A 288358-nucleotide genomic window follows, 5' to 3' on the forward strand; every position below is an offset into this window, starting at 1 on the left:
AGCTCTTCGAGAGTGGTAGGTGTGGACAATTCCAGGGCCGTTTGAACCTTCATCGGATACATTTTTGCCCGATGCGATATGAAAGCCCACGAACTCCACCTCCTTTGCGTGGACCTGAAATTCCTCTAGTCTAGCAGTGTTCTCACAATTGGTGTAGTACCTCCCATGCTGATTTGAGATGGTCTTGTCTACTGTGGGAGTAGATGAGAACATCGTCCATCATCCTTTTTCCTTTCTACCGGAGCCCGTGTTGGGGTTACTCCTGCCTGTGTCCAAACAACGCTGCAGACGGTGCCATATTGACTGCGCATCCCTCGCACATGAGGTAGGATGATCATGCTCGCCTTGGAAGCAAAACGACATGGAGCAACACAGGTTCAATCCCCGGGTCCGAGCTTAGAAACCTCTGGGTGGAGGTAAGCGCGGTAAGAATATCATATCATAAATGAAAAGGTGTTCTGCTGTTTTTTTCGGAAAAACAAAGAAAAGAAACTGGAGATTTTATTTTTCCGTTATCTACTTCATTTCTGCTGCCTACCGTGAGCAATGTGAGGTAATAGCCGCACAAGAGGCTTTTTTCTGTGGCCTCATGGTGTTTTAATGATGGCCACCACCTTACCATACTACTGAAGGCTCACTGTGGCCTGCAGCATCTGCCTCTGTGTGCCTGCCGATTGGCTACCTGCTAATTCTTCACGGCCTATGGTGGACTGACAGGCTTGAGCCGGCCCACCCCTATAAAAAGGCCCTCTATCTAAGGCCCTGTCTGTTCCCCTGTCCGTTGCCTGGCCGGGTCTGAGGGTCCTCCTGCACCCCCCCCCCCTCTTAGTGCACATGGAGGCTGAGGAGTTCTCCACTCGCACGGGACATTGAAACTATGCAACAGTGATCTTTCTTTTCTCTTTCTCAAAGGTCAGTTCCACCCTGTCCAACTCCACTGACCATCCTCCCCACACCTGCGACTGTCCCACCTCTCTCCACCAGTTGCATTGTGTCCATCTTAGCATATCATGAACAAACTTAGTTGCTCCCAGCTGCTGATTCAATTGTTATCTTTCGCTACAAGTTGAATTTAGCTATGCCCTGTGGCTGTACTGTGTTTCACCTTTCTCTTGAAATTTGCATCTTGCTGTGCCCTGTGGCTGCACCGTGTTTCACCTTTCCGTTGAAATTTGCATCTCGCTGTGTCCTGTGGCTCTACAGTGCTTTTTATTTTGGCTGGCCCAGTGACTGCATTGTGCTATTCTGTCCTACTGTTCCTGTCTTGCTGCGCCTCAACTGCATTCCCCCCTCTGCTATTCTCTCACTCCCTCCCCTCTCCTTTTCATCTTCCTCCAGATCACCTATGACACTCTCTGTTTCTCCTATCTTCTCTAACCGTTTCTCCATTGATTATACTACCCTTCTCACTAAGTCTGGTAGGAAGAAGTCCAAAAAGATTATCTTGGTCTCTAACCCTGGTCTCCCTATTGCCGACACTTACACCAACGCAGCCTCTCGACAGACCCTCACCGACATCCTCTTTGTTGTTCCTTCGCCAGGCCTTAGGACTCCTCATATTGTCTCTGACTCTCTCCTTTCTCTTCTTCACCCATTAATGTTGGCACTCGGTGGGAGGCCCTCCTGGACCCCTTCCACTCCTCTAAGGTAATCATTAATATCTACCTAATGACACCGTCCTGGTACGAGGCCCTCAGGCCAACCTTCTCCTCTTTGATAGACTCTTACCGCACCTCATCAACCTCCTTCCTTCTCCTGCTGTGCCTTCTCTCTCCGCTCTGGCTTCCCTGCATCCCACCTCCGCCCTATCCTCCTTCCTCCTCTGCCCCTCCTCAGGGTCCTTCTACACCTCCGCAGGGCTTATCTCTGATTTGTACCCCTCCCCAGAAGTCTTTCAAGGCTGGCAGCCTTCTCCATATTGCCACTCTCAACTCTCACTCTGCTGTCAAACACTCCTCTGATATCTGCCACTTCCTGGAAGTACTCAACCTCGATGTCCTCGGTCTCACCGAGACATGGTTCACAGTCAGCTCTGTCACAAGCTTTGACACTCTCCTCCCTGATGGCTACAAGATCCTCTCCATGCCCAGATCCAACCGTTCCGGTGGGGGTGTAGCCTTGATCTTCCCAGAGTTGATTACTGCCTCTGTGATTCCTATGCAGGTCTACACCTCCTTCAAATACCTTGTCTGTAGGCTTTCTCTCTCTCCCGGCCACACTCTCACCATTGCTACCATCTATCGCCCACCTAGTCCTACTACCTCTTTCCTCTCTGAGGGGGATGACCTCTCCTCCTCCCTCTTATCCTTGACCACTCAATTCCTCCTCCTGGGAGATCTCAATACCCACCTGGATGCTTCCTGTCCCACCTCTTTACCCTTTTGCGACCTCTGCGACTCTCTGTCTCTCTTTCTATTCTTCCCTCTGGCCTGACTCACTCTGCATGGCACACTCTGGTTGTTCTCATCTCATCTGACCTCCCCCTCTCTAACCCTCTCATCACTCCTCTCTCCTGGAGCGATCACTTTCTCCTATCCTGCCATCTCTCCCTCTCTACCTCGTATGCGAAGCCTGCTCCAGCATTGCCTCCTACCTTCTCGGTCATCCGGCCCATGAATTGATTAATTGATTGATTGATTGTTCATTTGTATAGCACCTATACACAATGTGTTTCAAAGTGCTTCAAGGAGGGAGGGAACATGGGAGAAATAACAGTTACATTCTTACAAGTCCTTGAAACAGAACAGAATGTGAAAAATAACTATCAAATCATAACAGATAGTACAAGTGCATGGAACAATAAGGGAGAGGCAAGGGGGAAAAAAGGAGACAAAACTAGCAGTAACATTACTATGCCTGACGACAATTGTTGCAGTGCAAGAGTAACAAGAGGAGGGGGGAGGAGGGGAGGTGAGGGGGAGAGGAATAGGAGGGGTAAGCAGATGAACAAACAAGTGACTATCCATTTAGGTCAACGCCTGTTCAAGATAGTGCAGGGGAGGGAGTGGGAGGATAAGACAAGAAGGGAAAAAGGAGGGACGGACAAACTATTATCAGTTGTCACAGGGACAGATGATAAGAGTAAGTGCTGAGAAAATGTTTAAGGTGGAGGGGGGCGGGGCAAGAAGGCTGCAAAGACAGCCGACTACGAATTACTATGCATACGGCAATTGTGGTAGTGCCAGAAATTGACAGAGGAGGGAAAGGAGGGGAGGATAGGGTGAGGGAGGAGAAAAAGGAGGGGGGCAAAGGATGTAAGGCAAGAAGTGTAGAGAGTGGGAGGGATTATCAAGGGGGGCAAGGGGACACCACAGGGGGCAGGGAGTGTGGGGTGGGACTAGACAATGGTGGGGGCAGATGGCCAAACTGGTGGGGGGCAAGGGGCACATGGGCACACTGGCAGGGGGGTGGGGGGACATGGCCAAACTGGCAGGGGGTTAGGGGCACAAGGACACACTGGCAGGGATCAGGGGGCACATGGACACACTGACAGGGCAACGGGGGCACATGGACACACTGGCGAGGGGCTAGGGGGCACATGGACACACGGGCGGGGGTTGGGGGCTCATGGACACACTGGTGGGGGTAGGGGGCACATGGACACATTGGCGAGGGGCAAGGGGGCACATGGACACACTGGCGGGAGTTGGTGGCACATGGACACACTGGTGGGGGTATGGGGCACATGGACACACTGGCGAGGGGCAAGGGGGCACATGGACACACTGGTGAGGGGCAAGGGGTGCACATGGACACACTGGCGGGGGTCAGAGTCACATGAACACAGTGGCAGAGTTCAGGGGCACATGGACACACTGGCGATGGCAAGGTGGCACATGGTCACACTGGCGGGGGAACGGGGGCATATGGACATACTGGCGAGGGGCAAGGGGTGGAGAGAGGGTGTACTCATGGGTACCGGAGAGGGGAGGTTAGTGGTGTACCGTGGTGGACAGGAGTAGACAGGGCCTTAGGAGTGGGCCTTGTGAGGAGGGCCAGTCAAGCCTTCCGGCCTCCTCATTGGCCCAGTTGTAATAGGCCATGACCAATCCCAGGCACCCAGCATCGGAAAGAGAAAGCACACCGGTGCTAATGGAACAGAACAGCCATCTTAGAATGGCTGTGCCGCGTGGGGTCAGTGAGGCCAGCACATGGAAAAGCACAGCAGCAGACACACGATTTGTGTGTCAATTGAGGCTTTCGCTGCCACCTTCTCTCTCCCTCCTCCACCTATGGCTAACTCTCACCCTGACACTGCCCTCTCCAAGCTCGACTCTGCTATCTCTGATACTCTCAATGTTCTTGCCCCTGTCACAAGGATGCGCTTGAAGTCCAAAGACAAGAGCAATTCCTGGTATGACTCTGACCTAGTCACCCTTAACCGCAAGTGTAGGGTGGCTGAGAGGAATTGGCAGGCTTTCTGTGCATCCTCTCACAAACTGGCATGTCGCCTCTTCCAAAGGTAATACCATCTGTCTGTCCACACTAAGAAGAGATCCCACATCCAAGCCTGCATCTTTGCGGCATCTTAAAACTCAGCCGCACTCTTCAAAATCTGCAAGGAACTGGCCAATCCTGCTGCAGTCTGTACTTCTGTCCTCTCCCAAGCCCTCTGCACGGCCCTGGCCTCTCATTTAATATCTAAAACGCAGGAAATCCTGTCCACCCTCTCATCCTCTCCTCCTCTTCCCTCTTGTCTCTCCGCTACCTCTGGCCCCCCTGCAGCTGCCTCTCCTCCCTCTTTCTCTTCCTTTCCTCTGTTCCACCCTGATGAGATTTTCAGGCAGGTCTGATCTATGAAAGTCTCATCAAAGCAGGTTCTTCCCTGTTCGTCCAAAATCATCAGGACCATATTGACACCATTGCTCCTGCCCTGGCCGACTTCTGCAACCACTCCTCTGCCTCTGCAGCATTTCCCTCCCCTCTGAAGCACTGTCTTGTGAACCCTCTTCTCAAGAAACCCAAAGCTGACCCCTCATGCCCGGCTATCTATCACCCAATCTCTATCATTCCCTTCTTGGGAAAACCCCTGGAAAAACTGTCCATCTCCCAGCTCAATCTTCACACTGGTTCTGTTGGTTGTCTCCATGACCATAAGTCTGGCTTCAGAGCAGCCAGAAGCATGGAAACACCTCTCCTGAACATCCGTGAAGACCTGCTCTCCAACCTTGATTCTAATATCCCCTCTGTCCTCATGGGTATCACTGAACAGTCCCTGGCCTGGGCGACCTCCTTCCTCTCCAACCGACCCTCCCAGGTCCAACCTGGGTCTCTCCTTTCCTCTATTTCACTCTCCACTTGTGGTGTTCCCCAGGAGTCTAACCTCTCTCCCTGGATTCTCAACCAATACCCAGCGCATTGCTGCCCTCTTCTCCAGCTTTCAGTGCTATGCAGATTTTTCAGGCTCTCCTCTGCCACCTCTCTCATCTCTTACTGTCTATCTGCAATCCAGAAGTGGTGTGCCGCAAACGTCCTCTGCCTTAATGCCAGTAAAACAGAGATCCTCCTCATCGGCACTCCTGCACCTTCCTTTCCTGTCACTCTCTGGCATGCCTCTCTTGGCCCTCTCCCTGCTCCCACCTGTGAGCCTAAGAACCTCAGGGTCATCTTCAACTCCATGCTTTCGTTTTCTCCACACATCTCTGACGTTTCTATGAAGTCAAACTACCAACTACACCTCCACAGAGGTATTCTTCCTTTCCTCTCCTTCCTCCAGAAGCTCCAGAAGCTCACTGTCTCCAGCGCTTTGGTTCGCTCTAGGCTGTATTATTGCAATATCCTCTTTCTAAATCTGCCTGATACTTCTCTCTGCCCTTTACAAATCATCCAGAACAGGACTGCAAGACTTGTCCTTGGCCTCAAGCTCAGGGATCATATCTCTCCAGCCCTGAAATCTCCTCATTGGCTCCCAGTGGCTGCAAGGATTAATTTCAAGACCCTTTGCATTGTCCACACGGCTTTCTGGGGCCTGGGTCCGCAATACCTTCAACTTCGAAAATACCTACCTACTCGAGCTCTTCGCTCCTCCACCTCTAACTCCCTTAGAGTCAGTCGTTTCTCCAAGCAGCAAGCTGGGGTAGATCTCTTTCTTCGACAGGGGCCTCCCTTTGGAACAGACCCCCTGCCTCTCTGAATCTTGAGGAAAATCATATTCGGTTCCGGAAGCACCTCAAGACCTTCATCTTTGCTTCTGCCTTCTCTCGCCCTCTCCCAAGCTGATCTCTGTCTGTTTTGGCACCAGGCACCTGGCTACCCTCTGACTTCGGGCCCAGATCCCTGCCCACCCAGCTGCATACTCGCACTGCTTCCTGGCTATCCCTTGCACTTGGGTCTGTACCTGCAACCCTACAGTCCTCTTCCTGCACTTATTAGACAACTGTTGTCTGTGCCTTATTCTTGCACTTGCCACCTGCTGGCCGTACTACCTGTTGTTGTCTGATCACGTGTTCAGCACTTGCCACTCCTCCCTTGCCCCTTGCACTTACCCCCTTCCCTCTCCCTTGAACTTGCACGTTCTCCATGTCAGTGAGCCTACTAAAATTGTTGTTTTTGTCCTCCCTTGTTCCCCTCCCTTGCCTCGTCTCACCCTGAAACACTTGTTTATGGGTGTGATATATAAACAAAATATCATATCATATCAATGACTGCATAAAACCCGCACAAATCATGGAATACAACAGTGATAAAGTGTGGAAAGCCGGCAGGTAGGTTGCAAAGGCTGAAAGGCATGATGATATACTCAAAAAGGCCATAGTTGGCCTAGAGCATGGTCTTCCACTCATCCCCTTTTGGATCCATACTGATTGTAAACACCATGTAAATCCAGCCTGATAAATCATAGAAATCTCGGCCGTGCTTGATGAGATCAATAATGAGTGGCAGCGGATAGCGATTCTTCATAATGATCTGGTTTAGCTCCCAATAGACAATGCACAGCAGGATGACACCAGATTTGTTTTTTTTAATGAAAACAATGGAAACCCCATCAGGTGAAGTAGTAAGAGAAACCTTGCCCATATCGCATCTTACGATCGGGCAAGAGGTGGTCGGACAATAATAGGGGTGATCTGGAGGTAGTTTATCAGCTGCCATAAGCAAGAAAACATCTGCAAATGCTTCATATTCAGGTGGGATATCACTCACGGAGCTAAAACCTGGAACACGCTTCCTCTATCTCTGCGACAGGAAACTACCATCAGAGCATTCAGAAGATCACTCAAGATCTTTCTCTCTGAGGAGCCCATGACCCTGCTCCCGTAACCCTGCACGTTGGCCTGTAACTCTTTTGTCCTTCTGTGTATATATGCGCCCTGATGCCCTCGGGTTTCGGCGCATTATAAATCAACAAATTAAATAACTGTGGTGGTATAAGCTGTGGCTATCCTATGAAACATGTAGACTAACTCAAAGGTCCAACCAATTTCCTGAAAGTGCTGAGCCAAAAAAAGTCACTTGTGTTCATAGGCTAGTTGAGGCAGCGGTTGTGCTGAGACATCAAAGCAGCTCCCAGAAATGAGTAGGTTGTCTGCATTGTTGCGTTCAAAGCGAATGTACTACCGATGATCCCTAAATGCGCATGTGCAAAGCAATGGTCACACACTTGATGCCCTTGAGGTCAGTGGAGATCCATGTGCTGAAAGGATCGGCATGGGCTGAAGCTTCAAAAACATTGAGATTGCGTGTTGGCCGACAAACTGTAGATCCATGTAGTTACTGGTGGCTGCAGATCCAATGAAAGTGGCACGGTTCACCAGTGTTGTAGTTGCTACAAACTCAATGGAAATGTAGGCGTGTGTGGATGCTGCACTTAATGACAATGCACCGGGAAGACACAAGAGATGGTTAGGTACAGTCAAAGAAGAGTTCCCTGTTATTTGCATTGAACGCAATATGAGCCAGTCCCGTACAAAGTGACCTATGTTTCCACTAACAGCAGGTGATTATATTACAAGATCAACTAACTTCTTGATTTCTTGGCCATGGGTAGGAAAGGAAGCAAAAGCTATCAGGCAAAAAGGACTGGGCCATTAATATGTTTGTAACACAAAACACAGTCTTCGCCATTTCACTGGTGTTCAATGAAAACAGTTGGTCTGCATCCGGTGCTGACCATTGTCAAGCAGGCCATCGGTGCACATCCAATGCCTTGGATCTAGTGCAGTCAATTCATCGTGAAGCACGATCAGCAGTCAATGGCTGCACATTCAGAGTAAAGAGAATCAGCACTTCAGAGGCAACTTGCTACTGTGTAGGAGGACCATACACAACTAGGGAGAGAACGGAAGAGAGCCACTAGCTGATCAATCACTCGCTGCAACTAGGGAGAGAACGGAAGAGAGCCACTAGCTGATCAATCACTCGCTGCCACACACGAACTCAAGCCATTTGAACAGGCACCCCTGCCTCCACCCTGGCAGACAAGATGTTAAAGTGCCTGATGGTCGATAGAGTCAAACGCATCTGGAAGATCAACGCTCTTCCGCCACCTCCCGCTGGCCATCCAGTAGGTAAAGAAGATCACATTCGGGTTTATAATTTATCTTGAAGGATCTGGGTGCCTTTTTTGTGGGCAGGATGTTTTTTGCTTTTCCAGGAAGTGGGCTAAGATTATTGCCTCCCAACCCTTGTGAGAATGGGTCCTACCTGGGGGAAGCAAATACTATAGGTAAGGGTGGCACCTTTTGTATGTGTAGATTGGGAGTGCTTCAGCTTAACCCATTGTGGGATGTAAACTAGGGCCGGCTGCTCATTCACTCCAACAGGCTGACAGTTAATCAGACATCCTGTTCTTGATTCCCGTCCTTAGCTTTGTGCTCCTGCCATGAAGAGTCACTGTGCTTTCATTAAAGTATTTTATTCAGTATTTTTCTGTCGTTGCCATTTACCTGTTGTGGCTACCATTAAAAAACCTCTGCTCATTGAAGAAGTAAATGCGTGAGAAACCTGATATTAAAACAATCTGAAATATTGAATATTATTTATCTTAATAAAAAAATCCTTTTTAGTTTTGCAGTTAACAATGAATCCATCTATTTACTTCTTTACCATAATATCTCTTTGCCTGCCAGCACAAATTACTGCGTTGTTTTCTGCATATACGTGTTTGATATTGATATTGCATGTTTTTAAAACATGCCCGTAGCTGCTCCCATAGTTTTAGCCAGTAAAACATTCATTCATGGGCAGTTTTTTTCTAGATTAGATTTTTGCTAAAAAAATGTTGGCCGAAAAAACTCATTGAAAAATATTAGAGGTGTGCAGGGGGGTGTAAGGACATGTAAGGGTAGGGGGCAATAGGGGATAAATAATGGGGAAAAGGGTTTGGGGGAAACCCCAATACCCCAAAAAACTATTTTGATGATTGGTTTCAGCAAAAAATGTTCAGCAAAAACCGAATCGAAAAATACTGGGTATGAATGAGCATGGAACCGTTTTAGCCTTCTGCTTATGTAAAGAGCAAAGCGCGCTACTACACGGGTTGGTGGTCAAGGGTGTGAGGAACTGACAAAATGCCCATCCTCATGAAAGAGGGAGCCAACTCCCCACAAAAAAACACGCTGAACTGATTTGTTTAGAATTGCTCATTTTCTGCATATTTCCCGGAGTTAGCGCCACTGCCATTATTGTACCATAATTCGGTGTGAATTTGACTGTGTGGCAATGTGAGGACTGTGCACGGGTATTCCGCACCATCTTACACCAGCCACAATCTCACCTAGTGCCCGCTTTCGGGGGCATAACACATTTCACAGATGTGAGGGGCCAGCAAAAGCAGATAAAGAAAAATCCACGTGGAGCTAATTAATCATTACGGGATGTCTTCATCGGGAAGGTCAGAGTGGCCTTTGGGGCTGAGTTTTGTTTTAGTTGGCACAGGTACATGCTGTTGAAATAATTATTGTGCTATCAGGGTAGTAACAAGAAGCAGGGTCCCTTGTAACTGACGTCACCAGCGTTGATAACACTCTGTGCCAGTCAGAGACAAAGTTGTGCCTGGAGAACTTGTCCCATGTTTCATGAAGCAAGTGTAAGTGTTGGCAGAAAGCCCTGTACTGGAGAAAAGTGCAAGGGTTAAAATGGCTGCCACATGGGACCAACCCCTTTTGAGTTAAATGTATTCTCAGGGCCACAATCACCGGTAAATCGCCAGTGCTCCTCTCTGAATGCACCAGCTGATATCAAAGAAAAGCCACTGCCATTTTGATATATATGCTTGACATGTATTGTTATTTGAAATGTGCTTAAAGTTTTAAAGTTTCAATGAACTAAACTAATTGCACAATAAAAAAAAAATAATAAACTGCCATTCCTAGCACTGGTTTCCTAGTTTGTTTGCTATGCCAGAACATATATGGTTAACAGTGGCGTCTGCCTCGTTGGAAGAGTCGCCAGTGACACTAGTGTCAGACATTTACTCCAAGCTAGATTTGTAGAACCCATAGCCAGGCAGAGCAGATTCAATAGCATATTTGTATTAATGTATTTAGATTAAAGGATTTAATGGCCTTAACCTATCCCCTTAGGCCACTCTATGTAAGAATTGTGAGCGAATAGTATGCACAAATAAATCTTAGATATGCAGCTGTTGCATGCAGTGGGTGCATACGTTAGCACTTCACGCAATTTTTTAAGGTTTGCGAGGCAGAACAGACAAGGAAAGAGCCAACTCGAGTTGAACTAAAATGTACCCTTCCATTTTCAAGTCTGCTCATGAAAAAGTTAATGCTGCCAATGAATATGCTTTGCAGGCGGCTTTTAATAATGGATCCCTATTGTGAGAAACTAGTCCCAGGGGATCTGTCATCCAGGTGGCCAGGACACGGCCACCGCTATTGGATCCAGTTCCTGGGAGTGGACCAGTGCTGGTGGATCACCTCGATGAGGGGTCCTTGGGGAGTGGAAGCGAGACACCTGCGGGTGACACATGGAATCCCCTCTCTATAACACCTTTTCCCCATCCTACCCCGTAGGATATGCAGAAGTTCTACCCCCCTTTTCCAACACAAACACTTTCCTACACCATGACAGAAAATGGACTGACACCCAAGCTGTTTACCTGACATGTCCCAACACAAGGGCCAGGCAGAGTCAGGTAATTGACAATAACTACGCACACCTGATGGCCCTTTGTCTTCCCCAGAGGGATAAAAGGCAGAGCACGAAAGCACACTTTGAGCAAGGCCAACCGCACGATGAGGCAGCTGTTCCAGCACAGCAATTCAAGAGGAGGAGAAAGGCGGCAAGAACTGAAAGGACGTCCAGGAGGGAAGTGGCCTTGTTCTTATTGACCCAGACCTGCATAGCCTCCGAGAAAGGAATTAGAAGGCCAGGAGAAACAGCCGGCAGGTGGCGTATCAGGTGTCAACTGTGCACGGAACCCTCCTACACTGATAACCAAGGCAGGGAGGAATGCTTGCTATGGTGGCATCGCCCTTGACTCCAGAGACAAGAAAAACCAAGCGGTTCATTACAGCCAGTGAGCCGTAGGGAGAACCGATAGTCAACAGAACTGTGATTGAGAGAAGGTTGCAAGTGGCAACGTATTGTGAATCAAGGAACAAAAGACTTTGGGCCTCAGTACACGGTAGGCGGTAAGGGTTTACCGGTACCGGTATTTTACCGGTACCAGTAAATCCTTACCGCCTTACTAGGAGGTCCCTTTGCGGGTTGGGGAATTTAACGCCTGCTTTTTGCAGGCGTTAAAAACCAACCCGCAAAGGGACCCAGGGAGCTAATTACGGTACCGCAATTTGCGGTGCCGTAATTAGCACCTTCCCCTTTCCCATTATGCCCTATGGGGCAAAAATGGGAATGGGGAAGGGCAATGGTGGAAGGGGGAATTACCGCCCCGCCAACCTTGGAATGGGGCAGTAATTCCCCTTTCCACCAAGGCGGTGCCGGTATTTTACCGGCATGAACCATGGCGCTAATTGTGCCATGGTTGTGTAATGTTCTCCACCTACCGTGTAATGAGGCCCTTAGTGTGTTACAGAATTGTTTTGAAAGCCCAGGGGGGGACCAGGTGCAGAGTGGTCCGGCGCCACGTGGGCTCTCATTCGAAAGACTCTAACCAGTCCCCCTTACTGTTGAAACTACCAATATCAGAAAAAGCCCTAGGGGGGCTGATGCATGTGGTGGTCAAAGTGGTCATACAAGGGTGGAGTAAAACCCCTTCTACACTCGAAAGTCTTTGACCCGTAACCCAGAGGAAAGCAAAGGGGAACAAATCCTGCGTTGTGTAAATCAAGACGAACTGTACCAGTGGTAAATGTGAACCCAAAGGAGGGATGCCTGCTGAATGGGGTGAGGTGCAACAATCCTGTTAACATTGTGATGACAAGAGTGAACCAGGCTAAGGGAGGTCCGTAATAAAACACTGTTTAAAAACACATTGAGACATGTGAATACAAGTGAAAAAGTCTGAGAAAAGGCCTTAGTGAACCCGAAAGATGGAGGCTAACATTGCAGAAGGATCCGAGCCCGGAAGAGGGGGATCCCAGGGTGAAGAGTCATTACCCAACAGGCATATAAAAAGGAACTTTGTTTATTTCGGATACATTAGGCCCTCAGAGGCAAGAGACTTTTGTAGAAAGAGACTTAACCACCGAAGGTCCCGATATAACTGAAAGGAGCTGTAGCCTTGTGCCGGAGAAGCCCGGGAATGTTCTGTGCTCAGGAATCCCACCTTGTCCCGTGCTAAAAACGTGGGGAAGGGAGACCCCCCCCATGACATCCAGACATATTATTTTTGAACACTTCTTTCTTTTCTTGTGAACATTATTCCATACTCTTTTGTAACTTAGCGTAAGGATTGGAAATAGGTTTTTTAGTATGGGCCCTTTTAATTTAACAAAACGCCACTAGGACTGCCTTATTACCATTTGATGGGTGTAGCTTGCACCCATCTTAGATTTAGGTTTAGATTAGTTTTTTATCATCCATTTATACAGTTTAATAAACACCCTTGAAATGTGATCACTTGTGTCTGTCTTTACTGTTGCCACCATGGGTTCCTTACATATGGTGTCTGGAATGGGATATTTCTCCATTGAAACTAATTGCGGAACCCTGCAAATTAAAAAATGTAGTCAGAATGCTTCTAACCCTTCTGTTGCCATCAAGGAATCGATAGGTTTTGATATCTGTAGCAGTAGGGAAGCTATTATCCACCGGGGAAAAGAGGAATGGTTTCTACACACTTAGTTTTGATACCCCCTCTGGGGTGCTATATAAGATTGGCCCCAAAACCTAGCCTAGCGTGGAAGTTCGGGGAGATGTAAAGGTTCTCTTACAGAATCGTCGTGGAGATCAAATTGGCCAATGAATTTTGGAAAGGACTCTATTTCCTCAGTTTAAAGAAACTGAACCAGATAAAACAGAAAGAGATAACTTAGTCTTTGGGGAAGCTGATGATTCTCTTAACATCGAAGAAAGAAAGGGAGTTGAGCCTACCATCTCACCTGACCTATCCTTCGCCCAGTGAAATGATCCAGCTCCCGCTGAGGCTTTTCTACAAGCTATTCCTAAATAAGCAGGCTTAGAAAAAGGAAGCCCCTTTTTCTTCCTAAAACAAGGATTACTTTATAGAAGAGAGACACCTATGGAAGGCTTAGTAAAAACATAGTTGGTAATACCCAAAAGCCACCGAAAGTTTGTGCTGGAGATCGTGCATTCCCATTTTACCGGAGGCAGTTGGAGAAATCTAAAACTCAGGCACATATTAGTGGGAAGTTTTACTGGCCAGGTATCCACGCCTATATATTGACCTATATCCAAATGTGCAAAATACGTCAAAAGACCAGCACGCACATCTGATTACCTGCCCCTCTGAACCTTTTGCCGCAGAAATGGATTGTCCCCCTTGGCACTCGGGTCCGAGCCCGGCAGAGGGAGATAACAAAAGAAAGACCTGAGTCCGATCTAGGAAGGTCAGAAAGACCAGGGGAAGAGGATGGTCCCCCTTGGCACTCAGCAAACGGAAGCAAGGAAAGAAAGCCAGAGTGGGAGGGAAGCTGATATTCGATAGGGGTCTGTGCCCAGAAGAGGGAGATCCAAGGGTGAAGAATTGTCACCCCAAATGAAATCCCAAAGAACTTCTAGTTTGATTATTTGAACTATCAGATCCTCTGAAGCAGGAGAGACAACCTCAGAAGATCCTGATATTGATAGGAACTGTTTGAGGGGTCTGCATCCGGAAGAGGGGGACTGAGGGGTGAGAGCATTGCCCAACATGCAAACAGAAAGAAACCTTTGTTGTTATTTTGAACGCATCAGGCTCTCGAGGCAAGAGACTTTTTATAGAGCCAGAGACTTGGCCATCAGAGATCCTGATAGCTGGAAAAGGAACTGTTGTCTCGTGCTGGGAAAGCTCGAGCGTGTGGTGTGCTCCAGAGTCCCCACCTTGTCCTGTGCTCAAAACGTGGGGAAAGGGGACCACGACTACTGCATGCTGATATATTGTTTGTGAACACTTCTTTATTTCTTATGAGCCCTATCACACATTCTTTTGTATTTAGCGTAAGGATTGGCAATTATTTTTTTTTAGTATAGGCCTTTTTATTTGACAAGACGCCAATAGGACTGCCTTGTTTTCATTTGATGGTCGCAGCTTGCTCCAATTTTAGATTTAGGCTTGGATTAGGTGTTTTTACGCCCTATGCATACAGCTTAATAAACATCCTTTAACTTTGATCACTTGTGTCTGTCTATTCTTGATACCATGCAATCCTTACAAATCCCTTGGTTTTAACAGCTTCTAAAAACAGCAGGATTGCAATAGTTTTCCGTCAGCATGAAAACGACATGCTTGCGTAAAGCCATTTGGTTTTGGCAGGCAGGCCAGGAATAGCCAGTGAAACCAGTAATCCTGATCTGCAAACCCACTCTACCTGGTTAAACCTTGTAAATTCCGCAGAGCGCAAACATGGTGTTAAATCATGTGTATTACTTTTACACCTGCTTGTAGCACCACATGTTACGCTCCAGGAACTTGCATAGAATTAGACCTTAATTAAATCCTGGTTGGAGATTTATAAAAAGAGAGTAAAATATGTACATAAAGTGGCATATCTAAAATCGCGAACTGAAGTTGTAAATGGTCATCATTGGTATATGCACATTAGTCCAAAGTCAAGGTACGGGAATTATACTGAATATAGAATAGGGATTACACATAGAAGGTTGATTAAAGGCATTACATATTTGGGGAATGAGAAAAACAAGTAAAAGTAAGTTCCAATAAAACTCAAACATTTTGCAACAAGGACAAAGTTAATCAGGGAACAGATGTCAGGACTGGAGGCGTGGATTTCCGCATGTTATTCAAAGCACTCTTCTCTTTGAATTCTCCTTGATCTATCTGCCACTTTCGGCACTGTCAACCACTCTTTGCTTCTTTCCTCTCTCCCTTCTCCTGGGTTTTCTGGCTCTGTCCTTCTCTGGTTCAAATCTCACCTGTCTTATCGCACTTACTCTGTCTCCTGGGCTGATAAATCCTCTTCTAGTTTTCCCCTTCACCATGGTGTGCCCTAGGAATCAGTCTTGGGTCCCTTCCCTTTTTCCTTTACACTTCTCTTCTTGCCTCAATCATATCTTCATTTGGGTTGCCCCACCACCTCTCCTGCCATTCACCGCACTGTAATTTGATGTCTCCTGACCATCAAATCTTGGATGTCCGATCACTATCTTGTTCTTAATTCTTCAATCGACGGTCATGTGCTTGCTCAAACAAATACTCATCCAAGATGGCTGCTCTGGAAATGGAAGTGGAGTTGAGGAGCCCTAGTTTCCTTTTCATGGCGGCCCTGGGGCTGTTGAGGAGCAGCATGGTGGACCAAGAAACAAACAGGTAGTGGGCAAGGGGAGCTGACAGGATATACCAAGGGGCTTGTGGGGCGATGGGGTGTGGGTATGAAGATAGCAAGTGGTTTGCAAGTGGCTGCCAGCTGGCTCAAAACATGGGCCGTGATCTGAGCAATCTGATTGGCTGCCTTGCCTGCCGCAGGAGCTAGTTGGTATTGAGATATGGGAGAGAAATCCTGGTATCAACAGATGAGACATCTTTGGTGGGGATATTGTACAATCAGGACTAAAGCTAGCCATGTGACTAAGTGGGCTGTACTTGGTGTAATAGCTATTAAATGTGCGCAGCCATTCAGGGTGGAGAATATGATCTCCCCGGTAAGGAGCCTTTGAAAAAGTTGGGTGCAAAGCCTTTTTGGAAACTTGTATGTGAGGGTGCAGAACAGAACTTGAGGGGGTATAGGTCCATGTTCTCGGATCATCAATAGGAAATGGTCTTGTTTGGGGTCCCCTCATTCTTGCAGCCTGGAACTTCAAGGCATAGGTCCTCTCTCAGAAGTGTCAAAGTATCTCCCATGATATTGAGGTTATCCGCCAAGTAACTTGCAGTTTCATGCCAGGGGGCTTGATACTTCAAACAGTCTACCATATGCTCATACTTTGATCAGGAGCCAATGTAATGAAATTAGGACTCGGTGATGGGATCAAATGTTCAGGTCCCAGAGATCAGTTCATGTTGTTGTACCACTGTCGTACAGCAAAGAAGCTTTTTGGGACTCCAATAAGAAGGGTTTTCCCATAATGTAATGTGGTAAACACTAGCATCTGTAAAGTTGATGGTCCGTCTATGGGGTAAGGTTTCTTGTGTCTCTGAGTAGACAGAGTTCGAATTTGGCCACTTTTACCAGTATCTTTTATTAAATGTATACTAGAATAGGAAAAGGAGCGACAAAGAAAAAAATACTTTATAATAATTTAATTAAGATCTGCAGTTTAAATGTTATCACTAATTACAACATGTACAAATGTAAAATGCGTATTCATCATACAACTAGTGCACTAACGTTCCATAGTGACACACATCTGATGTCCAAAGGGTAAAGCACAAAAGGTGGAAGGAAATAAACGAGAAGGAAAGATAAATGGAAAATAGCGGGAGTTCAAGCGTGTACCTGGACTTTGAAGAACATGTGGGTGCATTAACCAAGTAAAACAAAACATACCATTAACCTCTTAACCACTGAAGTAATGGTTTCAAAGTGCTGAGTGCAATTAATGCTAATTGTGGTAAAATCTTGCTGGCAACATTCCTTGCACTGGGAACGTTGTGCCAAGAATTGTGTCAAGAACGTGGCACATACATTTTCAGCACTTGATGGGTTATTCATTGCACACTTTTGTTTTCAAATCCCTTCAAATATACTAGTATTATTCAAAATTACAGTAAAGGCAACTAAGCCAGGTTTGCTGATTCAAACAGATCTTCTATCTATACTTTAACTAATCGGTTATTAACTTCTTTCGATTTTCTTGGTATTTCTCTCTTATCAAAAGTCACATCGTGCATTAACCAAAGACTTAGGTGTTAGATACTTGACTCATACAGAAATGCGGTTCACAGTTAGATTGAAACTAAATTTTGTTTTATTGGTATACCAAGAACCACATTTAATCTTTTGATAGATGTCTTCCCAGAATGTTCTTGTTTTGTCACAAGGGCACATATACTTGGGAGGTCATTACAACCTTGGAGGTAGCCATGCCGCTATTTGCGTCATGGTTACCCACATTACGGGTACCGGGTCCAGGTTCCTGGAATGGGGAAATACCGGGCCATTCCAACCTTGGAGGGCCCGGTATTTCGCCATTCCAGGAACCCACCCCCATTCCCATTCGAGCCCCCACAGGGCTCAATGGGAATGGGGAGCATGCTAACAACGGTCCCGTTGTTAGCATGCTGGATCGCTCGCGGGACCCTACTAGGGACACCTGGTAAAACCAGGCATCCTTAGCGGGTTCCGCGAGCGGAACTCGCAATGAGGCGGTAGGGGGTTGACGCGGCCGCCAGCTCTACCAGCCCCGTTAACCCCTACCGCGAATCTCGTAATGACCCCCTTGGTCCTTTATCACTTTTTGAGTATCTATTGGCATCTGCTCGGCCCGATGTGAGTTCACTGTGTTCATAGTATGCAAACTATGACCAACGTCAATAACAATATCATTCTTATGTTGGAGGACACTAAAAATGCAAAATAAGTTTTAGGCTATTTATTATTCCAACGTTTTAGTCTGTATTTAGCCATATTCATATGTATTTATTGTTAATTTTATCTGTATTTATCCACATGAAATTTTTGCTATGAACAAAATCATTTGTAACTAGGATTGGATGCCATACAGTTGGGTTCTTGCAGAACAAGGACTACATATCTGCAGTCATATCTGCAGTTATTTAAACAACCTAAGAAATAATTGGTACCATTGTTTCCGGACCAGCAAACTACAAGTCTGCCTGCCGGAGCCGCTGTGCCCGACAGGTCTTACCCTGCTGGGCGCAGCGGCCACAGTAGGCAGACTTGTCACGGGAGCGCTGGCATCGTTGTTAACGGTGCCGGGGCGCCCGTGTCCCCATTCCAATAGAGTCCTTTAGGATTCTATGGGAATGGGAATTAACAAAATTGTCGGTGCCTGACTTCCCAGCCGCCGGACTTGGAACAGCCCGGTGACCCCGGGAAGTCAGGTGCCAGTAATTAATTCCGAGTCCGGCAGCAACCCGCCGGTAGCACCGGCAGGGTTACCGCCAGACTCGGAATGAGGCCCAATGTAATGCCTTTTTCTTAACCTCTCTTTGCACATACATTAACCTGCAATGCATGATTGACAAATGAAAGAGCCAACCAAGAGATGTGCATTTTCATTTCTTTTCCATTTTTATAAACAAACACTGAAAGGAAACAGAGTGAGTACCATCTGTATTATGTGTAAAAATCAGTAAAAATGGAAAACAGGAAGCTTTAAATGTAAACTATTGTGGGCAGATCTTACAACCGCTAACTATCAACGGACATTCTGTTTGGTGGTATGGATGAACTTGGATTCCAACCATCCAAGATAATTTCAAGATTCCATGACCTTTCAAGCGCACTTCATCTAGAGGTCATGCCAATATTCCAGTGCTATGTCTGACACAGGCTTTTTATTGGCAGAAAAGTACCATTATTACAGATTTTATTTTGCTACATAATACCTTACATAAACTAATTTCTTTCATATTTTGTATTCCTCTTTTCTTCTTTTTTCATTTGATTTTGTATTACAAAACCTAAGAGCACTTTAAAAACATGACTATTTTGTCAGTAGAACGTCAAACTGATGCCTTACTGCTGAACTGATCATGTCAACGCATCATACAAGCTGGTAGAGAGTAGGAACGTGCAATGTTCCTGGCGTGGACATGTTGGAACAGAATGCTACAGAAACCATGGATCCCCAAACAGTATTGCATTAGGAATCATACCATGAGTCGAAACTGGTAGTTCACAATCTTCGATGCAAGAAAAGAACGGAACGACAATATCAAATCTTTAAAGACAAGCCATTGAGCATGATATGCATCAGCTCTTGGTGAACCAATTATGAAACTGCACAGTAAAATAAAAAATTGACTTGCAAACTCTTACACTAATTTTTGATGGGAAGGTCATTTTCTGGAAGGGAATAAATAAAGTAACGTGTTCAGATGTGAATACGATATAGGATGGAAGAAGCAGATGTGGAAAGATATCTTAAGGTTTCTTCACAATGATCCTCTGGAAATTGTCCAAATTGATGCGCCTTTGACTACCAGATGAATATTCAGAGGCAGGCACTCCATTAAACCAAACCTGATTTGGGTGTATAAACAGCATATTTTAAGGACTCCTCCTGTATTTGCTCAGAGAGAGAACCTGGAAAGGGTGTTGACCAGGACCTAATCAATACTGAAAAGAAGTCTTGCGCGCAGCATGAAAGGATGTCCCAGAGACCTTCATATAATATGGTTGAAAGAGAGGATACTCTTTAAATTATAGTAGTCTCCCTCAAGAAAATGTAGTTTGGCCTTTTATCACATTTTTAATATGTAAATCAAAGTGCACTTTATCACCAGTAAAGCTAACTTCTGATTTAGTCTTTGATACTATGGTTGTGGCACCACTTAGTGGCAAGTGCGGACATTTCTAATCAAATGAATGGTTGGGGGGGGGTGATATGGAGAGAAGCAGGAAGATTGGTTTTCAGAAATTGCCTACAGGTGTATAGTGTCAACAATTTTCTACATTATTTCTAAACAATCTGCATTACTTGCTCATCTGTTATCTTAACGGATTGCCGAGTGAAAAAAGAGGATATAAGTAGATAGTTATAAATGCTGAAGAGCATGGGCGAGAGAATGGAACCTTGCAGTATCCAACGTGAGAAGGGGCCATGGAGAGAGTTGGAGTCCTTATTTTGACCATTTGAGGCCAGTCCACATGGAAGGAAGAGACTTTTCATCTATCTATAGGAATGACTTAATGCTATTGAAGTGTCTTTAGTAATCGAATAGACCAGAGACGTATAGGAGGAGGAGTTGGTGGGCCTCATCTCTGTCCATGATGCAGAGGGAATCATTGAACACTTGGGGGGTAGGGGCTTCAGTGCTGCATCCTGATTGTACTGGCTAAGTAGGTTATTTGTAGTAATGAGCTTTTTTGGTTGTGATGCTATGCAGATTTGATAGTGTTTGAAATTAGAAGAAAACTGGTGATGGGGTGTTAGCTGCTAACACAGGGGTGACGGTCACATTTTCAGCAGAGATTGCCTGTCATGTGTGCAGACTGCTAGAAACCCTCCTTGTTCTAATAAGACGAAGCTGAAAGAGGCCCAGACTCTGAGGCACTGCTTGGACTAGAGAAGCGGGTATATGATACGCTTTGTAGCGGAATGTTTTGAGCGTGGCGATAGCACGTTGGAAGATATCAAGCGGTGCGCATGTCCCATCAGATTTTCTAATGTAGAGATGGGAGGTGCTTTGTATTTGTTGGCCAGGACAGACATATGTCTTGCCTGAATTTGTTTATTCTTCAGAGAAATTTGCACAATGAAGACATTCCTCTTTGAGGTAAAACAATCAGGATGGTTAAGGTTGGATTAGAGGCCTGTCTTACTACTTTACGATTTTTCACTGTTTTGATTGTAGTATTTGATTTTGAGGCTTTGCCTTGATGAGTTTGTTTTATATCCGTTCCTCACACCGCCAACAGTGTAAAGTAGATGAACAATTCAGTTTTCTTACCAACATCCTCCGGTACCTCAGAGGGATTTTCTTTCAGAATTCCAGTGATACAAGAACCATTTACCTACATTTTTTATTTTTATTGTTTTGGGGACAAAGGTAACAGTTCTTGGATGGTGATGGTGATGCTGGGATAATATATGGTGGTATTTGTAATACTGTCTCTGTTTTCCTCAGGTATTTTCTTTAGCTTTTCTGATTTTCCTTTCTTTGATTGGTCTGAGATCCTTGTTTTCTTCACATATGACAGTGAAAGAGGCTTGGAGGTGGATAACGCCCCCTACTGGCATGGGGTTAGAGATAATGAGGTTTGTTATTGATGCCTAGTCATAGGTCATTTTGGAGTAGGATTGTGAGAGGCCAAAATCCACTCGAAATTCAGTGAAGTTGAAAACAAAGGGGTCTGACTTGTCAGCCTGCAGGGGTTGAGGTCCCCTCAGAAAATGCTACTAATGGATCCTATTGTTTGTGTGGGGGTTCCCTCAACTCACCGTTCTACTAAAATATGACTACTCTTTTGCGGAGTGTAAAACGATTTTGAGTCTGCAGGGTTTTCTATTAATTGTATGCCTCTGAGTGAGTCTAAAAATGTTGAACGGGTAGTTTTTATTTCAGGTACAGGGTGCTGGAAACTTGAATGTAGTTGTATATCTATTGGTTTTAAGGAGCAGGAGCTTTAAGGATCATGGTTAGTACTCCTACCCAAACCCATGTTTCTGATCAAGGTGGGGCAGGACAACAAAGATGTGCAGACTAAGGAACCCATGCTGTCGTGTGAGACAGAGATGAACCAGGATGAGTATGTCCATATCACATTGAAATATGGTATAGCCAAGTCAATTTGGTGAGCCCATACAGATCTGCAATTGTGATAAAAGCATCACTGAACTTATGTTTTTGGTTCTGGTTGTAGATGTTGCAAAGGACAGTTGCTGAAAAGGTTGTGTGATTGAGCAGGTCCAGTCACTTGTGTTGTGTAGCTGGTCTGAATAGCTATATAGGTGGCATTTGGTGGATGCAGATAAGAGAGGGTCATTGGTTGATTTTTTATCTAGCTGTTGGGATAATGGGTATACTCTGTTCTGTTCATTGGCACTTGGCAATTGGGAGGGTTTTGTGGGACCATGTTTTTTTTCTGATTGTTCTGCATTTGCTGTGCTTCTGCTCGACCTTTCCTTAAAAAAAAAAGCTCGACAATAAATATGCTTCCTTGACTTTCTAAAGTGTTACATAGCTCTTGATTGGAGTCATGAATGTTGTGAAGCACTTGGTGAAGCCATGTTAATTTATCTCTAGGTGTGTCATATCCTCCTAAAGCTTTTGTTGTATTTGGTGTCATCCTATCTCATGGTGTTTTCCATTTGCATTCAGCGAGTGTTGCCATTGTTCCCTGACTGTCTAGTTGAGAATTTCTCAGTGACATTAGATGGATGTTGATCCAGAGCATAATATGGAGCTCAAAGTAAGACTTTCAGGGCCTGATTCACAGTGCATTTTTCAATTGGATTGTGCCATTTTAAAAGGCCTATGTGAATCAGGACCTCCGTGTTTTAACACTCACATTTCTGGTTTGAATTAAGAGATCAAAAGTATGAGGGAGGGGCAACCAAGATTTTTACATAGATATGTGTGACTAGAAATAACCTTCATAGATTATTGACTCTAACATTCATTGTTGTACCATTGTTGTACCAGATCAACCATAATTAGCTGGATAGACATTATTGGTATCGAATTTATGAAGTCCTTTATTTGATCAGATCACCTAAGAATGTAGCTTCAGATTTTGTATTCTTTGCCAGGTCACAAGAACAAAGCATATCTGTATTAGTTAACTAATAACTTCTGAGGTGGGAACATTGACAAGAGGTAATGGCTCAGAGTTAATGGGAACCCTGCGCCATTGCCTCACAATAATGCATTCAGTGATGGGGGTATAGCTGTAGCATCCCATTATGACTTCCAAAGTTTGAATAGATGTTTTCTTAGAGTTAGGTAATTAAAATATACTGCAAAAGAAAATGGCCACAGTGGAAAGCGGAGAATGGGACTTCTACTAGACCTTTCTTAATTTCCTTAGCAGCCATTGGAGGAGAAATGGAGCAGGGCCCAAGATACTCACATTTTTGGTATTCTGATGTAGGAATTATTGTAAAGGAAAATGCCAATCTGAATTAAAAGTTTGTATCTCACTTTGAATTGTAATTTATGCTGCTGTCAAATGTTGCCTAGTGCAGTTAATATTACACTCGACTTTGTGACTGTATGTGCAGGATTCATCTTCAAAGGGATAGTTATCAGGAATTGTATTTGCTCAATGGATGCAGCATGTATTTTTAAGCATATTTCGATCCATCTAAAAATGTTTTCCAATGGATCTTACTGTCAATTTTCAGACATTTAACATGTGAAACTCACAGGTCAGAACCACCATCTTGTGATAATCGTATCCGTTGATCCGTCGCCCTAATTTCAAGTGTCCTCATGGCAATAAATCAGATCACCCACCCCCTCAAGTTGACATATACATGTCATTCCGATATGCTACAACTCTTCTTATAACATTGGTGCACAGCATAGTCAAACATACCCTGTCATCAGCAACATCATCACGTTACCAAGCGCAAAACCCAGAAGATCAACGCACAAACACATTCACACAGTAAAAGTTTACTCTCTTTTTGAAAAAAGAAGAAAACAACTTACACTTTTCATACGAGCACTGGAAAATGGCAATCTGGGGCTGCACAATCATCCCAGAATATGGATATGACTGTTCCGTTTGTGATTTCTATACTCCAGTTCTGGTTGAAGAATCCATTCACATGAAAATGGTTGCCATGACACACACACATTCTTATGACGTCTCTGTAAATTTGGGAAGCAAAAATTATATTTTAGTGCCCCTTGGCAAAATAAGTAAAACAATTAAGTACATTTCTATAAAAAAAAATGCCTTTTCTCTATACATTATGTTACAATTAAAAACATGTGTTGTCTTTGTGTCAACTTGAATATCAATGTGGCAAATCATTTCTCATCAAGCACACATTTGCATAAATATTATAGTAATACCATCAATTTTGCTCACATGATTTGTAGACTTTCCATTTTAGCAATGTAAATAAAATGAAGCCCGTCATCGTCCAACAGCTCTTACGAATAGAAACTTGCTTTTTGTCCGTTAGTTTCTTTGAATTGCATCTTATCTTTTCTTTGATGTTACTTGGTACATTTTATCCTTGCAAATGTGTACTGCTATGTATTCGGGGAAAAATTACAAAGTAGCTCTCTATTGTGTGCTCAAATTTCCAAGGTCAAGCTAGGTTTTCTTTTCTGCTTTAATGCAGAATTGAGAAATATGATATTCCTATTATAATAGTAAGCTCTACAGGAAAAATACAAAAATATTGTTACTCTTCAAAATCATATCATATTTTGTTTCAACGTTACTATAAATATACACATTTTTATTCAAACCAAGTATCATTATTATTATTTTATCAAACAAGATAACATGCACACGTGGGAGTGTTCATCTGGTCAGCCACTTTTACAATGAACATATATTATTGCTTGTTTTCACAGTCAATTTAATTTGGGTAAAATTAATAAAGACTAACATGTTTTAACCCAATTGAAACAGTGTCCTATATCAACAGCTATAATTAGGCAATAAGCCCAGAGACTGCGGGCCATTTCCGCATAAGGTAATGCCCCCGGGTCCCATAGTTACAGGCTCGAGCGTAGCAAGGGCATTAATGAAGGCCCTGGTGGCATTACTGTATGCGGTAATTGCCCGCAATCGAGGGGCTTATTGCCATCGTTTCGGAACAGAAATTTGTTTTTAAAAAAAATGGCTGCATGGGAAGGGAATACAAAGTCCGTTTTCCCTTTCCATGGAGGCCGTTATAAAAAAAATAGGAATAAAAGCAAACAAACAAAATGGCCGCCATGCGAAGGGACTACCTGTAGTCCCTTCTCCCTTTCCATGGCGGTCAATAAAAAGATATGAAAAAAAGTAAACAAACAAAATGGCCACCATGGGAAGGGAGAAGGGACTACATGTAGTCCCTTCTTCATTTCCACAACAGCCTGCTGCAAATCGGGAGCAGACAGGCTGGGGACTGAAGTGTTCCCAGCACGTTCGCTCTCAAAATTGACAAAAACGAAGGTAAGTGGGGGTGGGAGGGTAGGGCAGGAAAAGTAATTCTGTGGATGAGGCTTGTGGGGTGGGAGAAGACTTACCCGATTCCCCGGTGGCCACCCCCCTCCTCGCTGGCTACTAATTCAATGTAATGTTTACTGTGCTTTGAATAAAATGGTAATAGTTCACAATATACCACCCCACCCAGGCATCAGGTGTGGGCCCTGGTTGCCATGCTGGAATCCTCTCTATGGAGAAAGCCAGCATCCAACCAGTTTCATGCTCATACCTCGGCACCAATAGGTGCACAGTACTGTGTTTCTGCTCTGGCTGTTTTGGGGAGGAGGCAGGGTCCCATGTTATGTTCTGTTTTTTTTATTGCAGGTGTATGGCGCCTACTGCCATTGGTATGGTCTCAAAGCGCTGTGCGGATGAATGCCCTTCAGTGTGCCATAGTCAAAGATGTGAGATGTGAAGGAAGGATTTATAAAATGCGTGTGTGCATTTGTTGCCTGCACGAAGGTAGGTAGGGAGTGGCTAGGTCCCTAATAGCAGTCCATAGATATCAGATGAGAGGATGGTTGTCATGACAGATTATCAGGGAAGTAGGAGAGTCAGGACACTGATTATGCGAACAGCTGGACCACATTTATTCCTGGGACTCATCTGTATTCTTTTGGCGGTGTTGAGGTGTGGTTGTGTGGGTGAAGTCAAGCAGTTTTTATTGCAGATGCATGAGGTGGGTGGGCCAAGCCCCGGCTGGGATACAGCTATGTTCCGTTGTGATGGAGTGCTTGACGTTTCAGCAAAGCAGGACTGATACCAAGTTAGGTGAGGTCTTGCAGAACTTATCATAAGGCCTGACTGAGATGCCTTCTGTAGGGTTCATTGTCCCCCCTTGTCAGCTCCTCAGGTGCCCCGCATTCCTGTCCGGGGTGCTAATAGTTTTCCCAGGAGATGCTATATGTCTGTGAGGATGCTGAGGAAAGAACCAGGTTTGGAGAGCCTTACTAATGGCGAGGTGATACTCAAGGCGTGGGTCACTCTGGAGCGAGAAAATCCAAGCGTGCCCAACCACAAAGATGGCGAAAGTCACAGCGCAAAACCCGCACCTGTCGTGCTCACAACAGCGGAGATGCAGGTGTGGCAAAGCACCACTTAGACAAATTGTAAACTGCGAAATCACACCTGGAGCACTCCAGGAGAACTCCAGGAGGAGGATATATAGCATCAAAGCGTAAAACGAGAAGCCCAAGTCGGAGGCCAAGCACAAGTGTGGAAAAGCCATACAGGAACAAATGCAATTGTGAGACCCATTCCATGTAACCTAAGGGAAGAAGATGCAGGTATGGCAGTGCAAAGCAAACAACAACATCACGCTGTGAGACCCACACCCTGCAACCTGAGGGACGTAAATGCAATTATGGCAGTGCAGAACAACAACAAATATTCAAATGTGAGACACACACCCAGTGGGGCAATCTAGAGGAGCAATCTAGCTGTGGAGGCCAGCAATGAGAGTGTGGCAAGCACAAACAGTGGCTTTTGGGGTTTGCATTTTGGTGATAGTTTTGATGGATGCCATCTATATGGCTTGTGCTCCAGGTGGTGGGAAGGCAGGATGTGAACTAGGGCCTTTGTGCTCTGGCTCTTGGCAGTGTTGGGTCATTTGAGTTCATACTTTTGAGGCTTTGCCCTACATATTGTGACTCTACCAACCATATAATGGCCTTATTATGGTATTTGAGGCTTGACTTTGCATATTGTAGCAGCTATTCATTACATACGCCTAAAGACGCAATACTTCAGACATACAGACAGACATACAGACATCGGGTGTGTGTGGCAAGTTTAGGTGGAGACTGGTCCATCTAGTAACATAGTTTGCAAAAAATGTGGATAGATCACCAGCCATGTGGATAGACATATAGACAGATGCAGAGAAAGATGGATTGATAAGAATGTGGAGAGCCATATGCATTTAGATAGATGTACAGATGGATAAAGGGATATAGAGTGATGAATACAAGGAGATGAATACATGTAGATGATAGATAGTGATCAAGGAATAGATTAATACGTATGAAATGAGATACATACAGTTACATTTGCAAGGAGCGATGGATAGAGAGCCATAATGACATGAATATGAATGAAGGTATATAGATAGACAGAGATGGATACGGAGATTGATATACATAAAGAGATGCATACAGTAACATGTATAGAGAGATAATCACATAGATGGGCATGCATATAGATAGATGTATACATAGACAATTAGGTAGAAATGAGAGATGCATAGAGCGTGCTGCATATAGACATATATAGACATGCAACAAAATAAAGAGCTATATAAATACACTGAGAGGCAAAAAGATAGAGGAATATAAATATGCACGTCGAAATAGAGATGAATGTAGCTGGAGAGAGAGTGATAGAGGTTGAAGTATGGATACATGGAGATGCAGAGCCACAGGTGGATATAGGTAGATGGAGAGATTCATATACATTTGTAAAGGTTACTAGAGAGGTACACAGAGCCAATGATGGAGCTCGATGGAACTGTTCATATAGACACATGAAAACATAGGTTGAAAAGGACAGACCTAGAGAAATGCATACAGTGCATAGAGATGGAGAAAAAGCGGTGAGTGGATCTATAGCGACAGGTCATTATATATATACAAGATGAAGCATTTGTTGTTATATAGGTATTGAAGAAGAGTGGAGGAAGAGTCAGTCTATACTGTTTCAATGGGTCAATGCCTTTGTAATGCTACTGAGAAGATGCAGAGATAGACTGGTCTCCATTATAGCAAAGTTTCTCTGTTAACTGGTCAGCCAAGAGACACAAGGTCATACACATTGCCTAACAATGATGGCAAAGAGGTTATGCCCCAGAAATATGGTTATTGCACCCATTGTCAAACCACGGTGGTAATATTGGCAGCACACTCTCATATTTACCATTGGTCTCTTTCAAACCTCATTTTCTAACCACAGTACCCCAACGCATCATTGATGTCACAGTCCATACTTCTTTTGGTTGGTTCTGTTTTTCATTATTTGTGATAGCTTTGTCAATACTTTTTTAAAGTTCTGGCTCATTGGTGATTTCAAATCACAAATAATTTCATGTAATGTTCAATATGACCCCAATCCATGTTACTTTATGATACCCACACACCTACACATACACGCACGCACGCGCACACACACACACACACACCCCTTAATTGAAAATATCAATAAGTATTGTAGGTCGCTCTTGATTTGTCTTCATTAAATAGGTGCTTTGTCTACTCTACTCACAGTTACATCTGCTTCCATGAACTGCAATCAGCAGCATACTTTACAATCAAGTGCATGTTTGTTTGCATGATAAAATCCAAGTAGCCTCAGCCTCTTTGCTCTGCCTTGTCCAAGGGCAGACCCAGGCCCACAATTACTAGCAACTACCCACGTAATGCTTCTTGTCCTTGTCCTGTCTGCCATATAGTATGTAATGTGAGCGTGGTGTAGAGTTTCTTATTCAGTGTAATTGTTATGGAGGTTAGATATGCTAGCTTTTCTGTCTTATGCCATGGCACCATATTCCACAGTATTGTACTAGCCCCACAGGGCAAACATTTAAGTTTGTCCATTGTGTATGTCGTATTAAATTTACATATTTCTGTATATATATTTCAGTGTGGGAAACATATCTTCTTCAGTTATTTACACATGGATTATGACAACTAAAGAACAATTTAAAGTCACATCATTTACCAGTGTGGCTGTTATATTTCAAACTTGGCAGTGATGTCCTTGTCATGTATGGTCCTTTTCTCGCTGTCCACTTCAGAACATAAACAATTCCAATTAAAAAAAAATAACGCCCACATGAATGTTGCATTTTAATATTAAATATAATTTGTAATGATTTAGCCTAAATAGTACAGCTACAATTTTTTTTAATTTTCATTTATTTATATAAGCTTAAAAAATAAGATTTAGTACAAAGAATATAAAAAAAACATACACATACACATTTAATAAGAAAAATAGACTCACATTTATTTAATGGAAATTTAAAAAACAAAGCAAAAAATATTTACAAAACATTTATTGTTAAACCTTTTAAAAAGCTAACTGTTATATGATTACAGTTTTTGGAGAAAAGCAATGTGTATAGAAAGAATATTTAAAGACCGCACCACTTCATTTGAACCTTGAACCTTGAAGTCAATTTGCCAACAATTTCAATTTTGATGAATCGTATTAGCAATTTTCTGTGGCATCGACTGACCCCTGGAAACATAACCTGTTGTCAGTCTATGCATTTGCATGGCCAGCACAGTCAAAGTCATATTTTTCACAAAGTCAGATTCCATCTGCTCTAATATTGGCTTAACCACCATTTCTTTTTTCTTTTTTATATAGGCTGTGGAGTAATGAAGCATCCCAAAAACACCCCCTGTTCTTACTTGTTCCCTACCAATGTTCTCATTGTGAGCAAGTACAGCCAGACTTGTTCTAGCCTTCATACCATCTATGCTCAAATGCAACCTTTGAGGCCTGTACTTTAGGCACATCATTTGTATAACCTCCAAATCATCAGTGTGGCTAAATTCTGTTAGGCCCTTTTTTTTTATTGGTTATTTGTAATGTGCACTATACAGCAGAATTGTGTTTCAAGGCGCTTCAAGACAAGGGGTTTATAGGGATGAGGAGATGGGATAAAGCAAAAACAAAATGTTCTTAAAAGGTCTTGAAACATTCAGAACGTGCAGGTGCTATAGCATGAGAGCAGGAGAGGGGGAGTAGGGGGAGTGCAGGAAGGCGGTAGAAGGGATGAAGCAAACAATAATATTCTGACTAGGTTGTGAGACAATTTGGAATGTGCAAGTGCTGAACTTGAAATAAGGGGCAGAGGGTGAGGAAGGCAAGTGCAGACGGGGAGGAGTGTGGGAGGTACATAAAAACAAAAACAAGTTAAAAGTGCAGGACAAGTAGGTCAAATTGCATTAAGGGGACCAGAAATGCAATTGTGACCAGCAGGTATGAGTGACTAGAGCCAGCCAGGAAAATCAATCCTCACCTCATATAATGAGGGGTCACATCAGGCATGCAGACATGCCAATAAGACTAAGCAGTAAGAGTGACTTTGGCCTGAAAAAACCTCACCTCATGGTGGAATTAGAGGCTACATCAGGCATGAAGACACGCCAATAAGTCTAAGCAGGTAAGGAAACGGTGTGACTGTAGCCTGGAAAAGCCTCACCTCATGGAATGAGGGGCTACATCAGGCATGCAGACACACCAATAAAACTAAGCAGGTAATGGTGTCTGCAGCCTGGAAAGGCCTCACCTCATGGAATGAGTGGCTACATCAGGCATGAAGACACACCAATAACTCTAAGCAGGTAAGAGTGATTGTAGCCTCAAAAGGCCTCACCTCATGGAATGAGGGGCTTCATCAAGCATGTACTCACACAAATAAGACTAAGCAGGTAAGAGCGAGTGCAGCCTAGAAAAGCTCACTTAATGGAATGAGGGGCTACATCAGGCATGCAGACACACCAATAGACTAAGCAAGTAAGGGTGATTGCAGCCTGTAAAGGCCTCACCTCATGGAATGAGGGACTACATCATTCATGAAGACACGCCAATAAGCTTAAGTAGGTAAGAGTGATTTTAGCCTTTAAAGGCCTCACCTCATGGAATGAGGGGCTACATCAGGCATGCAGACACGGAAATAAGACTAAGCAGGTAAGAGTGACTGCAGCCTGGAAAAACCTCACCTCATGGCATGAGGGGCTACATCAGACATGCAGACACACAAATAAGACTAAGCAGGTAAGAGTGAGTGAAGCCTAGAAAAGCTCACTTAATGGAATGAGGGGCTACATCAGGCATGCAGACACATCAATAGACTGAGCAAGTAAGGGTGATTGCAGCCTGGAAAGGCCTCACCTCATGGAATGAGGGGCTACATCAGTGATGAAGACACGCCAATAAGTTTAAGTAGGTAAGAGTGATTTTAGCTTTTAAAGGCCTCACCTCATAGAATGAGGGGCTACATCAGGCATGCAGACACGGAAATAAGACTAAGCAGGTAAGAGTGACTTCAGTCTGGAAAAGCCTCACCTTATGGAATGTAGAGATGTTTGATGTATTTCAGCCTGTGATATGATTTCATAGCTGTGACAGGCTCGTGTTTGAATTATCTGTCCCCCATTTTGCCCTCCTTCTCAGGGAGGCAAGAAATATTTTTGACTTTGAAACTCCAAAATATGTATTCTGTCTAATTGCTTTCAGAGGAAATGTTAGGCTTAGCCACATTTCAATGTTGAAATTTCCTCATCACAGACTTAGCAAGTGGAGAGGTATGCAGTACACTGACAGCATTCTTGATACACCACCGAACCCTATCATATCTTTGGTAAGCATTTTGTTGCACAAAATCTTTTGTAAGGCTACATGAGGAGGGCAGCCGCAGGTAAATTGTGACTGGGAGAGGATAATGTGCAGATAGATTGGAGGGGAAAAATATGAAGTGAAATAAAGGGAACGCCAGGCGAGGGAAGACTTTCACACCTGGAGGGAAGATGGTGGCCTCACTATCCTCTTGGGGCTCATAAGACTGGCAATACCATGGGGTACAGACTGCCTTCCAAGCTCCCTGATTGGCTGGGAGTTGCCATTACATTACCTCACAGGTGCTAATAATTAATAATGGGTAGCATCGAAAATTAATCATATCTTAGATGTCTCATTATCATTTGTGCCGCTATAGGGAGACCTTTCAATTTGACTCTCTGTCATAAAGGTAGTTGCATATTGCTGTTGTAAACTGGAAAGCCTAAATATGTAAATGAGGCGACCTCCTCCAAATGCTTGCCAAGTAGGTCCCACTTAAGTATACTCTATTTCTTTTTCCTAATAAAATGCATGATTTTTGATTTTGCTGACATACTAAAAGGCATTTCTCCCATGCATACATTTCTATTGTCTTTAGACTTAATTGGAGGCTGATTGACATGGTATCAAACAAGATGACTTTGTCAGCAAAAGCTGACCAAGATAGGCAAAAGCGCCCCGGTCTGGGTGGAAAGGGCTGAATGGTTCCTGCATGTTATGCCCTAAACCCCTATGCTTGCATCTCTCCATACTGGGAGCCCATTCTGCATCTACTCTCACTTGAATTGACGTCTCAGAATGACACATAATAAAAGGTGTAAGCAGATCTTCTGGAATGCCCCAACTCTAAGCATTGCCAAAATCTCTTCCGATCAACACGGCAGAATCCTACACTGAAATCCAGGCATGCCAAATGGACCAGAAGTGATCAATGCCTGACTTGCAGAAGTTTGTAGTTGAACCATTCATACTTGTTCCCATATTTTTACAGAGCCCATTTTGAAATTTGTAGTCGGCTGGTGGTAGTATCCCAATCAGTTAATTCTTTAGGGCTAAGTAAGGCAAAGCGCTTACTACTCACATCCACTAAAACTACAGGGTGAAAGGTACTGGGATTATCCCTACTGCCCTTTGTGTACTGGTAATCTAAAGGGTTTGTACCAGGTGGTTAGGAATTCTACAATGATGACCTGCTTCAACCGGGAAGAATAAGCAAATCGATATCATCTATGGAGAACGAGTCCTCCCACACTCCAATTTGTTTCCGATCTATACTACTTCTGTTGGCATCAGAGGAGGAAAATAGAATAGCAATCAAGTGGTGCTTTTTTTCCCTTGGAGCCTTAAGGGTTAGCTGGCTTTCCCATAGTAACTGGGTTGCCTTATACCCCCGAAACTAATTTGTATACTCCTGCCTTATTTGTAGCTTTTCTTTTTTGGTGTTGGTTACAATTGTTATATTTAGTATTTAACGGAGCTTCCATCCCCTTCCTAATCTAGCACTTCATAGATTGAATAACATGATCAGCAGGATGTTTATGCCGGGTTTCGAAAACAGGTTTATGGACAGACACCTATGGGGCACTAACAAATTCCAGGCTCTGATCATGGTAGAGAAATAGCATGGTTGTAACAAAGACACAGCATGTGTGGGACAATAGGCTTCACACCACTTTGCTATGCAATCATTCAATTCCTTGATATTATATATCAGCGACACAACTCAGCTGCAGGCGTTGTGGAGCTACTTCTATGTGATGCACAATGCTTTTGAAATTCAAGGTAAGGAAGACATGATCCCTTGCCTTGTTTGGATCTTTCTTTAGCTGAATACAACAGCTTCCCCCATTCTCCCATTTAGCATCACCAAGTCCCATCTACTCGTAAATTCTTCCCTGCTAAAACCCATTGAGTCCAATTCTTTCTTATCAAGTGCGGCAGGCGGAATGTCTACTGTGGAGTCAAATCCAGAGGTTTCACCAAATGTAAAAAGGTCAGGACATTTAACAATTCAAATCACCTGCTGCAATTCTACCCTCTGATGAACCCTTAACCAACAAGTCTATGAGCAGGGCATCAACGTCATTGATCACTATTCTCTCATCATGTTTCGCTGGATTTAAATAGATCTTGACTAGGAATAAATCGGTTCGCTTGTCTTTACCTGGCCAGGTTAGAGAAGGGGCAATTACTGCATCAGAAGCACTTTCCCAGATGTTTGCTTGAACCCACAAGAGGTTGCTAATGGCGATTAATAATCCGTTCGCTGTAGCCTTCTTTAAGTACATAGTTTAACCAACCGCATAAGGCAGTTCCAAGAGCCATTATACTTGTATTAGGATGATGTCATAGTTGTAAAAAAAATGCAATGTGGACTTATTCCCCAAGAAACCTATATGGCCTCTGTAATTCCAGAACAGGAGTGAAATATCAACACAGTTAAAAGACAGACAGTTGCAGTACATGTGATTGGAGTGCTGTGTGGAAGCATGTCCAATCAGATGCAATGCTGTGGTCAGGTGTAAAATTATTGCTCTCTGTCATCACCCCCACGCTGACCCACTCTACCTTCCAAACAACTTATCTTAAGTCCTAAGCCCACACTGTAGCACATTGGGCCTCTTTCCGACTGCCTGTCTGGAAAAAGTGCTGGTATTGCAATATACCGGAACTTTTCCAGACCGGCAGAGTACAAGTTTGCCGGTGGGGGTTTACCGATCTACCTCCATCGAAGAGCTGGAGGTAAATCAGGCCCCCATTGGCAAGTAACAGCTGGTATTACCTGCACTGGTATTACCAATGCCGGTAATACAAGCAATCCCCTCCATGGAGTCCTATGGGAGTCCATGGAATGGGGAAGGACCGCTGTTGTTGGCACCTGGAATATCCCGGTAATACTGGGAAATCAGGTGCCAGTAATGGTAGGTCAGTTTGCCGATATTCTGACAGATTTACCACCATGATACCAGAAAACCTGTGATGACCCGCTCTGTCTTCCCTTTCAAAGGTTAATGGCAGATCGACAAGGCTGGCAATTAAGTTCTTTCCTGTATTGGCACTTCAGAAAAATAGAGAATATTTGAAATCCAAAAAGCAACTAAGATTTCAATGTGTCTATAGACATATTGCGAACCACCTTAGAATGTTATTGTAAAATCACTCTATCAACACATTGAGGGTCACAAAATTCCACTCACTCAATATCAGAGGAAATCATTAATCTTCAAGAGGGTTATGCATGCAGGATATTAGAAACCCTAGTAGGATTGAGTGGGTAGACTGCCAAATCCTAAAAAAACAGTCTCAAGAACTAGATACAGACCTGGGTCTTTACAATCACTCAAGTTATCAAAGCGTCTGCTTAGAGAATTCCCCATAAGAGAGACCTGACAGGGATGGGAGTGTTCAGTGGCATTTGGCTCAGGTTCTTAAGGGAGGGAGAAATGGACACCTGCACCTAGCCGGTCAGACAGCACAGCGAGTAGTAGATCGCTCACTTTGACAACCGTGAAGAGCCTGCGGACGGACCAACTCAGCCTTTGATCCTTATGAGGTCGATAAATGAACACCACACACCGTGGGTAATAATAAGCAGTGCTCAGATGCCTGAGGGTTCGTAGTGCTATATAAATATAAATTATTTTCATTACTATCCTCCATGGGCTCTCCCCCCTTAGATGTCAGCAGAGAAGGACACCCTATTGGGCTCGGTTGCCAATGGATCAGTCCTCTGTCCCGGTAGGCTGTTTCCTATAGCGGCTCCTCCGGGTGGCAGATATGACCTCTGCTGTATTTAAACCGAAGCAAATGTCATTATTTGCCTTCGCAACTTGGTTATTCTGTTGTTCTTCAATCCACAGTTAGACTGTTTCATTGTTGGCTTCTAGCACTGCAAATCTTCACCAGGTGTGACCAAAATCGACTTTGTGGAAATCCCTAAGATTCTCGAGAATGTCCTGGAACCTTTTCAATTGTGCTGGACTGCTAGCCTGCGGTTTTTAGTTTTGTTCTATTTTTTAGGTAGATCACGTTTTGTTTTCTTGGTGGGTTTACATTCAGGCCAAGCTTGACCGAGATGGGAGTTTCCAAGATTTCAACCCACAATTACAATGGACGTCTGCTACAATATGTGTAAGGATGCCATTAACTTCAGATATGGTACACTACGGGCAGAAGAAGCGGGCCCCTCAAAGGCTCTATCAATTACCACGGCATTCAGTGGACCACAACACAAGGGGACACTCGATGGGACATATTATGGCAAAACTGGCTTCCTGCAATTTGACTTCATTCCTATCATTTCGGCCTGGATAAGCATGTGTTACAGTATGCCAGAGTGGTTCCCACTTCCAGGCGGATGTTGTCATAGAGTCTAATGAGGGACTGGAATACCAGATTAAGGGCACTCATGGACATATATCCAAGAGTCGGCATGCGTAAGAGAGCGGAATATCCATCCCTACGTGACTACAGCAATCGTTGAGTTTTGAGTACATTGCTAAGGTCCTGCCCTAAGACTTCGTCATTGGTTACATGCTTTGAGGCACTCTTGGTCTGACGAAGTCAGAATTTAAACTCTTTGTATTATCGGGAGGTTGGCAGTCGTCCTTTTCCAAAATAAGGCAGATTCAGACAAGGGCAGACCCTAAGTCCCAAGAGTCAAGTATAAAAGAAGAGTCTAGGGGGGAAGTTACTTTATGTAAACCAGTAATTAAGGACTCACACAAGGTGAAAAACTTAATTTGGAAAGTAATCGCTTATTTTGCAGGCATTTCCAGCAGGTGTCCCTCCAGCCCCTTTAATGTTTACTAAATGGAGGAGAGGGCCCGACACTCTTCCCCAACTTGCACCATTAGGTTGCGATCATTGACTATAGAAACGTGTGCGTTTGCAGTCCTGCGGATGAAAGGTCTTTCTGTGTAGGTTGTAATGTAGAGTTACATTACTGGTCATGTTGTCTGAAATAGGGACCCTTTCAGTGTAACAGCCCTTTAAGGCCTCTACATGGGGTATAAAGAAAACTTAAGGCTTTAGTGGAAAGGAGCACGAGACACTCACCCAAGTGGGAGGATTAGGCATCTACAGCGTAGCAGACTAATTTCATACAAGATGGAGGGCGGAGGCTACCAACTTCACCTCCTGCACCGAATTGCAGGTAACCGGACTTGCCGTGCCCGTCACGCTGCAAGAAGGGTTTCAAAGGTCCCCTCACAATGAAAACGGCTTCCTGGTTTCACTTAAAGAGGCAGCACCACTCCACCACACAGACCAAATGTAGCTTCTTCCTCACTCACTGAAGGGTTTTAAAGGTCCGCCTCAAGAAGAAAATGGCTTCCTGGTTGCACTTAAAGAGACAGCAGCACTCCACCACACAGACCAAATGAAGATTTTTCCTCGCTCACAGAAGGCTTTTAAAGGTCCGCCTCGGGAAGAAGAGCTATTTCCCGGTTTTACTTATGGAGGCATCACCATTCCAGGGAGGTATTTGGGGTAGAGTAATAAACACAGGGAAACAGGGGGCTTGCAGTGGGTAATCCTCCCCTCCCAAACAATAGCATAGATCCGATTCTATCTCGCTCACTCAAGGGTTTCAAGGGTTCACCTGGAGAAAAAAAACTGCTTCCTGGTTTCTCTTAAGGAGGCAGCGCCATTCCACCACACAGACCAAATGAAGATTCTTCCTCACTCACAGAAGGGTTTTAAAGGTCCGCCTCAAGAAGAAAACTGCCTCCTGGTTTCTCTTAAGGAGGCAGTGCCATTCCACCACACAGACCAAATGAAGATTCTTCCTCGCTCACAGAAGGGTTTTAAAGGTCCGCCTCAAGAAGAAAACTGCTTCCTGGTTTCTCTTAAGGAGGCAGTGCCATTCCACCACACAGACCAAATGAAGATTCTTCCTCGCTCACAGAAGGGTTTTAAAGGTCCGCCTCAAGAAGAAAACTGCTTCCTGGTTTCTCTTAAGGAGGCAGCGCCATTCCACCACACAGACCAAATGAAGATTCTTCCTCGCTCACAGAAGGGTTTTAAAGGTCCGCCTCAAGAAGAAAACTGCTTCCTGGTTTCTCTTAAGGAGGCAGCGCCATTCCACCACACAGACCAAATGAAGATTCTTCCTCGCTCACAGAAGGGTTTTAAAGGTCCGCCTCAAGAAGAAAACTGCTTCCTGGTTTCTCTTAAGGAGGCAGCGCCATTCCACCACACAGACCAAGTGTAGATTCCTTCTCCTCCACTGCACTATTTGCACTTCATTGCTCTAAACAAGAAGAGTTTTGTTTTATGTATAAATGTTAGAAGAAAAGGGTTGTCACTGGGAAGTTGATCACCTTAAAATTGTGCAGAAAAGCGTTTTTATTCCTAAAAACCCAGTCAGGTGCCTGTCAGTGTTTACGTAAAGCAAATACTTGATCCCAGAGCGGCTTGCTCACCCTTGTGCCAAGACTGTGACCTGCTCCCATCGATTGACCTGCGTGGAAGTACAGTGTGACCTGGTGAGGTATAAAAAAAAGAAATGCAACTTTACAGAGCCATTTGCGTCGTGATCCAGTTGCTGCGATGAATTTCTTGATCCTGTCGCTGGCGTGTGTTCATTTGAGCACATGCCTAGTAAGGTAGGTGCATCTCCTGGGCCTCTTCAAGTATGTGTAGATCTGTCTTTAGGGTAGTTATGTGGTCACATATGCTGCACTCATTTGACATCTTGCAAGTGCCAACCATGTGCACTCAATGGAGTTTTACCAGCATAACATTAAGTGTTGGGGAGAAAGCTTTTGAGGACCAATGAGATCATATAAAGTCATTGAAAAAGACGTCATGATCCCACTGTGTGTGAGGGTCTCCCAGACATGAACATATGAAAGAGTAGTTTAAGGGCAAGTGCAGAGCGATGATTGGTAAACATCTAGGTATTTGAAATTCCTTCCTAAAAAAAAGGTATGATTAGCACTCATTACAGATGTGGATTTTTTTAACCACTTAAGTGCGAGGGGTGTCTATTTTCGCCCTTTTTGCATAGGAATGCATAACAGCTCACCACTTAGGATGTGTGTGGGCATGTGTGTTTGTGTGCTTAGTACTGGTTGTCTTTTTTCTCTTCTATTCTTTCCCCTATCTACCTAAAGAAGCCTCGCCGGTAAGGGCTCTACCACCAGTACCACTTGTGCCTGGGAAGAAAAACACAGAAACCTCAGCTGGGGCTACCATTGATAGACAGGGAGGTTGTCCAGACCTCCTTTTCCAGAGTGTGAGCATCAGAAAGGAAAGTCTGCAATTTAGACTTTTTACAGGTGTTTGGCGTCTGCAATCTAAGCTTGTTGATTGACTGGGGTGCTAAAAACAGCTAGAAGATCAGACGAGGCGCATGGAATGCAGGCTTGCAATGGTGGTGGTTTCAGGTAATAATGTCGCCATGAAAAAAGTCACCAGTTGGTGACTTTTCTTTTAATGCATTAATGAGGCACCCTCCAGGCTATCAAACATTTTCCCCAAATATTCTATGATTGGAGGTGGTACTATATAATTATACCCCTCCTAGAATGTTTGGGCAAAGAACGTTGGTGCCGGGAAAAAGTCGCCAAACCTGACGACTTTTTCGCGGCGACATTATTACACGGAAGCATGGTGGTTACAGCCGGCGTTCCGCTCTATGGGATTGTCCCATGTGCCTCAAATAAGCTGTAATGGAGAATTTAAGCACATTTAAGTTCTGTATGCCGGTTCTGTATGCTGCAAAATCGTATCTGGACCGTCCCTTATGCTTTTGGGTAGGATTGGTGGGGACTTTATTTCTTTCATTTGATTTGTGTACCCTGATCGTTTTTAAACTGCAAGTGACACATTCCCCTGGATTCACATGATGTTTAGCGTGCTGTACATGTCAGGTAAATGGCCCTAACCGACATCCTGTTTGGTCTGTTTTTAGAATCCCTTTATTTCGTTTTAAATCAATCATGACTCAACTTCGTGAAAAAGAGGGGCAAGAGGAGTTTTGGAAACACCACGAGCCAGATATTTTTGCTCGGAAGTACTCACTGTGCTTTCCCGCGGATGCATTTTTACCGTCTGGTCCAACCTACCAACGTTTGTACGATTACATGAATGTAAGTCTTTTTTAAGGAGTCATGCATGAAAAGAAAATGAATTCCAATGTTTGATTCTGCTACAATCTGACGTTCCCAGATGTTTTGGACTCTAATCATGACCACTGGCTATGCTGGCTGGGGTTTCATGGGTGTTGTAGTCCAAAACATCTGGAGAGTCAAAGGTTGAAAGCCTTGTTTCCACATTTATATATCCACTTTCAGTCTGGTGACATTTCTCATTAAATGCAAATGCCAAACGTGTATAGTAACCTCATTCAAATATGTGACAAACAATGACAATTCATCCTTGAAATGTAATTGGACTTGTCCCGTGTCTAAGTGTATGATTTCAAACAAGTTTACAGAATCTTTTGCAGTTATTGGAAAATGTTATGAACTTGGAAATCACTTTGTTTGGTCTGGACTATGGGGTCTGGAAACCTTCGGCTCTCGTGATGTTGTGGTCGGTTCTACATGTTTTGAAAGACTTCCTTTGAGGTATGCAGTTTGGTAATTAACTTTTGGTCGACCTGAATTGAGCAAGCTGTAGACCACGGGCTACTGCTTTGGTCTACAACGCCCTTCTGCCCTACAGATCATAGCCAATCTTCTGAGATCTGCCAAAGGTTACAGACCCCTCAACTGAACAGTTCTATCTGACAAAGGGTCGCCAAGCAGAGATGTCAAAGCTTACGCCAGCGTTTTACAATGTCATATGTGGTTATTATTTACACACCTGTACTTTCAACAACAGTGTTCTGCATCAGGCAGTCCATGCCCAGCCGATAAAGCCCAATTTGTCACTAGGGGCGTAGTTACAGGCCTCCACAGCCTCTTTTGTGAGGTGTTCTGCCTCCCACAGGCCAGAACATCTCTGTTTACAAAGAAACAAAAACAATTTGCGTGTGTGCATGTGTAGCCTTGAATGAGTGTGTGTGTGAGCATGTGAGTGGGTCTGTATCTGCATCCCGGCACATCTATCTTTAAATCAGGGGAGTTAGTCAGTTTGGAGTGCCTGCATGTATGTGTGACTGACTACGGGTGCCTGTAAATATGATAGACAGATGTCTTTGGCTCACAGGGGTAGTGTAACACTATGGAATTCATTTGCAGTGGATTACTGACAATGTGATTTACAGTGGCAATGTTGCTCATATAGTGGACGCAGTATCATGAAAGTAATTTACAGTGTGATTGCTGTTATATATTTGGGCACAACATCCCAAAAGTGATTTGAAGTGCCAAAACCACATGTAATGTGGGTGCAACAACATCTGTGTGATTTGAATTTACAGCATCAATGTTGCATATACTGTGTGAGTAGCACCATGAAAGTGATGAAAGTGTCAATGCTGGAATATGTTGAGGGCACAGAATCATGAAAGTCATGGACAGTGGGAATGTTGGCATATATTGTGGGTGCAACATCATAAAAGTGATGTACTGTTGCAAAGCCACATCTACTGTGAGAGCAACACTATCATGGTCAATAATTCATTTATTTAGTGGCACAACATTATCAATGAGATTTACAGTGGCAACATCACGCACATTGTGGGTGTAGCATTATGTAAGTGATTACAGTATAATTGTTGGCATATGTTGAGGGAATAGCATGATGAACATCATTGTCACTTAGAATGCTGCCATATATTGTGGGCACAGAGCCATGAAAGTGATTTACAGCGACACAGCTGCATCAGCTGTGGATGCATCACCATCTGTGTGATTTAGATTTACAAGGGCAATGTTGAATATATTGTGGGCGTAGCCTCATGAACATGATTAAAATATCAATTCTGGCATATGTTGTGGGTGCAGCTTCCTGAACGTCATTTACAGTGAAACACCTCCATATCTTGTGGGCAGCACATTATGAAAGTGATTTACTTTGGCAATGCTGCATCTATTGTGGGCGCATCATCATCCAAGTGATTCACAACAGCAATGCTGCCATATATTGTGGGTGTAGCATCATGAACATTATTTACAGTGGCAATATTGCAATATATTGTGGGTTCAGCTTCATGAAAGTGATTTACAGTAAGAATGTTGTCATATATTGTGGGCGTGTCCTTATTAAAGTGATTCACAATGGCAATGATGGCATATATTGTTGGCTCAGTTCATGAAAATAATTTATAGTAGCAATGCTGGCATATATTGTGGGCCCAGTGTCATGAAAGTGATTTTCAAGGGCAGTGCTGGCATATATTGTGGACACAGGGACGTATGGAAAAGGCTCCTGTGTAGTGTTGATGATCCGACATCTATTGGATTGTTTAATGTGTTGCCCTAGAAAATTGAAGGTAGATTGCATTGATTTGAATGAATCCCATTTTCTAAAATATTGTGCTAGAAAGTGCACCACTTCAACAAATTATTTGAAAAATGTTCTTGGGGGACACTTATATTATTTTGGGCTCCTTTACTGTGCTCAGTCGCTGATGCTAATTCAGGGAGATGTCGATGTTGCTCAGTGTCTCCGTTCTTTAAGATCCCTAGGCCTGTATGTTTGTCCTATTTGCTTAGAAATGCATTATAGTCTAGCAGATAAAGGGTTAAATGGCAGCTAAATGGCAGCCACATTTTAACGTTTTATCTGTGAACATCTGAAGTAAAGTACACATTTTGTTTTGATAATGACACACATATTGAAAGAATGATGAACATGTAAGAATGGGGGACTTTAGCAAAACAGAAAGGTGATGGCTGCAAGGTTTTTATTTCATCATAACCACAGGCACAACTCTGGGCAACCCTCCAGACCATCGTTTTACAACCTGCCAAGCCATTACAAAAGGGGCAAAAGATTATGCAAATCAGGCTTTGTCCTACCCCAAAAGGGACAGTCCAGCCCGAACTGCTAGGTCACATCCCTTCTGCACGAGACCACAAGCTTCCCCAGACATGTTTCAGCCTTGTTGGGCATCATCAGTGAGGAGTAGCTTAGATCTGTAGGCCCGTAAGTCTCAGGACCCATTTTTGGGCATACCCGACCCACTCGGAGTGATTTTTGCAAAACAGAAAGGTGATGGCTGGAAAGTTTTGAATTAATCATAACCACGGGCACAGCTCTTAGCAACCCTCCAGACCATCGTTATTCAGCCTGCCAAGCCATTACAGAAGGGGCAAAAGATTATGCAAATCAGGCTTTGTCCTACCCCAAAAGGGGCAGTCCAGCCCGAACTGCTATGTCACATCCCTTCTGCACAAGACCACAAGCATCCCCAGACATGTTTCAGCCTTGTTGGGCATCATCAGTGAGGAGTAGCTTGGGTCTCTAGGCCCGGCAGACTCGGGACCCACGTCTGGGCATACCCGTCCCACTCGGGGTGACTTAAGCAAAACAGAAAGGTGATGGCTGGAAGGTTTTGAATTAATCATAACCATGGGCAGAGCTCTGGACAACCCTCCAGACCATAGCTTTTCAGCCTAGCAAGCCATTACAGAAGGGGAAAGGCCATATGCAGATCAGGCTTGGCCCTACCACGAAAGAGGCAGTCCAGCCCGAACTGCTAGGTCACATCCCTTCTGCACAAGACCACAAGCATCCCCAGACATGTTTCAGCCTTGCTGGGCTTCATCAGTGAAGAGTAGCTTGGGTCTCAAGGCCCGGCAGACTCGGGACCCACGTCTGGGCATACCCGTCCAACTCGGGGTGACTTTAGCAAAACAGAAAATTGATGGCTGGAAGATTTTAAATGAATCATAACCACAGGCACAGCTCTGGGCAACCCTCCAGACCATCATTTCTCAGCCTGCCAAGCCATTACAGAAGGGGAAAAACCATATGCAAATCAGGCTTGGTCCTACCATGAAAGGGGCATTCCAGCCCGAACTGCTTGGTCACATCCCTTCTGCACGAGACCACAAGCATCACCAGACATGTTTCAGCCTTATTTGGCGTCATCAGAACATACCGGGAATGACTGTGCTAACTTCAATTCTGAAGAACACAAGCAAGTGGCAATAGAACATGTCATAATACAATGAGTGTGGGAGGCCACCAAAAGTATATTGTCAAATTGTCAAATATATATATATATATATATATATGTATATATCAGTGAAACAACTTTGTGAAAGGGACGTTATGGTTAAGTTGCACTGACAAAAACCTATGGAATTCAGTGAAAAAACATTGTTATAGGGACGTTATGGTTACAAGTAAAACCAAAAAAACAGAATTTTGCCAGTTATGGTAAGCTAAGCAATCATAACTTGCACCAACATCGTGCACTGCTAAGACTAACACCCAGGACATCAAAGATGACATCACAAATGTCATTGATGCCATCACTGATGACATCACATATGAAATTAATTTTGATGACAACTCCCTACAAGGGATTGTGCTTATAATATTTGGTAACAAGATGTCAAGGGTGATCGGGAGACTTATCATTGACTACTTAATGTATTAAAGAATGTACTTATCTAAACAAAACATTATATTGGAGTGTTGTGTTTAATACAGGAACCTAATCATGCATTCACATAGGCAATGGCTGCAGCATGCACCACAGAAGTACTATGTTTTTAATCTGATAGTTTTGGATAGTAAAATTATGAATGGTACCTTATCATAGTTTTAAGTAATGTTAAATATGGAATTAATAACTAACAATTCAAGACTTACTATACACTTGTGTTAGTACAAACAATACATAAGAAGACCCACAATGCATACACAATAGAGGACCATCAGGGGGAAACTAAAGTAAGGAAGAAATAAACAACATCACCAGAAAAAGTCAATCACAATAAAGTTAATTTTCATGTATATAAATGAATTGTGTGTTTGTGGCCCTCTTATTGCCCCGTGTATGTGCACCATGAGCTGAGAGCAAGCCCTAAGGAAAGTACTTTAAGAACATACAACAAAGTTCATGTTTAGATATACAGCACCTTTTGGATTTTCATATTCTGACTGTCACTGACCAAAAACACCTGGCCTAAATAGGTCAGTGAGCAAAAACAAGTGCCCTAGCTATGTGATACTGGTTAGTGCACTGGTTCCCAGTCAAACATTGCATCACCTTCAAAACAATATGCATAACACACAGGGCAATCAGCTGAATTCCTGCAAAAGAAACTAACAATCTACAATCCAACGAGACTCCTCAGATCAAGCAACAAAATCCGTCTGGAAGAAAAACCATACCTTGAGAAAAAACTGGGGGGCTCCTCCTTCTCCCACTTAGCCACAAAAACCTGGAACAACATCCCGAAAGGAATAAGAAACACTAAAGACCACCTACAATTCAGAAAATTAATTAAAACCTGGCTCTTCAACATCACAGATGCAAACTGAAAAACCAAAACCACCAAATGGGAAACACAATGAAAGGGACAACAAACCTAGGACGACAATTACAACATCTAGAACCAAATAAAGAAACTCTTACTACAACAAGAGAGATGACACTATGTCTAAAAGGACACAAGCGACAACCATAATGACAGAATCCAGCATCCCTAGCCAACTCCCAGCGAACAATTTAGTACAACAATCACAACATCTAGAACCGAATAAAGAAACTCTCACTACAACAAGAGAGGCGACACCCATAAGGACAGAATCCAGCATCCCTAGCCAACTCCCAGCAAACAACCATCACACGCTCGATAAATGCTACTATAGATCATACCTGTATAAAGTTGAATGAACATTAGCACTTGCCACACTAATTAAACTGTGGATATTGGCTGGGGCATGGACCAAAGAGAATTGTGAATGAAGGCAGACGCCGCCCCTGGACATAAGTGCAAGCGTTAGCATTGCGACATACCAAAAGGGGTAGAAGCGGTAACATGAATGAGCAACCGAATAAGATGCTGAATGCCGAGCAGGCCTCAACACATGGAGAGAGTAAACACAGGCTTACCAATGCCGCCCTCCTACTACATTAGGAATGCTTTCTGGGCTAGATTGCAAGGGACGCTCAAATGCCTGCCCGCCCTGAATACAATCAGGGGCTACATAGGCAGCGGTTGCCTAACTTGGGCAAAGTTATGCATATGAAGGGATGCCATATTGGAAAGGGACCGCAAGTGTCGTACAGCCCCCGAGCTGGACATAGACACGGAGACGCCCACACACCCCACCTGATTAGAAATACAGAAATTTAGCACCTCACTTCAAGACAGGAAAGCCAACCAACCAACCAACTAACAACTTCACCCTCTCCATACACCCCTCAAATTCTAACCAAACACAACCACAATCTTACAACACAAGAATCTGCACAAACCTCACTACACTGCAACAACAAAACAAAGCACACATAGACCCGCACAACAGCATACAACGTCTTCCGACACTATAACACCCCAAGCCCAGCCAACGGAATTCCGGGCTGAGGCCGCCAACAGCACATCATTGCTCTCTTGTACTTCTCCAGCTCATCCCCACTAACTCCCCCCCCATCCCTCCTTGCTTTCAGAACCGCCAGAGCAACAGGGGACCTCTCAGGTGGTGATAGTGCACGGTACAAATATCCTTTAACATTAACATTAGCATTAACATGTCATCAATGACATTTGTGATGTCATCTTTGATGTTCTGGGTGTTAGTCTTACCAGTGCACGGTGGTCACGCAAGTTATGGTTGCTTAGCTTATCATAGCTGCCAAATTTCTGGGGTCTGTTGGTTTTACTTGCAACCATACCGTCCCTTTACCAAAGTTTTTCACTGAATTTCATAGGTTTTTGTTAGTGCAACTTAACCATAATGTCCCTTTAACAAAGTTTTTTCACTGAAGTTCATAGGATTTCACCAGTGCACCCTATTTTGCTACAACTTCCTAATATCATACTTACTTTAAATATAGCAGCATTTCCCACTGATGTAGAAAGTTTGACCTTAAAACTGTGCCATATCCCACCTTCTACCAATATTTTGAACACTTCTACAAACTTTTTGCAACTTTTTCCACTGGTTTTTGTGTTCTCTGATATTCACGAATGGCTGATGTCATCGCAGACCTTTGAACAATATCACGTGACCACGTACTTGCGCATGTCATGATGACACGTTCGCAAATGCGTCCGAACTTCGCAAACAGGTCTGTGCTTCGCGAACAGTTAAAATCTGCATTTTTAGCAGATTTAGGACATTTCAAGCTGGAAATGTACCCTTGCAGAGCTCCTAGACCTATTCTTTACTGGTTATCCATTTGCAATCTAGGACAGAGCACATGATTGGAAGAATACTAGCAGAACTGCTATTTATTTTCAAAAATGACATGAGGTATGGCCATCCCTTCTCCCCAGGAGCCACCACCACCAATATCACCACCAGCTGCAGGGCGTAGACAACAGAAGAAGTGCAATCATGCAGAAAACAATCAAGAGGACCAGGAAGATGAGGTAAAGGAAATAGCTACCTATAGCACCCAGAGAGAATCATGGGTGTGCCCGTTCTTCACCACCATTGGGGGTGTACCAAAGGCTAAGGCTACCAAGGTGAAATGCACTGAGTGCAACGTTGTACTTCTACGGGACCACCTCCATGCACTGCCGCACTAAATCCAACTACCGGAATTCTCTCAGAAAGGCTCTTCCTTCCTCTGGAAGTAGTAAGCTATCTTCCTCTACCTCATCCCCCTCAACCAACACTACCACCACACAGGCTACTCCTGTGGGGCAGAAAATCCCACCAGCTACCTTACAAGCCATAAAAGAAACTATTGATCTATATCTTTCCAAGTCAACAGTACTGTGTATATACTGCAACACACCACTCTTTAGGGGGGGGGAACAGTTTCAAAGTGCTTTCGAGGCTGTAATCAAGGAGCACGAGAAACAATGCCCCCTACCTTAAAATGAACACACGCCCAACATCTTCCACTGTTCACCTGCCCCTCAATACCTGTGGTTGGTATCCCTGCCCTTATTCCCCTCCTCACCTTACTTCCTAACCTCTCCTACAAAAAAAGTACAAAATCAAATAACACAAAAAACGTTCCTTTAGGAACCAGAGTTTAAAAATAGAAGTAAAATTAATAGTAAAATAAATAAGCTTATAGAGTCTATCTACATTACATTTTTCAGTAAAGTAGTTAGATTCAATAAGATTCTCCAACATTCCCATCAGCATTTTATACTATGCTAATGGTGCAATGGACAATTGTATACAAGAGAAAAAGAAAAAAGCACAGAAACAATGTTCTGTCCCAAATACTTTTCTCTAGCATACAATAAAGACCATAATCCATGGCCCTTCATGACTATCCATGGTCACTGCAGTCCCCTCTCTAAGCCATGCATAATTAAAAAAACTGGATTGCATGTGCACACCATCGCACAAGACAGCCCTTCTACACTTTTTACTATTATGTGTGTAGCACTCCCTCATTGCCTGCTCTCAAGTCACACATATATCCAATAATCAGTTAAAAAACTCAAGATAACCCCAAGATTTCTGGCCTCACAGGATGGGGAGAGTAGAGGGCCCAAAGACGGCGGGCAAAGAGTAGGAGAAAAACAGGCACATGTGTCACAGTAAGAAAGATCTCCGTCTTACAGGCATTCAGACACAGATTGTTAGCCGCACACAATGCCTCGATGGCGGTCAGACAATTACAGATAAAAAACAAGGACAACAAGTTAGTTCAGGGAAGTTCATGGAAACCAGTGTCATAAACATAACACTGGAAAAGAGAAAAAAAGAAAGACAGCAGGTGAGTCAAAGGGACGAAATAGGTATGGAATATGGAAAAGCCACAATCATAAGATAAAACCCCTGGGTACTCTGCAGTTACACAGTGGAGTACAAACAGCGCAGTTGCAGCTGGTAAGGGTGGTTAGTAAGGAAAACAAATCAGCCTGTCCAGTATCTGGTCCATGATGCTAATGGTATCACGTAACCGTTTAATAAGGATACAATTGTTGAATGTGTGAACGGAGGAGAAGGCATCAAGGAGCACTGTCCTCAATTGTACTACAATCACAAATACCATATACACTTTAATTATATTATTCCACCATATTACAAATACTGTATACTCCCACTACATTACCTATTATTACTATATACATATTACTATAGTGAGTGCATTAACACAACACTGGAAATGAGAAAAGAAAAAGGACATCAGGTGAGCCAGATGGATGACATCGATATGGAAGAGCCACAATCATAGGATAAAACCCTGGGGTACTCTGCAGGTACACAGTGAGGTGGTGGAGTACAAGCAGCCCAGTTGCAGCTGTTAAGGGCGGTTAATGAGGAAATCAAATCAGCCAGTCCAATGCCCAGTCCATGATGCTAATAGTATCATGTAACCATTTAATGAAGATACAATTTTTGTCCGTGTGAAAGGTGGACGAGACATCCAGGAGCATTGTGGTTCATTATTGCCTTGATAATGCAGGATTGGGTGCGAAACATGTGTCAGCGTTGGACAACAAAAAAGTAAGTGATCTTTCTGTGTCTGTTGGAGGCACTTTTAAGCATTTTCATAACCTGTTAAAGTGCGGCTGGTGTTTTCTATTGTGCTTGATTCTGCCAAAACCCAATATGGCGTTCCCCTGACATAGGTACTGAGAGTACTTCTGGTTAATATGTCTATAGGGGTGACATTTTCAGTAGGGCTGTCCTGGAGTGCATGCAATATGCTTATAACAGCCTGACCTGTGTTCCATTATTAGTCATCCCTGAAGGAGGATTTGGGTCTGTGACAATATGGCTGATCACGGATTATAAATGGGCGGAGAACTCCATGTGCGATTCGGGTGGCTGAGTGTGAAGCATAGTATTAAGGATGTGTACATGTTCCTTTGGTTGGTTTTCTTCGTTGGTATCCTGTGATCATGCTGCTGTCAGCGTGGGCTTTTGTCATCTGACAGAATCCATGGGTTTGCAACTTGACTCCGAAAATCCAGAGTATTCAGAGACCCCTTTCTGCCTGACTGGAAAGCTCCACTGCAGCTCCATCACTGTGAGATGCTTCTTGTCCGATCCATGGAATCCCAACATGCGCAATCGGCACTTGTTTACTGGTGTTCATCTGTGTCCGGGTTAGATTGTCATGTTGGTCTTTAAAGCAGTCCAGGGCCTTGGGCTGTGCTACAGGCACCCTCTTCTGAAACCTTGAAAGTTTCTTGAGCAGGCGTCTGCAGTCTTTGGAACTCCAGATGCTTTGGACTACAATTCCCATCAGCTGTAGACAGCCCAGTCCATAGTGAGACAACATGGGAATCGCAGTCCAAAATATTGAGAGAGCTGGCGGTCAGAGCCCTCTGTTCTAGAGCATGTTAGCCTTTCCAGAACCAAGCTGTCACCTGTCACAGCCAATAATAGGTGGAGAAACACTGGGTATGCTGTCTCCTTTAATTGGTAGAATTAGACTAGTGGGGGTCTACAACCTGCGGCTCCCTTATCTTTTGGACTTCGACTCGTATAATCCCTCAACATTGACTATGTTGGCTAGGCCTGATCGGAGTTTTAGTGCATGCAAAACAATTTAAAAAAAAAAGGTTGCAGAACCTGGGACTAGTGAGCAAGGCGTATCATCCAAATAATAATACATTTAGCAAAAGCAGGGGCAGCAAGCAACAGCATGCATTGCAGTGAAGTTCTGACATTGCTCGCTTCATGTTAACACTAAAGTCGCTAGCTTCGTTAATTAGTAAAATGTTAAGCTCTTCCACGACGTGTACCCAGCCCGTTCCATACCAGGCAACCTTCTCTTCCGGCCTGTGGGGTCTAGCCATTAGAGCAGCATATCTCTAGACCATGCCTCAGTGGCTGGGTTATATCATCTAGGATGGAGAGAGCATAACTCGCCAGTCTTCTCAGTTCATTGGCTGCCAGTGGAAAAACGTATCAGCTTTCAAGCACTGTGCCTTGTGCACAAGGTGTACTATGGTCTCACACCTACTTTTTTTGGGGACAGGTTTTGCAAATATTCACCATCAAGATCGCTGCGCTCAGCTTCAGCATAGCTGCTAGTAGTGCCGAGATTTAGACTGGTTGGATGGGGTGGTAGGGTTTTTTCAGTGTTGGCTAAATGGCTTTGGAATTCTCTTCCAACTAGTCCACATTTGGCAATTCATCACATGGATTTCAGACAAAAACTCAAGACATTCCCATTCCCTCGGTAGGGCTTGTTCGTCCTTGCTTTTTGGTAAATTGGCCTACTTCTTGTTCAGAGTCAGGGTGTCTTTTGAAGATGATGGTTTGTGCTTTATTAGTATACTAGCTGTACCACACAGTGTTGCACGGGTCTGTAACTGACAAGCACGTTGGGGTCTGCTATAGCCTTGTGTATGTTTTATTGTGTCATAACTTCCTATTATTGGAACTGCAAAAAATCACAATCTCTCAAAATAGCCTATACTGATAGAACAGGGCGGGACCCCACCCTATGAGGGGCGAATGGGTGGTGCTGGTCAGATTTCACTATCGCCAGTACAACCCAGACTGGTATGCCAACTGTTATGGGGCTGGGGCCCAACATACGAACAAACTTTCCCAAAAAAAAAAAAAATATATATATATATATATTTTTTTTTTTTTCAGAATGATTTTGAATATTTCAAATGGAAGTTAATCAACTTTATGAATTGGTTGCTGATGGTTTTTAAATGAATATATTAGAGCATATTATATACAAATTGCATGTTATGGATATTGTCAGCACTATGCATTGATGGTTTTTAAATGAACATATTAGAGTATGTTATATATAAATTGTAGATTATGGAAATTGTCAGCACTATGCACTTTATTATGGCAGATAAGAAAAATAGCATTTTCCCTTGTACTTACATTGTTGAGAAGCTCAGCAAATACACTAATCCAACCAATCTAACATCAATTTTAATAACATACTACATATATGTATACCAGTGAAGATGAAGGGTCAACAACTGCATGACATACTGTAAAACAACTATTTTGCCTTAAACTGATTAGCACTATGCACTTTAAATCATATGTCATGGATATTGTCCGCGCTATGCACTTTTTTGAGGCAGATACAGTCAATATCATTTTCCGTTGTAGTAACATTGTCTAGAAGCCATTTAAATGCATAAGTCCAACCAATCCAACATCAATTTTAATAACACACTGCACATATGCATACTAGTGAGGATGAAGGGCCAATAACGGCATGATATACTGCAAAATAACATCTTTGCCTTGATTTGATTAGTACCATGCATTTTAAGCACTATGCACTTTACGGCCATAACAACATTTCCAGGGAATAACAATGAAGGGAAATGGAAAAAACATGGCGGAACAGCCATTATAACATCAGCACCAAGCACCTTATGAAAATACTGGACATTCCAATAACATCAAAGTAATCCCCACATGTGATTAGCCAGAAATGATTTGATATTAATAGTCACATTTCAAATTTTCAAATTTTCCAAAAATGGTACGCAAAATTGTGGATACATAGCAAATATTATGCTTTTTTACTCAAGCATCAGCTGCTTTGGGATTATCAATGAAACAAGATGATCAGACTAATGGGATTATAAATGCCCGCAGTATACAAATAAGGTAACTATGTATGTTGCAAGAAAACATTTCCAATATGGCACCCATGAAAAACTGAGTTTATGCAAAGACATTCTCCACATGAAAGTGAAGAGGGACTAAGACATCAGAAAAATGTTAAAAAGAGAAACCTGTCTTTTATGTTTACAATCTGACGAAGCCCGGAAGGTTGAAACACGTAATTGTTTGTTCTCTCCTGAAACTGCTTGTCCACCGTGTTTTTTGCAAAATAAAGGACGTTTGATGGAGATCCTTCTTTGCATCTGGTGCATTTTTTCTTGGGAGGAGAGTGCCGCCTAAAAAGCTTTGACCAGCTTTTACCTTTGTTCTTTTCTTTGATATATATATATATATATATATATATATATATATATATATATATATATATATATATATATATATATATATATATATATCACCTACAAACGTTGATACAGGATGATAGCAAATATGGAGGACCCGAGCACTTTAACTTTGTTACTATTACCGAGGCACAGATACTGGAAGTCTTAGGTCAAATTAAACCTACGTCCTGCGCCGAAAACGTGTTACCGCCCAACATCATAAGGAACATTTTGCCCCTATCTTGTTGAGAATTATTGTTAATGCCTCATTTAAGGAAGGTTTAGTGCCAACGGAGATAAAAAAAGGTCACTATCACACTGTTGGTAAAGAAAGTCGGGCTGGATCCTAAGGACCCAGGCAATCTCCATCCAATTACCAACTCAAATTTTCATACTTAAAATTATGGTCAGAATTGCCACCTTGCAGCTGCAAGAACATGTAGAAAAACACACTTCCTTAAATCAACAACAATCTGGTTTCAGGGCTTCTCATAGTACTGAAACAGCAATGTTGGATCTCCAAAATCACATGTTGGGTCTGATCCATAAAGGAAAAGTAGGGATATTAATGCTGCTGGATCTCAGTGCGGCTTTTGACCTGGTTGATCATAAGCTACTAGCTAAAGCACTGAGAGACAATGTGGGCTGTTCAGAGGTCACGCTGGAATTGTTGGCATCTTTCCTTACTGACCGCCAAGCCAAAGTGCACTGTGGAAATAACTTCTCCGATCCAATGTCTATCTTATTTGGAGTGCCTCAGGGTGCTAGTCTGTCGCCAATGCTCTTCAACATATACATGCGAAGTCTGTGTAATATTTTGGTGATAACCGGAGTGTTCTTTAACAATTATGCGGACGATACGCAGCTCATCTTAGAATTAGTAGGTTCAGGATAGCGAGAAAATTGCAAAGGAATACGACAAAATAAATAAATGGATGCAGCTAAACTGGATGTGTCTTAATGATACTAAAACCAAACTTATGTTGTTTGGGTCCAGTCACAATTTAGCTAAGCTGGGGAAGGAGTACGAGACTTTTCAGATAAATGAAGCCATAATTCAAGTCTTCAACCAGTTCAAAACCCTGGGTATGATGGTAAACTCCTCGGTCAATTCAGAAGCACAGGGAAACTACCTGTATAAAAATACCGCTTGTTACCTCTGCCTTAAGAAGGCTATTTGTCCTTTTATCAACGAAAGCAACATGGCCACAATTGCAAGGGCCATTGTGTTATCCAGGTTGGACTATGGGAATGCTCCACTCACCGGTGCATCTACAAAGGACTTGGCTAGATGTCAAGTTATTGAAAATGATGCAGTGAGGTTAGTTAAGACTCTTAGGAGAGGGGACCATACTACCTCGGCCAGAAAATCACTACACTGGCTTAGGGTCGAAGAGAGGGTAAAATGTAAGGCTACGACACTTGTTCATAAGTGCCTTTTTGGGAAAGCCCCTAGCTATTTGAAGAACTGTTTGGCATTATACATGCCGCAAAGACAGCCACGCTCTGAAGGACCGAGCCTACTAATAGTACCCAAATATAAGCTTAAGACAGGCATGGGTAGATCTTTCACTGTCTTAGCAGTACAGCAATGGAATAGACTCCCGCTGGCACTCAGCCAAGAAGGAAACCACCTTAATTTTGGAAAACACCTAAGGAAACACCTATTTAGGGAATAAGGTCTTTCTCCTTTGATATACACTGAGCCTTGCACACAGCCACAGGAGGCCAGTAACTTTGTATTTGTCTGTTAGAGCGTCCTCATGCCTGCGGGCTGCCGGCGCTATACAAATTGACATACATACATACATAAAACATTGTTTAAGGGATGTTATGGTTAAGTTGCACTACTAAAAAACCTATGAAATTCAATGGACAAACATTGTTACAGGGAGGTTATGGTTACAGGTAAAACCGAAAAACCTGACAAATGCCAATTATGGTAAGGTAAGCAACCATAACTCACACCACCACCGTGCACTGCTAAGACTAACACTCAGGACATCGAAGATGACATCACAGTTGTTCCCATTTACTTCACTTTTGCCTCCCCCTTCCCATTCACTTACGCACTCTCAGTGCTACCTGGCCTAGTGGCCTCTGTTCCCGCTTCCTTTCCTCGTTGCGCCTTCACAGACGTGTGTGTAGGCGCAATAGTAATGCAACAAAATACCATATCACATCATATCATATGATACACACAGTGCATTCATAACAACAGGATGCCGGCCACGTATCTTCTACACGTCACAGAATGATGTTTCCACTGTAATGCATGCACTACAAATGTCAGAAAAGTCATCCAACAAAACCAGCACTGAAAGTATGTTAGCAACATTAAGCACGTCCGTGCAGTGCATGCATACAAACAGGATGCCATGCCCCTTATCTTGCACACTTTCACTATAGCCTCCTACTCTTTCCATTACAAATACACCTTCTGCCACATTGTTTCTATATGCAACACAACCAGCAACCACATTACGCAATGGCTTAGCCACGACAATGGCAATGCCGCAGCTGGCACCCTGAAAAGACCTGGATGTGATACGTGCAATCCTCAAAGTACCGCGGTATCTGCGGATGCACATTCCTAGGAACAGTGGGGCCTAGGTAAGGGTGGGTAGGGGAGTGTGTCTTTAGTATTGTCTCTGAAAACACTTATTTTATTTAATTTTTTTTTTTTAAATGTTTTTGGTATATACGTGCATGCATACATTTTTCTTTTTTTTGTGTATTTCACTTACTGCCTATTTGCTTATCCTCCTCACATTTTTAGCAACTGAAGGGGAATGCTTCTCTTACATTTCTACAGGATTCTCTGCAACACCTCGTGCAGAATGGCAAACAAAACTGAATTGCCAATGGAGGTAAAAAAATACCATTTCCTTTGAACCACTGGAAATTTTGCTGGTTCTTAATGCTTTCATAGTCGGTGCAGAACATTCCAGCACTGCACATAAAGTCACACATGCTTCTGTTTATCCAACACCTCCCAGCCTCTGGCTGTGGACAAGTTATACCAGCATGGTCTCATGGTCCTCTTGGTGTTAGGGATGAGAAAATCACCTTTGCGGTGAGAAACATCAGCATAACTGCTCTCATCAACTTCTTTAAGTCAGCGAGCAAACGTGAGCATGACATGTACCCCCAATTGTAGTGCTCCAAAATGCACGACCACCACATCAACAGTACCGACAGATGCCACAAATTTTCAAAGGAGATCCATGCAACCGAAACCCCATCCATACATTGTGCCCTAAAATGCTGCCACTTCTTCCAACTAAAAGTTTGTTGCAAAGCCTCTTTCCATGACATACATGTACAGATCGTGGACAAAAGCATCACCAACAATTAGCATTCTGCGTCTCGCATTCTCTCCCAATGTCACTGCAGAAGTTACCGCCCTTTCCTGTGAACCACACCCTCCACACCTCATTGGACAATCCCCACATTTCCATTTGCAAAGGTTCCATGCTCACAAGGGCGGGATGTGGCACGTGCGCTTTCCCAGCTACAATGAGGGCCACGACCCAGTAAAGGTCACACAATACTTTTTCCCTTTGCAGTGGCATTTCTCCAACACTCCCTCATTGGCTCCAGTCACATTTCCAAACACCCATGCACCAAGCACATACTACACCTCTGCATTACACACGCTCATTGCACATTCTGTTTCCTTCCAAAGCCCCTTCTCCAAACACTTCTGATAAAGGGTGCAGTATTTCAGCATCAACATAGATCCTGAGAGCCACGCAGCACACCTTTGCCCATGCACACAACAGTACAGCCCTTGCCAACACCCAGCACACCGCTATACATCCATGCATGCGACCATATGCCCACCTAACATTATGCACAAACACATCATACATGGCAGCACTTTTGCCCAACTCCCCCACACCATAAACCACCACCCACTAATGACAACAGGACACAATCAGCACAATCCACAAACATAACAGAGCCTCCACCACCCCTACACACTGCTAATCTCAAATATTGTGTCACTGCAAACAAAACTACAACATTTCCACATCATTGGCCCGACTTCCCCAAATCTGCCACAGCATAGTAACAAAGCACATATAAGCTCCACTTCAACCAGACCCTCTCCCATACTGATCATATGCAAACACTGCACCCAGTGACCACACTGCATGCCTTTCCAGTGCACCATCTCTAACCACACATCGACAACTTCGCCATGTTCCAACAGTGACATCACCAGCGAAACCAAACATACACACATGCCAGCTCACTTCTCCTGCTACATGGAATCTGAAATGTGCTCCACAACCATTCTTTACATGTCATGACCCTCTAACTAATGCAGAGTCAAAATTGCATTACTCCCATGGGTATGCTCAACTCCTAGCCTCTTGAGTGCATGGTGTACGGCCTACGGCCTTCAACCATGCACCCTATTGGCTAGTCCTTCAACCCACTCACTGCAATTTAATACCACCATGCATGTCACCATTTCACCAACTACGACAATCCACATACACACCCCTGCCACCAACACTCCTACCCAACCTGTGCACCCCCATAGACGTTTGCAGCAAACAATTGGAACAGTTAACATATTGCTGGAAAAAAAACACTGTCCAGCCCTTGCCCACACCCACCACATCACTAGTCATGCCATGTTGGCAGCGAATGTCATGCACACACATAACATACGTAGTGGCACTTCCACCCAACTCCCCCACACCATAAAGCACCCATTCATGGAAACACGTCACCATTAACACAATCCACAAACATACCAAACCCTCCACCACCCCTACCCACTGCCATTCACAAACTATTGTGTCACTGCCAACTGTGACCTCACCTGCAAAACCAAACATACACGCATGTCAGCTCACTTCGGCTGGTCTATGGCGTCTGAAATGTGCTCCACAGCCATCCTACACGCACAATGCAAGCACCACCCTTTACCAAATGCACAGTAAGAAATGCATTGCTGCAGTGGGTATGCTAAAGCCCTACGCTATTCACCCAACCCAACCTATGCCATGTACAATTCATGTACAATTCAGTCTCCTTCTGAAATTCACCTACCACCACTCACCATGGAAAGAGGTTGTGGCAAACAGGTCACACTAGAAGCTATCGGCCTGTTACGACAGCTGCCTCCAATCACTACACAAAGCAGTCGCCTGTCTACGTACCCGCGAATTGGTGCAATACGCACTAATACTGCAGCTACTCCTCCATCTTCTTCCACCTATTTACATATGTCACATTAACCACTTCTCACCCCCCACCCTTTCCCTCCCTTCCTGCCACCAACACATGGTGTACAGTATATTTTGCTGACCCTGCCGCTGGTGCACTGTCCGCCGATACACCATGGCGGTGTTTCTCAAAAATTTTTGACGCAGAGCACACTTCCCTCCAGCGAACCACCGGACAAGTCCAAAGTTCTCCGACAGCAAGCCGCACCGCAAGCAAATGACACTTCTGTCCGCGGAGCGAACAGGGAAATGGGTCAGCGGAACGGACCCAGATATCACTAATTTTTAGAGACGTACATTTTAGTTCTTTGCAACAAAACTACTGCTCGGATTTCCACCTAACACACAAAAGCACGCTTTCTGACCCAAACCGCCGCTCCTGCCACAAATTTTGTGAAATTCCGTCCAGCCATTCGGCCTGTAGCCATGCGCAAAGTTTTCCCCCATTCAGTCGATGGAGAAAAAAAATGTTGGGGACTCCCCCTTTAACTTCGGCCCCCCCTGCACCAAACCTCACCCAACTTAATGAAACAGCCGCCCATAAATGTTTTCTGCAAAGTTTGGTGAAGATTCGTCCAGGGGGAGCGAAATTATAAGGAGCCGAAAAAGTGCTCTTCCTTTGAGTTTAGCAACTTAACCATAACTACACGGCCGCTACCACGGCCCGTGTAATATAGAAGATGCCACATTGATTTGTGAATAAAGAAGCAATTTGAGTTTGTAAATCCACTGGAAAAGTCTCCCCAGTTCACATTGTGGCAGATCAGTACATTCCAGATCCAGGTTCGCACAAACACTTTCCCCACCTCTGCACAGCAATGCTCTGAGGAGGTGCGGTAACGGTTTTAGTTTTGCTTAAATGCACATGGTTGTCTGTCACGGAGTAAACGAACATCCCAGGAACCTTATTTGCTCTAAAGAATCTTTTGGCAAACAGTGTTGCAAACCGATAAGAGGCCATAGGCCTGTGTTCCCCTAAAAATAGAAGCTGCCGCAGCTGCCAAGCACTGCTGATAGGGTAAGGGAGGTGATGAAATATTCAGGCGTCGGTTCAGGGGCAGCGGCGACATTCTGCATGCGGCTAAAATAGTCAGCTATGACGTCACAGGCAAAATCCAGTGCACAAAGGAGCAGGTTACCTAAAGATTGTACCTGTGCCCATGCAGTTATGCACAGTGTTAACAGTAGAACACACGTTTCCCTAGTGTAAATACATATCTATTCTTTTAATGCATTTTCGCACCAGAGCTGGAATATGTAAAGGTCTTAGCACTAGGGAAAACGTTGCCCTGGTGCAAACATTACTTGAACGAACAAGCTTTGCATCAGTGCATCAGTGCAAGTGGAATTCGCACTATTGCCACATTGCCATTACCCTAGTTTTAAAAAAAACATGTTTTCAATGCATTTTATTTGCTCTAGGGAAAATGACGAGGACTAGGGAAAACATTTCCCTGGTGTGACAATGAACTGAAAGAATATCAGGCGAATTCCAAGTATGGGGGTGCAGGAATAAAATTGGTGTTTTCGGAACTACCGCCCATTTTCCAGCCCGAGTATGGCCCTGGAGTGGGGGATTTACCTCCAGCATCATGCTGGAGCTAAATCCTCTCACTTTCCGCCAAAAAACAGCAAAATCGGTGGAATTACTTTGGCGGTAATTTCTCCAAAAAGGCCCATAGAGTCCAACATACTCTCAAAAAATGAGGATTAACTCTACCACTGCCACTTGTAATCTGGTAGTAATTCCGCCAGACCAAGTGGCGGTAACAGTAATTAAATTGGGCGGTATTCCGGCAGATTTACTGCCCAAATCATAATGAGGCGTTTTGCACCAGGGCAATTGTATTCCTCGTACATGGACATGCCACCATTTCCTCAGTAGCAAGGGCAGCAGCGCAACATGTAGTCATGGATTTCATCAGAACATACATGAGTGAGAGAGTTTAGCGTGCCAGTTACAGCATTGTCATGTTTGACTTCACTTGGCCATTGGGCCATTTTGGCATGTAGAAGCCATGTCTTCTTCAGGCATAAGCCTGTTTAATTTGAGACTTTTCTTATGGCTGTTCTGCAATACGCCAGTTAAAATGTGAGCGCGCAAGAAAGTCAGTGTTGCTTCTGAGTGGGAAGCTTGCCCTGTTTTTGCAAAAATCGAAACAGAAGGAGTTGATGGCTGAAAGGTTTTGATGCAATCAAAACCTCTGGCATTGCTCTGGGCAATCCTCCAGAGAATCATTTATCAGCCGGCCAACCCATGACAGAAGGGGGAAAGACCATGTGCAAATCAGGCTTGTGTGCACCCCAAAAGAGGCAGTCCAGGACCAACTGCTGGGCCACATCCCTCCTCCACGAGACCACAAGGAACGCAACCTTCTTTTTACAGACTCCACTTAGTCCTTCCCCTTTGCATCCTTGTTTGACCATGCCCATCATAAGTCTTCAATATCTTGAACTTTTCTTCATGGGAAAAACAGAACTTTGCCAAATGTCTCATAGTACAACAAGTCCAGCGAAAAGAAATAACAGAAAGCAGGCTCTGTAACAAATCGTCGCTTGAAATATAAAGCAAAGGAACAAACCTGATAAAAGGAATACCGAAATATAAACTATTCTGGTTACATCTTCATTGTCTGTTTATATTCTTGAGTTTTTCAAATGTGGTCCTCTTTCTATGTGATTTATGCCCATTCCAGTCCATGTTTACGTACCTCATACTGAAAATAGCCCTGCGCCTACTGCCGTGCCCTGCTTAAAATTGGCTTACGAGCAAAATCCACATTTTGTAGCACACAAAAGTTATGAACTTTCCATAAACAGTCTTTGGCACAATCCAGGACAAGCCATACACCAGTATTCTGATATGTTGACTAGCACCTGTTAATCTTGCCATGAATCACCACCTCCCCTGTGACGTCTTTCAATGGCAACAGCTGTTTCAAATCTTCCCTAGGTTCCTTCTAGATGCTCTTTGCAGTTGCACAGTCCAACGTGAACCACCTTGTTGTTTCTCCCTCTAAACAGTAACTACTCTGACACATTGGACGGCGGGATGAGGGTCTTCGGCACCTAGTGCATGGCACTGGTACAGCTTCATGGACCGCCTGCGAGCTCAAATCCTGTTCAGCATTCAACAAACGTTGGTGTGAAAAGACTCTCTAGACCCTATGGGCCTCATCACGAGTTGGCCGTTAATGCCGGCGATAATAGCGCTGGCATTATCTGCCCTACCGCCAAACCCACCGGCGCTATCAGCGCCGGATCACGGGTTTGGCGGAACAGGAAATCTCCATTCCCCATTGAGCCCATTTGGAAATGCCCCATTCCCCATTGGGCTCAATGGGGAAATTTCGCGCTCTTACCGCCGGCGGATTTCCCACCAGCGGGAAGAGTGTGAAATTTTGGCAGATTTCCCCCCAGCTAATAGCTGGGGGGAAATCAGCCGAAGCCGTGATTTGGCAGACCCTTGAATGCGGCGGTAATAGCGCTACTGCCGCATTTAAGGGTTACCACCAAACTCGTGATGAGGCCCATATTTAATTCAGAATTAAATTCCTCACTGGTTCAACATTAGCTCAATAAGAACAAATGATAAAACCACTTTAAAATGTTGTCTTGTATTCATGTCCTACTTCCAAAGATCATAATTCAGTAATATTTCGGGAACTTCTGAAAATCTATATGCTACATTAAAACACACTGGCAAATTTGTAACTTCCTTAGTACATCAGCCAGGTAATATTTAATAAAGCACAATGACTTATTAAAAAAAAAAAACTTTCCTGCTGCTTTGTTAAAAAAAACATTTCTTTTAAAATCCAGCTTTAGATCTGTGTCTCCCTTGATTCCATTTCCATTTCATCTTTCAGAAAATATTATGTTTGGCCCCAAGGATACACAACATCATTTACATTTTTTATTACTAACTATCTATCAGTCTAATGTTTTTTAATTAAAAAAACATTTTAAAATCTCCAGCCTTCATATTCCTGTTTAAATAATGATTTCACTCTGTCATCTTGCAACAACAGTGTATTAAGTTTCCATAGTACTTTCCCGTGAGCTACAGTTTAAGCCACAACAGCGTTAGGGAAGACTAAACAATGACCTGTAAAAAATAAAGGTGTTTAATCACATTTTAAATCTGGCAAAATAAAAACAAAAACAATTCCTTACTTTCGAAACCCATCTACCGAACACGATGTATAACCAGGAAACTTGTCCCCAACCTTCTTAAACAGTCTTTTTACTTCAAATTTCAAGCATTGCTCTCAACACAACAGTCTTTTTTGAAATGCACACATTAAAATCCCCAGCTAAAATCAAACCTCTGCCGGTGAGAATCGATTGCTGTAACTCTAAAGACAACCAATACCTATCATACTTACCAGGGGATGCATAGATATATTGATTAGAGATCATTATTTTCCAAAGAAAATAATTCATTTGTACAACTCTTTCATCATCTAAAGAAATACATTTTATTACAATAGTGCTCCTATTATGCACTAGTATGGCAACTCCACTGCTCTTATTTACAGTCAACTCAGACCGAAGAGAAACTCCACCTGCTGTTTATAGTTCAAATATGGGTAATTCACAAAGTATACGATCCCCTATTCCTGTAAACAAAATACATCAACTGAAATAATTTTCAGATGTCATAATACTAAATTAGATCTCACTGTACTCTTTACACACCTTACCTTTAATGACACATTTGCAGGGCCATCAAAATGAAGTCCACTATTAAAGACTAGCTGCACATCATGTTGATCAGGGGTAACTCTCAGCTCATCTCTACTGTAGCTGTGAAACCAGCTACATGAGTTTTGGGTAAATAGGGGACAGTTTCACCTTCTAAAACTGCACAATGGTATGGCCTTAAAGGCAGGGATGTCATTTCTCCAAAATGCAAGGTGTAGCGGAAGTGACATCACACGACCCTTGACCTCTGATGACATCACAGACAGTGTTGTCATTTGCCCCACCCCCAAGTGATGTCGCTTGTGGGTGGGGCCAAATGACATCACTTTCTGTGATGGTGCATGACCTTTGACCCCTTGATAAAACAGGAAGTGGCACCACATAGCATTGTTCCTCATTACACTAAGAAAAACATGGTAACAATATCACTGTGATATGATATACATTTCATACAAGAATGGATCACCATATGTAGCATTAATATCAATGTGTTTAGGCCCATATTACCAAATTACTGGGAATGTAAGCAGACGTCCAACACAACAACCTGGACTATTGTACATCACTCAGGCTACACTGTAAATAGGCATAGCATCACGAAGAGGCCTGCCAAGCGTCTGGCCACAGACTGGAAACAGCACCAGAAGTCCAACGAGAAGACAATCAGAGGCTGTTCCACTTCATGCTTTTACACTTGGACAATACGCGCAGGGATTTTCTTGTCAATAGTTCACTTTGAACCACTGCACAGCAACCCACTCCCGCCAGTCACCCAGAGCCAGAATATCCCCTAACCATTTTCACCACAGGCACCCCACCATATACTGCAAGTCACTAAGGGCGCTGATTTCAACAGCTTTAAATGTCTGGCACCCACCCCCACCCTCCAGCACCTTACACCTCCAATGCCTTCCTCCAACGCCTTCATGTTTACACAGTGCCACACTCCAGCAACCTAAGTCTCCAGCATTCTCCAACATCATCTACCTTAAGCAAACTAGCAGCTTATATCTCCAGTATCCTCCCTAAACACCCCAACAGTGTGAGTCTCAATTACCCTTAATGCATTTCAACTCTTATAACACATTACATCTCAAACATTCTCCCCCAACATCTGTAAGTCACTAGACCAACATATTAAGTCTCTAGTACCAGCCTCCATATCATTGAGCCTCAGGCACACTTCTCAAACGCTTATTTGGTAAGTAACCCAGTTTTTTGTTAGATGGGAGATAGAGGGAAATGATGTGTTGCAGGTCACAGTATTTTCAGGATGTTTTATTTTAAAATGTAAACACCAGCAGCAGCTGCCTGACAACAACGCTAGAAAAGGCTCATTTTATTATTTTCTTTGGTCCTTTATATGTTGTTTAATGTCAGCCTCCTCCAGCTTTTAAGCACTGGAACAGGAACTGCCTCTGCAACCTCTCTCTCATTCCCAAAGCAAGTGTGTTGCCCCTGAGCTATCCTTCCAAATATAAATATGTATTTTCTTGAGGAAGCAACAGATGGTTTACTTCAAAGGCGGAGGGCAACTTCATTTAAATTCATTCTCTCACCATGCGTCTATCTACAGTGTGCCTGTGATGCAGGTCTGGCAGATCTGGTCGGGTCACACAGTGCCCAGGTAGGATTGGTTGCAGAAGCCACTGTGACACACCCATCTCATCACAGCCCAGCGGCTCACTGGATGTGCAAAGCAGACAACGAGTAACACGGATCTGATTTATGTTCATGCTGTGCTTTCACTGAGTAGTGCAGGCTGCTCATACCCATTCCCAGCTCGCTGCTATACCTAGCGCCCATACCCATCCTCTTGCTACAGTACTGGGTATGAGCTGCATAGACACCCCCACCTCTCAACCCAACCATTCAGGTATTCTTCACTAATGGACTGCCAACCTGTTAGCAGGCCCAGACTGGCCTATAGAGCAATAGGGCAATGCCCAAACCAAAAATGCTAAATGTTAGTGCAGGCCTGTTTTTTTGGTCAAAGTGGGCTACTTTTTCTTTGACCCATGTGGCCAGTTTGATAAGTTACTTCACCATGCGGCAAGTAGATTTGACCAGTGTCACTGAATTCATATTCTTTGAAATGCACAATTTGCATCACTTTGGGCCTCATTACGGGTGAGGCAGAATGGGTTAACGGACTCCGCTAAAGGAGGCGGACCCGTTAAACCCGTTCCACCTCATTACAAGCTTCCCTCGCGGGACCCGGTAAGTACTGCCTGGTCAAACCAGGCTTCCTTACTGAGGGCCTCATTACGAATCAGGCGTTAAGGGGTTAACGGAGCCGTAAAGGGCGCCGACCCTTAACGCCTGATTACAAGGTCCCTTAGCGCCATGGTGATATTAACGCCTGCTTTTTGCAGGCGTTAAAATCAATGGCGCTAAGGGACCATGGTGCTAATTACGCCACCGTAATTTACGGTGGCGTAATTAGCGCCTTCCCCACTCCCATTATGCCCTATGGGGCAAAAATGGGAATGGGGAAGGGTAAAATGGGAAATGGGGATTTACCGCCCCACTCACCTTGGAATGGGGCGGTAAATCCGCCATCCACCATGGTGTAAACGTAGTTTACACCATGGTGGTAAGGGTACGACCCAGACGGTAACTTACCGCCTGGGTCGTAATGAGGCCTTGAGTCCCGCGAGGGGAAGAGGGAGCAAACAACGGGCCGCTCGTAATCGGCCCGTTGTTTGCACCCTCTCCCATTCCCATTGAGCCCTATGGGGGCTCAGATGGGAATGGGGAAGGTCCGGGCCCGGCATCCTGGAGGGAGGAATTATCGGGCCCTCCAAACTCAGAATGGCCCGGTATTTCCCCATTCTGGGAACCCGGCCAATAGCGGCATGGTTACCACCGAAGTCGTAATGAGGCCCATTGTGTCAAAAACCTCCACCTTGGGTACTTCTCAACAGTCTGTCACAAAAGGAATGAATTGCCATTTGCAACTGTGAGCCACTTTTTCATTGGTGCTCAAGACAATGTTATGCACCAGTCCGACCCTGCCAGTTAGTGATGGCGGCTTCATGGTTTTTCCTGCATCCCTGCTATTTCTGCAGCTAACGAGATCTAGATTCCAGGTGAAAAAAGCTGTGGCACATTAAGCTGATTTTACAACCACCTTTTTCGGGTGCAACACAGATTTCTGTTCTTGGCACTGCCTCTTTGTCCAGAGGCCCAGTGTTCACAAGGACAGGTCTAGGGGTAGCAGATGGGAACCCACGGGTAGCAGCTGCTAGCCATGGCAACCCCCAAATGACATCCCCGCTTAAAGGGCTCAAGATTAAACTATAAACAGCTTCAGTCACATTGTACTCTCACTCTACTGTACTCCGTTCTTTCAGCTCTCAGTAACTTTGTTCAGATTCTTACATCTTCCAAATACTTTCTGTTTTGTTTTCTTTTTACACGTAGATTGGGGAGTTTCAAAATCACAACTATACTTCTTTTCTCTTATCAGACATGCCTCCTAACTCCATGTTATCCACAGTTTCAGCATTCTCAACCTCCTCATGAACAGAATCTGTTGCTCGCGCACAGTGGGTATTATTTGATTGCGGCATTTAACCCAAAGTAAGTGAAGGGCACGCCTAACAATCATAAATTAGTTAGCAATTTAAATGTGCCTTCATGACTGGGATCCACCATACTAATGGAGGGTCTCTTTGTTCACAGTAACCAAAATTTGGAGGACTTACAAGGATTCGGGCATTATAAAATGAAAGGCTAGGGGCAAAGGGACGCTTTTGAATGGCCTTCACAAATATTGCATCAATACGAGGTAATTACATACCTTGTAAATGAATGTAGTTAATAATCTAGTCTGACGATTTACTATTATTACAAGCATGGCTTTTTCTGTTTTTAAAAGAATATCTAACGAAAAAACCCAGTTCGAGGAGATGAAGTAATTCCTCTGGCGCATGACAGAATTATAAATTCCACAAAAACCTATTGACAACGGTAACAAGTTTGCCATATACCACATCACAGATTGGTATAAAAACATACTAGCACTGGTGGGCACTTGAGCATGCACAATATTGGGAATCACTACACATGGACTTGTTTAATCACGTATGGAGGAGAAATTTGACAACACATCTACTTAAATACACTGCTTTGGGGATGACCAACAATGGTCCTAGCCTGCCCAGAAACAGAGTTTGCTGTTATGCATAGATTTGTTAATTTACCATTTAATCATATAATGCATTGATTCTAATGCTCTTTCCTTTTCCTTTTTTCTCTCCCTTCCTACTTTTGTCTGGATTTATCATCTTGAATTTTGTAATGTACTGTTGGCAAAAATTGGAAATGTTTTCTTATATGATTTGCAATGGCACAGGCCCACAAGAGCTTTATTTTGTAATTATCTTTAGCATTCAGTATTACACAGGCCAAGCCTTGAAAAGGACCCGAGTGGGTCGAAACACGTGTTCGCTTTCTCAATGGGCTTTGAAAATATACCATGTGTCTAATTAAATAAGTCACCCTATTTAGGACTTTATATTTTCTGTGTTGGTATTTTTCTACTATCAGAAGTAATTTGTTCAAAATTGTGGTTCTGTTTCATACCCTCAGGGAGTGATAGCGCACACTCCTTACAAAACACAGTGTGACTCAACTTTTCGCATTGGACTACACCATGTCTTCCCACTCCACACCTGCCATGGTTTGGGTCTATTTGACCTAAAACATGTGACCTAATCACACTGACATGGCCACAGGCCCCAGAACACAAAAACCACACCATCTAGTGATGGGGGCAATAGGTCACTTGACTCACTTATGTCCTTTTCAGACCCATAAACACAGGGGCCCTGGCTGGACTCAGTCCTGGCGCCTTTAGCGCCAGGGTCATATAGAGATGTGAGCAGGAACACTTAATTTCAGTGCAGGAGTGCTTTTGCTTTATTTCAGTGCAGGAGTGCTTTTATTTTACAAGAACTTTCCAGGATCTGAAAGCCTTTATTCCAGAGAACATCCTCATGTGCTGATTCATCGAGTGTGGCAGGGTGTGGCAGGCAGGCCGATCCTGGTGGGCGTGGCTTCAGAAACTCAGCTATATAAGCTTCTTCATCCTTAAGGCCGGTGCTTCACGTTACTGTGCACTCGTGTGCAACATGATGCTCACTGTTGCTTGGACCAGTTGACCTACCTTTGAAACCAGGCGTTCTCCTGCATACTCACCTCCAGGAAACCAGTGCTTCATCGCTTCATCTGCAGACTCATCTCCTGACATCCAGTGATCTTGATCCTGATGCTGCAGCACCGCATTCTGCATCCACGCAGGACCCTGTGAAGAAGAAGAAAGACAAGGTTAGAACATCCGTCATAGGGCTGCACCACATTTGAACCCTGCGCGCCCCCTAGTTAACAATTTACCAGCTACTGTCCCACTGCAGCTTCGTTCCTCATTCCCTCCAGCTGCCGCCTCAAGCTCTGCAGCTTCTGCCAGACCGGCAACATCACCTGCAAGGGAAGAAAGCAAAAGAGCAAACATCAATAGTGAAACGGACAGCAATACAAGGCAACAAACTTTACAATACAACAAAAACAGATGAGGAAAGACAAAGGCAAACAGGAACACTTACCTGAAGTATAGTGGCTTCAGTCACAGCAGGACAGGACTACCCCGTGCAAGGGACCAGTGAAGGAACTCGGTCCAGATCATACAAATGCCCCTGCCAGAAGCAGCAGGACGAACTAATCAACAGTTGAGCTCTCCAGGGACAGCGCATCCCACGGGTACCACGGTTTAGGAGAAGGGGTCTGGAAGGGGATCAGGCACACAAGCTGGCATACTCACGCCCCCTATTCACCATGGAGGAGCAGTCCCGAGCAGCATCACCTATTACCACCAGTCACTACCTAAGCGCAGAGAGCAAAGTCAGACCAGAGCAACCTCACCCCCGGGAGGGCTGCAACCGTGACCCAACACCTCCGCAGAGACCAGGTGAGCGTAACACACATTTGATCGAATTTATTTGACCTTTTTTTGGTCTAAAATGCAGGGGGAGACCCCCCAAAACTAACCCACTTCTCTTCACCCTAATCTATACCCTTACCCATCCCATATATATATTTAATTAAATTTGACTGAAAAAAAGGTCAAAACAATTTGATCAAATGTTTTAGGTCAAATGTTTTTAGGTCAATTATGCTAATACCACTGCCATACATTTGGCTGTCCATTATAAAACACAAGTTCATGGGTAGCTCCCAACATAAAGAAAGAGGGAATATGTTTCAACCCACCCTGGGCATTCACACCCATCACATACGTTCCCTGAGTGCAATTCCAGAAGCCATTGAGATCGCTCACTTTAATGACATTTGCATCACTCACCACAGGTCCTTCTCAACCAAACGACTACATTGTGCTCTCAAGTCGTCTTTTTATAAAGTTTCAAAATCACAACTTTCGTCTCAATCAAGGGTTCAGCATTGAAAAAAGATCATCCTAAATCCTGTTTCTTCTGCTGGTACACAACCCAAACATTGCTAAATGCAGTCAAACCAACAACACTGTGATCCCAGGAACTCCACTCGCAAAGCAATAAAGCAATAAATATCACGCCATGTTTCAAAGCACAATCCAACACTGTTCTACGCTATCCCAATCTAGATATCACCAATTTCTCATCACCAATAGTGTACCTCATTCACAAAGAAAAATGCACACAATAGTATCGCTACTCACCAAAGTGTGATGAAGCCATCTCAGGCCCCAAAAAGAATCCTTTAAAAAGATGGAAAGGACGAGGGAAAACAACACCATAAAAATCTTACCAGAAGAGTGATTAGCCATGCAACAGGAAAGGAACATCCCGTGGCGCCTGGCAGTTTTTATTATATTGGAGGGGCGTTAAGGTTTCCCACAAAAATGCATCAGTGACAAAGAGTAGTGTGGGTGCCCAAACCAACCAAGGGTCAAATTGAGCATGTTTTCAGCATATTTTCTGTGAGAAATTGGGTCAAAAGTCACACAGTTGCAAGATGGCGGCGATGGAAGGAGGACGTGTCTGAGCGTCGCTCCGTCCCCCATCAGGGCCGCACCGCCAAAGAGCCCATCAAAATAGCGGAAAACTCTCACAACATCGCCTAGAGCCGGAGTTATACGGGCGGTGGACAGCCGGGACTGCCGTGAAGCTCCCGCGCATGCCTGAGACGACTGCCGAGGAGAGAATCGCCCTCGCAGTCGGGAGAGCCCGAGGGACCCAGAGAACGGACCCGCGGCTCCCCGGAGCTGTGCAGTGTGGGACGACCCGTGCCTCCCGCCCCCGCTCCTGCGCGACTTCGGGAGGACATCGAGAAGCAGCGAGGACAGGAACCGCGAGGGGAAGAGAAGTAGAAGCAGCTCGCCCCTCAACAACAGCCGCCGGAGGACAACGGACCTTGGCGAGGACCGCGGGACGACGCTGGAGCCGGCGGCGGTGAGGAGGGAAGACCAGAGGGGATCGCCGGGGGGGCGTGAGGGATCGCCCACCCGTGCACATATAAACAGGTACGCGACCCTGGGGGAGAAGACTCAGTGGCATCAGCACCCTCTGGAGGGGGGGCAACAATTAACCCCCCCTGCAGACAATAGGGGGAGATCCCATTGACGACAGTACAGAGGCGGCAGCCCAGGGGTAGCGGGGGGCCTGTACCTGGAATCCGGGAAAGTCGCATACCTTCCCCGGACCCAGAACGCTTCTTAGTGGAAGAGAGCAGGACACTGAACGAAGCGCCTACAATTCGAAAATAAACATCAGCACATATGTCAAAATCCAGGGGGAGGACAGCACAATCTACCCTCCAAAACCCCCAGAAGAAACAGGATCTGAGCCTCCCACAACTGTGGGGGTCGGAACAGCCTACCCCCTCTAGCTCCACAAGGAAAAAAACTCAAGAAGGACATCTCTTGAAAGCAACCACAGGAACATCAGACCCCGAAATGGCATCTAAAGAGGACATGAAAATGTGGTTTGGGGAATTTCAAACACAGTTCATGGCCAAAATGGAGACGCAATTTGAATCCATGAAAAATGAAATGAAGAAGGCGCTACAAGAACTAAGATCGGAGATTAAGAGTTTGGGGGAGAGGACGGACACCCTGGAGAAAATCACCCAAAATCTCGATGAAGAGACGCAACAATATGCAGAGGTCCAGGAACAACTGCTGAGACGGACTCAGAATCTTGAAATACAGTGCGAGGACCTTGAAAACCGTTCACAAAGGTCGAACATAAGAATTAAAAATATGGCAGAGTCAATAGAGGACAGAGACCTGAAAAACGCCGTCCAACAGGTCTTTAAGGAGATCCTAGGTGCAAAGGAAGAAGAAGAAGTATCCATAGACAGAGTACACCGGGTGGGCCCAAAAAGAGAGGGGGACACGGGCGCAAGGCCTAGAGATGTTTTGGTAGCCCTCTCCTCTTATCCCCAAAAAGAACAGATCCTGAGGAAAGCCAGGTCAATGGACCACATTAGAATGAACGGGGAGGAGGTCCAGCTGTATCAGGACCTGGCACATATCACATTACAGAAGCGCAGAGACATGGGCCCTGTTGTAAGATACCTAACGTCAAGGCAAATAAGATATAAATGGACATTCCCCTTTGGGCTCCTTTTCACGTGGGACGACAAACAAAGGAGGATAACTACCTGCGAAGAGGGGAGACAAATATTGGGCATACACGAACAAGAGGAAGAACCTCAAAGAAGGACGAGAGATAACCAGACCTGGAATAGAGCTGATTCCTACTGGAAAAATACCGGAAGAAAAGGGAAAGGTCCCCCCGCCAACAGATAGGTAACCACAACGAAGGCATCAGAGAACGAGTAATCCAACTCGACAACGCTAAAGAAACAGGACGAGAGTCTTCCAGAATCATGAACAAGGTGCGGAGAGGGGGGAGGAGGGCGCTTGGAACGTCACTTGGAATCCAAAGGGTTTTAGAACACCCTGCAAGTTATCCCTGAGAACAGTCGGGCATGGCGCGCACGGCGCAACGCCAGAGCGACCTTAGGTATCAGAGCCCGTCTTAGGGCAGTTGTGGGGGTGGGGGACAGGGCAAGTTGGGGGTTGCCTCATAGGGGTGGGGGGGAACACCGGGACTCAGCGCTTCACTCTAGGAAGGCTCCGAGACATACACTTAGGGACCAACATCCAAGAATGGGATGGGGACTAAAATCCTAACATATAACATTCGAGGCCTTAACTCTCCAGTCAAACGGAAAAAAGTGAAGCACTTCCTGAAGCAAGATAGATATGACATTATCATGCTCCAAGAAACACATATTAAAACACAAGACAAGACAAAGGTCCGTTTGAAAGGGTATAACCAGATACTACAGGCAAACACACAAGACAAAAAGGCTGGGGTCTTAATAGCCTTCAAAGACTCCTTAAAGGTACAGATCCTCCAAACAGAGGCAAACAAGCAGGGGAGATATCTGTTAGTGAACACGAAAATTGAAGGGAGCTCCCTAACGCTCGCCGCTCTATACGCACCTAATACAGGGCAGGAGGGATTCCTTAAAGACACACTGGGAAAATTAGAACGATTCGCCACAAGGGAAATAGTGCTGGGATGAGACCTATATATAGCGTGGGACCCCAATCTTGATAGATCGGCCCCCAGACAGCAGGGGCAATGCTCCCCCTCGAAAGCCCTGAAACAGAAAATGTCCAATCTAGCACTTGCAGATACCTGGAGGCACATTAACACTGATCAACAAGGCTTCACCTATTATTCACATGTACACCAATCAATGTCGAGGATAGACTATCTATGGGCCACCCCAGGCATTCTGGGAAAAACACGGAGGGTAGAAATTGGCGCCATTTCAGTTTCCGACCATGCCCCCCTTTCGATGGAAATAATGCTTACCCCACGAAGCCCCGGCTTGTGGAAATGGCGGCTCCCAGAAGAGATACTCTGAGACCCGGTAATAGGAAACACCATTCGAGAACAAATCAACAAATACCTTAATAATAACAACCTCCCAGACATACCGATAGAAACACAATGGGAAGCCCTGAAGGCGGTTACTAGGGGTCATATAATCGCACAAAAAGCCCAAAGGGAGAGGCTTAACCTCCAATGGGAAAGGGAGTTGGAGGCTAAAATTAGCAAAATCCATGCAGAAATTATAAAGAACCCAACCATGAAGCTGCAAAGATCACTGAGACACGTACAAAGCCAATTAGATTCCATTCGTACAAGAAAAGCAGAAAGACATTTAATAAGATTGAAACATTGGTATTACATAAAGGCCAACAGAGCGGACAACTCCTGGCCAGACAGCTGAGGGGGAAAAATCAGGATAGGACAGTAAAGGCACTGCAGGACGAGAAAGGGATTAGGAAAACACAAACGACGGAAATTGGGGCCATATTTGAGCACTTTTATCGGCAACAATGCTCGTCCGATCACCCAGACGACTCCCCCCAAAAGACATATATAGATGAGGTGACGCTCCCGTCACTAACGGAAGTAGAGAGGCAGACGTTAGATAAAGATATAACCCAAGAAGAGGTCATCAAAGCAATTAAAGACCTACCCAGAAATAAGGCCCCGGGCCCGGACGGCTACACCGCTCAATTTTATAAAACTTATAGCGATATATTGGCCCCGGTCCTAACGGAACTCTTTAACTCATTCAAAGAAAAGGGCGATATCACTCCATCGATGAATGAGGCAAAAATGCTGGTGATACACAAACAGGGAAAAGACCCAGAACTTCCAACATCATATCGCCCAATAGCATTAATAAACCTGGATGCGAAGTTGTATACTAAAATTCTAGCCACGAGACTCACGCAAATACTCCCGAGCCTGGTCCATCAGGACCAGGCGGGTTTTGTCCCCGGTAGACAAACGCACGACAATATTAGGAGGGTCCTACACATTGTGGAAAAAATAGGTATAACTCAAACCCCAGCAATAGTATTGGCCTTGGACGCGGAAAAGGCTTTCGACCGAGTCGAGTGGACGCTCCTTTTTCATACGTTGAGGAAAATGGGGATGGGGGAGCCCTTCATTAAGATGATCAAAGCTAACTACAAATCACCCACCATCAGGGTTGCAGTGAATGGAGCTCTCTCCGAGAAAATTCAGATTGAGAGGGGGACGAAACAAGGATGCCCTTTGTCCCCCCTGCTATACGCACTTTTTCTGGATCCCCTACTATCGCGGATTAGAAGTAATAAGGAAATAAAGGGCATAGACATGGGAGGAACCGGACATAAAATAGCTGCTTACGCAGACGATATGCTAGTGATGCTGGGGGACCCAGAAAACTCCCTCCCAATTCTTATGCAGGAAATAGAAACATTCGGCACATTGTCAGGCCTTAACATCAACAGACAGAAATCAGAAACACTGATACTGGCAGGAGACTCCAAGCAGATTCAATCAATTGCAGAGGATCTCCAATTAAAGGTTGCACAGCAGAGGGTCAAATACCCTGACACGCAAAATACAACATCTATACGCCCAAAACTACCCCTCGATATTAAGACAAATAAAAAGGGACCTCAAGAAGTGGAACCCATTAGCAATAACATGGTGGGGGCGGATGACAGTGATCAAGATGACCATCCTTCCCAAACATACGTATCTGTTTCAAGCCCTACCAATAAGGCCCACCCCGAAATTCTTCAAGTCCCTAACGAAAGCGGTCACGGAATACATATGGCAGGGGAAAACACCGAGAGCATCTAACACAGTTCTCACAGCGGCTAGAAAAGATGGGGGTTGTGCACTACCGCACTTTAAAAAATATTATGAGGCGGCCCAACTCTGGATATTGAAAGAATGGATACCGGAAAACTCCCAGAGGTTTTGGGCAGTCCAAGATAAGGCAGTAGCAACCACACCCACGAGACACCTGCTAAGGGTGGGGAGGAAACATAGGCACCCCAATACACGTATGAGTGTAATTATGCAGACGGCACTAGAAATTTGGGACAGAGCCACTAAGATGGGCGCACTAACAAAAAACCCAGCACCCTTCATGCCCCTATTCAAAAACCCCGAAATCCCCCCCGGACTCGAGAAGAATGCATACCTAAAATGGGGGGAAGCAGGTTGCAAAATGGTGGGGGATATGTTGCAGGGAGGACAGGTAAGAACATTTGAAGACTGTACCACTCTATTGAAGCTCAACGCCACAGATAAATACAGATACGACCAACTATATCACTGGCTAGACCCACCCAAAATAAGAGAAGCTGCCGCGAGAGAATTAACCCCATTTGAAAAATACATTATGACAAACGATGGTTCTAGGAAGCTGGTCTCAAACATATACAGATTTATAAATTCTCTTGGGGAGGAAGTACAATGGCCATACATTAAGAGGTGGGAAAAGACTTTGGGGAAAACGATACCAAGGGAATCGTGGGAATACACATGGGAGCTGATACCCAAATTAACGAAAGCAGTACACTCAAAAGAAATGTGGATGAAAATTCTCCTCCAATGGCTCTACACGCCAGAAAGACTACACACCATGTTCAGGGGAGTTTCCAATGCATGTTGGAGGGACTGTGGGGCAGAAGGCAACTGGCGGCATATATGGTGGGACTGCCCTAACCTACAACAATATTGGAGTGACGTTAAGGCGCACATGAAGTTAATGTTCCCAGACATGGGGGATCCAGGGGAGGAGGTGTGGCTATGTGGGATTTGGGACCCGAAAGTTAGAACCCTCACCAAAACCCAGAAAAGAAACTTTATGGGCCTACAAATCAGAGTTTGGTTGGAAATAGCCCAAAAATGGAAGCAGAAACACCCACCAATGGCGCTAGACTGTATGGTCCCATATAACGATGGAACATATAACTTACAATCTTCAAGGGAACCATCAGAAATTCAGGGAAGATTGGGCAGTGACCTTGGAATACTTGCAAAGTGACTATATGGAGCAGTGGTGCCCACACAAAATAAAGATACTGGACATGTTTAGTTAAATTGAACTAGAGACTCTCGGAGTGCAGAGCGGCGATAAGAACATTCCCGGTGGGGGAGGAGGGAAGGGGGGAGGTTTAGTGGGACACAGTTTGAATGTTTCTTGTTGTAAAATCAATAAAAATATCTTTAAAAAAAAAAGTCACACAGTTTAAATTAGGTTTTATAGGTGAACCCTTGAAGGAAGAAAATCCAGCAGATACAAGTCACCAACAATGCACTTAAGCATTTTCCAAATCATTTTCATAAGGACTTTGCCCACAATATATGCCAGTGTAAAAAAAAAGTTAATGATGGCTGTGCCTATACACGTCCATGCAGGCTGTATCAGTACATGCCAGTATTGCCATATAAGAACATAATCCAGTTTGTTGTGCCAGTAAAAGATGCTATCCTGCAGTTAGAAAATATATCCAGACTAGCTGCACCAGCGTAGACCAGTCTAGCCATGTAACAATATATGTCAAGTTTGCTTTAGCCTTAATGCCCAGTAAAAAATCCCATGCCTCTCTAAGAAAACATAACCAGACTGGATTCAGCAATGTAGGTCAGTCTAGCCATATTCAAACAGTTTTCATTTTTGCTTCAACATTGATGCCCAGTAAAAATTGCCATACCACAGTAAGAAAAATTAACCAGACTGGCTGCAGAAAAGTAGGCAGTCTAGCCACATAACAACACTGATCATGTTTGCTTTAACCTTGATGACTAGTACATTTTTTTTAAAAAACATTCTGCAGTAAGAAAATGTAATCAGACTGCCTGCAGCAACATAGGCCAGTCTTGCCACATAATTACACTTTTCATGTTTGCTTTAACCTTGATGCCCAGCAGTAAAAGGCCATGCCAGAGTCATCAAATGTACACAGATGAGCTGCAGTCATGCAGGCCTGTCTAGACACCTAGCAAACACCTTATCATGTTTACGTTAACACTGATGCCTAGCAAAAAATACCATGCAATAGTCAGAAAATGTAAGTAGAATGGTTGCAGCAATGCAGGCCAGTGTAGCCACGTAACATCACTTTGTCATGTTTGCTTTAACCTTGATGCCCAGTAAGAAATGCCATGCTATAGTCAGGAAACACAGCTAGACAGGCTTCAGCAAAGCAGGCCCATTTATTCAAGTAACAACACATTATTATGTTTGCTTTAACCTTGATGCCCAGTAGAAAATGACATGCAAAATAAACAGAAAATGCAACGAGACTGTCTGCTGCAATGCAGCCCACTCTAGTTATGTAACAACACTCTATCATTGTTTCTTTAACCTTGATGCCCAGTAAGAAAATTCCATTTCAGAGTCACAAAATCCTATCAAGTCTGGCTGCAGTAACAAGGCAAAAATGCATTTTGTTTACACATAACATCACATAAAAAACATTTAGTGAAAGTCACTATTTTCAACCAGTTAGAGAACATTGTGATATAGGTCTGGGCAAGTCATTAAACCCTGGCATCATATTCCAGGAGAAAAAGCCATGAAGCCTTGAGAAATTATCAACAAAACTGAGTAAGCAAGAACTTACCAAGTCGGGGTTGACATACAGCAGTTCCCCACGGGCGTGCACAGACCCGACGTGAACCGGCGCATACTGGCTGAAATGCGCCGCACGAATGTTCCTGACCATTTATTTAGTAACTGGGAGTGCAGCTGGGAAATGTAGTCCCGAGCAGCAAACCCAATTAGGTAGCAAAGTGCTCAGAAATCTCACAGAGTGTGCGAGCAGCAGATGCAGTTCAAATAAGAAGAAATGTCTAATCGTAAGTAAATGGCTAATCTAAGTAAGTGTCAATTCAATGTAAAGCAGTCAAACAATAAAAATAAAAGTCCCTCAGTCAGACCAATAAGTCATATCAAGTGGCACAGTGCTCGAAATCCACTAAAGCACACAATAGTGCAACGTTCACCACACAGTCCAACTAACCTTAGTCCTTATGCACACTATAAAGTAACAAAAAATCCCCAGTGTAAAATCTAGGGTGATACAAAGTCTCCCTGTACTGCACTGTAAAATGCTGTGTGCATTGCTAACGTCAAAACTAAAAGACAAAAGGGAAACATAGTTTCCCAGTACTGATAGCCTGAAGGACTAATCAGTTTCCCCATGACAAATGAGCAAAATGCCTGGGAAGTGAACATGAAGGCTTCAGTTCTCCATAAAAAGTCAGGACAGGTTCAAAGTCAAAAGCAAAAGGTTTGGGGTCCACAGAATATGGAGGGAAAGAGAAATCTTTCCTAACACAGGCCTTATATAGCCAAGTAACAGCACTTATCCTGTTTGCTTTAACCTTGATGCCCTGTAAAAGTAAATGACCCCTCCAGCACACCCCAAATCAAAGGCCCACTCTCCAGCACACACACAACCAACCACATACATTAATTCAGCATTCATACGCATTCGCTTCCACACCCATTAACCTGTACACCCATTCATGTTCACAGCATTCATAACAAGTTCACCTGTACAACCATAGTATACACCCTCCCAATCACATGTGCACCCATAGTATACTCCCTCCCAATCACATGTGCACCCATAGTATACACTCTCCAAATCACATGTGCACCCATAGTATGCACCCTCCCAATCACATGTACACCCATAGTATACACCCTCCCAATCACATGTGCACCCATACAACATACACTCTTTCATTCACACATGCACCCAAATAACATACGCGGACTCCTACACGCAGCCACACAAAGCAGAAATGGCTGTTACAATTAGAATGCAACTATATTGAAATAGTAAAAAGACTCCTGGGTCCCATTTTAACACTATGGTGGTGGTCCTTCGTTCTCACTGACATCGCAGGAACCGGTCCCTTAGTGAAATAGCCAAGGAACAACTTGTTTTTTGTCTCCAGAATATTAAGCCATTGTTGGTTCAGTTCATTTATGTCCACAGACCTTTTTGACACCTACTTGTGTAAGGTTTTTCAGGTAAGCATTTCTCCTGCTTCCCAGATATTTTATCATTTTAGTTTTTGATTCTTTCTTTGAAAATAGGGATCAGCATTCTGTGGCTCGCCAGATGTTTGGGAATATTAGCCTCATTACAAGTGTGCCGGTCTGGAAAAAATGCCAGAAAAAAGCCAGTAATTTCAGCTCCAGCATTTTTTCCAAACCAGCACACTTCAAGTTTGCTGGTGGGGGCCACTGATCTTCCGGCAGTCCTGACCTGCCGGTAGATCATGCACCTACCAGCAAAGAAATGCCTGAATCATTAACAGTGCCGGTGATTCAGGAAATCCCATCCGATGCTCCTCTGGGACCCCATGGGAATGGGAATTTACCAGCTCTCCGCCGCTCGTAATATCCCGGTCATACCGGGATATCGGCTGGCGGAGACAAAAAGGGCAGTTTGCCGTTATCCCGCCGGACCGTCAAACTCTAAATGAGTCCTATGCCTATCATCATCACTCTTTATTGACTGAACTGGATAGAGCTGATATGGAGATTTAGTCTAAAACATCTGGAGAGCCACAGTTTGCAGAACCTCATTCTAAAACATTGAAATTCTCAGACAATTGTTTTTTTAACTAATATAGATCCCTAAAGATCGCTGAACAAAGGCGTACACCATGCAACATAGACGTTCACCATGCATCGGCTATTACATAACGAATATTCGATATTAATGATTTTGGACCATTAATAAAAAGAAATCTACAAAAATATGAATTCGACTTGACTTTGCGCCAACGAACAAATGTGAATTGGTCACAACAAGTGCTTATTGAATCTATTCACTTCCCATGGGGGCATGCTGGCATTTCTTAGCTGAGGGGCACATTTATTGAGTGCGGATGTGCCCCACACTCCATTTGGTTTAGATATCTCCCGGCCCCTACATTATAGAAACTACAGGAACTAGCACCTCTGGCGGGTAGCCAACATTACCATTACTTTCAAACTTAATCCCAATTCGGTTAAAAAATAAGATGATCACTACCAGAAAAATATTTTGCTCACAACCTTTTTACAATGCAAATTAACCATAAAATCTGAGACATGGGGGGTCATTACGACCTTGGCGCTAAGGGGTTAATGCCGCCAGTAATGGTGCTGGAGCCGTCAACCCCTTACACGCCCCTTTACGAGTCTGCTCGCGGGACCCGCAAAGGGCGCCTGGTAAAACCAGGCGCCCTTAGCGGGTCCCGCTAGCAGACCAGGTAGCTAACAACGTGCCCGTTATTAACGGGCCCGTTGTTAGCTCCCTCCCCATTCCCATTGAGCCCTATGGGGGCTTGAATGAGAATGGGGATGTACCGGGTCCGGGTTCCTTGAATGAGGAATTACCGGGTCCTCCAAGGTTGGAATGACCCGGTAATTCCTCATTCAAGGAACCCGGACCCGGTACCCAGTAAGGGGGTAACCATGCCGAAAATTGCGGCATGGCTACCTCCAAGGTCGTAATTACCCCCATGGCATCCTAACCCCTTTGTTAGAATAGGCTCACATGTTAACTGAAATGTAATTATGTGTTCCGCCTCTTTATGCGTTTGGTCATAATTCTGATGGAATTACCTCCAAATGTATTTATCGTTACTGCCACGTGATACTGTAGATTTACCACAAGATCACGATTGGGGTTACTACTGTGTTATTCCCCATTTCTGGAGCCTGCAGGACTCCATGGGGAGCTCATCATATTTACTGACAATTCCTGGAGGTAAAGTGGAGGATTTACCTCCATCTAGATTCTGGAGGTAAATCCTCCACGTTACCCCCAAACTCAGAATCCAGCGGTGCGGTAAAATGGTCATAATTCCGTTACCAGCCAAACAAGTGCATGAACCGAATTAACTTTTAACAACAAAGAAATACAAGCGGAGTAATTTAAAGATGCCTGTTCCATACTTCTATGAAAGTCTTGTGGACAATATTGAACAAAAGGGAACAGGTCTTCTCTCTCTTCATGCAACTCTACCCATCATCCCCCTCCCGGTCCATGGACCAAATAAGGACCCAGTCGAAGGTTTTTAGAAAAAATCAATGTACAAACAATATTAATTTATTAAATGCAAAATATAATTGTTAAAATGAAGTCAGAACATTATACAAAAGTGTAAAACATAGTGCACTTCTACTAAAACATCAAACAAAACCACATTATATATTCTAAATCAGTTCCAAATGATAAACTGATAAAAACAACAACACCTACTGGCCTAAGTGTCACCTATACACTCTACAACAAGGCTCCTGCATATACAAATCTACTCGGTACAACACACAATTAGCGTGTCCCTGGTGTATAGTAACTTTTTGGTAAGTAGCTCCTCCAAACAACCTCTAATCTTAGTTAGTAGGAGGTGTGTAATAAATCACTTGCTTGTTGATTGTCTACCCCTTCTTTTTATAAAAAGCAGCTACTGGGGTGACCATCGCAACTCAATTGGCAAATATGAAATACACCCTACAATTTCAGGTGCTTATATGCCCAACATGTTTCGTTCAACATACAAATGACAACACATTTTTAGAACTTCTTCAGGGGATCCAAAACAACTCCCACTATACACAGTCATAAGACAACATCCAAGACATGTGGAAAAAACTTTTGCAGAAGCTGAAGTGTATCTTGAAGTAAAGGTTGCTTCCAACAATGAGGACCTTTAGCATATGCAACCTGCTACATCAGAGATGGGGACAAGAAGAAAAGTCGGAGAAAATGGAAAGAGGGGAGACAAAAGAGAGGGAGAAAAGAGATCAAGGTTAACAATGTACCTCAAATCTGCTCACAAGGCTATACTTTACCACATGCGAGACTCACCAATTTCAGTTCTGCGAATGCAAATACTGCTCAATTTCGGTGATAAGGGGAACATCTTCAAAATAGATGTTTAAACACAATCTCTGAACCAAGAGAAGGAAAACAACAGAACTAATGTAAGCACAATACTACTTTTCGAGATCTATCTAAATATATTGGGGGTAGTGCCAAAAAGAACTCTATTTCTACAGCCCCATAGTTGCTACTCAATGTGGTAAGTAGAAACTGAACCAGTGCCTGTTGGATACACCACGTGATTATACACAACCTTATCCCAAATCATAGAGGACATACAAATTTCTCCATGTACTCCAGAAAACCACGTGTGATCAACCGAAATGGGGGAACCCTAGGGTCATGCTCTCACACGCTTGTGATTTAATTTAATTAAAAGGTAATACGCATGTTCTGAACCTCCTACCCTCAAGGAACAGAGGTATGCAAATAGCAACCTTTAGCCGGACCACAACATCAGCCCGCGCCTCGGATCAAAAATTGTCACGCGCCTTGATGTCCCAAGTACTGAACGTAGTTCTCTGTAGCAAAAAAAATAAATATTATTATTTTTGGGGACATCAACACAAACGATAATTCTGACTGCCTCGTAACTGCATGGCTTACTATTTCAAATAAACGAAGGGCGAGATAGGGTAGAAACGAAATATGCATACCACTTACCAGCTTTTAGCTGTTCGCCGGAGGACAAAAAACACTGGCCGCTTGCACTCACTCTAGCTGCCGACACCGTCTGTTCTCACGGGGCAACCCAGAAGTCTTAAAGAGAACAAGAGGTGTGGCAGCAAGAACCGAATTAACACCGGAATAATACTAAGCTAGTGGGCTTGTTATGGGGGGTAGTGGGGTAGTGCCTGACCCACAGCTGCACTGCGCTCACTTATCACAATATGCTTAGTTCCGATTATACATGGGATATAGTGCTTTCTACCATACGTTATAAGGATATTGCAAGTCACAGAGGAATTCTGTGCCCAAGCAGAGGATTGAGGTCAAAGGCTTAGTTCCTTTATAAGGTCACAGAACCTTTTTATGGATGGTAGGGGGTACTTCATTCCTTATAATACATGGCCACACACTGCCATTCCCATGAATACCTTGCTTCATGCATAAGATAATGCCAGAGATCTTCCATCGCCTGATACATATACTCAATATACGTGGTCCCGGGAGGATAGCTCACCGGCAACGTGTTCGCCTTGGAAGCAAGACAACACGAAGCAACACAGGTTTGATCCCGGGTCCACGCTTAGAAACCTCTAGGTATTTAAGCGCATTATAAATACGCAACTAAGACAAAAAAACGATTACAAAAAACAAGCAATTCCTGTAACAGCACCTCGATGCCTGCGGGCTGTCTGAGCGCTTTAAAATGCAAATAAATGAATACAGAATCTGTTTGGTTTAAAGTGAGCAAAAATGCAACCCCTAGTGCTTTGCAGGAAAATAGTTCACGCAGTTTAATGAAAGGTTTTCATTTTGTGCCTTTAAATACGTAATAACCTGCAGACATCATCCGCAGTGCACAAATGACTCATTCCACCATAACAGTTCCTTTTCCATGAATGGCTGTAAAGTGACGCAAAAACTATTCTGCAAGCAAAGAATGTGAAAAGGTGTTTACGGCTTTAATCAAGTGCAGCCGTGACAGCTGAAGCTCTACCCTGTGCTGGCCCAAGGATCAGGTATTGCGACCTCACAACTGAAGCGTTATAACTGATTACAGAGCAGTTACAGAGCAGTTGTGAGGTCACAACTAGCCTGTCACGAGGAAATCCCTTGCAGGCTGTTATGCAGATATTGCAGGCTGCCATGTATCCCCTATGCTCTCACTTCACCGCCATTATTCTTGGATTTCAAGCAACCACGAGCAAGTGATGCCCTTCTGCTGTATTCAGGCCACTTAGTGTTTCTGTGTGTAATCCTGAGACATGCTTCAAGTTGTCTTACTTACAATTCTCACTTTTGAGGCCACTGACCTGGACACACACATTATAATATTTGTTAATTTACTTCGTGGCTACACGGTGTTCTAATATTCTAATTTTGCAATTACTATGTACACTAAATTATATGTACACATTAAAACATACATCATGTGTTTAGAAGCGGATTCAGCCAACCCGAAGCACTGTTGTACTGCTCTCCAAAAAGCACTGCTGTTACCAAATTATCAGCAAGTCCACTTTATTCCGTCTCACGGAGGAACGCCGCCAATGGACCACACATTTCACCCTAAAGCAAAAATGTTTATTGCCCTGGAAGTACTTATATGGTCACCTATATAATGTCATCACAACCGTTTCCCAGTGACATTATACATACACACATAGGGCAACCATATATATAGGGATATTATTACCTGATACCGAAAGACAATGTTAAAGAGGAAGCGACTGTGCATCAACAGCCACCCCTCGACGTCCCTTGAGCCTCACCCACCATCATGCAGCGCGTCTAAGAGGTTGAGGAAACTAAAGGTGACAGCATTCAGGACCTTGTGAAAACAGTTGCATGGAGCACAAACTGAGGCTCCTGAGGATGCTGGAACAGTAGACCACGTGCTGAGGACCAGAGTGGAGATGAAGGTTTTAGTGGTGGAGAATATGAGATGCAGCAGATCTTTCAGGTGTTCCGGACTGTAAGCCTAGAAGCCGTTGCAGCGAAGGCAATGAACTGTTGGAGTGTGAGATCACTGTCAAATTTAAGGCCCTGCTTCTGAGCCTTTGGGAAGGTGAGAGGAGAGGGTAGGGTAGATGAGGCATTAGAACACGGGGGTACATCACCTCTGTTCCAAACATTACAAGCGGACGTAGAAGAGGATTCTTGTGGCCTCAGCAATGAGGTTGTTGAAGAAGCTAATGGAAGAGATGAGGTTGGCCAACTATGAGGCGCAAAGAGTATTAAAGATGACAGGTTCATACACAATTACATTTTATATAAAGCATGGGTAAAGGTACTGTTTGCATGCCTTTTAGGGATCAAGGAGTTCTACAGTGGAGTGGAGGTGCATTTCCTAAATAGCAAATCCGCCACGCCCTATCTGATCCACCATAGAAATCTACAAGCAGCTCCACTAGCATCTGAGTTTGACGCTGGCAGAAAAGCAATGGATCCCCATGGAATCTGCCAGCTGGCGGGAATCATGGGAATACAAGTCCCTGCCTATCGGCATCAAGTAGATGGCAAAAGGTGTATACAATTGTTTTCTTTTTTTGTTTTTAAATTTATTGTGATATAACCAATTTAGGTTTTTTACACAAACTTTCTTAGATAAAATTAATTAATCATTCAATTCCACCATTTCAATACCATTTTTCCTTTAAATAAGAAAGAAGAAGAAGAAAAGAAGAAAGAAAAGAGAAAGAAGACATGTTCACATAATAAAAATTAATCAAGATAAAAATAAAGGAAGGAATACTCCCTTCCTTTAACCGCAGAGTAAATTACCAATATTCTTGTAGAATGAATCCTGTGTATTGCAACACTCTTATAACATTTAGTGTCAATTTGATATCGTGGCCGGCAATCATGCACTTGATGATAGTCGATCAATTGTCCTGCGTTACCCAGGTATTCAACCCTAATATCCCACGTTCCTCTGCAGAATCTCGATAGATGCTCAAGCGTTTGGTTACTCAGGTCTATACACTCAGGGCACAGAATCTGAGCCCCTTCTGTGAGTCCCCATTTGGCCAAGACCGAACCCGTTTGAATCAGGTTCAAACGTACTCTCATGGAATTCTGCTTTCCTTTGATATCTGGGAACTTCATTAAGTACCTTGGAACAAAGCCCTGCTTTTTACCATACTTAAAGAAAGATGTAGGGATAGAGGAGGCCCTCACCGTATCTGATGTTGTGATCCAATCTCTCATTGTGATTGCTTTCTTAACCTTCAGAGGATTTGTGATCGGTGTGTGATTATCTTGTTCACAGTAGACCAATAAGTCTTCTGCCACCTTCTTGAATTCCCCCAAGATTAGGGAAGAGTCTAAATTCAGATGGTCCAAAAGATCTTCATACAATGTGTTTGTCATTGGCGCCAAGATGGATCTATACAAAGAAAACAATTTCCACTACACTGGGGTCTTAAGGGATTTTAGGCCTAACACATGCCTAAGTGAGGCCAACTGGAGGCTTTTGGGCAAACCCAATACATGTTTCCAGATGGTGATTTCTACTGTTTGCCAATCCATGGACCATAGAAGAGGTTTGGCCTCGATTCCATAGAATAGTACTGGAATTGTTTTTGCCCTATAGAACTTTATTATTGGCAAGATGGAAAATACACTACCAAGTTCAAAGAATGCACTGGGGCCAGGGACTACGTGGATGTCTGTCCATTGTTTGCACTTGGTAGTGCAGTCATTACTGAACAGAGGGGACTATGCCAGAGAATTGTACACAGATGTGTCCCCATATTGCAATTTACACAGACTTCCAAATTATAGCCTTCTTGTATTGAGCTTAGACTTGGTATTCCCACTATTTCTAGACTACATTTTACTTATCTGACTGTTGGATTTTCCAAAGTTTGTAGATTTCACATTTGGTTACCTTTAGGCTGAGTGTATGTACTTACCTTTGTATATGTAAAAACATAACTCTTCAGCTAAATGTCCTCTTTTTATTTACTTTTGAGGGTGTCTTTTTAGGTCTATGAGAGTTTGAACATGTCTGTGTGTGAATATATATGTCTGTTGTTATGCTCGCTATGAAGGTATTCCCATGCTTCTCCACTTTCAACTTATTGTATGTGTTTATTGTGCTTAAGTACATTCCATCCGTATTGCATGTGTGTATGTGCGAGTGTGTGATCTGTGCCTACTGCCTACATGCATTCCAAACATAATCTGTGTGCATATTCATGTTGCGTATGTGCATAAATATGACCTGCATGTTGTATGTGCATAGAGAATTTACTTGTTGGGTGTAGATGTCCATTTTGTGAATGTGCTTCTGTGCATTGGGTATTGTGTTCTGACTATGATGCATATCCATATTATTTGTGTTTTGTATATGCATGTTGTGTTTATGTTTGGTGCTCATATGCAAATTTCGTGCATGTATAACATTACCAGTGTAATGTTTGTGTGTGTTGTCTCCAAGCATGAACATTAAATGCATCCTAAGCATAAGGACTGGGGTCATCATGTGTGTTCGTAGCATATTGTATTGACATACACATAGTCAGAGGGATATGTTTGTGTGATAGGGGTAATGGTGGTGTGCTGTGGTTGTGTCTGTTGGAAATGTGCAGTGTCTGTGTGTGTCTGCTTTTGTGTAGACGAGTGTTTGGTGAGTTGGTGTCTGAATGTGTTTGTGCGGCATGTGTTTGTGTGTGTGTCTTATAGTAGCAGGGTGTACATGTTCATTCAGTGTATGGTTGCTTTACTGTGGTCTGCCATATTCGGCAACGATTTGTGGGTACATATGTTTATTCCACCAGGGGGCAGTCCTAAAAATGTAAGCAGGGGGACTCAACAACAAACGCAATGGGCTGCAACATCACCAGAAATTAGCATATCAAGGTGAAATATGCACATTTCAATAAATTGGCTTTGCATAACCACCCAGATTGCACAGGACAAATGGCATTTGCCTTTCATAAAACCTACACACAAAACCAAGAGAGGATATTTTCTTCTACCAGTGTTTTCGAAAACGTTAAAAGGTGTGCATGTTTAAACTCCAAGAACCAAGACAAATGTGTTCCCCGGGATTTACAGTACCAAAATGAGACACTTCAGCTTTAGTTGTTTGTTATTTTCCATCAGGTCATATAGTGCAGTGGTGAAGTGTCCGCCTGCAAACCTGAGACTGCGGTTCGGTCCCAGAGGTCGGCTTAAATTCATAAGTTCAAAGAGGACATTCAATGTTTCTCATTTTATCTGGGGGGGGAGGGGCTGAGTCCACCCTCTGAAAAAAATGGGTGGACTCCGTCCACCCGCATGTACCGCTCGAGAAGTGAAAAAGCAAAGCAAAAACACATATTTTGCAGCATTTCTTTTTACATGAAAATGTCAATTAAGCATCACCAAATTTGGTAGGAGTGCTTTGGATCAAGCATGTAGCCATGCACGCTGGGGAAAGGCCAGGCATTCTTTGATGTATTTATTTTATCTTGGGCCGTCGTTTAGTCTGTATGCAAACTGGGTTTCAACTGCATAGAGATGAACGGTAGATGTTAACGTTTTGATAGGAGAGACCAGGCCCTTGTGTAAGCATTAAGCATCCAGAGGAACTGGGCTAATCGCAGAAGCACCTACAAGAGAAAGCGTGAGGGTCTTAGAAGATCTTCAATTGCTATGTTTGGACATGAGGAAAGAGGCACCCCAGTTAAAGCTGGGTCCTTCAGGCGCATTACGTGTTTGAGACATGCTAGCAGTGTTTCGTGCTCTACAGCGCCGTATGTGGCAACAGGTCCTCCAGATGAAGACTGAAAGCTGAGTATTATCCCAGAGGACAATAGGGCGTGACCCAGTACTCCTGGCTGGTCTGACACCGGATTTCCGTTCATCAAATGTTGGTGTGCAGCAGTGGTCGAAGTGTACGAAAAGAAGTAGTGGAACAATGTTCCCTGCTGGCCTGCCCTTGGTCCGCACAAACCCCATTGCCACAACCCCTCCCACACACAATACACCCCCGCCCCAAACACTTGCACCTGCTGTTTAAGGGAACGTTCAGTGCAGTGCACTGAAAGTGAAGGTTTCATTCCGGAGCAGTTTCTTTTTAAAATAAAAGTATAGGAGCTGTACAAGGTAATTAAAAAAAGTATAGGAGCACCGCTCCCGACCGCTCCCGCTCACTTCGACCACTGGTGTGCAGTCACTCAACGTTTGGGGTGTGGGTTGATGAAATACTGCCATCTTTCTGGGTTCCTTACTTTTAATGATAGAGAAAGGGTGGTCACTTGAAACAACCTATGTATCTTCCTTAATTGTTCTAGTAGAGAAGGGATGGTGGCTTTTCATAATTGAGAAGCAATTTTGACCATCTATAAGGACGACTACACTGATTTTGCATGGTGCTTCGATTCCTTAACCGTGTTCATAGTTTCTGTCTCCGTAATGGGGCTGAAAGGGGTGAAACTGGTGGCTTGTGGTGGGTCCTGGGGTTGGGATGATAGTGACTGGCGATTGCATTGGGTTGGGCTTCGAAGATGTGCTTTATATTTTTTTATTTCGATCTCAGAGAAGGGCGCCAGTTCATCTGGCAAGTTGTGGGATGATAGCATGATTCATCTGATCTGGCTTCAACAATTCTGTGCATATTCCAAACAATTTGTGCGCTTTGTTTGGAGCTTCAGCAATATTCAGAACTTTACTTGTCTGCGCCATGCAGACATGTGTTAGCCTTAGCATACACACCATGTGACAGGTCATCTAGGGGCTGGATTAAATGTGACAGATTTGAACTCCAGCCTTCTTCCCTGACTTTTCACCAGAGCGAGATTCCTGTTAACGCTTTTTCTCCAGGTTGTCCTTAGGTTTGTTTTATGCCACTGGTGCTAGAATATCTGTCATCCATTTCAGCACATTGTTGAGTGCATTCAGAGTGCTGTGTGGTGAATGGTTTGGTCTGGAGTTATTTGGGTACAGCAAAAGGAATCTATGTGATCACTGCGCCGTCCGTAACTGCGTTGACGAAAATGGCAACGCCAATTACTGCGTGGCACAGTGATCAAATAGATCACTTTACCCACGTCCCCGGCCCGCATTCCGTTACCCGACCGTCCCACCCCACTTACCTTTACGCCGGCACACTTATGTGGGTCAGAGCTGACGCTGCATGGTGCTTCTTTTTTCTCTTTTTTTTACTTTCTTGTCCCCTGCATCCCCCGATACCCGTTACTGCGCCCAAGGAGAGCGGGGGACACCCCTGCAACCCCTGCTCTGCTTGGGTGCAGTAATGGGAGTCAGTATTTTGTGCCCTCCCAAAGTCGCAGTAACTGGGGTGGTGCACTACTGAGGGAGACATTTTTGTATATCTTTCAGTGAAATTGCTCGTGAAATATTTCGAGTTAATCTTCTTAGTTTGTATGAATGTCTTATTGGGTAATTTGTTGCTCTCTTTCTGCTCAAGTTGATGGGCGAGGAGTAACAGCTTTTTGTGGATCAATATTAGCTTGTACCAAAACTGATGGGCATTAAGAGGGCTTAAGGGGAACATTGTATTTTATTGTATTTGTCATTTATATAGCATCGTTTTCCATTATTATAGTCTCAATGCACTGTTAGTGGGAACACCCTCGGAGGGCCGAAGTCCAGAGTTTTGGAGGTCATGGAGTAAGATTAGGATGCGTGTGTGCATTTGGCCAAATACGGCTTAGCAGGGCTGGCCAGGCTCTGGTAGAGAGAAACCCATGAGGTCAGGCACGTGGATGGGCCCTGAGAGGAGTCAGGAGACAGCATAGGTGCTAGAGACTCACTATGTGTACAGCGTGTCCAATTTTTGTCATAGGTCTTTGCTGCATTCTGATGTCAGAGGTATTGAGGCGTAGTCTGGTGTAAGTAGGCAGAGATTTATGTGAACTGCACAACCACATTTTGTCAAAGTCCTTGTAGTATTCTCATGTGTGTGGGTAGCCATGCATGGGGCCAGTGTCCACCAGAGTGGTGTGTTATGTGTATCTAGCAGAGTTCAGTGGTGATTTGTTGTTTGTGCGCCAGCACATGCAAGTAGCTTCTTCTGTCGATTCTCGCCGCTGCGATAAAATGGTTATCAACAGCGTCAGTCTAAGTTCCAACTATTTGCAACAAGAGTAGCACGGGATGTACTTCCAGGTTCTTCTAGGTGGATAACATGGCGAGTCTACCTAGGTCTCGAGCGCTTACTGAAACTTTTCAATTGTTACCTTTACCATGGGCGGCCCATTCTATAATTCATAAATGGGCAATACCTGCCTACACCCCCTCCTTCCTTCCAGAGCGATTCCGGGGCTGGTTCTTGATTGCCCTCCTGGAGTGTTGCATGGGGGACCCAACCTGGCCTACTGGTGCAAGACATGTGCATGGCACATGTCCTCCCATGACAATTCCCTGCACTACATCCCGATCTTTCCAATTGCGATGGTGGGGATTCTATCACAGCCACTATGGGTGCAATTTGCATGTTTGCCCATACATACCAGGTGCAGTGGCTCATCAATCCTGTGACATTTCATATATGAAGGACTCGGATTCAGCTAGTGGTGCTTGTGGGAAACCGGGGTCATGATTGGTGTATGATAATGTGTGTGGTCCGGACCGCCGTGAAAGCGGCCGGCGCAGCCACGTGTTGAGAGGTCGGGGTCGCCACAAATACAGCCGGTGCCACCTGGTTCTGAGTGTTTCTAAGTTCAGATTGGAATTGGATGATTTTAGGGAGGGGTTTCAGGGTAATGTGGAAAATAGCCAGGTTTTTGAGGAGTTTTTGGAAAGAAACATAGTTTGCGGTGCAGCGAATCTGCAGCGGAAGAGTGTTCCAGATGGTGGGAGCTAGAATAGAGAAAGCCGAGCCGCCAACTCTGGTGGAGTGGTAAGAGGGAATAGCGAGGAGGAGGGCTGAGCCTGATCTGAGGGTTGTGTGGGTTGGTAGTGGATGATTTTCTTCCTAAGGAACTTGTGTGCTGTATTATGGAGTGCTTGGTGTGTGATGCACATGGCTTTGAAGGTTGCTCTTAGGCTAACAGGGAGCCAGTGCAATTTTCGGAGTGCGGGGGTGATCCATTCTCTGGGCGAGATGACGAAGAGCATTTTGGCTGCTGCGTTTTGCATTTCCTGACATTTCCTGAGCTGGCGTGCCGGGATGGCGAGATAGAGGGAGTTGGTGTAGTCTAGACAGGAGATGATGATGGCCAGCATTGCAGACACTCTTTGGCAATAGAAGAATTAGGGAAAGATTTGTTTTAGGATGCGTAAGTGGAAGTGGCAGGTTCTGGATACGGAGTTTGAGGTGGCAGGTGGGTCTCCCAGGGCAATTGGCCACAGTAAACATTAGGGGATCAGAGCAGTTTTCCCGCATATTAGGATTTCTGATTTTCCCTAGTTGAGGATTAGGTGGTTGGTCATCATCCATACGTGGATATCCAACAGGCAAGAGGTGAGGTTGGGAAGTGGGGAGTCTGGAATCTTGGGAATTTTGGAAATTATATTGGTATCCTCTGTGTAGTTGTAGCAGGTAAGGTTGTGTGACAGGATGAGAGCTGGCAGCAGGTGTAGTTAGAGGTTGAAGAGGAGGGGTGAAAAGGAGGCCAGTTGTGGCACCCTTTTTGTGACGGGGCAAGTGGTGGAGGAGAAAGTGAGGCAAATGATTTGCTAGTGTTTGAAAATAAAAGAGGTGATCCAATTAAGGGCAGAGTCTTTGATGCCTAGGGTGAGGCGCCTGTTCCTGATTATTGTGTCGTTGATGGTATCAAAATGACAACTGAGGTATGTCCATCTTTGTGAGTGGGCATAAGAAACTCACTGTTTGTAGCCTAAGTTGTCCATGGTGCTCAGGATCGTCTTTGCTGGGCTGCCTGCTGAACAGGGTAGTGTAGCTACCAGTCCAGGTCCCCCACAGCGACCACTTTAGCTTTTTGATTTGTATATTGATCATCAGATCCATTCATTTCTCTGGTGAGGTGGAGCTATGACTATGGCGCATGTATGTTGTCAATGGCTTGATGCACATGCCCTGGCTTTTAGACGGGAGATATTGAAAAGAGGGATGGGTGTAACATGAGGCAGTGGGTCACTTAAGTTATTCCGGGTAAATATGTGCTACTCATCCCTCAGATTTTGTAGTCTACTCTTCCCCTTTATTTTGAAGCCTTGTTAGGGGAGTGAGGTCATGTAGTATAACTGTAGTTGCCCCAGATCTAACCCCTGTTACTCCTAGGCTCCAATCAGCTCCCGTCAGGAATCAAGTCTGATGATACAATCATTGTACACATTGTGTGAGTCTTGTAGGCTTTTCTGTGAATATACATTTCAGGGTTTCAAACTCAACTTGCTTTTCTATTTCCCATTTCAGGCTCAGTATTACGGAGAAGTCAGTATTGGGACCCCACCCCAAAACTTCACTGTGGTGTTTGACACAGGATCTTCCAACTTCTGGGTACCATCGGCCTACTGCATCAGTGAAGCCTGCCGTAAGATGAACATGGGTTTATTATCACCAGCATGGCTGAATCTCAATTACAACAATGGGCCTCATTACGACCCTGGCGGTAGGAGGTTAACAGGGCTGGTAGAGTTGCCGGCCCCATTAACCCCCTACCGCCACAATACGAGGTTTGCTCACGGGACCCGGTAAGGACGCCTGGTAAAACCAGGCGTCCTTAGCGAGTCCCGCGAGCAGACCAGGACGCAAACAGGCCCGTTGTTTGCATCCTCCCCATTCCCGTTGAGCCCTATGGAGGCTCGAATGGAATGGGGATGTAACGGGCACGGGTTCCCTGAATGGGGAAATACCGGGCCCTCCAAGGTCGGAAAGGCCCAGTATTTCCCCAATCAGGGAACCCGGACCCGGTACCCGGAATGGGGGTAGCCATGCCGCAAATAGCGGCATGGCTACCTCCAATGTCGTAATGAGGCCCAATGACAATTGCAGCTCAGAGATATTGGTAGCACAGTTAGTTATGTGACGTTTGCAAGAATAATCAAGGTGAAAATATAGCTCAACCTCCTTTTTCTTCAGGAGCTTTGCAATGGCGTCTCACACAACCCTGGGTATCAGTGTTGACTAATGCCGAGTGAATACTTGGAAAATAAGTCCTTGGTGGTGTCTGCACTATATTGTTCAAAAAGCCACATGGGATGTCTTTTTCTGTTGGAAATATCTATACAATGGGGGGTATTCGAGAACATGTTTGAGCTTCTGCACTTAATTTATTCTAGAAAATGTAGTGTTGGGGTGGTATTTTAGTGTGTATTTGGGTTGGGACATTTTTGGGCGCTTAGGTTTATGTTGGAAAAGCCTGGTATGTTGTTGCAGTATATGAAAAAGTCGGACTGCACCTACGACATACACAGATGTTTCCTATATATATATTTACTTCTCTAGGAATGTCTTTGCATCGTGAACTGGGCATGTGTATAGCATTCCTTATTCTGCTTGGGCAGCTTTTCAACATCTATAACATCTATGGGCAGCCTGATGTCAATCCCATTCTAGCCTCACACCTACGTTCTGACGCTGTCAATATTAGTATATATGTTCCAACGTAACAAACATTTTAATGTTAGAGTGTGTGCTGGCCAAAAAGAAATGGGCACCAAGGATTGGTTGTAGATCAAAGAAATATGATGATTGTGAATGTTAACAAACCTGAAAGACTGGAGCCGAGAGATGTCCTTCAGAACAACATGTTGGCCTGGTTACGGTCTAAAGCTGAAGAAAGTTATATTAGTACCCAGCAGGGATGTGGGGGGTCCCAGCCTCTCAGCCAATAGGGAGGCTCGGAACACAGGCGTTACCAGAAGGCAATCATTCTGCTCTGAGCCTCCTCTTGGCTGGAGGCCACCACTTTCCCCCGCCAGGAAACCAGGTAAGTGGTCCACCTCTCCCCTCCCTCCTACCACACCCACAGAATTCCCTCCCCACCCCCACCCCCACCCCAATTTACCTTATTTTCAGACCATTTCAGGAGCAGAAGTGCTGGGAACACTAAGTGTAGTCCCTTCTCTCTTTTCCATGGTGGCCATTTTTTTTTGTTTACTTTTATTTAATGGCCAACATGGAACACTACATGTAGTCCCTTCTCCCATTTCCATGGCGGCCATTTTTTTTGTTTACTTGTTTCTGTTTTATTCAATGGCCAACATGGAAAGGGAAAACGGACTTCCTTCCCCGGCTGCCATTTTGTTACATTTTCTTTTCTGTACCGAAACGCTGGAGCATTTCTGAACAGAAAAAAAAATACTTTTACTACCCTGCTCTTACGGCCTGGGGTAGTAATAGTAATAAGCCCCACACACGGGAGCATTACCACTTCAGGTAATGCCCCGGAGCCTTCGTTAAGGTCCTCGCTTCGCTTGGGTCTATAACTATGGGCCCCGGGGCATTTTCCTGAAGTGTTATACCCCGCCTGCTCGGGGTTTATTGCTAAATTAGGACCCAGGAATTCAGACATTTTGCAGAGAGTCCTTGATGAATGGCGTGGACTGTATTGTTATTGGCTGTGGCCGCAGTAATGTTCAATTGTTTTAAGCTGCTATAGCAAACTGGAAAAACTGACACCTCAAACGAGTTTAAGAATTGTAATTGACTGACATGTTTAGTATTTTCTTATGCTGTATTGCTTGGCTGTTCATATTAATGTGCGTATGTTATATTATTCGTTATATCTGTAATAATAATAATGTGCGACCTATGCAAATGCCAAAAGGCATGTGAACCATTGTCCACTGTGTGGTGTGCCCGGACATGGCTGAAGGACATAACTTGTTCATCCATGCCAGAGCATGACCATAGTCTGTACGCGGTATAAGAACCTTTAACATAACATGTCTGCAGGATATGACCCCCAGGATGTGGCATGCACAGTGCATGCCCAGTGGTAATGTTCTGGGCTCACCGTACACAAGGTATGGCGCAAGCCATGCACCGAGTGGCCAGTTTCGTGTGCGCACAAACCTTGCTTTGTTCCCTTGTTTTGCCACATGGGTTTGGACCCCAGGAGGGCATACAAACCTCTGCAGGTGGCAAATGCAAGGGGGCAGGCATTGACATTGGCATCTGCCATCTTGAGCAAAGGGGGAGGGATTGGGACTGAGCCTCAGGAACTAAACTTTGCATATACAATGTCCGTAGAGTGATACGAAACTTTGCTTGATATTGTCAGATAGCATTACATAAAGTTAACCAGAAAAAAAGAGTCATCTCTGAACACCAATGGCCCTGTGAGGGAAGAAAGCATATCTAGCCGATATTACCTCTCACCAAATATTCTCTCAGAAGCTCACACTGGGGAAACAAGAAATAACCATTTTCCAAAGAAATATTTTGAGGGAGGGTGTGTCACCTATAATCTGTATATTGTGGTTTAGAGAGGATGTGCCACTCTGTGGATTGACTTTGAGGTAAAATGTTCCTTTGTCATGCTCACAGCCTGTTTTTCGTCGAATTCGCAGCCTCCGATACCATCCACCGCTCATTCTCTCCGAGAACCATTGTTGCCTAAACCATCCATGGCACCTTAAGACTCCCTATTTAGTCAACCATGTCAAGTCGCAGCACCAGAGATTTCACAGTGTCAAAATGGGCGTACTCTTCAACTGGATCATCCAACCACCAGCCAAGTATTTTGCCTATTATTGGTTCGATGGACATTTGTTTTAATTAAGAGGCAATTCATATATTTGGTTTTTGTAGATCACCAACCACACTTTGATATGGTGTCCCAATCGGAATTACATCTGTTAATGGAGAAATTAGTAACTCCGGCAGAACTAGTGCGTGCCATTCGGTTGCTATACACAGACAATTTTGCAAGGGTCAGAGGATGGACATGACAGTGGTCTCACCGGGGGATCATTCAGGGATGCGAGTGGGCACTGCTGATGTTCTCCCCTATATGTAAATGATATAACAGACATCTCAAATGTATAGGCGGATGCCCGAAGCTTCGAGGCCAGAGTTTGTCCACCCTATTTTTCACTGATGATGCTATCCTACTTTCAAAGTCGCCAATGGGCCTTCAACAGCAACTAACACAGTTTAGCGATCTAGCGAAAGATAAGGGGCTTGTGTTAGCAAAACAAAAGGTTTACCTCAGAGGCAGAAGAGGGTGCCTCATCCTAGGTTTTACAAAGACAATACATTGGTGGAAACATTAGATGATTTCGATTACCTCGGAATCAGAATCAGTAATACAATAAACTGGAACTCTCAACATTTTAAGCCGTAGAGGGGTGGCAAATTAGGTTAGAGCTGGGCATTGATGGTATAGCCCACACAATTTGGCTGAGACCCCTTCTTTATTGGATCTAAATCTGAAATTCTGAGAGCCTAAAAGATTATGTAGAAACACTCCAAAACCTTTTATCCTCACCTGGTGTGATCAATGTGCACCGATGTAAATATGTTCAAAATATGTTTTACACAATTGATCTCCTAGAGCTGTGGACCAATCCGTGTTGTTTCGGCCCACGGGTGAAACGTATTTTAAAAGAAGCTTATAGAGGATGGGCCAGATGTGAACACTTGAGTATTCATGAGGGCAGTCGCTCAATCAGCGAATATTTGGAAGTGAAAAGCTCCCTCATCTTTGGCATTTCTGTAAAACACACTAAGAACCGTTAATTCACTTTCTCTTGCTGTGCCATCATATAAAATATTAAGAAGTTTCTGGTTGAAACCTCTGTTTAAATTGCAAAGTATTATGAACATTCACACCAAGATTTGGCAAATCAGCAAATGGCTGGGATGCAGTGATGAACGTGACCCAGGGTTTGGCTAGGGCATGGAACAAGCGATTGCGATATTCATTGGCAAATCCTTAGCGCATGGAAAATTGATATGTTCCCACAGCCCTGGTTAGACAAATCGTACTAGATTCATGCAAATTATTTGGTCTTGATACAAGCAGTATAGAGTCCCTGAATGAATTATAGCTGTGGTCTTTGGAAGGCAAGATAATAGTAAAGCATTAGAAAACCATTTTAATTCTTCTCTGACCTAAGATCAATTATTGTCGGCGATTAGTGGTTTTAATACTGATTTTAAGGCAACACTTGTATTACTAATGATGGTATTTATTACATAGATGATTTATTTTAACAGAGCATTTGCACTTTGTAGAGAGAAGGTTGTTAGCCTATGTGTTACTCAATGCACCTAAAAAAAAAAAAAAGGTAGGACGTCCTTTCAACACCGGTCATTTCAAAGCTTGGCATTTAAACATGCACATTATAATGAAAATGTTCATCGAATTCTTTAGCGGCGGTGGGAGGGCAGGTAAGGGTTTGGGGGTTAGCGAATAGGTAAAAATAGGCGGGTGGGCAGAGGTTTGGGGGGGTAACCCCCAAAAAACAAAACAACAATAAAAATCAATGAACATTTTCGTTATAATGTACACGTTTAAATGCCAGGCATTGAAATTACCAGCAATGAAATGACATAGAACCAAAAAAGACTACTATGGAAATCCGTTGCTAAGGCAAAATTATCTTCTATCTGTCTATAGGTTTATTATAAATTGTTATATCTCAGTTGGTTATATATGCTAGAAGGTTTAGACAATATTTGAATGTTCCTTATATTATTGTTTTTGATAATCGCTCATATCATTGTGTTGATGTACTTTTTGGAATGCGGCCGGAATAAAGTATTGCAGTATTAATAACCTAGCATGACAGAATGGTTAATATCCCCCAGCTTCCCTTGTAGAGAACTGCTGAATTCTGTGATCTGCTGAGACACAACTCTACCCTCTGTTTCTTTGCCTTGGAGCTGTGGCAGGTGCAAGAACCTGGAGCGAAGGAACTCTAGTACGAGCACTTCAGAAAGAATCTGCCAGGGCTGCTCATCACTCACACGAGTCAAGAAGGCAACTAACCACTGCTTAAAAGAGAATAAATGCCTCCTTTATTTAGGTTATGTGGATAAATCAAAGGGATATTTGTGCTAGTGACTGAGAATATCATAATTCTATTTCTAAAAATATTCAAAATAAACCCTATGTGCCTAGACATAATAGCTGCCCATGTCCACTATATTACAACCATACAAGTTTTTTCTTTAAATTAATTCCCAGAAGTATTCCTCTGAATGTATTTATAAAGGAAAAATATACTTTTCTAAATTGTAATCCTGTTATTCACACAAAAGTCAAAAGTCAAAAACATCATACATATTACATATGGTTCATGAGCTCCCAAAACAATGGTTTGCTAAAACTCAGTTCTCAGAGTGCTACGGCTTATTAGAGCTCAAATGGAAGTCTACTAAAGCATAGAAGAGTTCTGAAAAATATGGAATATGTATAATGTTTTTTTTGTTTTTGGCTGTTTTTTTCTGTACAGACAGTGAATTAAGATTTACAGATGACATTATTATATGAATTATAAACCATATGATACATTTTTTAATTGTAATGTTTTGATTGACTTTTTGGGTACAAACTTTGAAGTGACATTTGCCTAACAATTTTTCAGTCATGATTCATGTGCAATATGTATGAGTTCTTTTGACTTTTGACATTTGTGAATAGCATAGAATTACAATTTAGAATTACTAGTTTTCTTCATAAATGTATTCAGAGTAATACCTTTGGAAATTAATTTAAAGAAACAAAAGTATATCCTTAAGATTGACAACGGACTAAAATAAAGTAGCTCACAAAATAAATAACCAAATGTAGCATGTGATTGTATTATTCTAAAATTGAATAATCCTATCACTACCCTACACCCAAGGGATGAATTACTGGCAGCACAGGTGGGACATTGATAACCATGTAAAGTGGAGGATTGAGGTATGGCAGCAGGAAAACTCAAAATGAAGGAACTCTCAGCATACTTACCCGGGCCTGTAGGAAGGAATAGAAGACATCTTTGAGGCACGCGTGGACTATCCAGGCATGACCAAGCAATGTGCAAAGCTGAGAATGTGTAGTGGGAAAAGACTGAATTAAATCTATAAGGATCTATAAGGATACAGAAATGTACCAAAGCACAAGGACTAGGAAGGTCGCCAAGGACCTGGGGTCAAGAGCAAGACATCCTATCTAACTTGTTACTACATACTCCATGATGGTCATGACTGATGCTAACACTGCTTCCTTGATTCGGAAGTGCTTACCAACTGACCCACATCATAGCATTTCACAACATCTTGGAAAGGAGTTTGCATTCTCTTTTTGAATGGCTATAACTACAACTCTGTCATCTATGAACTTCTTATTGCTCCCCTTCCTCCTCTCCATTTCTCCCACAAATTCCAAGGCACCTTTTTTGCTCTTCTCCTCCCCCTTTTCTTCCTAACCCATGTTCTTTGTCTGCCCCTGAGAGAACCCCAAATTCGAAAACCCTACTGACCCTTTTTGGGTTTCGAATGGGTATTTCTAATGAAATTGATGTATCAGGAGTAGTGCATGGACAAATCCTGCCTGTTCCCATTAGTGTCTTCTAGTCCATAACCCTTCTGGTTCCTAAAATACTGAAATTGTCCCTTTGACACATGAGAGTCCAAAATGATTTGAACCTCATAGTTCAGTGTATCCTCAGCTATATTAGGTACTAGACGACCCTCCCCTGAATATTTATCTGTACTGGTTTTAACAAAGAAACATGGAAAACTGGATGTATGTGCCAATGAGTAGGTAATGTCAGCCTCAACGCTACTGGATTAATTCTTACCACTACTTTAAATGGCCAAACAAAACATGGTGAAAATTGGGGCGTAGGGGGGACACTAGTCATTTCAAAAACCTCAAAGGGTTCCAAAGTCCCTTTCCAACCTACAGGCAGGGAACATATTGACACCTCTGATCCACACACCTCTTATAGTCCTCCATAGCCTTTTTGGCATGCCTAATGAGTTTCTTTAGCATTTTCTGTAGCACTCAAATGCATGTCTGAACATGTGGGTCCAATGGTATTTTGATGACTCTAGGAAACAGTCTTGCTTGAAATCCAAATGTAGCAAAGAAGTGAAAACCTGATGGATTGATGGATTAGATTGTAATATACAAATGCCACCAAGGAAAACCATATGACACAGTCAGTCTGAAATTACATTACAAAAGAACTCAGAATAATCTCAATTGCCTTAGTTACTCATTCTGTGGACCCATCCAACTGCAGATGGTAGCCAGATGATTTACTTCTTTAGATGTTCATTGTTTTACACACGCCAGACCAGAATTATTCAAGGCATTATGATCCTTTGTCAGAAATAATAATTATGTCTAGTAGCTCAGGTATCCTTAAAATTTCTTTTACAACAAAACAAAATGTATCTTTTGTGAGGATGGGCCTCATTATAAGTTTGTCGGTAACCTTGCCAGAAAAACCGGCAGGCTGCTGCCAAACTTCTGAAGAAATCCGCCCGCCGGACCCGGTAATTGCCCTTTCGCGGGTGCCGAAACTGGGTGATCCCCATTCCCATTTGAGGCCCAGAGTGCTCAATGGGAATGGGGATGCCTGTATCACTGGCACGGTTCATTACCGTGCCGGTGGTACAAGCTTGCTGGGCTCGCGGGTGCCTTTCATTCCGCCAGATCAGACCTGGCAGAATGAAAGGCACCCGCGAGCACAACTCTTAGTCTGCCGGTCCGGGAACTATGGTACCAGTAAGCCTAAGATTGGTATCAATGGAAATAAATAATTACAATTGATATTCATTGCAGTAAAGAGATGAATAGCTTGATAAAAATAATATTAACGATTGTAAGGAAGTATTCAATCTTACCGTTGTCAAAGTCCTACATAAGAAGGAACTGATACATGTGGATCACGAACAACAATGGCGCTGCGAGCGGTCAAAACACAGAAGATTATTATTGGTTCTTTTCAGTATTAATTGGGACACCCTATCACGAAATAGACATTCTCACAAAAGATACATTTTCAGGTCTGAGCTTATTAATGAAGCAATTTTCAAGATACAATTAACAAAACATAATGCTCATAATTGTCGATTTAGATGAGTGGGACATATACACATAACCTACTCATACGACATTTACATTGATGTATCTTTAAGGGTCTAAAAACTCTTACTTGCATTTTCCCTTTTCTCCTCTTTTTCAGTTCAGAATCACAACAGCTGCACCTATGTTCTAATTGCCTAAGAAAGGTTGTGAAATATATCAGTTCAAGAATACTGTACAACACTATCAGTGCAAGAATACTGTACAACAGTCACCATTATCCTTAATTACATAGATCTCAGTGGTTAATTGTTACTGCACTATAACAATAGTCAATAACCAACATCACAAATTCTTTAAGTCCCCGCACAAAAATCCCACACTTATGACAGAGGATCGGAATATGTGCAGGCTTTGTGTTCCTTTTGTATATTGTACATACATGAAGTTGCAAAAATAGGTGATTTATGATTTATGATCCTCCACCCAGGTGATCCTCCCTCGCATCTCCACGCCAGGGTCAGGATCCAAAAGTGATGGCCTTTCCCTGGCCACCTGAGAAGAGGATCCAAACGTAGTAGATGGGAAAAAGCTCTCAGGTTCCTCACATACCCTTCCCCAAAAGTCTGTCTTGTTCTGTTGGGACACACAGGACTTTAAAGGTTTATTTAATTCAAACTTTATTTGGGCTATCTGATGGACCCATTGGTCAAATTGAGGTACACTGCTTCATATAACTAACTGGGCCAGAAGGTTGGGAATTACAGCTACCACAATATGTAGTTTTCTACCCAAGATGGTAATGGGAATCTTTGTTTGCGCATGGTTCTCAGTGTCGCCATGAGCACAGTTTATTTTTCCTTTCCCAATTTCCTTCCAACTTTGGGGAAGTAATCCTGATCTATCTTGTCGCACATCTCTCACTCCTCGCGTCTAACTGGGCCCAAAGGGTTTTTTCCCCTAAAAGAGCCGGAATTCTGTACATAGTTTTGGACCATGTATATAAAGAAATGGTGGAATCCTTCTTTGTGTTTTGCTTTCCCTCTTTGCTATTTTCACCCAGATTCTTAGGTTTATCAATTTGGTCATAAAAGACCTGTTTATAAGTTAGCCCAATATGTTCACTCCCTATATCATGCTTGTGATTTCTGTTTGAGGGTAGGGCTACTGGAACAAGCAATTTTAGAGGCCAATGTGTTGTCGAATTACCGCATCCCCTGCAAGAGAAACATATTTTCCGGCTTAAGGGAAGAATGCGTTTAGAGACGATGGGGTGTTTCCACCTCTGGCTTCTATCACTGGGTTAGTTGTATCTATTCCTTGTAAGGCTTTTAACCCCTGATAATTAGGTGGTATCTGTAGGACCAAATGACATGGTTCATTAGGGTGGCAAAATTCTCTGCATGAATAACAGGGATAGTCTTGGTCAGATGGTAGAAGGGAAAGGTCTGTTATTCTATATCTCTCTCCCTCTAATGAGGGTGGAGGAGAAAAGAAAAGTCCACTTCCTGTCCTCACAAGGTTTGAGTCTCTCTCGCTATCTTTAGAATCATCGGGTGCCTCTAGTTCTTGTGAGTATTTGCGGGACGTCCTTGGGAAGGATGATTCTTGCTCCCTATGTTCAAAAAGTAGTGCGCCAGAGAGAATCCCAATTCTCGCCCTGAAGAATCTGGCTCATTCGAGGGAACTAGTGAATAACCAAGTGGTCAACTTTTCCCCTTCAGGCTTTTCTAAGAACCGAGGTTCAGACAAGGCTCTTTCTGAAATATCTGGGTTTTTCTCCTGTTCCTTTACTTTAAAAGGTTGGTGAGAGACTGTCTTGTTATCAGAGAGCAGTAAGGGCTTTGCTACAATACCACTCTTAGTTTGAGACATATTTTCCTCTTCTATCCCAGAGATATTGGGATGATTGTTGTTTGTAGGTGAGAGTCATTTAAAGAACATGTTGGGCTAGAAAGTCTGGTATTCCCCTGCACGGATTCCCCTTTGATTTGTTTACCCTCCAACTTTCCTGTTGAAAGAAAATGTTCTCAGGAGTTACGGTCGTTAGGTGAGCTCTCAGGACTTTCTCCTTTGGTTTCACCATGCATTTCATTGGAAGGTGATTCCCACAAGATTTCATACATTAGGTTCCCTATTATCTCACCCCTGCTGATCTTTATGGGAGTTGAAGAGAAATTGAGGAAAATACATTTTCCTTCATCTCTGCAAAAGAGAAGGGATAGGATGTGTAACTCTCCTCTTACAACAATGAGTCATTCCTTTGGGCAAGGCTAGGTCAGGAAGAGTGCCCATTTCTTTTTCTCTGACTTTTCTGGGTTTGTGCTCTTGAGGAGGGTTAGGTGGATTATCAGCCTCCCCAAAGCCTTGAGTACCCTGATCTGTTATTTCCTTCCTGACCTCTTCCTTTATCCTGGGGAACGCTGCTATCTCGAGCACTACTTGTACAATGTTATCCCCCTGGTGGACTTGGAGGGATCATTCCCTTGGTTCTGTAATAACACTTTGATGTCCCCTCTGAAGTCTGGATCTATGACTCCCGCCAGCACATCATCTCCAAACCACCAAGCGAATCATGTTTTGGGAGCCAATCTGATGTAGGTATCAGGGAGTGGAATTAAAATCAAGACAGTAGGTATTAGTCTTCTCTAACCTTGGGGAATGATCTCTTCCCTACTGCTACAGAGATCAACCCCAATAGAGCCCTTAGTTGCTTCTGAGGGGTCTGATGCTCTGGGACTTAGCTGTTCAAATTTGAGGGTTCCCCAACTTGTACCGGTTGAGCTGCGTTCCACTCCTGACACCATTTCTGAAGGCAAATGAAGCAAGACACAGACGCAGAGTCAAAGTTCAAACATAAATGATTTATTAGCTCAAATGTCAGGATGGTTGAATGCCTAGCTTGCCCTAAACTAAGGTGGGATTTCCCTACCTAAAGAAACTAAGGAAAGTCTGAGTCAAAGAGTTTAACTTAAACGTATGTCTGTGTCCAAACTCTATACTTGCCCTCACAACTAAAGCTAAACAATGTGTAGGGATGTTGGCAAAAATAAGAAATAGTGTTCCAAATAATGTTCTGAGATTCTTCCAGCTCCTTGCTTACGTTTCAGCTCCCCTTCCCCAAGTTCAAGACAGTTTCACAAAGATCGGGGTTCCCTTCCCCAAGTTCAAGACAGTTTCACAAAGTCTTGGGGTTTGAAGTAAAGGGATTGATGAAATCAAAAGATTTGATTTGAATATAGCTGCAACCCCTCCAACTTGGTGGACCGAGCTATGATCCAGATTACGGATATTATAGCTCTTAGGAAGGGCCTGAACCATCGACCGGCAAGAGGAATTTCTGAACCATGTCTTGGTAATGCTCAGAATGTGAAAATCATGGGCAGATAGGAGATAAAAGTAGGAGGTTGCAAGAGCAACCAATGATCGTGTGTTAATTAAACCACACTTGTACATATCATTGTTGAAGGTGGTTGCCTGATGAGGTGGTTTTAACCAGGTAGGAAACACTGTCTCGGAAGGCGGTCTACACAGTACCTCTTCAAGGACAACTTGGGGGTTGTACAAAACTTTGAAGTTAAACTAATGCCCCATCCTGTGCATGGACAAACACAGATGGGCTAAACTTTGGCACGCACAAGGCGAGCCCACTGCGCTCGTCCACTGTGCTGCTAACGGATATGATGTGACAATTATAGTGTGCCTGTACACAAGTGTTTCCAGGTGCGAAAACATGGTATCCATGTTATGGCACATGGTATCACCGTGACCCAATCCTGAAGGAGCTGCCAATAGTCAGAGAAGAAAGACCTGTGTGTGGGTCAGAAATAAACAGACTGATTTTCGGGGACGAGTCCGTGAAGTCACGGGAGGCCCAACAAGATAGGTATACAAATGAAACCAAGATGCTTGCTATGTTCCTGTTTGTTGGCCAAGAAGATCAGGATACCATCAATGTATACAATAACGAAAATGCTGAAGATGTTAAGGAACACATCATTTATCAAATGCTGAAATGTTGTAAGCAACCTCTGGTTACCTGCAGCACAGAAGGGAAGGGGCGAGCCATGCTAAGCGCAGGATTGAGGCGGGTGGCGACTTGTAATCAGGGATCTCATAGGATACATACTAAGGCCTGTGAGGAGGGAATGGAAGACACCAGGGACACATGCATGTGGGCTATCACGACATGACTGAGCAACGAGCAAAGGAGGGGAGATGATGGGAGGAAAAGACTGGAATGAAGTCTAGTAGGAAAGGAGGAAGATATCAAAACACAGGGGGCCTCATTCCGACTCAGGCGTTAAGGGGTTCACGGCGCCGTAAACGGCGCCAACCCTTAACGCCTGATTACAAGGTTCCCTTTGCGGGATGGCTGCTTAACGGCTGCTTTTTGCAGCCGTTAAAAGCCATGGCGCAAAGGGACCTTGGCGATAATTACGGCACCGTAATTTACGGTGCCGTAATTATCGCCTTTCCCCATTCCCATTATGCCCTATGGGGCAAAAATGGGAATGGGGAAGGGGCCATTGGTGAATGGGGAATTACCGCCCCACTCACCTTGGAATGGGGCGGTAATTCCGCCATCCACCATGGCGGAATTGCAACCTTAGCGATATGGAGCATGGTGCTAATAGCACCATGGTCCTCCGCCAAGGTTGTAATGAGGGCGGACTTGAAAGGGCTCCAAAGGACTGAGAACCAGTTTGAGCCAACATATCTAACTTGTTGCCAAGCCCTCAATGATGGTCACGCCTGGTACTAATGCTGCTGCCATCGTTAACCCATGAGTTCTTGCTAATGCCTTCCTGTTCCACATTGTTGAATATAGTCACCATCTTCGAATGGAGTTTTCATTCTCTTTCTGGGTGACTCTAAACACAACTCTTTAATTTATGGCATCTTCTTGCTCCCCTTCCTCCTATCCATTTCCCCCACAATTTCCCAGGTCGCTGTATGGATCTTTGCCACCCTCTTTGCCTCTTCAACCCTGTTTTTGTCCATTCCTGACAAGCTGGCTCCAATTTGTATTTGAAATATCGTACATTGAACACCCAGTCTACGTTGGGCTCAGTGGAGATCATTTTATATGAGTCCGTAATTTGGCGGTGAGGAGCAGTTCAACGTAAATGGGTCCCTGCCCCAAATGTTCGCTATTTGCATGGTTGCACGGTGGAGTGCAAAAGCAGAGGGCAAAATGTGGCGTACAAGAGTGAACACTGCCTTTTACCCTCCCCTTATGCACTCTGCCGTAAAATAGAGTGAACACTGTCTGCCATGCAAACATGGCAAGTGGGGTTTACAATGGATCCCTGTGGATTCCGGTCTCCATAGGGATCCCCAGCATATGCACTGCATGAAAATGCACGCTGGACGGAATGCTGGAGTATTTGCATTGCAGAAAGGAAGGGAGCAGTGGAAAGGCAAGTTGCATTCTGCCCCTCCTCTCCACCGTGCAAATAATGAAAATGGAGCTCACCACAACCGATAGATGTAAAATCCTTAGGCAAGGCATTTACGCCTTTCGTTCGCGGTACACCCTGCTCAAAATGAGCCCCAGTGTTTATTAAAATATGTTTAAAGGTTGTTTTTCTTGATCGTGTCCTAACAGGTTGAAGACAAGGTGCAGTGTAAACATTGTTGATATATCTAGATGTTATTAATGATCCATTGGAAGGAACCATGGACTAAATGCTACTTAACCGGGTGGTGGTAAGCGCTGTGTTGCACTTTGATTGTCTGTTCACATGCTAAGCCAGAACCAAGCAAAAGGTGGCCCTCATGAAAATGGACATTTCAAAAGATTATACCATTCTTTGTAAGAACAAAATGGTAGCTTTCAGACATTGTAGAAGTGCCTCTTTTATTGTGTGACTATATAAACAATTCCATTTGTTTTCACAGGGCCCCATGAAAGATACAAATCCTTCCTGTCAAACTCATATCAGCACGGAGGGCAGCCATTTTCCATACACTATGGAACGGGACAGCTTCTAGGCATAGCTGGGAAAGATACACTTCAGGTACAGTGGCTGTTTTACCTCACTCCTTTTTCATTGCTATCATGTTCCACGAGAAGATACCGCCATTTTGCCTTCTGAATAAGTCCTGAAAGCTGAACTTCCGTGAGCTACGCGTTTGCTCCGGTCCGGGCTTGAATGCCCTTTTTATGCCAGCTGCACAAACGCTAGCTGCAATATTCCTGTTTACAACCCCCTTTCCGGGGGACAAGAAGCAGGGACAAAGATGGCGGCACAAGGGAGCGGTCTGCGGAGTACAGGGGTCTAACACCCTGTAAAAAGGCAAAATATGAGAACGCCCTGGCCGGCGTGTTTGCTCTGGCAAAAAAACAACATTTACAAATAGATCCATTTGCTTTAGGGATTTGTGTGTAAGTCTGGTTTGCACCTGGGCTGACTCAGCCTTTCAACCTTCTGAGGTCGATTGAGTGTCATCAATTTGGGAAGCACCTAATATTAGTGTGGTTAGAAATGAGAGGAGGCCACTGTCAAGCACTATATACAACATGGTATTATTAGAACAAGGGCCATACGCCTATTAGGGCCTTTAAACTAAAATATTCCGCATAAAGGGTAAGTATAGGAGATAATGGGCCTCATTACGACCCAGGCGCTAATGGGTGAACGGCGTCGTAAAAAGCTGCGGCGCCGTTAACCTATTAGCGCCTAATTACGAGGTCCCTTTGCAGGACACGACCTTAATGGCTGGTGTAGACCAGCCGTTAAAGTAGGGACCTGCAAAGGGACCTTGGTGCTAATTACGGTGCCGCAATTTGCGGCACCGTACTTAGCGCCTTCCCCATTCCCATTGAGCCCTATGGGGAAAAAATGGGAATGGGGAAGGGCCATGGAGGAAGGGGGAATTACCGCCCCGCCAAGCTTGTAATGGGGTGGTAATTCCCCCTTTCTCCATGGCGGAGTCGGTAACTTACCGGCATGGACCATGGTGCTATTAGCGCCCTGGTCTTCCGCCAGGGTCTAAATGAGGCCTAATGCCAGTATCAAAGCTTTGTGCCATGAAAAATATTCCCAGACCCATTTTCAAAGCATCTGGCATCACAGACTAAAGTAATTTACAGGGAACGCGTGCTGCTCAGAAGTAAATACAGCGGAGGTGAACATATACTCTGGGAGATAGAAGACAAACAGGTAGAGATTTACAAGTGTATATTTAAAACATTTATAACAACAAACAGGCAATAACAACAATGCTCTACAATGAATTTTTTGTGTTTCTTGTTTTTTTGCTCTATTTGAATCTCACTTTCGATTACAACTTTAATCTGGTATGTGTAATTTATATTTTATTCTTTGCGGATTTCACTTAATGGTGAATAATTGGGAATTAATTATAATGGTGGGATTGTCACTGATTTATCAATAGTAGTGTTAACAGCTCTGATGATGGACGGAGGCCCGAAATGCATTGGCTATAATTGTGTGACACTGACTGGTCGGGAATAAATAAGGATACTTGAAAAAACCATACAAGGAATTGCGGATTGATGATTTATAATATAATTACATAAAAGAGAACTAATTACTTCTAATATGGATTGAAACCCGATAAGGGTATTGAGAGTGAGCTCATCCAGGGATGGAAGTTGTCCGTCCCTTCTTTGTGGATATTGCTATAACCTGGTGCCTAGGCTAAAGGGTGAGCTCCCATAAAAAATTGTGAAATAACGAGTGAAACTGTTGAATTATCCTAAAAATAAAGCGGTGCCCACCTACCCCCTAATCCTAGAAATGAGAGGAGACCACTTTCAAGCACTATATACAACATGGTATTATTAAAACAAGGGCCATAAGCCTATTAGGGCCTTTAAACTAACATTTTTTCGCATAAAGGGTAAGTATAGGAGATAATGGCCTCATTACACGGTAGGCGGTAACCATGGTGCTATTAGCACCATGGTTGCCGCCGGTATTTTACCGTGTCCGCCTTGGTGGATGGCAGAATTACGGCCCTACTCCAAGGTGAGCGGGGGCGGTAATTCCCCATTCACCAAGACACTTCCCCATTCCCATTTTTGCCCCCATAGGGCATAATGGGAATGGGGAAGGAGCTAATTACTGTACCGCAAATTGCGGTACCGTAATTAGCACCGAGGTCCCTTTGCGACACCCTACTTTAATGGCTGGTAAAACCAGCCGTTAAGGTCGGGTCCCGCAAAGGGAACTCGTAGTAAGGCGTTAAGGGTTTACTGTTACCGGTGCCCTTACCGGTACCAGTAAACCCTTACCGCCTACCGTGTAATGAGGCCCACTGCCAGTATCAACGCTTTGTGCCGTGAAAAATATTCCCAGACCCATTTTCAAAGCATCTGGCATCACAGACTAAAGTAAAAATGTCACCATTGCTTTTGAGTCCCACTGCAGAGTTACATGCCACAGTATGCGACCGCAAAGCAACTTACTATAGGTGCCAGTTTTCAGCTGTGCCCCCATCATGGTTCTACGTTGTTCTGCCAAAGTAACTGACCTCGTTGTAATTTACTTCAGCAACATTACTTCTATTTTTTTGTTGATTTTTTTATATTTGGGGTCCCATGTACCCCCTTCCCTGCCACAGCTCGAGAAGAGGCAGGGAGTGACTGCCTATCCCCCCCCCTAAAAGCCCCACCACCCATTTCAAATCTGGTGGCAACTCTGCTGCCAACTCTGGAACTGCGCATTTGGTGTGTGATTGGAGGAGGCGGGCCCAGTCGGGGGCGCCACTATACACCGGATAGTCAGGCATTGACATAGATTGGGGCGCATGTGATTTGCAAAATGAAGCAACTCCCGAGCAGTAAATCTTGCTGTGTAAAAATAACCAGGGACACAATCATGGTAATTCATGTCTAGTGTAGATGGCCCCAAACCAAGCAGAGTTATCACACCCAAATATGTCCCTATGCCACATTCACAAGGATCCATCAGCGCGACACATCAGGCTGAAAAGCTCAATGAGCACAGGCGCAAACAGTTTGCTTGTGCATTATACTTGCTAAAATGACGTGAATTATATATGCATAAACATCATCCGGCAGGCAATCAGGAGAAAGGCGTTGAATGCACAGTTCCACCTATGACTTTTGAGAACACAAAGACAGTTGTCAAAGTGAGCTGGAACGGTCGGGAGCGGTGTTCCACTACTTTTGTTTTTTTACTGTTAACAGCTCTGATACTTTTTGCAAACATTTTCACCATTCCGGAACTGTTCTTAATGAAGTTAAAGCACACTTCTCCACTTTACCACCGGATACCAGTTACAGCTAAAGGGAAATCTGTTTCAACTCGACTGGCTGTCAACCAGCATGACTGCAACCCTTGAAAAATTTGTTGCACGTTGCTCCCTTCCTTCCTACTCTGTCCGCCGCGGAGTCACAGTTCCACAACATTTGTGGTACACTGCTATCACTGCACAGAGATGTAGACACTTGATATGGATGTGCTTTCCTCCTCCTTTTGCTCATTGGTCAAAAGTTTTAGGAATCGGTGTACATTTGCAGTTTAGATTTCAGTGGTGGCGGGAGGTGTGCGCACATAATAGCTTGGAAAAGGTAGTGAGAGGTCTTAGTTGCTAAATATCTCCTACATCCCTCCTTCGAAGATGGGTGTAGGCTGCAGGTTTGAATCCGATCAAGGCTGCCTTGGTCATCGGGCCTTTATGTTGTACTTTCTTATCTTTTCCCTAATCTTAACATAATACTATATAGGGGGAACCTTTGAGTATCACAAATCACCCTGAGCTCCATAATACAATACAATCAATCGGATGATGAACAGACAGTCTCATCACCATGGTGCTCGAGTCGGACTGCTCAAGGGTGGAATCGGGGAGGAGAATTGGCTAGATAACCGAAGGAAAGATGACACACGTCATTTCAATTAGTGATAAGTGTGATTCATTCATCCCATCACTAGTAGATTAAATACAACCATTTCCTTATCCTTCCAATAATGGCATCTCCAAATTCTGCAGCAGCGATATCCCACTTATTGAAGCTCCAGACTTGCCCACACCACATTATTATAGCTGGAGCCTCATCTGGAAGCAAGAATGTATTTATTTATAGCATTTGGTGGTACGGCCAAACCCTCAGGTATCACGGCATAAGACTGTCATCAATGTAAACCTAGCAATTCATATCAAGGAATACAACAGTTTATTTTCATGGTGTTGAAAGATGTATCGGGCACCGGGAGGATAGCTCAGGGGCAACTTGCTTGCCAAGTTAGCAAGACGATGTGGAGCCGCGCTTAGAAACCTCTGCGTATTAAGTGCGTTATAAATAACCAATTACCTTACATTACAGTCATAAAGATTGCAATGCAAGAAGGGGTGAATATTTTAAGGACATATGGGAGTTTATAAGAACCTGCATTACTTTACCAAATGGTGTCCAGGACCTTGACCTTGAGCCTAAATCAATGCTAGCAGGTGGCCACCAAAAGGGCTACACGGTCCAGTGTCAGGCAGGCCTTCACATCTAGTGGGGGGGGGGGATGTTGAAGCCGGTGTTATAATTGTGGTAGACCTACGTTGGTCATTAAGAAAAGTGGCAGTGTTCTTGTTCAACACCTTCTTTTTAGTAGTGATGTCTGCCACCATAATATACCATAGCAACAATGAAAGCATCCCTCCATAACATAAGAAGGATGTCTTGACTGATCTTCAAGCAATGTTGATGGTGAATATGAATTGTTCTTTGTTCTTATTTCCTCTACCGTAGGATTTCGTTGTAGGGAGGGAAGCATTTTGTTTGAACTCATTTGTATGTTTGGAAGGTGTTTTTGAAAGTGAAAACTACCTCCACGCCTCCAAGTGAAGGGCGGCAGCTGAGGCAAGTTCACCCCCAAAATCCACAGATTCATGAAGAATCTGCTACAAAGCCGGCTCGCTGGACTTGCCCTAAAGACAGAACAAAATGCAAACTTCAAAATGCTCTTATCATCTTGTCCAATATGGGAAACATTTCCTCACTAAGGTTCAATGTGTGCCTCAATAAACTGCCCAAACTGCACAGGACACTCCTGCAGTTCCTGTTGTGATCATCTGTTCCTAGCCAGACGCTGCGAGAAAGAGTTCTGATGCATTTTCTTTAAAATGTCCTAAAGACCACAACCCTTCCACTTTTACCACGACACTAGACGTGGAATGAAGCAGGCGGTGTGGCGACAGTCTTACTGGCAAGCACTAATCACACAGGAAAGTAGCTCGGAGGGAGGCAGGGCAAGTTCAGCCACAGCATGAGCAAGGAGAATGCAACCTCAGATCAAGATATCAGAATCTTAATAATGATGCCCAAGGATTCCCTGGGTTCTTAGCAATGGGGTAGTAAATAAGGTCTCTTGTCGTGACACCTGCATCTCAGTGAGTGACCGGATAACAGAAGGAGGAACACTCCCCATGGCTCTATGAAGGAGATACCCAAAGAATGGACTCTGGTGGGTGCCCAGTAGGGGTATTGACATCTTTCTGTCTTCTCTTTCTTTTCTAAACAGATCAGCAACCTCTCCATCAAGGACCAGGACTTTGGCGAGTCTGTCTTGGAGCCCGGCATGACCTTTGCCCTTGCTCAGTTTGATGGCGTGCTGGGCCTGGGGTACCCATCTCTCGCCGTAGCAGCTGCAGTTCCAGTGTTTGATAAGATTCTAGAGCAGAAATTGGTGCCAGAGCCTGTGTTCTCTTTCCATTTGAACAGGTTGGTCTATTGGTCGATGGCAAACGGGGCAGGTACCATCAATGCACGGTGGTCATTTGTGAGCGTGAGACGCTATACTTGCAGATACCAGAATTCAGAGGCGCAGGATGATCAATAGCAAGGCTCCCACATTTCATTTCGTAATGATTACATTCCAAGGACTCTAGCAATTGAATGCTGCCATTTTATAAATGTATGAGTTATGAGTCATGCAGAAGGGGGGTAAATAAATCAGGCATCCCAGAGGGATTGATTAATGGGGTGCCCAAATAAAGGTGTTCCTCTCATATTGAAGCACCGTGCATGGACTATTGGGTTGATCTTTGATCTGTGCTTCAAAGACGAATTCAAATTAAGGCATTTTAGGTCCATCAGTAAAGCCGCCCCCTTAAGGGTATGCATTTATACTTGATATGGTTTAAAAAAATAATTGCAGATTATGTTAAAATATTCTTGAGAAGGGAAGACATCGATTTCTAAATAAGATTGTACCGTGGCAGAATGGAGATGCAAATTGATTTCTAATCAAATAGAAATGTATCTTAATATTGAAATATTGAAAACATGAGTATTGTATATAAGATGGGCCTCATTACGAGTTTGGTGGTATTCTGGCAGTGAATCTGTTAAAATGCCACCAAATGGAATGAGCATTACCACTACTTGGTCGTGCGGATTTACAGCAGCAGTACAAGTGTTGGTATGGTAAATACCCATTTTTGAAGTCTGTAGGACTCCATGGGGATTTCAGTGGAATAACCGCTGACGGTATTTCTGCCAATTCTGGCGCTAAAGTGGAGGATTTACTTCCAGCTTTTTGCTGTATAAGTATATCCTCCATCTTGCCAGAAAAATTATAGTACGACAGTGCCTTAATGCAGCAGTAACGTGGCAGTAATGGAATTACCACTGCATTATTGATTCTTTTACCACACTGCCACACTCGTAATGAGGCCCATTTGTTTCTGCAGCTGCGGAGATTACAAGTTAAAATCCTGCCAGTGCTAGATCACCCTTTCGTCCTGAGTTTGATATGCCAAATTGGCCTTGTATGTACGTTTTCATTTGTCACAGATTTTCTTTGGAGAGCACTGAGTTGATGAAAGAGAGTATATTAGGATGCTAATACCCTGAAATGGTGACTTTGGAGGGGGTATGGTGGCCTCCCATTATGCAGAGCTTGCTTTTGGACTCTGCTGAAAAGTCTCAATGCCCTGCAACCTTTTGCTCCCTGGATGTTTTGAACCACAGCTCCCACCAGTCCATAGCCCGTGGTGAAGGATCATGGGAGTAGTAGTCCAAAATATGTGTAGAGCTGCAAGCTGCAGATTCCTGCTCCAGATAGTGCAACACAAGACTTTGTGGATTGCTGTGATGCATGTGCTTCTCTCAGCCGGAGCAACTGGAGTGGGAACAAAGTGCTCTGAACTTAGTTTGGCACACATTAGACTCAAGGGGTCCTAGTGCATTGTGCATGGCAATAGCTGAATGGACACCTACAACCAATCATCCTACACATAAATGCCCATCAGACACATGTACACACACACACACACTAAGTTAGGCATATCATAGATCACAGGAAAAAACAACATCAACGCATGGAATCATTCCAAAATAAAAGAGTAGAGATTGTGAGTAGACCTATGGAATCCCGCAATCTCCTCTTTTTGGACGGTTCTTGGCTGGATGCTCTCAATCCAGGGAATTTTAAACCACATTTGAACCTTCCTTTTATGGGAAAGCTTCTTGTACAAACTGACACTGACCAAATTCTGCCCCAGTGTCTTTCCTAATCTGGCTTTCTAGGGCATGGGTCTGACACCTTTGGCTCTCCAGATGTAGATGTTTTGGCCTACAAATTCCAACAGCCCTATCAAGAGGCATAGCCAGGATTGTCTAACGAGTGGGGCCTGGCACGAAGGAAATATATGCAAATGTCGCCAAAATAACTGCGACCAGGCAGTTGCTGAGACTTTCAGCCTACACATTATTCCGACTCCCATTAGTGCGCCCAAGGGGAGCAGAGGTTGTGGGGGTGTCCCTCACTCTCCTTGATCGCACTAACGGGAGTCGGGGGTTTTGGGGGTGTCCGCCACTTACTATTATAGTAAGTAGAGGATAAGAAAGAACAAAAAGAAAAAGAAAAACAAAAGGACCCAGCAGCGTCAACACCACCCCACATAAGTGGGAGGAACTGACGCCGGAGGGGCACAAGGTAGTCGGCTTTGCACACAGAACTGCGCCAAAGTAAAGGTTATTGGGGGGTGCGGGTTGGAGGATTACGGGCCGGGGCATGCGGACAATAGTGATCTATCTGATCAATGCACTGCACCGTAATTGGAGTCAACATTTTCGGGGGCGGAATTACGGGCGCCGCATTGATCACATAGATTCGCCACTAATGTAGTTGGGCCCACCACAGTGACATCAACATCTGCAAATGCCCGCACAGCGCTGCTGAGTGGGCATTTACAGATTTTGGGTGGGCCTTGCCCGCTCAGGCCCTACGCTGTCTTCACCTCAACATCATAAATGTTGAGAGATTGTGGGAGTCACAGTCCTAAAGATCTGCAGAGCCACAGGTTGCAGGCCCCTGTTCAAAGGCAAGGTGTACTGAATCAGTCCATGTTGTTCTCTTAGTCTACCTGCAATTGGGGGAAGGGGGTAATGTGGATGTGTTTGAGTGCTGATTATTTAGGTCTGTCTGCAGCCTTCAGCGCTAGGGATCATAAAATCTTACTTCATTAGTGGCAGTGGGTCAGTAGTCTGGTTGTGCTTTGTTCTGTATTGCCACTTTAGAGGCCCATCCCCTTCATAGGAGACAAACAGAGAGACCAAAAGTGTCATTGGAAAGTAACAAAGCCATGCTGTTGCTATCTAATTATTAGCATTTCTTTTATTTTATTTTTTCATTGATTTAGGTGAATTAAATCAACTTTTCAATACAAATCTAGTTATTTGATCATACAATAAAATGTAATATATACAAATGATAAAATTGACATGATTTCTAACAAGAGAGAAGCAGAATACAAAATAATTGAACAGTCCTCAAAATTCATCAAAAGCAAGACAAAACAAACCAAAAAATAAAATTTCATCAATTATCAGATTCTATCTTTTTTGGTCCTCAACATGAATCTAAACAGAAACAGAAACCTTGCCAATAATTAGGTTCCTTTATTAATATTGGAATTTTGCTGTGGTCTCCTTTTTTTCAGAGTAGAAGAGAGTAACATTGGAGGAGAATTGATTCTGGGCGGAATCGACCATTCGCTCTACAAAGGATCAATTCACTGGATTCCAGTCACCAGGAAAAGCTACTGGCAAATAAAGATTGACAAGTATATGCATCATTTACATACGCTGTCTTTTGGTTGTGACAATTTTGACTATTCAGTTGATGTGTAAAATGTAAAGGAAAAAACAAAATTGAGCAAAACTCACGAAGAAGCCACCAAAAAATAACCTGCGGGTTACTGGGGTTAGTGTAGATGGGGCAGCTGGAAAGCTGGAGTATGGGGGAGCCTTAGGTGAACCCCCCCCTCATTAAAAACAAGTAGAAAAGACTGATTTTAAATTGAAAGAAAATCTTTATTGCATCTTCTTGAAAAAGGCACAAAACATAAGCAAACAGAGAGGATTACATAGAGGCATAGCACATAATTCCCAAGTTCTGCTTTTAATCAGTGTCAAACGTGTCTGTCTGTGGCTTCTTAGACATCCAGTCCAATGGGAAACTATCAGAAAACGCAAGCATACCTTGCCTGTCGATTTGGTAACAGCTCGTATAATATGAATTGCCTGGATGATCAAGAAAAATAAGTAATAGGAAATAGACTTATTTTCCACACTCCACCACACCCTTCCCAATTGAGCTCACAGGCCAGCTGATTCACAGATCTCCCACTGGAAAACCCCATCCTCAATCCCTTTCTAGGCATGGAATCGAGCAAGACCTGCTAAACCCTCTCCCGGTCCATAATGGTATTGCATTCACTTCCAAGACCTGCACAAGTTGGCACCTTGTGAACGGCCCTAACTTTACACGTTTCCTGATGAAAAGCTTAATTAGTTCATCCGCTCTTCCCCTCCTTTTGAATGCTTATGGGTTGAGATCTGTGGAGTGTGTCTCACCATGTTTGAATTTTAGGGAACCCTTTTACTTACACATGTTGAAGATTTTATCATTCCACTTAGGATCCACAAATCTGAACATCAGTGTGGTCCCCTTATTTCTTTTGATTAGCCTTATTTGTTGGCCCTTCATTTGATAACGACGGGCTGTATAGATGGGTTCTCTGCCAAGTCCATGTCCAGTAGTTCCATGATCCTCTGAGCACCAAAGCTGCAGAGTTATCAACAGCCTCAAAACCCTGGCCTGACTTTGCCAGATCTGCTTTTCAAGATACTCTCTCCACAATGTCAAAGCCTCATTCCTCTTTGTAATGGCATCCATCATCTTATAATTATATTGTCCACCCATTGCACTATTTGCAACAACCCCTTTTTCCATAAGAGTACCTGAGAGCAACGTTCCAACTTATTGCTGTTTTTGTTGTTGTTGCAAAAATGCTCCTCTCAGCAAGCAATTCCAGCAATGAAATGTTCACATCATGATTGTGCCCTAAACGGCTCTTCACCACAAATATTTAGTGCCCCCCATCAAAGTAATTGGAGAAAAAAAACAATGCCTCCTGCCATTTCTGAATCACAGTCATTCATTCCAGTTGTCATTCACAAATAAACAGGAATAGTTTGTGAAGGTAAAAGGGCAAACACATGTTAATTAATAAGATATGTAAAATAATTGTCAGCTAATATGTATTATAGGGGAAAAGATAAACAGTGTGTGTAAATGCTACCTGAAGAAAAAGAAAAATTGAAAAGGTCAAACAATGTAACAATGCTGCCATACATGTGTCATACATCGCGCATATTTGCTTTAACATAATTAGGCCATGTTATGTTCTTCCTCCACAGAGAGGCTCCTCTACAGTATCTTCTTCATTTCAATCTGGTTTTGAACTGCTTCCTTCATTCCTCTAACGTCCTGATGAAGGCTGGGTTTCATTTCCATACCATGACCCACACGGCCGAAACTCAAGCATCTTGAGTCGACGTTTCCTCTATATTCACACTGATTTCTCTACCCTTGTGGCTTAAACTATTACTTTCTTTCTTCCATCAGAATTGGTTTCTTTGTGTTACAACCACACCAAACCTGGTGTAATAATACTCTAGAATTGCAATATATGTTTGGAAAATGTGTTTCCTTGTTGCATCTGCCTATGTTAAAACAAATATGCGCTATGTATGACATATACATAGAAGCACTTTTACACTGTTTACCTTTTGAATTGTTATTTTTGCTCAGGTAGCATTTACAAACATTGTCTTTCTTTTATCCCATCATATATTGTACCCATCAATTGTTGCACTATTATAGTTTCTACTTGGTCCCCAAAATATATTTGTCAATATTTTAATCTTCATACTGTGAATAGTGTGTTGAATTAAGCTTACCCGTAGAGGGGACTCCTTTGCTGTATGTTTACTCTAATCTCGATCCCTCCTTTTTCCAAAACATAAGAGAGTTATTGCCTTCCACTGCACAAAATTAATAAGATATGTCCTGCAGCATGTTCACACTCACTTTTTCGATACACTGCAAATACTTAAGAAATGGGGAAATGTTTTTTTTCCAAAATAAAATAGATCCAGCGTCACTTCTTTACAATATAAAATAGGGTTGGTTCACCTAAGGCTTCCAGCTACTCCTACTTTCCGTACAAATGGAGTCAAAGAATTAATTAATATATACATTTCTGTTAAATACTTGACAAATGCTGTAAAAGCAAGTGACTGGAATCACCATTCTTAGGTGGGTGGACACTTTTCGGAAAGGTCTTTTCCTGAGAAGGAGACAGCCGCAGACCTAACAATAGCAAATGTTCTCTAAGCGAGGGATACAACGTTGACAAGAAATGAGAAGGGTTGCTACTTATTTTGTATAAATGTTTGGGCACACATAACGTTGAAGTACTGCTCTGTGGCTTCACATTTTCTCTTACATCAATTCAGCTGCCATCTTGGACTAGTGGACTGATGCTAACCAGGGATGCCAATCATCTGCTAAACCTGGAGAAACCCTAACACTATCTATTCTAATGTCACCCTCCCCCTTTAATCAATTACAGGTACTCTTGGTTTTATTAGTGCTGGTTCCCTTATATTGATATTTTCCTCATTGCCCTAACAATTCTCCTCCTTTGAACACTGTCAATACAGGGTACCTGTCTGTCTCAGGTAAATCCAAGGGAGGGAGGGTATTGTCGAAAGCAGGCAAGTGAACCCCACTTTTGAGTGTGTTGGGGGTCAGTGACAGCAACCCCTGCTTTACATGTGAGATCTGTTACTCTCTCCTTCTGGGGACCGTCACCCCAGCACTGTCACTATCAAACCAGAGTCGATGGAGCAGCTCAGCATGTACGCTCAAGCAAATCTCTCTTGTCCCTCCATGCTCAGAGACATTCATTGGGAGTCTTTCATTCTTGGTTGATTGGGATTTATGTAGTTTTGCCTCCTTCTATGATTGATAGGGTGCGTTACCAGTCCTCTTTGCAGTTTGTGATTCAAAGAAGGTTTTCAGAGCAGAAACTCAGAAGGTTTCCAGGGTCCTGGTCATGCCTACAATGAGGCACATCAAGCGGGACGGTGCCGCCATTGCCTCCCTCTTTCTACTAAGGAAACCCACCACACAAGAATGTCAATCTAAATCAGCGGGTTGATTTGAAGACTAGAGCCGCACATTCAGGTCACATGGTACTCTATCAGGCTGCATGCTTCAAGTGATAGGGCCAGACAGCCCCCAAAGATGCAGTTTATAAGTGGCAGAAAGGCTGTTTTAGTGCCCAATGCCCCAACTGCTTCACCCCGGACTCAAGAAGATCCAGACATTTCAGGCCCAATCATCCAGGATGGACCTGTTGAATGTTAGGTGTTAGAGAGTTGGTTAGTGGATAAGGTGCATGTGAGCAAAGATGAAAGCAATAAAGGTCATGTGACTGGAAGGTACCTCGATTGTACCCTTTTAAATATACCAGATACTCTTTCACCTTTCATCTTTAGAAGAAAATGCAATCTCTGGCCAAAGAGAAAAGGAAGAAAGGAGAACTTCACAGAGGTGGAGCATATCATCACTTCTACACAGCTCTCAACCACACTCCTCCACTTGCTAATCAAGGAGCAAGGCCCAAGCTAAGAGCATCCCAATGCACTTCTGAATTCTCAGTACGTGACCATGTCGACAATTTGATTGGAGCGGGTTCACCTAGCATGTTTGTGGCATCTAAGTCTGCCACACGGAAACTCATTGATCCATAGTCATTTAATTCCTCCCCCTTGCATGATTACCCTGTGTTATTTGCATTGGTAGAAGCACAAAAAGAAGACATGGATCATTTAAAATCTGCACTTCACCAGGCACTGTTCAAAGCTGGTCTCCTGTATACAGTGGCTTCAGGAGAAAAAATAATTCAAAAGCTGTTACAGCAAAAGCAATTTGGCCAAAAGTATTGATGTTCCAAGCTATGATCTTTTAAGGTAGGCCGAACTGAAAGAAGGGATACCCCTAACTCACCTCACTCTAATGCATATCAAAACAAGGGGAAATTATATTTCACATTTCTTACACAAGTCAATTGCACAATCATTTAGAAAAACGAACTTCTTCCTACTAACAACCCCATTTCCTAGGAAATGGTGCTGCAGCTCCTGACTAAAAGAGATAGAAAACCTAAATATATAATAAGAGCCGGTGTTCAACATTCCACATGCATTACAGTTAGAAAGAGAAAACACAAAAAAAGTGTGCAAAGAAGAAACATAAATCATTATGCACTATTTAAAATGAATACACATTCAGAGGGATATTCACCCTATTTATTCAACTCTCATTTGAGTGGGCATTGGCTACAATAGTTCCATTAGAATAAGCTTACTTAACATGGAAAAATCCAAATAATTAAGGGATGTCACTATTAACAGGTTTCTACAAACACTAATGAAATGCATTCTTCAGGGCCAAATGTTCATCTACTGACTGAGAGAGTAGTCCATTCATATTGCTTTGTAGTCCTTGTTTCACATGTTGCTTTTGTCAAGGCTCTAAAGTTCTTGCACATACATTTAATGAGGTCTGTTTTGCTGGTCTTCCTTCTTATAGCCCTTTTCTTTTAGATGTTTCTCTGTGAGCTGGCAGGGTTACTCAATGTTTACATCTTGTGCTTAAGGCTCTCCATCCCAAAGCCCAAGGTGTCCAGTTTGTAAAAGAAAAGGATTTTTGGTTGTCTCTTGATCTATCCCTGTTAGATAGGCGTTGGACCGCCGTTTCCTAGGGAAAGGGGTTTGTTTTTTTCTGAATAATTGTGCAACTGTCTATTTTGAAATTGATGCTCCAGCACCACTTTTTATAAATGCTCTTACTAGTGTATCCATCATGGTCCCTTATAAAAAATGTGTAGCAGCACCCGGTGTACTACAACGTTCATACTCTACTACTGACAAATCGGATGTTTTAATGTGTAGGCCTCACCCCATGTTCTAGTTGAATCTAAGGTTTGCTCTAGCAAAATCCTAAGACCCAACTGTTGGCTAAATTATCAGATGCCAAGTTATTGAATAGCATCCAAAAGAAGAGTACAATCATTATCTATGGTGTGCCTCAACGCTCGGGAGCTGCACCCTGGGCGGCCCACCATAATAAGACACTGGCCTGGCTACGGGGAAAGTTGGGCTCAACAACCAACGTATGCCTCGATCTGAGGTCAGTGAGAAGGCCATGTGTCCCAGAATCAGATTCCATCTCAGACTGTGCATTCTGATAGTTTATGGGGACAGTAATTTACTTAACTGTCTTCTTTCAAACAGAAATTGACAGTCAGAAATGTTCAGGATAAAAAATGTTTTCATCTATTTTAGCAGCCTTTAAATATTTCAGGCTCAATGTTGTGCGTGCTATTCTTGCGTTACATTTTTTCACCGTTAATGTTATTAACATTCTCTTTCTTTTTATTACTATGCATGTGAGCATCCTGTTTTTTTTTTTTAATCAAAGATTTTATTGATTTTCAAATGTAAGCAACATTACATTCATCTCTCTACGCTCCAGGTATGGGACATGGGAGGGAAAAAAAAGGGGGGGGGGAGAGGAGAGGAGGAGGGATGGCAGGGGAGGAGCGCGGCAGACAAGAAAACAATAACATTAACAATTCAGCTTCAGGGACCATGGTACAACATTACGTCAGAGTTGACATTGGATGTCCTTGTGATATAGGGTGCACTTAGTAGGTTCAATATTTCCCCTTTAGTGGGCTTCCCACAGTCTTATCGACTACAGCACTTGCCCATGACTCTCAGTCATCTTCCTCCCACCTTTTCCATATTTTCTCTGCTTTTTTCGGGCACCCTCTTGCTTTGTACACACGGTGCTCCATTACGGCACATATGTCCACATCCGTAACCCATTGCTCGTAACTGGGTGTGCGTTCCGAGCCCCACAATTGTGCAATGTTCCGCCTGAGGATCGCCATCGCAGTGGACCATAGCAGCTTCTCATAGCGGGAGAGGTCAGATTCACCGGAGATCCCTAAAAGCAATTGCTTCGGGCACTTCTGTATCGGTTTACCCAAGACTCTGGATAGTTTGTCACAGCATTTCTGCCAGAGCTGCTGGATATTACCACACTCCCATAGTATATGAAAAAAGGTACCTTCCTCTCTCTTGCAGCGCAGGCATCTTGCATCCGAGGCCCTGCCCCAGCGGAAGAGGGCCACTCTCGGGTAGTAGGTGCGGTGCAGGATCTTCAGCTGGACCAATCGGAGCTTTGAGGAGATAGTTGTTTCTCGCGGGTACATCAGGGCCTCCACCCAATCCTCTGGCAGAAGCTGGCCTACATTGCGTTCCCACTTTGCTTTTAGACTGGAAAGTTCTGATGTCGCGAGTGAGGTTATTACATTGTACATTGTGGAGGTAACCTTCCGCTCCACCCGTTCTAGGACTATGTTGTGTTCTAGAGGGGAGCTTTCCGGCAGGTCTTGTATGGTCTGTCGATGGGCCGTCCAAGCATGGCTCAGTTGCATATGGTGGAACCTTTCTGTGTCCGGCAGGGAGAATTTCTCTTGCAATGTCTCGAACGTTGCTAGGTTGTCCTCGTGCACGACATCTCCGACATTGGAGACACCGCGTTGGGTCCACTCGGGCCATCTTGGCAGCTTTCGTACTTCAGGGAGGTTGCAGTTGTTCCACAACGGTTGGGCCATAGTTATTTTCCCTCCCCAACCCAAGTATTGAAGCGCTTCCTTCCAAACTCTCATTATGTGGGACGCCATGTCTGGTTTCGGAGGTCGGTCCAGGTCCCTGTAGAGGAGCTCTATTGGTTTCATTGTGGTGTTACAATGGATGCCCCTGATGTGTGGTAGGCCCCTGTCGCCATGAAGCATATCATTCACCACTTCCATTTGGCCGGCCCAATAGTATGATTGCAGTCTGGGCAGCCCAATCCCCCCTTCCCAGATGGACCTCTGAAGAGTGGCAAGCGCGATCCTCGGGTGTCCTCCCTTCCATCGCCATTTTCGGAGGATGCATTCAATTTTGTGGAAGTCCTGCTGGTGAATGTACAAAGGTGCGTTTTGCAGGATGGATAGGAACTTGGGAAGGGCAATCATTTTGAACAGCGCCGCCCTTCCCAGCAGCGTCAGCGGCAAGGAGATCCAGTGGCGAGTGTCATCCGCAAATCTTGTTATCAAGGGAGAGAGGTTCAATGTTGTGTACTCCGTGAGTTGCGTCGTGACACGTACACCCAAGTATTTGAACTGCTCCTTCTCGATCTGGTAGGGGCCCGGCGCTAGATCCTCCACCGGGGTGCCCCTTATAGGGAAAAGAATGGATTTGGACCAGTTCACACGTAATCCGCAAAATACCTCATATTGCCTCAGTAATTGAACAACCTTGGGACACGATGCATTCGGGTCCTTCAAGTAGATGAGTAGGTCATCTGCGTAAAGAGATATTCTGTCTTCCCAGGTCTCGGACCATCGGAAGCCCTCCCAGGTTTGAGTGTTTCGCAGCAGGATGGCCAGGGGTTCGATGGCAATGGCGAAGATCATAGCCGATAGTGGGCAGCCCTTCCTTGTACCTCTTCCGAGCCTGAAGGGTTCCGATCGCCAGCCGTTGACCCTGGTCCTAGCAACCGGTGCTTCATACAGCAGTCGCACCCAACTCATGAAGGTTTCACCGAAGCCCATGCGGCGCATTATGGTCCAGACGGCTTCCCATCTCACTGTGTCGAAGGCCTTTTCAAAGTCAATTGCTAACAGGGCTAGTGGCCCCTGTATGCTGTTGGCCCTTTCCAGCACTGAAAATAGCCTGCAGAGGTTCATGCGAGTTGATCTTTGTGGCATGAAGCCGCATTGGTCCGGGTGTATCAGGGTGGGAATTACCTTTTGTAATCGGTCTGCTAATAGTTTTGCAAGTATTTTGGTCTCAGAGTTAATGAGTGAAATGGGCCTGTACGAACTGCATCTCTCTGGGGGCTTGTCTGGCTTGGGTATCACTACTATTGTTGCTTCTCGCAGATCTGGAGGGAGGATGCCCTTTTCTCGTGCATGGAGGTACATTTGCCGCAGTCGGGGCGCTACCACATTAGTGCCTACCTTACGCCATATCTCCACCGGGAAGCCATTTGGGCCAGGGGTCTTGCCGGATTATAGACCGGAGATGGCACCCAAGATCTCATCCTCTGTGATCCCCCGCTCCAGCTGCTGCCGTTGCGCCTCATTTAAGGCAGGAGTTTCGATGTGGTCCATGACCGTAGCGTCCATCGGAGTTGTGGGTTCACTATATAACTCAGCATAGTATTCCGCGAAGCCTTGGGTTATTTCCTGATCTGTTGCTCCTGTATTCAATCCTTTTGCTTCGAGTCTCTGGACATGGCTGCGTCCCCGCTCCTTCCTTTCCAGCCACGCCAGCATCTTGCCTGCCTTATCGCCTGTGTCGTAGATCCTTGCTCTCATCGCAGTGTGTGCCTATCTAGCATTATCCATCACGATGCTTTGCAATCTTTTTTGTGCTAGTAGCAGTGCCCGGTTAGTGGCTGGCGTATTTCCATTTATGTGGTCCTCTTCTGCCTGTTTGACTTGAGTCTCTGCTTCAAGAGTCTTGCTCAAATGCTGCCTCTTTTGGGCCGCTGTCCACGATATTAACTCGCCTCTTAGGACCGTTTTATAGGCTTCCCACAGCGTTTCAGGGTTTGTTCCTGCCTGTGTGTTCAGCTGGAAATAGTTGTTAGTAGTTTCCTGCAGTTTATCAACCAGCTCAGGGTCTCCCAGATGATAGCTGTTCAGGCGCCAGCACGGCGGTGGGGTCTTCCTGGATGTCGTGAGTAACATTTCAATCGGAGAGTGATCAGAGATGCCTCTAGGCAGTATGTTTATTTCCCGTGCTCTGTATAGGTCAGTTGCGGGGGTGAAGAAGTAATCCAATCTGGAGAGTGAAGCATGTGCCCCCGAATGGAAGGAGTACGCTCTAGTGTCTGGGTGGAGTTCTCTCCACACGTCGCAAAGGCCGAGTGCGTTGGCGAACGTGGCCAGCCTGGTGGGGATGTTGGGATTCCTGTTACGTATGTGTGATCTATCCAGGGTAACATTCATGACTTCATTAAAATCGCCACCTAGTATCATGCAGTTGGAGGTATCATTAGCGATTAGTGGGGTAATGTCGGTGAGTAGTGGCTCTAGGAGGGTTGGTGGTGCATAGATTGCTATTAGTGCCACGGATTGTCCCCACAACTCACCCATCACATATATGTACCTGCCGCCTGTATCATGGGTCACCGTGTAAAGATGGAGGGGGAGATTTTTGTGCGCCAGGATCATGACGCCTCTTGAGTCCATCGTGAAGCCCGAGTGGAATGCTAGCTTGTAATTCGTACGTCTGAATAGGGTACATTCTGTGCCTGTAAGGTGTGTCTCAGATAGGAACACTATATCTGCCCCCCGCCTATTCAGGAATTGGCGCACCAAGCGACGCTTGATGGCATTGACCAGGCCATTTACATTCCAAGACATGAGCTTTAGTGTTCTGAGGGCGTCCGCCTTACTATTGTCATCTGCCATGTGAGCATGTATTGGTATTGGCCCTCATTGCCTCCGGTGGCGATGTATGCCTGTTGGAGCCATGCCCATGGGGTCCTAACATCCATTCCAGCCACATGTCCCTATGAGTTCGATTGGTCCCTGTTGAAGCTGTCCTTAACAAACCCTTAACCCCCCACCCCATACTCCGCCCAACTAGAAGCATCGGTCGCCCAAACAATGAAACTATGGTGTCAACCGGACACTTAACATGCACTAAACTGAATGTCAGGTGAAAGTGATCGTCCCCTGGATGGGTGGGGCCTAAAGGGAGGGCGTTACTTCTCTAAAGGTGGTCCCCACGGGGAGTTACCAGTGTGCAACACCTGGGGTTTATTGCACTCTCCTTCTATTGTAGGGCTCGGGGCTCCCCGCGGCCGCTACAGGTGGGTGTATGCTGCCTATTGTTACATATATGTGTGTACTGTAGGTAGGATCTATTGCCTGCTTTGGGTATCGTAGTGTGGCCAGGGAGTATTGGCAGGCATTGTACGGGGGAGGGGGAGGTTCATCCCCCCAGGTCTTCCGGCAGGTCCTGCGCTGGTCGTCGTCGGGGTTCTCGCTGTTGGTCTGGCGGAGGTCTGCGGTTTCTCCCACTGTTTTCGCAGGGGGTCGACCAGTCTCCATCTATGTTCTGCTCGGCCCAGCGCCACGCTTCTCCGGGGTCACTGAAATGGACTGTTGTCCCTTTGTGGTAAATCTTGAGTTGTGCGGGGAAGAGCAATCCGTACTTAACTCCCATCGTATGCAGTTGTCTTTTCAGGGGATCGAAGAGTTGTCTTGCTCTTTGGACTTCCCGTGTATAATCTGGGAAGAAGGCGATTTTGGAGCCATTGAACGTGACAATTCCTTTGGCACGTGCATGTTGCAGTAGGGCGTCACGGTCTCTGTAGTTTAAGAATCTCGCTATTACAGTTCGTGGGGGGGCCCAAGGTGGTGGTCTGTTCGTGGGTACTCTGTGCGCCCTCTCTATGGAGAAGAACTTGGAGAAAGCGTCAGGCTCGTACAGGTCAGAGAGCCATTGTTCTAGAAATAGTTCCATGCAGGAGCCCTCTGCCTTCTCGGGTATACCGAGGATGCGCACATTGTTGCGTCTGGATCTACCCTCTCCCTCTTCCATTCTGTCCTCCAACACCTTCAGCTTGGCTGTCACATTATGGAGCTGTTGTTGCATGCTGTTCACCCTGTCCTCCATGGTGGATATGCGCTGCTCCGCCTCTCCCGTGCGTGCCGTTAGTTTTTGCAGGTCATGCCGGAGGAGGGAAACATCCATACTTATACCGTCCTTTTTCTGCTCCATGGACGTGCGAGAGTCCGCTATGGCGGCCATGATGTCTTTCAGCGAGATACCCTGGTCCGTTTCCATCTCCTCCGGAGATAGCAGGTGGTGTTCAGTGGGCTGGGGAGGGGGAATGGTGTATTGGTCCATTCTGCTCTGTGTAGGAAGCTTCCTCGGTTTATCCTTCCCCATAGTGCCACGTTGAGTATTTAGTGTTTCGTTGTGTTGGCCCCCCTGTAATGGATGTCGCACTACGAATTCACACGCGCGGGAGTTGCAGGTAAGACTTTGACATAACAGGCACCAGGTTCAGTCTGTCCCTCAAAGGCAGGCCAGTGTGTCCGGATGTTGGGGGGGGTCCTGCTGATAAGTGCGGTGTCCTGTCCCACTGAGGCTGCCACTAATTCTGCTGATGTTGGGCGCTATCTCATTCAAAATGTCATTTGCGCTGTGTGGGCTGTTGTGTTTGGCTTGGCGTCACCCCTCCACGAGTGCTTTGGGCCCAGGTCTCCAGGCGGCCTTCTTCCGTGCCCTTCAGGCACCCGCTGCCGGGCCGCGGTTCGCTCCTGTACCATGGTGTCTCTTCCGCAGCAGGGATACAGGCTCCTGCTCCAGCCCGCGGGTCCGCGTGTGTGTCGCTGAGTAAGCGGCACCGGCGGGGCCGGACAGGGGAGAGCCGCGTTGTCCGGAGTAGCTCCTCCTCGGCCCCCGCTTTTCTCTGGACCGCCTCGCCAGCCGCCGTTGTTGTCAGGGGTAGCTCCTCCTCGGCCCCGGCCTCTCTCTGGGCCGCCTCGCCAGCCGCCGTTGTTGTCAGGGGTAGCTCCTCCTCGGCCCCGGCCTCTCTCTGGGCCGCCTCGCCAGCCGCCGTTGTTGTCAGGGGTTGGGGCCCGCGCGGGGGGGGGCTCAGCCTACCTCGCTTTGGTCAGCCCTCCTGTCTTCCCAGCCGGCACCGTTCCGGACCTCTGTTCCCTCCGGGGTTCCCAGGAGGTAGGTGCAGGCGTAGGGAGATCCGGACTCCGCTCCCCGGTGGACTCCTTCGCAACGCCTCCGTCCGTGCCAGTACGCGAGATGCACCCTCGCCGATCGGGACTCCGGGAGCCCAGCCGGGTTCGCACTCTCCCCCGGCCACGAATAGCAGGTCTGCCGCGGGCTGGATTCCTGGATTTCTCCTCAGCACAGCCTCATTTCATACGCTCAGCGCGTACAGTCAAGCCCGCCCGCGGCCATTTTAGATACAGGCCGGGCTCCGCACGCCAGTAAGTTTCACTCGGACGTCTGCAGCAGATCGCACTGTGGTTTCCCCCTATCTTCGGTCCGGGAGTGCCCAAGGGTGTTCGCTTGGGCATGGAGATGTTTCCAGCTTACGTAGTGTGCAAAAATAAGGCTTTTGACAGGATATTGTAGTGCGGCCGCAGGAGCCGAGCAGACACACGTCTACCTCATCCCGCGGTTAGCCGAGCATCCTGTTTTGACATCCATGTTGGCCTTCCACTTTGGCCCTACTCTGGTCTTTCAGTGCTTAAATATGTTATGGTCAGAGGCACTATAGAAATAAATCAATTCAAATTGTAGTTCTTGTTACAAAACCCAAACCAAGCCATGAGCAACAGCACAACCCATATTATTAAATTCTCATACCTTTATACCCATTACACTCATATTAAAAACCGATACATTTTCCTGGCTGGTCTCCCTGGCAGATGTTCCCCATCTGTGTTCAGGATAAGCGGAATCTGAAGAAATGATCGACTATGAAATAACGAATGGGAGAAATTACTAAATTCTTTTACCGAAATATATTTGAATTTTGGGGACATTCTTGTATAATATAGGGGTGGGCTAAGGGTAATAGTTAAGATAAGGGGAGCGGCAGGGGATCCGGGGGTCTCCCCCACACCCGTGTTAAGTAAAACAAAAAAGATTTGGTCATTTCTCCCATTGGTTTAGTTCTCGGTAATCTGGGATAAGCATGTCCAATATCAATTTACCGGAGGACATCCTTCTTTATACCAGTCAGAAGCTATAGCGGAACGCACCCACGATAAGCAGAAGAATCACGTTGATCAAATGTCCATACTTTTTGTAATGCTTCAGCAGGATTTTTCTCATCAGGCATACATCTTACTTGTTCGAAATCCTAGCCAGGTGCATGAAAATGCCTTTCCACAGGAGATTTTGCATCGCTTCTTCTAATATCGCTCTTGTGTTCTCCTGCTGTTAGTGTATTATAGTCAGAGCTTCCAAACGCTGCTAAATTATATAATGATATTAGTGGACTGACGTCACCAAAATCGGCAGTGCAGATTTTCAATCCATGGTGTGATAAAACACCCTGTTACTACAAAAAAGGTAGACAGTGTTTATCAACAGTTAGACCTCACATACACTTAAATCACATTAATTCAAAATGTTATTAAGATACTTCAAAAAAAATCTCAAACAAGAGATCACAATACAAAAGTTTTAAAAAAAACTCTTAGAACATACACAATTGGAAAAGTGACTACCAAGACATTCTTCAATTAAAGAGATTGGATGTTAAGTGTGTCACAATATTGAAAAAACAATATTATAGAAAAGAACACTTCTAAATGTTGTATCGACCCTAAATTGGTGTCAGTTTCAAGAATTAAGTTGATTCATACTTAGGAAAAAATAACTCAACATGTTTCTGTCCTCTAGGTGATTCTGGGACATTCATCAGGAGGGGTCACTAAACATCAAATTCCAATAAAAAAGTGTTCCAAATGCTGCTAAATTATATAATAACATTAGTGGACTGACGTCACCAAAATCGTCAGTGCAGCTTTTCAATCCATGGTGGGATAAAACATCCAACACTTAGGGTTCAAATTGCCTGCAGGTGTCAGCCAATGTTGCCATTTGAATGCCGTTTCTTGGGTCCCTGCATTCGATTTTAAACACTTGCAAGTTGTAGTGTAAAACTGAATGAAGAGTAAAACAAACAAAATCGCTTTTAATCTTTACTGTTATGCTCTGTCTTGTCAAAAAGTACCTACCGCCTGTAAATGACTATTTGTAGATGGCATTTACTAATGGATCCTTATTGAATCGCCTGTTTTTAGCAGGCGCTTAATGAAGGTGGGTTTCATAGGAATCCATTTGTTCTGCGCCTGCAAGAAAATTACCTGCAGGTGTAAAATGGAGGAAAGCGCGGTAACTCCTGCTTCCCCGCCTTTCAAGAACTCGAAAATAGAGCAGAGTATGAAATGAAGGCAATCCGCCTTGATTTCGATCCTTCGTTTCCCACACCACACCATGTAAAATGACCCCCGTAATGTTGTTATTAAAGCCAGGAGCACTTACCTTAGATATCCTCTGGACTTTGGCTGTTTCAAGATTTATCCAAAGCATTGCTTTAACTGGAAAGCAGTTGGACACCATTTTTATCCAGCCTAGAGCCTGTACCATTACAGGATTTGACACTTGTACCAAGCAAACCTGAATGAGTTAAGGCTACATCGCAGAAGCATTCAAAGTCCAATCAACCTCTTTGTCATTCCCCCAGACCTATTTGTCAGTCCAGCAAAATCCTTTACCAGTCTAACAGATCTGTCTGTCCTGCCAACCTCTTTGTCAGTCTCAGGTGCCTCGTTGTCAGTCCCATCATCCTCTAGGTCAGTCTTGCCGACCTCTTTTTCAGTCTTTTGTCTGTCCTGCCAACCACTTTGTAGGCAAGCAAGAGTCACTGTCCATGCCAAAGTCCACTTTGTCAGACTCAACGGCCTAGTACTTAGTCCCATCTGCCTCTTTGTTAGTCCTCTGGATCTCTTTGACAGTCATCGGGATCTCTTTGTCCCTTCGATCAACTTTTTTGTTAGTCCTGTCAGCTTCTCTGTCAGTCCCACACACCTCTTTGTTAGGCCTGCACGCCTCTTTGTTTGTCCCAGAGACCTCTTTGTTAGTCCCGCAAACCTCTTTGTTAGTCCCACAGACCTCTTTGTTAGTCCCAGAGACCTCTTTGTTAGTCCCGCAGACCTCCTTGTCAGCCCCACAGCCTCCTTGCCAGTCCCACAGACCTCCTTGTCAGTCCCACAGTTCGTACAGCCTCACAGACATCTTTTTCAGTTCTATCAACATCTGTGGCAGTCCTGAGGACCTCTGTGAGTCCAGCAGACCACTTTGCCAGAGTTTGATCGACTGAAGTCTGTAGTAGTTTAAAATCGTATGGACTGTGCAATGTTAGCATACATTTCCTGTTTAGTGTAGTTAAAAACGTCAAAGGCTACTTTTTTTTAAATTTCTCATGCACTCGAATTTTCGGGGAGAAAGGATATTAAAAGGCTCTTTTATCAATTTTTTACAGTGTGAAAATTCAAGGGAGGGTTGAATTTTGCCCGGAAGGCTGTCAAGCCATCGTTGATTCGGGAACCTCCCTCATTACTGGACCTGCCACTCAAATTAAAAAGCTGCAGGAGTATATTGGAGCCACACCAACATCCTATGGCGAGGTACGTATGGGGATCGTAAAAATATAACAGAGGATTGGTCCAATCTCTGCTTTTTAAATAATCTATGTGTTAAAAAGGGTATTACCCAAATTGACCTATTACAATTGACCGTTTGCACAATTGACCTAATTATAGTGGTCCTAATTGACCTTCTGCACAATTGACCTTTATATTATTTTAGTTATTTTATATATGTATTGGGTTGGTTATGGATTATAAATAGTATAAGGGGATTGGGTGAGGGGTTGCAGGGAGTTTTGGAGTGGGTGTGGGGTTGCGGGGGGTTTCCCCCGCATATATGTCCTAATTGACCTTCTAAATTAGGTCAATTCACCTGAGGTCAATTCTTCCGAGGTCAATTGTGAAAAGGTCAATTAGTATACAACCTTAAAAAGCAGTGATTAGACCATTAAGATTGTAACAAGGCCATTCTCCTATTGAAGAGAATTATTTCTATGTATGTATACATTTGCTAGTGTACACATCTCCCGGAATTGGTCACTAGAAGTTTGCTGCATTGGATTAAACTAGAGCTTAATTATGCTGATACTGAAGTAAAAAAGACACACACAAATCCAACTTGTCAATGTCGTTTTTGAAACACATTGTGAGTTGTCACAACAGCTTTGTCAATGTTTGGTTTTGGCTCCACGGTAGCACTTTAGCACCAATCAGACGACGCCCAATAACATGTCTATGGACACATGGCAACTAGTATGCAAAAGCCGTGTATACAAATAAACAATCAAATCAAATCAAAATCACATTTAGTTATTAAATGGTCATCTTCAAATAAGGGAATTGATGGCAATCCTTGGCAGTTGGTCAAGTACCTGGAGGGCTGACACCATTCTTGGCCATGGGGCATGCATCTGGGCAGTCGATGGCAGTCATTCACGAGGTGGCAATTACCAAGGCATTTGGCAAGTATGTGGCCAGTTGATGGTTATCCTTTCTGGAAGGACAAATAGCAAAACGGTTGATAGCAATCACTGGCAATGAAAAGTGCTTCTTGGCAGTTGATGCAGTGCTTGGCGAAGTACCTGGACATGTATTGGCAATCCTTTGCAATGGGGTAAGTATCTGCAGAGTTGATGGCACTCCTTGGCAGTGGGTCAGTTACCTGAGAATGTGATGGTGATCTCTGCCAATGGATGGGTAGCCGGTCACTTGATGGTAATATCTGAAATATATGAGCACTTTGGTATTGCGTGGCAAAGTGACAGTGGCACTGACACCTGGGATTGTTATGGCATTCCATATCCATATAGAGTTTATGTTGGCAGTTTAAGGCATTGCCTGGCAGTCCAGGTGACTAGCCAAACTGCTGCCATGACTATGTGGCCGTTTGGCATTTGATGCCTTATAATGTGAGTACCTGCCATTTGGCCTCATTATGAGTGTGACAGTCCGGAAATAAGAGTGCCGGTACCAATATAACGGCACCCTTTCCGGACCGCCACACTTCGACTCTGCGGATGGGGGCCGTTACTCCCAGCAGGTCTGACCTACTGGGCTCAACGACACTTGCGTTTAGAGTTGTCACGGAAGCACCGGAACCGTTATTAACGGTGCTTCTGTGAACCCATTCCTGTGGTATCCTCTGGGACTCCACAGGAATGGTGAGTTACCAAATCCGCCGCCTGATCTGCCCTATCCCTCATCCTAGGGGGTTTGGTAATCTCAGAAGGGTGGGTTTGGTAGGGTTTGTGAAATGAATAGGGGGATTGTAGGAATGGTAGTGTTTTGTCAAAGTAGACTGGGAGTTTGCGAAGTAATAATCAGAGGGACATGGATAAGAATGACTAGGAGTACTTGGGTAGGTAACAGGAAGACAGGGATTCTGGAAGATGTAGTTTATGGGGTTGGAATTCCAGATTTACCAGATGCTGAGGCCTTGTTGGATTTGGGTAAGGGAAAATCATTGGGTGGAAGAGGGTAGATTTGGAGCAGCCTACAAAAGCTTCAGGGGCTTCGTCCTCATCACCTTCTTCCGTGGTATGATACCACATCTTGACTGGGTGATTCCCGTGAGCATAACCCCGGGTTCCTCTACCCAGGTGATCCTCCCTCGCTCGTCCACCCCCAGTTCGGATCTGAGAGTGCCAGCCCTTCCCTGGCCACCTGAATAAGGGATTCTCAAGTTGTACTTGGGAGAATATCCCCAGGCTTTTCACATTCCCTTCCCCTGTGCTGGTTAGACCGCAGTGTTTCACTTCGGGATTCCTCCGTGGAACACCCAGATCGCTGGTCCAAGCATTCCAATACATCCTAAATTGTTATTGCTGGGACTTTCAACTCCTTCCTGGTTGATCAGGGTTTGCTTAGGGGATGATTTTGTACGAGTTCTCTCCTCCCTCTTTCTCTCTCTATCTTCCTTTGCCTTTCTTGAGCCACCATCAACTCTTATTCTATACTGTCAGGGCAGATCTCCACGACGTGGCCCCACTCTCCACAAATAGCCATTGTTCGAGGTGAGAGGCTTCTGATTCATCTAGAGATTCAATAGATGTTGACCCTCTACTATCCTTATTCAGGTGGCTAAAACAAATGTTCAGGGCATTATGGGTCTCTAGTTTTTGCTCCTCTTTGTTAACTCAAGGTTCTTCGTGTATCCTCCCACTTAAGTTTCTCACCTACTCTCTCCCTTGCTCGCCCCCTAGTTTTCCCTTTGAATAGTAAGGATGATGTTCTGAGATTTTATTTTCTATAGAAGGGGTCTCTAGGCATCCTTCTGATGTTTGATTGGATGGTATTTCCCCCAAGGTCTCATACATTAAGTTCTTTCTGAGTGTTTTACAAGGGGTTTCACATACTACGATCCCTACTCTATCTCCACTATAGATTTTCACAGGGTTTGTGGAGAAGTTCAGGAAAACGAAGGTAACTTTGTCTTCGCAAGAAAAAGAGAGAGAACATTTTCACTTTACCTTCCTTGCAGGGTAAAATATAAAAGGTCCAATCCAAGGGATATTTGATTCTTATTTGTAAACAGATTAAGGCTTTATCTCTTCCCTCCAGTAAATAATCCTGAGGGCAAAAATCATAATAAGTGTTGCCCTCAACATGTTTTTGGACAGGTGAAATGGCTTGAGAGGTCAGGGTAAGAAATTGGTTTCCTATTCTCTGTTCAATAGGCTGCAAGGGTTGCATCCCGTTTTCCATAGACCTCACCCCATTTACGGAAAAAGGGGCTTGATGGGAACTGCCCTTGGACTACAAGATTTCTGAGTCACCTTGGAGAGTGTCGTTCATTTGTTCCTTCTGTAATACTGTAGGAAGAGCATGGAAATCTCTATTCGGTTTCTCTTCATATAAGTGGGCTCTCCACCTAGTATCAATTGGATCAAATTCCACTCCTGACCCCATATGACAGACACAAGTGATCACAGTTCAAGGGTGTTTATTAAACTGTATGAATGGGTGAGAAAAATGCCTAATATAAAGCTAAATCTAAAATGGGAGCAAGCTACAACCATCAAAGAATAATAAGGGAGTACTAGTGGCATCTTGTCAAATAAGAAGGGCCCATACTAAAAAAGAAGCTAGTGTCTTTGGTGAAAATAACCTTGATTATAGAGGGAGTTTTTAATGTTGAGCAGGGGTGAAATAGCCTGTCCCTAACAGCTGGTAATTCCCAGAATGTTAGTATGAGACAGGGCTGCTGCCAAACATTGATAGAGGCTTACGTTCTGGTCGATGTGTGGCGGGGAGCCAACCCACATACTACAGTCTACACATTCTATTCACACCCACCTGGAAACTATGCAAGACTTCACCACCTCCTGATCAACTACTGGTAGAGATACCTAACGAAGTGTGATTCCAGCCAGCTGATGGTTTTTTGGACCTGGACATGGTGATCCTGTGCTTGGATTTGCCTCAACTTAAACTAGGTAAATGCAGATAGCAACTTAATGACACATTACTGAGGGACCCAGTATTTAGGGAATATCTTAGAGAAAATAATTGAATTCTTTTTAGAGGTTATTGAAGGGCGGAGGGGGTTGTTCAGGGACTTGTGTGGCATGCAGCCAAAGTCACCTTTAGAGTTCTTTTGATGGCTGAGGGTGCTAGGAGGAAATGAGAGTGGACCATATAGGAAAACCAGCTCAGCAGAGAAGTGATTCAACTGGAAAGCACTCTGAATTAAAGGAGGGGATGAAAATAAAAGACCCAGGATCCGAACACTGCATAAAGAAATAATAGACTTACATGCTAGAATTGTTTTAAAATTATTCGATTTGCACTTCAACAATTCATTCAAGTACATAAAAAATTAAATAGCAGTACATAATACAAAAAAAACAATATCCATCAGGTTAAAACATAGGGACACGAGTCAGTGGTCCATCATAAGTTTTCAGTGTCTCGGATCTGAGAGTAAGCAACTTCCTTAAATAGGTATTCACAGTGGAGTTTATCCCCACTTCATAACTTGAGACCACATGGTCATAGGCCAGAAAGCATTTCCTCACATTGATGTACTTCAAAATTGGAATCAAACCATAGGCATGTTGCGGGCACAATAATACGAACAGTAAACTAATTTCAATCTTGTCAGTGCAAAAAGAGCAACCACTATTTACTGAACATACTTGATTATTTCATGTGACAAACCATGTATTAAGCAGCAACAAATTAAAGCGGAGCCTAGGCAAGGTCCAACATTCCTAACTGTGCATTGCAGACTTACGATATGGCTGGATACCAGTAGTCGAGATGGTTTGATACTCTGTATATGTTTTGTTGTCGAACCATCCGATCTCCCTATTTCCACTAAAATGGGTGCCCAACTCTGTGATTAACTGTTAAATTTCCAATTTGGATTAAAAAAAGCTGGTGGACCCCAAATTGTGTGCATGCATGGCAACTACACATTTTAGAACCGTGATTACCCCACCAGCTCTTTTTAGCCTCTGAATAGGGCATAATATGATCGAAATAATATTAGACAAAATGGCTTTGGGATTCGAGCATGTTAATAGCCACAACCTAAGTGGTGCACTCAGCCAAGAGAAAGTCCAGAGAATATTTTGGAAGACCTAATATTTTGCGACCAAATAGATTTTTCATTGTTTCCCCATGCAGGTCATAACGACCTTTTTTCTTAGGGGTTTCAATAGGGTTACTATGATACTCCTAGAACAATAGGAGGAAACAAAACCCCTATGATAATCCTATTTTACCAGCCTCAATTGGAAATGTGGGGTTCCTTGATATGTGGGGAAACGTCCCCATGGCAGAGTTGAAGGTACTTACTTCTATATCCATTTGGGAAACAGGATGGAAAAACAATGTGTGGGTCTGGAGAGTGCAATCAATAGCTCAGTAATGTGGGAGGGTGGATTTGGGTGCCTGGAAAAGAGCTATTCATTGGGGTATTCCATAAATTCCCGCTTTTCCGAGCCTTATGGGATCCCTAGAAAGGGGGAGAGTTTAACATAATGACCTTCGTGTTTAAGCTGTGTCCGGGCCTCTCACTTTGTAACAGAGCTTTCGGATATGCTGTGGTTTCAGCCAGGGCTTCAGGAAGTATTGTAAAAAGTAGACTCATTCTGGAGGGAGGGAGGTGTCATTGACATTGCTTCCATGAAAAAAAGGAACTACAGGCTGGAACCCTAATGATATAGCTACATCTGCAACTGAAGGGGGTGATGTCTCAGGCTATTTGGTAAGAGGAGGTATCTGGGGGTTTCACATAGATTGAGAGGATACTGGAACACTTGGTGAACAAGAAGGGTCTTATTTGGGCAATCTATTGATCTGCACCAGTACGCAGATCATGAAGAGTAAATGGGGAAAGTATTCAGGTTCCACGATGTTGGAGAGTATCTTGCCCGTTATCTGCGATAGAGCCTGTCGGTTTTCACCGGCTAATCAATGCAAGCTCCATGCGATGAATTGTTGAATCAATGCTGATTTCTACCAGCAGGATTGGCCAGAAAGCCTGCAGGGATTAGTGTAATGTGTTGAAGGAACTGCAGCGAAAAGGGCAACATATTAGCATGTGTGATGGGCATGTTGGCATAACCGGGCAAACTGAAGAGCAGATATCCTTACCCCATGCCCAGACCCGGGGAACAGTAATACTGTGAACCAAAACAAATTCTGGAGAATATCATTTAAAAACAATTGGTTTAATTTATCCAAAGAAGGAAACACATCATTTAAATACAAAAGTACTGTGAAATGATTGCAAAAAAACCTAACATAAATCATGAAAGGAAATGAATACAAACAATTAGGAAACAGCCCATTAATTCACAACCACATCAATGACAACCAACAAAGAACATGCAACACACACCATACACAAATAAATGCAACAGTCAATATGCAACATTGCTATAGGAAAACTCAGAAAATGGCCGAAACGAGAGAGTTGACTTTGTCTTCCATGTTTCCATCTTCAGGCCACTGACAAGACCACCGACCGGTTTCGACTTTAGATACAATTTATAAACGTCTTCAGTGATACACAAACTACATGACAAACACAAACCAAATATAAATGAAAGTAATTTACCCAATGTTATCACTGTCTTAATGACAACATTATTATGGAGACAAGTACTCATTAGCAAAAAAGCCAGAAATAAATAGTGGCCAATTAAACAAACCAAGCAGAACATATCTAATAATATAATCCCTGGGAATCCACATTTCATCAGCAATAGTAGATTAACTCAGGTAAGTGCTCACAGCAACAGCTTCGTCAGAAAGAACCCACAAAAGAGATGACAGTAATGTATTTACAATAAGGCCAACTAGGCCCAGGCCTAGGGTGGCAGATTGCCACTGGAACAATATGTATATAGCAGTTCCTTTCATATTGCTTGCTATTTTATTAAATTAAAGTATTGTTGTTTATCAGAATCCAGCTGATCCACAACAAAGCATGAATTATGTCAAGCTGTTAGCAGTCACTGCACTATAACTGCTTAAGTCTTTGCTGGCCAAACTTGTATATATGCTTCATAGTTACAAAAGATTATTGTTAAAGTGACTTTTGTTAAAAAAAAGAAAAAAAGACATGTGCACCAAACCAAGCATGCATTAGGTATTCAGCAAGTCAGTCATACAACTTTCACATACATACCTGATAGATATAAACCTCTTTGGTCATTCTTATATTCCCAGAATGCTCCTTTACATGCAAAACAGCCAGAACCTCATTTGTTACATGGCTGCCACTCCCCATTGTCATTGGCGTTCGTGCTAATGAACACATACATACACTACACGTTAAGCAATCACTTTTATGTTCAAATACATGACATGCATTTTTTATACCAGTGCAAAAATTAGGTTTATCCCTCCATTAAACTGGAGGTTAAAAATGATACATAATTTTACAATGTTAAACCTATGCTTAAGCCAAGAACAGAGATCCCACAGGTGGGCACTACATTGAAATTCAAAAGCAAGCAGTACTGCCTGGCCCCACATTTCAGAGTTAACAAAACTTTTAAATTACCACAAACGCAAGCTGGCAAGACGCTTACCTTAGACCACACCCACAAAGTTAATGTTGTGCTGAAAAGCCTGATCCATTACTCAGTTCCATCTTTGGGGCGTTGGGTATTTTGGACAACAGCACAAGCAGCGAAGATGTCAAAAGTATCCAACACTTAATTTGTTATAGAAACTACAGGGACTGCTGTTGCTTCCCACCCATGAAGGCTCAGGGTCGCCCATATCCATTACTCCACCATGAGAATGCACAGCCAAAAGGTTCCAAGAACCTTCTGCAACTCCAATTAGGTGTTTATGCCCACGCAGAGTTTACACATTTCACTTGTGTTTTTGCCATCTATTAATGGTGCTCCAGCCCAAGGGATTGGAGGTGCATGGACTGCAGCAGGTGGTAACTTGTCTTATCTCCTGTATACCCCCTGCTAACAACAGAGCTGTAACCCTGAGAAGGAGGTTTAGCTCTTTTTTCAATACTTTTTTTTAAAGTTACAGCTGCAACATTTACATTTCATATATAAAAGATAACATTTAACAAGGCAGCATGTACAAATGTATTTATGTTGCTAGGAGCATTCGTATTACAGACCAGGAGGTACATTCCTCATGGGGTTACAGCAGGCAAGTTGGGAGAAACCGTATTAAAACCATAATTCCTCGTTCCAATCCTCCCTCACTCGTGTCCAGTTGGCAGACAGCTTATGTTCTCCTCGCTTTTATTATGATTGTTCCCTGATCTAATACAAAATAGGCAATTGGTCTCAGCAAATACCTCTAATGCACTCGACTAACTGTAGAACACACTGCCATCTCTAAACTCTGGGCAGCAGACACATCAAAACACTCTTTCAACTACAATAACATAGACGATGGCAGGCTTGACTTGGGAGAAGAAATCCCATCAGCCTTAAAAATGTCCTTGTGTTGTTACGGAGCAGAAATAGGACAGGATGGTGGTGAAGGGGTGTAGATTGGCCAAGGCAGACAAAGTTCGTTGAAGGGAGGATGTCTTCTGGTGAAGGTGCAGAATCTGGCATAGGTGGAGTAAAGTTCGGGAGAGGGGGGAGCATGCAATAAGTTGGGCCTAGGGCCTCAGAAATCCTCAATACGCCACTGAAGAGATCCACGAGTCCACACAAATGACAAATAAATGTAAAGGGATCACAATTGTGCCGTACACCACACCAATGTATCACCAATCAGTTATAAATACCTGAAGAAGTACTCATAGAGGTAAAAGGTATCTGTATGGTGTCCTCCAAAGACTGTGGAGTAAACCTAAACACACATAAACAGGAAATAAATGAGAACCACAAACTCACTAACAAATGAAATGGTAGACCAGCACCTAGCTGAAAACGAGCACTGAAATTGAACTGCACACTGCACCTACCCATGAGAACTTCAAGAGGTGCACGTGCAAAAGAAACTTAATCGCCTCTGCAACCCGTGGAGTGCTGCATGCTATGTTGCAAGCAAAGCCGTGGGCAAAGCTGCTCTGACCAAGGCACGATTGAATACTGTGCTAGATACCTGTTAGTATGGTTCCGCCAGAAGCCGTGCTCAAGGCACTATGAGAATACACGTACACGCCAGGAAACCTGACCATAACAATATGGGGCCATTGCCATGAAAAAAAAGAAAAAGAATCAATCATAGAAAAAGGACAATGTGGAGACACGACGGGACAGACATTTTGGAACGTAAAACCCTATACTAAATATACCAGAAGTCGGTCATAAAATGCAACATGACCGTATCTCCGCCCCAAGAGTTATAAAAGCACCACTAAGCAAACATCCTGGACTCGAACCCAAATAGGGATATGCCAGTACTTGGTCATAAATTACACTATGGACGTATTTCCTTTAAATGAGCACGATGGTGCAATGTTAGGTGCACAATTTACATTCCTCCACTACATTTAAACCATATTCAATGGTTTGTAAATTGAAGATCCATAGTTGCTCCTTCTAGGCCAGTTAACTCGCCACCATTTCTCTATTTGATCCGCTGACTTTCTCAAAGCAGAACCATGTAAGACATTCAACTTTATGAGCAAACTATAAAAAATGTAACGTTAGAGAGACAATCAGTGTTCTAGTTTTCGAATTTTGTAGCAATGCTCTTTAATCCATCGAGAGGTTTTGCCAATATACAACTTATTGAACGCTCAACAAATCTCAAATTACATTATGGCTTTTACGAATGGACTTTCTTCAAAAAAACTTGCAAGCCGCACAAGAGGTGCATGGTTAATGCCCTAGCAGCGGGTTATTTGAAATGTTCCTACAGGCTTTGACCAATTTTTGCTTTACAGTTTTTCTTTTTTGAAGGCGAATAAGAGCATGCCAAGAGAACCGTCCTGAGTGTATAGTGTGTAACACTCGCCAATTTTTAAAAACAGACCCTCAAATTTCTTCACTATGTTGGCAAATAATCATGGCTCATACCAGCCGATCAGGTTTCAGCTGATTGTACTCTTTTTTTGGCATTGCTGTACCAATGTTTTGGTAACGCGAGAGAGCAGCCTTTTCTGAAGGATATGTGCATGTTGCTTGAATTGCATAACACTGGTGCAATTCCTCCGAGGGCTTAAAAACATGCCATAATGGAGATTGTATAACAAGCTCCTAGGATGCTGACTGGTAATGTTGGCTTAACCAGAAATATTGGGCACAAGTGTGAGTTGTATGTGGCAAACAGCAAGGTAAACCCATTGTTATTCTTGTCTAGGATGCCTCCTTAGGAAGACCACACGCGGTACTTGCCTCACATGGTTCACCACATGTTGTTGGCAGCCAGGACACGCCTAACGGTGGCCTGGAAGAACACGTGGACACCCTAGAAAGCTGAATGGATAAATACAACTTTTGAGTTGTGTCGCATGAAAAGATTGACTGATTAGTTTAGCGGGAGGCCAACCGATATTGAGCATGGTTAGTTTGCATTTTGGTTAGCAATATGGTTGCTAAAGCTAACGCTTGCACAGTATGCATTGCAATGATAATACACCATTTATCTGGCTATAGGTTTGGTGGTAGCGCCGGATAGAAGCTCAGGGGCTACAACCACAAGGCTAGCCAGCTTTTACGTTCTTAATCTTTGTTAAACTTCGAATGCCTTTCAATTTCTAAAAATAACAGAGTTTCCGTGCACCTTTACATTAAATAAAGCAAGATGCCTGACGTACTGACCAGGCAGTCTAGTCCAGAGAGAAAGGGTGCTGCGGCTAGCTAGTCCTGTCTAACTTTCAGTCCTAGTTCTGACATTTTAAATAAATAGGCGCCACGCCCCCCCCTAATATTCATTCTGTTTCATACAGCCCTGCGCGGAGCTGCACTCTTCCGCACTCTAACTCAACATTTTAATTTTTTCGTTTTGAAGTTTGGATGTGTGCGATTCTCATCCATGTGGCCCGCTGCTTATGTTTTCAGAGCTCGCCGAACGCGCGCTCTGTTAGAGATTTTATGTCTGATGCTTAACGTCTGAAGGCCGCGCCCACGTATGTGTCCAGGTTCTTTGTGACCTGCTGTTTCGGGGCGTTTATCGTTCCCTGATCAGCACCCGATTTGAGAATAGTGATGAGCGCAGTGTGACTGCAGCACATTCATACAAATATCTTCTGCTTTCATCAGCAAGGTATTTTCAGAGTAATATCTTCCACTAACCTTGAGGTTTTAGCATCTTAATATTTGGTTTGCATGTTAGGAGTCAGACAATCTTGACCAGGGATCAACTCTGAGTTTAAAGAGAGGAAAACATTTCACTGATCGGGAATAATCAATCCTTGTTATTGGACTGCGGGCGGGCCGGGATAACACCAAATTATTGCTATCTGGACTTCTCAGAACTAGCTTCTGAAAGCAACAGAGCACTTTAGGCCATGATCATTTTGCTGGCATGCACACACAAAGGCAAGCACTTACTTTTACTAGTTAAAATGGTAAATAAACTTATTTGAGATTGGGATATTATACAGTTTGCTGAATTATATTTGACATGGTTTGAACTCAATCCAGTATCTGTGTACCGTTCACAGTTGTTGCAACGAATCATATTTGCTTTGTATTATGTATCCTTGAATTGAAATGTATTAACAACAATTGGCTAAACTACGTTAGACGTGGAAATGCGTCTTTCGTGTTTACTGCAGTATGTTCTGTCCATACTGCATTTCTATTAAATGCAACTCACACAGTAATGGAATAAATCCACAAATGTCATTGTTTAAAAAGCTACGTTGGAATTGGAACATTTGTTAGTTATGTTATGTAATGTTATATTGGGTATTTGTATCCACCCTACTGGCCGCAAGTTACTAGAGGTACAGTATTCAGTAGCCATTTAGATCACTAAGAAATATAGGTACTTTTCTGATTATTTTGGAAAAAGCGTGCTGAAATGTGTGTGATTTTGACAGGGGTTTTTCAAAGATATTCTCATGAGGGGAAAAAAAACATACCTACCATGTCAAGTTCAGGCTCGCTCGCTGCGTTCTTAAATTAATTATGTCCCAGCACTTTTTAAGACCACTAGCTACCCCCTGTCAGTTTGTCAGCCCAACAACCACATGGCTAATGTGGCAGACAGGTAGCTCTCCAGCTGCTGCTTAAATACAATTTCTCAATCCACAGAAAGTCTTTAGTTGTCCTGTCCAAAGGCTTTTCTTTGTCTTATATAACTTCATAAAGTATTACGTAGCACTATTGGATGAATGTTTCCACTTTGGAGTGGCAGTATAGCTACATTTTAGCGCAGAACTTCCAAATGTATATGAGCAGTATAGTATGCCATATTAACGCTCGAAAGTGTGACGGAGCGCGTACGTTCATATGATATAGTTATGTGACGTCTAAACTTGCCCTAGGCTCTATCCCCGGATCTTTTACAAACTTTGAAATCTATATAAGATTGTTCCAGGAATTTTCAGGAGTTTCGACTAACTTTGGCAAATGCAATAATAATCCTAGTTTGTTTTTATAAAGTGATTGCTAGCACATTTGTTCAGTTTCATAGCCCTGTGAGTTACAGTGGTTACTATGACCCAGTTTAATGGTAGCCATTTTGTAGTGTGATGTAGCATAGCAAACCTGGCTATACCACTAGCAGTGACAACATTTTATGAGCAGATGTTTTGTGTAGCACTATATCCCACTAGTAGAATGTCATGGTGGAGAAGCTGGCGGAGCAGGTTGTAAGGAGGTAGGGTAGGAAGGAGGAGGGGCTGCGGCACTGCTGCATCACCTGAGCTGCTTTAAATTCTTGAATCTCCCCGACCGCAGAGTGGAGCGGCTGGTGGGGCAGGCTGTTTCCTGCTAGGAAAGAGCAGGAAGAAGGAGGGGTGGGAACACTGCTACAGCAGCTGAACTGCTTTAAATTCTTGAGTCCCCTCAGCCGTGGAGCAGAGCGGCTAGAGAAGTAGACTGTTCCCTGCTAGGAAGGAGGAAGAAGGAGGGTCGGCGGCATTGCCACAGCAGCTGAGCTGCTTTAAATTCTTGAGTCTCCTCAACTGTGGAGCGTAAAAGAGCGGCTGGTGGGGCAGGTTGTTCCCTGCTAGGAAGGAAGGGCGACGGCATTGCCACAGCAGCTGAGCTGCTTTAAGTTCTTGAGTCTCCTTGACTGCTGGGCAGGCTGTTCCCTGCTGTTCCTCTACAGATCCTTGTTGGTCCCCAGAACTCTGGGGTTTCTTTGTGCATTTTGTGCTGTTTGGCACTTGATGTCCCTTGGTTCAGTTGGTTTGGTTTTCAGCCTGTTACTGCTGTTCACACCTGGTTACACTGGATTTGGTCCCTATTTCTGCAACTGCACTGATGCTTTGAAGCTTCCCTGGTCCTTGCCCTGGTCCTTGGAGTTGCTGGAGTCGCTGGAGCGGCGGGGCATTGGAGTCGGTGCAGATGTGAGCTTACTGTCTTACCAACTAATCTGGTGGAGCGGATAGAGCTTTGTGAGCACATTGTGTGAGTTGGCTCCACTGCTGTTCATTGGCAGGTGTGCTCTTGTCATTTGGGTTTTTGCTCCGACCGTATCTTCTCTTTGTGCGCTCCTGCACGTCTTGTGTAGCTGCGATTTGTGGGCATGCAAAACGAATCAGTCTAGTGCCAGCTGCTGCTTGTGGGGTAATTGTACCTCCCACAGTGGGGGCGCAGGGGCGGAGACAGACTTGAGTAAGCCTCCTGAGCCAATCGGGCATCCCCCTCTGGACTATGCCTATGCCACCGATTTATGCATGCTGCTTCCATCTCCTCTGGACCCTCTGAATGCCAAGCTAATAGGAAGGTGGGCTGCTGATTTCACTTGTACAAAAACATAGCTCGGACAGTTATGGAGGGAGGATGAGATGGACTTGTGTCAAGCCTCTTAATCAAGTCGTGCCTTCCCCTCTGGACTTTACATCTACCACAGATTTGTGTGTGCTGTTTTCCTTCCCTCTTTCCTACTTGACATACTGCGATTTTTTTCTCTGAGTTCTGTTGGATTCCATCCTTTTTATACACATATTATTTATAGGTCATTTTATTTATTTATTTATTTATTTAATTAATTTTCTAAGTTTAAATCTACCCACCACTAGTTTTTACTTTATGCCCCTGCATTGCCAAAAATTGTGGACTCTATTGTTTAGCGGCCTTGTTATATTGTTTTTGGACAGCTTAAGCACCCTAGGTATTTTGGGCTCTTTGCACTTAGGTACTGACATTTATATCACTATTTCACTTTATGGAATGTTGCTATCCTTTCTGGATATTGGGGATAGAAACCCTGTTTTTTATAAATCCAATCATTTTAATGTCATCTAACTATAGGAATATCAAGCATTTTAAGTCCCCTGTGAAGCTATGGTTTAGGTATTGATATGTATATCCAATTCTATCGCTATTCCGCATTGTACGATTGTTCCGTCTTTGCTACCGATCTTATGGTTGATATTGCTGACTTTTTTACCCCTGATTGCTTATTTATCTATTAAGACATTGTTAAGGGTGTACTTTGTTTTTGGGAAATGGAAGGGCCAGGATCCTTAAGGTCCATCAGCTGGCATGTCAGGGAAAAAACTAAAGAAAAGCTCACATAGCGGGAGGGGTGGGTCCCGGGCCCCAAAACCAAAGTTTTGACTGAAACTAGGAATAATACCTTAGAACCTCAGAACACTGAGGATCCCAAGCACTCTAGCAGAGAAATCGATTAATGATAAGAATATCATGTGGGCTACTCCAGCTGATATATAGGAACTGTAATTCATCATATTGAAAGTACGCTGGATTCCTTACCCTTCACTTCCCCAGGGCCCGCCCAAAGGAAATTGGAGGGTGGTTCAGGTGCTTCTAAAACGCATCTGGGTATAATAGTGCAGGTGGTCCTTGCTCCTCCTTGGGTCCTTCAGCCCATCTGTCCAATCAATTGGAACTTAAGGAGATCAATCCAGAGTATACTCTTGGTAAAAGGCTATCCTTGATGGAGAACTTAATAATGAACATCTTTGAGATGCTGTCAAAAAATGAATAATACATTATATGTGCTTTTCACTAAATTTGGGGATATGGCCTTAAACGGAAACAACAAATCTATCCGCTCCTTATCCGGAGTTACTAAACATAGCCTAAATAAGGATCATGTGCGGGCGGGGGAATATGGAAGGACTGGTGGATGAAAGAGACACATGTTGGTCCCCGAGACTGTGTACCATGAGAGCCCACCAAAGGGGCCTTTGGGGACGGGTGGGCAAATGGATTTAGTGAAGGGGCCCTTAGCACAACTCTTGGAGGACTGTAAGGTTGTGGATGTGGTGGATTTAAGTATTTTTTTTTTTTTTTTTTATTGTTTTATCAAAATATGATTTTACAATTTTACACTTTTTGTATTTAAGTATTATTGATGATCAGAAGGGTATTAAAAGGTACCTCTCTAAATAAGGCTAAGACCCACTTCAAAGAGAAGAGGGTGGTCTTAGATAGTCCCCATCAGGATTTAAGTTGGATCTCCCACCAAAAACGACACCCTTGGTGGTGGTGCTACCCAATATACCAACCTTAACCTCTAACTAAGCAGAAGATACACTAGGTTTGATGAATAAGGTTATTCACTTTGCTAAGCAAATCTGCAACATTGATCTGTTTAGAGGTAGGGACTTTCTTATGGCTAAACGTTCGACTTCGGTTGGCAACGGTGATAAGTGCTACCCGGGCGATTACATTACTATCACCTTAAACCACCCCTCCATTGTTTCTGATCTTATTTGGAGAGGGTGCCATGGCCATATTGCACACTGAGATATTGTTTTTCCCACTGGGCTTCTTTGATGGTGTGCCCAAACAGTCGGTCCAACCTGGATGCCCTAATAGAAGCATGACGCTCCTTTTTCTAGGAGGCAGGTGGGTGGAAATGGCTTTTTGGGGACTGATTCTGGATCATTGTTAGGGGCAAATAATAACATATCCATTAGGAATAGGTTCTCCTGTCTTGATTCCTTGGATGGACTTGATTGTCTCAATGAGGAGGAGGAGGATTGCTGGACACGTGTTTGTGAGCACACCAAAAAGGATAGACCATTCTGTCATCTCTTCAAATGCTTTTTATCAGCAAAGGCAGCTCCACAAGAGTCTTGGGTAGATTAGGTGAAGCCTGATTCGTTTAACAGGGGAAGGGATCTTTTGAACTTTACCATGTCGGAAGTAACAATAACTGAGTCTCACTCTATACAAATCCTTGTGTGCAACGTTGTGGGATTGAAATCTAAACCTCTGGGCGCTGGGTAGGTATTTTAAATTGATCACTTAGAAATTCTTCTTTTTCAGGAACTTGGCTGATGGGCCTAAAATTTATTTACATGGTTGTGTACTCTTCTTTCGGCAGCAACAAAACAGAACATTAAAGGCCGCCCACCTGTCAGTCTTACGAGTTCTTTCTGTTATACTGGCTGGGGATGCCAAACCCTTTATAAAATGAAATGAGAATATGCAATATCTCATGTTAAGAAATAGGAAGGTTAGCTACTTGGGATTGATCAATTTCTATAATAACAAAATTGATAGTGGTTCGCTCCGTCTGCTGGCATCCCTAAAGGAGATTATGAGGGGGGACTTTCTGAGTAATCATCAGGGCTTCCCTATTTTAGTCAGTGGGGACTTCAACATGAGACTTGGAGGAGTTATTTACCTGTTCTGATGAAGAAGCTGCTTTTTCTATTTTTAAACAGACCCAGTCACCTCGAATAAGGTGGTTCATTCATGGGAGATATTGGTGGAATTGGGTTTTAGAGCAGCAAATGGTTGCCTTAATTCTGGGACAGATGGTAATTATACTTTTGGTAATGTCCGGTCGCAAAGCATTACTGATTCTGTGTGGCACCAATGAGGTGGCGGGCTTGCAATCCGGGCTTCGAAGCTCTAGCAATCGGCGACGTGATCACAATCCCCTATTACTAACTTGGGCTCTAAACTGGGTTATGCCTAAGAACTCTTCTGGAAATCGCGTTCCTGGCTGCCAGATGATTGTAGGGCCGAAACGATCCTTACTAAAGGCTTTGAAGTGACCAATGGCCTATTTTGAGGAAATTCAGCTTAAGCGTTGCAAGTTTAAAAGGGCTCTGTCGATGTGAAGGACAGAGCTTGCCATCAAACACTAGAAAGACCTACATGATGCAGCAGCTCTGTCTGACACTGAAGCGTTTCGACATATTGTGACAAGGAATGGCACTGGTGGACACAGAGTTTGCATCAGTCCCTGAAGTTTATATCTCAGAAGAACCTGGGTTAGACACGTTGAGGCTCTGTATCATTCTGGAGGTACTCCTGTTGACCAGGACCAACTTTTCTCCTGTCAAGGAGACCGGGGATAGTCTCCATTTTATTACGTTGGAGGGAATAGAATTTTTTCTGAGAAGAAAGAAAATTTTTAAAGCACCAGGAATAGATGGGGTCCCTGTTTATTCATGCTGCTTTCAGATGGATTTATGGTGCCCATTCATAGCACAGATATTTAATGCTGTTTTTTTCTACACTCTGTATTATAACAGGTTGGAAAACTGGGAGGATTGTGCCCATTTACAAAGAGGGCAGTACATTTCTCCAATCTTTGCAGCATCCCATTACCCTATTATGTGGGTTCTCCAAGCTGTTTACAGTAGTTAATTGGAATCGTTTGGAGGAATGGGTGCCATCCAACACAATTCCTTCAGACACACAGATAGGTTTTAGGGCTGGCATGGGCACTATCCACCAGTGCCTTAATCTGTACCTACTCCTGTCCAAATATGCTCTGGTTCTGAACTCTCCTGCCTACGTGGCATTTGTGGATCTCAGTTCCGCTTTTGACCATTTGGGCAAGAGACTTCTTTGGGAATCCCTGGATAGGATGGCCGTTCCTAGATCATTCATTTGTATGATGGAAGTTCTTCATGAGAATTCTGGAGTCTGTGTTTGTTATGGATCCTGTGATGAACTAGCTAAATATATCTCAATTACAAAAGGAGTCCGCTAGGGGTGCGTCCAGGCCCCCGTCCTTTTTAACCTTCATGTAAAATTCCAAGCTTCACACTTAGAGTCAACTCAGACTGATGTCCCTCGCTGTGGGGCAAGGAAACTGCCAGCTCTCATCTCCACTGAGGATGGCGTTCTCCTTACAAGAACCCTATGATCCTTACAAATCTTGGTGGAGGAATATTCTGCATATATGAAGGCTAGGCTTTTGAAGATTAATTTGGCAAAATGCTCTGTGATCTATTTCAGGGTGGAGAGGAAGGCAACGACAGGAATCAAGCGAGTACTGAGCCTGATTGCACCCAAGAGGTTAAAGAGACACAGCCCACAAAAGACCTTACAAGTTGTGATCCCAACAGGAGTACAGACCACTGTGCATACCCTAAATTTAAGCCAAAAGTAGGTAGAGCGCCCAGGTCAACGCTAACCCTGGCAAGGCAGTACCACGCAAGAGCTATGATTCACCCACCCCCACTGTCAAATCAAGCAGTGTAATGACATCCTGGAGAAGGGGATCAATATATTTACATGGGGCGCCTAAATTGTCCTCGAACCAATACAAATCTGGGGACACGTTAATAAATGAATGCTTACACTGGCTGCGGACAGTGCGGGGATGCTTGTTTGTAACTAGGGACCGAATCACAAGTTGCACCAGGATCAGCCAACCGTGGGGAACGGCCCTTGATTCTATTCGAATTAACTTTGGGGATCCAGGCACGGCCAGGAACGTATTAGTTTTTTGATAGGAGATGCCAGTCAAAGACGAATACTATAATATAACTTAGTGCCTACCCGTTGGGAACTCTACCATGACAGCCAGTGCTCACAAGGGCATATGCCCCGCTGGGAGAAGGGTGCAGACTGATCCTCTCTGTCCTACACTCTTACAATTAAAGGGCATTAACATAAATTAAAGGACATTAACATAATGGCATTAATGCTTGGACACATACGTTTTTGTAAAGACACAAGAGATGCATCCCTACCACAACTTTAATGCGTCTTAATTTAATGCAATTATGATGTCTACCATGTTATTATATTTGTGATGTTTTGTATTTGTTGTGGGAGACTTTCACGGCTCAACGTTGAATAAAGTTATGAGTGACTGACGGCTTTGTGATGTGTATTGATCAATCTGTCGTTAGGTTTCCACCTGTGGTCTTGGATGGTCAACAGCTTTCTCGCTGTTTAGTTGGGCTCGAGGTCTAACAGCAGATTGGCTTGGGTTGATCACATCGCTAAGTAAACCGTGACCATGCAGCAAATTGTAGGCAGCATTTTTAGATTTGCAAGGACCTTGAAACATAGCTCGGTCAAGCCTATGCTAACGATTCGGAAGGGCAAAGTGATTCCGGCGTGTTGCTATCGATGTGAGATCTGGGGCTATGGCAGGTCCTAATGCCTGCAAAAAGTGGAGAACTATATTTCTTAAACAGCTTCAACAATTCAAGTGGGCCAGGCTCTGTAGACTGGTAAACATGGGACTCTAACCAAGGTTCTGATAAGCAATATAATTTCATTTGGTGGCTACCGTACAGTTGGATGGCTTGTGCCATCCAAGGTGACATTGAAGAAACTATCTATGGCTTCCTACTTTGACATTCCAATAGTGTTGGGAATATCTCCAAGAGGGAGCTTAAAATGAAGGTTTTGCATTTTCTGGAAGAAATTCGAGAGGATACCATGCTTTTAAAAGCTCAAGTGAGATTACTCATACCTGTTAGCACCTCACTGGGCCCAGCGATGTATCGTCTGCATGTTCCTGTAAATCAGCACAGGTTTGTAACCCGTTGGCATCAAGGTGGTAGTTGCATTAATACAATCAAATAGGTGGCAGGCGGCAGAGTCTTGCAAGGGGGTGGGGGTTCCCCCAGGTAAGGAGTCATGTTTTAAGGGGTTTGCGGAAAGTCCAGTACGAGTGTTCAGATCACAGGGCCAGGGGTAGGGAGTTCTAAAGTTTTGCTGCAATGACTGGGAAACTCTTTCCGCCCGCTCTTGCTAGTCTAAATCTAGGAGAGATATGACGATGAGCATAAGATCGAGTAGGTCTCGTCGAATGGGTATTTTTTTAATTTTTGTGAAAGGCGGGGTGGGTGGAGGGCACAGTTGGCCAGACATCTGTGGGTGATTGAGAGGGCTTTAAAGGTGATGCATTCATGCATTGGGAGCCAGTGAGCGTTTCATCTGGCAGCTGAGATGTGCTCACGCTTGGGAATGTTTAAGGTGTCTCCAAGTATGCCATTTCGGATGACTAAAAGTTTGTTGATATTTCACTTTGAGGTGCCCACAAATAAGGCATTACAGTAGTCTAATCTGGATCCCATCACAGCTCGGGAGATGGTGAGGCAGCTATTGGTAGATAGGAGCGGTCTGCATGCATTGTAAGTTTAGTAGGTTGGGCAGCTGAGGAAGCAATCGCATTGACTTGCTAAGTAAGGGTAAGGGTAGCATCAAGGTAAACCCCCAGCGTCTTGACTGCTGGAGAGATGGGGATTGAGATGCCATCAATGGTGAAGGATTGGTATCGTTGGTTTACGTTTTTTAGCAGGGCTGGTGATCCTATGAGGAGAATTTCAGTCTTTTCATTATTGAGGCAGAGTATATACAAGGCCATCTTGGACTGGGTAGCCTGCTACACTGCGTGTAGTGTGGCAGAGTCAGCTGGGTAGTCACCTGAGAGGGGCAGGAGAATGTTTGTGTCATCGCACATTGTTGGTATAGGAGATAACCTGCACGTCCAGGTGGTTGAATAGAGGTTTCCTAAAAATGTTGTAGGGAGCAGGGGGATGCAGAAGCCTTGGGGTATGCAGCAGGTTAGAGGCGCAGGGGGACAGAGCTGCTATCTGCAAAGACTCTCATGGTTCTGTCTGACAGGAAGGAGTAATCCAACCAGTGGCTCCCGGTGAGAAGTTAGCCACATTCGTGAGGTGCTTGCAAAGGATTTTGCGGTCTGCAAGGTTGAACCCTGCGGCAAGTTCCAAGAGTAGTAGCTGCGCAGGCTGTCCTATGTCCACTTGGTTGTTCAGATCAAGAAGGGCAGATTCCATGGCATGACTAGGGTGGAACCGTGATTGCCAGATTCCAAGAATACTATTGGTCTCCAGGTGGTGCTAAATCTGGAAATAAGCGGCTCAATCCAGGATCTTTAAGAGGAAAGGGACTGTGGTGATGGGCGGTAGTTAGTGGGAAGGGAGAGATGAAGAGTGGGTTTCTTAAGCAGGACCCAGGCTTCCTTGAGACTTGTGAGAACTGAGCAGGCGGTGAAGGAGGAATTGATGAACGCTGTAATGAAGGTAGTCAGAGCCTCATAGCAGTCCTTGATGACTGGGGCAGGGCATATATATCCTTTGCATTGGGAGGGGTTCAGGCCTTTCATGATGATTGTGACGTCTGCTTCAGAGACCGGGATAAAGCAAAAAGGTGGCTGGTCACATTTAATGGTTGGGGGCAGCATGTTAGGGGGGAGTTGTGTGTGCATGCTAATAGCGACTTGTTTCAGTTTGATTGTCTTGTGTAGTGCAGTGATTTTGTCCAGGAGTGCGTTTTGGATATTGGTGCACTAGGCTGCGTCTTTGGTTAGGTTGGTTGTGGGCAACAGGGGGATTATGGCTTTCCTAGGATAGTGAACAGCACTCTGTGTTGGACTTCACATTCCGGTGTTGTAGGTTGAGGCTTTTGACTACAATATTGCCTCTTTGTATTCCTTTGCTAGGGAGGAGAAGTGTAATTTGTTGGAGACCAAGGGGGTTTTCCTCCATTTTGATTTAGCCTCATGTTTTTTGGAGCGGCGACCATGTTTGTCCGAGGGGAACCACGAGTTGATGTGACGGGTTGGTTTAGGTTTGTGTGGCCCATTGAGGCGATAGTGTTCACTGCATGGGTGATAGTTTCCTTGTAATGGTTGGCTAGGATGGTAGGATTTGTTCGTAGGAGCTGAACTAGTTGAAACCTACCAAGCAGAGGTAGAATCCAGTCTTTGGTTAGGTTACGAGGGCTGCGTGTTAAGGTGGGAGGCAGGGGTGTGGCGGTAGGTGTGGACATGTTGCTGGTGGGGATGACGAAGTATATAACATGGTGGTCAGTCCAAGGGTAAGGGAGGATGGCAAGAATAGAGGCCTGGCAGTTGAGATTGCAAGCCAGGCCAAATTTTTGTTGTGTAAGTCCTAGGGCTTTGAGGGAGCAGGCTAGTGACGAGGCATTAGTCTCTTGCTCATCATTGTGACCTAGGTTTAGGTCACCTAGGAGTAGGAGTTTCGAGGTGGGTTTGATGTTGGTGGAGATCGCATGCAAGAGGTCCTCTTTGAAGGATAGTGGCATCCCGGGGGGTGATAGATGATGTACATAGTGATGGTAGAGGTGTGGGAAAGGGATAGTTTGGTGGCGAGTAGGTCAAAGTTGGGTATGTGGGTAGTGCTAAACTCTCTGAAAGGGAGGGTATCCCTTAAGATCAGTGCTACGCCCACCACCTCTGCCGTCTTGTCTGTCCCTGCGGAAGATGATATATCCCGGTGGGATAGTGATGGACAGGGCTGGCCCAGAGACGGAGTGCAGCCAAGTTTCAGTGATAGCTAGGAAGTCAAAATTGTTGAAGGTAATGTGGTCTTGTATGTATAGGCAGTGTGCCTGGATAGACGTAGCATTGACTAGGATTCAGTTTAGTGGTGGGGCAGGTGGGTTAGCGGGGCAGGTGGGTTAGGGCTGATGATGTCGGCCGTGGTGATGGGATTGTGGCTGGTGGTGCTGAGGGGAACGCTACTCACTCTGGTATTGGGCATTAAGGTTGGTATTGGGCGTAGTGGGCATGTGCTGGATGCGCCTTTATGGGTGTCATTTGGGGAAACCGTGCTGTAGGGCTTGTGGCTGCCAGTTGCGGTGCTGTTCAGGGGAGCAGCATACAGGTTGGGGAGGATGGTCTTGGACAAGCTAGACTGCGTAGGCTGCATGCGCTGTTAAGGGAGCCATTTAGTGGTTGGCCTGGAGGGTTGAGCCGGCTGAAGTTGGCAGTGCTGGCGTGGGTCTGGACAGGCGTGTAGTTGTCTGGTGAAGCTGGCACGGTAGTGTGGGATGGAGCCTAACTAGAGTATGAGTATGGTCTGGAAATGTGTGGTCGGTTAACCAAGCAGTTCGGAGTGCAAGGAGGGGATGTGCACGTGAGTAGTTGGGTATTCCTAAGCATCTGTGAGATGGGTCGGGCACTGGGTGCACATGGAGGTCAGGTTTGTGTGCCTAGTCGGGTGAACCTTGGATACCCTAGGCATGGTACGCTCATGATTACTACTTTAGATAGATCTGGTTTGGGTTTATGGGGTGAGGGGCTGGAAGCTAGGTGCTGAGATGGGTGTAGCGGATAGTGCAGGCACACAAATGTGGATAAATGGCATGGTGGGCTGGCAGAGTGATGGGGAATGAGCTTGGGGAGGATGCAAGATGACGAATAAAGGGTTACATATTTCGGCACATACCTTGATTGCTGGTCGTGCGCGAGGCCTTCCCGGCATGGACAGACCCGGACAGGTCTGACTGGCCTTTGAAGTGGGCCTTTGAATTTGGCCGGCAGTGCCATCCGGCTTGCAGTAACTCTCCCATATCCTCATGCTGTGACCAATCAGGTCACGAGACCTGTGAGACAGCCTGCAAGGCTGTGAAGATGTTGGGATGGCATACAGAGATGGCAGCGGCCATCATATTGTGGAGCTGCAGCTCCTGTCTCATCAGTGCGGGAGGAGTGGCCAGAGCCGCTGGAGGTGCTGCACAGGCCCAGAAATGTGTATCTGGCCTTTGAAGTGGGCCTTCGAATGTGGATTCAGCATTCTACCAGTTAGGGCAGTGTCATACAAGTGGACGAAGAATTCTATTGTGGGTACAAATGCATGTTGTTTCTGTTAAGAAGTGGAGACCCTGGTCACCTTGGTGTTATTCTGCCGTTTCTACAAAGATATAAGGAAATCTCAGTTACTGAGGATTCTCAGAGAGAGTGGCTTGAGGCATCACTTAACAGCAATGTTGTTTCTGTTGTCCTCGCCAAATGTGATGGTAAAAAAATGTTGGCAAACTTTTTAAAGAACACATGGACAAGTAGAGGGCTTTTATGGGTGGATTAAGGGGGTTCAGTCTTTCTAAAGTTTTTATATTTTATTACTTAAGCTGTAATTAAGTATGTGATTTATTTTGATTATGGTGAAACTAAATAGACTGTTTTTTATTGAGTTAGCTGAGTTTAATCAACTTTTTCAATCATTACAATCACAATAACAAAAATAAGAAAGCAATTCATACAATAAAATTAATATTTCATCTTAAAACAACTAATTTGAGTACACATACAATAAGTAGGTGACAAGAGAACCGTTTAGAAAAGTTATAAAATAACATCAAACAGGCATCTCCAAAATTCAACTTACATTACAATACTAATAAATTAGATGAGAAAAGGAAAAAAAGAATGTTGACTTAGTTATGCCTATCTGGACATAAAAGTACCAATGTACATCACAAATTTGTCTCAGCTCACATTACATGATTAATACTTATAGTTCCAATGTACTCAAAATCTTAAAATATCATTTGATTCTTTTACCCTCACAATTATCACTTTTACGCTCTTAGAGTATCATCTATTTCTCTATGCCCTTATATTGACCATTTACAAATTCAATCTAATCTACCAGCTTCAATGCATTCAAAAAGTTCACTGTCGCTATTCAAAAACTCATGATTTTCATATCCACAATCGCTAGCCATCTGTTTTCAGGATTCATATTGGAAAAATAGGCCATGTGTTTAATAAAATGTGTTTGTTTTATCCCCATGAGCAACTGACATTCTACTATCAAATGTTCTAAAGTCTCCTTAGTTTGTAGATCCCCACAGAAACAACAGTAATTGTCTTCAGATTTAATAAGCTTCCTTCGGGCCTGTACATCATGGGTTGGCCATTAATTTAGGCGCACTCGTAATATTGCACTTCTCATCTGTGGGGTCAGTGCTCTACATAGATAGGTTTCTATGTCTCTAAATCGTTTTGGTCCAAACCAGAGATTATTAAAGTCTTTATATCAGAGACACGTTGCTCTTGTCTCTATCCAGTCCATCATATATATTTTTACCTTAGCTCGGTCTGGATTTGAAACAAATTGTGATATCAGCATTGGCCATAAGTGTAATAACATATTTGGTCCAGTTTTGTGCAAATTCATGATGGGAGGACAACATATAATTTGACATGATCGCTAAAGCAGAACCATTCTTAGCAGAGAGTAAACATTTCCGAAACAGGGCACACATATGCCAATTATACATGGCCGCCAGGGACGTCAGCCCCAGCTCATATCGCAGCCATGGACCTGGGCTACCTTGTGGTAACTGAAGTACTGATCGCCAATATTGTCCCTCCAACTTATTGAAATAAGTGAATCTGTTCATTTTCTTTGGTTTCCAGACCATAAAGGAGCGTGGGCGTTACATTTTGGATCCAATACGTTATCGCAAATTTGGTTGAAAATTTACCATATTTATAGAGAATCGGTCTTGTCTGTTATATGGCTGAAGATAACTTACATTACATTTTTTTAATTGAGAATTAGCAGATGGGAACCCATCAAATATCAGGCCCAAGTATATATAGTTAGGCACCACCTCTACGATTCTATTCTCAATTTTCCAAGCCATCCTGTTTTTATGTGAATTTCTCGAAACATATAGCACAATTAGAGTTTTTTTCAAATTGACAACCAGTTCATTATGACTAAAGTAGGCACTCAATGCCTACATTATCACTAAAGTAGGCACACAATGCTGTTAGCAGGTTTTGTAGCCCGATGGGCGTTTTGGAGACCAGCACCAAATCATCTGCATACCACAGAGCTTTAGTTTCAATGCTATTCATTCTTGGAGAGTCTGCCCTCACTCCCACAAACTCTGTTTTGACATCATGAATGAAAAAATTGAAGAGGGCTGAAGCTACGATACATCCCTGCTTCAGCCCTCTTGCTGTCGCAATAGCGGATGACAGTAAGCCCATGATTGACAACCTTATCTGAATCGAAGTGTCCGAGGCTACCCTCGGCCTCCTCTTCTCCTTCCCTCATCTCTGAGTGTCTTTCTGCTATCCAGGAATGGTGTGCCGCCGACCTCTGCCTTAATGCCAGTAAGACTGAGATTCTACTCATCGGCACACCCACTCCCTCCTTCCCTGCAGCTCTCTGGCCGGCCTCTCTTGGCCCTCTTCCTGCTCCTACCTGCAAGGCAAAAAAGCTCGGGGTCATCTTCGACTCCACACTCTCCTTCTCCCCTCACATTTCTGACGTTTCTAAGAAGTCACACTACCAGCTGCACCTCCTCAGAGGTATCCTTCCTTTTCTCTCCTTCCCCCAGAAGCTCACTGTCTCCAGAGCCCTGGTTCTCTCAAAGCTGGACTACTGTAACAGCCTCTATCTAAATCTGCCTGCCTCTACTCTCCGCCCGCTGCAACTCATCCAGAACAGGACTGCAAGACTTGTCCTTGGCCTCAAGCCCAGGGACCGTATCTCTGCAGGACTGAAATCGCTACACTGGCTCCCTGTGGCTGCGAGGATTAAGTTCAAAACCCTCTGCATTGTCCACAAGGCCTTCTGGGGTCTTGGGCCAAAATACCTTCAACTCTCTCTTCCTAAATATCTTCCTTCTCGAGCTCTTCGCTCATCCGCCTCCAACTCCCTCAGGGTCAGCCGCTTCTCCAAGCAACGAGTTGGGGGGAGATCTCTCTCCGCAGCAGGGGCCTCCCTCTGGAACAGCCTTCCTGCCTCCCTGAAACTTGAGGAGAACCATCTCCGGTTCCGGAAGCACCTCAAAACCTTCCTCTTTGCTTCTGCTTTCTCTCTCCCTCTACCCTGCTAAATCACTGAAACTGTACTGAATCAGCAACTGGGCCACTCACCAATCTCGGCCCTTGGCCCAGCCACTCTCCCCTTCACTGCCTCCCTGGCAACCCCTGCACTGCGGGACTGTCTCTGTATCCTTACAGCCCCCCTTCCCAGCACTTGTCTGCACTTATCCTGCACTTGGCACCAGCTGGCCCTTATTATTTATCTTGTATTTTACTAATCACTTTGTACTGCACTTTCCCCTCTCCCTTTCCCCCTTGCACTTTTCCCGTCCCCCCTACCCATGCACTTGCGCGATCTGAATGACACCTGGCCTAGTAGGATCGTTTGTCTGTCTCCCCTTGTTCCCCCCTCCCTGCCTCGTCGCGCCTTGAAACACTTGTGTATAGGCGCGTTACAAATGCCTTATCATATCATATCATATCATAAAGCATATATGATATCGCATAAGGATGCTGGACACCCCGCCTCTATTAGTTTTGTCATAAGCTTTATCCTGGATACTGAATCAAAAGCAGAGTGCAGATCAACAAAAGCGAAGTACAGTGGATGTTTTGTTGTATGAGCCTGGGCTTTGAGGGCATTGCGTGTGAGAAGATTTACGGCAGTGCCCATACCCGCCACAAACCCAGTCTGATTTGGTTCTTGTTGCTTTGCTTGGAGAGTCTATGAATTGAAATCTCTTAGTACTAATCGGGAAAAAAGTTTTCCCGGAGCATCAAGCAATGCAATGGGATAATAGCTTGTGGCCTCACGGCGATCGCCCTTTTTAAAGATCGGCACGATCAGCGAAGAGCGCCACGACCTGGGAAAATTGCGAGTGTACAAAATGTGTTGAAAAGTATTATTGAGAAAGGTTGCCCACTGTCTTGGATTCTGTTGAAACATGTAGGTATTCAGCCCATCAGGACCTGCTGCTCGGGAAGATGACGATTTGTGTATAAATTCCTCAACAATTTCCTCTGAGCATTCTAGATGCCAACATGAGGTTGTTTTATTTGTTTACTTAAATTGTGTGAATCGCTCATCAGCATATAATTGTGTAAAGTGCGCAAGCCATTGTGCTTCTGTTGCCCCATTTAGTTGGTGACCCACTTGGCTCTTTGACATGCATTTATTCATAGACTTATTTTATGACCTGTGTGATCAATGTTTGTACATTTTATGGATTCGGCAATCCAAAATAAATATGAGATAAAGGAATGAATGAATGCCAATGAATGTTATTAGCCATAGCTTGACATGAATCCATATGGACTTGAGCACCACAACAAAGGAGGGCATGATGGGTATTTTCTTTCCTGGGGGTAGAAAATAAAAATGTCCATAGGAAAGGTATGGAGTCCATTCTGACACTGGGTTGCTGGTCCTGTCTCAAGTGGAACCAACGCAGGACTGATCATGGAATGAAACATTCATGAACACAAATGGAGGACTATGTTTATTGAGGCATAATGTCCAGTTCAAAAGGAGGACTGCCAATCCACTAATTGAAGATCGTGTAACTAAGGTAGATTGTTGCACTGCTACACGCCATTGCCTTTAGCTGGATAATTACTGGAAGATGGGGAAAGGGTTAATCTGCTGCACAACATATTGTTACTGCTCCACGTGCACTTGTCACCCACAGCAGCAGAAGCTAATAGCCCTAATACCTTATATCTACCTCTAAAGCTGAAGGAGGATCAAATGATCAGTAAGTCGACACGAACACTTGTGTATACAATATCGTCCAGGAGTCAAGCAGAGGCTCCATATTACTGCAGGTGGTCCATGGGGTGTTCTAATCATATGAATTCCCTGTTGCATCCTGTTGGTGGTGCTACAGTGTTTGTGTCATATAAGTTCTTCAATGTCTAGTCCTAGACATTCTTGCGAGGCCTGATGCTTCACGTACTGCTCCTGAGTTAAATAGACACATTTTTGTAAGAATATGCACCAAGGAAATGTTCATGCATTTGCCATTTGCTATTTTGCCAGGGACGTCATTTAGGGGTCGCCATGGGTCGCAACTGCGACCCCTGAAGTCTCCCTTGCTACCCATGTGGCCTCCCTTACTACCCCTGAAAACAAAATGTTAAAAGAAAAAAGAATTCTTGTCGAAATTATTTTTTTATTATTGCGGCTCCTGGGATGTGGCCAGCAGCATGTGGCTCTTTGTTTCTGGATTGGCTGGTTTTCTGGTAGCTATAGTTGGTAAGATAGCTCAGTCGGTAGAACGCTCGCTGCTGTAATATGTGTGTGATCTGCAGGTGCAGGTTCGACTCCCAGAAAGTTCAATTCAGTCTTTCTTCCTGCTATGGTTGATAAATGAGTACCAACACAGGTTGGGTGATATTGTATGTATATTTGTTCTATATGAAGCCCAATAACACATCGTTTGGCCTTGGACATCTGCTTGCATTCACAGTAATTTAGTAATATGGGGCTATACGCACCGATATTAATTCCAGAGCCCCAGGCCCGGATGGCTTATCCAATGCTCACCTTAAACGGTTTCCGGACATCTGGGCGGATATCCTTTGTCTCGTATTTGATCATGTCAATACCTCACAGAGAGTTCCCCTGTCGTGGAAGCAATCTATTGTCGTCCCGATTTATAAGAAAGGTGAACGGGCCAACCCAACAAGTTACAGACCGATCTCTCTTTTGGATGTCCCGGGTAAGATCTTTTCTCAGCTGATTTTGCGCGAGCTGAAAAACTGGACAAAAAAATGCCTTAAGAGAGATCCCTTCCAATCAGGTTTTGTAAGCGGACTTGGCACACTTCCTAACATGATTACATTAAACATGTTGAAGTCGAAATATGCACTCAGGAAGCAACCTTTATATTTTGCGTTCATTGATTTTCGCTCAGCTTTTGATTCCATTAACAGAAACTTATTATTTTATAAGTTAAAAGTTTTTGGTTGCCCTTCTTCTCTCTTGTCAATTATCATTCAACTACACACGGACAAGTCCATGCGTGTTAGGCTCTCTTTTGAAGGTCTTCTATCCTCTTCCTTTTCAACGTTTCTGGGACTCAAACAGGGGTGCAGTTTAGCATCGATATTATTCAATCTGTTCATATTGGATATGGGGAGTTATTTCGTGCATACTTTATCGGATGCTCCTGAACTTGTTGGTCAGCGCATACCATGGTTGCTTTATGCGGATGACCTTGTTTTAATATCGCAAACTCCTAGAGGTCTCCAGAACTTGCTGTCTGCATTGTCTAACTATTCTAAGGAGAACCAACTTCTAGTCAACTTGGAAAAATCTCAGATTCTAGTCTGTAAGTCAAGAGGGAAAGCTAAGAGCTTAAACATAGTGTGGTATTTACAACAACAACCAATAGAAATTGTGTCAGAATACAAATATCTGGGTCTATACATGCAAAATACCATCATCGACAATAGACACTTGACTGTGTTACAGTCAAAACTGTCAACGCTGCTGTCACAGGCGAAAATACTCGTCTATAAGTACGGGAAATTTACACTGAGGCATTTGTTTATGTATTATGAGCAAAAAGTCATCCCCATCTTGTTATATGGTGTAGAATCCAAGCTGTATTCTAATGACCAAACTTGTGATAAACTTGAGGCCACATTTTGGAGAAGGGTTTTAAATTTGCCAAACTGCTTACCTTTGCCTATGCTGCGTTTTGAACTAGGGCTCAATCCATTATCTAGCAGGGTCAAATGGAGACTGTGTTCTTTCTTTCGGAAATGCATTCTTGGTGGTGGTGAGAACAATATAATGAGTACGATTGCTGGCTACTTGACCTCCTCCGGTTTGGCCTTTCCTAGTCAATGGCGTGGCTTTGTATTAAATGCTATGTCTGAAGCTGATATATCATTACAGCTGCTGATGGAGAACCCAATTCGTGCTAAAACAAAATATTATCAATGGGAGTGGATTCAGAACTACGAACGCTGCAGTCAATACAAAGATTTTAATTCTAAAATCTTTGGTATTAAATGCTTGGGTCAAGTGCCAAGTTATCTACTAAAATGTCCCTCTGCGAAAATTCGGTCCAAGTTCTTGCGTTTGAGAATGAACTTGTGGCCTACGAGAGAAGTGTTGGTGAGACGGAAGACTATTCCTCCTGAATTAAACTTTTGTCGGTTTTGTAATCATCACAGTGTCAAAGAGACTTTACAACACGTGATAGTTGCATGCCACGCTTTGGAAGACATACGGGCAAAACACTTTACGAATCTGTTGAATGTGCACATGCAACGGGACGATTTGGAGATATGGAATGTTTTAATTAACAGTACCAGATTTTCGGTTATAAAGGCACTGGTGCACTTTCTAGAACATATATTACCTTGTGAACTTTTTCTATGAACAGTCATACTAATAATTGGTTGAATGCACATGAGTTGATGTGTTTTCTATCTTTTGAGTTTGTTTTTAATAGGGTAAGTTGTCCTGAAGTAATTGTATCATTTTGCAAACTGTGGTATCTGTTGTTGTTCAGCTTTCTTTTACTATATGTCCTTAAGTGTATGCTAACCATGTATTGGGTTTTGTTTTCTTTTTTTATGGAATTATCATGTAATTTTGAAAAGTTGATTCTATTCAGCTATAACAAAATAAATAAAAAAAAAAATAGAAAAAAATGATACATATGGTGATCCATTCTTGTTTGCAATGTATATCACTTTACAGTGATACTGTAACCATATTTTTCATAGTGTACTTAGAAACAATGCTATGTGATGTCACTTCCTGCTTTGTCAAGGGGTGAAAGGTCGTGTTCCATCACTTCCTGTGATGTCACTTCAGAGTAGGGTCAGACGACATCACTTCCTGTGATTTCATCAGAGGTCGAGGGTCGTGTGATGTCACTTCCGCTACCCATGTGTTTTGGTAAAATTACATCCCTGTATTTTGCATGTGTGGTATAAGTGCTTTAATGTAGAAATTGATTTTTAAAATGTATTATTTATCCGCAGGTCTAATCCCAGTATGAGTGGTGCGGGGATGCCCTGTGGTGGTTAAATTGCAAGGTGTTGTGAACATAACAATTACTGGTGTTTACGGCTAGGCTTTGCACTATTGTGTTAGCTAATGTGTGTTAATTTTGCTGAATTGATTGGCCCTGTATGTGGTCTCTGTTGTGTATTTGCAGTAGTGGAGAACACATTGCTTTTTGATGGTTATAGATATATATGGCACACTTTATTTTTCCACGTATCGATACATGGGTTGACTATCTTTGTATATTGTTTTTAGGTACCACCCTATTTTGTAAATACCACCCTGTTTCGTAAGTACCACCCTGTTTCATTAGTTGTTAAGTTACATGGAAACCGTATTGCGTTGGTCCAGATACCAACTCTTTCTGGGTAGTTGGGCTGGATGGTGTCATGGTAATTCTTTATACCGCTCTTGTGTGCCATTCTCTGTGCATTTCCCGCTGTTTTTTGTGAATAGCAACCAATGCTCAATGTTCTATTTACCCATGTTCTCCAACATGGCAGTCAAAGTGACACGTCCAACATCTCAACCCATGTCTATTGTGACATATCGGGTGTTGTAGCTCTGCTAGTTTCCCCATTCTGCTGGTCTCGGATGGCAACCGTAGGGCTCCGTCTTCTCTATCCAGCTGTGGGAAACCTGTGTCACTGGAGAGAGTGATATCCCATGAAATATGGAGACAAAGGAACATGTCTGAATATTCTGTTAGAGGTTGTTACGCCTAATCGCCTGAGGGGTGGGTAGACCAGTGGAGTGACCTGTAAAAATATTGCTGTCAGATAACCAGTTTGTCTTCGCATCAATGACATTAAAGTAACATGTTTAATGGGGTTTTAAATCATTTTTTCAAAAAACTAACAAATTGAAAAAGGGGCAGAAAGATGTGAAAAAGAAAAGAAAGAACAGTTTTCCCCCTCAGTTAAAAAAAAGTATATTAAAAATGTTAATTTATTAGCAATGCAAACAGATTTGGAAATATGGACACAGCTATTTTGATATGCATCAGTCAATGGATGTATCCATTATGCATCCCGACTTACTTGCCTTTTACTTCATTCCAGTAATAATAAGAGGCTGGACTATGGCTTAACTATTCCTGCACCGGGGCTCCAAGATCTTTATTGACTTTGAATTTACTAATGTAACATATTTATGTTGTTCCTCCTCCAAAACACAGCTCAACATGCGGGCTATCACTTCTGCAGACACATGCCACACACCTCTACCCCTGCTACCTGCCTCTCATCTTCATCCATGCCATTTGCTTACTTGTTCAACAGCAACAGAATCATGCCTCCAAATTGAGGTTTACGTGGACCCTCAGGCACCCAAGAGAAACATGATAAAATGCCTTACTGTTAAATGATTGCCATCGTATGCCGAGAAGACCACTACAGGAGGCGGATAACCTGTCCTCTACTGCGACCGGTTGCCCCAAAGGCAAAAGTAGAAACCTTCAGATGCCCTAAGCATGAAGGTGCTTCCCACCTCACAACAGAAGATGTGTGCTCTAGAAGCACATGTGAAGTGTGGGACATACATGCCATGGACAGTGGTGCTTCAAGCCATCCTTCTTCACCATGCAAGGCCCCCCTACTTTCAATGCATTCAAACATGCACCATCCCTATTTCTCTTGATAGACCTACAAAACATTTGCTTCTACGATTATTATATTCAAAATTAAACATTAAAGCCTTCTTTCAACTATTCAATTTGACTATAAACCTCTCATGAAGTTAAAATAAAACTCTGTGAGTCGAGGGATGGATGTGTGTTGCTCTACATTCTAGAGATGTCTTGCGCCTATTCTGCTTGCGTTTCATACCTGATACTTCACAATAGCACCAGTATATTGTCCTTTAATGCAACTGCCCCCTTTTAGTCTTTACATACATTATGCAGTATACATAATTTTCTTAAAAAAGAGGATGATGCACTGGGTATGCTAAACGTCATCCTTGAGAAGAATGTACCGATCATGTGGCCAACATGACAGTATGCATTAGCCAGAGTGATTGCAGAAAACCTAAAAAGATGGCAATCCAATTAGATATTATGATTGAGATTTCTGAGATCCATACATAGTCTAAATGTCTCATGCTTATTTTTAGCTAGAAACATGCAGGTAATCTCAGAGTCCTTTACTGGCTCTATCTTTCAGTTCTTTTGCAAGGTAATCTTTATGAACAAGAGTGTCACTGACCTTATCTTGCAATCCAAAAGGAGGTTAAAAAGTAGACTCAATGGAGCAAAGAGTGTTTTAAATAATATAAACACATACATGTGCTATGCAAAAATAACTGCTAATGTTAAGTGGCTGAAAAGTGGGTGACACACAGGTATTAGAATTTATAAAGTGTGTTTTCACCTCGATAAGGCATCGTAGCAAGTAAGTAAAGCCACCACAGTACCAGAATCCTAGAGCTGACATAAATATGGCATTCATTTACACCTAAATTCCAGATGGTTTGTGGTGAGGCGAATAGCTGCTGGTAAAAAGTTCCACAATGTAGCCAGCTACAGCGAGGAAGCACCCACCCTATCTTACATACCTTGCTTTTGGGAGACAAAAAGCAAACAAAAGGACCAATCTCAACAATCTGGTGTGGGCATATTTCACAGAACATTTTCTAGGAGGGCGGGAGCTTGCTCATAATAAGACTTATGTACCAAACAAAATGCCTTGCACTGGATACGTTTCTCCACTGGTAACCAATGAACTAGCAAAGCCACACAAAGTCGCTGGTGAAATATGCTCTCTAAGGCACATATGCAGCAGCAATCTTATTGCAGGATTTCCAATGATTAGAAGCTTATGAACTGCACGCCTCCATAATCCCAAATAAACCACAAAAGAGTATTGCGGAGTTACCAAAGGTAATAGCACTAAACTCCTAAACAGGCACTATGGGCCTCATTACATAGACGGCGGTAACCATGGCACTATTAGCGCCATGGTTGCCGCCGGTATTTTACCGAGTCCGCCATGGTGAATGGCGGAATTACCTCCCTATTCCAAGGTGTGTGGGGGCGGTAATTCCCCATTCACCATGGCACTTCCCCATTCTCATTTTTGCCCCCATAGGGCTCAATGGGAATGGGGAAGGCGGTAATTATGGTACCGCAAATTGTGGTACCGTAATTACCTCCGAGGTCCCTTTGCGGGTCCTGTCCTTAACGGCTGGTAAAATCAGCCGTTAAGGTAGGGTCCCACAAAGGGACCTCGTAGTAAGGCAGTAAGGGTTTACCGGCACTAGTACCCTTACCGGTACCAGTAAACCCTTACCGCCATCCGTGTAATGAGGCCCATATGTATTTGAACTGACTTAAAGCCTCTGCGACCAAGTTATCAGAGAACAATTCCAACTCAAATTGCTCTTTGCTGTATGCACTGTGGAAGTCACGTGTGTTTGGGAATGATCCACAGGGCTGTTGCTATAATCCTGACTATGTGAGTTCTTTATCAGTGTCTGCACATTCTCAAGTGTGAGCACCAATGCATGCTCCCATCACGGAATTCAATGTCACAATGTCACAAAAGAAATAGCCTGGAGAACGTTTTGCCCTCACGTGTAAGGTGAGGCCCAAACACCTCAGACAGCCCCCTGCAGAGGGTTCAGCCACAGACAGGTGAGGAATGTCTTGGCCGCAGGCAGAGCGTCTATGTAAAAACACTGACTATGCGATCAGTTCCATGCTAATAAGATTTCCTCCCACACACACTGGACCCATCTTTTCAGGGGGATGGAGGATGTTGGAAGCCCTGCGAGGGATTGTGTAGTCACATAGTTCCCACACCAAAGCCCAGGCCGTAAGCCCCCAGCAGGCTGGGAGCTCTCTCGGCCTACGAAGGCAGCTGTGCTTGGCATCTGCAGCTTTCATTGCATGGCAGTGTTTTTGTAATAACTCATCCCATGTTCCACCATAGACGTTATATATGATATAGCTGGGGGGGGCCATGAGGTCTCCAGACTGTACGAGATGTTGATGTCTAAACTGGGGAAGGAGGTCACCCAGCTGAGATTGGACTGGGAAACGGAGGTTGGGGCCCAAATGCGGGATGGGATGTGGGAACGGGTGCAAAGGTATCATAAGAAGGTGTCTAGAAACGCGAGACTGAAACAGATACAGCTTTATATAACACACAGGGTTTATATGACGCCTGGGAGGATATCGAGGTTCGAGAATGCAGGTCGGCAAGCATGCCCTAAATGCGACAAAGAGAACGCAGGCATGGTGCATATGTTTTGGTCTTGCCCGATCATAGAGAGGTTCTGGAGGGGTGTAAAAGAGAAACTAGAAGGAAGAGGGGTCAAGATAGTAGTGGACATGGTATGGACCTGCCTGCTGGGTGGGTTCCCCAGACCACGAAACTCAGGCATGTAAGCAAACTAAGGGAGCTGGCTTATGTGCTGGCAAAGAGAAGGATTGCCATGGGATGGAAGTCATGCCATGTGCCGAGGATAGAGGTGTGGTGGAAAGACCTGCAAAAATGGGCAGAAGCCGAAACCATAGCATGGCAAGAGGTGTGCAGCAACGGGGGGGGGAGAATGAGTCCCTGATGGCCTGGAAATCACTGATAGCCGGATTGTTTGGGTCATTAGAAGACCCGACTGAACCTGTTGAGGAGGAGACCGAACCACAGGGTGTAGAATTTGATGACTCAAGGTGATAGACTCGCAAGGGGGGTGGGGTAGTGGGAGTAGTGGTTTGGGAATTTAAAAAGTGTAATGAAACTGTTGAACATGCACTGTTTGTTTGGTTTTATTGTTTGTTTGTTTAAAAATTCAATAAAAACTTAAAACATTTTTTTTTTTTAAAAACTCATTCCATGTTAACTATCACATAGGCGCATAGGCATTTTACTCTGACGCTCACACGTGTGCAGATCCCAAGTTATCTTCATATAATTTATATTTATACTTATTTGAAGAACAGGGATGTCAATTTCAAACAGAAATAACTTACAATAACACATTTATTGATGTCAGAAGCATTCCCACGATTGTGCCTTTACAATAGCACAAAGATGAGAACAAGTAGTTGTAGTGTTCAACACAGGAAGCAGTGGGGAGGCAGGAACCACGCTGCAGCAGGTAAGTGGAAAAAAAAGTGTGTGTGTATTGTGTTACGGGTTATAGATAAGAATGTAAACCGCAGAGCAGGGTATGTAGGTCCATTCAGTTACAGCTCCCATCCTGAATGCCCAGGGTTCCACACACTGCTCTACATTCCATTGTCAGTGCCATTGCAAGTGGGATACTACACATCACCCTTCCTCAAAAGCTTAGCACTCCCTCAAGCTTAGCACTCCCTCACTCAAACGCAAAACAAACTCACCACCACCTGTTCCACATTTGCAAACACACGAACAGCGTAATCTACCACCGCTCAGTGTAACTAACATTCGCAACCAGCAAAAGAAACAGACCGTGATATATATTCAGGTCTACCAACCCCTGAATCTCCAAGCTGCCACCTCCAGGCACTACCCAACACATTCTACATCCGAAACCCTCGCGGCGAACTCTCCTCTCACCTAAGCCTGCCACAATCAGGTCACAGGCTTGCCCCAACCGAGCACACTTGCATCCCTCGAATGAGAAACAACACTACACTTGCAACCCTATATGCTATAACTATACCAAAAGAACTAAGGGGGTAATTCATAGAAATCAGAGCACAAGTGGCGCACGTGGCTGGGGCACAGTGTGCGCGTAGGGCAGTCTGCGCCAACTGCGTGCGGCCAAAATCCATTTCCGCGCACAGTGTATTCATGGATTTCAACATCCATAACCAGCCGTGTTGCAGAGTAGCGCAGTGACCCTGCAGCAACGCCAGTTACGCCCCCAACCCCTCCCCGTGCGCCATGAACAGCGCACAAATCCCGTACATGGCGCACAGCCCAGTGGACCAGCATACAGCCCCCCAACCACGAAAACGTCCGTAAAAATCCCCGCGCACCCCTCCGAATACACGTACCCTGCTGCATGGGAAGTTTTACATGCGATTGTCCCTGTGCGAGCGGGGTACATGTATTTCCGGGGTGCGCGGGAAGTTTTACACGCGATTGGCCGTGTGCGAGCGGGGTACGTGTATTTCCGGGGTGCACGGGAAGTTTTACAGGCGATTGTCCCTGTGCGAGCGGTGTACGTGTATTTCGGGGTGCGCGGGAAGTTTAACATGCGATTGGCCCTGTGCGAGCGGGGTACGTGTATTTCGGGGGTGCGCGGGAAGTTTTACATGCGATTGGCCCTGTGCGAGCGGGGTACGTGTATTTCAGGGGTGCGCGGGAAGTTTTACACGCGATTGTCCCTATGCAAGCAGGGTATGTGTATTTCGGGGGTGCACACAAGTTTTACAGGCGATTGTCCCTGTGCGAGCGGGGTACGTGTATTTCGGGGGTGCGCGGGAAGTTTTACATGCGATTGGCCCTGTGTGAGCAGGGTATGTGTATTTCAGGGGTGCGCGGGAAGTTTTACACACGATTGGCCCTGTGCGAGTGGGGTACGTGTATTTCGGGGGTGCGCGGGACGTTTTAAACGCGATTGTCCCTGTGTGAGTGGGGTACATGTATTTCGGGGATGCGTGGGAAGTTTTACATGCGAATGGCCCTGTGCGAGCGGGGTACGTGTATTTCGGGGGTGCACGGGAAGTTTTACACGCGATTGTCCCTGTGCGAGTGGGGTACGTGTATTTTGGGGTGCGCGGGAAGTTTTATACACGATTGGCCCTGTGCGAGCGGGGTACGTGTATTTTGGGGGTGCGCGGGAAGTTTTACACGCATTTGTCCCTGTGCGAGCGGGGTACGTGTATTTCGGGGGTGCGCAGGAAGTTTTACATGCGATTGGCCCTGTGCGAGAGGGGTACGTGTATTTCGGGGGTGAGTGGGAAGTTTTACACGCGATTGGCCCTGTGCGAGCGAGGTACGTGTATTTCGGGGGTGCACGTGAAGTTTTACACGCAATTGTCCCTGTGCAAGTGGGGTACATGTATTTTGGGGGTGCCCCAACGAATTGGCAGTGTATGTCCTTCCAGGTGTGCCCTCTTCCCCCTCCCCAGGGCCTGCAGGCATACCCCAACACAGGGGTACACACTGCACCCCTGGCCATGCCCCACAGGCAGCCCATCCACCCTGACGAAGCCCCCCAGCCAGCCCACATGTCACCATGCACAAGTGAGCACTGACTCATGTCCCCCAGCACCTCCATCCACCCAGCATTGAGGGGCACCTGCCAGCAGGCCCCGACTCATGTCCCCCAGCACCACCATCCACCCAGCAGGGAGGGGCACCTGCCAGCAGGCCGCGACTCATGTCCCCCAGCACCCCCATCCACCCAGCATTGAGGGGCACCTGCCAGCAGACCCCGACTCATGTCCCCCAGAACCCCCATCCACCCAGCAGTGAGGGGCACCTGCCAGCAGGCACCGACTCATGTCCCCCTGCAACACGAAAGGAAACTGCACAATCATGGGCCTCATGTGCACCAAAATACCCCAGCACGCCACCCCAGTCTTGACATGCAATGATTTCAACAATCCACCCCACACCGACATGCCTATGTCAGGACACAAATCAAAAGTCAACCATGTACATCAACACATGTCCGTCACACATACACACTGTTTGCCATAGGTTGTGTAAAACCACATTTTGACATGCATGAACCCAATGAGCGAATCCCACACATGGAATTAAAATATCAAAATGTATTATTAACAAAATCATTGTAATGAAATGAAAGGCAAAAAAATAATACAAACATGAAATGAAATGCATGTCCAAAAATATGAAAAATGAAATGTAGATGCAATCCAAATAAATCCTAAAGAAAAATGGTCCAAATTCTCTATCCACCAAAACAAATCCAAAGAACACGTAAACATCAAATTCCATTGCCCCATGGTGAAATCCAAAGAAAATGTACACATACATCCAAAGTCCAACTATGTACAAGCAATTTTGAAAGGGTCCATGAGCCCAAAAAAAGAACTGAAACCTATATAAGAAACTACCTAAGATATATAACTATATACAAAAGTGAGGGGCATAGTCCAATCACCCAAAAAGAAATGAAAACGAAAATGAAACCTAACACTAAAAACTATTTACAATGGCGGCAGGCTAGTTCGACGGCTCACTTTCCGAAGTCCCGGGCCAGGGCATCATCGAACTCCTGCTCAATGTCCTGGAGGCGGTCCTCTTCCATGGCCCCGAGGGTTCGCAGGGACGATGCCATGTTGGACTCCAACTCCCTGCGAATAGCCTCGAGGCACTCGGCCCGCCTCAGTGCCCTCCACATGGAGTTCTCCGCCCTGACCATTGTGAGCCGTGCCTCTTCCGCCCGCCGCCGCTCCGCATCTATACGCTGGCGCAACCGCAGCCACACGGAAGACACACCCATTCCGGGGTCCTCCTGCCCTCTGGCCGATGCCTGCCCCTCTGATGTTGATGGCCCTGAGCCATCATTGCTCCCACCTAGAGCCTGCTGCTGCTGCTGCTGCTGTCCATGTGCCCTGTTCGATGATGCCTGCACATCCTCCATCTGCTGGTCTCCAGTTGTTGGGGTGTCCACCCTTGATGGACCGCCGACTCCCGACTGTGGCAGGGATGGGATCTCCACCGAGCTGGCTGTGTTGGTCGGGCCAGGTCCACAGGGGGCCCTGGTGGAATCTGGGCCAGAAGACGGCAGAGAGAACGACTGGCGCATGGTCTCCACAGAGGAGGAGAGGTCCGCCAGAGTGCGCGACACATGTAGGAACCCACCGTCCAGGGCCCCTCCCAACAGTGCCACATCGCGACGCTGCTCTTCATGATGGCTTGCGTGCTCCCCCCAGGAAGCACGCACGTCATCACGAATGACACGCGTGCGCAACGCAAAACCAATCAGGACGGAGCACATACGGTCATGGGACTCCTCGTCCGCAGGTAGTGGAGAGGCAGATGATGTGGGCCTCCCCCGTACCTGCGGACGGGCCTGGGATGGGGCATCCCTGCTAGTGCATGGTGGTGCAGTCACAGAGTCAGGGACAGCGACATGCACAGGCCCCTCCGCGGTGACCTGTGCTGCCTCCTGACCCTGGCCCTGGACTGCACCACTTGCACCAGTGGTACTACCCCCACCAGGCCCCATGTGAGGCTCAGTAGCGGGCTCCTCCTCCTCTGTGGAGACCACCAACCTGGATGTCTCTGCACCATCTTCTGCCATTGCAAGTCCCTGTGGGGGCTCACCCGGCCCTTCCGCTACAGCCGTAGTGGCAGACGCGGCACCAGTCGCTTCTCTCCCGGGTGATGGCAATTCCTGGGAGGGTGGCTGGGCCTTGCGTCGCCGCCCGGTGGAGGCATCCCCTCCGCTTAGCTCCACAGCGCCGTCTCCACCCTCTTCTTCACTGGACGCTGCATAGAGGGAGACATAGAACACAAGCATCAGGGTACTGTACAATAGTCCCCTAGACAGGAAGCAATAATACATGAGTGGCACTGTGAAACGTCACTTCCATCCTGTCCCTCCACAACACATGGGTGAATGCACACAACACACATGCAGAAACAGGCACGGCGCATGCAATCAACATCAGCATCCATGTTCAAGGGCCTCTGTTAACCAAAATGTTGCCTTCAAACTCACATGCATCATGGCTCATACTGACCCCATGCACACACATCACCGGAGGGTCATGCATCATGGCTCGTACACCACAGACACAGTGGATACATTGGTGACCAGACTGCATGAGTGAATCTACACATCGTCACGGACATGTGTCATGCATCCATGGCATTTCAAAGTCACACACACGCTTCTCAGACACACAGACATGCACACCATACATGTGCATGAGAGCAGCACCCATCCCTCACCCCCCTCCATGTACAAGAACATAGACTGGCATGCATTAATGTGTGCATTCCGCATACAGCTACCCATGTTGCATTGGAACACATGCACCATCCATGTGGTTCACACATTACTGGTCTCACATGCATGACCATGATATCCCTGCACACACACATCCATACATGGCCTATGTCACACATACAGGCAAGTATCAGACTACCAGCACACTGCAACATGCCATGTTTCACACAGCAATGCATGGCCACTTACCGCTCGACTCCAGACGGGCCTGCATCCTGAGGATCTGGTGGCACACTCCAGGACCCTCATCTGCTGGTTGGTAAGCTGGCCCCGGAGCCCCACTGCGTCCTCTGCCCTTAAGAGGCACCGGACCTTCCTGAGGGTCCTGGACTTGTAGTCCTCCCAGCGCATCTGGACGGGTTTCAGGTCTCGGGGTGCCACCCCCTCAGCGTTGATGGCACCCACGATGTCCGTCCAGATCCTCCTCCGTCCTTCCTTGTCGGCGCGTGATGGTGTGAAGAGGGCATCATAATGCCCCAGGACATGCTCCACCAGGACACCAACTTCCTTCTCACTGAAGCTGGTGGCCCTCTGCCTCTCTGGCTGGGGGTCGCCAGTGGTCTCAGATGGTGTTTGCCCCGACATGGTGACCCCCCCGAGGCAGGTGTGGGTGGGCAACTGGGTCCTGGGGCTGGGCTGTGGAGCGATGTTATCCCAGTCGGGAGTCTTCTGTTCCAGCAGGCGTGGACACAGCAACTGGACCCCTGCAGATGGCTGACGTGCAGGCACCAAATAGCAGCGCATGTGGGCAGCAGGCAGGCAGCAGCAGATGGCTGATGGGAGAGTGCTCGGGGCTCTTGGGGGCAGTAAAATGGCCTTTTGGGCAGAGCGTGGTCTTCCGTGTGTTTTCGCGTGGCCAGCTTGATACAGAGTGATTTGGCACATGAAAAAAGTGCACGTCAGCGTGTAATTCGAGGAAAGGCCCTTAGCGCGTAAGCTCGTAAGTGACGTTACGCGCGCGGGCGTTCCCTACAACACGGGTGCATAGTGAAACAGCACGTGAGATAACTGCACGTCACCGTGCTATTGGAGGAAAGGGCCTTAGCGCGTAAGCGCGTAAGTGACGTTGCACGTGTGGGCTGGCTTAAAAGGTACGAGAATGATGCTATTTTCTTGTACGTGCTTTTTGTGGAGAGCGAGTGGGTGATTCTTGTACTTCTTGTCAGTTCACACGCGATTACTTCACAACGTTTCCAGTTCGTACTCCCTGTTTCCTCAGACTGCGTTCTTTTCTTCTTTTGGCGGGGTGTTGCCAATGCGCACACGCGTGTCTTTTTCACGTTCTTTTTCAAGGCAGACGGTGAGTCGTGCAAGTATTTCCCAACTTTGGTTGCCCCGTGTCTCGCGTACCCCTTCAGAGCTCATTGTAGGCTGCATGTAACACACTACGCTTATTTTTGTGTTTCTGGTTGCCACAGCGTAGTGTGGGTTCATTTTCCCATTCACGTGGTCTACCAGGGGTTGCGTGCACGTGTACTTTTGTTTTTGGGGTGCCTGTGCATTGCGTGACCCGCCATCTTCCCCCAGGGGTCACAGACAGCCTTGCTAGAGCACTAGGGTACGAATTCCATCTATTACCCTACCCCTTTCACTCCAATTGCCCAGGACAATTGTTTACTGCAACTCCCATACGCACAACAACATCAGTGCCATGGTTGGGAGGCGACCAAGCAGTAAGTGAGGCAAAGGTGGCCGACCTCAAAGAGGTGGGCGTGGTGGGCGCGGTAGGGGATGTGGCCAGGATTTGCAGGGTGCCCCTAGAGCCCAGTGTGTGGAGGACCAATCGGGGCCACCTATGCCCCCCCAATGGTTGTAGGAAGCATAGCTGACACCATCCGAGCTCAGCCCTTGTTGGGCCGGCCCATTTTGTCAACTGAACCGGCACAGGATGACTCCCAGGCTGACTTCCAGGTCACCAAGTCTAAGCCACGTGTGGCAGTGAAAGTTGCTGTCACCAGGCCACATGGATCTGGGGCAGCAGCCCCAAGTAGCCAGGGTGGGGAGGCTGCAGGGGCAGCTGCAGCTCAATCCACCCCAGCTCCGGGTCTCCCAGCCAGGACAGTGTCGGTCCAGGTCCATCACACCGACGTTGGCCCTGCCACCATCACCCTGCAGCCAATGCCTGCACCAAGACATTTGGTCATTGTGCCTTTACAGGCTTCAAGTACCCAGTGCACCTGCGCTTCTGCCCCTACTGACCAGAGCGGCTTAAGCCACTCAGGATCCGCACCACCTTACAAGAAGAAGAAGAAGGGTGTTCTTGCACTACAGGCTGAGACCCCAGACAGGGCTACACACTCCAGCACGTCAAGGAAGCCTAGCTTCAATGACACCAAACTTGATGCACTTGTGGCCTATGTGTTGGCACATAGCCGCGAAATGGTGGTGACTGCAGGCTGCAAGACTATGCCTGCTCAATGTAGGGCCCACTGGCAGACCATCACGCACCACATTAGTGCCCTTGGATTTGTGAGGCGCACAGCTGATGATTGCTACAAGCGGTGGAATGACCTGAAACGCAGAGCAAAGAACAAGCTGGCTTTCAATCATGCCTCTACTCTGTTGACTGGCGGTGGGTCTCCACCAGAGGACGACCAACTCACTGAACATGAGTCTGTTGTTGGAACCTTCATCACAGAGGAACAGATCCAAGGCGTGGGAGACCTACCAGATTATGAAGCATTGTCCGTGAGTGCCCATGCATGTGTTTGTAATCCATGTGTATGTTGCTTGGGTGATGTGTTATGATTGAGTGCCAGGTGAGGGTGTGTACTCATGAGTTTGATGGGTCACCCATGTGCTTCCTCCAAACCATTCACCGGCCTTGGATTTGGGTATGACTGTATCCCTTCTGACCACAGTAGCCAATTAGCACCACATTACTGCAGTTGCCCTTGAACTGTCATCTTGCAACAACATTGTTCTGAATTTTCAGTGTTCATTCAGCCTGATTGTTTCAATCCTCCCATTTTTGCAACACATTTTTCTGCCCTAATGCCACATATGTGACATGCTTCTGTCATAGATTACACCCCACAATGTCCCACATGTATTACCATGTTATGGGAATTATTTGACCATTCAGGCTGATTGAGTAAGTGCCTGTTCACATTAATTTGTGTGGCCTGTTTGAATGTGGAACATTATTTTTGTTTCCTGTCATGTTGAAGTGACCAACCATTGATGTATCCATCTGCCTGCCATCACTGTATAATTGTACACTGGATGTGTTGCAGTGTGTGGCACATGCGTATTTTGTCACACTATTTTGCATTTTTCATCTCATCATGTCCATCTCACATGGATGGGTGACAGTACTCATTCACTAACATATGGCTGTACTTGTCAAATGTACCATGGCTATGCTACGTGCCATCTGCGTGCTGGCATGTGTCATGTATGTGTATTGGACATGCCACTCACAGGCTAATGTGTGATGCCAGTGCTATCCAGCATGCAGTAAATGTGTTGCTTTTCCATCTTGGAGTCCTCAGTGTCTGCTTTTTGCCTCCCCTTCCAACTCATTGACAGTGCATGCATGCCAGGGTTATAGTCATGTGGGACATGTGTAATTCATGTATTGGATCTCTGGCTTGTCAGGCCTATGTGTGTGCTATGGTGCTCATGCCTGTTTCCATTTGTTGTCTTTCATGTTTATGCAGGTGATGACGGACTTGATGCTGTTGAGGTGGAGGAGATGGTGCAGACCCAGGAGGAATCTCAGCCACAACCGAGCACCAGTGGAGGACGTGAGGTGGTGGTGGGTGAGATCCCCAATCCTCCTGCAGACCATACTGTCCATGGGTGTCTCTGGGTGCACCTCCGCAGACCTCTATGATTCAGGTGCTGAATCGGACAGTGAGACACATGTGGCGTCGCAGTTGAGTGTTACTGGGAGGGATGCTGTTCTGTCCAACCCACCTGCACCGGGGGGAGAACCCTCTATGGGGATGTCAGTGTTGGTAACTCTGCCTTTGGCGGTTACGGATGCAGGGTCACTCTCCACAACATCTGATCCTGTTCCTGGGCCAGCCGATCAGAGGGGGAATCAGATCGCCTTGCCCCAAACAGGTGTGGTGCCCGCCGACGTGGTGGCCGTACACCACCAGGCAATACTGTATGGGAAAACTCCATGTACGGTATAGCAGCACAACTGGGAGCATTGGTTGAAATGATGGCTCAGGCAATGTATAGGGTGGCCACTTCCATTCTCCCCCCTGAAAGGCAGATGGAGCTCAAACAGCAGGCAACAGACTCCATTTGCCAATCACACAGGGAAGACATGTTGACGTCCAACAGGGACCACGGGCGGCACTGGAGACTCTGCGCGAAGCCATATCCGTAGAGTCACAGGGCCACAGGGAAGTCCTGAGGTTAGAACTCCATTTCCTCAGGGAGACTCTGGGTGAACTTGAGGCTTCCCGAAATTTTAGGTCAGAACAGCAGCTGGAGCAGCTCACACGTTCACTCTCAGCAGAGCTCCAGGCAACCCGTGCGGAGATCCAGGCATCACGCGAGGCCATGCGGGCAGAAATGTGGGCTACCCATGAGGTGCTGCATGGGGATCTCTGCACCCTCATCCTCCAGAACGAAAACTTCCACGTCCCCGCATGCTTGCTGCCATGGAGGACCATACCAGGGCTTTGCGTGGGCTACCTCCCATGGCACGGCCACCTCCTGATGTAGCAGCAGAGGGTGAAGAGAGTGACAGCTGTTCTCCCACAATAGCGTAGCCGTGCAGTCCATGAGCCCATGGAGGTATTTTTTTTTTGCAACATCCACGCACGTCGGTGTTGGTGTGCACCCTGTCCTCAAACCTCCTGGGTGGCCTGCCCTCCCCCCCTGGTCCACACGTGGCCATTTTTGATTTTCTTTTTTTTTTACAGTGTGTTGTGTGTTACCTTGTGTGGCTCTCGTGGGCATCCACTGTGTATTCCAGCTGGGCACATGCAGGCTTGTCCTGTCTTTGGGTTAGATGCTTGGGTTCCTGACACACACACCCCTCCTGCTTCCCCTTTCCATGGGCTTGCAAAGGGTGTGACCAAGTGACAGTAACTTACACAGTGACATTGGGCTCCCATGAGCTGTGTGGGCAGTCTGTAGTCAAAACTGTGTGTACATCCCTAGTGGGGATTGTTGTTGTATTGAACACTGCATGGTGTATTGCTATGTGCTTGTACATCCATGTCTTTTTCCTTATTCACATGTACCTTCTTCATGTCTTCACAAGGCTGTCTCCTTTGCAAATGCAGTTCATGTTGTATGCAGTACACTGACACATTTGCCTGACAGCAACACTCTGCATTTGGAAGGGGTTGATGTGCTGGCTTAGTCAGGTTGTGAGACTTGCATACTTTGATTTTGTACTGTCGTATTTTGACACTGTTTCATCCTGTGTTGCTGTTCTGTGTTTCTGGTAAGTATTTGTTCATGTGTGCTGTTTCTTATTGATTACTGGGAGCATATTGTCTGTGGCCTGTTTACATTTGGAACAGTGCACTTTGTGACACTTGTATCATGTGTTGTGCATTCATTTTGTTGCTTTCACATTTCATGACATGCCATGGTTTGTTGGGTAGCTGAGATGGGGAGGGGTTGGGTGACATGGCACTATTTTCATGTAAGATTTTTCAAGGGGGTAGTTAATCATTCAGCATGAATGTGTGTCTTTTTGTCACACAGCATTGGTTGTATTTAAGTAGGTAGGGATGCACAAAATGTAATACTTCCAGGTGACCAACCTCAGGCTGGTATGGTTGTGACAGTTCACTGTCCCTTATGTCATCATCATTGATTGTCAGCTGGTATGTGCCAGGGCTGTGTGCACTCCACAGGGGTAGGATTTTAGGTGAAGTAATAGCCACCAGCTGTGTACGGGCTGCCTCACCACGTGCCCTTTCACCTCCCATGCGCAGCAGCCGTGCATGCGGTTGGGGATGTGGGGGCACCACCATGTCCACCGGCAGGCCGCGGAGGGTTGCAACGTTGTGCAGGACACATGCTGCCACTATGATTCTGCACACTTCTGGGGGCGCGTATAGCAGCTGCCCACCAGAGCGGTCAAGGGAGCGAAAGCGTGACTTGAGCACTCCGAACATGTGCTCCACTATGCCCCGGGTTGCAATATGGGCTGTGTTGTATCTTACCTCAGGTGGTGTGGTAGGGTTCCGAATTGGCGTCATCATGTGGGTGCTCAGAGGGTAGGCACTGTCCCCTGGGGAGGTGATGATGGGTATCATTAGTGGGGTTGTGACATTACTCAGTATCTGACATGCATGCATGTGCAGAGGCATTTATACTCACCAAGCAGCCATGTATCGCCATGCCGCCCAGCTTCTAGGTCCCGGTTTAGGGGTGACATTCTGAAAATGAAACTATCATGCGTGGACCTTTGATAGTTGGCATATACTGAGGTGATGATTCCCTTGGCATCACATACTACCTGCACGTTGATGGAATGCCAGTGCTTGCGGTTTCTATAGATGTACTCAGTTGCCCTGGGTGGACGTAGAGCCACATGGGTGCAATCAATGGCACCTAGCACTTTGGGGAAGTGTGCTACCCCGTAAAAGTCCTGGACGGCAGCCTGCCTTTCTGCAGGTGTTCTGGGCATGCATATGTGCCTGTGGACTGAGGAGCGTGCAGTCAAGATGGCCAACACCTGGTGTAGGCAGCGTGACTGCGTGGCCTGTGACACCCCCCACCCCACTATGGCACTTGTCCGCTGAAATGAACCAGTGGCCAAGAAGTGCAGTATATTGAGCACCTTTTCCAAGGGGCTCAGTGCTTGGGAGCACAGGGTGGGTGATGTGAGGTCATCCTCCCACTCACTCACCAGGTCGAGTATTATGTGTGGTGGAAACCTGTACCTCCCATACACCTGGTCATCAGGCATCACAAAAAGGCTGGTCCAGGGTGTAAAAATTCAGGGCCTGGCTATCCTCCTCCTCCTCCTGCGGTGTCCCACGAGCACTGCTGCGAGGAACGGTATATTCATCGTAGCGTCTGAGCTTGTTTGTTGTTTGCGTGCAGTTTTATGCTGGGCGAGGCCACTTACGCCTGCTTCCTGCTGGCGTACGTGTTTCCGGATTAGCACGTCTTTTTTGGCGCACGCATTTCCCCTGTTCGATTCCATGAATACGTGTTGTATGCGCGCATGTGGGCGTTGCGAGCATTTACCTCCTGTACTTCCCATGTAACGCCCACATTTTCACGCGTTGTTCCCCATTCCGCATGTTACGCCCCGTTTTACGCCCACTTTTGTTGTGTGCGCTGCGCTATGTGTGCTTTCGCTGTGCGCATAGCGCACGCCGTTTGATGACGTGTGTGCCTGCATGCGCCACCCACGATTTTAGCGCACAACCCAGAATTTACACGCGCACAGACTTCCATGAATCGATGTGCGCGGCTTTGGCACGCATGCGCTGCGATTTTCACGCTTGCGCTGCGATTTTCCTTGCACATTAATTCCATGAATCGGCCTGTAGATCTCCATCTGGAATCTTACCACAATCTTGTCACACTAGTGAGGCACAACCTTTCCAAACACTCAAACTCACACCTACCACCAACACACTAAAGATGAACCAAACATCCCCAAAAACAAAGCCAAAGAACACACAAAAGCCTGGAAAAGAAAGAAAAGCAACAAACTAAACAAAGAGCACATGAAAACAAACGTAACCGCTGAAGGAGCAGAACATTATGACGCACACACAGTCATGGGTTGATCACTCCCTTGCCTATGTGTCACAAATCATGAATTGCATGCATGCCATGAAAAAAACAAGTATTCTTTTATATGCACAAATATTTGTGCGAAATTCAGCTCACCGCACCCTTGTGCTAAAATACATTGAATCACTTTTACTGTGCTCATGGCAGACAAACGTGTATAGGCCCCATTCCAAAAAGCCCTACAACTGCTGCGCATGGCAGAACAGCACAGTGTGTTGCGCTCCGACTCATATACAGTAATAATGCACCCGCTACTAACATGGCGGCACTAAAACCCATCCTGCATCAATCCACAATAAACACATGCTTAATAATTGAAATTATTACCGATGGCTCGCGACCATTCACAGGCATCCGCTCAAGGCAGGCAAACCGCCTTGAAACATAATGGGATTCGCAAGCCCCAAATCACACATTGATTCCAATCAACTATCCCCATGTCCTTTCATTTCACATTTGGCAAATGGCAATCATACATGTGTGCAACGCATCACACTTTAATATATATTAATTTCATTAGCCAGACAAGGTTATAGGTCAAAGTATCGACTCAAAAGGGTCAAATGACAAAAGGGTCAAGTCAATTCGACCGAAAAAAAGGATTGAAGTTTTAATTTTATTAAAATAATTTTATACTATATACATTCTTGTGGTGTGTCACTCCTCCTGGGAGCATGGTATCTCCCAGGGCTTGTGCTCATGTCACATGTCAGTGACCATGTGACCAGATCAATAAAAGGGATGTCTGCAGTAGACTACACACAGGGAACATGAAGACAAGCACAAAAAAAACACGTTACTCTCCGTTCCATCTGATCGACTAGAATTTAAAATCTGCACATATGCACACATTTTATATCTAATAACATGCTGTACAAAGCACGTCACTGTGCAACCCGCATTCAATTAATAAAAGTGCACGCATGCATCCTGCAGAGAGAACGTCTCGGAGTGCAATGCTAAACATTGTACAGAACGCGCATGCGCTGCCACATTGGTACCAGCAGTGAGTCATATAAAGGAACACTCAAACGGTTATTTCCTTACAAACCCGTTCACTAAATGCCAGTTAGCAAATCAGGCCCTGGCATCTACAGTTACTGGAAGAAGGCACGTGAATGCCCATGTAAATGGGCATTCCCATGCCGGGAGCATGTCAGCCGACACCCGTCATACGGGCGAGGGTAGGGGTGCCGATTATGCGGGTGCTCTGGGGCCTGGGAACCCGCCGGTAGAATGAAGTTGGGACTGAGCCCCCCCTGCTCCTGGGCTATAGAGAAGAGACGAGGTATGGATGGTCATTTGTTTCATCCATACTGTGTCTCTCTCTGGCCCGGGAAAAAGCAGCACATATTTTCAACTGGGGAGGCACAGATGCAAAGCAAGAGGCTCTTGCTTTGCATCTGTCCCTCAATTTCTAAAAATCGTTTTGGGTTGGGTGTACCTCTACATCTGTGCACCCCTCTTGCTTTGCATCTGGGCCTCCATTTTGGTGATTGCTAATTGCTGCAATATTGTGAAGTGTATTGCTGTCCTTTAATCGTGTCATGAAGCATATGAGCAATAGAACAGAAAATGAGTCAAAGCTACCCTAACCAAAGGCGTGACATAGGGTTGCCAGGTTTGCAGTGGAGCTAGAAGGCTGCTATCACAATAGACAAAAAAACCTGAAGATGTGGAAATAACAAAACAGGGCTTTTTCATTTACACTAACAGAGAACAAAACAATTTTACAAACTGCGCCGTGGCGCTGAAAGTATGCATAATTGAGCACATTAGAGTATGTATATTTGTGGGTTAGTAAGCAGAGTGACAAACAGTGTTTACTGCATGTATTGTTTTAAATGATAATACATTTGACATTGTTGACACACAATTTTGTGTTTCTGGTTCGGTCTAAATGACTGGTGGCTGTGGCTGTAAAAATGGAACAGAGCTGCTGCGCCAAGTACCGAACGGTGTTCAGGACAGTTTGATAAAGTCGGATTGGTATTAAGGTCCGTCCGCCGGTTTGGATGGCAGGGAACTGGGTTAGTTCAGTGGAAGTGATGTCTGAAAGAGTTAAAAACTGCAAAAAGGGGGGACCTACCATGTTCAAGTAAGTTGGCGCCTTGGTTGAGTTCTTTAGAGTCCAGCGAAATGGACTGGGAGGCTGTCTGCAAAAGTCAGAGGCCTGGAGCTAAATAAGTGAAAGAATTGATTAAGGAGTGTGGCTGGCGGCCACCTTGATAGTTTTAAAATGCTGGACTGTGACGTTGTGGTGGGACAACAGTGCTGTGGTTAAGCGCAGAACAGACAGAGTAAATGATGTCTAAGCGACTGGAAATGATGGCAGTGGTCCAGATGGACTATCGGTGTGCTGGCCGTGGGGTGATTATTGACAAGATGGTAGGTGGAGCTATACAAGTCACATAAATTGTATGTCAGTCCACACAGCAATGTAAAAAGTATTAAAGCTGTTGATGTTGTGGTGACTGACACCTAGATTCTCGAATTGGTAAGTGTGCTAGGGTGCAAAATGTTATTCTTGAAGAACCCAGACGGCAATGATTACAGAGATATGATGGCAGGGGGGCCGGGCACGTGATTTCTGAAAAAACGGCCGTTGTGCTACAACACACTAAGTGTTCGTGGTCCCGTGAGATGCAGCTCAATGAGAGAACTAGGTCCCTAGTGGGAAGAGTATCGAGAGATTTACCTGATTCACAGGAGGCGGAGTAGTGGCCGACGGCAAAAGCTCTTCCTCAGAATGAGAGATGAGCTGTGTCACTGTTAGGAGTTACATGCATGTGTTGTGAATAAGTGAGTTTGCTTGCAGTCAATGCGCGCATGTCGTAAAAGCGGGCGCTCTGCGCATGTCGAAAGGGAGCTGTGTCCTTTCTCGGGATGAAAAGAAGCAAGTCACGTCCTTAGGTGAAAACATTTTGAGCAATGTCTCAAAGGCATTATGGGGCCAGACACCGTAGTGTTGCTGGCAAAGCGAAACTATAGGAGTGCATAGTGTTAAACGTGTTTAGCATTGGGATTGCAGCTGCTTGTTGGATTGCTTAATCCTAATGATGTATGGATGGACATCATAGCTGGAGACACTTCTGACTTGTGACTCAGATTTAGGGCAATTTAAAATAATGGTTTGAGCAACATAATTATCACCGAGAAATCATCATAAATTATGAAAAATGTGAAAAAGAAGCAGATGTAACTGCCAGGTTGTTTCAAGGCAAGAGAGTGCATGTAAGTACATAGGGTAGACATTTCATGTCTCAACGTCATAATTATCATGCAAAAACAACAACAAAGCAAAAAACCACAACAATGGAAGCACTTGTGGCTTGTGACACTGATTTAGGGCAAGATGACATAATAGTTAGAGCGACTTAATTATCACAGATGAAACCATCATAAATTATGAAAGTCAAGCAAATATGGCTGTCAATTTAGTAAGGCAAGGTAGTGCATGTTAGCACATAGAGTGGACATTTACCGAGACTAGTTGATATGTAGAAAAACCATACAAACAGATTTATGGCACCACCTGTTTTTTAGTGGTGGTGCAAGTGGGCATACATATTGAACAAAAGGCACCAACAGATGAGCCAATGAGGAGCAGCTGACAGAAGCAAAATCTTATCGCTAAATTGTTAAACTCATGAAATAGACAAAAAACTGGTGCCTAGACAAGGGTGGCAGATCATCTCTTAGAGAAAAACAGAATTGGCAGTGATGTCAACGTATCCAATAGGTGCCATCAGATTGAGTGAGTGTTAGTTGTTAAAGAACAGGTTCCATTCAATTGAAATGTTTAGACCTTGTACAGATACATATTCAGAAGTCGACGCATCAAGCCATCAACAAACCACGCTATGACAACTCCCCACAGTCAAAGTACACTTCAAATGTGGCTCCTGCTCCATCTGTCCCCTGACAGCCAATCTAAAAACTATTGACCTGAAAGGAAATCCATGGACTCTGAACTCCTTCACAAACTGTAGAACCAAATGGTCAGTTCAGTTTAGTTTAGTTTAGTTTCTTTATTTGTACCGCGCGCTGAACCCTGGGGTAACCGGGCGCCGGAGACTTAGATGCAGTTACAGCATGGCAAGACTTACATTCAGATACAACATGTCAAGAATATACAATATACAATACAGACTGTGAAATAACAACAATAAGTGTGGAAGACCAGGTTACAAGCTGGTCGACAGGGACATGCGGTTAACATAATCAAATTCCCCTGTGATCTTATCTATGTGGGCAAGTCCAAACGAGAAATAAGGCAAAGTATTTGTGAACACCGATCCTGCGTGCGTAACCAAGTTGAAGACAAACCATTGGTGGCACATTTCAAAGCCAAGAACCACACCCACAAGGACATTTTTTGGACAATAGTACAAACAGTGAGCAATCCTTTTCGCGGTGGGGACAGAGACCTAGCCTTACGCATGCTTGAACAAAAATAGATCTATTTCCTAGACTCTGTTAGACAAGGTCTAAATGTTTCAATTGAATGGAACCTGTTCTTTAACAAATAACGCTCACTCAATCTGATGGCACCTATTGGATATGTTGACATCACTGCCAATTCTGTTTTTTCGATAAGCACATCTAAACTTTGGGCCACTACAGCACAAACGAGCCTTCTCTAAGAGATGATCTGCCACCCTTGTCTAGGCACCAGTTTTTTGTCTATTTCATGAGTTTAACAATTTAGCGATAAGATTTTGCTTCTCTCAGCTGCTCCTCATTGACTCATCTGTTTGTGCCTTTTGTTCAATATGTATGGCCACTTGCACCACCACCAAAAAACAGGGGGTGCCATAATTCTGTTTGTATGGTTTTTCTACATATCAACTAGTATCGGTAAATGTCCACTCTATGTGCTAACATGCACTACCTTGCCTTACTAAACTGACAGCCATATTTGCTTGGCTTTCATAATTTATGATGTTTTTTCCTGTTTGTTTGTTTATTTGTTTATTTTATTTGTATAGCGCTCCAAAATCAGGGGTAGATGGGCGCTTAAGAATACGGTTACATAGTTGAGAAGTATCATTGTGTTGCATACTTCGTACCCTCCCACTAACTCAACCTCCCCTCCTCTTTTAGAACCGCCAGAGCGCCAAGGGACCACTACGGTGGTGATAGTGCGCGGTACAAATGTCCTTTAACATTAACATTAACATACATACTTATAGTACATACATATGTAATATAAGGAATACAATTTGTAATTTAAGTGTTTGGATAATATACAGGTAGCAATATACATTTATAATATACAGTCATATACAGTACGTGAGCCAGTTAGTGGTCAGGTGTTAGCTACTCTTTGTTCAGGAGCCAGCTGATGACTTGCGTCCTGAAGATCTGGAAGGATTTGATAGATTTGATGTTGAGAGGTAGGGTGTTCCAGAGTTGGGAGGCAAGTACTGTGAAGCTAGTCCCGCCAACTCTTTTTAGGTGGAGTCTGGGCACTGTCATGCATATAGTGTTGGAGGATCTGGTGGTTCTGGTAGTGGGTTTCAAGGTGAATTTGTTAGTTAGATATGGTGGTGCTAGGTGATTGAGGGATTTGTACGTGAGGCAGATGGTTTTTAAATCAATTTTCTTCTGGCGTATAGAGAACCATTTGCGGGCTTTCCAAGCAGTGGAGATATGCTCTCGCCTGGGAATGTTGTGGGCTGCGCGCAGAGCGTTATTTTGTAGTACCTGTAGTTTGTTAAGGGCAGATTGGTTAGCACCTAGGTACAGGATGTTGCAGTAGTCTAGTTTGGATTGTATGAGGGCTCTGGCAAGGGTGAGGCAGCTATAGGGTGATAGTAAGAGTCTGCTGGCCCTAATGAGCTTGCCGGTGTAGGCAGAGGCTGAGGCAATCATATTGGTGTGTTTGGAGAGGTTGGTGTTGGCATCCAGATAGAAGCCGAGGTTTTTCACACTTTTGGCAATAGGGATGGTGTGACCATCGATCGTGATGTTGTTGTAGTTGGGATTGAGTTTAGTTAGGGTGTTGGGGGAGCCAACGATGAGGAGCTCTGTCTTCTCATCATTCAGGCAGAGGCCGTGAGAGGCCATCAATGCCTGAATGATGGACAATATTTTGTTGATCCGAGCGACGTCTGCTTGGTAATTGCCTGTGATGGTGAGGAGTATCTGGGTGTCATCTGCGTAATTAGTGTAGGTGACACCCAGACGGTCCAGTTGGTCAAATAGAGGCTTTGTAAATATATTGTACAAAGTGGGAGATACACAGGATCCCTGGGGGACCCCGCATGAGATGGGGATGGGGTCTGCTGCAGCTGTTGTTGAGAAGACTCGCATGGTTCTATTTGCCAGGAAGGATTGTATCCATGTGATGGCAGAGGAGGAGAAGTGAGCTGCGGTGGCTAGGTGGTTGCAGAGGATTTTGTGGCTGACCAGGTCGAAGGCCGCTCAGAGGTCTAAGAGGAGTAGAATTGCGGCATTGCCTTTGTCTTTAATTTCATCAATCTGGCTTTTGAGATCAACAAGGGTGGTTTCTTTTCCGTGTTGAGGTCTGAAGCCAGATTGACGTATTCCTAGCAATTGGTTGGATTCCAGGTATTCCTGTATTTGGATGTAGGCAACTCTGTCCAGGATTTTTAGTAGGAATGGGACTGTGGTGATGGGCCTGTAGTTGGTGGGTATGGCTGGGTCGAGAGATTGTTTTTCAAGAGTGGGAGAACCCATGATTGTTTTAGGTTGCTGGGGATAGAATTACTGGTGAAGGATAGGTTGATAAGTTTGGTGATGAAGGGGGAGAGCTCTCTAGCTGCGTCTTTTATAATTTGGGCGGGGGAGCTGTCTTCTTTGCAGTTCGAGGGTTTTAGGGAGGTGATGATTTTTTGAACTTCCGTAGTGGTAACTTTCTTAAAAGTGAAGCCCGATCTTGTGTTGGGCATAGGTAGGCCAGGGTTGGTGACCATGTTATTGGAGAGTTGTTGGCGTTTGTCCTCAATTTTGGTTTGGAGTCCTGAGATTTTATTGTTGAGGGAGTTTTGGATGCTGGTGCACCAGGATTTGTCTTTCAAACATGTGTCTGGAGGTGAAGTAGGGTGTTCTAATTCCTTCAGAATTTTAAATAATTCTTTAGTGGAGGATCCTGCCTGAACAATCCTGGTGTTGTATACATCTTTTTTGGTGCAAATGATCTCACTTTTGTATAATGAGGATAGGTTTGTGAGGTTGGATTTATTTTCCACAGAGGGGTTAGTCTTCCATGTGAGTTGTGCTTTGGCTTTCTTTTTTCTGAGTAATTTGAGCTCAGGGGTGTACCCCGAGTTCAGATGAGCTTTTGGTTTATCTTTACGTAGTTTCAGGGGGGCAACTGTATCCATTGCCTTAGCCATGGAGTCATTGAAGGTGTCAATCAGCAGGTTTAAGTCAGCGTTGGCTGGGAGAGCGTTGAGGGTGGATAGGACCAGGGGTAGTAGGGCTTCAGCAATAATGTTGCATTTGTTCCTGGTGCGACAGGCTGGTGCCGGAGGGTATTTATTAGGCAGTACCTGATTAATGTTAACCTCAAAAGGAATCATGTGGTGATCAGTCCATGCCAGAGGTTGGGGGTCCTTGCAGATTGTGTTGCAATTGTAAGTTGCTACCCAGTCAAGGGTTCTGCCCTTTCGGTGGGTGGGGAGTGCATTGAGTTGTGTGAAGTCCTGTTCTGTTAGGACATTGGCTAGGGATGCAGCATGTGCATCGTTCGGGTCCTGATAACCAAGGTTGAAGTCCCCGAGGATTATAATTTGTGCTGACGGTTTGGAATTTTCAGTGATGAGAGATGTGATGTCTTCTTCAAAGACCCCAGAGGGGCCTGGGGGTCTGTATATGAGGTGTAGGGTGATTGTGGTTGTGGGGAAAGTTTGCAATTTGGCTGTGAGTATTTCGCAGGATGTGAGTGATACTGTAGAGGCTGATCTGAGGTCTAGGGAGGATTTGGAGATGATCGCTACGCCTCCACCTCTAGCGTTAGATCTATTAGCTCTGAGGATAGAGTATTTGTCAGGGCTGGCTAGCGATAAGTGTGGTCCGGACGCCTCATGAAGCCAAGTTTCTGTTATGGCCAGGAAGTCGAGATCATTGGTAAGAATGATGTCTGCGATCTCTGTGGGGTGGGCAGCCAAGGATCTGACATTCAGTAGGGCGCCTTTTAATGGGGGAGGTATGGGCTTATTTGGCGCATTTTGTTTTGTATTGGTTTTGGTGTTGGATTTGGCGTTGGGCCTAGTAGTTGTAGAAGGGACCCTGGTGCCTAGTCTGACGTTGCGGGTTGTGAGGTTGGGAATGAAGGAAGGGGGGGGGGGTTAGGCCAGAAGGCTTGGAGCGGGCGGGGTGTTTGGTGTTTAGTTTAGTTTGGTTAGGCTTGGCGATGGGACTGGGGTGGCTGTGTGTTGTGTTGGCTGGGGGGCCCAGATTGACGTGGGGTGTATGAGGGGGTGGTGAGTAAGTGGGAAGGGGGATACGGCGGGTAGGAATGGTGTGGGGCATGGGATGGGGTGGTGTCAGATCATGGTCTGGTAATAGCGGTGCGTAATGCTGGTGGCACTAGTTGGGGGAGCAGGGAAATGGTGGCTAGTTTGAGCTGGGAGGGTACGCTAGAGGGCTCTAGCTGGTTAAGGAGTAGTGCACTCGAGCTAAGGTGCAGTAGTTTGAAGTCAGAGAATAATAATTTAAGCTGGGAGCGGAGGGGCGGCCTTTAGCTTCAAGTAAAACATTTAGCTAGAAAACATCCAGATTCACTTGCACAGTTGTTCAGAAATGCATCTCGAGGCAGGATAGAGACTTTGGTCGAGAAAGCATCTAGATTCGAAAATAGCACATAGGGTTAGACTACACCTAGATTTAGGAAACACAATTGGCTAGAAATACAACCAGATTCAATGGCACAGTTGGTCAAAGTGCACCTCGAAGCACAAGAGCACTTTGGAGATGCATAGTAGTGGGAGAGTGAGAAGTGAGTTAGCGGAGCTCAGTGTGCGCGCACATGGTAGATAAACAGTGCAATGGTCAACATAGCAATAATGGGCAATCAGTCAGAACTAGCAGGTGGCCGTATGGTACAGTTATGGTTCACAGGTAATGCACAACAAATAGCTATAACCTGCAAAACAGGTTAATTATGATAATGTGATAATTATGTGGCTCTACCTATTATGTCATCTTGCCCTAAATCGGTGTCACAAGCCACAAGTGCTTCCATTGTTGTGGTTTTTTGCTTTGTTGTTGTTTTTGCATGATAATTATGATGTTGAGACATGAAATGTCTACCCTATGTACTTACACCCACTCCCTTGCCTTGAAACAACCTGGCAGTTACATCTGCTTCTTTTTCGCATTTTTCATAATTTATGATGATTTCTCTGTGATAATTATGTTGCTCAAACCATTATTTTAAATTGCCCTAAATCTGAGTCACAAGTCAGAAGTGTCTCCAGCTATGATGTCCATCCATACATCATTAGGATTAAGCAATCCAACAAGCAGCTGCAATCCCAATGCTAAACACGTTTAACACTATGCACTCCTATAGTTTCGCTTTGCCAGCAACACTACGGTGTCTGGCCCCATAATGCCTTTGAGACATTGCTCAAAATGTTTTTACCTAAGGATGTGACTTGCTTCTTTTCATCCCGAGAAAGGACACAGCTCCCTTTCGACATGCGCAGAGCGCCCGCTTTTACGACATGCGCGCATTGACCGCAAGCAAACTCACTTATTCACAACACATGCGCGTAACTCCTAACAGTGACACAGCTCGTCTCTCATTCTGAGGAAGAGCTTTTGCCGTCGTCCTCTACTCCGCCTCCTGTGAATTAGGTAAATCTCTCGATACTCTTCCCACTAGGGACCTAGTTCTCTCATTGAGCTGCATCTCACAGGACCACGAACACTTAGTGTGTTATAGCACAACGGCCGTTTTTTCAGAAATCACGTGCACGGCCCCCCTGCCATCATATCTCTGTAATCATTGCGGTCTGGGTTCTTCAGGAATAATATTTTGCACCCTAGCACACTTACCAATTCGAGAATCTAGGTGTCAGTCACCAAACATCAACAACTTTAATACTTTTTACATTGCTGTGTTGGCTGCCAAACAATTTAAGTGCACTTGTATAGCTCCACCTACCATCTTGTCAATAATCACCCCACGGCCAGCAAACCGATAGTCCATCTGGACCCCTGCCAGCTTTTCCAGTCGCTTAGACGTCGTTTACTCTGTCTGTTCTGCGCTTAACCACAGCATTGTTGTCCCACCACGAGGTCACAGTCCAGCATTTTAAAACTATCAAGGTGGCTGCCAGCCACACTCCTTAATCAATTCTTTCACTTATTTAGCTCCAGGCCTCTGACTTTTGCAGACAGCCTCCCAGTCCATTTCGCTGGACTCTAAAGAACTCGACCAAGGCGCCAACTTACTTGAACATGGTAGGTCCCCCCTTTTTGCAGTTTTTAACTCTTTCAGACATCACATCCACTGAACTAACCCAGTCCCCTGTCATCCAAACAGGCGGACGGACCTTAATACCAATTCGACTCGATCAAACTGTCCAGAAGACCGTTCGGTACCTGGTGTAGCAGCGCTGTCCCATTTTTACAGCCACACCCACCAGTCATTTAGACCGAACCAGAAACACAAAATTGTGTGTCGACAATGTCAAATGTATTATCATTTAAAACAATACATGCAGTAAACACTGTTTGTCACTCTGCTTACTAACCCACAAATATGCATACTCTAATGTGCTCAATTATGCATACTTTCAGCGCCATGGCGCAGTTTGTAAAATTGTTTTGTTCTCTGTTAGTGTAAATTAAAAAACCTTGTTTTGTTATTTCCACATCTTCAGGTTTTTTTGTCTATTGTGCTAGCAGCCTTCTAGCTCCACTGCAAACCTGGTGACCCTATGTCACGCCTTTGGTTAGGGTAGCTTTGACTCATTTTCTGTTCTATTGTATCTATTACCCTCTCGAGTCAAGCCCCCTTATAAAAAAGAGGGATCGCCCACTTATCTCTCATCATGAAGCATATGAGGACATTTGAGTCTTTTCTGCACTTGGCACAGCACAGTAAAAACCTGCTGACTTTTTTCCAGTGCATGTTTATTTAATCCTTCAGTAGTAAAGCCATGTTAATGGGTGACAATTGCCATGAATAACGATGTAAATGAAGTGTTTATGTTCTGAATATAGAATTCAAATATAGTTTTAACATAATATGGAATGATATTTTATTTTAGCACGGCCATACACAAGTGTTTCAAAGCGCGACCAGGCAGGGGAGGGGAGCAGGGGGAGACAAGATAACTATTTTACTAGGCCCAGTGAAATTGAGATTGCGCAAGTTCAGGGGAGAGGAAAGGGGAGAAATGCAGAGGGGAGGCGGGGGGGAGTAAGTGCAGGACATAGGATCAGTACCAACAGGTGGCAGTACAATGTTAAGTTTGGATAGACATATGAGAGATAGTGCAGGTAGGGGGACTGTAGGGTTACAGATACAGTCCTGAGTGGAGGGTTGCCAGGAGACAGTGAAGGTGTGCAGCTGGGTGGGCAGATACCTGGCCCGTGATTCAGAGGGTAGCCAGGTAACCAGTGCAGTATCATATAGGAGATCAGCAGGGAAGAGGACGAAAGAAGGCAGCAGCAAAGAGGAAAGTCTTGAGCTGCTTCCGGAACCAGAGATGGTTCTACTCATATTTCAGAGGGGCAGGGAGCCTGTTCCAGATGGAGGCGCCCACACAAGAGAGAGATCTACCCCCAGCTCGTTGCTTGGAAAAACGCCTGACCCTCAGGGAGTTGGAGGCGGAGAAGCGAAGGGCTCGAGTAGGAAAATACTTCAGAAGAGAAACCTGGAGAAAGTTTGGTCCCAGGACCCAGAAGGCCTTGTGGACAATGCAGAGGGACTTGAATTTGATCCTTGCAGCCACAGGGAGCCAATGGAGGGATTTCAGAGCTGGAGAGAAACGATCCCTGGGCTTGAGGCCAAAGACAAGTCTCGCAGTCCTGTTCTGGATGAGTTGCAGAGGGCGGAGAGTAGAGTCAGGCAGATTTAGAAAGAGGCTGTTACAATAATCCAACCTAGAGAGAACTAGGGCTCTAAAGACAGTGAGCTTCTGGGGGAAGGAGAGGAAAGAGAGAATTTCCACTGTTCTGCGCTCCCCTACCCCCCCTTTGCTCCCTTGCACCAAGTTGGCGACTACGTACAAATGCAGTCATATAACTGCTGGTGATGTCACTTCCTATATTTGGGCACCCCCCCAGGAAATTCAGAAGTCGGCCCCCCTGAGAGAGGGCAATATTCAGTATGTAAATTCAAAAATAACCTCTGGTCCTGCCGCCGTGAAAAATGCAAATTCAGATTGTCATATGATAACCATACGATGCACAGCCGGTCGTCCGTGACACCCCCAAACCCACCCAAAGAAAGATAAACAGTGCATATTCTCATTTCCCCTTGGAACCCAGGTGTAGAAATCAAGACCCAGACCAGGTTTGGGTTGCTGAAATTATACTTTATTCTTGTGATTTTAAACTAAAGAAAATATAGTCCATGAACTCCTTGAGAGTTACTACACTCTTAGGCAGCCTTCCAGGGACGTGACTTAAACCCTCCTAAGTCTCCTTGGTGTCCGGATAGGCCCACCAGTTGTTCCTTCTCTCCTCGTCCTCTTCGTATGACTAGGAAAATCAACAACTAACGCTGGATTAGTTCCCGGGCTTTTATGTGATGTGAGTGACTTGCTTCCCCCCAATGGAAACCTCCCCTGTCAATCTGGCTTCTCATTGGCTGGTATTGCCATGTCCCGCCTCCTTTAAAGGCTGCCGTGGTTTCCCAAAGTGCCTGATTCTGCTGCCTGCCAGGAGAGTCCCGCTCCCAGGCAACTCCATCCCGTGAGTCCCTCCCCCCTTTGGAAGTCTCTCCCTCTCGCCATGTGGGTTCGTGCACGTGGCCGCTCCAGAGCGGACCGCCCCGCCGAGCAAGCCGTCTCTCCCTCCTCTCCCTTCCTGGCGGGGAGAGACGCTCGGCGGGCTGTGTGGGCTGGCTCTCCGTGACCACTCGTGCTCCCCGCGGGCTCGCCGCCACTAACCCGGATCCCGGGCTGCAAGCCGCGGCGTCACCCCTGGCGGGTTCAGGTAAGGCTGGGTGGGAGGGGGCCGCTCTTTTCGTATCGCGGCCCGTTGCCGCGATCCTGTAGAGTCCCGGGGAGGACGGGTGGGATGGGGCTGCGCTTTCTGTCTCGCGGCCCGTTGCCGCGATCCCGCGGAGTCCCGCTTCTCCTCCCGGCACCCCCTCCACTACGGGTGCCACCTCACATCTCCCCATCACAAACCCTGGCTGATTGGGCAAGGGAGCATTCCGGGACAGATAGTCAGCCACCAGCTGGAAACCCGCAGGTCTGTGTAAGGTAAGGAAATGGAACGGTTGTAGAGACAGGAACCATCTAAGCACCCGCTGGTTGGTATCCTTATGTCTTGCGAGCCACTGTAAGGGGGCATGGTCGGTATATAACGTAAAGCAGCGACCCAAGAGATAATACCTGAGGGTCTCTACCACCCATTTGATGGCCAAACACTCCTTCTCAATAGTGGAATAGGCCTCCTCGTGAGGTACGAGCTTCCTGCTCACGAAACAGACGGGTTGAAGTTCGCCCTCTTGTTCCTGTGAAAGTACTGCTCCCAGCCCCTGATTCGACGCGTCCGTCTGCAGAAAAAATTGGCTATGGAAGTCGGGGCACCGAAGTACTGGATTTGAGGTGATCCTCTGCTTTAGGACATCGATAGCTTCCAAAGCAGCGGTGTTCTTGGTCAAATCGGGAGACCCTTTGTTCCTCAAAGCGTCAGTTAGTGGAGCTGCCACCGAGGAGAAATCTGGGATAAATCTACGGTAGTAGCCTATGAAACCCAAAAAGGCACGGATCTGTTTCTTCGTGGATGGAGTAGGAATCTCGTGAATGGCCTGGATTTTCGAGAATTGTGGTCGTATCGTGCCTCCGCCTACCAAGTGTCCCAGATATTTCATCTCGTGTGCCCCTATCACTGTTTTCTTCGGATTAATGTGTAGGCCTGCCTTGAACAACTCAGACACCACCTGTTCCAAGTGGTGTACATGGTCTGTCCAGGACGTGCTATACACGACGATGTTGTCTAAGTAAGCCGCAGCATAACTCTCATGGGGACGTAGTATGACATCCATCAGTCTCTGGAAGGTGGCTGGTGCACCGTGTAGCCCGAATGGCAAAACCTTGAATTGGTATAGACCTTGGGGTGTTGTAAAGGCAGTCTTTTCCCGGTCCGTGGATTTCAAGGGAATCTGCCAATAACCCTTAGTTAGGTCAAGCGTACTTAGGAAGTTGGCGGATCCTAGCCTTTCCAACAGCTCGTCCATTCATGGCATAGGATATGCTTCGTAATTGGAAATCGTATTTAATTGTCGGTAGTCCATACAAAATCTAATTGTACCATCGGGCTTTGGTACCAACACTATCGGGGATGACCATGGGCTGGTTGATGGTTCAATTATATCCATACAGAGCATCTCTTCTACTTCATTTTGGATAACCAGCCTTCGTGCTTCTGGAATACGATAGGGCCTTCGCCTAACAATCTGTCCGGGATCGGTTTTGATCTCATGTTCGATTAAATCGGTCCTCCCTGGTAAGGCCGAGAACGCTTCTCCAAAGGGTGACAGTCTGGTCAAAAGTTCTGACTTCATGGAAGGAGTCAAGATGGTTCCCCATTGCACGTCTTCTAGCTTGCCCTGTTCACGATTCACATTTTGTTCTGAGGTATCCTCACCGGTATCCATTGAGGCTACCAATACAGGCGCGTTCCATGCTTTTAGCAGGTTCACATGGTATACCTTGTCTGGTGTGGCACGATCGGGTTGGTGGATCCGATACGTCACAGGGCTGAGTACCTCCTTAACTTCATAAGGACCTCTCCATCTGGCCAATAGCTTATTAGTACTGGTGGGTAGTAGGATTAGTACTTGGTCTCCTATTCGGAAGGTTCTCATCCGACTTCCTTTGTTATAGTTTTTCTCCTGGTTTGTCTGTGCGTGTCCCAGATTTGTCTCGGCCATCGAGCGGAGTGCTGTCAGATGTTCCTTCAACTCTTCGGTGTACTCTGTTAAAGAGATCTCATCCGAAGTCACCCATTCTTCTTTTACAAGATCCAAGATGGTTCGGGGTTGTCTTCCGAAAAGGAGCTCGAATGGAGAAAAACCGTTAGACGACTGTCGGGTGTCGCGTAATACCATCAAGACCAAGGGCAATATGCGGTCCCAGTTCTTCCCATCTGACCCGGTCACTCTCCATATCATTTTCTTGATCGTCTTGTTGTACCTTTCGACAAGGCCATCAGTCTGAGGATGGTATACCGAGGTGCGTAACTGATGTATCTGCAGTCTTTCGCATACCTGCCGAAGTAAGGTGGACATAAAATTGGTCCCTTGGTCGGTGATAACTTCCGAGGGTAACCCCACTCTTGCGAAGAAGGGAATGAGCTGGTCGCATAGTTGTCGGGCTGATGTTCCCTTCAAGGGAAATGCCTCTGGATACCGCGTAGCATAGTCAACAATGACTAGTAGATACTTGTATCCACGGGATGCGGGTTCTATTGGTCCAACGATGTCCATGCCTATCCGCTGAAAAGGAACGTTAATAAGGGGCATCTTCTGCAAAGGGGCTTTTGCTGGTAAGACGCCACTTGTTAGCTGGCAAGTGGGACACGCCTTACAGAACTGGGATACTTCACCGTATATGCCTGGCCAGTAGAACCGTCTCAGGATGTTCTGCTGCGTTTTCAGGGAGGCCATATGTCCGCCACAGGGGTGGTTGTTTGCCAGTTGCATTATGACCATTCTATGGGGTTTTGGTAATACCAATTGTTCCTTTACAGTCCCATCGTCCGCCTTATATTTTCGGTACAATAGTCTGTGACGGAACAGAAAGCCAGGTCCTTTTGTTACGTCTGGATCTTTCTCATTGGCCGCTCTCTCACGGGCTACCCGAAGGGTGGGATCAGTTAGGGTTTCCCCTCTCAAGGAGTCCTCATGATCCTCGGGTTGCCAGTTAATGGGTCGAGTCATGTAACTGGCTTGGCACCACTCTAGTCCATTCCGTCTTTTATGTTCGGGAGGGTTTCTAGAGTCACCTATGTTCGTGGTTCTGTTACTCTTCGCTCTTTCTTCATCTAGTGCTTTACCAAAGTGGGGCAGGTCTGTTCCCAGGACCACTGGGGTGGGTAGAGTAGGAAGGACGGCAGCCTTTAATTGAGTGGTTTCATGATTCACCTCTATCTGTACCTCTCTCATCGGGTGTGTTTTAATGTCCCCATGTATACACTTTATCGGTATAGAAATGTTAGGTAAATTAGGGTTATTACTCACGGTGAGAGATATGGCTGTTTGTCAACTTCCGCTATCCAGCAGCGCCCGGGTCGGTCATCCATCCACCCTTATATCCACAATGTATGGACCAGGGCTACGTACTTCCGGATGTGGATTCATGTAGCCAATTTCCATAGGCTCTGTGGTCTTCCTTCTGGGGCAAAACTGGGCAATGTGACCCCATTCACCACACTCAAAGCACTGGGGTTGTCGAACTCCCGGGATTATCGGTGACTGTTTCTCCTCGTATCCAGTCTTCCTTTCTTCTGGTTTCCTGGAAACCTCCTCCGGTTGCCTCCATCTGGTGTGTGCCACTTTTGGGCCTTTTTGTATCTGATGTTCAAAGCTCGGCGACGTCATCCTTCCTGGTATACTTGTTGAGGGGAAGCGACTATAGCCGGCCTTTTGGTAAGCCAACGCAATGTCCACGGCTTCCGCCAATGTAGGCCTTTGGTGTTGCCTAACCCATCTTTGCATTGGGCTCGGCAAGGCTTCTATGAATTGTTCCAGGATTATTTTATCCAGGAGGGTTTGGTTGGCTGGTGTGGGGGATTGTATCCACTTCTCCGTCAGATCTTTAATGCGGTAATATAACTGCCTGGGACTCTCTCCGTTTCTTAACTTGGTGTCCCTTAGCTGAAGGCGATAGGCCTCCTCATCCAGGCCTAGACGGTCCAGTACAGCTGCTTTAATTTCCCCATATGGAGTGTTACCATTGGGGTTCACAGCCTGATATGCACCCTGCATTACCCCAGATAACAAGGGAGCAACATACTGTCCCCAGCGTTCAGGCGGCCATTGCGCATTTCTTGCAATCCTCTCAAAACTTGTGAAGAAAAAGGCTGGATCCTCTCCCTCCTTATACTTCTGGAGCAGGGTGGACGGCACCATGGGTTGGTTCCTCGTGCTGGTCACTGCATCTGTGAGCCTGATAATGTTCTCATGTTGTTTGTCCTGGGCCGTGGTCTGTAGGGTACCCTGTAATTGGATGGCTTGCTGGAACGCCTGGCGGTCAGCCACTGCCTGTTGCGTTTGCAGCTGTATTAATTGCTGCAACTGCTGTTGGCCATCCGTCAGGGTTTTAATTAGGGTCTCCATCGTGTTGTCGCAAATCCCACCTTCGTTGCCAATGTAGAAATCAAGACCCAGACCAGGTTTGGGTTGCTGAAATTATACTTTATTCTTGTGATTTTAAACGAAAGAAAATATAGTCCATGAACTCCTTGAGAGTTACTCCACTCTTAGGCAGCCTTCCAGGGACGTGACTTAAACCCTCCTAAGTCTCCTTGGTGTCCGGATAGGCCCACCAGTTGTTCCTTCTCTCCTCGTCCTCTTCGTATGACTAGGAAAATCAACAACTAACGCTGGATTAGTTCCCGGGCTTTTATGTGATGTGAGTGACTTGCTTCCCCCCCAATGGAAACCTCCCCTGTCAATCTGGCTTCTCATTGGCTGGTATTGCCATGTCCCGCCTCCTTTAAAGGCTGTCGTGGTTTCCCAAAGTGCCTGATTCTGCTGCCTGCCAGGAGAGTCCCGCTCCCAGGCAACTCCATCCCGTGAGTCCCTCCCCCCTTTGGAAGTCTCTCCCTCTCGCCATGTGGGTTCGTGCACGTGGCCGCTCCAGAGCGGACCGCCCCGCCGAGCAAGCCGTCTCTCCCTCCTCTCACTTCCTGGCGGGGAGAGACGCTCGGCGGGCCGTGTGGGCCGGCTCTCCATGACCACTGGTGCTCCCCGCGGGCTCGCCGCCACTAACCCGGATCCCGGGCTGCAAGCCGCAGCGTCACCCCTGGCGGGTTCAGGTAAGGCTGGGTGGGAGGGGGCCGCTCTTTTCGTATCGCGGCCCATTGCCGCTATCCTGTAGAGTCCCGGGGAGGACGGGTGGGATGGGGCTGCGCTTTCTGTCTCGCGGCCCGTTGCCGCGATCCCGCGGAGTCCCGCTACCCCTCCCGGCACCCCCTCCACTCCGGGTCCCACCTCACACCAGGGCTCCGTGCACTGCTCCGCAGTCCATCATCAGTGTCATTGCAAGTGGGATACTACAGCAGTGAGCCAGTTTATGATGGCGTAAAACATTAGGACGTATACCAGCAACATATCAAAAAGAAACAAAATGTATATATGAACACAAGTGACTTGCAAAGGTAACATTAACCTTAGTGCTTCAAACTAAAAACATTAATTAAATATACAAAAGCACATCATTAAGCATCACTGGATAATTCCAAGGTGTTTCCTACAGAAAACTTGCACTTGCGCATGGCATTTGCACCAGGGTAAAAAAGGCCATAGTTGGAATACATATTGTTTTAGTGCATGCTGGGATAGGGAGGATAGCTCAGCGGCAACGCGCTCGCCTTGGAAGCAAGTCGACATGGAGCAACACAGATTTGATCCCCGGGTCCTCGCTTAGAGCGTTATAAAAAACCTATCATATCGTATGCTCCAAACTGCATGCAAAACAGAGCTGTTCGTATGCTAAATTCTGACAATATTGGGTGCACGTGGTTGCTTCCGATTGTGCAGTCCAGTTTGCAGCCTTCTAATTGTACCTGCATAAGGACCTAGGGTGGGAGGCATTGTAATACAATTGTGCATCCCGCAAAGGCGAAAGATACAGGTGAAAAAAGGTGAATCCTATGATTGTGAAATAACTTACATTCACTTTTGAAACGAACTGCAGTACCTAATGATTAGAGATATTACTAGTTATGCTGTGCTGTCCTCTAGTGGTGAACTGAAATACAAATGCATTCTAGCCAGATAACAGTAGTGCGTAGTTAACAATGTTTAATCAGTGCCCACTTTGATTTTACCTTCACGCTTTAAATTGACAGGAACTATTCAGCTCTTATTAACGGATTTTGAGTAGCTGAATAATCACATAACCAGCACTCCAAAAAAGCACAGGCACGTGGAGAGATGTGAGAAGTCCCTACAGTGAGCTCAGGGGACGCAGAAGGCCTACTGGCAGACAGGGGTGTAGAAGACCCATAACATCTGGCGGGGGGGGGGGGGCGGGGGACACCTTGGGACATTTCTTTTTTTTATTTATTTATTGTTTTTTAGTGAAAGAACTTGACTTTTCACAAAAATAGATAGCAGTACGTATTAAATCACATATCATCACTGGATAAAACAAGAGAAAAGAAAAAAAGAAAGAAGAAAATTAAGAAAAAGAAAAGCAGTTCAGTACAAAATCCTTTTATTTGGCGTCTTACTTCAGAAGGCTGAGTTCACGTAAAAATGTTACCTCTTCCCAGGCCAAAAGGCTTTCATGGCCTGCGCATAGCTTGTCCCAAAAGATTGGGTGTCCACCCCCCCATTCCTGGCTTGTCCACAAATCTCACAAACTGTACCACCCCCTTAACAGGGGCTTTGCTGCAGACACATGAGTATTTTAGCGGCACCCACAGCCTTCAGCCAGATCTTCCCAACAGCACATCAGATCAGAGGTAGACAGGGAACCAAAAAAGGCCCTGGAAATCATTTTCAAAGTGGCCCTATATTACACATTTTCAGCAGGCTCAACCCTTTTCCTATGAGAACATTTGAAAATTCATTAGAGTGCTATAGGCCAGTCCACCCCTCTTGAATCAGATCGTGTGGCCAACAGTTCCACTTTTTCCATTATACCGATGATTTATTTTTAAAGTGATAGTATGCAAAGGGTTGCTGAAAGGAGTTACTAACAGTGAGTTGGCGATGGGTGACTGTTTAGCTAAGCTTACACTTTTTGGGAGGCTAATAACCTAAGTGTGGTTTGATGAAACTGTGTGAAAGGTTCAACTTCACATTTTGTTGCAAGGTTTAAAATGATGCTGTTCCATTCAACTACATGGGGGATTTTTGCTTTGTCTGATAGTAAACAGAAACACCTCTGATTGGGTGGATTTGCACCAACCACGTGCTTTGCATTCTATTGTGGCAACCAATTCAAGTGGTTTTGTATTTAAACAAAAAGATTGGTTAAAACCTGATTTGTCAGGATGCCATTTTGGTTTTTATCATGCACTAAAAATACAAATTGAAAAGGGTGTACATCTTCACCCCGGGGATGTCAAGTGCATGCCATTGCCCCCCCCCCCCGAGGGTTGGACAATACCCTTTTCCTGGTTGATTGTATCCAGTGCTTTAAGTGGGATAGGAGATGCGCTGTGATGCAATATTTGGGGGCTGGGGGCCTAAAAAGAGTCTTGCGCTGTCTCAAATTCCAAGTAACTAATAAAGCTTTAAGAGAGGAGTGGCCTGTGCAATTAAAGGACTGGCCTAATAAAGCCAATGGAGTTTACATATGTACAATAAAAGGGCAAACATTCTGCTTTAAAAGATGTATTTAAATATGGTTAATGGGTGTAAAACATTTCAGCAAAATACGTATTTTCAGATATGAAACAGAACATCAAAAGGGGTCAGTCCATCGTGCAATCCCACGGTTCTTCTGAAAATAATCCATCATTCATGCAGACTAATCAAAGGCATGTTAATCATAATACTTTAATACAATGGCAAAAATCATTGTGTGGCAAAAAGCCTCTTATCATTTCCTTTTTGAAACGTACCTCAATTCAAATGTCTTCAACTGATGTTGTGATTCTAAATATTGCTGAAGGTGACATCTACTGTCAAAGAGCAGTATTGCCACTCATATGTTTAAAGACATTTAGTGACAGAGGTCAGTTAGGAGTGCCCTGGCTTTTGGGCAATATTGAGAGACTGCTAGGGCTGAGCCCTGGCTAGCCCTTGCCCACTTAAAGCTCTGTAGCCTCATTCCACCAACCATTCACTCCTTCCCTTTTCCTTTCCGGTGCAGGTTACAATGTGGATGCCCCGGCAGGGGGCACAGTAGAGCAACTTCCATACATGCCTGAGTGCTTTAAAAGGACTATGGTGATGATGTGGTGCACTTTAAAAGATTTCAATTAAAACATTGTCTTTTACTCCCAGACTACATTGCCTGAAATTTTCAAAAACCATTACAACAAATGTCCAAAAATCACTAGACCACAACTCCCGGAACCATTAGAGCCCCTCTGATGTCACAACTGGATCACATCTCCAATAACCACTAGACCCCATCATCTGCAACCACTACACCATGTCTCCTGTTACCACTAGGCCACATTTGTTGTAACCACTAGAACACAGCTCATAGAACTACTACGACACATAGGTTTGCACCACTAGACCACATCTCCAGGAACTAGTAGACCACATCTCCTGTAACCACAAGAACGCATTGCCTGTAACCACTAAATGTAATCTTATGCATCACAAGACCACATCTTCTGTAACCACCAGACCACGTCTACTGTTACCACTACTAAACCACATCACATGTCGCCAGTAGAGCATATCTTGTGCAACTACTGGAACGCATTTACCTGTAACCACTAGACCACCTGTTTTGTAACCACTATATCACATCTGCTGTCACCACTACACCACATCTACTGTAACCACTAGACCACAGGTCATGCCGCCACTATTAGCTCATGCATGTGTTCTGCGGGCTCATGGCCTGGCATAGAATAAAAGGCCCACCGGGCACACTGCCTTTTTTGTGCTCGCATGCTACAGCCTCCCTGCAGGACTGGGACAGGGCAGGTGCAGCCGCGCATTTCTCATGGAGCCCCCATGGGAGGGGTTACTCACTGGCAAGCATTTCAGGTGGCTGCGGGTAAGCACTAGAAAGATGTCCGCTTGCCTTAAATTTGGGGATTGGGGGCACATTGGAGAGGTCGGGAGTGGGGTCATTTTGGATTGGCGCAAACTGTGAGTGGCCCACATCCCCATGTAGACAAGCGTGAGAGTCAGAGCATCAGCCAGGGGCTGCGCATTCCTTTACGCTGCTCTCTACTGTGCCGACGTGTCCGATTTCCAGCCGCTTCGTAGCTCTACCTCCCACCTGGTACCTCCCACATGATGCCGGAGGGTTGTTTGTATGGATGACTTGACCTCTCCCATTGAGGTAGGATATTGAGAGGCCCACTCTCGGGTGCCGCCGCGCGCAAGGCATATCCTCTGCCAGGAGCAAGGGGAGGCTGCTTGCATTGATTCCTAAAATGGCGCCATACTATGCCGCTCCCAATGGACCACTATTTGCTGCAAAATGCAAACGAAACCCTATGGTCCTCCACTCCCTGCCTGTATTTAGGGGCACCCTGTGCATAGAGTTTCACAGCCTTCCAAGCAGGTTCAGAGTGTTGTTTTTTTTTGGTCTCCATTATATGGACTATTTTATTATCATTACTTATACTCGCTAGAAAGTAGTAGACACACCATGGTTGCACACAACATGGCTAGGTGCATTGCCCCGAAAGCCCACCCCAAATGGGACAATTCACAACCGTGAGAGCATTCAAAACCCACACAATTTACGTGGCCAAGACACTCACCGCATTATAAACAGAATTGCGCTTTAAGCAACACCTCCCACCTCCCCATTTCAATGCACACTGCACCCCGCCAGCACTGCGACCCGGCCTACACTCAGGGGGGCCAGGCCAGCCCACTTTGACTTACTTTGAGGTCACAGTCTCGTTGAGTCTCTGCCTCTCAGGGGGGTCGTCGCCGTCGTGACAGCGTCGCAGGAGCAGTTAGACAGTCGGAATCGAGTCACACACTCTCAGCATGTGTCACTGCCTGCTGCTGGCTGTAGCTTCTGGAAGGTGAAGGGGAGGAGGCTGCGCAGCTGTGCACTGCCCACTCAGGGCTGGCACGTGCAGTATGTTCCCAGGGCCATGGGCCCGGCCTGGACACACGTTACGCTCCAATGCGCAGGCACGGTGGGAGGGGGACGCACAAGTTCTTGTTGTTGTTGAAGATTCTAATCTTGTTATAAGAATCTTCCGCTGCTGCTACTGAAGCAGCTGAACCACGTGCAAAGTAAACTTAGAGTCAAGTTTGCACGCATCACTCTGTAAAAACATGGTACCAGACATGACAGCTCACTGTCATTGGTACTTTAGGGAGGGAGCTGGCTTTAAGTTGACAGTGCGTATGAAAGGGGTCTTGGGGTTTCCTGTCTCCTTTGTTTTAGCCTCTGCAGCCAGGCCCCATGTGGGCCAGTTTGAAGTATACTCTATTAGTATGTTAATTATGTTAATTGGCCCCACCATCTGCAGAGGGTAAACAAACGAACATGGCGGATCCATGGAGCCTTTGAAAGTTAATTAGGCTGCCATGGCAGGAGGAAGGTTTTGCACCTCCCCCTTCTGAGATGCATTGTGTACTCCACCTGTCAGATCCCAACTAAATATGACACGGGGGACTGCGCCTGTAGGCTGTGTCCACCCATAGTACACAGGTCTATGTGTATGTCGTGCGGCAAGCATAGGAGAATGTGTGCCCTTTAGCCCCACACTTTTTCCAGAGGTTAATCTACCATCATTCAATTTCATATAAAATTTCTAAAAAGCCCAGGTGAGCACACACACCCACTGTGCGGATGGTCGAATTCCTCACAGTCCAGGTATAGGGTGACCTGATTTGAGGGGCTATGGAGGAGAGTAAACGAACTTTTAATCTTATTGAATTCCTGTCACTGCGTAGAAGGTGGATCGGTGCCCCTTTATCTGCAGAATTCGGAGGTGCTGAATATCTTTACATTTTGTATTCTTTTTAAATGGCTGCGAGGGGAGGGGATCCCCATATGCCTCCATTCAACCTAATCTGCCCCATTCACCCTCAACCCCCACATCGCTGGCTGCACTGCCTTTTTGGTGAACAGTTGAAGTTTTGAACAAATATGCATTATCTTGCTATTTTGACAAAAATGCACATTTGTGATTGTGCATGCCATGGAAAAGGCACTTAGTACTGAAGCTGATGTCCGGGAACGGTGAGTGCCATACCTGCATCTCTGCCACTGACAGTCCTCTTCCAAAAGGACCCTCTGTTGATCCCCCACACATGTCCTTGGTATAAGGAGAGATGCGCGTAGCTCGCTGCTTCAAGTATTTCGTGAATCCAACACTGTCCACGACTAGTAAGTGGGAATATAGGGGCATAGAAAGCAAGAGAGGAAATGTAGCACAGGGAGAGAGAATGAGAGAAAAAGTGTAAGAGTTCATGAACATATTTTAGGACTGGTACAATTATATCAACAAACGCCAGTCCTAGAATATGTGGGGAAAGTGCTGGACAGTGAGTCAAAAAATATTGTTTCCTCAACGATGTTTCTTTCTAACGATAATATCACTTGATATCAATTGAGACAACCCGACAGGACTATGCTCTATGAAGAGTAACAGGCTGATAGACTGATAGGAGTTTCTCCGAGGCAACAGAGACCAGCTAAGGTGCAACGTCGCCCTATGAGCCCAAGGGTCTGCCAGTATGGGCGTAGGACAATTTTAAGTGGGGGGATACAATGGCATTTATCTCCCTCCCCCCAGTTTCAACCATGTCCTACACCCATGCCATCACTCTTTCGCTGTTGTCTTCTCACTTGTTCGTTTGTGTCTGCTCTTTTATGTCTTTATTTACATTCGTCTGGTTGTCCTCTTTCTTTCCTAAACACCCCCACCCCTCCCACCTGAACCTACTTTGGATCTCCCATTGTTCTTCTACCTTGTTAGGAGGGGGGCGTCATCAGATGCGAACTCCTTATCTTTAAATCCTTACCTACAAGGTTGTGAACAAACCCGTCCCTGCAACTTATAACATAGATAAGTGCTGTGGTTGAACTTTAAACCAGATGGAATTCCTATCGTTTTATAGAGCCTGTGGTTGGATGGCATAACCTAGATCTTTCAATGAGATGAATGGGCCTGTTTTGATTGAATGAAATGGCCACCATTGTGAGCAGCTGGTGTATTTCAAGCTGGTGGAGCAAAGCCGTCTTTGTTCATGTTTTTAAAAGGGGGATAAACGTTTAACAACACATTATAGGCTTATCTCCCTTATTCATTTTACAGCCACATTTTTTGGGCAATTTCTGCAACATTAGGTTTTTCACCAATGTTTAAACAAGGAGAACGTTCTAGATGACTTGATTCTCATTTCCCAATATTGCAATATGCTGGTGATTAGGTTTAATTATCACACATGCCCCGTAAGATGCAAACTCTTTTGAATAGCCATAATGAACATATGACTGCCAAAAGTGCATCGTCCGACGCTGCCAAATCGAATATTATGTTTGTGAAGGGTGGGGAGCGATACGACTTTTTATAGCTTTCGATTAAACAGGACTGTGCTAGAGCAGGACAAGGAGTTTACCTACTTAGGTATCAAAGTTGACTTGTGAAACACTTGTGTACAGGCACGTTATAAATGACACATATCATATCAAAGATTTCAGAATCTCTCAATCAGAATAGGCATGTAAACAGAGAACTCCTTTCGATCACCCAGGCTATTGGTGCAGTTTTGAAATTTGGCAGCCATTTTAGAGCTCAGCCACTGTGGCTTATGATTATTACTGTGTACAAAGTAAAGCTCATTCTATAGCCATTTCTCGTTGGTAAGATATCTGGAAACGAATTGCGTGTACCTCTAAACTATCTCACCAGATCAATTTATCGTTCATTAAACAGATACTGATACACTGATTTCCAAAAATTAAGAAACATCTTAGTATATAAGAATAATTCAATATGCACCATAAGATACTACTTTAAACTGGAAACCAAATAATTGTACTGCATTAGTTGGAAACAGAGGCTGTGAAACTCACCTGCAGGAAATTCCCCTTATCTTCCTTATTCAACACAACAATCCACAGGAACATGATCTTTGCTGTAGTAACACACATAGCCACTAGGGTGCATACTATTATGAAATGTAAGGAAATCCTGCCGTCATGAGTATCGTAGCTCGAAACACATGTTGGCCCGTTGTGTTTAGAAATGACGTAGACAGAGTCCTAGGCGAGGCATGAATGGAGGAAGGATCAAGTAGCATAAAATGTGGGCAGGGGGGAATCACAGTATTAGTTTCTGTTTAACGAACGACAAATTGATCTAATGTGTTAGAGGAATGTGCAATTTCTTTCCGGACATAAGTCACACGTGTAGCGGAAACCGTGCTCCAATACCCACCAACACTGCCACATTAGCTCAATAACATTAACAAGTGCCACGTATGCGATTTCCTTCACAAGAATAGCCAACAATATGGTTGAAAATGTATTAAATGTATCCATGCTTCCTGTTTTTATAATTATTGAACTTTTAGTAGCGGTGGCCAATAATCAGAGGCTGTACAACCTATCCTGTGAATCTGCGTGCCTCCTGCCAGGCTGCTTGCCAACATGCAGTTTGTATCTAATAGATTCTCATCTTCCTGGCTAAAATTATTTAACAATTTATTATCTCAAGAATCTTGTTTCCAGATATCCTTCCGAAAGAGTATAGTTCATAGGTGTCTTCTTGGTTGTTTGCTCCACATCTGGATGACCAGTGCAGCAAAACCTTACTCTACATGTTAGGGTTTAGCACAACAGATCTTAGCCCCGACCGAGTCGCAATTTTTCCCATGCTTTAGCCACTTCTGGATCAGCAGTCTGGCGAGACGCTGATTCCTCGAAGCTCCAATCATTTGAATATATTTCTTAAGACATCCCTGTGACCTCCCTAGGGACGCCTCAACTTTTTTTTTTTGCACAAAGTTGGTTTGGCTTCTGCAACAGACATTATTAAAACGAACCCAAACATCCGTGAACGGAGGATAGCACAGGGGCAACGTGCTGGTCTTGGAAGCAAGACCACGCAGAGCAACAGAGGTTCGAATCCCAGATCTGTGCTTAGAAACAGAACTCAGGTATGATATTAGGCACGTTATAAAAAAACTATTAAATAAATAAATTCACTAGATGACAACATTTGAACGAACATGCTTCAGAAGGACGTTGAGTCCATGGTTATGCTATGTGAAAAAATTACTGTACAACTTCCATTGTGAAATTCCCCCTATTTGGTATCTTTAAATGTGAACTATTGTAACAAGAGAACAAGTAATTTAAGTGGGAGACTTATGAATTGTTCAAAACCAGCGTTAAGGCCTATATTAAAATGCTTCTTCCCCTGGACCAGTCGAATGCCTAAACAGTCGCAGCATATTTTAATACCTAAATTAATATGTGATCTTCTCCCTATCACGACTGTGGCTGGGAAATTGACTGAGAAAGATTGTATTAAACACTGTTGTCCATTCTATGCTGATATAAGTCAGGCTCTTATGTATGTCCCAAATAAGCTGCTATTAGGCAAAATAATCTTCCACCATTGTTCAATCTTAAAAATGCTCCATCAATTCCATCATGCAGTATTTTATCTTTTACTTGTCCCTGAAAGGGAAGTATCCTTTACATTCTGTCCCTTAATTGGTAAAGTGTGGGCCATAGGAAACCACACACATTTTTTGGTAGTACGGCCTGACTGGTCTACATCTATATACACGCTCAATATATAGGAAGGTCATTACATTGTTACGTTACACTATTGCTGCCTTCCATTTTGCATTTAACTATTAGCGCGTTAGTATTTGTCATGCCTGCGCCATGGGTGCATACATTGGTGACCATTATGGACTAATTGTTATTCATTTATCTACAGAAATCTCTTGGATCAACCCCTATTCATTTTTTGGACCTTATTTCCCATTTGCGAGATTTTGGTGCTTTTTCATTTTACCCAACTAACTACACGTACCACAATGCACTTTGCCATAACTATCTATTTCTGGCCATCCAATGTCGGAACTACAATCCCCAGAAGCCCTAGGGATCAGCGCTGCTTCCACCAGCTCAGGAACAGAGAGGGAGGAGCTAGATTGTATTCAGATGTGCTGATCCAGGTGCAGCCAATTAGCCTGCCTCTGTGCTGGGCAGGGCGGTATAAAAGCTGCTGCCTGCAGGAGCTCAGTCTCTTGCATTAAGAGTCCTTCCAGCACCTTTTTCTTGCTTCGAGCTATGTATTTTTGTATACAGTTCCTGCTTTCTCCTGCTTTTGTTCCAGTGCCCTGCCGGGCTCTCTGCATTGCAGCCGATCACGCTCCACTGCCTTCTACCTTCAGCCTTAGTCCTCTGGGCATCCTGCCTAGTAGCCTGCTACACCCTGCTGCCTACAGCCCTAGCCCTTTAGGTTCCCTGCTTCAGCCCTGCTCCTCTGGGCGTCCTGCCTTGCAGCCTGCTACACCCTGCTGCCTACAGCCCTAGCCTTTTGGGCTCCCTGCCTCAGCCCTGGTCCTCTGGGCTTCCTGTCTTGCAGCCTGCTACACCCTGCTGCCTACAGCCCTAGCCTTTTGGGCTCCCTGCCTCAGCCCTGCTCCTCTGGGCATCCTACCTTGCAGCCTGCTACACCCTGCTGCCTACAGCCCTAGCCTTTTGGGCTCCCTGTCTCACAGCCCTACTCCTCTGGGCGTCCTGTCTTGCAGCCTGCTACACCCCGCTGCCTACAGCCCTAACCTTTTGGGGCTCCCTGCCTAGCAGTCTGCATCTCTCCGCTGCTTACAGCCCTTGCCCTCTGGAACCCCTGTCTTACAGCTTGCTACACTCCTCTGCAGTCAGCCCTTGTCATTTGGGCTCCTTGCCTACAGACCTTGTCCTTTGGGCTCCTTGCCTTGCAGCCTGCTTCACTCCGCTGCCTACAGCCCTTATCCTCTGGGCTCCCTTCCTTACAGCCCTGCTTCTTGCTGTCCTGCTCCTCTGAGCTATCTACCTTGCACCCTACAGTCCTCTGCAATCCACAACAGTTTACCTGCATTTATTACTTTCAGTTATTGCAGCCCCCCTGTTTCCTGACTGCTTCTCCCTTGCTTTGTTCCTTGTTTTCAACCCTCAGTTCTTTATCCCTGTCCAATTCAGTTATACTGCTTTCCTTTCATTTCCTTCTGCCAGTTTGCTCATCGACTTCCTTTTTCCTGGATTTGTCTGTAATTGTATTCTCTTGTATTATTGTAGACCCCTTTGTACAGAGTTTGTCTGTTGGTTTCCGTCAGGCAACCTCTGCCCCTTCCCTTGTCTCGTTTCTGCGTTACAGACACCCACAGCTGTTGTTCCCAGCCATGAGCAAACAGCGTGGGTGTCATGATGCCTGCTCCCGAGGAGCCAGGTCAGGCCCAGCGTCCCCGGAAGCAGACTTCATACTCACCAAGCAGGACCCAGCAAACCTCTATAGGGGCTCTTTGGACCTTGTCCGGGCGCCTTTGGCGCGAGGCTCATAAAAGGCATCTGTCCTGGCGCCATAGGTGTAACGCTCACCTGACTCCCACGGAGGGGCTGGCCTGGTTTGCGCTGCTGTGACCTCTTCTAAGGTGATGCGCAGGGTTCGGAAGACGGACTGGACCGGGCCCCCAAATCTGGCTTGTCTGGCTCGCAGAAGTATCCTTCTGTAGGCGAAAATAGGGGATTAACTGTCTGCGGGGTAATGCAATCGGCCTCCCACTTTCCCCTCTCACCCTCCTCAAAACCCTTCTGTGATTCCTCGTAGCGTCTCACCTTAGGATATGGAAGGACGAGCTCTCCATCCTGCTTCTGATGCAGGGGCGCGTTGGTATCCAGTTACTTCACTGGATTTTCGGATTGGTGAGAACCAAACTTGCTTGGCTTCCAGGTAAGTTTTTTGATAAGAGGTTCCCCTTGTGTCCATGCATTAATGTACTAATGCTAGTGTCTTTTTCCCCATAGGGGCCGGGGGAAGGAATGCCGGGGAACAGGCACCGACCCGAGATGAGAGGTGAAATCCTTGTAGAAATCAGGTAAATCTTTAATGAGCGTTTTTTGGTAATGTCTTTTCATTCGCTCATTATCGCTGATGTCTCTTTTTCCCCTTAGGGGCCGGGGTCCGGAAATGCCAGGATGCGGCGCGGACCCGAAATGGAGAGGGAATGAATCAACAGGTAAGTCTTAACATGGAGATTTAGCTTTCCTTATTCCCTTCTCTCTCTCACCTTTTGTTCTGGTCTTTTTCTCCCTAGACGCTGGGGCGTGACTGCGAATCCGGATGATCGCTGCTGAACATGGAGGCGCCCTGTAAAGGTGAGTGGAATGCGGCGCTGCAGCGATTGACGCGTTGAGCTTTTAAATAAAAGTCTTCCTTTTCAGGATTGTCGGCGAGATGTCTCCGGGATGCGGTTTTAGCATGTAAGGATGTTTCCTTCTTCTGTTCTCTTCTTCTCTTCCTTTGCAGGTGATCCAGGATGCTGGCAGGCGTGGCAGAAGTCAGGGTGCAGGAGCAGACACGGTGAGCGTCCAGCTGCTAGATGCAGAACAACGCGAAGCACGTGTGGCTGTTCGGGTGGGGTTTAAATAGCCTTGGAAGAAGTTCCAGGTATGTATCCTTCCTCCAATCAGGTATGTATCCTTCCCAGACCACGCCCGGATGGTAAATTAGTCCCACAGGTAAAGTAGTTCCTTTCAGGCCTCAAGGAGGCCGGGATCCTGCAGCATGGTCTGCATCAGGTAAGTGCACCCAAGCACTCCCATAATGAGCCTGGCGCCTATGGCGCTAGGACTGATGTCTTTTATGAGCCTGGCGCCATAGGCGTCAGGACACTGACCAAAGGGCCCCTATATGGGGTTGCTGGGTCCTTCCTTGGGGACTGGATGTCCGCTTTCGGGGATGCAGGGCTTGAACCGGCTTCCCGGGAGCGGGCATCATGACAGCACTCCCCCCCAAGGCCCCTCCCAAGGTTGTTCCCTCCGGGGGTCTTGGTTTGTCTGGGAAGAGTCGGTGGAATTTCCTGACTAATCGAGGTGCATGCACATGGTCGCTGGGTTCCCACGACCTCTCCTGAGGTCCGTACCCCTTCCAATCAATTAGGTAGAACAGTTTTGACCTAAACATTTTTGAGTCTAAAATGTTCTTCACTTCGAATTCGGACTCCCCATCTATTAGAATAGGTTCTGGAGGTTTGAGTAGTCGGGTTCCGGGTACCACTGGTTTCAGAAGTGACACATGAAAAACAGGTTGAATTCGCATACTAGCTGGTAAATCAAGTTTAACAGCCACTGGGTTAATAATTGCCGTAATAGAATAAGGTCCCAGATATTTTGGGTTAAAAGTTCGAGGCCCTTTCAGTGGTAAATGTCTGGTAGCTAACCACACTTGATCCCCAATCTGATACGGAGGTGCTTCACTCCGATGTAGATCAGCATTCTCCTTGTATTTTCTCATGGCTTGTTGTAAATGCGTAGTTGCCTCTTTAAAGGCTTGGGTAATTGTAGAATGCAGATGTTCTACTGCAGGCATTCCGAGGTTCTGAGGTGAGTCAAGGTTTGAGGTTCGAGGGTGATGCCCAAACAAAGTATAAAAAGGACTGTGGCCAGTTCCAGAGTGTACCGAATTATTATATGCGTATTCGGCTATCCAAAGAATGTCTTTCCAGTTGCTTTCAGATTGCTGTAACATACACCGTAAGTACTGCTCAAGGGTCTGATTTGTCCTCTCGGTCTGACCATCGGTCTGAGGGTGGTAACTGGTCGATAATCTTACGTCCATCTGCGCCATTTGACAACATTTGCGCCAGAAGTGGGAAATGAATTGGCTTCCCCGGTCAGAGATTAGTATAGATGGGAATCCATGTAGCCGAACAATACTTTCGAGGAATTCTTTGGCTAGGACAGAAGCTGAAGGTAAACCTTTCAAAGGAATAAAGTGGGCCATTTTGGAAAACAAATCCACAATTACCAGAATAGTATTGTACCCCGAACAAGGAGGCAGGTCCGTAATAAAATCCATTGATAGGGTGTGCCAGGGTGCTGGCGGTATGTCTAGAGGTTGAAGGAGACCGGCTGGTCTTTTCTTTTGACTTTTATTTTGGGCGCAAACACCACAGGACATCACAAAAGATTTAACATCTTTTCGCCAAGAGGGCCACCAAAATTGTCGTTTCACCTTTTCCTCTGTCTTGGCAATACCGGGGTGTCCCTCTATTAATGTATCATGATAACCGGAAATAACTAGTTCGTGTAATTCCTTATGTGGCAGGAATAAGCGTCCTTGGAAATAAGGTAAACCATTATCTATGGTAAAGTCTGATCCCTTTTGTATCCAATCCTGTAAGGTTGTAGGGTCCAGGAGTTGTTTCACTCTGGCTTGAATGTCTTCAAGCGTCTGTAACAAAGTCATGCCTAGAATCCTCTGTTCGGGAATTATTGGTACTGGTTCTGAGTTTGTATCAGATTCTCCCATTCCAATTCGGGATAAGGCGTCTGCTATGCCATTCTTGCAGCCAGGTCGATAGGTAATCACGAAATCAAATTCAGCGAAAAACAAAGCCCATCGGAGCTGCCGTGATGACTGAGCCTTGGCGGTTTTTAAATACTGTAAATTCCGGTGATCAGTGATCACTGTGATGGTATGTCGAGCGCCAAGCAGATAATGCCGCCAGGCTTTAAAAGCAGACTTAATGGCTAACAGTTCTTTGTCCGTGATTGCATAATTAACCTCGGGCGCCGAGAATTTTCTGGACCAAAATGCTACGGGATGCAGTTGGTTGGTTTCGGGATCTCTTTGGGACAGGACAGCTCCCATGGCTAGGCTGGATGCGTCAGTCTCGACGACATAAGGGAGATCTGGACGCGGGTGTTTCAATATAGGTGCGGAGGTAAACTTAGTTTTTAAATCCTGAAAGGCCTGCTCGGCTTCTTCAGACCATTCAAAACGTTTATTTTTCCTCAAGAGTGCAGTAATGGGTTGTACCCCGCGTGAAAATTCCAGGATAAACCTGCGATAGAAATTGGCAAAGCCGAGCATGCTTTGAACGCCTTTTACAGAGCTAGGTGATGGCCATTTGAGGATGTCATCCACTTTTCTTGAGTCCATTCAGACTCCTTTGGGTGTCAGGATGAAACCTAGAAACTCGACTTCTGTGGTATGGAAAACACATTTCTCCAATTTAGCAAATAGTTTGTGTTGGCGCAGTTTTTCAAGTACTGCCCTGACGTGTTTTCTGTGATCAGATTCCGAAGAGGAGTACACAAGAATGCCATCGATATATACGACAACACAAACATCGATGAGTTCCCGAAGGACATCATTCATGAAGTATTGGAAGGCAGCCGGCGCGTTACACAATCTGAAAGGCATCACCTGGTACTCGAATAATACGTATTTAGTACGGAAGGCAGTTTTCCATTCGTCGCCTTCTTTAACTCGTACCAGATGATAAGCCCCCCGGAGATCTAACTTGGTGTATATGCAAGCGTCCTTCACCTGGTCAAGGAGTTCAGGGATCAGAGGCAGAGGATAACGGTTTTTAACCGTTATCTGGTTCAATGCGTGGTAATCGATACAAGTTCTAAGGTCCCCTTCTTTTTTGGGCACGAAGAACAAAGCCGAGGATGCCAGGGACTTTGACGGGCGAATAAAACCATTAGCTAGGTATTGATCCAAATATTGTCTCAAATGCAGATTCGCAGGTTCGGTAAGGGCATAAATCCTGCTACAAGGGGGTTGTGCACCAGGCACCAGATCGATTTGGCAATCGTACGATCTGTGAGGAGGTAACGTGTTGGCCTGTTCCTTTTGGAAGACGTCCTGAAAGTCTTGGTATTCCGGAGGTAGTTGCATGGAGGCAGAGGTTACAGATGCTAGATTAATCTTCAGGTTTTCTGGGTAGCAGGTCTGTGTACAATCCGGGAAGGTTATTCTCTTAGCTCGCCAATCAATTTGAGGATTATGTGTCTCTAACCAAGGGATTCCAAGAACAACCTGAAACTGTGGAGCCTTGATTACATCAAACACAACACCCTCCCGATGGCCGTCGGGACCAATAAGAGTCACCTCAGTAGTGGAATGTGTTACCGGTCCAGAGGCAATTTCAGTTCCATCGACTGTGGTGATGACATCTTTGCTGGTTTTAGGACGGAGAGGGAGGTTAATCCTAGAGACCAATTCACGATCCACATAGTTTCCAATAGCCCCACTATCGATGTATGCCTTTATTGCATGCAACCGCTTAGGCTGTTCTGGATCTACGAGAACCATTGGCACAATGAAATGCAAGGTCTGAGAGTTAGTTTTCAAGCTCGGCAAGCGGACCCCTCCACTTGTCGGGCGGAGTCGTTTCCCGAAACAGAGTCTTCATGGTTTTTATCAGCGGCTCCTACCGCCTTTCGGGGCGGTTTTGCCGGGCAATCTCGTAGAAAGTGTCCAGAATTCCCACAATAAAGACATAATTTTAACTGCTGCCTCTTTTTACGTTCCTTTTGAGTTAAGGGTCCTTTAACCTCTCCAATTTGCATAGGCTCAGAGACATCAACTCCCTTGGGATTAGCATGGGTCTTGACCAACACCCGGGTCTCAAACCTGGACCGATCTGCTTTTCTGTTTTGAAGTCTGTGATCCAATTGGACCACTAAGTCTATATACTCTGTGCATTCTTGGGGCGGATTTACAACTTGGGCCAAGACATCTTTAAGTTCTCCACGTAGGCCTCGATAAAACAACGTGACTCTTTTATCCTCTGGCCATCCCGTTTCCACAATTAGTCTATTAAAGGCTGCAATATAGGATAGGAGGTCCTGATTGCCCTGTCGCAGGGATAGAAGTTTGTCATCCAGAGCCTGCCCCTGAGAGTGTCGAGCAAATAACCTTTCCATGCTTGCTTGAAACCTTTGAAAATCACGGAGAATCGGGTCATCTTGAGTAACCAGTGGAACTGACCAATCGGCAGCGCAGCCGCTGAGATATGACAATACAAAGGCTACCTTGGTCTGATCATTAGGGAAGGCCCCAGGTCTGCATAGGAAGTGCAAACGACACTGATTCATGAATGCGGCGAATCGTTTGGGGTCCCCAGCAAAGCGTTCGGGTGGGGCCAGCGGCATGTTTCCAGGTAGATTAATCTGCACAGGGTTACTACAAACCACAGGAGCGGGGTTCCCTCCGGAACCGGGTAGAGGAGTTTGCCCAGCTTGACCTTGCAAAAGCTGTCTGGCCAGGTCATCAGTTCTTTCCTTTGATATTATTAATTCCCTCCTGAGGGCATTAGTCTCTTGACGAGCGGCATGTACTTCGGCCCGTAATTCCCCCAGTAATTGGGCCAACTGATCAGTCTCAGAACTTTCCATAGCGCCTGGGTGGGAATTTGTAGGAAGGCTTTGCGTTCTGTAACGCTCACCTGACTCCCACGGAGGCGCTGGCCTGGTTCGCGCTGCTGTGACCTCTTCTAAGGTGATGCGCAGGGTTCGGAAGACCGACTGGACCGGGCCCCCAAATCTGGCTTGTCTGGCTCGCAGAAGTATCCTTCTGTAGGCGAAAATAGGGGATTAACTGTCTGCGGGGTAATGCAATCGGCCTCCCACTTTCCCCTCTCACCCTCCTCGAAACCCTTCTGTGATTCCTCGTAGCGTCTCATTTTAGGATCTGGAAGGACGAGCTCTCCATCCTGCTTCTGATGCAGGGGCACGTTGGTATCCAGTTACTTCACTGGATTTTCAGATTGGTGAGAACCAAACTTGCTTGGCTTCCAGGTAAGTTTTTTGATAAGAGGTTCCCCTTGTGTTCATGCATTAATGTACTAATGCTAGTGTCTTTTTCCCATAGGGGCCGGGGTACGGAATGCCGGGGAACAGGCAACGACCCGAGATGAGAGGTGAAATCCTTGTAGAAATCAGGTAAGTCTTTAATGAGCGTTTTTTGGTAATGTCTTTTCATTCGCTCATTAACGCTGATGTCTCTTTTTCACCTTAGGGGCCGGGGTCCGGAAATGCCAGGATGCGGCGCGGACCCGAAATGGAGAGGGAATGAATCAACAGGTAAGTTTTAACATGGAGATTTAGCTTTCCTTATTCCCTTCTCTCTCTCACCTTTTGGTCTGGTCTTTTTCTCCCTAGGCGCTGGGGCGTGACTGCGAATCCGGATGATCGCTGCTGAACATGGAAGCGCCCTGTAAAGGTGAGTGGAATGCGGCGCTGCAGCGATCGATACGATGAGCTTTTAAATAAAAGTCTTCCTTTTCAGGATTGTCGGCGAGATGTCTCCGGGATGCGGTTTTAGCAGATAAGGACTTTTCCTTCTTCTGTTCTCTTCTTCTCTTCCTTTGCAGGTGATCCAGGATGCTGGCAGGCGTGGCAGAAGTCAGGATGCAGGAGCAGACACAGTGAGCGTCCAGCTGCTAGATGCAGAACAACGCGAAGCACGTGTGGCTGTTCGGGTGGGGTTTAAATAGCCTTGGAAGAAGTTCCAGGTATGTATCCTTCCTCCAATCAGGTATGTATCCTTCCCCGACCACGCCCGGATGGTAAATTAGTCCCACAGGTAAAGTAGTTCCTTTCAGGCCTCAAGGAGGCCAGGATCCTGCAGCATGGTCTGCATCAGGTAAGTGCACCCAAGCACTCCCATAATGAGCCTGGCGCCTATGGCGCTAGGACTGATGTCTTTTATGAGCCTGGCGCCATAGGCGTCAGGACACTGACCAAAGGGCCCCTATATGGGGTTGCTGGGTCCTTCCTTGGGGACTGGATGTCCGCTTTCGGGGACGCAGGGCTTGAACCGGCTCCCCGGGAGTGGGCATCATGACAATAGGCGCCATGCTCATCATGGCAGAACATATGGTAATGCTTGGGTGAACTCACCTGAGGCAGACCATGCTGCATACTCACCCGAGGCAGACCATGCTGACTGAAGCTCCAAGCCAACTAAGGCTGGGGAGGAACTATTTTCTTTCAGGAACTCTTTTCTTACTCGGGTGGGGCCAGTGGAAGAACACTCACCTGAAGCACTTCCAAGGCTATTTAAACCACGCCCGGATGGCCACACGTGCTTTGCGTTATTCTGCATCTCCAGCAGGACGCTCACCGAGTCGGCTCCTGCATCCTGGCTCCTGCCACGCCCGCCAGCACCTGGAACACCTGCAAGGAGAGAAAGGCAAGCATTAGGACATTACCTACCTTCATCCAGCATCCGGATTCTTCACTCCGTCGATCCTGCAAAAGAAAGTCAAGGGTTAGAAAAGCATCTCATCGCTCGCTGCAGCGCCGCTTCCACTTACCTTCACGTGGCGCTGTCTAGCTCTTCAGCGGTCATAGGCGACATCGGCCGCATCCCAGCACCTACGGAAAAGAAAGACAATAGTTAGAAGCGCTCTGCTCCTCACGCTGCCGCGCCGCTTCCACTTACCTTCACGTGGCGCCGGCAACCTTTTCAGCGCCCATAGGCGACATCAGTCGCATTCAAGACCTACGGAGAAAAAGGACAAAACAATGTGAGCAACGAACTAATTGCAAAAGGACAGATTACTCACCTTAAGTCTTACCTGAATTTTGTTGGGACCTCAGTTCCCTTTTCGGGTCGGAGCGGCTTTTCTGGCTTTTCCGTACCCCGGCCCCTATGGGGAAATAAGACACACTCATTAAGGTGTCGGAGCAAACCACTACAGCACACCTTCATTAAAAGTACTCACCTGAGCTTACCTCGGTGAATCCTCCTCCACACGGATTCCTCACCTAGTCCCTGAAAATTAAACAAAGGCCAAGGGACAAATAAGACTTGATCTTTTGAACTATATACTTACGGCAGCATTTTGGTAAAGGCAAGCAGACATCGAACCCTCACCAAATCCGAGATCCAGTGAAGTAACTGGAAATCTACACGCCCCTGCGTCAGAAGCAGGATGGAGAGCTCGTCCATACAGAAATTAAGGTGAGAGTCTGCGGAAGGCACAGCTAGGGTTCGAGGAGGGTGAGAAGGGGAAAAAGGGGGGAATCTCACACACAATCTAGCAGACAGTTAACTCCCTTTTCCCATCTACAGAAGGATTATTCTACGGGCCAGACAGACAAGGTTTGGGGGTCCAGTCCAGTCCATCTTCCAAGCACTACGCTTTACCGTGGAAGAAGTTGTAGCAGTCCAGAACGGGTCGGCGCCTCCGTGGGAATCAGGTGAGCGTTGCAGTGGGCTTCTGTTATAGCAATCTGTGCAGAAGGCTGGAGTTTTTCCTAAGGTCCGTGGAACACTCTTTCCCATATCTGCACACACCCCAAGAGGGAATCCAGTCTGTTGTACCTTATTTCCTTGCTACACTTGCCTACTCTTTGTTCTCTTTAACTTTCAGCTGTGTGTGTACTTATCTGTCCACTTACCTCGGCACAACCACCCAAACCCTACCTGGGTGCCCTGTGCCACTCTTAACAGAGTGCCATCCTTGACAGTATTCCCTGATACAGATTCAACTATAAACAAGGATTAAGATTATAATAGTCATTTTATTAGGCTGCTGCTATTTTGCACTTTAGTGTCGGCACCTTACCATCTTTCCAAATTGCCAAAATCACATCTAAGTGGCTCACACTAAGAGTTGTATCCTTCTTGAATGTTCTAGATTATATATCTATGTTATTTTGATCTTTTTCATTTGTTTTTAGGTGAAACCCTATTATCCGTAGGCAAAATTTGGATCCTTTTCATGCAACAGAAATTATCATTTTTTTAATGAAATTGCCCTTGTATTTTTTTAAATCAAAATGTTATATATGATATACAAAAGTTATATTTGCATAATTTGCTTTTATGCAATGATTCAATGAAATAAAGCTATTTTGATTTTGAATTTGATACGTACAAAAAACAAAGTATATTTTACAAGTTTAACAATTTAGGGCACATACATATGTTACCAGATTAGCATTAGGCAGTGAAATCGCCATGCAGTGGTGTGTGGTGGTTAGGCAGTTAGTGATGTGGTAAGAAGGTTTCGGGGGAAAGGAGGTGCATTAAGGAGATACAAATGTATGTGCCATCAGCAGAAAAGATGAAATGAGAGCCCAAAGTAGGATATAAGCTTGCCAAGAGATGAAGTAAAGAGAGAGAAAAAGAGAGGAGCAAGGAGAGACCCCTGAGGGACACTGGCTGGCAGAATGGGCTGCATAGGATGTTCCAGAATTCCAGGAAATGGAGAAGGAGCCGCCAGTTCTGACTGACAGCGGGGTTGCATAAGATGTTCCAGCTCGCCAGGCAAGAGCGGTGTATGGTAGCTGAGGTGAGACAGCCAGGAGAAGAGAGAGTGGTTAACAGTGTCAAGGGCATTAGAGAGATCAAGGAAGGTGCAGACAGAGCATAGGTGGGAGTGGTGGGCTGTAGAGAGGAAGCAGCAAAGGTTCTGTTGAGTGACGGCTGAAGAACCCAGACTGGAGGGGATCACTGAGCCTCTGCACTTCCAGGTAAGTGGTGATGCGGATGGACACCATGTTTGAACACTTCCCGGGAAAGGCAATTGCTGACACCTTGCAGGCTTGACTGAAAGAGGAAAAGTGGGGCGTGCGGCTTAACTATGACTCACTCCTGCCAATGGCTTGGCAGGGCTCAAGTGCCAAATCGGGCCACGTTATCTATCAATGCGCTGCCGCGACCGGTACTGCGCATGTCTTTTACAGCATATTCTGGAATATGGAGCAATCATCCTGTAACTAAGTCAATTTCTTGCAACAGCTAGTGTGCTCTACAAATCAAATAATAAATAAATAAAATGCAGGGAGTGAGATAATTTACAGCTCATTTCCTGGTGCATATGCATGGAAGAGCTACCTAGCATGCAAGTCACTGTGTGTCAGCCCTTAACTAAGAAACGTGATTCGGGAGTGGCGGAAAGTGAGGCAGTGCAGGCCTTTTGTATTACGGAAACATGTCAAAGGGCCTCATTACGACCCAGGCGGTAAGGGGTTTACGGCAGCGTAAACAGCGCCGACCCTTACCGCCTGATTACGAGGTCCCTTAGCGCCATGGAGCTTTTAACACCTGCTTTTAGCAGGTGTTAAAATCCATGGCGCTAAGGGACCATGGCGTTAATTACGCCACCGTAATTTACGGTGGCGTAATTAACGCCTTCCCCACTCTCATTATGCCCTATGGGGCAAAAATGGGAATGGGGAAGGGTAAATGGGGATTGGGGATTTACCGCCCCGCCAAGGTCTGAATGGGGCGGTAAGTCCGCCAACCACCATGGCGTAAACGTAGTTGGTGGTAAAGTCACGGCCCAGGCGGTAACTTACCGCCTAGGTCGTAATGAGGCCCAAAGTGTGTTAAGACAGCTCCAGGCATGACGTTGTGTCCTTAACTAACGGCTACGGGTCTAAAACCAGTGACATGGATTTGCTAGAGTGTGAACGGAGGCTCAACAGGCAACTACCATGAAAAATGGGATTAACCAATGTGTCTCCCACGGTCCTATGCAGATATGTTTTTATTGGAGGGCAAAAGGGTCACTTGCCCCGGGCCCCCACCTGGGAGGGGGACCCCACAAGGCTGACCTATCTAAAGAAGTAATTTCCCATTTTTTACCTAACTTAAATACTAAACATCAGGAGCTGAGGAGATAAACCTATTACCTATCTGTTGTTGACAAGTGCGTTCTGCTCAGATCAATTCACCTTGTGATGTCATCTGTGATCGCTGTGGTGTATATAGTTTGTGCGTTCACTACGACACAACTCCTGTAGCATTCTCACATTTCTGTGGGAATTATATTGATCATGTGAAACAGCCAAAGTTGAATTGCATATTGATACATTTCAGTGCCACAATGGTTCAGAAGATAGCTCAGTGTGTTATGCACACATTGCAGCGATCTGTGTTCATGTGCAAGATTTCAATCAGAAATTTTAGCAAGGTCGACTCAGCCTTTCCTATGTCTGAAGTTGATAAGCCTGCATGTATATGTACTTTATTTTGTAACACAACAGATACCATTATCAGTAGTGTAATCTGCGCCAGATAGTGGTTGCTATAAAGGTTATCATAGCATAGCATCTGGTTTGTTGTAAAATTGCAGCCAACTCCAATGATCAGCATCATGTGTCATTGCGAGAGGTGTTTAGGTATCTAAATTCAAGACTGTGGAGCCAAATAAATCATGTTTGTATCCTGGCTTTCCCAGCAGACGATACAGTGATCCTGAATAAATCATCTTATATCACTGACATTACTCTGCTATTTTCTGTGAAAAGGTGTGCCTTCTCACATTCTGGTGGCATTGCAGAGCCCATTACCTGATTTCTTTTTATGTAGGCCATGTGAGTGGAAGGGGTTTAGAGAGAAGAGAGCGGGCCAGATATTGCAGTGAAGGGATTTCGGAGCAGGAGAGATACGATCCCTGGGCTTGAGGCCAAGGACAAGTTTCACAGTGCTGTTCTGGATGAGTTGTAGAGGATGGAGAGTAGAGGCAAGAAGATTTAGAAAGAGGCTATTGCAGTAGTCCAGCCTAGAGAGAACCAGAGCTCTGGAGACAGTGAGATTCTGGCAGAAAGTGAGGAAGGGAAGAATACCTCTGAAGAGGTGCAGCTGGTAGTGTGACTTCTTAGAGACATCAGATATGTGAGGAGCGAAGGAGAGTGTGGAGACAAAGATGACCCCGAGGTTCTTAGCCTCATCGGTAGGAGAAGGAAGAGGGCCCAGGGTGGCTGGCCAGAGAGTGAGAGGAAAGGAGGGAACTGGTGTTCCGATGAGGAGGATCTCTGTCTTACTGGCATTAAGGCAGAGATCATTGCCGGCACACCACTCCTGAATTTCAGAAAGACAGTCTGGTATGATATAAGAAGTAGAGGCAGCTGAAGGGGAGTCTGAAGGAGAGCTGAGTGTCATCGGCACAGCACTGGAAGTTGCAACAGAGGCCAGCTATGCAGTGGACAAGAGGTGCCAGGTATTGGTTGGACAGCCAGGGAGAAAGAGTAGACCCCTGGGGAACATCACAGGTAGGGAGAGAGATAGAGGAGAGGAAGGACCCCAGTTGGACCTGGGAGGGTTGATCAGTTAGGAAGGTGGTCAGCTAGGCATGGGCCTGATCACTGATACCAAGGTTATCACAGAGCCGGTTGAGCAGGATGGCATGTTTGACCATATGGAAAGCAGAGTAAATATTGAGGAGAATGAGGACAGAAGGAAGGTTAGAATCGAGGTCTGAAGGCAGGTCCTCATGAAGGTTCAGGAGAGCAGTTTCCATGCTTCTGGCTGCTCTGATGCCAGATTGATGGTCATGGAGACAAGCAACAGATTCAGTGTGAAGGTTAAGCTGGGAGATGGCCAGCTTTTCCAGGAGTTTGCCCAGCAAAGGAGTAATGGAGTTCAGGCGATAGTTGGCAGGACAGGAGGGACCAGCAGAAGGTTTCTTAAGAAGGGTGTGCACAAGGGATTGCTTCAAAGGGAAGGGAAGGTTACAGTGGCGAAAGAGTGATTGCAGAAATCGGCTAAGGCTGGAGCAAGGTTGTCAATATGGTCCTTGACGGTTTTTGAAGAACAGGGAACAACCTGTTTTGATGAGACTTTCATAGATCTGACTTGTCTAGAAACTTTGCCAGGGGTGAACAAAGGAAAGGAGGGGAAGGAAGGATGAGAGGCGGTCGCAGGACGGCAAGTAGAGGAGGAGGAGGATGGAGAGGAGGAGAGGGTGGACAGGATGTCCTGAGTTTTAGTGATGGAATGATAAGCCAGGGCCATGCAGAGGGCCTGGGAGGGGACAGGAGAAGTAGAGACTGCAGCAGGATTGGCAGGCTCTTTGCAGATTTTAAAGCATTTGGGCGAGTTGTTAAATGTGGTGTCTCGTGAGGTTAGCTCAGGGGCAACATGCTCGCCTTGGAAGCAAGATGACGTGGAGCAACACAGGTTCGATCCACGCGTCCGCGCTTAGAAACCTCTGGGTATTAAGCCCGTTATAAATAACCTATCATATCATCATATCATATCAATGCTACAGAGACGCAGGCTTGGATGTGCGCTCTCTTCTTAACAAGGACAGAGACTCTGTATTGCCTTTCCAGAAGGTGGCAGGCCAGTTTGTCAGAGGGTCTACCTGTGCCCCCAACTTCCTCTCAGCCACCCTACGCTTGCGTTTAAGGGTGATGAGGTCCGAGTCGTACCAAGAGTTGCACTTGGATCTGGGCTTCAGGTGGATCCTCATGACAGGGGCAAGTACTTCATGAGTGTCAGAGATAGAAAGATGAAGGTTAGAGAAGGCTGTGTTAGGGTGTGAGTCAGCCAAAGGTGCATTGGGAGGTGAGAAAGCGGTGGCAAAAGCTTCAACTGGCTATGCTTCATTGGTCGGATGACCGGGAAGTTGGGTGGCAGAGCTGGAGTAGGCTTGGCCTAACGGGTAGAGAGAGAGAGAGAGATGAGAGGAAAGAGAAAGTGATCACTCCAGGAGAGAGGAGTGGTCAGAGGGTTAGAGAGGGGGAGGTCTGAGGAGATCAGAACATCCAAGAGGTGCCCTGTAGAGTTAGTCGGGCCAGAGGGGTGAATAGAGAGAGAGAGAGAGAGAGATTCACAGATGTTGCAAAGCGTTCATTTGGATTTTGAGGTCTCTGAGAAGGAGAAGTTGAGAGGTAGAAGCAAGGAGGGAGGAGGTGAGGTCTGCCCACTCGGAGAGGAAGGAGTTTACCTGGCCAGGTGGCCAGTAGATAGTGGCAACACTGAGAGAGAGGCCAGGAGAGAGAGAGAGCCTGCAGACCAGGCATTCAAAGGAGCAGTAGTCCTGCATAGGAATAATAGAGGCAGGGATCAACTCCGGGAAGATCAAGGCTACACCCCCACCATGAAGGTTGATTCTGGGTGCGGAGAGGATCTTGTAGCCATCAGGGAGAAGAGTGTCAAAACAAGTGACAGATCTGGCTGTGAACCACGTCTGAGTCAGACCGAGAACATCCAGGTTGAGTTCTTCAAGGAGACGGCAGATATCAGAGGAGTGTTTGACAGCTGAGCGAGAATTGAGAGTCGCAGTGTGGAGCACGTTGCCATCTTTGAAGGACTTCTGTGGTGGGGTACAGGTCTGAGGTACCCCCTGAGAAAGTGTAGAAAGAGTGCGAGGAAGGACAGAGGATGAAGGAGGAGAGGGCAAGGTAGCTAAGGAGGAGAAGGATGCCAGAGGGGTGGCGGAAGAGGGAGGCAATAGGGCAGCCAGAGAATCAGTAGAGGGTACCGAAGAGGTGACAGAGGATGGAGGAGGCAGAGGAGCCAGAGAAGGGAAAGAAGAGACAGCAGGAGAAGAAAGGAAGTTGATAATACACAGGAAGCATCTATCAAAAAGGAGGAGGTTGGCCTGAGGGCCTTGGATCAAAATGGTGCCATTTAGATACACATTTATGATGGTCTTGGAAGAGTGGAAGGGGGCCAGGAGGGCCTCCCACTGGGTGCCACCATTAATGGGTGAAGAAGAAAAAGGAGAGAGAACAGAGACCAGAGGATATCGTGAGAGTCTGTCTGGAGGATGTGCTGATATAGGTATCAGTGATAGGGGGGCCTGGGTTTGTAGACCAGGATATCCCTTTTGAACTTCTTCCTCCCAGACTTAGTGAGAAGGACAGGATAGTCAATAGAAAAGCAGTTGGAGATGATAGGTGACACAGAGAGCACCATAGAGCACCATAGAGGATGCAAGAGAGAGGCTGGGGGAAAGGTGTTTGGCTTGCACGTGCAGCTCTTTGACATATTGGAATTTTTCATGTATTAAAGAATTATTTGTAAATTGTATGTTTTACCGAATTTACTGCAAAAATGGTGCTCATAAATTGCGCCATTTCAACATAGTATTGAAAGGCTGGAAATCCCTTGCCAGAATTTGAACATATGTGTACAGGTTCCCATTAGATCTCTATATATCTCCTGGTTTGTGCACATCGCCAAAGAGGATCAACTCAGTTAATTGTTCTCCCATCCCATGTCTATCCTCAATGTTCTCTCCCTGAATTCACCACCCTGTTTTGTACAGTGCTCCGTTACTTAGTACCTAGGATTAAGCTATATGAATCCTATACATATCAAAATATATGCATACAAACCACTGCTCACTTGCCCCACCTAATTACTTCATTCCTACTATCGTTTCGTAAAACATGGGTTAAAAATGAACTCTCATATTATGTTTTTGAAAGTCCTGATATTGATAGACATGTCACTTTACATTCCTGTTTAGTTTAATAAATGTAAGTGGACAAGAACCAGAATGCAGGGCATGTAGTTAAATGTCAAATTTGCTGTTACCGCCTGAATTCCTGTTTTGGGACATCCATAGAGGTGGGCTCCTCCATATCACGGCATATTCCATACTAAGCTTTATTACAGTTTGGATACTACTGGCTTAAATTATTATTTATTTAATGTGTTAACGTTTTAGCATAAAACTTTGCACATATACAATAAATGTCCTACATTTGATTACATCATCACATTGCACTCGTAGAATCACAAAATACTGTCTTAAAACGGGGATCTCAATATCTGAAAATATATCACAGTTTTATCATAAACAACACGCAATGCTAGATATACCTTTTTTCTTGCAAGCTAGGACTCACACATGTTGGTTTTCTACACACACACCCACTGAGAAAACGATTACATATGTAGCTTTATTTTGCCTATTCTGATATAAAGCCTACAATTACCAGCATGCAAAGTATTGCTAACCGAATTAAATCTAAACAAACACACCGAGACGGAAATGCTCACAGCCCAAGCTTTGTTTTGCGCAGCATGCAGATTTATGCAGATTTATGCCCCCATGCCCTTTCTAATCACCATCATTTGCACCTCTTGGTGACATTGGGCCTCCTTACGAGTTTAGAGGCAAACATGGTGCTATTAGCACCATGGCTGCCTCCAAAGTCGTGTCTGGGTTCTCTGAATGGGGACTTACTGGGTCATTCCAACCTTGGAGGACCCGGTAAGTCCCCATTCAAAATATCATTCCCCATTCAAGCCCCCATAGGGCTCAATGGGAATGGGGAGGGAGCTAATAACGGGGCCGCAAATAGCGGGTCCGTTATTAGCTCCCTGGTCCCTTAGCGGCTCCCGCTAAGGACGGCTGGTTTTACCAGCCGGCCTTAGTGGGGCCCGCTAAGGGACCTCGGAATGCAGTGGTAAGGGGTTAACAGCACTGGCATCCTTACCGGCGCCGTTACCCCATTACTGCCACACTCGTAATGAGGCCCATTGTCCACAACACACATTTCCCATTTACTTTTGGTATTGATAGTAAACCCCTTGTTGAGACACTGCCTGAGCCCTTCAAGCCCAGATGCAGCCCATCCTCTGACTGCACACACAGCTTTTGACTGTTTGCTTTGCAGGGAGAGGAGTGGGACGGGCAGGGGAAAAGGCCTGGGGATTTCAGACACCAAAATAAGCACAGTGCTCATTTTGGGGTCTGATGCATAGACCTACTGGGTCATGATCTACTACTGGTTGTGCACCCTGGCTTTAAGGTCTGTCTATCTTCCTGAAAAACGTGATAGACCACTTGAAATTCCCCCATCAGTAACAAGGCCACATATCGTGGCCAAGTAGCTCTTCACTTTGGTTATCTGATTTGGGTTTTTGAAGAAGACCTCCAGAACTTCACCAGTCGCACTGTCATGATCATTAGCATATAATAAACTAAAAGAGGACCCTGATTATTTATAATGTGGTGTAATGTTTTGGGAGAAACAGATACATCTAACAATAAAGTTTACCACCACAGGTAAATTCTGGCACATTTTTTTCAATTTAGATAATGCTCATCTCAACATAATGTGAACCATAGTATGATTTAGTAAAAGATAATTTTATTCTCATTAAAAAACATTAGAAATGGCAGCAAATTGCTGACATATTTTTCAAAGTATCATAAAAACACATATTCAAAAAATACAGAAAACATGTGTGCTGGCAAAAGGGTCTCATACATTTAGCATTGTTCTGCCTGACGTGCATACATTTTAGCAACAAAAATATCATGTTGCTTACCACCTTCCCAACATGTTTCGGTTCCTTAATGATAATGTTACAGAACCTTGCTCAGGAGAACAAACTTTAAAAAAACACACTCAATGTGAGTTACAACATTATTTAAAGTCCAAGAAAAACCTAATACGCCACAATGTGACGTACACTCACACACCAAATAATTCGATATAAATAATTCAGTTTTTCAAGGTTTTCATGTCAGATCGCCCAAGTCTTCATACCAGACCTGCAAGTAACATAACAAGAATAGGCATTCATTTATACCTATAAATCAGGGCTCAAGTCGAGGGTACACGCGGGTGGGCGGAGTCCACCCACTTTTTTCAGAGGGTGGACTCAGTCCCCCCCCAGCTAAAATGAGAAACATTGAAAGTCTTCCTTGAATTTATGAATTAAAGCCGATCTCAGGGATCGAACCTGCAGTCAGGTTGGCAGGCCGGACATTCAACACTGCACCATATAACGGGATGAAAAATAACAAAACAACTAAAGGTGAAATGTCCCGTTTTAGAACTGCAAGTTCAAAGGAAAATATTTGTATTGGTTCTTGGAATTTAAAACTTGCACACCTTTTAACGTTTTCAAAAACACCATTAGAAGAAAATAACCTCTCTTGGTTTTGTGTGTGTGTTGATTTTTATAAAAGTCACATGCCATTTGTCCTGTGCAATTTCGGTGGTTATGCAAAGCCAATGTAATGAAATGTGCATATTTCACCTTGATATGCTAATTTCTGGCAACGTCACACCCCATTGCGTTTGTTGATGAGTCCCCCAACCTTTATTTTGGGGACTTGGCCCTTGCTATAAATACAACTACTCATTTAGATGTGTCTCTTCCAAGAGTAGTTCTCAGTACCTTCTCTATTTTAGGCACAGTTGGTTTTTCCAATCTGTAAAAATCCAGATAGGATCGTATAAGTGTCAGTACCAAAGTAAAACCACATAAACCAGAGGAATGCCAATGTACTGTGATGTAATTCACTTTATCCAAGGCTAATATTGTTTCTTCTAGCTGTAATTTCAATCTGCCCATACCGAGGTAGTAAGTTTACATACTGATAATTTTGCCAATACATTATTCATGCAAATTGCATCAATGTTATTACCTGCTTCCATGTGTTGGTCCTTAGGGCCCAGCTGCAGACTCTCCCTTACTTCCATTGGGACCATTGACTCTTCTGTTGGTATTATTATGTTGGTTTGGTCTCTCGTTATCGTATTAATTGCTAATATAACAGGTGTTCCTAAATCGCGCATGTCGAATAGGTTTGTCATTTCTATTAGCCCTGACTGTCTCTATATTTACCTGATCGTGGTCTTTAGAATATGGGAACACGATTTAGCCAAGTTGTAGGTCCATGAGCAGATTTACTGTCACTGGGTGAAGGCATCTGAAAGTTGTTTGCTTCTTCTTACCGAAGCAGTTCAGCTCTGTAATTTAGTCATTATTTGCACAACTATTACAAATTAGAATTTGGAAAAATTGGCAAGGTGCCAACTCTAGGCCGATAGACGGATTTGCTCTCATGGCAGATGCGACTAATTAGCTGCTTCCTTTCTCTTACCCAGGCAGTCCAGTTTGTTAATCAGCTAGGTCCTCCAACTCTGCCCACCATCTGGCTTTTCCAGGAACTGGCTTTCGGTTTCGTGTATAGTCCGTGTATTCCTTTTTTCTTGACATTTAGTGAAATATGATATAAGCCCACCGCTTAGGCTCATCCTAACTGCCCTTTGTTTCTGGTCAGCCAATCCTCGCTAATGGCTGCCATTATTTTAATCTCTAGCTTTGATCAGATGCCCTTAGTGCTAAGGTCTGTGGCTCATAGAATAACATAGTTCTTTTCTTATATAGCATGAATTTCAAATGTCCTCCATCTTGGAAATGCCTCCAAGGGACAAGGGGCAATGCCATCACACTACAGACCTTTATCAACTGTCCCGATCAATAGTGCCACGCCGTGAGGTCCATGCCCTATTGAATACCCTGGAATTTACCAAAACATTTACTTTAGAACTTCAGATCAAAAAATATGCACGCCACTCATCAGCACTGCAGCCAAGTACCATTTGCTTTGTATTACTGCCACCTGTGACTAGGCACTTTTTTCTTTCATGCCGTCAGATTTTCAAGACAGCAGATTTTCTGAATTTATTTTTACACTGGTTATACAAAGTGAGAATTATTTAACTAACTGTTAACATTGTCAAAATATGTCCTAGCAGGAATGTGCAATTCATCTCTTTCGAAAGAACACATTGGGGCTGATTCATGGAATTATTTGCGCCGAAAAACGGGGATTTGTGTGCCATTCTGCCCGCAAATCCCTGTTTAACAAATGGTCTTGCTAAGTTTTGGAATCCACCATTGTCTGTTTTATAATAAAATGCGAACAGCTTGATAATGTCTGTTCGGTGCTCTCTGTTTTGTACAAGCATTATTTCACATAGTGATGCATAAATAAGCATAAATAAGCAACACTAAAAAGAGACTACCCCTTTTGTATGTCTCCATGCAGTCTATGTAACAGAGCATTTTCAGGTTATATGAACCATTCCCATGTGTCTTTTACAGTGGATGCTCGTTTACGTCACCAGCATCGCATGCAATTGAACATGTTTTCAAGCAATGTGTGTGTGATACCTGTTCTTGCAAGTCAGACATGTCAAACTCAAACTTTCTGAACTCACGTATGTGGGTATGCCCCACTGTAGGTATTTGTGAAAACGCGTCAAAATCAATGGGCAAGAATGCACAAAGGTTCCAGGTGCATATAACTTGCCTTGGATTTTTAAGTGGTTCAATCATAGGTATATTTATGCAATATGCAAAAATGAATTTCCGTAGGATAGAAACAGATGGGGGCCAGTTTTCCTCCTACCAATCTCACTCTGACAATCGGTGGGTGTCCTCCTGTCGCACAGCTTTTATTTTCGATATGAGGCCATCATCCTGCACATCCTTTCTTCTGTGGTTTTGTTCCTCATCTATAATTCCTTCAATTGTCTTCCCACTTCCCGCTCTCCAAATCTTATTCTGGCCTTCTCCTTCTCCATGTATCTCATCAATAACTCCTCCACAGATCTTCTCATGTCCTTCCACTCCACTGCTCCTCCTAGCACTACCTGATTTCATTACTCTGTTCTGTTCTGTTCTGCACCACCCCCTCGTGTGTCCCTTTTAGGGCCAGACATAGTTATACTGTGCATGTGGTGAGCCTCTGCATACTGTGCTCTGTGTTAGGGATTGCCGAGGGGATCCTCGCCATATCACCCCAGGCTCTGCATCACAGTGGGAGTGGTGGCACCCAGTCCCCATGGCCATCATCCCACACTCCCCAAGGGTTGGGGTGGCGACATCATCATAGGCTCCAGGGGCTGCTTGAGGCTGGGGCCTCAAGAAATAAGAGACCCAATACATTAGATTGTACACATTCCAAGTTCAAGGAAAGTCCCCACTTGGAGACACAGCATTGAGATGCCTCACCTAAGCAGTGGTACACCACCAATGATGATGGCTACTACAGGCACCAACCCAGGGTAGAGGGGCCTGGACCAATGGGGGTTCACTTCCCAAAGCACATTGCTCTCAGACACAGCATGCAATGGAAGTTACACCATTAACAGGGGGAAGTGAACCTCAGCTGGCGCCTCACTCTTCCGAAGTCTCCCAAACAGTAGCACTCACCTAATTGAAGCTCAGCTCATCGTAGACAAGTACAAATCTACAAGTAAAGAGAAACATGTATCAGACAGTGGAGGAAAACTTGTAATCTGTAATGCCATGATCTCCAAGCTTTCCCAGGATATGCAGGGGCCCCCATAATTGTTACCATGGTTCTGGAATTCCCTGTGCTCCTGTATCTTAGACTCAGCCTCGCCTTGGCGAGGTCCACTGGGCGCTCTCTGGTCCAGATGTTGCTGAGATGCTGTTAGGAAAGGTGATGGCAGTTCCCTATGCCAATAAATGCCATGAAGATCTCCTTTTAATGCAAATATATCTTAAATGGCACAGTGGCATGGTATGAGTGGGAGTAATTCATTGTGTCGTGGAGTGCAAGGTCCTCCAAGAGATTTGAATGATAGGTGAGGGTTGTCTGGAGGACCTGTGTGTATTAGTGACCAGGAGCCAGAACTGCCAGAGGTAGTTGCCTGGCACATTGGCCACCTGCCTGTAATGCCCTGGTGCTGTGGTCTCCTGCTCTATGATACAAAACACACCCACTCCTTCTAAATCTGCAAGACGGGCGCCCAGACCCAAAAAGTGGACAGGCCAGCCCTTTGGCAAACAGTGGTCTGGACTTACATAACGCGGCATAAACGCAGCAGCTTTTCTTAGACAATCCACCTTTTATGAGACCCAAGGTATGGGTGGTCACCCATGGTGCATGCAGGACCTCTAATGGAATGCTGCATGATTCACCACTCCACAGAAGGTCATGATGATGGTCCCTGGATGGACTCTTACACAGATAGGTGGTTCCCCTGGAGTAGCAGGACGCAACTGCATCTCCCAAAATCCAAGGTATCAGCAGATGGTTCTTGGAATCGAGTATGAAATACTCATAGCTGGACATATCTTTGGGAATACAATCTGTGCCTCCACGTTGAACCATGTTGCATGGTATATAGAGAAAGTGAATTGCAGGTTCTAGACTTTGAAGTCTCAGCTAGAAGCTAAAGAGGTCATGGCTGGACAGAATATCTCACTACACTTCACTAAAAGAGGTAGAGTCTACCCATTTATGCTTGTGAAACTATCCTAGATTAGTGCAAAGTCTGCACACTCACTCGCTTTTTCCTAGGTTCATTAGGGCGATCTCACTGGTCTCGACATATAGCCCGCTTACAATAGATGATCCTCTGTGTCTTTGAAAGATAGCAGACTAGAGGAGTATCTACTAAGGAAACTGGATTCACTCTAGTTCTACTTCAGTCTAGCTTAGTGCATGGTTAAAGTCTTTCTGATCTGAGGTTATAGTGCCCCCCTAAAGGGATGGTGCCCTTCCCACTTGTTAAGGGATTCCTCACCCCATTTCCTCTCCTTCTCATAAGGGATGCAGTGTCCTTCTGAGCAGAAGGGATGCCTTACCCTTCTGCTCTCTGTAAAAGGAATATGTGACCTCTCCCTTTCTTACAAAAAGGAATGTAGTGCCCTTCACACAATAAGGGAAAGAATTCCCTGTTGATTGCTAAGGGGTATGGGTCCTTGGTACAGCTGGAAATTCTAGCAGAGAAAGGGGACCATCACTTATACATTCTTCTCACCTGCAGCCAGAGCGGGGAGGCCAACCCATAGAGATGATTCATGGTCTCTGAGACTTGGTCCTTCAAGAGTCTCAGTTCTCCATTTGCCATCCATGGTTTGCTTCTGCTGCTACTGCCTACCTACCTCTTCTCCAACTGTTTCCACTACTTTCAAGGCATTCCTTTCGGTGGTGCCAGCTGCCTACTTCCTTTTCCTGGGTGGTCTTTTATAGGTCCTGACTAACCTCGCCTGTTCCTGCTTCTTATTGGTTATTAGTTGCATTCACTTCCAAAAGGTCTACTGATTAGCCGCATGCTCTAAATGACTTATTGGATGCTCTCGCTGTGGGTCCGCAGACCTCAGAGCTGATATAAGGACCAGCGGCCATCTTTACTCAGGTGGAAGTCCTCCCTCCTTGTGGACTCTGCCTTGGACCTGTGCATCGCCAGTCTGCTTCCAGGTAGGTCTCCATGGGACCTTGTTCCTTTTTGCTGAAGTTCACTCCAGTCTTTGAGCTTCAGGTAGGATTGCGTTGTTAGTTCACCGTTCTCCTGACTCGCGAGCGAGACTTCATGCCTTGCATTACATAGTTCCCTAGCTCTTGTGGGTTTTTCCTAACGCCAGGACCTAGTTTCTTTTTACACTGCAGCAATGCTCACTAGCAAAGGGATCTAAGCTACATTAGAATATGATTCTGTTAAGTTCTCCAAATGCACAGGCTCTAACACCAGATAGGCCCCCAAGTTGTAAAAGCTACCACTATTGCCTAATCCAACCACTCTTGCCCGGGAGTCAGTACTTTCATGAACCTCCATATAGGCCATATGGATGGGATCTTATTCAAACAGAGGACTTCTTTTCTTCGGAATTGGAGAGCACATCACTTAAGTCAGGGCAGGGCCTTGACAATGGAGAGCTGTCTCTGCTGCTCCCACCCTATACTGCCTCCACGGCTTTGGCTAGATTGCTCTGGTATGCAAGCTTTTGTGGCCCCCTCCAGGCCAGGGGTGACGGTAGATGGATGACTTCCTCATATGTGTTTTGGCCTCTAGATATTTCAGGAGAGAGAAGGACGATGACATCTCTGTCTAGTTTATTTAACTGGGGAAGATGGGGCCAATGCTTGACTTTTGTGAATCTTAGAGGTAGCAGGAGGACTCTAAAGTCTGCTCTTGGTCACCACATATTCCTCCATGTTTGACTGATATGTTACACCCTGAACAATCCTACGCTGGTAAAGGATTATACCTCCTGTCCCTTCTTTCTCCCAGGTTTGGCTCTCAGTGCAGTATGTGGTCTCCAGCTTTAACCTGACTAGTAGCAGGTTCTTCGAACCTCCCTTCGATGTTGCTTGAAACCAAACTAAATGCGCCGTTTTCTCCACTGTCACATTCCTGCCTCCTGAGGATGCCCAGAGTTATCTAATTTGATGATTGGCCCCTGGTTGCCACACCCCTCCTGAGACTTGTGACACCAAGCTCTCCTGTTTACTTCCCAGGAGGTGTAGGGTGGGAACAGGCCTCCAAATTGCTTGTTGTCCAATGCCTACCTTTCTCAAGACATCTGTAAATAAATTAACTTAGCCTTGTCCCCCTTAGATATGACTCTCGCTGACTTGCTGCTCTTGCCCAAGCAGATGTTGGTGCCATAATCCCTCCACACACATAATTCCTCCCTACATCATTTTCTGGTTGATAAATACAGAAGGGCATACCATTCTCACGAACTAAGGTGAAGGTCAAGAGCAAAGCTCAGCGCCCGCACCCACAGACACCCTCCACCCCCGGTTTCCTCCTTCCTGTCAAGGAGGTACACTTTCAGAGATAGGGGTTTACCTGGTCGAACCCTTAAATCTCACTGATCCTGAAGGCTAGATGTTCATCCTTGTGTTCATGAATTACTTTGGAAGGTACTTCTGTAACATATCCTGAAATTACTCAATGTCTGAGGATTTGATGCTGTTCCCAGGAGCTGGGTTCCCAGAGAGTTGATCGCCAATAGGCCTGGACCAGCTAATATAGCATGTATAACACATTAGCAGAGGCAACCATCACCACAGCACACATTGCCACTTCTAGAATCTGCCAGAGGGAATGCCACCCCCATTTAGTGGCCTTTTGTCATACAGCGTAGAAGGTTATGGGGCAGATACTGGCATAACCTACTTATTGCATATCGAACGGTGATAACCAGCTCCTTCACACATGGCAAGTAAAAGTACTTCCAAACTCTTCAAGGTTGGCTGGGAGGGGAACCACAGGACCTTAAAGAAAGCTGTTGGTCCTCAATGCTTAGAAACTAAGAGAGCGTGTCAAAGAATTGTGTGAATGGACCAAATAAAGGTGCACAAAGATCACACAAACTCAGGTGTAACTGCAGTGCCCAGGTCCACTCTTATGAAGTGTGCTATTGGTGTCGGCGTTTGAGGATAAAAGGCCACGTGGGCAAGTCCTCACAAGGTGACCAAGAACAACCGCACCCTTCATGTGTTAGAAAAGCCAGCACATCTGTATGCCTTCTACACCAGCTGCACAGAACATAAACTGCCAGGTCACGCCAGAAACACTCCAAGGATCTGTTAGTGAACACAATTGTAACAAGCATTGGCAAAGCCAATATATGTTGTATATTATCAAGTGCAACTTTAACTGCCATAATAAGGCAGCCATTTGACTAGCATAGCAACTGCAAGCAGAGCTGCTGCCTGTTTATGCCATCATATGCCCTGTGCTATATAAATCTTCCAAGGCAATTTCAAGGAGAGCAATGGTGTGAACTCTTCAGTAGGGTGTGGGCCGCACGTGCCCTTTTTTTTCAGAAAAGCTACTGTTTACATCACAGTATCTTGAGAAAGCCCCTGTGAAATGAATCGCTTTGTTTCAACCCGCTTTTTAACCTAATAAACCAGTGGCAGAACCGTCTTATCACAGTTGTTTGTGTGTGTGATGGAGGATATCACTATTATAGTTGTACATGTCTGCATGCCTGCCAGGCCGGCCACAGAGAGTTCCCAACAGGCCACGCTTCTAAAAGGCTGGTAGGTGTGGATCAGAATCATTCCTAAAATCTGAGTCTGTTTTAGCTCCATCAGGCTTTGAGGGCTACTTACCTGTACACACCATTTGTTTTCAGGGGGGCTGCCCCCCAGGCGCTCCAGGCCTCTGTAGTGTAATGTTAAAAATGTTCCGTGCTATTGCATGACTTACCCTTGCAGCATCATGGGAAGTTGGGTTTGCGCCTGGGTGAGAACCTTTGGAAGTTGCGCTAGCGATTTATTGGGGATTAAGTCAAAAAAGCTCGGTCATAATCCTGGTGAATGCCATACGGACCTTGTTTACTTCCGGGTAAGTACTTCCTGTTCTTACGCCATTGGATGACTTCTCACACACTGCTATGGGTAACTTGATGGGGGGGAATCTGTCAAAGGATGTTTAAGGGCACTATTAAACTAAGTCTTAGTGCAAGCAGAGAGAACCTTGGTTAGAGGCACATGAGGGAAAAGAGAACCTTGGTTAGAGGCACATGAGGGAAAAGAGAACCTTGGCTAGAGGCACATGAGGGAAAAGAGAGCCTTGGTTAGAGGCACATGAGGGAAAGGAGAACCTTGGTTAGAGGCACATGAGGGAAAGGAGAACCTTGGTTAGAGGCACATGAGGGAAAAGAGAACCTTGGCTAGAGGCACATGAGGGAAAAGAGAACCTTGGCTAGAGGCACATGAGGCAAAAGAGAACCTTGGTTAGAGGCACATGAGGGAAAAGAGAACCTTGGTTAGAGGCACATGAGGGAAAAGAGAACCTTGATTATAGGCACATGAGGGAAAAGAGAAGCTTGGTTAGAGGCACATGAGGGAAAAGAGAAGCTTGGTTAGAGGCACATGAGGGAAAAGAGAAGCTTGGTTAGAGGCACATGAGGGAAAAGAGAACCTTGGTTAGAGGCACATGAGGGAAAAGAGAACCTTGGTTAGAGGCACATGAGGGAAAAGAGAACCTTGGTTAGAGGCACATGAGGCAAAAGAGAACCTTGGTTAGAGGCACATGAGGCAAAAGAGAACCTTGGTTAGAGGCACATGAGGGAAAAGAGAACCTTGGTTAGAGGCACATGAGGGAAAAGAGAACCTTGGTTAGAGGCAAATGAGGGAAAAGAGAACCTTGGTTAGAGGCACATGAGGGAAAAGAGAACCTTGGTTAGAGGCACATGAGGGAAAAGAGAACCTTGGCTAGAGGCACATGAGGGAAAAAAGAACCTTGGTTAGAGGCACATGAGGGAAAGAGAACCTTGGCTAGAGGCACATGAGGGAAAAGAGAACCTTGGTTTGAGGCACATGAGGCAAAAGAGAACCTTGGTTAGAGGCACATGAGGGAAAAGAGAACCTTGGTTAGAGGCACATGAGGGAAAAGAGAACCTTGGTTAGAGGCACATGAGGGAAAAGAGAACCTTGGTTAGAGGCACATGAGGGAAAAGAGAACCTTGGCTAGAGGCACATGAGGGAAAAAAGAACCTTGGTTAGAGGCACATGAGGGAAAAGAGAACCTTGTTTAGAGGCACATGAGGGAAAAGAGAACCTTGGTCAGAAGCACATGAGGGAAAAGAGAACCTTGGTTAGAGGCACATGAGGGAAAAGAGAACCTTGGCTAGAGGCACATGAGGGAAAAAAGAACCTTGGTTAGAGGCACATGAGGGAAAGAGAACCTTGGCTAGAGGCACATGAGGGAAAAGAGAACCTTGGTTTGAGGCACATGAGGCAAAAGAGAACCTTGGTTAGAGGCACATGAGGGAAAAGAGAACCTTGGTTAGAAGCACATGAGGGAAAAGAGAACCTTGGTTAGAAGCACATGAGGGAAAAGAGAACCATGGTTAGAGGCACATGAGAGAAAAGAGAACCTTGGTTAGAGGCACATGAGGGAAAAGTGAACCTTGGTTAGAGGCACATGAGGGAAAAGAGAACCTTGGTTAGAGGCACATGAGGGAAAAGAGAACCATGGTTAGAGGCACATGAGGGAAAAGAGAACCATGGTTAGAGGCACATGAGGGAAAAGAGAACCTTGGCTAGAGGCACATGGGGGAAAAAAGAACCTTGGTTAGAGGCACGTGAGGGAAAAGAAATGAAATAAGTTCATTGCAAAATGTCATAGTCATGCTTGACTTGAAAGCGTAAAGCCACAACTACAGTACCATTTTGTGATTGTGTTCTGTTTAACTGTCCAAATAACTGATGAGCTACCCGCTGGTAGCTTAGATTTCTTCCATCCTATCAAACATTACTATGTATCATACACTATATATTGTTTTTGTCATGCTTGATTGCACCAGACGGGGTGTGACTCGCCAGTCAATGTGTATAGAAGCATCGCTGACTCATTCTTTCTTCTGGCAGTACTCTCTAGATTGCCGAAGACTGTCCAGCATGCCGACCGTCACCTTCACTATCGGCCATAAGGAATATATGTTAACACCGGAACGCTACGCAATCAAGGTATGTACTTGATGTTCTGGATTCTTCTAGGCTACATTCAGAGACGCCAGGCACATTTTAACATAAACTGGCTGTGTTTTTTGCCTTGTCAGGAACAACTCAGAGAGACAACCAAGTGCTTCAGCGGCTTTCAAGCTATGGACCTCTCCTCCAACACTGAGCAGCTTTGGATTCTGGGAGATGTGTTCATGTCCAAATTTTACAGTGTCTTTGATCGCGGAAATGACAGAGTGGGTTTAGCAAAATCTATTCATGCGAAAGAGTACGTATGACCTGGTCATTGATTTGGCCATTGACTAACACCTCGCATCCGTCCTCATCATCCAACCACATTTTAAAGAAGTTGCTTGGAAAGGAGTGGAATATATTGTTTTTACTTTAAAGAACGTACTTGGGAAGGAGTGGAATACATCGTTTTTACTTTAAAGAACGGAATATATTGTTTTTACTTTAAAGAACGTACTTGGGAAGGAGTGGAATACATTGTTTTTACTTTAAAGAACGTATTTGGGAAGGAGTGGAATACATTGTTTTTACTTTAAAGAATGGAATATATTGTTTTTACTTTAAAGAACGTACTTGGGAAGGAGTGGAATACATTGTTTTTACTTAAAAGAACGTAATATATTGTTTTTACTTTAAAGAACGTACTTGGGAAGGAGTGGAATACATTGTTTTTACTTTAAAGAATGTACTTGGGAAGGAGTGGAATATATTGTTTTTACTTTAAAGAACGTACTTGGGAAGGAGTGGAATACATTGTTTTTACTTTAAAGAACGTACTTGGGAAGGAGTGGAATACATTGTTTTTACTTTAAAGAACGTACTTGGGAAGGAGTGGAATACATTGTTTTTACTTTAAAGAACGTACTTGGGAAGGAGTGGAATACATTGTTTCTACCAGAGAGTTAAACAGGCTGCTTGAATGAAAATCAAACAGCATGCTGCGGCTGGACCCTGTACTCATCATGAACCTCCATGCCACGGTCTGCGTCCTGTTTGTTCTGCTCAGCCAAGCATCCAAAGGGGCAGAATAATGACACGCAGATATATGTGTGAAAAGGCACCTCTAGATATGTGTATGATGGTGCACGGGGCCCGACTATTACCTGATATGAAGGACTTTTGTCATTGTAATAAATGTCACTTTCCTATCCCAAGGTTTGGTCTCGCTCTACACACACATGCATTGCCATTCCCTTTCCAATTTCTAAGTGTCCTGGCACGGTGGTGACCTTGGGGCTGCGCCTTTCTGACATGACAGTGCATTTCCATCGTCCCATATCCTTAAAAAAGTGGCGCACTTTTTAAGTTTCCAGGCCACATGATGCTCTCAGAGCCAATGCCTTTATGCTTGAAGTCAGCAATCGACCTTGCCCGCTGTCTAATGCAGCGCTGGTCTCCTAGCAACGTATCATCCGCTCTAATAATCAGGACCGTATACTAGTGCACAGACACCCATAACAGAAGTGGTTTCCTTATGCAGTTTATTACTGCAAATGAATTTCTAGGTTAAATGTCCATGTTGTAAGAGAAAATGTTACCCTAGAAAAAGAGGAAATGCAAAACAGTGGAATAGGAAGCGCACAGAAAACAAAGGATATGCAGAACTATGGAATTAAATGATACCTCCACAATACCTCCACACTACCCTCTTTTGTGTTTTATGCACACCCACTCACTTTATTCACATAGGAAACAGGCACTTGTCCTGCTGAAAGTAATTGAGTTGTCATGGGAGCCGGGCCAAGTCGGACTGATCTTTATTGACCCCTTAATACAATGTCGAGACATGTATTTTCATCAAGCCATCAATCTAAATGTGTAACTGAGGATCAGCGTCATTTTCAACATCATCATTTCTACAATTAAAATAGAATATACTGTTCTCAGTCGTCCTGGGAGGTCTGGCAGTATATACATGTATTGCTCATTTGTCAGTGTCACACCTTCAACAACCCAATATTATTCTTACTAAGGTAACACAAAATATTATCAGAATCCCTCCCAAGGAGACAAAACATTGTGTCTTTGTGCTCTTAATTGCCAAACAGACCAAATCTTAAGGAGTGCACAGGGTGGCATATTGGACTGTGACTTGAAACTCTCTTTTCTCACCATCAAAAATGGTCTCTGTGATGTGTGTTTTTTGACCTGTATCCGTTATTTGTTGTACCTGGGGCATAGCGCCTAAGAGATTCAGAAACCTATGGGGCAACCGTGAGGCCCAATTACAGGGAGTCTAATACTCCAGCCATAGCATCCTCGCTGTCTCCGTGGGCCAAAATACATCACGCGTTCTAGTACAGCCCATACACAGAATAAAGTGTATATTATGGGGGGATCCTGATTGTGATGCTGTCCTTCACATTCAATCACGCTGATCCTTTTATAAATAATCCCTGCCCTAAGCCCTCCCAACGGGTCCTTTTTCAATAATTACTAGCTTACCTACCTTTCTTACCTCTTTTATGTAATCTCATGATCCAATGCAACTGAGGTGGCTTAAGGGACCGCATTTACCAATTTGCTCCCAGACAGATCCAGATATATGGCATCATCTCCATGGCATTAGGCACAGATTTAGCCAGGTGTCCAGCAATCTTGATCTGACAGGCATCACAATGCTCAATCCAGATTTACCTTGTTCATGGACTGGGCAGAAACTGGCTGGCAGTGGCCCAGACTCCTCCATGAGCCCACAAGCCTGAAAACATCACTGCAGTCTCTGACACTTCCAACTGCTCTATCTCCAGAGCACTCTGCATAGCCACAGTTCAGGAGGAATCCTTTACCCTCCGTGAGTTCCCTGCACCAGACACGATGGAGCACATCTTCAGATAGTTCCTGCCACTTCTTGGTCAGGAAGTCTTGCACCTCCACACAGGAGATGTCTCATTCAAGTGCTTTTCCAAATATGGTGACACATCAGATGAGACATGTCAGAAGTTCCTTGGTGACTTGTCAGAGCAGAAATGGCCAGAAGTACTCTAACATTGGCATCAACATCAGACATTTGGGCCCCAGTGATCAGGCCAGTCACCCTTTTCTTAACAACCAAAATGATCATTAAGTGGTGGGCCCTTGTAGACCTGCAAAGCTGCAAGAACAAAATGTGCTCTGTCCCATGCCTGATCCTCTGTGTATTGCTTACTTCTCATTGCGAATGATGCTTTCTGGTGTGCCAGGCATATGGCTGAGGCCTTGGAACAATTTGGATACTGAGAAGTGAACTGAAAGGCCGTCAAAGGTAATGAGGAACTTATAGTGCCCAAAACTGACATTCATGAAAGACAGCCTATATTCTGATATAGCGAACCTAGTTGCTTTCACAGACCGCAGCTCTTCATCTGCTACAGGGGTGACATTACCAAACGTCTGCTGCATTCATAACATGGAAGATGGAATATTGCACGAGCGAACCAGAAAGATCATTTTTCGTATAAACAAATGTACAACATAAAAGTAGTCTTCCTGAACGCACTCTTTCATCTATGGTTCCATTATTTTCTGTGAGACATTTAACTAGGAAACAAAGAATTCCATTAAGGTTACCTACCTCCCTCTCAATGTACCAATAACTGGGTCGGCCACCATGTCCACTGCTTCTAGGAAAGGGACCCTAGGCCTAGTGTTGCCCCCATGTGCCTTGTCATGTGATATGTCTATTGTGTATACCTAGATAGTACCATTGCAAACCTAGTGACCTATCACTCAAAATATAATCCATTCTCTGAAAAATAAATTATAAGTTCAAAAGAAAATGAGAAATCACGTCTGTCACAGGTGCGAATGCATGGACCATCTAAGTTCATCTGGCACAATAGTGGTTAATGGTAAAACGGACAGTTGGGTTAGTTTACGTGGCAGTGTTTTGTGGTATGACAGTGGTCTCAAATGGTGTCTTTGCATATTCCTTATATGCTAATCAGTAGGGGAGAGCATAGCAAGAAGGAATAACCAGTCCTTCTGGACACTTCACTGGAGGTGGGGTAAAGCCCATATCAAATATACACCCCACTGCCAGTCTCTGAGGATATCTCAACCCTCTCCTTGATATGCCATCACATTCCCCTTCCTCCACCATCGCAGCTCCTCACTTCACCCTTCTGACATTACTCAAATCAACTATCCTAAAACAATGTTCAAATTGAATTTCTCTTTCTCAACATTCCAGATCATAAAATCAAGTAAAAAAAAATAAAGAAGTCCCAACCGACGGCTAAACAGTATCTCTCTGTTCTACATTTTCCAGGCTAACACCCTATTTACAGTGGGTAGCATGAACCCACAGGGGGGTTTGCTTAACCTTAATAGTGGTGTCTTTACAGAGGAAGACTTTAGAAGTTCCCCAAAACATGGGTGCCAGTGTTGTCTTTCTCTGATGTCCCTTGACTTTCTCTAATGTCCTTGGTGTAGTGCAAGTGCCCTTGCTGCTTCTGGATCCTTTGGTAACATCTCTTTAACCCAAATCTAAAGGATTTTATGGAAGATATGTGGTTCTTGCAAGCAAGTTGGATGCTTGAGTAGGTACTTTTCTGGGGTGTTTATGAGGGAAGACACATAGGAGCTCATTTTGCGGCTCCTTATGATATGGCAGCAGAGACCAATTACGTGTAGACATACATGTAGTTGGGTCTATGTTGCCAAATTTTACTCAATTTGTACTGCAGAGTGCAAAAGGGGAGGGTAAGAGGCAGCGTGCATGCTTGTACAGCACCTTTTGCCCTCCCTTTTGCACTAAGGCTTGCAAAAAATTGGCACACATAAAGCAGGTCGACCCCATAGGGATGCTCAGCATTTGTGCCCAGGTGCAAATGCTGGACGATTTGTAAGGCACAGAGGAAGTGAGCGGTGGGAAACGCAGGTTGCGTTCAACCCCTCTCTCTGCCATGTAAATATATGAAAATGGGGTGTGGCATGAATGGAAGGCACAAAAGCCATATGCACGGTTTTTGCGCCTTCCATTTCCGTTAAGCCCCAATCCAAAATGAGCTCCATGGGGTGTCCCATCTGTATCTCCTGAGGACTTAAACTAGTTGTTCTGCCTACTGTGCTTTGAATACTACAATGTACCGGAGGCAATGAATCCAGCCACATCAGGCCTTTATTGGCACTTAACTTGGCTTATTTGACTTTGATAGTCCCATTCTGCCTCTCCACTTCCCCTGATGACTTTTATGTTTGCAGTTGTTTATGCAGTGCCGCGCAAAGTTCTTTGATAATTTGACCAGTGAAATGTGTGCTGCTGATACTGTTTATGCATGCAGGTACTCAAAATTGATGTAAAAAGTATCGGATGAAAGCTTTGGCCACTGTTACAGCAGGCCTCAAAATCTGCACTTGTCACTAGCCATTAATTAGTCATAATTGATTCTTGGCAAGTAAGAAAGAACGTGCTGTGTACATGTGGAGAATTGAGGGGTCGAATGACTTTGTAGGTCTGGCTTGATATTGTTACCCCTCGTTACAGTGTCGACCCTTTGGCATGGGTACCTTCAACTCACCCTGAGAAGGTGTTCACGAATAACAAAGTAATATGTAACCCACAGCATTTTTTTTATTGTATAAGGTTTATCTTAAAACTGATGTCCAGCCCTCACAGGCAAGCATGTGCTTCTGAGGTAGCTTCAAAAGTCTTTCCAATATCATTTTGCTAGCAGATAAATAACTGTTTACAATAAGCTTGTGTTATTGCAGAAATCTGATGCTTACAATCCTGAGTAAGGGTGGTGACTATACCCCGCTTTCATATATGGGCGAGTCATAAATGTATGTGAGCCAGGTAAGATATGGTGATTAGGTGACCATGCCCATCCTGCCAAAGCGTGACAGGATACAGGTGGAAACCCATCCTCAACTAGGACACTTTTTCTGATTCAGCTGCAGTGTCCCATCTAACTGCTGGCTCCTGCAGTGAGGAGAACGGAGGGGTCTGCACCTGAACTCTTTAATCTGAACACATATTCAGCCTGGAAGCCATAAACAGCCCCCTATTTAGCAGCTGCCTCCGCTGAAGCATTTCCTTTTGAAATCTCATCATGAAGTGATTGGTGTGCTGCGCATTTTACAACAGCTAATTAGTTGGGCAACATTATGGAATCTAAGAGCGCACATACATACTCCCATAGGAATCCACTGTAAATGCTATCCACAGTGGTTGAAGTGAGTGGAACGGTTGGGAGCGTTGTTCCACTACTTTTCATATTTTTCTATTAACAGCTCCAATACTTTTGCAACCGGTTTAACCATTCCGGAACTGTTCTTTGTGAAGTTAAAGCACACATCTCCACTTTACCAGCGGATATCAGTTACAGCTAAAGTGAAATCTGTTTCAACTCAGTTGGCAGTCAACCAGCATGACTGCACCTCATGAAAAATGTGTTGCACGTTGCTCCCTTCCTTCCCACTCTGTCCGCTGCCGGAGTCACAGTTCCACTACTTTTTTGGTACACTTCTACCATTGGCTATATGCAAAGCGGTGTTTGCAGGTGGCATATACATATTTAACTAAATGGAAATAGAAGTAAAGAGTAAAGGGGTTTTCGCCAGTCAGTTTTCAGGCAGCACTGAGCAGCAAAAAGGCAGGACTCTTGTTTGTTTTTAATTGTTTCAGTAGTGTTAGCATACCCGCTGCAAAAGGTATATAATTTCAATTGTTTCATGTCAAGAATATGTATTGTTTTCAAGCTGCCTAGTAATGCCCATCAGGCCGAAGTCTCCTCCTCCAATTTTAACCTGTTTCACTTTTGTCAGTTTGCAAAGTAGCTCAGTGGGTTTGTGTGCCTGCTTCAGATAGCTCAATGCAACCTGAATGAGGGCCTCAGCTTTTCATCAGAACCTTAACTTGTAGTGAAACTCACGTTCACAAACATGTGCACCAACAATTCCTGACAAAAGTAAACAGAATGAGGGGGATAAACACTGAGCCAGTAAATTATTGAGATACAGGGGAAGGGAATGAACTGCAAAGACAATGTTAATATTCTGGGCAGCTTGTGCTTTCTATTTCTGTTGGGCATTTAATGCTTCTGTTCTGTTGTAAAGTTATATTTGGGTACATATAATAATGATAACCTAGGGAAACTATATTCATAATGAACATCTGATGTTTGGGGAATTTCATAAAATGATGTGGAATGTTTGACATTTTGGGAGAATGTAATGTTGTTTGTGGGGAACTTTTATACAGCTACAAATGAAATTGGTTCTGGGGATTTTGTGAATATTTGTGTGATTGAATAGGCATTTAAGGGTACATTCATGTACTCATATTTTACAGAAAATCCTTTGGTAATGTCCAAATGGAGCAACCCATGATACAATCTATTTAACATCAGTTACATCAGTAACATCTGAAACAGCACTGGACACCTGGCTACACTCTGTTCTCGGGCCAGATCCCCTCCCCACCAACTGCACACCTGCACTGCTCACCTGGCAACCCTTGCACTCAGGGGCTGTTTCTGTATTCCTACAGCCCCCTACCAGCACTCAACACCTGATGTCTGCACTTACCCTTGCACCTGCCACCAGCTGGCCGCACTTCTTATTTTTTGTTCTTCTTTATTGTTTTTATTTATTTACTGTTTATCCTATGTACTGCACTTCCCCTCCCCTTATCATACGGTGCAGCCTAGGGAGTGGGCCAAACCGCTGGAGGACTACGCACAACATATATGTTTGGTTTTAAATCATGTGGCAAGCTCATACGATGTTACAAATTATATACAGTAACGCATGTTCCAAATTGCATTCACAAGCAAATGAATTTGAAGGAAATGTTTCGCCTTATATATTTAGCAGGAATGGCTCCATTTGATAGAGAGAAACAATTGTAATTGTCATGGGCCTGAGATTTATGGAGGGTGAAGTCTTTCTTCAATAAAATTGCTTGCAAAATATACTTGGAAAATTTACAATTTTAGAGCACTTTACCCCTGTTTCCTGACAATATATGATTTGATATGGCATTTATAACGCGCCTATAAATAAGTGTTTCAAGGCGTGACGAGGCAAGGGAGGTGGAACAGAGGGAAGACAGAGACAACGATCTTACTAGGCCAAGTGACATTGAGATCACACAAGTGCAGGGGAGGGGGGAGGGGAAGGTGCGGGGGAAAGGAGGAGGGGGCAGTACATAGCAAGCCCAGAAAAGAGCAGGAAAAATGTGGGAGGAGCTTCTTAATGGTTTGGTGCCTTCAGGGCCTTTCAAGGGATAAAAAGGCGAGCACTTCTTCCACAGTGCCCATACCAGGAACAGCCTCAGACAAGAACAGGGATGCAGACCCTTTGGCTGAACATTGCAGTTCCCTCCACTCCCCCCAGTATGCCTGCGACCCCCCTCCCCACCCTCTGCTCCCCCCAGTATGCCTGCGACCCCCTCCCCACCCTCCGCTCCCCCCAGTATGCCTGCGACCATCCTCTGCTCCCCCCAGTATGCCTGCGACCCCCCTCCCCACCCTCTGCTCCCCCCAGTATGCCTGCGACCCCCCTCCCCACCCTCCGCTACCCCTAGTTTGCTTGATGCCCCCTCCCCTCCTATTTGAGAGTCTCACTCGAGTGTCTGTGTGCCCCCTTGCCCCCCCCTTAGTGTCTGTTTTCCCCCTCCTGCCCCCTCTGAGTGTGTGCCCCCCCTGCCCCTCCTTGAGTGTCTCTGCGCCCTCACCCTGCTTGCTCCCCCCTCCTTTTACTCTGTGTTCCACCCCCCTTCCTGCCTCCTTCCCTTCCCCCCTCCTCACTTCCATCCTCTCTACTACCTTCCTTTTCCCCTCCCCTCCTATTCTCCCTCCTCTTCTGACTCCCCCTCCTAGCACTTACTGCTATCACCTGTTCCTTGACTCTTGATAGCAGCTTGTCTGTCCCCCCTCCTCCCCCCTTGTACTCTCCCTCCCCCCTCCCCTACTTATCAAATTTTGTCACCGACATTTTTGCTATGTAGCGTGCCTTGTTCTCCTTCCATCTCCGTCCCATGGCCCCCCCCTCCCTCCCCTCCTCTTGTTACCACCTGCACTGCGTAAATTGTCGTCAGACTTAGTAATGTTACTGCTTGCTTTGTTTCTCCTTCCTACCCATTACCTCTTGCCTTACTTGTTTTATGCACTTGCACTATCAGAAATGTCGACAGGCCTATTATGATCGTTATTTTCACATTCTGTATTGTTTCAAGGGCTTCTCGGAATGTAACTGTATTTTCCTATGTCCCCTCCCCCCTTGAAGTGCTTTGAAACACATTGTGTATAGGCGCTATATAAATAAACTATCATATCATATCATATCATATCATAACAGTAAATAAATAAAGACAATAAATAAAAAGTGCGGCCAGCTGGTGGCAAGTGCAAGGGTAAGTGCAGACATCAGGTGTCAAGTGCTATGAATAAGAATAGCCCGTTCACACCAGCGCCTTGGGCAACTCAAGCCAAGCCTTCCTGCAAAAGCCACCCTTCTGGCAGATGAATATAGGCCCCATTGGGGAGCTTTGTCCGAATCCACCTGCGTCATGAATTGAGAGAAACCATCTTCCAGGATCAACATACAACCTGTGTGTCTCTGAATGTAATATTCCAATCACTTTGCCATTTAGACCTCATCACATATATTTCTGGTGCAGTAGTGTGCTGTAGCATCCAGAATAAGTTGGATACAATGCACTTAGAGCTCCCAGCATTAAGAACGAACTTAAGGAACAGAGAGTGTGAAGGCTCATGAAGGAAGTCAGAACACCATGTTCGGAAAGCTCTCACCAAGCAATGGTATTGGAGAAGTGCTGTCTTGGCTCCTCCCACCTTGTCAGAAAACACCTTCTGTGGTACAGTAGTCATTCCGGGTATATGTCACCTAAAAGGCTAATACCCAAAGCCTTCCATGGCTTTCACAAGGATGGATCACAGATTGGGGCAACATATCAACCATCCAGAGCCATCGGTAGCACAGAGGCAACGTGCTGGTCTTGGAAGCAAGACCATGCAGAGCAACAGAGGTTCAAATCCCGGATCTGGGCTTAGAAATTAGGCAGTGTTATAAAAAACTATTGTTTTTCAAGATTGATATGTGCTCAAATACAGCCAGAGGCAGGCAAGTCCTCTCCATTTTCAAAGCCAGGACCTCCAGGTAAGTGTAACGATTAAGCTCTATCAATCCTCCCTCCCAAGCAGCTCATGGGATTGACTGCCCATTGACAACCTCCATCTCGCTTAGGCAGGAGGTAGAATCTGAAAGAGACAATAACATTGCCCTATTGCTTTGATAACCGCAGGGATCCACCATCTGGTCCCAGTGCCAAAGTTCATTTCCCATCCAATGATCAATGCTATTGTGTTACCTTTTTCTCTTTGATTACATAATTCTTCGTGATGGACCCAAAGATTGCAAGTGGGGCCAACCAAAGCAGCCTGGGGCAGGCCGGTTGTCACAGCAACAAACTGGTGCCTTGAGTGCTGCATGATGACCTTGCATAATCAGAGCCCCATGGAAAGTGATAACTTTGCTCCCCCCTCTTAACAGCTGTTTGTGATGGATCCCTTATTTTATCCCTTATTTTATAACTTTTGTTTTTATTTTGTGCTCACTATGTTCTCTGCACCATCTTGGCAATGGCATTGAGTACCTACTCTGGAGGACATATAATGCAACATGTTGGGCATGGCTGAAGCCACGCACATAGGCAGGGCAGCTTGTATCTAGTGTTTCACCATGGCAACAGTGGAGAGGCACAGTAAGTTTACTTATAAGAGTATCAGTGGTGCAGGGAAACAAATACATCTGTGGGAAGTGGCTTGCCAATGTGTAGGGGACTGTACTGCGGCACAGCGTGCATTGCGTCTCAGCCGATGTTCCAGATGTTGATGACAAGCCCTGGATATAAACATGCAGGACGACACACTGCGCTCCCAGGATCTGGGTGTTTTTCTAATGGCAGGTTTGCCTTTGAGGAAAATAATCAGGTCTAACCATCTGTTTATCTCCCTTCTTGGGTCTGCACAGTGGCAATTGTTAGAATGCTTCCCTGGCTCCTACAAGGCGGCCCTGTATCGTGGCACCTACACACACTTCCCTTTTCCCCTTGAAGTGATTCTGCTCCCAATGGGCCTGTTTCAGCACTGTTCCTATGGGAGCAAATGAGGAGATGCCTGTGAGAATTTCAGATGTGCACCTGCTCCCTTACTCCGACTTGATGAATCCCAAAATGGCGGTCAGTCTGGATGGAGGTGGAGCATCTCTGAGATGTGCTCGGGAAGAAGCTCTTTGTGGATTGCATTTGCATGTCAGCATCTCCTGGGTGCTCCAGAGCTCTATTGATGTTCTCTAGCTGGAAGGCTCTATGAACCCGGGATAGGAGAGCGGCTACGCAACTGCGATGCCCGTGGACGTGTCCTCATTTGCCCCAGCACACATGGTTGTGAATCATTCCCAAAGTTAGAAACCGGTGATGCCATTCAAGGTTTCTCAAAGGAAACCACAAGTGAGGGAACATATTTATCCATGCATTAGTTTGGGCTATTAGGTGTTGCTTGTGACACCTATAAGCCTACATACACTATTACATTGGAGCACTGATAGGGAAAAATGGACACACAGCTTGCAGGTGTTATTTGGTTATTTGCCCACCCATTAACTGCCCATGGCCATGCTAATCCCTACGGCCATTCCCACCCAGATCCTACCCCTCTACACCCAAAACACCCGCTCATGGGAACTCTTTGAGCTCACTTAATTGAAGCCTTACTTTCAAACTTTGCACTCGAAGTGCCTGCCAGTGTTTTTTGAAAGCAGTCTTCTGAGAGTTAATGACTTAATTGGAGTTTTAAACCTGCTACTGGTGTAATTAAAATGTCAGGTCCGCCTTCAGCCACTCGATTTATAAGCACTCTGCGTGTCCTTCACTGAAGTCCTGTTAAAAACAAGCATTGGCAAAGCCCACAGTTTTGGCTAGTGTATAAGTATTAGCCATTTGCTGGGCACTGCTATTCGATGCTGGATCTATGTTATAACAACATATTTTTTATTGGGAATTCCAAAACATTGATTTTTTTTCTCTAATTGCCAAACATTTCCTCGAAAACAAAGCGGGGGCAGACCCCCTACATCATCCCCTCACACCCTCCTACTTTAAATATTACCCCAACCCAAACGCCCTCTATTTCTTCGAGATTGAAAAAAACGAGTTGTTTTCTGCCTTGTAGTGTTTGTGCTCAATATTGTCATGCAATACCTCTATGCCTAGGTACTCGCACTATTTTGTCACCTGCTACCATCAATGGCCAGTTAATTCCACTACGGCAGTGCCTGGGAAGTGCCTTTCCCATGCCTATATAAAAGCCCAAGCTGTTGGCATTACCTCATTGACTCCTGCCACTTCAGGAATCTGGGCGCACAGATCTTAGCCGGCAGAGTTGTGGCATTCAGTCATTCATCCATTCGATGATGATAAAATGCTACCCCTAAATTGGGTAAAACAGAAACACCTATTATTTTGGGTGCTACACAATCATGCAAATCAGTGTGCCTGTGGGTTCACAGCACTGCCTCAGTATTCGCTAGCAAAGGTAATACATTTACCTGTCACCCTGTATCCACAAAGTAAAATAGAATAAAATAAAATAATGATTACTCTTCTGTAACTGTCAAGTAATGGACCAAGCAGGCGTCTCACTAACCTACACAACACCAAGGTTCCAAAGCAACATTCAAAAGAGAACCAATCCTTAGCCCTCGAGGAGAAGCCCAAAACTTGTCAACCCCAATGGCTTCAGATCCCAGCCAGATGTAACTCAGGGAGACCACATTTGAGGATTCACAAGAAGGACAGAGACTTACCCTCTGGGAGATTAGAACATCAGGAAATGGCTCATCAAAGAAACTCCTCAAAGTAGTAACTGAACCCCAAAACGAAGTACAGCCAAAGCCTGACCAACACTGTCACGGTACAGCAAACCCAGAACCAGCCAAAGGTAAAACGAAAAAAGGATAAAGGCATAAGTGTCAACGGTAGTGATGCTCCATAGAGGCTTCCTACAAATACAATCCCTGAAACTGACAGGCAAGCATGTCAATGACGAACACCACTTGACAACAAATAAGAAAGCCAAAAAGCATGATAGGTCCGGTGGCAGCCAAACCCATCTGACAAAGGAGACACACAAAGCATAGAGAGCATTCTAATGCAGGCTGGGAGTGATGAAATCACCGGTTCTGCGACAGCCCTGTCGTCGGAGGTGTAAACGACTACCTGTTTATTCTGAAGGTTGTCCTCCCAACATGGCGGTTTCTGGGTTATCCAGTGGCAGTCCAGTCTTTCCTGGCTCAGTCAGTCTTCCGGAGCAGGCCACACCCCTAACAGCGCAGCCAGTATATCCAAGCTGCTCTCCTTCAAGCCCTACTGTGACAAGACCACACAGACCAAGAACAATACAAACCCACGACTACATACTCAACCCGAGAAGATGGAGTAATGCTCTGATTACTTACCGGTAATCTTCATTACTCCTAGTCCTACTCTTCCTCGTCACAGTACTTACTTCATGAGGCACCTGCCTCCGACACAGGACCTTCTTCTATTTCTTTAAATCTCTATATCTCCTCCCCCACATCCATGTCACTCAGTTTCATATTACCAAGCCGGAGCATGGGACCTTCCCCGGAGGGAGGGTGAGGAGGGTCGTCAGTACTGTGACGAGAAAGAGTAGGACTAGGAGTAATGAAGATTACTGGTAAGTAATCAGAGCATTACCTCCACGTCCACTCTTCCTCGTCCCAGTACTTACTTCATGAGGTATACCAAAGCAGCAACGGGGAAAAAGTCCCAATGAGACACAGAGCCAAAAACAGTGCAGCAAAACACACCCACAATAACTCTTAAATCACATCCCCACAGACAAAACTCCAACCACGAAGGAACCAAACCCCGAGTGGGAGAAACTCAACCCATAGCGGTTGATGAAAATGCCTAGACCAGCCAAGGCGGCAGCCATACAAATCTCTTGCAGAGAAAAACCCTCCTTGCATCGGCCCAGGAAGCCGCCAAACCCCTGGCAGACCGCCCCCGATTGTGCGCAGGCACAGGCAGGCCAGAAGCCACATAGGCCCTAGAGATCACAACCCGGAACCACCGGAAAATGGAAACCACAGATGCGTTATGCCCAGCCCCAGCCGGACCACAAGCAATCAGAAGACTATCAGATTGGTGGAAAAAGCAAACCAAGCCAAATACTCCAACGCGTCCCGTCGGACATCAATGTTAAGCCGAGCCACCTCCTCAGGCATTCTTGGATCATGAAAGAAGTCAGGGAGAACCAGACCCTGAGAGGTGTGAAAACCGAGAGACAACTGAAGGGAGAAACATCGGACCACACCCCGGAACCACCGAGTCTGGCAGCACCCTCAGGAAAGGAGCGTGACATAAGAGAGCCCCAATCTCCCCAAGCCTACGGGCAGAAGTGAGGGCAATAAGAAAAGCAGATTTCAGTGTAAGATGTTTGATATCAATCTCGGAAATGGGCTCAAAAGGAGGCCCGTGAAGGAACCGTAATACAAGAGGGAGATCCCAAGAGGAAAGCCCTTTATCAGCACAAGGACGGGAAGAAGAAAAACCCTGGATCAATTTCCCCACCAACACCTCCCCATCCAAGTGACCGTCAGAGTCCCCCAAAAGTAATTTCATGGAGGCCTACTAAGAGCGAAGCCTGGAAAAACTGCCAGGCCCCTGTCAAAACCCCTCCTGGAGGAACTGAAGGATAGCAGAGGCCAGAACGCAGGGGAGGGATCCCAGACCGCCCATACCAGTCTCGGAAATGGCCCCAGTGTCTGCCTAACACCTTCAGAGTGGAGGGTCTAAGAGCATCCATTTGGACCCAACTACAGGATCTGAGAACCCCTGAGATATCAACCTAGACTGAGCAATAGCCACACCGCCCATTGCATCTGGTGGAATTCCAACCGCAGATCCCCTTGAAGGGGACACGGCCACCTCAGAACCAGCCAAGGTTCCTAGGACCGAAGCTCCAACAGAGAGGGGAGCCAACTCCGGCAGGACCAGAACGGAGCTAACAACAACACAGTCACCCTGGACACTCTGATGCGCCAAACCACCCGGGGCAGAAGGGGAATAGGCGGAAAGGCATAAAGGAAAACCCCAAGGCCATTGTACAGAGAGGGCGTCCATCCCCCAATCCCCTCAGCCTGAAACCTAGAGCAGAAAAGGGGAACTTCTGCTGAGGCCGGGGGTGCAAGCAGGTCTAGAACCAGGGACCCTAATCTGACACAGGTCACCGCAAAGACCTGGGCCAACAGGACCAGTTCCGCAGAGGAGTGAAAACCGGCGTCTGAGAAGATCCGCTTGAACATTGTCCACCCTTCTGATACGTGAGGCCACCAGAGACACCAGATGAGAGTCCTCCCAGGTGCCTATCAGCGCTGCCAGAGCATTCAAGGAGTGGCCGGAACCCCTTTTGCAGTTGACATATGCCAAGGCTGTCGTATTGTCCGATCGGACCAAAAACCGCCGACCGTCCAGCAACTCCTCGAAGTACACCAGAGCTTGGACAATGGCACAACTCTTGCCAATTGGATGATCGCCGGCTCTCCCCAGATCTCACAACCCTTGAGCTGAGAGGACCCCCAATGTAGACCCTTTCTGCTGGTGTTGGTAGTAGGAGAGGCCACAGGAGGAAGGACCATGCACACCTCAGCCTGTAGACCTGAAACCCCCCGCCACCATAGCAGGGACACTCGCAGCGCTGGGGACACTGAAAACAAAACTACGAAAGCTGAGATGTCGGGAGCCAGTGGGAGAGAGTATAAGACACCAGGAGACGTAACCGAAGACGGGCTCAAGGAACTGGAAAACATGCAAAACGCCACATGCCCCGTAACTTCAGCAACAAGCGAGCCGAGACATACTGCCTTCTGAGAACCCAGCCCAGAACAGCCAGCAAGCGCCCCCCCTGCACAACATCCAGAGTACGCTCTCCCCAGACGTCCGGACAAGCAGTGCAGGGTCTTGAGACCCATAAGCAGGTGACACATCCTAGAAGGCATAGGGACCAGGAACACCTGCAAGTAGAAAACTTGACCCTGAACAGGGAGAGGAACGGGCAAGACGGTAACCCACAACAACCGTTCGGAGAGAACGGATCCCATGGCCAACTACTTGGACCGTGAGCTGGGTACCAAAGTCCTAACCATGCAAACCTGGACAGGAGGAGACAGGAACGGCAACTGATACCCCCTCCAGAAGGAGCCCATTACCCAGGAAGCCGAACCCCACCGGTCCCATACACCTCCGAGAAGATAGAGACGAGGAGCCAGGGAAAACCGCCAGTCACTGCACTTGCACCAGAGGGAAATCACAGGACGTTCAAACAGGCCTGCGCCACAATATAACAGCATGCTTGTCAGCCCACAAAAAGATCTGACCTATCAAAAGGAAGATACTGGACAGCCCAGAAGTCCAGCAGACTATGGCCCCCTCAGCTGACAGAGGAGCCACCAGGCTGGCGTCAAAAGGGCAGAGTACTGTCGCAAAGCGGGGCAAAGCAATCCATCCCGGATAGCCGACATCAAAGGCAACCCCCTACCTGAGGTATGCCTATACTGGAAAACCCACTGAAGTGACATCCCCCTCCACCGGCACCAGGGGCTCTGAGAACCCCTCTAAGCACAGACATGTGCCACCATGTGCCCTATCACTTCCCACAAGTCTGAGAGGAGGCGTGAAAGCAACACGTCGGCACCAGAGGACCTAGGCCCTAAAAGAAGAGACACTGGGAACCCCCTGCATGGCTGTTACTTCCATGATGCATTTTCCATAATCCCATGCCGGACAAGGGAAAAGCAAATCAACTCCTTCGACTTTCCCTCGCGCAGTTTAGAGGAAGAGGACAGTCAAGGAGTCTGTGTCCATAGCTAGCACAGACCCAAACACACCACTAACACGCCACATGACTGAGAGGTGGCTTGAGCCCTGTATCCAGTAGCTGGTAGCCCCATGCTCTAGATCGTTCCAATGCGTCGGTCTAGGAAGGTTGAAGGACCGAGTCAGCACCGCTGATACTCGAACCCGAAGTGTAGACTATGCCAGGCCGGTACCCTTTCGGCCGCTTGCAGACGTGTCCAAATCTGGCCGTATTCACAGGCAGCACGCAAGGAATGCAGCCAACATCCGGTGCATCCTGGGCTGTGTGTGTCTGAGGAGCGGGTGGTATGCCCAACTACAGGATCTGAGAACCCCTGTGACATGCCTGTGACAGTACAGAGCCCCCACACTTTCAAATACTCTGTCACAGACACCCCACGACAAGAAGCAGAGAGGCCTCACAACAAAAAGGGAAGGCTAGCCCATACTGCCAAGTGCTTGCCATCATTTCTAATAAAGATGTGTACACGGAGCACGAGGTAACAGCCTTTCGAAGGAGTCAAGATGGCCATACCAGCAGGAGAGGGGAAAAATATCAAGCACAGTCCTCCCCTCTCCTTACCTTCCCCCAGATAATGCAGCTAACATCCGGTGCATCCTGGGCCGTGTGTCTGAGGAGCAGGTGGTATGTGACATGCCTGCGACAGAACAGAGCCCCCGCACTCCCAAAGACTCTCTGCCACTGTCACCCCACGACAAGAAGCAGAGAGGCCTCACAACAAAAGGGAAGGCTAGCCCATACTGCCAAGTCGAATCAAGACGGCCAAAACAGGAGGAGAGGGGAAAAACATCAAGCCCAGTCCTCCCCTCTCCTTACCTTCCCGGGGCCGTGCAGGACCCGGGACACAATGCTCACGCTGCGGTCCGGAGCCCAGCAAAGAACCGAGCGAGGCAATCCAGCTCAACTGTGACCCCAAGCCCCGCAGGGTGCCCAGGAGCAGCGCCGCACCTGAGGGAGCCGAGGGCCCCGCCACACAGCCCCCCCCAGGGGGCCAGCAATCGGTGCTCCCTGGTGCCCCGCACCGGGAAGAAAAAGTCCAACCTGCCGGAGGCAGGAAAAATTAAACTGAGTGACATGGATGTGGGGGAGGAGTTATAAGATTTAAAGAAATAGAAGAAGGTCCTGTGTCGGAGGCAGGTGCCTCATGAAGTAAGTACTGGGACGAGGAAGAGTGGACGTGAAGGTAATCAGGCTCAAGCCTCGGTATCCAAAAAATCACTGCTGATGGATAAAAATCTGTCAGCAAGAAGAAGAACAAGTGGAAGCCTTCACGTTACTACTCTTTCCCGAGTATCATTACGCTCTGTTCCCTGTATTTACATAGAACTTAGAACTGCTACATTCTTGTTCCTTCGTGCCTTACTTACCAGCGTTCTTTTTCCTGCTTTTTCCTGCTTTCCCTGATAGCATTTCTCTGTGTACGCCAAACAACGCTCGGTCCATTGTCCGCATTCATTTCCACGAGAATAGTCAGCACGAACTGTTAGGTAGGCAGGTTTCCAGGATCTTAGAGCCCCACTCTCCAAACCCGTTAGGTAGGCAGGTTTCCAGGATCTTAGAGCCCCACTCTCCAAACCCATGTTCAGGTACCATACCAATGTCTGTTTTCTAGGCAACGGAAAGCTACGCTCTCGAGTTGCTCAGGACTACAATTCCCAGCAGCCCTTAGTTCGAGGAATCAGTTTCATCCAACAATACGTTATCTCCGGTACTTGGCATAAGGGGGTCACAGGGTTTATTTCTCAATCCATTGTCTGGGCACAACTAAATACTTCCTCTCTGGCTCTTTACTACCTGCGCAGAATCCACTCTTTGTACTGCATTACGAACCAGTCTCTCTCTAATGGTCTTCCTACGGCAGAACCAATACACGCTTGCTATTAGGGTAAGTCAGTTACATTCACGATTATCCCGAGGGGCTTACAATTCTACCCTTATATTAAGTCTTGTCTATCTTTTATTAGACTACTGATGGTGCCATAATATAGAAGCTGTCCTTACCACAGAACAACAGTCTTTTCCTGAGAAAACCAGAAACAGCGTACCCCAGCAGCTCAACCCAGGGTTTTCTCCCCCAAGATTTGCTGATCTAGCATTGTGCTGGAGCTCGGAGGGGGTAACAGGTGAATTTCTCATAAGCAACTAGAAGGGCTACAGAAGTAGGTAGGTGGATTTCAGTATTCTGACAGCTCGTGATAATGATGTTGTGATTTACTGGCCAAAGTCTAACACTGGGGTCTTACTAATTGACACTGTCCTTGAGGATACATCCAAAACCTGTGAGTCCTACTGGCTAAAAGGAATTCCAGATCCCAGCCAGATCTTCCTTCTCGAGACCCTTTCTCTCTAAGGGTCAGACGCTTCTCCAGGCAAAGATTGGGGGGGGTGGGGGTAGATCTCTCTCCTCTGCAGGTGCCTCCCTCTGCAATGGCCTCCTGCCACTCTCAGATGTGAGCCGGACCACCTGAAGTTCTGGAAGCCGCTCAAAATGTTCCTCTTCTCCTCTGCTTGCTCTCTCTTTTCTCCCCTGCTGACCTGTCTGCTGTAGAGACTGGTTGCTTGGCTACGCTCAGAGTGTCACCAGGCTCTTCCTTGATCAGTCACCCTAACATTGCCTCTGGGTCTACCACGGGTTTAAGGGCTGTAACTGTAACCCTACAGTTCCTTGCTCTCCTTGCACTACCCAGAGTCGCGCTGCACTGGCTGCACTTACTCAGAGCATTGTTGCCATGTTTTCCCCTCCCTTTCCCTTTGCACTCCCCCTCCCTTTCCCCTTGCACTTCTCGTTCTGGCAACTTGCACGATCTGGATAACACAAGGCCTAGTATGTTTGTGTGTCTTGTCCTCCCTCTGTTTCCCCTCCCTTATCTTGTCGCGTCTAGAAACACTTGTGTACAGGCGCGTTATAAATGACTTATCATATCATATCTGAGGCACACTGATTCTTTCAGAAATGGCTTCACCCCAAGAAAAGCCCCCCAATGCCTGCCAAAGTGAACCAGAAAAAAGGACTAACAAGGGCGGAGTACGTCAAATGTAAGTAGCAGCAGAGGAATGTTGAGGAAGATAGCACCCCTGACTAGAACTGCCAATAGGTCAAGGCCACATAAACACCAATCCATACAACCGTGGACAAGGTACAGAACCCGAGTTCTCATGACCCGCCGCGACCAGTGCTGCAAGCAACTCAGGCAACCTCTGCCATGCAGCAAGGTAGGCTAAAGAAACATGTGTTCAACCCAAAAACACACAGGAAGGTCATGAACTGATTCAAGAAGGCACTAAAAAGCAGCCACGAGGGTCAACTGACTTTGTGAGTTTCCAAGCAACTTCCAAGCATGGTTCCTATTGTAATCCTCCCTTTGCCCTTTTTCTTCTATCTATCCCCTCACTCCTTTCCATAGCCCGTCACATTTTTTCTATCCCTCATTTTTTTCTAATATTAAATTGTCTATTTTTTTTTGACGAACTGGCTAAAAACTGAATGCAAAAATAAAACTGAATTGAATGAGACCTCTGCGGGGGAACTGCGAAGCGTAACTGGGACTACATGGCTGTGTGCACTCACAGACTCATAGCATTGGTTATCAGGCAAAGGGAGGCAATCACACAAGGGAAAGCGGTCAGAGGGTGTAATCCCCCCCCCGCCCCCTCCAGGATAGTTCAGGATGGGGCTTCACGACTACATATATCTGGTACTGGTAGAGAGTGACTTAATGGGGAAGGCACTGCCCTAAAACACACAATAGCCCTGACTCTGCACCGCAGTGGGTCCAGTGTTAGAACATGAATGTACAAAACGTATTCTTGCCAAGTGGTCTCCATTTCAGGAGAAGAAGCGAAGTGCATCTGGGGAGCCTGGAATTCGACGATCAACAAGGTGCAGTGTCTCATGGTATGGCATAGTATGGTACAGGATCCAGGGACGTCATTTCACCAAAATGCCAGGTTTAGCGGAAGGGACATCTCACAACCCTTTACCTCTGATGACATCACAGGAAGTGATGTCAATTGACCCCACCCTGAAGTGGCATCACAGGAAGCGATGGAACACGACCTTTCACCCCACAACACAACCAGGAAGTGACATAACTTAGCATTATTTCTGAGTACACTACGAAAAATATGGTTACGATATCACTGTAAAGTGATATACAATTCATACAAGAATGGATCACCACATGTATCGTTAATATCAGTGCGTCTAGGCCCATATTACGAAATCGCCGTGAATGCAAGCAGACGTCCAAGGCCAAACGATAATGATGCGTTATTAGATAGCATTTACGCTTAAGCGCTTCATATAGAACAAATATACATACAATATCACCCAACCTGTGTTGGTACTCATTATCAACCTCAGCAGGAGGAGAAGCTGGGTTGACCTTGCTGGGAGTCAAACCTGCAACCTGCAGATCACGCACAGATTGCAGCAGCCAGCGCTCAACCCACTGAGCTATCTTACCGGCTTAGCCATCAGAAAACCAGCCACTCCAGAAACAAATAGCCACATGCTGCTGGTCACAGCCCATGAGCCTCAATTTTTTAAAAAAATATATTTTTAAAAAACACTTTTTTTTTTGCGGGGGTAAAGGAGACCACAGCGGTAGAAAGGGAGACCTCAGGGGTCGCAGGTGCGACCCATGGCGAGCCTAAATGCCATCCATGACAGGATCTGTGAGCGTGAACAAGGCTCAAAGGTACCAAAGCACTAAAAAAACAGACAAAAATGTGAAAGAGCCAGGAGACGCCCAAATAAAAAGAAAAGACAGGTCTTCAAAAGCTTGCGAAATGGAAAATGATCAACAGTATCTCGGTGCAAGTGATGAGGCTTGCACTGCTGCCATTGGAGAAACGACCAAACAGCATATTATCAAGGATGGCGTTCATTGTGAATGCGGGAGCACGGGCGTAATTTTAGGGGGGGGACAAGGGTGTTTGTCCCCCCCAACTTTTGTGGCACATCATTTTGTCCCACTCCTTTGGCGGTGGCTCCTTTCATTAAGATGTCATGCCCCCCCCCACCCCCCTCCAACATTTTCAGCAAAGTTACTCCATTGTGCGGGAGGGTCTCGGACTTTGGCACCCGTTTAAGGGATACACGCAAGCTGCTACGAAACACGTCCTGCTAATCAATAGCTGCTGCTCTGAACATAACTGGCATAAAAGAAGGTCTGTGGCACCGAAACTGTGCCCAATCACAATTTTTACAAACTGAGATTAATGTGCTTCATCCTGTGGATCACAATTCTTCACTCCTTGTGTGCCTTTTCTATGGTCTCTAAACTACTGAAGTACCACAACTGCCAAAAATATATTTTATTTCATTTTGTCTGCAGCAAATCCTGACTTTCGTTGCTTTTTTTGTTGGAAGAAATCTTTTTTGCTTTTAGCAAGCGCAAGAAACCGCTTCAAGCCGGACCCCACCACCAGTCTGCTCTCAACTCACACATGGTCTGCAGTGATGCTGTCGAATAGAAAACAAAGAATGCCTTTTTAAATGAACCCAAAACATCTATAAAAAAAATAACACATTTTAGAAAACTATATATATTAAAGTATTTTTTAAAAAAAAGGGGGAATTTGGGGGAGGAACCCCCCAAAAACATCGGGAAAAAAAATATTTTTGGAGATATTTTTCTTCGTTCAAAATTCCTTCTTTGTTTCATCATTCAATAAAATCACATGAAACCCGCAGACACTTGGTGGCACTCTGTAATCATTCTACTCACCCACCAATCTCACTGCATGCCCATACACTTCAATGGGCTCTCGCCCGCCAGCAACAAGACTGGATGTTTCACCCGCCCGGGGAACACAAAAGGTGGAAAGCAATGCCATCCTGGAGATCCAAAGGACACGCGCGGTCTCGGGGTAAAGTCGGCACTGCTGCAGAGAAGCAGGCGCTCTGCAGATACTTGAAGACCAAGCAATTGAAAGAGTGACTCTAATTATAATGGGTCCCTGGAGGTAGAAGCAGCTGCACATTTGAGTGACTGATAACCACCTCCCACTCAAAATAAGGACTATCAATCAATACGCTCTTTGGGTTCAAAAAAGCTCTGAAAACTCATCTCTTCGGCTTGATCACTGGCTAAATTCTGGATCCATTCTGCCCTTCTCTGCGTTCTCAACCATCTTTTGGCTTGATCACTGGCTCCCATTTTTGACCCTTCTGGCCTTATTTCTCTGTTTTTCTTGTTTTCTGTATTGCTTGTACTGTCTTTTTTTGTAGTGTTTTTCTCTTCGCCCTGATGCCCATGCGGCGCCAATAAATTTCAGGGGAGTTGCTAGGTCTGGAAAAGACCCGGGGCTAAGCTGATGTTGGAACTGTTGGGACCGGGGGCTAGCTAGTCTTTTGGCTGTAGCTCCTGAGATTCTATCCGGGGCTACAACCAAAAGATCAGGGGCTATAGCCCCCTTAGCCCCCCCCTAGCAACGCCCCTGGGCGCCATACAAGAAATAAAATAAATAAATAATAAATAAAATGTGGAGGCTATTTGGCTGGAGGTTCTCAACCTCTTTGCACACCTTCATGTCACGGGTGGCCCCAAAGTGTTGTTCGGTAACATCTCGCGAGATGTGGATCTTCAGATGACGATATATGGGTGCACTGAGCGCTGTGCAATGCAGCATGTTCGAAGCGAGTGTGCAAGTGGCTTTAAAGAAGAGAAGGTGAACTATTTGCTGGCTTACTGAATAGAAAGAGAGTTGCTACCATTCGTCCTGCTTATTTGCTGCGCAGTCCAATACCACCTGCGGCAAAGGTAAATGTTTTGTGCTCAAAAGTAGAAACAGGCCCCGACTATGCATGGGCAGAGAAAGCCGCCATCGGCACATCTTTCATAGCTTAACGCCATTGGCTGAATGCTGCAGATGAAGTCTCACGATGTGGATACTCATGTCATTTATACAGCGCTTTGGACATAACACTGTACATAGAACATTTACATACAACCATCACGGAACTGAAGTTGGTACTCACTTAGCCACCTCAGAAGGATGAAAGACAGAGTTGGCTCTCCCGAGATTGGGACAGGGAATTTTTGACGCAGTAGAATTCGTCGAAGTAGAGCTCATCAAATTGTTGTCATTGGACTTTGCAACAAATATATGTGGGAGTGGGTTTAGGAGAATTACTAATGTAGGGGAGTTAAGGGGAGACTGTGGGGGGGGTCTCCCCCACGTATATTTGCAGCAAAATCTTCCTGTAACTTTCCGGCACTGGGCTGTAAAGGGCCTGGTACATGAGTGTATAATTAACACACAGAGACAATCTTTCTGCCTGTTACACTCCAGGCCATTTTCATGGGATCTCATGCATGTAAATGGGCAGGGGCGTCGAGTGCGCGGGTGCTCTGGCCCCCCCCACCGGAAAAGCAAGCTGCCTAAATGTGTAAATGTACCTATCCTTTCAATGCAACGTCCCTAAAGTGTGGCCACCACGGCACGCCGAGAAATTCTAAAGTTGTCTCCCCCCAGGAAGGGCCACAAAGAGTAAAGCCAGCTCCTCCTGCTACCCCAGCGCCATGCGTGAAGTACGCCAAAATCTCCACTGCCATTGGATTTGTCGCGGGGGAGGGGCGGATTCTGCCTGCATTTTACCGCAGTCCATAGTTGTGATGGGTGACCCTCACATGTGCATGGCCCCTTTAAGGGGATGTGTCCCTCCCACGTATATTGCCCCTTTAAGATGGGCCATGACTGTGTCATGGCCCGAGCTAATAAAAGGAGCTCCTGCAGGCACGTGAGTTAGAACGGCTGCAGACTCCCAAAGAGGAACGGCTGAGTCCGTGTCTCATTATTGATGTAGGCCGCAGGCCTACACGTGGAGGCACAGGCCTGCATGCCCTGATGCCGTGGGACCCGCATGCCAGGATGGCAGCCGATGTCCGCACGGTCAGGGGCCTGGCAGGCTGTGACCCCACCTCATGGTGCTGATGTCCCATAGCACCAGGGGTCCTGCCGGATGTCCAGGGCAGGCCCCAAACCCCACAGATAGTGGGCCTGTGTCGTGCTCGCAGAGATAGAACCCAGGGGCGCCCGCTGGACGACCATGGCAGGTGACCCCCAACAATGGCGACAAAGACAACGAGTCCACGTGCCCGCCCCTTCTGCCAGTGAGTGGTGGAGGGGAAGAAGAGCGTCCGACCCCACCACGGGTCCAGTTTGGCCTGCGCCTCACCGCCGCAGCGTGGGCGATGTGGGCCCGGGCCACCCCGCGGTGAGGCGCACACACCCCCGCGGCGTTCCACCGCAAGAACAAGGTTGGTGCGGCCCCGATAGGGGAGGATCCAGCCCACAACCCGCCCTGCGGCATGATGCCGCACCGAAAACAACAGCTGATGGAGCCCCGGCGGCATCTCGCCGAGAGCCGACGGGTTGTGCTGCCCTGGCCCCGGGCAGAGAGACGAAGAGAAGACCTCTGAAGAGGAATCAGCAGTTGGGTCCTCCCTGGCCGTGGCCCTCTTGGAGGAGGGTGCTCGTGCGGCCAGGGAGGGAGCCATCCTGCCCCTGTGGCATCTGGCATGCTGATGGGGAGTGGGCCAGCCCAACCGCTGCGGCGCCCGCCGCCATAAAAAAAGGAAATGCCCGGCGGCTGCCACCGCCGCGAGAAAGAGGGGACATCAAAGCCCCGTCTTGCTGCAGAGAGGGAGGGCCTGCAAGACCAAGGCCGCGACAGTGGCGATCTCCCGCGGGGGAGAAGAAGGGCCCGACACACGGGTGAGCTGCGCCGGCAGCCCTCATCGAGATCCCGGGGTGCCGGGTAGCTGGATCGCCTGCTCTCACCTCGGGCTTATGCCGGATGGGTCTCCCGCCTGCAGGCGGCGGTGCTGCCTCGTGTGGTGCAGCCGCCAGACCCCCACAAGAATCCCGGGCCGGGCAGTCGCAATAAAAAATTTTAAAAAAAGGGTGCTCCTGTCGGGAGCATTGCTGCGGTGCTCTGAGAAAAAGCGGCGGCCATTTCACCTGCAGCCCCCTGGACGAAAGTACTCCTCGTCGGAGCGAGGAAAATGAGGAGGAGTTTGCCCCCGCCCTCCACGCTGTGCTGGGTCACCCACGACCATTTCCACAACAAGAAACAGGTGACTGCTGGAAAAGTGTTTGCCTCGCCTGATAAGCAATCCAAGACACCAGTAATGGTGAGAGGGGCAGGGGTGTCACATCCTGGGGCCAGCTGTGTGGATATTGTTCCTGCATGAGAGAGCTGATTAACAGACATGTGGCTGCCCACACCACTCACCACAGCGCCACACTACCAGCACTGCCCTATTACAAGTGACTCGCAACCATGGGTGCGCACTTTGCCTGGAGAAGAGAAGGTGCAGTGACATTTTGCCCCATGTCCAAGCATCAATGATGGCGTGCAGGGCCCTCTACAAATCCTGGGCCCGGCGGTGAACTGTACGAGGTGCTCCGTTTGGGAGCAGAATTTGAGAGGTGGGTTCCCTGGCTCGCGGTGACACTGTCAGGTGAACGTGACACCGCTGAAGCTCCCCGGCACCATTCCAGGGCCTAAAGCAGTGCAGGAGGTGAGCTCCGACAACCAGGCTACAACCGGCACTGCAGAAAGCTCAAGAGGACCCAGGCCTGGAGGCGGTGACTCGCGGAAGCACCCAGCGCCGGAGCCCTGGAAAACAAAAGGCCCTTTTAATGAGCCCAGCCCAGTGGAGCCAACAAGGAAGTGCTCCATGCCTCCATGCGAGAGGAGCTGAACAATAAACATGTGGCTGCCCACTCCACTCTCAGCGCCTCATTACCAGCATCGCCCTGTCACGAGTGTCCCACTACCACGGGCGCGCGCCCCTGCCTGAACGAGGAATGGCCGCGGCGCACAAGAGGTAGCAGTTTGGTGATCGGGGGCGGCATTGCACCAGCACCAACAATAGCCATGTTATGTTCAACAGGGGACTTCCACCCTCATGCTCATCAGAACCCCGAGCCGGAACATTTCAGCGTCATATGCCCTGTGCACTCTACACCTGAATAACACTGCCATCAGGAAACAGGACACCCCCAACAAGGAAGACGCCTTGCCGGCCCTGCAGGTGGCCTCGACACCCTGCCACGAAGGTCCTCTACCAGACCATCTGAAGGCCATGGAGTTGGTGGCCCTGCCTGCCTGCCAACATCACCCGGCATGCCATCAGGTCAAAGGACCAGGCCAACGTGGGCTTGGGGAGATACCTACCGGCCCCATTGAGTCCAACCACCATGGGGTCTGACCAGCGAACATGGGTGACCCTGACATTCCCATGAAGAAGCGGTGCACTTGGCAGTTCGGGATGAGTCCATTCAATGCAGAGGAATGGGAGTGATCACATACGCCATGTCGACACAGTGCACCTGGGAGTGCTGCCCGGAATGGACGAATGAACCCCCTGTAAAATTGAGGTATGGCACCGACCCAGCACCAAACATGGCCTCACCATGGCCAAAGTGGGACTCTCACCTCACGCCCCGCACGGGTCACAGTCATGGGTGCCGGGACTTCCGGCGTCCTGGGTACCACAGGGCTGAACAAAGTGTGGGGCCCCAATTCCGAGGAGGGGGCGCTGGGTGCTGTCAGATGATCCAGGAGGGTGGCTTCCACCACCCACCGGTGACGCCAAACCAGCCCAGCGTTGCCAGCCAGACAAGGACGGGTGCACTGCAACAGCAAAGAAAAATGGAAGACCAACCAGCAGAAAGGTGGTCCTCTCCCGGCCTAGTGCCAGCAGAACACTAGCCACCCTGCCTGCCAAACTGGTGGCCCCCCCAACTGCGGGTCACCAAGGACACCCTGTATGCCACGCCATCGAAGGACCAGGCTAAGCGCGGTTTGGGGGGAGGAGAGATACCTGCATGACCCTGGAGTTCAGACGACGTGTGTCTGACCAGCAGACCAGGCAGCCCTGGACCCAATCCCAGGAATCAGTGCATCAGGCTAGAAATGGGTTGCAGCTCAGCATGAGTGCTTGTGCGCCCTCTTGCGCTCCTGATGGAAAGAGACACTCCAGACTGGGGAACATCACCGGAGAGAGGGCAAGTGATGTCCTGTCACCCCATGCCCGATTAACAGCACCTTGCCCCACCAACAGCACGTGGAGAAGCGTGGATACCCAGTGACCGGTGTCCCTTTCCTCTGAACAGCAGGGAACTATGCCGAGGTTGCCCCTGGCATCTGCCAGGTGCGGCTTTGCTGGCCATGTACGGTACCTTCGTTGTACCTGGACCCGGGAAGTGACTCCTGAGCAGGCGCTGGTGGAAGAAGAACTGGTATCCGGCAGCCCTGCGATTGCTTAAAGAGGACTCTGTAATCCTGTGTGTTTGCTGCTGTGAACCTGCATAGTAGTCGCATGCTTAGAGTGGTCTCAGTACAGAACAATAAGGTGAAGCGGTGGCCCCGCAGTTGTGAGGTGTGCGTAGGGCCAGCCGCCGACCTTGGCGTTTTGTCAGTAGTTGCAATTCCGAACCCCAGGTGAATAAAGGGTCTTGTAAAAGGTGGGAGAACTGCCGACATTCCACCGGCAGCTCACCAACCGCGACTGTCACCCGCGGAGTATGTGGATACGTGGTTAGCGGGTGGTAGACTTGTAACTATTTTGAGCTAGCTAGGTATGTGCTAGTGTTATATTTTAGTATTTGGTTATTCTGAAGGGTCTGAAGTGAGAATTAGTTTGTCGTTCTGTAATAGGCGGGACGCATGTATGTTTTAGCCATGTTTGTTTGTTTGTTATGAAAAAGGAGGAGTGTGATGGGTGACCCTCACATGTGCATGGCCCCTTTAAGGTGATGTGTCCCTCCCACGGATATTGCCCCTTTAAGATGGGCCATGACTGTGTCATGGCCCGAGCTAATAAAAGGAGCTCCTGCAGGCACGTGAGTCAGAACGGCTGCAGACTCCCAAAGAGGAACGACTGAGTCCGTGTCTCATTATTGTGTAGGCCGCAGGCCTACACGTGGAGGCACAGGCCTGCATGCCCTGATGCCGTGGGACCCGCATGCCAGGATGGCAGCCGATGTCCGCACGGTCAGGGGCCTGGCAGGCTGTGACCCCACCTCATGGTGCTGATGTCCCATAGCACCAGGGGTCCTGCCGGATGTCCAGGGCAGGCCCCAAACCCCACAGATAGTGGGCCTGTGTCGTGCTCGCAGAGATAGAACCCAGGGGCGCCCGCTGGACGACCATGGCAGGTGACCCCCAACAATGGCAACAAAGACAACGAGTCCACGTGCCCGCCCCTTCTGCCAGTGAGTGGTGGAGGGGAAGAAGAGCGTCCGACCCCACCACGGGTCCAGTTTGGCCTGCGCCTCACCGCCGCAGCGTGGGCGATGTGGGCCTGGGCCACCCCGCGGTGAGGCGCACACACCCCCGCGGCGTTCCACCGCAAGAACAAGGTTGGTGCGGCCCCGATAGGGGAGGATCCAGCCCACAACCCGCCCTGCGGCATGATGCCGCACCGAAAACAACAGCTGATGGAGCCCCGGCGGCATCTCGCCGAGAGCCGACGGGTTGTGCTGCCCTGGCCCCGGGCAGAGAGACGAAGAGAAGACCTCTGAAGAGGAATCAGCAGTTGGGTCCTCCCTGGCCGTGGCCCTCTTGGAGGAGGGTGCTCGTGCGGCCAGGGAGGGAGCCATCCTGCCCCTGTGGCATCTGGCATGCTGATGGGGAGTGGGCCAGCCCAACCGCTGCGGCGCCCGCCGCCATAAAAAAAGGAAATGCCCGGCGGCTGCCACCGCCGCGAGAAAGAGGGGACATCAAAGCCCCGTCTTGCTGCAGAGAGGGAGGGCCTGCAAGACCAAGGCCGCGACAGTGGCGATCTCCCGCGGGGGAGAAGAAGGGCCCGACACACGGGTGAGCTGCGCCGGCAGCCCTCATCGAGATCCCGGGGTGCCGGGTAGCTGGATCGCCTGCTCTCACCTCGGGCTTATGCCGGATGGGTCTCCCGCCTGCAGGCGGCGGTGCTGCCTCGTGTGGTGCAGCCGCCAGACCCCCACAAGAATCCCGGGCCGGGCAGTCGCAATAAAACATTTTAAAAAAAGGGTGCTCCTGTCGGGAGCATTGCTGCGGTGCTCTGAGAAAAAGCGGCGGCCATTTCACCTGCAGCCCCCTGGACGAAAGTACTCCTCGTCGGAGCAAGGAAAATGAGGAGGAGTTTGCCCCCGCCCTCCACGCTGTGCTGGGTCACCCACGACCATTTCCACAACAAGAAACAGGTGACTGCTGGAAAAGTGTTTGCCTCGCCTGATAAGCAATCCAAGACACCAGTAATGGTGAGAGGGGCAGGGGTGTCACATCCTGGGGCCAGCTGTGTGGATATTGTTCCTGCATGAGAGAGCTGATTAACAGACATGTGGCTGCCCACACCACTCACCACAGCGCCACACTACCAGCACTGCCCTATTACAAGTGACTCGCAACCATGGGTGCGCACTTTGCCTGGAGAAGAGAAGGTGCAGTGACATTTTGCCCCATGTCCAAGCATCAATGATGGCGTGCAGGGCCCTCTACAAATCCTGGGCCCGGCGGTGAACTGTACGAGGTGCTCCGTTTGGGAGCAGAATTTGAGAGGTGGGTTCCCTGGCTCGCGGTGACACTGTCAGGTGAACGTGACACCGCTGAAGCTCCCCGGCACCATTCCAGGGCCTAAAGCAGTGCAGGAGGTGAGCTCCGACAACCAGGCTACAACCGGCACTGCAGAAAGCTCAAGAGGACCCAGGCCTGGAGGCGGTGACTCGCGGAAGCACCCAGCGCCGGAGCCCTGGAAAACAAAAGGCCCTTTTAATGAGCCCAGCCCAGTGGAGCCAACAAGGAAGTGCTCCATGCCTCCATGCGAGAGGAGCTGAACAATAAACATGTGGCTGCCCACTCCACTCTCAGCGCCTCATTACCAGCATCGCCCTGTCACGAGTGTCCCACTACCACGGGCGCGCGCCCCTGCCTGAACGAGGAATGGCCGCGGCGCACAAGAGGTAGCAGTTTGGTGATCGGGGGCGGCATTGCACCAGCACCAACAATAGCCATGTTATGTTCAACAGGGGACTTCCACCCTCATGCTCATCAGAACCCCGAGCCGGAACATTTCAGCGTCATATGCCCTGTGCACTCTACACCTGAATAACACTGCCATCAGGAAACAGGACACCCCCAACAAGGAAGACGCCTTGCCGGCCCTGCAGGTGGCCTCGACACCCTGCCACGAAGGTCCTCTACCAGACCATCTGAAGGCCATGGAGTTGGTGGCCCTGCCTGCCTGCCAACATCACCCGGCATGCCATCAGGTCAAAGGACCAGGCCAACGTGGGCTTGGGGAGATACCTACCGGCCCCATTGAGTCCAACCACCATGGGGTCTGACCAGCGAACATGGGTGACCCTGACATTCCCATGAAGAAGCGGTGCACTTGGCAGTTCGGGATGAGTCCATTCAATGCAGAGGAATGGGAGTGATCACATACGCCATGTCGACACAGTGCACCTGGGAGTGCTGCCCGGAATGGACGAATGAACGCCCTGTAAAATTGAGGTATGGCACCGACCCAGCACCAAACATGGCCTCACCATGGCCAAAGTGGGACTCTCACCTCACGCCCCGCACGGGTCACAGTCATGGGTGCCGGGACATCCGGCGTCCTGGGTACCACAGGGCTGAACAAAGTGTGGGGCCCCAATTCCGAGGAGGGGGCGCTGGGTGCTGTCAGATGATCCAGGAGGGTGGCTTCCACCACCCACCGGTGACGCCAAACCAGCCCAGCGTTGCCAGCCAGACAAGGACGGGTGCACTGCAACAGCAAAGAAAAATGGAAGACCAACCAGCAGAAAGGTGGTCCTCTCCCGGCCTAGTGCCAGCAGAACACTAGCCACCCTGCCTGCCAAACTGGTGGCCCCCCCAACTGCGGGTCACCAAGGACACCCTGTATGCCACGCCATCGAAGGACCAGGCTAAGCGCGGTTTGGGGGGAGGAGAGATACCTGCATGACCCTGGAGTTCAGACGACGTGTGTCTGACCAGCAGACCAGGCAGCCCTGGACCCAATCCCAGGAATCAGTGCATCAGGCTAGAAATGGGTTGCAGCTCAGCATGAGTGCTTGTGCGCCCTCTTGCGCTCCTGATGGAAAGAGACACTCCAGACTGGGGAACATCACCGGAGAGAGGGCAAGTGATGTCCTGTCACCCCATGCCCGATTAACAGCACCTTGCCCCACCAACAGCACGTGGAGAAGCGTGGATACCCAGTGACCGGTGTCCCTTTCCTCTGAACAGCAGGGAACTATGCCGAGGTTGCCCCTGGCATCTGCCAGGTGCGGCTTTGCTGGCCATGTACGGTACCTTCGTTGTACCTGGACCCGGGAAGTGACTCCTGAGCAGGCGCTGGTGGAAGAAGAACTGGTATCCGGCAGCCCTGCGATTGCTTAAAGAGGACTCTGTAATCCTGTGTGTTTGCTGCTGTGAACCTGCATAGTAGTCGCATGCTTAGAGTGGTCTCAGTACAGAACAATAAGGTGAAGCGGTGGCCCCGCAGTTGTGAGGTGTGCGTAGGGCCAGCCGCCGACCTTGGCGTTTTGTCAGTAGTTGCAATTCCGAACCCCAGGTGAATAAAGGGTCTTGTAAAAGGTGGGAGAACTGCCGACATTCCACCGGCAGCTCACCAACCGCGACTGTCACCCGCGGAGTATGTGGATACGTGGTTAGCGGGTGGTAGACTTGTAACTATTTTGAGCTAGCTAGGTATGTGCTAGTGTTATATTTTAGTATTTGGTTATTCTGAAAGGTCTGAAGTGAGAATTAGTTTGTCGTTCTGTAATAGGCGGGACGCATGTATGTTTTAGCCATGTTTGTTTGTTTGTTATGAAAAAGGAGGAGTGTGATGGGTGACCCTCACATGTGCATGGCCCCTTTAAGGTGATGTGTCCCTCCCACGGATATTGCCCCTTTAAGATGGGCCATGACTGTGTCATGGCCCGAGCTAATAAAAGGAGCTCCTGCAGGCACGTGAGTCAGAACGGCTGCAGACTCCCAAAGAGGAACGACTGAGTCCGTGTCTCATTATTGTGTAGGCCGCAGGCCTACACGTGGAGGCACAGGCCTGCATGCCCTGATGCCGTGGGATCCGCATGCCGGGATGGCAGCCGATGTCCGCACGATCAGGGGCCTGGCAGGCTGTGACCCCACTTCCTGGTGCTGATGTCCCATAGCACCAGGGGTCCTGCCAGATGTCCAGGGCAGGCCCCAAACCGCACAGATAGTGGGCCTGTGTTGTGCTCGCAGAGATAGCACCCAGGGGCGCCTGCCGGACGACCATGGCAGGTGACCCCCAACAATAGTAATCCATTTTAATGTAGGACCTCATGCATTTACGCCTCAGCTGGCATTATCAGCATTGTTTTGTGGTCGAAGTCACAAGATTCCAGGGCAGCCCCGATTCCCTTGCTTAATTTACAACCCCTAACACAAATAATCGAATGTACACATAGCAGCCCATAGACACACAAGTGTAAGCGGTCACAGTCCTTTCTGTGTAGTTGACACAGGTTTAAGCTGCAAGGATAATGAAGCGATACCTGCCCAGAGAGGCAGATGAACAGACGATTATAGGAAGCGAGAATCAGGTTTGCTATTGATTGGGAATTTTGCTTAAAGTAAGGACATTGTTTGCATTTTAGACTTATATAATTAGTACAACATGCTTTTCAGTAAGATGCAATGTTCAGGAATATGCCTGTGTTAATACTTAGAGCGCCCTAAGTATGCAAACATATAAGCCCCAAAAACATTTGCACCCTTATTTTATTTGCAATTTGTATTCATTTGAAGAAGAGGGATGTCAGTGTTAATCAGAACTACTTATGATAACACATGTACAGACAGCAGAGTCACTGCCCGGCAGGAAGATGAGAACAAGTGGTGAGCCAGTTTATGAGGGTCTGTACAAAGTGGGACATAGGCCACGGACAAAACCAAACATAATATAAGAAACAGGTGATATGCAAAGGTAACATTAACCAATGCTGAAAACTAAAGAGGATGACTGCACAAACATTCTGAATTACACCATTACATTATTACACAGCACTGGAGAGTGTGGTAGGGTCAGTTAGTGAGGGATGGGTAGAGGGCAGGCAGAACATCCCCTTTGGCAGTTTAGTGATGTTTTATGTTGGGGGCGGCTTTGATTGTGATGGACACCGGCTTCGAAACGAGCGGGGAAAGGAGGGTGAAATAAGAAGCGAGAGTGCGCACTGTGGAGGCATGGCACAGTGAAGTTGAATGCAGAGGGTGCAGGGAATGAGATGGTGAGTAGACAGAGCTACAGTCAGATATGTACTGAGGAGCAAGTCCATCTATAGCTTTATAGACTAGGAAAAGGAACTTGAAAAGTGAGTGATTGTGCATGGAGACCCATCCAGCACAGTGTTGGTAGGTAGAAGTGGGGAAGGATCTGGATAGGTTGAAGAGGGTGTCAGTAGCAAAGTAGAGGATTTTTTCTAGAGGGAGGAAGGAGTTAAGAGAAAGACCAAGGAGTAGACACAACGTGTAGTAAAGTTTGCCGAGCATGACGATGGAGATTAAGTGGTCAGTATGAAATGGAAGAATTTTCCAAGTGTTGAGAAGCACTAGGAGTGGTGTGTTTGTTTGTTTATTAATTGATATTGTGCACCGGACCCAAAAGTATCAGGGCGCAGAGGTTACAAGATGATTTGCAGCTTGAGTTACAAAGGCAGGGATACAGAGTATCAGTACAGGGGAATACAGTCATACAGTTATATCATGTCATAAAAGAATACACTTACATAATAACATAGAAGAGAATACAAAGCAGTCAGAGGTTACTATAATACAAGCAGGAATCCTTACTGGCCATGGGCTTTGAACCAGTTGATGAGTTTCTTTCTAAAATGCGTATACGGTTGATCAGATCGTAAGGGTGGTGGCAAAGAGTTCCAGAGCTCAGCAGCTTTTAGGGGAAATCTACACCCTCCAGCCTTGGCTAGCTTAGCTCTTGGGACAGTGAGGCAGTTCGAGTTAGCTGTTCTTGTGGGCCTAGTGGAGGATTTTCTGCAGAATCTCTCACTAAGGTAAAGAGGGGCAGCATTGTTCCGACCTTTGTAAGTGAGCGAGGCAGTTTTAATCTGGATTCTGTCGCTCGTGGGGAGTCAATTATTTTGTCTTCGGATCTCAGAGATGTGCTCTCTCCTTGTAATGCCCATGGCAGCTCTGAGGGCATTATTTTGGAGAGTTTGAATTCTCTTGGTGATGTACTTATTGGCGCCTATGTAAAGAGAATTACAGTAGTCCAATTTGGACATGATGAGGGCTCTGGCAAGGATAATGCGGCTGTCTTTAGATAAGAATGTTTTACCTGCTCTGATAAGTTTGCATGTATATGCAGTGGAAGATGCCATGGAGTTTACTTTTTTGGTAAATGACAAAGTGGAATCAAGGAAAAAACCTAGGGTTTTTACCTCTTTAGCAATTTTGATAAGATTGCTGTCGATCATAAAGGCAGTGTATTCATGGCCCAATTATTTGAGGTAGGAGGTGGTGCCCAGAATGATGAGTTCAGTTTTGTCATCATTCAGGCATAGACCGTGTTATGCCATCCATGCCTGGATGATGAGATAGACCCTGTTCACCAAGGCCAAATCCTTAACGTAATCCCCAGAAAGTGGTAGGAGGATCTGGGTATCATCTGCATAGTTCGTGTAGGTGACACCAAGATGCTCCAGATCATCGAAAAGGGGCTTGGTGAATATGTTATACAGGGTAGGTGAAACACAGGATCCCTGGGGCACTCCACAAGTAATGGGGTAGGGTCTGCAGCAGCTGAGAGTGAGAAGACTCTCATGGTCCTGTTGCCTAGAAATGATTCAATCCAGATTATGGCTTCCTTGGAGAAATGCGCAGCTGAATTCAAGTGGCTGCATAAGACCTTGTAATCCACAAGGTCAAATGCAGCTGATAGATCTAGCAGGAGAAGTAGTTCAGATTTCCCTTTATCTCTGAGTTCATCTATTTGAGCCTTGAGGTCAATTAGCGAAGTTTCTGTTCCATGTTGTGGACGGAAACCTGATTGGTGAACCCCTATAGGTGGTTGTGTTCAAGGTATTTCTGGATTTGTAAATATGCGACCTTATCTATTATTTTAAGGAGAAAGGGCACTGTAGTGGTGGGTTGGTAGTTGGTTGGGATGTATGGGTCTAGTGTTTGTTTTTTCAAGAGAGGGAGTACCCAGGATTCTTTGAGGTTACTTGGAATAAGGCCAGAGGTGAATGAGGCGTTGATAAGCTTCGATATGAAGGGTGCCAGGTCCCTCGCTGCATCCTTAATGAGTTTGGCTGGGCATTGGTCACCCTGACAGTTCGAGGGTTTGAGTGACAGTATGATTTTTTCAGTCTCAAGAATGGAGACTTTGGAGAAGCTGAAGCGGGTTAAGGGGATGTGTGGGGATGCTGGGGTGTGTACAGGAAGGGTCAATGTAGGTAGAGAGGCATTGTTGTTTGGAAGTTTGTCTTGTAAGGTGGTAACTTTGTTGGCTAGAGCAGACTGAATATTGGTGCACCACGTTTGTTCTTTCGTGTATGAGTCTTGAACAGGGATGGATGTTTCTAACTCTTTAAGAATTACGAATAGTTCCTTCATACTGGATTTGGCTTCTGAGATCCGGTTATTATATGATTCACGTTTCACAAGTCATATTTCTTTTTTGTAAAGAGATGATATAATGTTGAGGTTAGTTCTATTTTCTAGGGAGGGGAGTAGTCTGCATGTAGTATCACATCTTCTTTTCTCCAGGCGTAAGGTTTTCAGGTGTGGGGTAAACCAGGAGTTAAGATGGGCTTTAGGTTTGCTATGTCTCATTTTAAGGGGGGGGCAATGGAGTCAAGTGAGGCTGTCATCATTTTATTGTACTCCACGACAAGCGTATTGGGATCCATACTGTCTGGTAGAGAGTTGAGGGTTGGAAGAATCATAGGAATAAGTGTATCCGCTGTGATATTCTTTTTATTCCTAGGTAGGGTCGAAGGAGCAGTAATCACGGTTTTAAGCGTCGGCTTTGTGGCGGCAAGTTTCAATGACAATAGGTGGTGGTCTGTCCAGGCTTGTGGGGTGATAGAGGTAATGATGACATTACAGTTGTGGTCCGCCACCCAGACAAGGATTCTTCCTTTGTCGTGCGTGGGTGGTGGTAGTGATGAATAGTTGCAGTCGGAGTCGATATCAAAGAGGACCCCAAGTGTGGAAAATTGTAAAAAATAAAAATAAAAAAAAAAAAGGTAACTGTAAGCACTCTGTAAATCGAAGACCATTAGTTCTTTTTATCTGGTCAGTTTTGTGCACACAGTTATAGGGTGCTTGCCTTGCAGAAAAAATAAACCGTTTGCTTTACCTATATGCATGTATTCTTAGAGTAAGACCAAGGAGTGGAAATAGCCCAGGTAGTAGCTGTATTAGCAGTAAACTGAGATCCTGCATCTAGCTTGGTGATTTAATGCCTGTCGTGATGCAATATACCAATAAGTGTATAAAAGTTGTTTGTTCTCAGAATAGAGGCACAGACAAAGCCAGTTGCTTCGTCTGAGCCCCACTTAAGCATATTAATAATAAAATATGTCTGTGAAGCCTTTGAACTCTTCTGTGCTGTTGTCTTATTCTGCTGGTTATGGGTACAGGTGGGTATAACGAAAAGTATTGCCCACAAAAGATTGCAAGGTTGTGAGCCTTGGCCAAGGGAGAAAGAAGGTCAAGTGAGGAGTAGATAGGGCATAGATGGCGTTGGACACCAGGAGAAAGATTAATTCAATGTTTGAAGAGTTTAGAATGAGATAGGCGAGAGCCATCCAGGGACGGATTGGTGTGAGACAGTTGGCAATCATTTGCAGCTCGTTAAAGTGAAGGAGGACAAGGAGAAAAATATTTCAATGTTGTCACTAAAGAGGTGATTATGGAAGCCAAATGAAAAGAAAAGGCTTCTTAGGTACGAGGTAAAGAGGGTGAACAGCAGAGGTTCCAGGACTGATTCTTGGGTAGTGCAGACACAGTGAGGTCAATGGTTTGCAAATTCCAGGAGATTTCCCTTCCAGGTAGGAAGTGATCCAGGCAAGAGCGTATTTGTACAACCCAAGGTCCAGGAAAGTGAGGAGGAGTGGTCGACAGTGTCAAAATCAGCAGAGAGTTCCAAAAGGATGAGTATAGAGCAGAGTTTGAATTTTTTGCATTTGCATTTATTTGAAGAATTTGGGTGTCGATTTCAATCAAAAATGACTTACAATAAAACATTTACAGATGACAGAGGCATTTCCATGAAGGGTGCCTGTACAATAGCACAAATATGAGAACAAGTAGTGAGCCAGTTTAAGAGGGTGTACAAAAGTGGAACATTTACCAGGGACAAAACAAACACAAACGAAATATAAAGGAACACAGGTGACTTACAAAGGTAACATTAACCTAAGGGGCAAGTGAAGAGTACTAGTATTTAAATATGCAAAATATCATTATTAAACACCACTGGAGGCATTGGTGGGGTCGGTAGGGAGGATGGGCGAGGGGCAGGGGCGCTCCCTCTTTAGCAAGTAAGTGAAGTTTAAGCCGAGCTTTAAAGAAATCCACAGTTGGCTGCTTTGATTGTTATGGGCAGTGGGTTCCAGTGGAGTGGGGTAAGTAGGGAGAAAGAGCAGACCTGAGAGGAGGCATAGGGAGGATATGGGATGGTGAGGTTGAGTGCTGAGGGGGGCAGGAGGGAACAAGATGGTGAGTCATCTGAGATACAATCAGAGAGATACTGAGGAGCAAGACCATTGATAGCTTTATAAACTAGGAGAATTAACTTGCAAAGAGAGCAGTTGTGCATTGAGGGCCAACCAGAATTTTGTCGGTAGGCAGAAGTGGGGAGGATCTGGGTAGGTTGTAGAGAGTGAAGGGAGGTGGATGCACACGTCATCAATAGTGCCCAACCCCTCACCTCTGTCATATAGGAAGAACAAGAAGACATTGTGCATGACACAAGAAGACACTGCGTATGACACCAGGTATCATCCTAATACCGCATTGAAGATATGAGAGACGTTATGCGCTCAGACAACTGTATCAAATGTACCCTCATACTGATGTGGTAAAAGGATGTCATACACCACTGAACATAGAAGAGCTATAAGTGGAATCTGACAAGAGTAAAGTGATGTCATAAAGAGGAGGCATAAGGACGCACTGAAACGATATAAGAATAATGAAATAACAAAGTGAACATTTATGCAAATACAAAAAAATCATATACACTGAGAAGATAAGTGAGACGAGATACAGTAGATGTACATATGCAGAAACGCAAGGTAGAGGAGACATATAGAATGCTGAAGTAGAAAATATAAAACAGGTAAAGCAGCCATGATGAAAAGATGGACGTCGACTGTATAAATAGTAAGCAAGAGGCCTGAAGGAGAGAGACAAAATTTGCACATCTGACAGGCTCTGGCAAGCATCTTCGTGCAAAGAACAAAGGGTATTTGTTTGGCTCAGGATCAAGGAATCCCACATACAAGAAGTAACTGCGAGGCACAAGAGGAGTCAAAGAGGATAAGCTGCATACGCACAATATATTTCTCTTAGATTAAGCAAAGGAGTGAACATTTGCAAGTGCCAAGTATTGAACAATTAAAGATGCAAAAAACATATGCAAGACGGAGCAACCAAGTCTCCAGAGGTCAAGAAGCGTAATAGCACCCAGTATAATTAAATTAAATAGTACTAAATAAAAGGCCAGAATGGACAAAATCATGGTCTCCTCACACGTGGTGCAAGACCAGAAAACAAGGCCTATTCATTAAGCTCCAGACGAAGATTGTAATGCACTTTCACAGCCTTTAAAGTCAGCAAGGGCAACTACTAAGAAGAAGCCTTGGCTTAGAGCCTAACTGATGAGAGGTGGTAGGCTAATTGGCCAAGTGGGCAGTGTTCTGATGTTTTTCCCCGCACCTGGGTTTCATTTTGCTTACCTACTGCTAATGAGCCAAATGTCCAAGGTTGGGAGAGAATGCCAACCAATCATGAGGGCCTAATGAAGTATAGGTATATATGTTCCCTTAACCAATCCCTCCTTTCAATAGGTTTTTATTGCTTCTCAAGTAGGATGATGTTATGGCTGAGATACATCGATGTATAAAGCTTTTCTGTAACGAAAATGTATTCGAGAGTGAGTGAGCTGCAATCTATTTCTTCCCCAGGTTTTCCTACTTTATTTGAGTTGATAATAAAGTAGTATTTGCCATATTCTTTGAGTCTGTACAGTTATTTGGGCATGAGATTGTTTATTGGTAATTCCATCTGGCACTTGGAACACTCCAGGTTCAACTGCACAAGAGTGCACCAACACTATCCTGCCCACACATTCACACCTTTCCATCTCCGTCCTCAGACTTGGATCACTTCCAAAATTTAGTCCCTCAAAAGAAATATGTGCTGTGGCCGAGAAAGTGGGTAACACGCATGATCGCAGTATCTGTGGAGTGTTTACTATGGAATAAAGATTGAAAAGGGCCTTTAAGCCCATTATCTTTAAGGTAATTAGTGATCCGGTTGCAGACCACACCCAGAAGGACTTTTAAATGATGGGAAAGGCCGTAAAATGGCCAGTAGTGTACTGGAATGTTTTGGTCAGCAGAAAGCATCTTCAAAATGGTAGGATAGTTGTAGATTTGAATGAGGTAGGGAAGAGTCCAACAGACAGAGAAACTAAAGAGCTCAGAGAGATAAGGGCAGGTGATTAAGAGTCTTTGACTATTTGAGGAGGAAACAGGTTGATAGGAACACAAGATGGGTGCTAATTCAGTAGAAGACATAGGGGAGAAATAGTTGAGAGTAAAGGGGGTTGAGTTAGAAGTGGTAGACAGAAGGAGGACAGGGACGGGAAAGAGAAGAGGGTTGCGTGAGTAGCCCAAATATTTCACATTTTGGAGGGAAAGTAGTAAGCAAAGGCATTAGCAGGGAGGTAGAAGGAAATTGATAGTGGCTTATGATGAAGGTTTGTGGGGGTTATTGTGAAAGCAGGAGATTCATTTTATGAAGGTGGAGGATTTGGCAGAGTTCAGTGCAGAGGTGGGGGCAGCAAGGGAATAATTGTAAGCTAGGAGTAGGTTGGGGTCTGTGATTTTCATCAGCGTCATACGTAGGTTTGTTTTGAAGATCTGGATTTTGGAGAAAATCCAAGGCTGAGAATCGGGATGCATGAATGTGCGTGCCAAATAGTGTTAATCAAAGGGAGTTATAAGTGCATACTGGAAGTCAGAAAAAACATGGTCTATAGAAGATGGATGAATAGGGTGGTTAAAGGTCATCTGGGTGGGTCAGGGCTGGCCTTCAGCTTCACAGCCCAGTCAACTCTTACTGTGACTCCTGCAGTCAACTTGCAGCATGTTTGCAGAATGTGTTTTTCTACACTGCGTGAACAATATGGGAATCCTAAATTCATCCTACAGTGTTTTGGTTAAGTGTCTCTTCATAAGATGTTGATGGGGTAGGGAACCTTAATATCCAGCAAGCAATATGTTTATGAAGTGTCTCCTTCTCAAGTCTCCTTCTCATGTCCATGCTATATGGATTTCAAGTGTCTATTCCTCAGGTACTTAAGGCGGTGCTCAAACCTCATCCCGGCACAGCTACCAAACCTAGCTCATCCCAACATATCACCTCGCACACTTAATCTCAGTACACACCCTCACACCTTCCCACACTACTACCTCCCCTCACTGCACCCACACTACCTCAACCTATAACCACACACATTCCACCCAGCCAAGCTCACCCCTTCCACATCACCACACCCACAAAATCCACTCACACATCACGATACCTCACTCACACTATTCAAACGCACACCACCCATAGACTATCAGCCGAAGGCCACTGCCCACCCACAAAACTCACTTTTCTCATCCTACCACCTCACTCCACCCACATGAACTTCACCCCACTATCTCACCTCATCTCATCCACACCAAACACACAACCTCACTGCACCACATCACTGCACACAACACTGCCCTTTCACCACACACACCATCTCACTGCACATCACACACCAAACCCAACCACCTCAACTCACCCCATTACCTAACCACCCAACTTCCCCTGAGCACCTCACCACACCCCACACCCAACCCCCTTCAATGACCTCACTTCACCCCACCACTCAACCTCACCCCAGCACCACAATACATCCATGCACTCAACTAAACCTGAACAACCCAACCTCACCCCATCAGCCCAACCAACCTAATTTTGTCTCATCCTACCAAGTCACCTCAATGCACTTGCCCCACGATACCACTCACTTAATTTCACCTGACAACACACACACCACCGACACACACCAGACTGCCTTACTCATGCCAACCCACATAACTCAACCAACCTCACCCTCCATTCTATCCTATAACCTCACCCTGCCACCTCAAGTTAATACACCCCAACCACACAAACCACCTCACTCCACCAACCAACATTACCCCATCAACTCCCACCACCATCACCATCTGACCTAAACTCACACAACCTAGCCATTTTTGCCCCACCACTTCACCCAACCCCACCCCATTCAACAAATAAAGCTCACCCACCACATCACCACAGCCCATCGCTCAGGCCACCACCTAACTTTACATTGCCCACACTCCTACCCACCCTATATCACCCAACCACATCAACTCACCACATCACCACCAATCATGATACAAACCCAACCTCACCTTCCACCTCACCTCTAAATCCACCCAACCTCTCCCCATCACATCATAATATTGACTGAAATGACCACCTCAACTCAACCCACAATCTCACCTCACCCCACCCAGCATCACCCCATTAGCTCTTCCTCTCTACCTACCCTCACTCCAACACGCCAATTTGCCCCATCTATTGTCACTCATGCCACCACATCATCCCACTTAACCAATTAGACACTCCCACCCCACCCATCAACCCTCACTCTGCCATTTCGTAAACCTCAACTCATCACTGTAACTCACAAACCAGTCAACTTCTGCTACCTATCCCCTAATATCACCTCACCCCATGCAACTTACTCCCACTGCCTCTCCCACACATCGTCTCCCCACCCTCTCGTCTTCATCAAGCCAAGTCGATTCCCCTCACCCAACCCATCCACCTAACCTCCCCCCTGCCCCTTACCCGATCCAACACACCCAGCCGTACAGCAACACCTCACATCACCACATCTACCTAAACAGCTTCACACCAGCCCCTCACCATAACAGCCCAACTTCACCACATAAACCCAACCAGCCTCTTTTTAAGCCACCCCACAAACACACCCTACCAACTCATCTCACTCCACCCACCTGACGTAATACTACCATCGCATTATATGTCACTTCACCCCACTCACTCCATGCACCCTCACCAAACCACCTTCCCTCACATCATCCCCCAGAACCCAACCACTCTCACACCACCTGCTCCTAGAAAGCTCTTAGCACCTCACCATAGCACACCACAACTCACCCAACCAATCTACCCACACCTTACCCAACCTCCCAACCCCCAACCTCACCCATCACCTCACCCCACCCAGCTGCCCACTTCTCCCTCCCACCTCACCTCACACAATCCAACCAATCTCCCTCTCCATCTCATTCCACCATCCCATTCCACCACTTCACCACCCCAGACCACTTCACCTCTACTCCTCCCAGCCACACAACCCACCCCACCTCAACCCACCACCGAAACTCACCACATCAGACACTGATCTCACCTCACTAATCCAAGAAACCTCACCCCAGCATCTCACCCTAACACTGACCACATATGACCAACCACACCCACCAACCATACCCACTCACTTCACCACCACACCTGATCAGCCACCATACCACAGCCCACAACTCATACCACCCTCCCACTTTACCTCACTCTGCTACCTTACTGGTAGCTCAACTAGCAACCTTACCATCCCACCTCACCCAAGCCACCCCACCAGATCTCCCCACCCACCTACCATCACCAATAACCTCTTTTCACTCATCCACTCTCACACCCAATCTCACCCCAAATCCTCCACACCCCCATCACCAAACTCTGCTCCTTCACCACAACATACACCACAAACTAACTTCATCCAAACTCCCTGCCTCAACCCAGACACCCACCCATCCAACCTCAACCCGAGAATCTCACTGCATGATACCCTCAAACTCAACCTCACCACAGCACATTCCCCAGAACAGTTACCCACTCAACCTCATCCCACCACCTCACCTTACCAACCCTCCACACCCCATCAATCAAACCAAAGTGGGGCACCACACCAACCACCCACCTAACCCTACCAACTCGCCACGCCCTCCCCATCTAACCCTACCATCTAGCATTTACTCCCAGCACCCTGCACAAACCACACATCTACCCAACCATGCCAGATAATCTTACTTTGCCTCAATCAACAAAAAGCAACTAATATTTTCCCATTACATCACCTACTACCTAGTAACACCTCACATCAACTCCTCTCAGCTCACCATGCTGCCCACCTCACCGCATCACCCAAATTCACTCTATCACCTCAACCCACTAGACACACACACCTGATCCTACCACCTCACCTTGTCCCACTCATTCAACAAACCTCACACCACAACTTCAACCCAACTCACCATCAAACAAAAACCTTAGCCATTACCTCACACTAAACATGCATCCTGACCTAACCACCTCAATTTACCCAAGCCACAAACCAAACAAGCGCAACCACCCAATCTAACTGCAGCACCCCATCAGAACCTACCCAAACACAATCCCAACACATGTGCCAAACCCACCCAACACCTCTCTGAATCAAACCCATCCATCATCAACCCACTACCACACCTCTCTCCACCACTCAAACACATCCCAGCACCTGACACCACCCATCCACCCACCAGACCTCACACCACTACCTCAACTCACTTAACCCATGCCACCAACAAACATCCTAGAACCCCTGCTCTAACCATCCAATTTCATCAGCACCTCACCCTAAACACTATACCTCAGCCCAACCACCCAATCTCACCCCACCTTCCAGGCCAAATTCACATCACACCTCATCTCACCCTACCCACCCAAACTCAGTACACCAAAAATTATCACCACCTCACCTCACCCCACCCCATCCAACCTTGCCACACTACATCACTGCCTGACTTCTCCCAAGTCACCTCACCTCACTCTACCACACAACCACAGCCAGACACATCACCCCAGCATCTAACATCACCACACCCAACATCTAACATCACCACACTAACTCACCTTACCCCACTAACTTACAACCTAACCTCAAACCACTACCCCAACTCCACCCACTGTCACATATAAAATAAATCACACCACTACCTAATAGTATTCCCCTACCCAATCTCCACACCCTGTCGGGCAACTCCCAATGATCAGACCAAGAAAATACAACCCACTAGGGGAAAAGACTCGGTGCACCAGCTTTTGAGAAAGACAAGAGTTGTATTTTCCATACTAAAGAAATAGGCGACGGGTACTATGAATACACTGCCACAGAGCTCTCTGGCATCTTTCATACAAGATTTGGGTTTTAAACACACAAATCGTCATGCATGACATAATCAATATACAGTATTAATCCCCCACCCACATTGGCTGACACCTATTTATATGCTAATGATTAAATATATACCATTCTACAATTGGTTCCGCTGTTTGTTCTCTCATCTTCACTAAATGTGAGCAACGTCTGTGTCCATCATGGAATGCTGCAAAGCAATTGGTTAACATCAAATGGCACCACCCTACCTTTTATCCTAGCTACGTGACATGCACCTGGTTATCAATATGAACTCAGTGGGACTCTTCGAGGTCAGCCTGGTCCTTGCGGACAAAGCAGATATTTTCTTATCTCAGACACATTGGCCCCCCCATCATGCCCTCCCCACTGTATTCGTCAGCTCTCCCTGGCACAAAATGTAGATCATGTTCTTCTCACTTTTCCTCTTTATCCCAACACTCCCCCGTTAGTTAATCCTTCATTAACTAACTTACCTCTTTCTCTTTGTCTATTCGCTTCATCCTTGGGAACTCATGCCCTACATAAATTGCGCAAGGTACCTCCATCTTGCGCATACTTTTCTGGAGTACATGTGAGATATATGCAATCCTCATCACCCTCTAAATCTACCCAGTGTTCAGTATAGTTTTCAGGATCTGGTGGAGGCAATGTTAGTGTTCCCAGAGGGTAAAGGGGCTGTTCAACCCTAAACATAAGTGGTTTATTCAAATCCTTGGTTTGAGCTTGCCCTTCTTTTGTGCCTGGGAGAGCCATTCTTGCCCCAATAGTGACCATCCTTTTTGCACTGCGCGGGATATACTTGCCACAACACTGAAGCATCATCTGGCATGTGGAAACACCACCAAAAGGAACACCATGATCAGAACCAGCAACTTAACCAGTGCCCAAGGTCAGGACAGTGCCCATGAGAATAGCATCTCAAACCAATCTTCAAGCTGCACTCCTGCTTCGTTTTCCATTCCTGTCTTCACCTTGCGCAAGGCCTCTATGATATGTGTCAGGGACCCATCTGCAGTGTCATTTGAGAGTATGTACGTGCAACATGACAACCCAATCTTCTTGCAAATGCCCCCTTCCATCGCTGTTGGATCTAGAATGTATCTATTTTGAAGCATCATCAGCACCATCACCCTCATTTCACTTTTGATAGCATTGAGGCCTTGTTCAGTGTCATTAGCCAATTGGATCACCTCCCACCGAACAATCTGCAGCCACTTAGCATTAGCTGCAGCCTGGATGCTGGGAGTCACGAAGAAAGCAAAGAATACTTCTGTTTGGTGTACAGTTGATGCTTGTCTGGAATTACTTTAAGCAGTTTGGACAATTCTTCCGACAGATAGTGCTATCTCTTCTTTCTCCACTTCACCGACCGTTTACTCTTCTTCACCTGGGGGGCTTGGATAGACAGTGAAATTGACTGCACCACCTCACGTTCAGACGCTATTGTCAAGTGTACTTCTGGCACCACCAGGATAGCTGAGTTCCGTCTGGTCAATGCACAGGTGCCTCGCCAAAAGGGTGGAAGGTGCAGGTATGTTTATTGGCCACATACCCAGTACAAATCATTCAGTACCGCTGTTCTTTTTGCAAGGTCTGGAAAGAACAATCAATGTCTTATTGCACTTAGTGTTAGTGCCTACAGGAACAGTTCCATGCCGTCGAAAGCAAAACTGATATTCAACCATTACTTGCACATTTACCAGTGTTTCACATGCTTCAATCCATTTAGTTTAGATACATGTGCAGACCATATTTCAAAGAAGTTCTTACTGATGTTCCATATAACTTCTTCTACAAACCCTGCCAACCCCCCTGCTGCACAGCTCACCACCACCTTCTCCCATCTGTTTCATATAAACAATACTCCATCCAATTTCAACATAGGCCGGAGCTTGCATTGGGGGGCACTGATGTCTTTTACACGTTTCTCTCCATCTTTGTCCATTAGTACAACTTGAAATTGAGCCCCTGGAACAGATTTCAAACCCGACACAATGCTATGTGTACCAAACACTGAACCTCTAAGGTCACTATCTCCTGAGGTACTAACAATTTGGGTGCTCCCGACACATGGGGGATGAGGGAGCAGGCATAACAACTCCCGTTGTACCTCTGTTTCCCCACTGAGTTCATATAACTGTACCATACATTATTAAACTCTCTGTGTTAAACTCTGGGTATTAAACTCATGTTAAACAACATGGGACACACTACATGTCTGTACTGGATCATGTTTCCACATGGAACACACACTTCCAATATCATTTCTCCATCTTTTTCTTGGTTCTCATACAACTCCTCTTCTGAGACATTTTTCATTGGTTTTGTGGGGTCATTGCACAGAACCGTGTACCACTCCCAGTTGTTCGAATCAACTGCTATCAAAACGATCCGGTCTTCTTCCACTTGAACTCCTTCTATATCCAGTTCAATCATGGTGCCTGCAACTACCTCTTAGGCCTGGGCAGGCATGAACAAAAACTCAGAGGGTACTCGCCAATACTTGTTCACCACTTATGGCACGGCACTCAGTAGTATGGTAATACCATACAGGAACAAATCAGGGGCCACTGGTGTTCCTCTTGCCACAGAGTCAACACCAAATGCAACATGGTCAACATTACCTAATGACACACATCCCTGGTGTGGAACACACTACCCCTCGTTCGGTGATCGAGATGGTCGTGCTGAGCTTACTCAAAATATCCCTTCCCATCAAATTGATTGGAGTCACAGTGGAATGTAACAAGGGGGCCCACACCTCCCTGCCTCCTATTTTAATAAGTAATTTATTTGTGAAACAACAGATTGAAATGCCGCAGAGAAGCCCTGTGTTTCCATGACCTCACCTAATGGAGAAAATCCTCTGTTACTAATGCATGATTTAATCGCACCTGTATCTACCATAAAAATGAATGGTTAATTTGTTATCTACATGCCTTGCAAGGGTTCCTCTTCTGGGTCGGCAGTGACTGATAGAAATGGACATGCTAAGGCTCTCTGTGGGCTGTCCTAATCCAGATACGTGTTTGTCCATTAAAAAACAAATGGGTTTCCTCCAACCACAGTGGCTCCCTGATACTGAGTCACTGTACCATTTGGAACAGTGTTGTTGCTCGGAATATGGTTGCCCTGTGGTTGTCCCTGGTGTACAGCGAATGACAGCACATTACTGGTTCCCGGCGAGGGTAACTGCAGAAAGGTTGGTGGGGGAACAGGACGGGCCACAGGCATTGGTACATCATAAGGGGCTGTTGGAGACATCTGTCCGTATGACTGGGAATATGGACTGGGACCTCTCTGCAAATAGGGATACATCTGTTGATGAGGATATGTATACACCAGTCTACTTCTGCATTCCTTGAAAAATGACCCATGCATCTGCATGACCAACACTGACCTGCTCCTCTTCTTCCTCACAGTCCCATTCCCCTCTCTCACTCCCTGGGCACCCGAAAATTCCCCTCTCCCCCATTGAAACCACTCTGGCAGCCCCCCTTGAACTGAGGTTGGTAGCCACCTGTCCACCTGTTCACCTGTTCTCCCCTTCCCACCTGGATGCTGCATATACGCCTGCCTGAATCGCCTTAAGGTCTGCACGAGCTTCCATCTGCACTACTACCGAGGCCCCCTCAAATGCAACCTTTGCTAACTTCTTTTGGACCAGTTTGCTTCCTCTCCTTGCGCTCACTGCACAGTTTCCTTCTCCTTTTCTTTCAACCGTTTTCAATGGGGGATAATATTTTTTTTAATAACAAATTTTATTGGGTTTTTGTGCATGTATACAAAACAAACAATATCCAATCAAGACAAAGAAAATAAAAGAACAAAATTGAACACAACACTAGAAAGTAATTTGCATACATATGGAAAAGGGGGGGGGGGGGGGCAATGCGCATGAAAACTGAAATTCGTCCGGGCGCACACGCACATCCATTGCGTATAGACACACATATACAAAACCACTTGCATTACTGTCCGGCTTCACAACCGGTTAATGGCGAGGCAGTTCTTCGTGTTAGGTCCTGGCTTGATGGCAAGGCTACGTAATGCAGTTCATTTGCCCAAACAC

General features: G+C 45.7%; 1 protein-coding gene across 1 annotated transcript; it reads left to right on the top strand.

The window, feature by feature from the left end:
- Window positions 1-38204: 38204 nt before the first annotated feature.
- Window positions 38205-239339, top strand: LOC138513401 (cathepsin E-like). The gene is made up of 9 exons (XM_069628230.1): window positions 38205-38275; window positions 39586-39763; window positions 92343-92460; window positions 106810-106928; window positions 112419-112618; window positions 115843-115965; window positions 131421-131565; window positions 238695-238793; window positions 238886-239339. Exons 1-9 carry the CDS (start codon window positions 38220-38222, stop codon window positions 239063-239065), a joined length of 1218 nt encoding a protein of 405 aa, XP_069484331.1. The 5' UTR covers window positions 38205-38219; the 3' UTR covers window positions 239066-239339.
- Window positions 239340-288358: the final 49019 nt, after the last annotated feature.

Source organism: Ambystoma mexicanum, chromosome 12 (genome assembly GCF_040938575.1).
Source record: "Ambystoma mexicanum isolate Mex_15411 chromosome 12, UKY_AmexF1_1, whole genome shotgun sequence".
Taxonomy (NCBI): domain Eukaryota; kingdom Metazoa; phylum Chordata; class Amphibia; order Caudata; family Ambystomatidae; genus Ambystoma; species Ambystoma mexicanum.

Bases quoted from the DNA above. Each gene is read 5' to 3' on its own strand.
- LOC138513401 (XM_069628230.1), top strand. From the start codon at position 38,220: ATGAATTTCTTGATCCTGTCGCTGGCGTGTGTTCATTTGAGCACATGC. The intron at 115,966-131,420 runs GTATATGCATCA...AATTTTTTACAG, and splicing joins TGGCAAATAAAGATTGACAA to TGTGAAAATTCAAGGGAGGG. The intron at 131,566-238,694 runs GTACGTATGGGG...TTCTTCTGGCAG, and splicing joins CACCAACATCCTATGGCGAG to TACTCTCTAGATTGCCGAAG.